General features: G+C 39.3%; 8 protein-coding genes, 1 long non-coding RNA gene and 2 other non-coding genes across 20 annotated transcripts; 5 read left to right on the top strand and 6 right to left on the bottom strand.

The window, feature by feature from the left end:
* Positions 1-2,626: 2,626 nt before the first annotated feature.
* LOC116523925 (olfactory receptor 2D2-like) lies at positions 2,627-3,574 on the bottom strand. The gene has a single exon (XM_032239017.1). The coding sequence runs from the start codon at positions 3,572-3,574 to the stop codon at positions 2,627-2,629; it is 948 nt and encodes a 315-aa protein (XP_032094908.1).
* Positions 3,575-12,930: 9,356 nt separating this feature from the next.
* LOC116523924 (olfactory receptor 2D2-like) lies at positions 12,931-13,878 on the bottom strand. The gene has a single exon (XM_032239016.1). It carries the CDS (start codon positions 13,876-13,878, stop codon positions 12,931-12,933), a length of 948 nt encoding a protein of 315 aa, XP_032094907.1.
* Positions 13,879-25,272: 11,394 nt separating this feature from the next.
* On the top strand, positions 25,273-46,372 carry DHRS7C (dehydrogenase/reductase 7C). Its single transcript, XM_032208493.1, has 6 exons — positions 25,273-25,426; positions 28,160-28,272; positions 30,585-30,795; positions 35,349-35,441; positions 40,521-40,676; positions 44,258-46,372. Exons 1-6 carry the CDS (start codon positions 25,273-25,275, stop codon positions 44,464-44,466), a joined length of 936 nt encoding a protein of 311 aa, XP_032064384.1. The 3' UTR covers positions 44,467-46,372.
* LOC116502623 lies at positions 44,338-53,924 on the bottom strand. 3 transcript variants are annotated; one of them, XR_004254564.1, is made up of 4 exons: positions 53,539-53,924; positions 53,406-53,446; positions 48,886-48,995; positions 44,338-44,425 (listed from the first exon to the last, which is right to left on the bottom strand). It is a non-coding gene; the product is annotated as an uncharacterized LOC116502623 (long non-coding RNA). The 3 variants fall into 3 exon arrangements; XR_004254565.1 differs by lacking the exon at positions 48,886-48,995 and having other exon boundaries at positions 44,341-44,422; XR_004254563.1 differs by lacking the exon at positions 48,886-48,995 and having other exon boundaries at positions 44,345-44,425.
* Positions 53,925-53,965: 41 nt separating this feature from the next.
* Positions 53,966-54,037, top strand: TRNAQ-CUG. Its single transcript has one exon. It is a non-coding gene; the product is annotated as a tRNA-Gln (tRNA).
* A 375-nt stretch (positions 54,038-54,412) lies between these two features.
* TRNAQ-UUG lies at positions 54,413-54,484 on the top strand. The gene has a single exon. It is a non-coding gene; the product is annotated as a tRNA-Gln (tRNA).
* A 5,769-nt stretch (positions 54,485-60,253) lies between these two features.
* Positions 60,254-84,502, bottom strand: NARF (nuclear prelamin A recognition factor). Of its 3 annotated transcripts, XM_032210780.1 has the most exons (13): positions 84,212-84,502; positions 83,699-83,770; positions 81,774-81,907; positions 79,038-79,118; positions 77,460-77,603; positions 76,100-76,232; positions 74,685-74,819; positions 70,584-70,702; positions 69,030-69,159; positions 68,003-68,075; positions 65,613-65,744; positions 63,770-63,927; positions 60,254-63,445 (listed from the first exon to the last, which is right to left on the bottom strand). In XM_032210780.1, the coding sequence occupies exons 3-13, from the start codon at positions 81,798-81,800 to the stop codon at positions 63,204-63,206; spliced, it is 1,374 nt and encodes a 457-aa protein (XP_032066671.1). In that variant the 5' UTR covers positions 81,801-81,907; positions 83,699-83,770; positions 84,212-84,502; the 3' UTR covers positions 60,254-63,203. The 3 variants fall into 3 exon arrangements, with proteins under 3 accessions (XP_032066671.1, XP_032066670.1, XP_032066672.1); XM_032210779.1 differs by lacking the exon at positions 83,699-83,770; XM_032210781.1 differs by lacking the exons at positions 83,699-83,770; positions 84,212-84,502 and adding an exon at positions 82,043-82,157.
* On the top strand, positions 84,036-95,180 carry LOC116503984 (cytochrome b-245 chaperone 1). 4 transcript variants are annotated; one of them, XM_032210784.1, is made up of 7 exons: positions 84,036-84,120; positions 88,999-89,131; positions 89,991-90,032; positions 91,153-91,226; positions 91,755-91,851; positions 93,482-93,626; positions 94,816-95,180. In XM_032210784.1, exons 2-7 carry the CDS (start codon positions 89,047-89,049, stop codon positions 94,940-94,942), a joined length of 570 nt encoding a protein of 189 aa, XP_032066675.1. In that variant the 5' UTR covers positions 84,036-84,120; positions 88,999-89,046; the 3' UTR covers positions 94,943-95,180. The 4 variants fall into 4 exon arrangements, with proteins under 4 accessions (XP_032066675.1, XP_032066676.1, XP_032066673.1 ...); XM_032210785.1 differs by lacking the exon at positions 84,036-84,120 and adding an exon at positions 87,665-88,114; XM_032210782.1 differs by lacking the exon at positions 84,036-84,120 and adding an exon at positions 88,121-88,205.
* An 803-nt stretch (positions 95,181-95,983) lies between these two features.
* HEXD (hexosaminidase D) lies at positions 95,984-114,966 on the bottom strand. Of its 2 annotated transcripts, XM_032210777.1 has the most exons (13): positions 114,892-114,966; positions 112,334-112,466; positions 110,909-111,018; positions 110,364-110,451; positions 110,013-110,177; positions 108,326-108,509; positions 106,864-106,935; positions 103,870-104,065; positions 103,364-103,446; positions 101,353-101,431; positions 99,956-100,057; positions 99,581-99,670; positions 95,984-98,206 (listed from the first exon to the last, which is right to left on the bottom strand). In XM_032210777.1, the coding sequence occupies exons 1-13, from the start codon at positions 114,897-114,899 to the stop codon at positions 98,038-98,040; spliced, it is 1,479 nt and encodes a 492-aa protein (XP_032066668.1). In that variant the 5' UTR covers positions 114,900-114,966; the 3' UTR covers positions 95,984-98,037. The 2 variants fall into 2 exon arrangements, with proteins under 2 accessions (XP_032066668.1, XP_032066669.1); XM_032210778.1 differs by lacking the exon at positions 99,956-100,057.
* A 74-nt stretch (positions 114,967-115,040) lies between these two features.
* On the top strand, positions 115,041-166,980 carry OGFOD3 (2-oxoglutarate and iron dependent oxygenase domain containing 3). Of its 2 annotated transcripts, none has more exons than XM_032212191.1 (9): positions 115,041-115,193; positions 117,435-117,652; positions 125,944-126,019; positions 129,414-129,456; positions 134,588-134,652; positions 135,080-135,136; positions 138,336-138,396; positions 144,540-144,663; positions 166,029-166,980. In XM_032212191.1, the coding sequence occupies exons 1-9, from the start codon at positions 115,102-115,104 to the stop codon at positions 166,163-166,165; spliced, it is 873 nt and encodes a 290-aa protein (XP_032068082.1). In that variant the 5' UTR covers positions 115,041-115,101; the 3' UTR covers positions 166,166-166,980. The 2 variants fall into 2 exon arrangements, with proteins under 2 accessions (XP_032068082.1, XP_032068081.1); XM_032212190.1 differs by having other exon boundaries at positions 138,243-138,396.
* Positions 166,981-187,198: 20,218 nt separating this feature from the next.
* LOC116523923 (urotensin-2 receptor-like) lies at positions 187,199-188,284 on the bottom strand. The gene has a single exon (XM_032239015.1). The coding sequence runs from the start codon at positions 188,282-188,284 to the stop codon at positions 187,199-187,201; it is 1,086 nt and encodes a 361-aa protein (XP_032094906.1).
* Between the last annotated feature and the right edge of the window lie 79,540 nt (positions 188,285-267,824).

Genomic DNA, 267,824 nt, shown 5'->3' with positions numbered 1-267,824 from the left:
TCAACCTCCATGTTGCTTTACACTTACTTTAAGGGAAACTAATCTTGTATAATTTAACTCTCCCCTGTATCTGAATGAAAGGATTTAATTATAATTAATATATTAAACTTCTTTATGATACGATTTCACAAACACAAAAGAAATATTTGTTTCACTTTTGTTCCTCGGAAGCTTTACTTCCTGTTTTTTAAAGCATTTTTTCCCTGCCGGTTTGGGTGAAGAGGCAGGAAAAAATGCTTTAAAAGGTTTTTAAAAAGAGCTTCTGATGATTGTGCAGCTCACAACTGAGCTACCTAATCCTCAGAAGCTTTTTCCCCTGCTTTTTAAAGCATTTGTTTCCTGCTGGTTCGGGCAAACACGGGTAATCCTGTGCCAAGCCCTGGAGGGATGCATAGGTCAATACCAGGGGTGAAATCCTCCCGGTTTGGCACAGTTTGGCCAAATCTGTAGGGATAATTGTCCCTGGTTCTGCAAACCGTAGTAAAAAAAAAAGCTTCCGATGATCGCATGGCTCAGCTGTGAGTCATGTGATCGTCAGAAGCTCTTTTTTTCACTTTTTACAGCATTTTTTTCCTGCACAATTGTCCCGATCAGTTCGGCAGAACCAGGCCAAACGGGAAGGGTGTCACCCCTGGTTTTGACCTATGCAGCCTTCCAGGGCTTGGCACAGGAGTACCCATTCCACCCAGTCTGACCAATTTGATCAATGACAGAGAAAATAGTACAAATTCCACACTTCCAGGAAATTCATAGGACTGAAGCAAAAAGATATCAGAATAACAGAATTGGAAAGGATCTTGGAGATCTTCTAGTCCAACCTCTACTCAAGCAGGAAACCCTATACCATTTCAGACAAATAGTTGTCCAACCTCTACTTAAAATCTCCAATATTGGAGCACTCAAAACTTCTGGAAGCAAGTTGTTCCACTGATTAATTGTTCTAGCTGTCTGGAAATTTCTCCTTAGTTTCAGGTTGGTTCTCTCTTTGATAAATTTCCATTCCTGCCTTCAGGTGCTTTGGAGACTACATTGACCCTCTCTTCTGTGTGTGTGTGTGTGTGTGTGTGTGTGTGTGTGTGTCAATGCAATATTTACAAAAATCTCAAACTAGTCCCTTTTTTGTTGACCTTTCAAAAATCTCTGAAGACAGTTTTTCAGAAAAACCTCTTTGAATTATGCCTGATTATACCATCTGTATTTTTTTTAGTAATTACCTTTATTATTATTTCAGTTGGTATGGTTTATTTATTATTATTATTTTCATTTGTCATGGTTTAATAGCAAGTTATCATATTTTTGACTAATTTTGAACTTTATTATGGATTGTTTTACTATAAACAATATAAGGTACCAAAAGTCTTTTTGTTTGCAGGGGAATGGAAAAGTGTTTAATAAATAGATAAATAAAGAAATAAATTACTCTGGGTGAGCTGTTGAGCTGTTCTGATCTGGAAAGGCTTATGGTCAATTCACTGTGTAATCAAACATTTTGCTGTGCCAAAAACACAATTCACTGCTTTTCCTGACCATCATGTAATTATTTTTTCTTGAACTTGGTGTTGACATACAGAAACTAATCAAGAAACTAATCTGTTATGTAGAAATTAAAGATTGGAATGTTTTTTCATAACAAACAATTAAAAAGGAAGGGAAACATCATCTTGCAAATTCATGAATTGCAAACTGCTAAGGGCAACTATGGAAAAACCACACTGCCAAAACATCATTGAAAATATGGTTTATGATTACATGCAAAAAAGGAGATTTTTGAAACAAGCCACATATTTTAAATATGTTGTATTTCCATGTGGGCCATTCCACAAGACAGCCCATTATACTTAGAGGTTCTAGATACAATGAATTAAAACTTTTTTACACATTTTTGGGGAGGTTATGAGTCAATAGCAGAAAACATTTATTAAAAAGGATTAAATGGTACTACAATAGCCTACAGTATGCTATTCTTTACTATTCTATGTATAGGAAGCTAAACAATAAGTTAAAGCTGAGTTGGAATGTATGTGCCTATGCTGCGTTGTTTCTCTAGTCTAGGACATAGATCTTCAGCTAATTGTAACTTACTCAAATCCGATTCTCACTCTCCCCGGTTACAGAAAGCATAAGATAAAATGGCTGCACTAAATGTGCAGGCATGTACTACTGTATATAGGTGTTATTGAAACAGGACAAATTGTTTCACAAAGTCCATGGGGAAGGAATTAATAAGAAGAAAATATATTTGGCCAAGGGGAAACCTGTCTTGAATTCTCCTTTGAAAAGGGAAATTTAGATATGAAAAACTCATCTGCTTTTGCTGGTGCCCTTTTCTCAGCAAATCTAAGACAATTGTCTAATTTTGCAGATAACTTTTCTGGGAAGAAAGAAGATCTAGTCTTTCTTTCCAGTAAAAACAGTACTAATAAATTGACTAGTAAGCCTCTGTGGAGATCCAGTAATGCTTGGTATGGATTTCTAAGCATGTATAAAAGGCTAAAGAGGAATCTTTACAAGAACTTTCAAAGATTCTTTCCTTTACCAATCAAATGTTCCCTTTTCCTGGCTCACTTTACATATGATCCTTATTCTCAGCCTCCGTTTCTGAACAGAGCTGGAGACAGCACCAGAGTCACGTGTTTGGAGAAGTTGTTTTCTTGCTTAATAATTTTCTCAGAGCACCCTTCACCTCCTTGTTTCTAAGGCTGTAGATGAGGGGATTCATCATGGGGGTGACCACCATGTAGAACACAGACACAGCCTTATCCTGGCCTGTGGCAGAACTGACCGAACTGGGCCTCATATAGGCAAAGAGTGCTGTGCTGTAGAAAAGGCTCACCACCAGGAGATGCGAACCACAGGTCAAGACAGCACGGCGTTGGCCCTCATCTGAGCGAATGCGCAAGATCGCAATCCCAATGCGAGCATAGGAGGCACCGATGAGGATGAAAGGTACCAGCAGCAGAATGGAGCCAAAGACAAACACAACTATCTCTGCCTCTGAGGAGTCAGTAGATGCCAGCTTGATCACAGCCGGTACCTCACAGAAGAACTGATTGATGCGATTCTGGGTACAGTATGGCATGCGCAGAGCAAAAGCATTGACAATGGGGGAATTGAGGAAGCCACTCAACCAAGCAGCTCCTGCGGTATAGCTACAGAAGTGCCAGTTCATGATGGTGGTATAGTGTAAGGGGTGGCAAATTGCCACATAGCGGTCATAGGCCATGAGACCCAACAGCACACATTCTGCCATACCAAACACCAGGAAAATATACATCTGGAAGGCACACCGGACAAAGGATATGGCTTTATGCCTAGAGAGAAGATGTGCCAACATCTGTGGGATGGTCACTGAGGAATAGCAAAGGTCCAGTAGGGACAAATGGAGGAGGAAGAAATACATTGGCGTGTGTAAACGATGTTCAACCCCAATTAACATCACCATTGTGCAGTTCCCTAGTAGGGTAACTAAGTATATGACCAAAAAAAGAACAAAAAGCATAGTTTCGGTCATGTCCCCCTCTGCCAGGCCCAGGAGGACGAACTCAGCCACGGAGCTCTGATTGCACCGCTCCATCACGTGTGCCAGCCAGGCAAACCCTGCAGAACTGAAACAGGAAGAAGAAGAGTTAGAGGGAAATCATATTACTTCCCCCAATATTCACTCATTTTGTACATTGGTACATTGGTTAGGTCACCTACTTGCACAGTGTTTTGTCCAGGAATGACTAGAATGCGTGTCAGGCATCTCCTAATAAATGGTTAGCTCCCACACATGGGAACTTCAAAGAAAACATAGTAACTTTAAGATAGGTGGACTTCAACTCTCAGAATTTCCTAGCCAGCTTTGCTAAGAATTCTGGGAATTGCAATCCATCTGGCTAAAGGTACCTAGGTTGGGATGCTCTGCCTTAAATATAATTTTCTTTCTTTCTGAGTACAATTGCATATAATGGTAACTGCCTGGTATGTCTCTGAAATAAGTCACAACTCCTTGGCTTAGAGAAAGAAAAATAGACCTTTCCCCAACAAAACAGGCTCATCGTCAACATGATATTTTGTTTATACTAAACATACAAGATCTGGCATAACAGTTGTGTAATATGGAGGAAATTCTGCCTCCTGCCTTCCAGGTGTAATTCTGTCCACAACTTTAGAGTTTACAAGCCAGCTTCTCCCTATCAGTCTGGATATGTGCCATCTTTGCCCAATCACTTTGTAACCAGAAACATTGGCTAGGCAATTGCTTGCTGTTATTGATTTCTCTCACAATCCAAGCAACAGGATAGCTTATTTAAGGAAACAGCTGCAGATAAACAATTTCTTCCCTCTTCTCCCCCCCTCCCCGCTTATTTTCCTACAAAAACCACATAATGAGAGAGACATCTAAAGGTGCTTCAGTGTACTTCAACAAGCAATGCTTTTGCTTCATAGTATAAACTCAGTCAATCAATTCCCTACTCTTGCTTGAAGTTTATTTATCTTCTAGTTCTAAACAAGCACTCTTGGTATATCTGGTGACATATATCTAAAATAGAACCATTTCTAAATCCAAATAAGGATTTGATCTCCATGTATTAGCAAAATAACCAAGTGGGCTCTCTTGATTTTCAGATCTTTTACAAATCACCTTTTTACACATTTTGCTGATTGCTATTCACATGTTCGGTACTCTCTGCATGGATGGAAAAAATGGAGAGCTGTCCTAGCAATTATTTTGTAAATGTAATAGCAAAGGATGATCTACTTTGCCTTGAAATAAGATGCACAAGGGGAAAGTTTGTTACAACCTGAAAAGAACCAACTGTGGGAGAGGGAAGCCATTTTCTTTAATGGCTTAGAATAAATTCAGACCAAAAGAGAGAGATTTTCCTCTCCATCCTAGGCAAAAGGCAAAGGAGAAAGAGAAAGATACAGACAATTGAATGCAGAATTCCAGAGAATAGTTAGAAGAGATAAGAATATCTTCTTAAACAGTGCAAACAAATAAAAGAAAACGATAGAATAGGGAGGACCAGAGATCTCTTCAAGAAAAGTGGAGATATGAAGGGAACGTTTCATGCAAAGATGGGCGTGATGAAGGACCAAAAATGAAAGAGGCAGAAGAGATTAAGAAGTGGTGGCAAAATTACACAGAAGAGCTGTATACAAGAATGAGTTTAACATCCCTGATAACCACAATGGGATGGTCACTGACCTCAGGCCAGACATCTTGGAATGTGAAATCAAATGGGCCTTAGGAAATCTGAGCAACATCAAAGCTAGTGGAGGTGACAGTGTTCTAGCTGAGCTATTCAAAATCTTAAAAGGCAATGCAGTAAAAGTGCTACACTCAATTTGCCAGCAAATTTGGAAAACTCAACAGTGGCCACAGGATTGAAAAATGTCAGTTTACATCCCAATTCCAAAGAAAGGCAATACCAAAGAATGTTCAAGCTATTGCACCATTGCACTCATTTCACACGCTAGTAAAGTTATGCTCAAAATCCTACAAGCTAGGCTCCAGCAGTATGTGGATCGAGAACTACCAGAAGTACAGGCAGGATTTCGAAGCAGCAGAGGAACTAGAAATCAAATTGCCAACATACGCTGGATCATGGAGAAAGCTAGAGAGTTCCAGAAAAACATTTGCTTCTGCTTCATTGACTATGCTAAAGCCTTTGATTGTATAGATCACAACAAATTATGGTAAGTTCTTAAAGAGATGGGAGTACCAGACCATCTTATTTGTCTCTTAATAAATCTACCTGTGAGTCAAGAAGCAACAGTGAAAACTTGACATAGAACCACTGATTGGTTCAAAATTGGGAAAGGAGTCCGGCAAGGCTGTATACTGTTGCCCTGCCTATTGAACTAGATGAATCACAAGTTGGAATTAAGATTGTTGGGAGAAATATCAACAACCTCAGATATACAGATGATACCACTCTAATGGCAGATAGTGATGAGGAACTAAAGAGCCTTTTGCTGCGGGTTCTGCCCTCTCCCAGAAAAATGAAATACCCTAGTGTTGCTCCAGGAGGATGGGATTAAGGCATGATAATATTGGCCTTTTACTTAACTGACCACATGACATCTGAGAATTCAACCAAACCTGGACTCAGCCTAGAGAGTTGCCCCTGCATGGCCCCATGTGAGTCTGACAACCAATCAGAATACATTTCTTACACATGAACAGGAAACAGATAGGTGGGGCCAAACAGATTATAAAAAGCCCTGCAAGCCCCTCCCTCTTCTTCTTCTTTCACTCAACACCTGGAAGCATGTAATCACCTTTTTCCCTAGGACCTCAAGCCATGCAGTCCTGTCCACCATTAAAACATTAAACCATCTTTCTAAGCAGCTTCCAGGCCTCCAGTGTCTTTTTCCCCACTTGGAGCCGAACCCAGAAGGACATTTCTTCCAACAGGGTGAAGAAGGAGAGTGCAAAAGTTGGCTTGAAACTCAACATTAAGAAAACTAAGATCATGGCATCCTGCCACTCAATTCCTGGCGAATAGATGGGGAAGAAATGGAGGTAGTGACAGATTTTATTTTCCTGGGTTCCAAGATCACCGTAGACGGGGACTACAGCCAAGTAATTAAAAGATGCTTGCTATGGCAAATCTAGACAGCATACTATAAAGCAGATACATCACCCTGCCAACAAAAGTGCATATAGTCAAGGCTATGTTTTTCCCGGTTGCAATGTATGGCTATGAAAGTTGGACCATAAGAAAGGCTGAGCGCCAAAGAATTGAGGCCTTTGAACTATGGTGCTGGAGAAGACTCGGCGAATCCCTTGGATTGCAAGGAAGCCCTAGAAGAGATCAACCCTGACTGCTCTTTACAAGGCCAGATCCTGAAGATGAAACTCAAATACTTTGGCCACCTAATGAGAAGGAAGGACTCACTGGGGAAGAGCCTAATTGCTGGGAAGGATTGAAGGCAAAAGAAGAAGGGGACGACAGAGAATGAGGTGGCTGGCTGGAGTTACCGAAGCACTTGGTGTGAGCTTAAATGGACTCCGGGACATGGTAGAGGACAGGAAGGCATGGAGGAATGTGGGGTCACGATGGGTCGGACATAATTTCGCAACTAACAACACAGTTTCTCTAGAGAAGGAGGCCTCAAGATAGCAGTCTCTGACAAGCCACAGGAGATGAAGGAATAGCCATCTTTTTGTTCAAACCATGATTGGCACTTTCAAAAGGACAATAGGTTTGCATACTTCCTATTCTAATTGTTTTTGGAAATTGCTTGTTAATTTTGTTTCAGATATTAGTAACTTTTTGATCAACAAGTTTTACAGCACCAGATGAGTTTTCCTTCATTCTTTGGCAAAGTAAATTTTTGGACACATTGAAAGATATTTGTCAACAATGAATCCAGAAGTGAACTATAAAAGTGTCTGTCATTGCAGATAGACAGCCTGCAAGAATGATGCCCCAAAAGATGCTGTATTGGACATACAAATGGAATTGGCTAATGCCTTAATAATTAAAAAGGTCATATAAACAATAACCAAAAGAATGACTTGGAAAACTTTTCTATAGTGGACTTACAAAGAGGCTGTTAATACTATGAAGAATTTTGTGAGAAGAGACAAAGATAAATGAAATCAATTTTTAGAACATTACTTGAAAGGACTAAAGACCAAGATTGTTAAAAGGAAGATATATAATATTGTCTTACTTGATCAAGGTTTGGTAATCCTTAATAGACATTTGCTGACATCAGGACTAAAAGGCAACACTTTAAGGATTTGTTTATAGACAAGAGATAAGTTATGGAAAGAAGATATCATTAGTTTTATTTTACGAAAAGGTGATATGTTATTAAAAGTGTTTGTACTTATGATGAAAGAGACAATCTTTTATTTATATACTTCATTTCTTTTTCTTTACGGTAATCTTATAAAGTCATTGTTCTCTATTTTTCTTTCCATTTTTCATTTTATATATTTTTTTAGTTTTCATCTTCTTAAATTGTTACTTTTAATAAAAATACTATTGAAAGTTGTAGTAGTAGTTGTAGTTTATTCAATTTGTATGCCGCCCTATTCCCGAGGGACTCAAGGGGGCTAACAACCAAGGGGGGAAGGGATACAAATAGGACAAAAGACAGAGAGATTAAAAACAACAACAGTCACAACATTTCAAGTGGGGCTGGAAATTCCTCAGCCCCAGGCCTGCCGGAACAACCAGGTCTTAGTGGCTTTGCGGAAAGCCTGGAGAGTGGTGAGGGTCCGGATCTCCACGGGGAGATCGTTCCAGAGGGCCGGAGCAGCCACAGAGAAGGCCCTCCCCCGGGGAGTTGCCAGTCGGCACTGGCTGGCAGATGGAATTCGGAGGAGGCCTAATTTGTGGGATCTGATCGGTCTTAGGGAGGTAATTGGCAGGAGGCGGTCTCTCAATACTCTGAAAGTATTGTTAGCCTAGTATTGTTAGTCATAACCACTATTATATTACCATTTCCACCAATTCTAGATACCTTCAGCATTTTTTTCTACCTCTGGTGTCCCAACTTATCTTAACCTTACATAAAAGCACCCAAAACAAACCAAAAGCCTATAGAATGGCAACATGAAAAAAAAAAGGTATCTACTAGAATTCCTGTTCAATAATGGGTTGGCAAAGTAGAATGCACCCGAGTGTCGGGTGTACACTTAAAGAATCCTGCAAAAGTGTCTATGGAGTTTCTCAGTCTATGGGACTTCCAGTAAAGGAGAACCTTTCATTCTCCAAACAACCTTCTCCACTGATAAAAGTTCTGATAAAATATCAAATCCAAGCATTTCCTACTAGGTACCTTCCAGTTATGTTGAAACACTTAAAGAATTCTCAAGCAGGGCAATTTCAGCTCTGCCTTCTCAGCTGATCTGAATTTGAAGAAGATTATGTTGGTGTTTTTTTTTAAGGAGGGGAGGGGGGTTAATACAAACTTCTGGTTTGCCATCAATGGATTCAAACCATAGAATCCAATTCTGGAAGAGTTGAACTTCATTAAAAAAAATTATTGTTGCATTTCACTTGAATAATAGTTATTTAGTGACCCTTGAATTAAATTAGTGACACTGAATATGTTTATTCTACTGAGACTAACAAATAGACAATCAATATTTCAGGGCACCATTTTTTCTGAATGTGCCTCTTTTGGACCCATCTTCATTTTGAGTTGGGATACTGAATGTCCCTCTCCTTTGCATTGATGAAGTGCTCCAGATGTTATTTCTGTGAAAACAGTCCATACAACCAATTCTGGATTTGTAAGCTGCATTCTTTGTGTTCCATACTATGGGATGATTATAATGGAAATTCTGCCTTCTCTTCTATTAGGTCTCATTCAGTTTGATGAAATAAAAGTTACATTAGAAATTATCTAAAATCAAAATTAAACTCTCACAGGTGATGGTACTGTGCTCATTCAGTCAGTTGGCCACCAAGAAATGTGTGAGAATGTTTTCTCTGTCCTTGTGCAAATTTCTTTCCAGGGTGTTGCAGTCCTCCATATCATCAAGCTTGGGGAAAAAACTCCCATTGAGATTTTTCTATAATACTGCTGCTACAGATGGATTTTGATTTTGAAATGATTTTTTCCTTCCCAAACAGAAATTGGCTGAAGTCAACTACTTGATTTCTTTTTCCACAAATTTGGCAGAAATTTTCAAAATGTCATTTGCACCTAAAAGGTGTAAGAACTAACTTTGCCACTGCAGTTTGGAAAAATATCCATCGTTTAACTTGCACAATAGCTACAATTTGTGGGCTGCTTTTCCTTTCCAAAAACATCTACGAATTTAATTAAACTTCTGGAATAAACTAGTTGGCAGGAGACACCACCTTATCGGTGGGCTGACTGCTTGCTTTCCAAGTAAGTTATTAGCTTTATTGCAAAACTGTAGTTGGATATCAAATGGGATTAATGTCTGTAGTAATTGCTTTTTGGCCTTTTATAATTATAAGAGGAAATACATAAGTGGTTTTTTCCTCTACTCTCCCCCCCCCTTTTTTTCTCCTTTGCATTGCAATAAATGAATGGACTACTACATGTAAGCTGTTTATAATATAAATCAAGCAATCAGGAAATGAATACAACATGGATTTAAATGGATTTGTGTCATAGTCTTGATTTTACAAGATAAAATCTTACAAAAATGGGTTGCATTGCAGGAAAAAATAGGGTTTGTGCAGTTTTGAAAATCTCCATATGCACTGACAGATGCTGAATAAATAGTCAGAATGTGTAATATATTGCTAATTGTCCTGCTAACTGACCTCTGAGTAAGTATATTTTGGAAAGAAAAATAAATCTCTATGGCAAGTATGACAGACCTTCTGTGTGACTTTAATTTGGTATCTTTTTTTTGCTAGGGAATTTTAGCTATTCTATTTCTTCCACTCTGTGTGTGTGTGTGTGTGTGTGTGTGTGTGTGTGTGTGTGTGTGTGTGAAAGAGAGAGAGAGAGAGAGAGAGAGACAGACAGACAGACAGACAGACAGACAGACAGATTGCAAGTGGACTTTGCAGAACTCTCTTACTGGAGCTGGACCAGGATGGCGAATGGACGATCTAAGAAATCTCTTGATAAAAAGGATGAGATCATTTCAAATTATAGGCAGCTATCCTAGGCTATTCTATCAAATTGCTTGTGTGCTGCCAGCTTTCCCCTATATATACTGCTTTCCTACAAGAAGACTGTGGTAGGTTTTATGAAAGGGAGAACCTGTTTTAAATATTTTGTGCTTATTTTCACATAGAGAATTATAATTGTGCTGCCTAATTTTTAACCCTGTGTTATATAAACTGAATAAATCAAGTTAAAGTTTGATTCAGTTAATGATTTTACTCTGGGTTTTGTCCAGAAAACCGTTCATCCTTTCCAAGCTGCCATTTTGTCTCTTTTCCTGCTGGACAATATCTTTTTTTGTTTTCTCTCCCATGTGGCATTTCATTCTGCAGCTACTGAGCATGCTCTATTTATCCTAGGCTATTTCTTGTGAGGATTTCCAGGGATGGAATCCTTTCTTTCAATCACAAGGGGACAATCACTGCAGCCATCATCAGCTCATTCTCCTTTGGGGATGCTTGCTACTTATATACATTACTGAAATGCATGGAAATGTTGGCTTCCCAGGGTTCCCAGTCTTGCCTTCCCAAGGTGGTGTGGAGACCTTTTCTAAGAAATATATTTCCAGCAATTCATTTCCATGCTGGCAACAGAGGAACATAAATCATTTTCACCACATCCTGTGTGGAAGATGTCACGTAAACAGAGACAGAACAAAAATTATGCTCTGGTATCTCTCTATATTTCTATATTAAATGGGAATATAAGTAACTTGTTACCTCACCTAACATAGACATACAACTGGCTCCTGTCTTTGCTGAATGTGGCTAGATGTATAGTTAATTGAGATAAATGGATATTTAGCTCCTATAACTTCAGGCTCCTTACTAAGCAGCATATCAGGCTTCATAATTTCTGATGATGTAACTTAATTTTTTGCATACCTCTCTCATGCATAGGATCTGCTCAATGGAAACATCATAACTTTCTTGTGTTTTAAGAACTATAACCCAACTGCTGTAGTTCTGGGTTCTAGCTTTTGCCCTCAGTTCTATGCTCAAGACTTCGTAGAATACATTTGTAAGCAAAAAGAGGAACAAAATATGCTTGTTCAGGCAATGTCTGGATTATACATTTGTTTAAGCATCCACAAGATCAATAGATGAAATATAAACAATTGCATGTGGAAGGAGGATTTATCCTGAATGTGGGAAGATTTTTTTCTGTTATTAGGATTGAATGAATGAGAACAGGTATATTCTATTATATGGTAATTCCAATTAATTGAATAATCCTTTGGTTTATCTTTCAGAATGTGCACAAGAGGAGGAACAAGACTGATTTTGTGTGGGAAACTCCTGGACAAATTAAAAGTTCTCTGTGATGCTTTAAATAGTGTGGCTGATCCTACTGCAGTAAGATTCTTGTATATCCTTAAATATTTATATAAAGGTAATAAAAGAGACACTTCTCCTAGAATGGCCAAGCAATTTTTTCAGGTTTTCTGAATTAAACATTTCTTCCCAACAAATTAATTACTAACAGGACCAATCATACCATTAGGTAGAGGAAGGAGGGAGGTTTCCTTACCTATTTTCACCTTTCTTTGAACAAATCCGGGTGACGCACTGTCTCTTTTGCCTTCCTTAAAATTGCTTATTGGTCTTAGATGAGGGAAGATCACTTGCTACTCAAGCTCAGGAAGGCAAATGTTTTTTCCCTGCTTCTATTATAAATTTTTTTTGAGGGATCAGCCTAAATTTGAGAACGTAGATGGAAGTCTGAGTCAACCTTCAGCCTGTTGAGATTTGAACTGCCAAACTGCAGGCAGCTGGCAGTCAGCAGAAATAGCCTGCAGTACTGCATGCTAATCACTGTGCCATCACAGCTCAAAATAAACTGCTGTGGATAACTATGGTAAAACTACACTGCCAAAACTTCATCCAAAATATGGATTATGTTTAAATGCAAAAAAGGGGACTTTTGAAAGAAACCATGTATTTTAAATATTGTTAGATTGGGTGAATGGATAAGACAGGACTTAGTCTTCAGTGATAACAACAGCTCTTTATTCAATAACTATGTACAGATCCAGCATTGCTCTGTCCGACAGCTAGCCCTTTTATAGGGAGTTGTCAGATGGCTCAGCCAATCAGCTTTGAGTATTTTCCTGCCGGGATGGAGGGCCTTGGAGGAGCCAATAGCTCTAGTCTCAATTTATAACAAATATGTTTTTTATTTCCATATGGGCCATTTCATGAGCCAGCTCAGTATACACCATAACTTATAGGTTCTAGATAGGAGGAATTAAAACTACAGTTATGATCCTTATTCTCAGCCTCCGTTTCTGAACAGAGCTGGAGACAGCACCAGATTGGGTGAGAGTCACGTGTTTGGAGAAGTTGTTTTCTTGCTTAATAATTTTCTCAGAGCACCCTTCACCTCCTTGTTTCTAAGGCTGTAGATGAGGGGATTCATCATGGGGGTGACCACCATGTAGAACACAGACACAGCCTTATCCTGGCCTGTGGCAGAACTGACCGAGCTGGGCCTCATATAGGCAAAGAGTGCTGTGCCGTAGAAAAGGCTCACCACCAGGAGATGCGAACCACAGGTCGAGACAGCACGGCGTTGGCCCTCAGCTGAGCGAATGCGCAAGATTGCAATCCCAATGCGGGCATAGGAGGCACCGATGAGGATGAAAGGCACCAGCAGCAGAATGGAGCCAAAGACAAACACAACTATCTCTGCCTCTGAGGAGTCAGTAGATGCCAGCTTGATCACAGCCGGTACCTCACAGAAGAACTGATTGATGCGATTCTGGGTACAGTATGGCATGCGCAGAGCAAAAGCATTGACAATGAGGGAATTGAGGAAGCCACTCAACCAAGCAGCTCCTGCGGTATAGCTACAGAAGTGCCAGTTCATGATGGTGGTATAGTGTAAGGGGTGGCAAATTGCCACATAGCGGTCATAGGCCATGAGACCCAACAGCACACATTCTGCCATACCAAACACCAGGAAAATATACATCTGGAAGGCACACCGGACAAAGGATATGGCTTTATGCCTAGAGAGAAGATGTGCCAACATCTGTGGGATGGTCACTGAGGAATAGCAAAGGTCCAGTAGGGACAAATGGAGGAGGAAGAAATACATTGGCGTGTGTAAACGATGTTCAACCCCAATTAACATCACCATTGTGCAGTTCCCTAGTAGGGTAACTAGGTATATGACCAAAAAAAGAACAAAAAGCATAGTTTCGGTCATGTCCCCCTCTGCCAGGCCCAGGAGGACGAACTCAGCCACGGAGCTCTGATTGCACCGCTCCATCACGTGTGCCAGCCAGGCAAACCCTGCAGAACTGAAACAGGAAGAAGAAGAGTTAGAGGGAAATCATATCACTTCCCCCAATATTCACTCATTTTGTACATTGGTACTGCTTGCAGTGTTTTGTTCAATGGTGACTCCAGAGTCAATGTCAAGAATCTCCTGACAAATAGTTACCTCCCACACTGAATCTCTTGAAGTTAATGTATAATATGCTATTGTTTGTTTTCCAGTCTCCATGGATAAAAAGGTGATTGCGCCTCTTTATCAGTTTTTAGTTACCCTGTTGCTCTGAAAATAAGACCTCCCCAGATAATAAGCCCAATCAGGCTTTTAAGTGCATGCGCTAAAATAAGCCCTCCCCCCAAAATAAGTCCTCCCTGATAATATTGCAACACAGCAGCAGCCATGAGGTGACCATGCTCGCCGCCTCCTGTACCTCAAAAATAATAAGACACCACCCCCCACCCGAAAATAAGACCAAGTGCTTATTTCAGGGGTCAAAAGAAAATAAGACCCTGTCTTATTTTGGGGAAAACATGGTGATTAGCTTGTTAGCCTGTGTATACCTTAGTTTGTTTTTCCAACCTTCCTTCCCTTACTTGCATCATTGACTGTTTTTTCCTATAGAAAGCTTGTCATCTATAAAGTAATAATGCAAGGCATAAGAGTGACTACAGCAAGAAAAAGCTGGACTTGCTTTAGACATGATCCTACTCCAATGTAGTGCTGCTTTGGAAGTGGATGTGATCCATTAAAATGGTCTCACCCTGACTTGCTGTTGCTGTCCCCAAAATACTCAGATAGCAGCGTAGCCATGATAAGCATGAATGTTTAGACATGTACCTTGTACATGTATGTTGATCTTTAAAAAGGGAATAAAGGTAACTTTAAGATAGGTGGACTTCAACTCTCAGAATTTCCTAGCCAGCTTTGCTAAGAATTCTGGGAAATGCAATCCAGCTGGCTGAAGTCGGGAAGCTCTGCCTTAAATATAATGTTCTTTTTTCTGAGTACAATTGCATAGAATGGTAGCTGCCTGGTGTCTCTCTAAAATAAGTCACAACTCCCTGGCTTAGAGAAAGAACAATAGACAGACTCCCCTCCCCCTCTCCCCCCCCCCCAAAAAAAAACAGGTTCATCCTCACCATGATATTTTGTTTCTACTAAACATTCAAGATCTGGCATAACAGTTTTGTAATATGGAGGAAATTCTGCCTCCTGCCTTCCAGGTGTAATTCTGTCCACAACTTTAGAGTTTACAAGCCAGCTTCTCCCTATCAGTCTGGATATCTGCCATCTTTGCACAACCACTTTGCAACCAGAAACATTGGCTGGGCAATTGCTTGCTGTTATTGATTTCTCTCACAATCCAAGCAACAAGTTTTATTTAAGGAAACAGCTGCAGACAAACAATTTCTTCCCTCTTCTTCACACACACACCCTTTTTTTTGTACAAAAACCACATAATCAGAGAGACATCTAAAGATGCTGCAGGGGATTGCAACAAGCAGTGCCTTTGTTTATAATATAAGCCCAGAACTGCAACGGCAAACTTATTGGTACAGTTGTATATCAATGTAAAGCAAGTCACTCAGTTGCCTACTCATGCTTGAACTTAATTTATCTATTACCTTCTAATTCTTAACAAACACTTTTGGTGAAATATATGTAAAATACGGGCACAACCATTTCTAAATCCAAATAAGGATCTGATCTCCATGCATTAGCAAAATAAACAATGTGGGCTCTCTTGATTTGCAGGAGCTCTTTTACAAATTGCCTCTTTACAAATTCTGCTTATTGCTCCTTGCATGTCTGGTACTTTATGCATGGAAGCAGAAAATGGAGAGCTATCCTAGCAATTATTTTGAATTGCAATAGCAAAGGAATAGCTACTTTGCCTTGAAATAAGTTGCACAATGGGAAAGTTTGTTACATTCTGAGAACAGCCAACTGTGGGAGAGGGAAGCCATTTTATATTTATATAAATTCATTTATAAATTTATGAAGCCATTTATAAATTCAGACCAAAAGAGAGACATTTTCCTCTCCATCCTAGAGACTTCCATGGCTTTCTTCTTGAAGATCTACACCACAGAAAGCCAATCTGATATATACATACATACATACATACATACATACATACATACATACATACATACATATAGGTCTCTAGTTGTTCGGGTTTTCTCCCGCGTAGAATTGGAGATGTCTTGGCGACGTTTCGACGAAGTCACATTCGTCATCTTCAGGCTGCTGCTGACTACTTCAGGTTTGGTGTTTCCAGCAGCCTGAAGATGACGAATGTGACTTCGTCGAAACGTCGCCAAGACATCTCCAATTCTACGCGGGAGAAAACCCGAACAACTAGAGACCTACATACTAACACCCGCGAAAACCTCAGAAAACATACATATATATATATATATATATATATATATATATATATATATATATATATATAGTGATATATATCAATCACTATATATCACTATATATCACTATATATCACTATATATCACTATATATATATATATATATATATATATATATATATATATATATATATATATATATATATATATATATATATATATATATATATAGTGTCACAACCCCTGGTAAGCCCCAATTATGGGAGGAAGCTAACTGCTTCCATCATCTGTCAATCGGCTCGTCACAAGAGTCCATCACGACAGAAACCCAATATTTTTACTGTTGCCTTTGTTATAGCACAAATAAACACACACACACACACACACACACACACACACACACTTATATTTTTGTGTGTGTGTGTGTGTGTTAGTTATATTTGCACACTGTCAACACCACCTCCCCCCACCCCCGCATGTCTGGTTATGCTGACTGGAGTTGATGGAAAATGGAGCATCCAGACATTTACCTGTACCACTCAATTCTAGAAGTGAGGCAATGACAGGTAGAGTATAGGAAATGATCACATCCTTTCTAGAACAGACCAAAGATCTGCCTACATGTCCAAACCACAAAGGTCTCTTAGATGTCTTAGTAAAATCCAATAATGGAACAAAGGCAGTAATCTTTCTCCTGCCACCCGCAACTGAGTAATTAGAGCTAACCTAGCCTCTATACACTCTATATACTCTTTATATACATCTTGCCACTGGATATAACAGTGAACTCTTAACATGGCATATAGGACTATATGCATTTGGAAGGAAATCCCATTGAATATAGTGAGACTTAATTCTGAGAATATAACAGAACAACAGAATAACAGAGTTGGAAGAGGCCTTGGAGATCTTCTACTCCAACCCCTTGCTGAAATAGAAAACTCTATGCCATTTCAGACAGATAATTGTCCTTTTAAAAGACTTCCATGTTGGAGCACCTACTATTTCTAGAGGCAAGCCATTCCACTAATTAATTGTTCTAACTGTCAGGAAATTTCTCCTAACTTAATATAAGGGCTATTGTGGTATGATGTTAAAGTGCTGGAGTAGGTCTCAGGTTCTCAGGACAGGACTCAGATTTGAATCCTTCTTTATGCATTGAAGGCATCTAAGTGCCTTTTCACTCTCACTCATCCTGGGGGAATCAAAAATGTCATCTTCATTGGATCAGCCTGAAAGATTATGGTTTCTACCTTAAAGCAACCATCCCTATCTTCTAGAGGATAGGATATTAAGTCTAATCATCCAAGAAAAACCTGGCCATGCTGAGAGGGCAGAGGGAAGCCCATTAAGAAAAAGTAATATATTAGGATGCATGGTATGAAGTTATTCTTTTAGTTATCTTGAATGTTCTGTTCATGGATATCATAGGGAAATTTCAAAGTCTACTATGTAGAAAAAGACAAACTGGCTTCTAGCTATTTTCTCCACATTGAGAACAAAATTACCTCCTATCTCATCACCTAAAGAATAAAGGCAACAACAACAACAACAACAACAACAACAACAACAACACTATTTTCACTCAATTGCTTTGCTTCGAGTGTCTTTTCTTCCACTTTCTGCCATATCCTTTTTGAGGTTGGGTGATCAGAAAAAGCATAGGCTATCAAAATACAACTCCAATTAGTTTACTATAAAGATCTAATGTTTAGCTGTATTTTAAAATTCTTTCTTTTTAATTTCTAGAATTGTTTATTTCATTATAACCATATGTACCATAATTCTTCGATTTCTTTCCTGGATAGGGAAAATGGACAAACTTATTGCTTTGTGAATAGAATTACTTCTCCTTGTCTTTTCTTTGTACTTCCTCTCCACAGTTGCTAGTAGAAAAGGAGAAATTTATTAATATAGGTTTTTTTTTTGTTATTCATTGTATTTCTTCCCTTTACAGATAACAGGAGCTACTATGGAACGTAGGAGTAAGATTTGGTTCTTTTTTTTCTTTGATCACATCTCTGTCAAATTTTAATTCAAATTTTATCTCTAATATCATTATAGCAACTTTGATTATTTCATTTACAGGATTTAAATCAATATCTAGTTTACACCAATATGTATTCAAACAAATGCTAAGCTTAGGCATAGATTATTTTTTTCTGAGAGAGAGCGGGCGGGGAGGGAGGGAGAGAGAGAGAGATAAAAAAAAACAAGAAAACTTTTATAGTGCTATTAAATAGCACAGATCATATTGATATGGTTTTTATTGGTCGCAATGCAAAATCTGCATTTTGCAAATCTCTTAGATTTATCTGAGCCACCAGTTGCTGGAAGAAGAATAACACAATATGGCACCAGATGCAAACCATGTTTGATACTGGAGGTCAGAAATTTACTGAACACTGAAAGATCTGAAAATCTACACAATCACCTTTTGGTTTTCTGAAGCAAACACTGTGGCCATGCAAACTATTCCCCAATCCCTCCAGACATAAAATGATTTCAAAGTGAGAGTTGAGAATCTCAAGGAGTTGCATGCCTTTCTTTGGCTCTTAAAACAAGCTCTGATCATAGACAGAATAATTGTAATCCCCTTGTGCAGATGTCTTTTCATAAGGTATAGTGACACCCATTCCTATTTCAGCTGCAAATTGTAAGTCTGCTTCTATTAGAAAATCACATATGAAATTGACCTTCTTGTTGATGGGTCAAATATGCCAATGAATGAATCAGAAAATGCCTGATGTGTAAAAATTTTTAGCTGTTCTATTTTCCATGTCGCAAATATAATAACCAATTTCTTAGAATTCACTGGGAGAAATAAATGAAATAGCATTTGAGGAAGAATCTGTATATTTTATAGCAATAACGAACTGCTTTTTAGAAAAAGCACAGAAGAACTTTTAATGGCATAACAGGACAAAAACAAATTGGTTTTAAGACATTTACATCCAGTTAATATGATTACTCTTACATCTAAAATATTTTCCTCCTGCTGACACTTAAAATATACAGATTGATGATAATTTTTTTAAAGGACTTTAGGTTTATCAGAAATCTTAAGCTCTGCACCTTTGCTTTATGATTAATAAAATCAAATTCCTTTATTCTTGGTAAAACATGTTTAAATCAACACTGTGTGTGCTATGCAAAGAAAAGATTTCCAGAAAAAAAATTATGTTACAAATCTATAGGATTTTAAATTTTTAAATCTTTAGGGTCATTGATAATTGGAGATATTTCAGAATAAAATTCTTAGGGATTCCATGAGGTCTATTTGGAAAAAAAAAATATTAAAAAATACATTTATCATCAAGGTTAACACAATCAAGACATACAACCCTATTACAGTAAAAGAAATCCATCATTTCATGATATTCAAGAATCCATTAAATAATACCTATTGTCTGAACTATTACTCAGATAATCCAATAGTCAAACAATGCCCAAATAAAATTAATACAAAAAACATACTGAGTCCAAGTATGAATTTACTTGCATTATTTTGGTTTTCCAGGTATACAGGCTGCATGAGATCCAGAGATGAAATGATATCAATGCCAAAAGTATTTGATCTTTCAAGTATCAAATAAAAATGGAGTGATCATTTAGCATGAAGTCCCATGGTGTCAGACATAGCCCATTATAAGATGAAAGTGCTACTTGGGAAGTCCCAAAGTGCACCTATACCTTTGTCATGAGCTGAAGGACCAAAGCATCTCTTGGGGACTATAGGAACAAAGAAGCATGAACTTTGTTCTGCCTTTGACTCATATCCATAGCTAATAATGATGACAAGCTATTTTGAACTCTATAGAGGTTGGTTGACGTAGTATGTGGATTTTGAAGGTCTAATGTAAATCGCTTATCAAAAACGTACTCAGGAGGCTACTTTTCTGAATCATTTCCATGTTTTGGAAGTATATTGTTATTGTCCATAAAATTAGAAATAGGCTACCATTTATATAAAGATCCTCTTGGAAACTTTTCACAGGAGTTCTTGAAAAGAGCACTTTTATAATATAATGTTTTGCCTAATCTTGTTGATATGATTTGTTTCAACAGATACCTTCCTTAGAAGGATTTTTAATTGATGTCTAGGGAAGAAATGGTTCTATTAAAGACGAGCCTACAATTGTGATGGAATGAAGAGCCTGTAAATAGACAGCTTTTAAGAAGATTTTGAATAACCATTTGTCTGAAGTGGTGTAGGGTTTCCTGCCTAAGCAGGGGGTTGGACTAGAAGGTCTCTTCCAATTCTGTTATTCTCTTCTAATTATTTTTGGAAATTGCTTGTTAATTGTGTTTCAGATATTAGTAACTTTTTGATCAACAAGTTTTATAGCACCAGGTGAGTTTCCTTCAATACTTAGTGAAGTAAGTTTTAAGTACAAAAATGTTTTTTTTTAATAAACAACTAACTGATGTTTAAAACTCTGATTTTGGAAAGTTAAAAATGGACTAAAGACCAAAGTGGATTTGAATTAATATTTTGGAATTAATTATAAGAATACTACTCTGGAAAAATGTTTTTATTTCAATTCTCTTTAAAAAATGATAGGATGAAACTTGAAGGATGGAACTAGAAGGGACCTGGAAAAAGAAAAGATTACAATTAAATGGGAAGAACACTTAAGTTTGCCTTATTAATACAGAATCTAGCAAATTGTTTTAAAATTGGACACACTGAAAGATATTTGTAAATAATGAAGCCAGAAGTAAAATAACTGTAAAAGTGTCTTTGCAGATAGACAATCTGCAAGAATGATAATTTAAAAAAATGCTATATTGGACATACAAATGAAATTGGCTAATGTCTTAATAATTAAAAAGAACATATATTACTTTTCATCTTTTTAAACTGCTACTTTTAATAAAGATACTATTAAAAGTATTGTTAGCCTAGTATTGTTAGTCATAACAACTATTATATTGCCATTTCCATCAGTTCTAGATAGCTTCAATATGTTTTTTTCTACCTCTGATGTCCTAACTTATCTTAACCATACATAAAAGCAGCCAAAACAAATCAAAAGCCTATAACCATGATGCCGATCCTATGGCACATGTGCCACGGGTGGCATGCCGAGCCACATTTGCTGGCATGGCAGCCCTTAGCTCCAGTACACATGTGCACACTGGCCAAATGATTTTCAACCTTCTGGAGGACCGGGGGAGACTGTTTTCATCTCCCCCCCCCCCCCAGGCCTCAAGAAAGCCTCTGGAGCCTAGAGAGGGCGAAAAACAGGCCCTATGGGTAAGGTGACCAGATTTTCAGATTGGTAAAGAGGGACACCTTTGACAAGGGGTGGGTGGGGCTTGATTAAAAAATTTATACGAAGTAACAAAAATTTTCATAGAATGCAAAAATAGTATTGTAATTTTTTTTATTTCAACATAACTACAATTTACAAATATAAATTGTAACTGTTGCCAAACATCAAAATTTTGATCATGTGACCATGAGGATGCTGCAATGGTCGCTAAGTGGGAAAATGGTCGCTAAGTGGGAAAAATGGTCATCAGTCACTTTTTTCAATGCCATTGTAACTTTGGTCACTATACCACCTTTCTTGCCACAGTTCTTAAGTGAATAACTGCAGCTGGTATTTTGTATTTTGGATAGAATCTTTTTTTAAATAGTCTAAGACAATTTAAAAAAAGAATCCACACAGAATAAATTGAAGTAAAACATTTCAAACTATTCCACACAGAATAAATTGAAGTAAAACTATTTTAAAAAATTCTATGCACAATATATTTCAAAGTATTGTGCATAGAATTTTTAAAAATGGTTTCACTTCAATTTATTTTGGATAGAATCTTTTTTTAAATAGTCTAAGACAATTTAAAAAAAGAATCCACACAGAATAAACCTATTTTAAAAAACCCTATGCACAATAAATAAAATATTATTTTAAAATACGTTAAAAAAATAAAAGAAAAAAACCCAGCTCACGTACCAGCAGGCAGGAACTCCAAGACAATCCAGAATGATGTAGATGTTAATACAAAGAACTGAGCAAATTAAAATGGTGAAAATAGTCAGGGAAATATTTTTCAAAGAAACTTTGCCACCATTTTTTCCACACTAGCCGACCTCCAACCTCCATGCCCCTCCCCTCCGGAAAATCCAGGAAGGAACACTCGCGACTTCTCTAGCCAAGTATTTCCTGGAGCTCTATGGTACTGGGTCATCTTTTCTTATAAAATGAGGTAAAAGGGGCACGGGGGGGGGTTGTCCATTTTCTTGCTTTAACGTTTTACTATCTTCAATGAAAGTACTGAGACAGAAAGAGAGGTTAGTTAGACAGAGTGTCTTTTGTCTTGCCCCGGTTAGGATTTCTTAAGCAAATCCACTGGGCTTTCAACATGAAGCCAGAAAATTGGGACTTTTTTAAAACACCCGGGGACATGGGACAAATTGTTAGAAATCGTGACTGTCCCGCCAAAATCGGGATGTCTGGTCACCTTACCTATGGGCCAACCTAATATTTGTTCCCAAACCTTTGGTTGGGCAGTCAGGCCATTTCTCCCCCTCCCAGGCTTCAGGAAAGCCTCTGTAGCCTTGGGAGGGTGACCCCCCCCATCACACATATACACAGTTGAGTTGGGCACACATGCACGCACGATAGTGCACACACAATTTTGGCATGCCTTTAGAAAAAGGTTAGCCATTGCTGGCCTATAGAATGGCAAAATGAAAAAAAAAGATACCTACTAGAGTTCCTGTTCAATATTGGGTTGGCAAAGTAGAGTGCACCGGAGTGATGGGTTTACACTTAAAGAATCCTGCAAAAGTGTCTATGGAGTTTCTCAGTCTATGGGACTTCCAGCAAAGGAGAATGTTTCACCTCTCCAAAGCAACTTTGTCCACTGATAAAGTTGTGATAAAATATAAAGTTCAAATAAGATAGAATTTCCTACTTGGCATCTTCCAGTTACATTGAAACATTTCCGAGAATTCTCAAGCAGGGCAATATCAACTCCACCTTCTCAGCTGATCTGAATTTGAACAAGATTTTGTTGTGGGGGAGGGTTAATACAAACCAATGAGCCACTGGTTTGCCATCAATGGATTCAAACCACAGAATCTAATTCTGGAACAGTTGAACTTCATTAAAATGTTATTGTTGCATTTCACTTGAATAGTAGTTCACTCATATTTAGTGACCCTTGAACTAAACTAGCAACACTGAATAGACAATCAGTATTTTGGGGCATCATTTTTTCTGACTCTGACTCTTTTAGACCCATCTACATTTTGAGTTGGGATACTGAATGTCTTTCTCCTTTGCATTAATGAAGTGTTCCAGATGTTATTTCTGTGAATTGTGGATTTGCAAACTGTATTCTTTGTGTTCCATACTATGAGATGATTGGAATGGAAATTCTGCCTTCTCTTCTATTAGGTCTCATTCAGTTTGATGAAAGAAAAGTTACTTTAGAAATTATCTAAAATCAGGAGAAAATTAAACTCTCACAGTTGATGGTACTGTGTTCATTCAGTCAGTTGGTCACCAAGAAATGTGTGATAATGTTTTCTCTGTCCTTGTGTAAATTTCTTTCCAGGGCATTGCAATCTTCTGTTTCATCAATTTGAAGCAAAAAAGCTTGAGGGGAAAAAAACTCCCATTGAGATTTTTCAATAATACTGCTGCTAGAGATGGATTTTGATTTTGAAATGATTTTTTCCTTCCCAAACAGAAATTGGTTGAAGTCAACTACTCGATTTCTTTTTCCACAAATTTGACAGAACTTTTCAAAATGTCATTTGCACCTAAAAGGTGTAAGAGCTAACTCTGCCACTGCAGTTTGTAAAAATATCCATCGTTTAACTTGCATAAGAGCTGTATTATTTAGTTGTACAATTCCTATTTCGACTATTACAAAAACACAAAATGATAGCACTGACAGAGACATAGCTGCACACAAAATTAGCAGTATAGACTAAATGTTATATTAAAATATATTGATATATTTTAAAAAAATATTCTTATCTACATATAGAGATATTATGGTCAGCTTCTAGTGGCATTCCCACCACATAAGAACTGTGAAAAATAAGCAATTCCATCTTGTATTATCATAAAAGGTGCCAGTAACCTTGCTAATGGACTGGAGGCTCCTAACAATGATTTCCATTATAAATAGACATTCCAAGGGCAAGTTTAGAATTAATTCAAGGTTCCTGCTAACAAATAAATGAAGACCATTTCGTCCTAACATTCAATTATTCCACTGCCCCAAGCTGCGGAAGGACTTGGAAGCCCAGTGAAACGAAATAGGTCAGGTATGTGGCTGAGACCACAGATACTATATTTACTTTTTTAAAGTCTGGGGTGCAGCTGGGCACTATACATAGCTGCTTTTGCTCAAAGGACCAGGCTACAGCTTATGGGCTGCTTTTCCTTTCCAAAAATGTCTACGAGTTTAATTAAACTTCTGGAATAAACCAGTTGGCAGGAGACACCACCTTATCGGCGGGCCGACTGCTTGCTTTCCAAGTAAGTTATTAGCTTTATTGCAGAACTGTAGTTGGATATCAAATGGGATTAATGTCCATAGTAATTGCTTTTTGGCCTTTTATAATTATAAGAGGAAATACATAAGTGGTTTTTTCCTCTACTCTTTCCCCCTTTTTTCTGCTTTGCATTGCAATAAATGAATGGACTACTACATGTAAACTGTTTATAATATAAAGCAAGCAATCAGGAAATGAATATAATATGGATTTAAATGGATTTGTGTCATAGACTTGATTTTACAAGATAATATCTTATAAAAATGGGTTGATTTGCAGAAACAAAAAATAGGGTTTGTGCAGTTTTGAAAATCTCCATATGCATTGACAGATGGTGAATAAATAGTCAGAATGTGTAATATGTTACCAACTGTGCTGCTCACTGACCTCTGAGTAAGTATATTTTGAAAAGAAAAATAAATCTGTGTGGCATGTACAGTATGATGGACCTTCTGTGTGACTTTAATATGTTATCTTTTTTGTTAGGTGAAGATGGGCATTTGGGCTATTCTATTCCTTCCACTGCTTGTGGTTGGAATTAGTGGAATTGTATACATTTATCGGAAAGTTACTCAGCTGATGACAAAGTCTGCTGTGCGGAGCAAAGTTGTAGTAGTCACTGATGCTCTGTCTGGTGTGGGCAAGGGTAAGAAGTGCAGCAAATATTCGTGTGTGTGTGTGTGTGTGTGTGTGTGTGTGAGAGAGAGAGAGAGAGAGAGAGAAAGAGAGAGGGGGGGGCAGATTGCAAAAATAGGGAATTCCTCCTGAAAATGTTATGAATGTTTACTTTGTGGAGACATCCAGGATTCTAAGAAGCATTCATAAAGGAAAACTTAGAAATAAAAGGAACATTAAATGCTCAGAAACCAGTATTATAGACCAGAGTCAAGGCTTCAACCCTGTACGTCAGTAGGGAAGCCATATAGATAAGTACATTTGTGCAGAAAGGGCCTTCTTAAAGTGAGCATATTAAGAGTTTCTCCAGATTACTCTTGTTTATCAACAAATTCCTTCCTATAGAACACAATCTGTATGTCCGTTTGCTCAATCTGAAACATTGCCTTCAAATGGTCTGTATGCATTCTGAACCTACTTTAACACCTTGGAACAAATTACATTGTCTGCATAATTACAAATGTTGCAATTGAAATAAATTAGAGAAAATAAATATAAAGCGTGTGGCATGAAGACACAAGAGGAGAAGGAGAAAGGGGGACTGAATTGTGCATTGACAGTGTATTGACAATTGATCTAGTGTGTAAGAAATTAGATCCTACATTGCTTTGTCGTTTTGTTTTGAGCCAACTTTCAGAATTCCATGTCATTAAAATTACTCACACTTTGCACAAACTGCAGACTGCAATAAAAGCTCTATTTATTTCAAGACTGTCATCCACTTTATATCTCTTACGATGCAACTATTGAACAGTCCATTAGAAAGAATAGTACTTAGATCTACACTTAGTTAGAAAAGTGTAGATCTAAAAGCCCCCACAAACACTGTCTTAGGAGAGAGAGAAAATCTATTTTTAGATAGCTAGCTGTGCTGTAATGGTGAGAACCATTTACACATACAGGACCTATGAAGTGGCAGCAATATGATATAAATAGCTTATTTCTGTAATCCCTAAATTATGCACTAGTGGTGAGTTTTAAGATCTTGCACCAAGCAGTTGAGATACTAAGGGTTATCTTGAAGCAAAATTATTGGCAGACCTTGTGCTGAAAACTTTGAACCTGCAGCCCTGGTTTGGTGAATGGAGAAAAATCATAGCCACAAAAAATGTCAGAGGAATGAAAAATGATCTCTCTCGTGGAGATATGCAGGAGTTTTGCTGCTCTGTTGCCTCTCCAGAGGGTGGGGGAAGGAAACAGGAGATGTCAACTGAGAAATCATCAGGGTCATGTGCACCATTGGCAAACAAACTAGGAGAAGTGCATCAAGTGATAGAACAAGACAATATGACATTTTCATCCCCAATAGTGAACTTTCCTGAACTCTTGTGTTTACTGGAGCTGGACCAGGATGGAGAGTGGAAGATCTAAGAAATATCTTATAAAAAGGTTGAGATCATTCCAAATTGTAGACAGCTATCCTAGGCTATTCTATCAAGTTGCTTAACTGTGTTGCCAGGTTCCCCCTATATATAGTGCATCCTACAAGAAGACTGTGGTAGGTTTTTTAAGAAAGGAAGAATCTGTTTTAAATATTTTGTGCTTGTTTCCACATAAAGAATCATATTGTGGTTGACTTCGTGCAACCCACTAAATTTAAAATTGTATCGCTTAATTTTAACCCTGTGTTGTGGTGTACCCAGGAAATCAAGTTAATTCAGTAAAATTTGATTCGGTTAATGGTTTTACTCTGAGTTTTGCCCAGAAAACTGTTCATTCTTTCCAAAGCTGCCGTTTTGTCTCTTTTCCTGCTAGACAATATCTTTTTTGGGTTTTCTCTTCCATGTGGCATTTCATTCTGCAGCTACTGAGCTTGCTCTGTTTATCCTAGGCTTTTTTTTGTGAGGATTTCCAGGGATAGAATTCTTCCTTTCAATCACAAGGAGACAATCACTGCAACCATTATCAGTTCATTCTCCTTTGGGAATGCTTGCTACTGATATACATTACTCAAATGCATGGAAATGTTGGCTTCCCAGGGTTCCCAGCCTTGCCTTCCCAAGGTGGGGTGGAGAGACCTTTTCTATGGAACATATTTCCAGCAATTCATTTCCAAGCTGGCAATAGAGGAAGATAAATCTTTTTCATCACATCCTGTGTGGAAGATGCCAAGTAAACAGAGACAGAGCAAAAATTCTGCTCTGGAATCTCTCTGCATTTCTATATTAAATGGGGAAAATTAAATAAGTCACTTGTTACTCCACCCAGCACAGACATGCAACAGGCTCCTCTCCTTGCTGTAGCAATGTGGTTTAGTTTATAGTTAACTGAGAGAAATGGATATATAACTCCTATAGCTGCAGGCCCTTAACTAAGCAGTTTCAGGTTTGATGACTCCTGATGATTTCATGTAACTTTTTTTTCTTTTTTTGCAAACCTCTCTCACTGCAAAGGATTTCCTCACTGGAAACATCATGATTTCGTTGTTTTTTCAGAACTATAACCATGCACAAGACTTCATAGAATCCATTTATAAGCAAAGGCTTATATGTTTTTAGGTAATGTCCAGATTATACATTTGTCTAACCACCCATAAGATCAGTAGCTGAAATATAAGCAATTGCATGGAGAGGAAAGTTTATCTGTATGCTAATAGTGAATGTGGGAAGAATATTTTTTTCTGTTGTTAAGGTGGAATGAATGAGAACAGGTATACTCTATTATAATCCCAATTAATTGAATTATCTCTTGGTTTATCTTCCAGAATGTGCACAAGTATTTCATTCAGGAGGAGCAAGGCTGATTTTGTGTGGGAAACACCTGGACAAATTAGAAGTTCTCTGTGATGCTTTAAATAGTGCAGCCGATCCTACTATAGTAAGACTCTTTATTCTTTTTTTTTTGAGTAATATTTTTTATTTTTTCATTTTCATACACTCATATGTATACTGTGCATAGCCAACACCATACAGTATTAAACAATAATTGCATCAATTCCTCTTGTCAACAATACCCCAGAAAATAGAAACCCAATATACTTCTTCCACTCTACTATAGTAAGACTCTTGTACATCCTTAAAGATTTATATAAAGGCAAAAAGAGAGAGAGAGACTTGATCTAGTATGGCCAAGCAATTTTTTCAGGGTTTCTGAATTGAACATTTCTTCCCAACAAATTAATTACTCATAGGGCCAATCCTACCATAGGTAGAAGTAGGAGGGAGGTTTCCTTACCTATTTTCACCTTTCTTTGAACAAATCGGGGTGACACACTGTCTCCTCTGCCTTCCTTAAAATATTTATTGGTCTCAGATGCAGAGAAGGAAATTGCTGGCCCATTGCTTGTATTGAACTAAAATTCACTGGCTACTCAAGCTCAGGAAGGCAAATGTTTCCCTGCTTCTACTATAAAGGAACATGAGGGATCAGCCTAAATTTAAGAAGGTAAATACTGTACATGTAAAAAAAAACCAAGTGCTTGAAGAAATTATAGGACAAAAGAAAACACATGAAAGGTTATAAGATTACATTCCACCCTTCCTCAGTCTGGAAACTTCCAGAAGATTTAAATTATAATTTCCACCATCTCTACCTTTGGATGAGGAATGAAGGCAGTAGCATTCTAAGAACTTAGTTTTTGAAATAGTTGGAATGCTGAAGAAGGCAGTTAAAAGATTAACTTACTGTCCTATGAACATAGGCAAATTATGAAATTTGATTCTGTTCCTTTAGTACTCACATGCAAATAAGTAATGTCATTTATTTATTCACTTGTTTATTTATTAAACTTATATGTCAGTGATGTTGCCAGAGAGACTCTGGGCAGATTGCAATTAAATGATGGCATTTAAGCATAGCACAGCAGTCATAATAGCACAATGCATGATTTTGCCAGCTTGCTGGAGAGGCACTTGTCTAAAGATAGTAGGAACCTAACAAAATGCACATGTAAACAAATAAAGTAATTAATCACTAATCTTGTTCATGTACAATAAAAAGATACATTAGGAATACACATCATATAAAAAAAACCCTACCTAGAACAAGCATATCCTACAACTGAATAACTCTTAGGGGTTAAAGGATGGCAATAGATCCATGATGGCAAACCTATGGCATGGGTACCAGACGTGGCACGTAGAGCCATCTCCCTGGACACAAAAGCTGTTGCCTGTTGCTATAACATGTTCTGGTGTGCCAGCCAGCTGGTCTTCATGCACACAGAAGCACCGGAAACTGGAAGAGCAACCGCCCGGTGTGCATGCATGCGCTGGGAAGATGATCTTCCGCTTTCCAGCACGCGCATGTGCACCAACCGCCTGTCTTCCGGTTTCTGGAGCGCATGCGCACATGAAGACCAGCTGGCTGTCGAGCATGCATATGCCAGAAACCTGAAGGTTTGCCAACACTGTAACAGACCATAGGCTACAATATACAATTTCAGAAAAATATAGATTAATATTCAGTATTTCAAACAGTATTCAGGACATACAGCGTAAATATTGCATTTTTAGTGTTAGATCAAAACTACCTTATTTCCCAAGGCAGTCTAAAGTTCATTATATTGTCTCTCTTTGCAATTGTATAAATTTGTTACCTCACAGTATTGTCTTATATAATGAATGATCACAGGTTTTATTGGATGTTACTGGAAAGTATCAAAATTAAAGTCAGTCTAATTAGTTTGTTTTTAAACAATGAATGAAGGAGGCTGCCTTACACTAAAGAGCTACTGCACATGATTCACATATTTTTTTCCGTACGAATAATCACAACCAGTTATTTCCAGATTTAAGACCAGACAATTATATAAACTGACAAAAAGTTGATTCTGGATTTAAACAACAAGAGTACTACCAAATTTTAAAAGCTAATACTTTTTTTCCTAAGGAACTGTTACTATTTATACTTTTAATAGATCAATTCTACTTCATCTTTGAATCTGATTGCCTCCTACATAGTCATGTTCATTTGATAAACCCCATTTATTTTACTGTGAGCCATATGACTGGGAATTTTGGGAGCAGAAGATCCAAAAATAGATGAAAATAGGCAAGTCACCAAACAGGGCAAAGTGTTTTATTGCCTCTAGGAATTATCCCGCTCTTTTGTGTTGTTTATGCTTCAAAAAGTACTGGGATATCTTTGTTTTATAATACAGTAACCCTCAAACCCTCCTTCTTTTGTAGACATTTACACCGAAGCTTATCCTTTTAGATCTCACTGATGTAAACTGTATCCAAGATGTAGCTAAAGAAATCCTGGATTGTTATGGATGTGTGGATATTCTCATTAACAACGCTAGCACAAAAGCCAAGGGGACAGTTCAAAACGTGTCACTGGAACTCGACAAAAAGATCATGGATGCCAACTACTTTGGACCTATAACACTCACCAAAGGTATAAAGAAGACTGCCTCTCTTATCTTATTATGTTTTAGGGATACAGGGAGCCCTTGACTTACCACCATAATTCTAAATGCTAAATGAGGCATTAGTTAAGTGAGTTTTGACCTGTTTTACAACCTTTCTTTCCACAGTTGTTAAGGGAATCATTCAAATTGTTAAGTGAGTAACACAATTGTGAAATGAATCTGTCTTCCCCATTGACTTTGCTTGTCAGAAGGTCACAAAAAGTGACCACGTGGCCCTGGGACACTGCAACTGCCATAAATAGAAGTCAGTTGCCAAACTGAATTTTGATCATGTGACCATGAGGATGCTGCAACCATTTTAAGTGTGGAAAATGGTCACAAACTGCTTTTTTCCCGTGCCATTGTAACTTTGAATGGACTCTAAATGAATTGTTGTAAATCAAGGACTACCTGTACTATATTTTTGCTCTTGGAAAGGAAGGAATCTTTAGTAGTTTTATGTATATACATACAACAAACTATCTCAAATTTAATTCAGCTTAACTGTCATGCCTTTCCCCAGATAATCTCCAGGATATAGAGCTCCACCCAAATCTTCAGAGAGCCTAAGTCTCTCTGAAGAAAATAAAACATAACTGTAGGGCAACATGCTTTAATTTCTGATAGCTGTTTCAACTCTTACTAGACTTGAATCAGTGGCATGTAACTACTTCAAATACTTCTAGTGACTGTAATCTATCATTTTACATGGAAAAGTGGAGGATGGAGACAGAATTGGAAGTGGTTAAATAAAGAAAAATGAGGTAGTAACTTTAGCAGCTTGTGCTTACATCTGCCCTGATTGCAAACTCGGGTGCATTTTGGAATTATTCCAAAGACTTGCTGAGTTTGATGAGAGATTTATTAATGAAAGGGATTTGGCAGAATATTGCTTGCTGGTAAAGCATTTTCCCCTAATAGTATATGTATCTAATGACTGGATTGCTGGGCTCAGCCTTCCTGGAGGTGTTTACTGTTAATGGGTTAGATGCCACTGAGTCAGCCCTGACCCCTGGGGTCTGTATGGAAAAATACCTGTGTCATTTTAACCTTTCTCTGGTGATAACTACAGCTAAAACAACAACTAAAACCAATCCAATCCATTCAACAAGTCGTTCAATTGTTGACTGATTGATAATCCACAGCTCTTCCATGGACCTTTCAATTCTAATATTAGCCATCTCTGGGGATGTATTAGTTACAATAAAAGGGAACATACAAAGTGGTTTATGTGGTCCAAAATTGCAGTCATCTTGTTCAGCAGCATTAGCCTCTGTCCTAGGCATCCACAGAGTTTTGTGGAGAATGTCACTCCATGTGTACATTCTGAGACTGCTATGTGGTGTGGAAGCCAAATAACACGTGGTTCTGGATCCATTGGAAGTGTCTGCATCCAACTAACCAAATGAAGCTTCCCTTCCTTCAAAAAGACTCTACTCAACACTTGGGGGGGGGGGAGATCTATATGATCTAGCTTATACATTTTGGTTAAATGTAACAAGAATGTCTGAACACACCAGTTCAAAAGCTGGGATTCATTCTATGTGCTCTTTGTTGCAATTCCTCATCCCATAACTACATTGAGCACATTTACACCTTGCCCAATACTAGTCCATTTGCCACACGCCTCAAATATTTATGTGCTATGAACTAATCACTGCAGCAAGAGTCTGACTCTTGGGAACTCTATTTTGGAGTCCAAGGGGAAGTTTGGCTCATTAATTTTTCACTAACAACTCTCTGTGGACAATTTTGTTGCAGCTTTATGTCCTGCTTCTGGGGTCCTCAAAATGGTTTGAAATGAATACTAACTGTAGACCCCCAAAATAATTATGATTCATCTGTGTTTTTGTGAAAAAGTATCTCAGATGTGTGGTACAGTCAAGATTAGAGAGATGTGGCTTATCCGGGAAAAATAAGAGAGTGAGGAAATATATTGTAAAAACTCACCCATTAGCCGTTGGACATCCTAAAGTATCACTCACCTTTTAAAGGCTGCTAGTTCTCAGATTACAGTACATCCTGGCTGTTTCAGATTGTATCTTGCCTGCATGTCCTGCCAGATTAATAATGTGCTTCCAGATCACATGGATCTGACTCAAATTTAGATCATAGTACATTTCCAAAGGTTTATTCCAATATATTCACACAATTTTATTGAGTGTCCAATCCTCCATCTGCAATCCTGTATTTCCTCTACTGCACCTTCACCTTTCTTCCCACTATAGAAAATCTGTTTTAAAAGGTAAATGCAAGATAAATGCAATGGTTTTTTTTTAATTACTAGGGATATGAATCCTCCATTTGGAAGCATCCCAAACTCCTAAGTAGCAATTATAGCATGCAGAGATCTCATTCTAAAATGAGAAATGATGTGGAGTTTCCATACAAAGGTTATGTCTTATGTCTGTCTCAGGACACAAACTCATCAGTTGAATGGTGCTAGTTGCCAACTACTGCTGGTGCACAGAAAGGAAGAAAAACCTCCACCAGGTTTGCAGTCTTTGGAAGACAGTCCCTTCCTACTTCCTGTAGTTGGATATACAATGTATCTTGCCTTTCAGCAATAATTAGTTGAAAGGGTCTGTGATTGGCAGTTGACAAGAAGATTGCAAAGGAGAAATGGACTAGATTAACATGCAGTGGGAATTGTTTGCAAACTGAATGATCTGTGGCATGCCCAAGCTCATTGTTTTAAACTAAAGGATGGATATATGGTTGGTTGTATAATTATTTACTATGTGTAAAAGAAAATACAGAAAAAATCCTTAACAGCAAGTAGCATGAAATGTCCAGAGTCACTTTATAGGGGAGATGGGTGGCATTAAAAAATGATAATAAAAATAACTAAAATGATGAAACCATGATCAGTAATAAGTTAATACCACAAATAGGTTAGAGAGGGACAGCATACTTTGCATGCATTTCATAGGGTTTTTTTTTTTTACAAGACCATTCTTGGAAGTGGATGGTTCTTGCTCAAAGGTCATAATCTCCAAATTCTCCATTTTTATTTAGTCAAAAGATATCAAAGAGGAAGTACTTTTGTCGCCCCCCGCCCATAAACCAAGATATTAAAAAATGTACAGTATAGTCACTGCTTGGATTAACTTGTAAAGCAGGGTTGTTAATGACTTTCAAGTTTTAGATGACATGATTCATCCTAATAATGATTGACATAAATATTGTGCAAGGAAAAAATAAATATTGTGCAAGGGAAGCAATTATTGCTACTAAAAAGAACAATTAAAAAATACAGACTTCTGATGTTGCTGTGATTAGACACTAATCTATTTACCAAAAAAATAAAGACAGAAGCAAAGTTAGGAACTGACATTTTTAAAAATAATTTTGTTGTTGTTGTTTAACTGCTAAACATTTTAAAAAGGCACACAATGAATTGCATCATTGTTACCTGGATACCTAATGGCAGAGTGAATGTGAAGCAAGCCAGCTCTGCAAGATAGCCTAGCATTATTATGCCATACTTTCAGGCAGGGATAAATGGGATATTATTTCCTACAGCTGCCATGGTTGAGAAACACTGTCTGTAAGAGTTATCCAGGAATGTTATTCAGGTGTCTGCCATACTATTTTGTTTTAAGGGAAATGTAATGAACCAATTGAAATTAATTGTAGTATAAAGCAAAGACTCTGTCAAGCTGAGCTCTTGTAACTACATGGCTATATCCATGCAATTTTTAGAACCTTGATATGGAAATAATTTGCTGTTGCCTTGTTCTGTTTTTATTATTTATTCCCTAGCTAGCCTATAATCATAGGATTTATTGATAGTTTCCCGTCCAAGTATGACCCAGGTCCAAGCCTATTTAGTTTTCTGGCACACTAGATTTCAGCAATGTTCATTCACAAAGAACTGGAGAGATTGTTAGGGTATCTCAGTTTTTAAAAGGTTGCAGATTTTCTTTTCCAACCTACTGAAATGGGGTCTTTTCTCCCTTTGAGGAAATCTGGATGTTGAGTAGTTTTGTTGAAGATATGGCTGCTTAATATCTCATCTCATATTGTAAAGATGCATATCTTATACGTATATTCAATCTGTTGTTCAGTCTCCCAGAAGAAATTAGATTAATTGATGTTACATCGATGCAATACAATTCAAGGAAATTATTTATTTCTTTATCAGATTTATGCCCTCCTTCCCCTCCCCAGGACATTCAAAGGAATTAGCAATTACCTAATTGCTTTTTAATTAATCAGAAACATTTCTGCCGTTTCTGCATTGATCAGTGATGCATTTTTATTCATCCTAGACACAATATCATTTGCTATTTTAGTATCTACCGTAAATAATTTTCTCAGCTTTTAGTTCCTGAAGAATCTAACTATAGGTAGAAAAAAATGAATAATGCATATATAGCAAAAAAAAAACCAAAAAACTTTCATGGTTTCTATATAGTGTAGTGTAAACTGATATCATACTGTTATCCTTTCATTTGCTATTGGTTTAGTGGATCAGAAATTCGTATTTTCATTTCTGTTAATGTGAAATGATTTTCTCTCCCATTTTGTTCTCCAGCTTTTCTTCCCAACATGATCTCCAGGAGAACTGGTCAAATTGTACTAGTCAACAATATCCAGGGGAAATTGGGTGTTCCCTTTCGTGCAGCCTGTGAGTTTATGAATCTAACTTGTTATTTCTTTTTATTTCTGGGCAATTAGAACAATATGAAACTTGATGTCTTCCAATTAGAAGACCACTGGAGAATCTTAAATATTTTTGAGATTCTCTGAATCTAACTGTTCTTAAGAGAAAGACAAAAAAACTTTAGTTTCACCAAGTAAGAACAGCCTTCAATTCTCTACCACATGCTATCTTCAGTGGTCTTCCATATTTGTCAGAAGATACAGATGGACTTGATCATCTGAATCGATGTATTCCTCCATGTTATTACAGACAATGCCACTGAACAATCTTTTCAGTGATTTGAGTACTCCATCTGATGTATGCAAACACACAATTTGTCTGTTTGTTTGATTAAATGTACCATATAAACTATAGTATGGTGCAAACTCATGTCATTGTGGCTTACTCAATTAATCATGATTATACACAGTGCAGTATGATGTATGAACCTTGTTATTACCTTCTACTAGTTCCTATCTTTTAAGAAATTATAAAACTGGTAACTGCTGATAACTTTGATTGTGTACAGGTTATCTGATTGGTGGGAGGTTTTGTTTTTGTCTTTTTGTTGAAACGACCTGAGATAATGGATAGTTTAAGAAATACTTAAGGGACTTGTGGACAGTCTATCCACAAGTCCAGTTGTACAAAATGTCCTTCTCCCACCAATGAATCAAATTTTACAAAAATCTGGCAAATGTATTGTTCTTACTAAATACAAATCAAGGTAGGGAAATAGATTACCTTGGTTTTATATTCCCTTCCACCAAACGGCACCCTCTGACGTTTGGTGGAAGGGAATCCTCCCCCTTAATATGGGAGACGATAAATGATTGTAAGCAAATGCTTGGAATGGCAGGTTTAGCCACCTGTCAGATTACTCAATTGGTAGGGAAGGACATGGAGAGAAACAGGAGGGAGATTAGATGAAGCTCCTGGTAAGAACAGCTCCTTCTCCAAACCTCAGAATCATCAGATGAGGAACCAAGAAGACCAATATTGAGTTTATGGCCGATAGCCTCAAAGATTGATTGATTGATTTGTTTGTTTGTTTTATTTATATGCCGCCCTATTCCCAGGGGGACTCAGGGCAGCGAACAACTCAAAGGGGAAAGGGAACACAAAGCACAATACAAGTAGTTAAAATAGCCAAGAGTCACACAGCCACACAGGTCAAGAGGGGAAGGGAACTCATCAACCCCAGGCCTGCCGGCACAGCCAGGTTTTAACGGCTTTTCAGAAGGCCTGGAGAGAGGTGAGGGTCCGAATCTCTGCGGGGAGTTCGTTCCAAAGGGCCAGAGCTGCCACAGAGAACGCCCTCCCCTGGGTAGTAGCCAGATGGCATTGGCTGGTAGACGGAACCCGGAGGAGGCCGACCCTGTGTGATCTAATGGGTCTTTGGGAGGTAATTGGCAGCAGGCGGTCTCTCAAGTACCCAGGTCCAATACCATGAAGGGCTTTATAAGTTACGACTAGCACCTTGAAGCGTATCTGGAAACCGATCGGTAACCAGTGCAGCTCGCGGAGGATAGGTGTAACGTGGGTGTACTGAGGTGCACCCACAATCGCTCGCGCGGCTGCATTCTGGACGAGTTGAAGTCTCCGAATGCTCTTCAAGGGCTGCCCCATGTAGAGCGCATTGCAGTAGTCCAGTCTTGAGGTCACGAGGGCATGAGTGACTGTTGCGAGTGCCTCCCGGTTCAGGTAGGGACGCAATTGGTGCACCAGGCGAACCTGGGCAAATGCCCCCCTGGTCACAGCCGACAAATGATGTTCTAAGGTCAGCTGTGGGTCCAGGAGGACTCCCAAGTTGCGAGCCCTGTCTGAGGGGCGTAAAATTTCACCCCCCAGCCTGAGTGATGGAATACTAACCAAATTCTTGGGAGGGAAACACAACAGCCACTCGGTCTTGTCTAGATTGAGCACAAGCTTGTTAACCCCCATCCAGACCCTGACAGCCTCCAGGCACTGGCACATCATGTCAACCGCTTCACTGAGTTGGCACGGGGCAGACAGATACAACTGAGTATCGTCCGTGTATTGATGGTATTTTATCCCGTGCCATCGAATGATCTCACCCAGTGGCTTCATGTAGATGTTAAACAGGAGGGGGGATAGGACCGAGCCCTGAGGAACCCCATATTTCAGGGGCCTAGGGGTCAACCTCTCCCCCCTGACCAACACCGACTGCGACCTGTCTGAGAGGTAGGAGGAGAACCACCGAAAAACGGTGCATCCCACCTCCACCTCTCGTAACCGTCGCAGAAGGATACCATGGTCGATGGTATCGAGAGGTCGAGAAGCACTAGGATGGAGGGATGACCTCCATCCCTGGCTCTCCAGAGATCATCGGTCAGTGCGACCAAAGTGGTTTCCATGCTGTAGCCAGGCCTGAATCCAGACTGAAAGGAGTCCAGATAATCGGCTTCATCCAAGGACCGTCAGAGTTGAGAGGCTACCACTTTCTCAACAACCTTCCCAATAAAGTGGAGGTTGGAGACTGGACGGTAGTTATTCAAACTGGCTGGATCCAGTGATGGCTTCTTCAGGAGGGGTCTCACCACTGCTATCTTCAATGCTGGTGGGAAGAAGCCCTCCCGAAGAGAAGCATTCACCATCGCCTGGATCCAGCTCCGCGTCACCTCCTTGCTGTTCGCGACCAGCCAGGAGGGGCACGGGTCCAGTACAAACGTGGCAGCACTCACTGCTCCCATGGCCTTGTCCACTTCATCAGGAGCAACAGGTTGAAAGTCAGTCCAGACTTCCCCAGGTATCCCGGCTGGCTCTGCGCAATTGGAGTCCAGGTCCATCCGAAGCCGAGCAACTTTGTCCGCGAGTAACTGGACATATTCCTCTGCTCTACCTTGTAAGGGGTTATCTGCAACCCTCACATTTAGGAGGGAGCGGGTCACCCTAAACAAGGCGGCAGGGCGTGACTCAGCGGACACTATCAGAGCGGCAATATAGTTGTTCTTGGCTGTCCGTATTGCCGAGAGGTATGCTCCGATCAAGCTTTTAATAGTGCTTGGTCTGACTCGGATTTACTGGCCCTCTAGCGGCGCTCTAGGCGTCTCTTTTGGCGCTTCATCTCCCGGAGGCCCTCGGTAAACCAAGGGGCCCTCCTGGATCCACTGCTGCGGATCGGCCGTAAAGGCGCAACTAAGGTCTCCACCGGACTGCGGGCGAGAGTATCAGGCATAACGCCAAGCGCCGTCTGGAAACCCTGGGGATCCAAAAGATGCCTGGGGTGGAACCACCTAATCAGTTCCTCCTCCCTACAGCGGGGGATTGGTCTCCGAAAGTCGAGCCTCAGTAGGAAGTGGTCTGACCATGACAGGGGCAAGATCTCACTACCCCTCAAACCAAGATCACAACTCCACTGCTCCGAGAGGAATACGAGGTCAAGTGTGTGACCCGCTGAGTGAGTCAGACCCTGGATTACTTGGGTCAAGCCCATGGCTGTCATGGAAGCCATGAACTCCTGTGCTCCATCAGAGTGTTCGCCAAGCGAAGGCCAATTGAAGTCCCCCAGTATCATAAGTCTGGGGAACTCAACTGCCAGCTCGGCTACTGACTCAAGGGGAGGACTGTTGTCACACTGTTGGGAGGCAGGTACGTTAACAACAAGCCCACTTGACCCGCAAGGTCCATCTTCACCAGCAAGGACTCACACCCGACAAGCTCCGGAGCAGGGATCCTACGAGGAACTAAAGACTGTTGGATAACAATGGCCACTCCCCCGCCCCTTCCCTGGGGTCACGGGGAGCCAATGAGATGTTGTGATTGACCAGTACAGTCATTACTCTGACATCTAGCTTTATCCAAATAGAATGGAACAGAAAAATACCATCACACTCCCCTCAGGTATTACAAATAACAATGGTAAACTGCATGAACACTGCAAATACAATTGTATAATATTGGCTCTAGAGACACTGAATGATCAGATGATAGTCCCAGCAGTTGTGTATAGGTCCTCAGGAATAAAAGTAGTGAATATAGTAAAAAACAACAACATCATGTGAACCAGCAATATCCAGATGACAGAAGCCTGTCTGTCACCTGCTTTACACTGACCTTCTATGTGGCAAAGGGCTAGCATCTTTTTAAAGCATTGTTTATGTACTCCAAGACTCAGGTTGAGCATTCTTTCAGGAAGCGCTAAACCTGCGTTGTAAGGAGCCAGCATAAGACATGACAAGTGCTGCAGCAAGCCTTGGTTCAGCCTTATGGAGTAAAATATTTTGTGGAAGCCAGGCTTCGAGCCTCTTCAGCAGCCTAAGCCAAAAGAGGCATGGAAGGTAATTTCCAGCAACAAGAAGGGGGGAGGAGGACGCTGCCTGAAGCAGCACAAAGAAGCCAACGAGAACCAGGCAGATCCCAACTGCTCACCACATCACCAACCATATCGCCAGTGAACTGTGGCAGGACAAAAACTGTTTAGGAAGACAAAAGAAAACACGATTCTGAAAACTTGTACAGTTAAAGATAACATTAAACTACCTCAGATATGGGCTGCAGATGAAAGGGAAGTGGGGGAAAGCAATTACCAAGGTATATTCATGGCATGAAGAAAATGAGGAAGCACCTAGAATAAGCATGTTTTGTAACAAAATGACCTATATTTTATTTTATTATTTTCTTAGTTTAGGTCTGTGATGGCGAACCTATGGCACGCATGCCCCAGGTGGCATGCAAAGCCATATTTGGTGGCACACCAGCCACCAGCTGATTTTTCACCCTTCCAGAGGGCCGGGGAGGCCATTTGCGCCCTCCCCAGGCTTCAGGAAAGCCTCCAGAGCCTGGTGAGGGGTTGCATGCGCATGCGCAGGGGGGGGCTGTGCGCAGGTGGGTGGGAAGGATTGAGTGGGCAAGTGCATGCACAATGGCACAATCACATGCACAATTTTGGCACACCGTAAGAAAAAGGTTCACCATCACTGGTATAGGTAATCAGATGAGCTAATGTGGATGAATGGATGGATGGATTTTTGGATGGATTGGCATTTGGTATATTATAATATGATAGTATGTTTCTTGCATGAATCTTTCCCTTTCTCCTAGATTCTGCTTCGAAGCATGCTGCTCTGGGATTCTTTGATTGCCTGAGAGCAGAACTGAAGGAATTTGGTGTTTGTGTCAGTACTGTCTCTCCAAGTTTCATATGTTCTTATCATAATCAACTGCAGCCTAAGAACTGTGAAGGCGCCTCATGGAAAAGTAAGTCATTCACACAGGGATGAGCACCAGAACACAAGCATAACTAAAAATAAAAATACGCAAGATGGCAAAAATGATTTAGGCAAATAACTTGCTGACAAAATTCAAATCACCAGTCTTTGGAGACAAAGATTTACAATACATTCCCTTTGATAGCTTTGATATTTAAGAACCATGAGTGATTTGTAGCTGGAATATAAGTCGGTTCATTAACTAGAAGCATAAAATTTTTGTTTCAAAATTAGGGAATGCTAATGTTAACTCTTGGCATTCATATATATATATATATATTGTCCAATTAGCAAATATGGTCAAACCAATTGTAAAATATTTACAAAAGACATTACTACTTGTTCCCAGCACAGAAAACAATACATTGGCCATGAACCACTACTGCATCATAACTAACAAAAAGTGAGTGTTTTTGACATCATTATGATAAATAATGCAATTCCGTGCCTAACATGACCACTGGCCCTTTAAAGAAAAAAATGACCTTTCTCTACCTTTAAAATGTAGAGTTAAAAGTAAGGGAGAATACATCTTTCATTTTGACATACTGGAGCAGTTTTAACATTTTTTAAAAAGTTCTGAGTCTTCTTTTTATTGTGTAGTCTATTAAAAGCATCAAAAATTAACTTGTCTGCCTATTCTCCTGGAAAATATTTCACCATTTTAAGATTCCTTTCAGCATTTTTATTCAATTCAATTCAATTCAATTCAATTCAATTCAATTCAATACAATACAATACAATACAATACAATACAATACAATACAATACAATACAATACAATACCAGAATTGGCAGGGACCTTGGAGGTCTTCTAGTCCAACCCCCTGCCTAGGCAGGAAACCCTATACCGTTCCAGACAAATGGCTATCCAACATCTTCTTAAAGACTTCCAGTGTTGGGGCATTCACAACTTCTGGAGGCAAGCTGTTCCACTGATTAATTGTTCTGTCAGGAAATTTCTCCTCAGTTCTAAGTTGCTTCTCTCCTTGATTAGTTTCCACCCATTGCTTCTTGTTCTACCCTCAGGTGCCTTAGAGAATAGTTTGACTCCCTCTTCTTTGTGGCAACCCCTGAGATGTTGGAACACTGCTATCATGTCTCCCTTAGGTCTTCTTTTCATTAAACTAGACATACCCAATTCCTGCAACTGTTCTTCATATGTTTCAGTCTCCAGTCCCCTAATCATCTTTGTTGCTCTTCTCTGCACTCTTTCTAGAGTCTCCACATCTTTTCTACATCGTGGCAACCAAAACTGAATGCAATATTCCAAGTGTGGCCTTACCAAGGCATTATAGTGGTATTAACACTTCATGTGATCTTGATTCTATCCCTCTGTTTATGTAGCCTAGAACTGTGTTGGCTTTTTTGGCAGCTGCTGCACACCGCTGGCTCATATTTAAATTGTTGTCCACTAGGACTCCAAGATCCCTCTCACAGTTACTACTATTGAGCAAGGTACCACCTATACTGTACCTGTGTATTTCGTTTTTCTTGCCTAAATGTAGAACCTTACCCTTTTCACCATTGAATTTCATTTTATTAGATAATGTCCAATGTTCAAGTTTGTCAAGATCCTTCTGTATCTTAAGCCTGTCTTCTGGAGTGGTGGCTATTCCTGCCAGCTTGGTGTCATCTGCAAATTTGATGAGTTCCCCATTTATTCCCTCATCGAAATCATTGATGAAGATGTTGAAGAGTCCTCGGCCTAAAACAGAGCCTTGGGATACTCCACTGCATACTTCCCTCCATGTAGATGCAGTTCCATTGAGGACTACACGTTGAGTGCGGTTGATCAGCCAGTTACGAATCCATCTGGTGATGATGCTGTCCAACCCACATTCTTCTACTTTATCTAGTAGTAGGTTATGGTCTACCTTATCAAATGCCTTACTGAAGTCCAAGTAAACTATATCAACGGCATTCCTCTGGTCCACTAATTTTGTCACTTTGTCAAAGAATGCAATAAGATTAGTCTGGCATGATCTGTTTTTGACAAACCCATGTTGGCTTTTGGCTATTACTTTGCTTACTTCTAGGTGTTCGTTAATTCGTTGCTTGATTATCTTTTCCAGAATTTTTCCTGGTATTGAGGTCAGGCTGATAGGTCTATAGTTTCCTGGATCTATTTTTTCCTTTTTTGAAGATGGAACCACATCAGCTCTTTTCCAGTCCTCTGGCAGTTGCCCGGTGCTCCAGGATCTCTGAAAGATATAGTTCAATGGTTCTGAGATCTCATCTGCCAGTTTCTTCAGAACCCTGATGTGTAATCAGGGTCCTGGTGATTTGAACTCGTCTAGGGTAGACAGGTGCTCACTTACCATTTTCTTCCCTATTTCAATTTGTGTTCCAAATCTGATTTTTGTAGTGCTGTTTTTGATAGGTTGGACTGTTTTATCCCTTTGTGTAAAGACAGATGCAAAAAATGAGTTAAATAGTCCTGCTTTCTCTTTGTTCTCTTTTTCTTTGTTTTTCTTTTCTTTCTTTCTTTCTTTTTTTTTTTTTTTTGCTTTTGTGGTAAGCCTTTCTTCATTGTGAGCCTTAGCTTTCCTTACTTCATCTTTACAGGCTCAGGCTATTTGCTGATTTTCTGTCTTAGTTATGTCCCCCTCTTTCCACTTTTTATACTTATTGTCTTTCAGTTTGTCAGAGAGTTCTTTATGCAGCCATGCTGGTTTCTTTTGGGAGCTGTTATTTTATTCTTCATTGGTATTATGCTAGACTTTTGTAATCTCATTTTTCAAAATTTCCCAAGCTTCTTGAGTTGTTTTCTATCATTTCCTCTCTGTTAGTGAGAATTAAGTCTAATATGGCCAATCCCCATGTTCCCTTCTCTACTTTTTGGGAAACAAAGTTGTCTGCTAGGTTCGTTAGGAACCTGTTGGATCTTCCACTTGGTGCAGAGTTTGTTTCCCAATTAATGTCAGGGTAGTTAAAATCCCCCATTACTATTGTGGTGTACTTCCTACATACTTTAGTTAGCTGACTAGCAAAAAGTTCATCTACTTCCTCTGCCTGGTTGGGTGGCCTGTAGTATAGACCTATGGTAATGTCATCCCCCGCACAACCTTTAATATTGACCCAAGTGCATTCAAGATAGTTCTCATTCTTTTTTCTTTGATATAGTATTTTCCCGTCATTCCACCAAATTTTTTTCCTTCCCTGTCCCAGAGGTAGGTTCCTACCAGTTCAGACCAGTTTGGCTGAGTAGGTAGTAACTCGGCCTGCCACACCCTCGAAACAGTTCTATCGTTGGTGCCGCCATCTTGATTTTCGGTTCTACGCATGTGCACAACAATCTTCATTGCAAAAATTTTTTTTCCTTTTCTAATGTTGTGCGCATGCGCAGACCTTTTAAGGTACTTTTTAGGTGTTTGGCATGTGCGCGAACAAAGCGTGCATGTGCGCACACAAAATATTTTGTGCGCCGAACTGGCAGTAATGCCAGCAGCAACCCACCCCTACCCTGTCCCCAAAATGAGCTTCATATTGTCTTTGAAATGAGACAAGACCATGGCACATAGCAGCTAGTTATCTCTTTTAATACTTTCTTGTTTGCCCTATTCTCAGACTTCTTCCGAAAGTCAGCTTATGGTGTCCGCCCAACAGAGGTAGCAGAAGAAATTCTACGGACCGTGAACCGGAAGAAGCAGGAAGTGTTCATGGCAAACCCCATCGCAAAGGCAGCTGTTTATATTCGCACTTTCTTCCCAGAGATATTTTTTGCTGTGGTTGCTGCTGGAGTGAAAGAAAAACAGAAAATTGAAGTTGAAAACTGATTGCATCAAGTTCATCTCCCTTGGTAAAAGGGTTATGCCAATTCTCTCTCGCAGAAGCTAGAGAGAGGCATCTTGGAAGTATGTTGTATGAATCCAAATGAAACAAACAAAAAACCAAAAAAAAAAAAAAAAAACCCCAAAGTTATGTTTAAGGATCTGGAGGCAGTGGAATAGGATATGGCTTTTTCATCTATCATTAAAAGTGCACTGCTGGGCTATGAAAGAGAGCAAAAGACATTTTTTTCAGGGTGCCAAGTGAGTCATCTGAAATGGGGCCACTAGTTTCCTGGACAATTTCAAGAGACTTAATAGAAAGCATGAATTGTCTGCATGTTGGGTGAAGTGTTCAGAAAAGGCGTGAAGATCAAGAGAATTGTAGACTAATATTGGAAATTGAGGAATTTCAGGAATAGGGGAGAATTTGAGTGATGGACATGTGGAAAAGAAAGAGAGAGTGTAGGAAGAATATGAGGTTCTGGTTTCACACCAGAGTGCATGGATCTTAGAAAGGAGATTGGTTTGACATTTGGGAAATTCTCACAGGAAACAGAAAAAGGGTTCATAGCCTTTGCCTTTTTGTGTGGTTAATTGAACCTTTCAAATCAGCAGTAATGCTTGGTTTTTATAGCTTTTAGTTCTGAAAAATTAAGCAAATGCCTGGAGTGGGTATGAAACATTCCATGTTTCAAAATGTTGCATTGCTTTCATTCCACATGGGTAGATATGTCCAGTTTGGGGCAACTGCATCACTTTTTAAAAAATACATGTCCTCAAGATAGTGGTGGGGAGCATATGATGAAATGCTTATCATGATGCTATGACACACATTTCATGGTTTACCTGCTGGTGTCAGGTAAGACACCAGAACACAAATGTATAAGAACAGATTATGTATCATAATGTTGGCATGCGTGTGTTGTCATTTTTATATAACCTTGACTTGTTGCAGACAAAGCACCAACCACCACTGGTAGATTCATGTCTTTGATGAATATTGACACTGATCTTCTCACACTGCCTCCTTCTCCTCATGCAATGCTACAGGTTCACAGAAATCTCATAATGTAAAAACATTTAGCTCTAAACACAAAAATATTTTTTGTTTAACATTTTTATCTTTGCTGTGCCATTATAGTAATAGTACAAAGGCGACAGCAACGCTCAAATTATCTCAGAAAGGTACTCCACCTTGAATTTGGAATTAGGGACAGGCATCACAAATTCCAAGTCTTCTCTAATGTTTCAAACTAGAATAGATTGGGAGTGGATATTCTGAGGAGGCTAGTTATAAATTCAGTACATTGCTAAGCCTCCAACATCTATGTTGATGTATACTATCTATATTGGTTATACCTATGAGGTGGTATGAAATTTTATCGATCAGATGATCAAACTATGCAGTTTATTGGGTTTTACATTCTCAAGTGATATTTGTTGTGTCACACCTTCAGTCAGGCCCCCCACACCTGGACTGCAAAAAAGGGGGGAAAAGGCACTAAGCCAGCAACAAGGAGGCTGTAAATTCTACTTTGGCCTTAGCCATGAAAGCTGACTTTAGTCCAGCCACTCTCTCTCAGTCCAACCACCTCTCAGGGTTATTGTTGTGGGGAAAATAGGAAGATGAAGGAGTATTGTGTATGTTGACCATCTTGAGTTACTTATAAAGTAATAAAGACAGGATTTTTAAAAAATTGAATAAATAAAATCAAGATGAACACTAGAAATCCACAAAGTATTAGTGTTTGCTGCATGTCTTTGTTGCCATCCAGTGGTCTTTAGAATTTTTGGAGCCCAATTGGAATATTCCTGCAGCATACAATGTGTTCTGGGTCTGGCTTGACTCAAAATAATTGTTCCCCACATAAGCATGCTATTTCCCCTTCTGCCCCCACCCCCACCCCACCATTCAAACAACTCTTGTCATTCGCAGGCAGCATGGCCCATAGTAGCTCCAATGGGGTGATCATGCAGGAAGTTAAGTTAGGTTAGAGGAAGCTTGAGACTGAGATAAAAACAGTAAAAAAATGAAGGTAGATGAGTGAAGTTAATCAAGAGGTTTATAGAGAGAGACAGCATTTTTTAAAAAACTGGAGAAAATTGGCACTAACTTGGTTATATTTTATATAGCAAATCTATGGGAGGTTCATCTTAAAATACCCAGGTTGGGAAAAGTGGTCTATTCACCACAGAAATGAGAATGCTTATATTCTTACTATCTGAATACATTTTGTAGAAAGACTATGCACACTTCTGCGAGTGTGAGGATGTCCATGGTTACTGAAAAAGTATGGGAAGTAAGTGGGAGAAAATGTATTCTTTGTGAAAGTGCTGCATATGTGCCCGAATGAGAGAGAGGGGCGCTGAACTAAAAGATGGCTGCTGTTAGGCTTTTATTTGGTGCAATGTGATGTTGGCTTCGGAAGAGTTTCGCCTTTGGGAGATGTGTTCAATCTTTCTCTGTTCCACTGCCTGTTTATTTCTCTCCCAATCACCACTTGACATTTTGTTATTCTCATCAATAAAAACAATTGAAAACACATTCACTGATTTAGAAACAGCCATGAGGGAAACAGTGGATTAGCATACTTAAAGTTGTGATCCCTTTTCTTCCACATTTCAGGGCCAACAATCTTGCCTTGGGGTGATATAAATAAAACTCCTGTTTGAATAATGTCTGTGAGTTCCTTTTTCTGCTCTGAGTTGCATTTCTGCTATTGTCATGCAAATTTGATTGCTGCTAGTACAATGTCTCAGGGGTGTTTTTATTTTACTTTCCTCTTTTAAACTGAGTAGGTCTAACATAGTAAAAAAAAAGGTTAAGACTGGAGCTAATCTAAGCTCTAAAGGGCTGCCATACCGGAGCTTAGATTATGAGCTCTACTAAAGAAAATTAGTCTCTGAAACCCAACCTGCCCCCTCCAATTCCTAAACATGGGTAACCTAACCATCAGCTGTAAGATCAAATTGGCTGGGGTAATTTTAATGGGCAAATAGAGTCCTGAAAGTAACTTGAGCCAAGCAATAAAAACCTTTAAAGGTTAAGCCTACAGAAAGCCAATGCAGAGCCCATAATTGTAATATATTTTCACTGGTGGGCCCTGGATTGTATATAGGCTGCTGCATTTTGAATCAATTGAAACTTCCAAATGATTTTTAAAGGTGGGCCCATGTTGAATGCATTGCAGCAGTCTAAGTAAGCTGTAAAGAAAACCTGATTCACTGTAGTTAGGGCTTCAACTGGAGTCAGGTAAAGGCCCTGTTAACCATGCCTTCTACCTGTTATTTCAGCAAAAGCTACAATTCAGATAGATCCCCAAACCACAGAGCTTCTAGTCCATGGGTCATGCTACCATATTTAGCTATCCAAGAGCACCAATGGGCAAATTATAACACCAAACTTGATAGCATTTAATTTTAGATTGTATTCTTACATTCAAACCTTCACAGCTTCTAGACACCAAGACCTCAAGAGTGCAACCATACGACTCAAGTAAAGATGTAAAACTGAGTATCATCAGCATACTGATGGAATTGAACCTTAAAATGACAGGTGATCCCTTCCAGTTACTTTATGTAGATATTAAATAGTCGTGGGGAGAAGACCAACCCCTGCAGTACTACAGGGGAACAACTATCTAGCCAACATCCTCTTTCTTACCATATAGTCATGGTGATACCAGGATTTGTGTCTGCTATTAAATATGTGTCAAAATACATCTAACAAAATCCCTAAAGAATTTTAAAGAACAATGTATTAACTGATCCTGAGATTCAGAATACTTGCCTGAATTGTTTAATTCATCAATTCAGATAATACATCCTGTTCAATAATGTCCAAATCCATATTCTAATAATGTTGAAATATTTAGCTGTTCCATCTAAAAAGCTGTACTGCAATACCTGAAAATTTGCCGAAAAAGGAAAAGGCCAATTTTCTAAGGCAAAAGATGAATGCATTGGAAACCTCTTAGTTTATGTGAAACATGCATTGCATAGATGCAAGATGAAAAAAAAAATTGTCCCCTCTGTCCTGGGGAGAATTACCGTAAGTAGATTTTTGCAAACTTCCTATCTGTTGGCAGGCCTCCAGGGTGTGGTTAGTAGACAAAATTAGTGATTTGAGGAAATAATGCCTGAACTATGTTGGAAGAAAGCATGATTAAGATGGTGTGGGGACAGAGGATAAAAATATACATTTTTCTGTCATAACATTGGAGTTTTGTAATATGTACTTTCATCCAATTATGTCAAGCATGACAAATGTTCTCCTTTTTACTTTATTGGAACAGTATCTAAACCAAGATTGTAATTTGGCCCACAAATTGAAGAAGGGAAGAGTTCCAAGTAATCCATGGTGAACTGAGCTATTTTTTGAATCACTAAATGTAGAGACAAGTCAAATCTATGTTCTGTATATACCCCTTCAAGATGATGTCAGGCATACATTTGAAAAACTTGTAATGAATTTCTCACAACTTCTAATGCCTTTTGGGTGGAGACCTTGGTGAAGAACTCAAATGCTAGGAAACCTAAGAGACAGTGCAACAAATAAGCAGAGAATGAGTATATTTAAACAAAAAGCAAAATGAAAAACAATGGTTATGTACGTCACTGAATTTGTTTATGTCTCATCATCTGCTCTAAACAGATCTCTTCCAAAAACAAAGATTATTCTTCAAAAGTGAATAGAATAAAACCAAAATAACACTGATTTCCAAAAAGCAATGCAAAAGAAATTCAAAGAAAAAAAGGAACTTTATCGTATTTCTACTCTTTCTAGTTCTCATACATCTAAAAAGGTACTTTATTAAGGTGACCAGATTTTCAGATTGGTAAAGAGGGACACCTTTGACTGGGGGGGGGGGGGGGCTTGATTAAAAATTGTATATGGAGCAACAAAAATTTTCATACAACACAAAAATAGTATTGTAATATTTTTTTTTATTTCAACATAACTACAATTTACAAATATAAATTGTAACTGTTGCCAAACATCAAAATTTTGATCGCGTGACCATGAGGATGCTGCAATGGTCTCTAAGTGTGAAAATGGTCGCTAAGTGTGAAAAATGGTCATCAGTCACTTTTTTCAATGCCATTGTAACTTTGGTCACTATACCATCTTTCTTGCCACAGTTCTTAAGTGAATAACTGCAGCTGGTATTTTGTATTTTGGACAGAATCTTTTTTTAAATAGTCTAAGACAATTTAAAAAAAGAATCCACACAGAATAAATTGAAGTAAAACATTTCAAATTATTGTGCATAGAATTTTTAAAAATGGTTTCACTTCAATTTATTTTGGATAGAATCTTTTTTTAAATAGTCTAAGGCTTACTGCAGTTGAGACACTTATTTGTGTTATTGTTGTTTATGAGAATAATGACATTATTTGAGAATGAAAAAGAGTAACAGGGACATACTATTTATTTGTTAAACTAGCTGTTAAACACGCGTTGCTGTGGCCCAGTCTGGTTAAATGGAAAAGAAAGAACAGAGAAAGCGCAAGTTTCTAATATGTTTAATTTCACAATGCTTGTGGGTATACAATATTTTTTGTTGTTCCATTGTCTGTGCAGATATAGAGATTGTCTGGTTTACCAACTCTAGAACATGCAACATATAATTGTCCATGTGAGAAACAATTTTCAATTGCTGGAAAGACGTTGGACTGGGCACATTTACCAAAAGCATGCGAAGAAAGAAACATTCCCAGGGTGGTTCCCTCCGGGCAGGGTCATGCTGTTGCCAGCAGCGGCAAGGTTCGTGAGGGTCTTGCCTACCTGGCGGGCCCTGCCACTCGCTGCACCGGCCATGGTTCCTCCAGCAGAGGCAGCTCCCGCATGGAAGTGAGCCATGGTGGCCCCTGCAAGAGCTGCCATGGAGGATGCTCCTGCAGGCCCTGGCCTGGCACCCTCGAAGCTCCCCGTGACGGGCAGCCTCCAAAATGAGGGGCTGGATGGGGCCCCTCCGGACATGGGCAGGGGGACCCCAGCATGGGAGGGAGGCTGGGGGTGTCCCCCGTTGGTATAGTGGGGCGGCGGGTGGGCGCTGCTGTTGGTCAGGCCTCGGGGCTGCTGGGCCAGGCGAGGCTGGTTCGGGGAGACAACACTGGGGCTGTCGGCCTCGTGGAAGTTGTTGAGTGTCTCCTCGGAGAAGCTGCGCTCGGGCTCCCCCAAGTCGGTGGCCCGGGAGAGCGAGATGTCCAGGATCTCGGAGGAGAAGTCCTCGGTGTGCGACTCATTCAGGTTGTCGTAGCTTTCCGTGTCTTCAGCGATGCTGTTGTTGGAGCTGAGACTAGCCAAGATCTGTGTCGGGGTCACACTGGTGATCTGGAAACCGCTCTTCTTCTTCAACTGGGCGCCTGCCAGACCCCTGACACCTCCTCCTCCCTGGGAGAGCAGCGCTAGGCTCTGTGGTGCAGGCGCCCTGGGAGAGCAGGAGGAAACCGAGATGGAGGTGGCAGCGGAGGCTGGAGGAGGCGGCAGTGGCTGGATCAGCAGGCCGGGTGGGAAGTCCTCCAAGCCGGTGCCGCTGCTGCTGCTGGTGCCGGCCCGCCGAGGCAGCATTGCGGGCTGAGCCATCTTTTTCCTCTCCTGTGCCTCTGCCACTGAGTCAGACTGCTGCTGCTGCATTGGAGCCAGCTGGAGGAAGGCCCGATGCCGCCACCGACAATGACAACGACTCCCTCAGGCGCCGGCCCAGCCAGGCTGAGGAGGAGGAGGCAGCTGCCGCTCCCGACCTGGCTTCCCACAGCGGCAGCAAGAGGAGGTGGCTGGCGTCTCCTGAGGAGTAGGAGGAGGGAGTCGCCCCTGGCGACGCGGATGCAAGGCAGCCCCTGCTGGCCATGGCCCCATCCAGAGACGCTGCCGCCGCTGCAGCCACCACCTTACAGGGCACCAGGGGCTGCCCCAGCCCCACTGCACCTCAGGCTGACACTGCCGCTGCCCCGTCGGAGCTGCCTTGGCGAGTCTGTAGCTGGCTCGCTGTGGGGGGATGGAGAGTGCACACGGCCGGCCGGGCTGAGGAGACGCTCCGCCTCTACCTCCTCTGGAGCTCCACTGGGCAGGGCGGGGGGAGGCCATCTTGAGGGCGGGGGAGGCGGCCGAGGCATGGCGCAGGCACCGTCCCGCCATAGACAGCAAAGGCCTAGCGGGTGGAGAGGGGAGAGAGGGGAGGGGGAGGCCGAAGGGCTTCGGCTCCCCTTGGCGGAAATGGCTGAAGCTCGTCGGAGGAGGGGCGGAAAGGAGAAAGGGTGCGGCCACAGCCCAGCTACACATATAAAGGGACTGTTGGGACAAAGCTGGAGAAAGGCTGAACTGTTCCGAATATACTATACTCATGAAATAAATGCTATGGTAAACGACACAGCTCAATTCCAATGCAATGTCACACGAAATAATTAAATCAAAATGAAAATAAATCAAAATCTATGAAAATTCAATATAACAATGCAATCGGAAACATTGAAATGGAATCGTGAAATATTTAGTATAGTGTGTGTTGCTTTTACGTCCAACAGATGGCGCTGGTTTTCAAAAAAGCATGTTTTTACCTGTCACAGGTATGACATCTATATAATACAGATATATAAAACACATGCGTATTCTTATCAAAATTTCAAAGCCATCAGTGAAGAAGTTTCGGAGATTTAAGATTTTGAACAAACAAACATTTACATTTTTATTTATATAGATTTATATGCTGCCCAGCTTGGCATTCAAGGATACTCTGAGTTTAAGAACTCAATTTTGATCTTTTTGCCCATGTATTGTGACATCACAATATTAAAAAGACAATGGCATTGTCATCTTGACAAAAATTTTCAACCCTGCAGGTGCCTTTGGCTGGGAAAGTTGCAAAAGGCTGTCTCCCACCAATTGTTTCTTTTACATCTGTCAGACAAGTTTACCAGCTCATTCTTTTATTAAACCTTCTTTTTTATTCCCCTACTAACAGAAAGAATTTGCAACATGTGTTCTATGAAGCAAAGGGTTAGAAAGCAAACGGGAGAGAGCTGAAGCCTGCGGTAAGCCAAAAAGCAGGCCTCTTTATCGGTACCAGGCACCTTTCTCCCTCACTTTTAACTGAAGATTTTTGCAAAAAAACCAAACCCACAGAGAGAAATTGGTTTAGTGCTGAAGTACCAGGCTTGGCCAGGAGATGGTGAGTTCTAGTCACATCAGGAATGTAAGTGATGTGATGACTTTGGGCCAGTCACTCTTCCCTCAGCTCAACCCCATTTCATGTTGTTGTGGAGAAAATAGGAGGAGAAAGGGGTATTGTATATGTCTGCCACCTTGAGTTATAATAATAAATGCACAATATAAATAAAAAGTAAACTTATGATTTATTGTTTTGATAATGAGACAAGCTAGATTAAAGAAATAAAAGAATAATGCTATAACCTTAAAATAAGAAGTACATTTATAATTGTACTGCTATGAAGATCAGAAGTCCTCGCTGTGTGTTTTTTTTTCTTTGTTTTCTATTCTGAAACCGTTTTTTTCCTTTACCGCACTTTAAGCTTTCTTTTCTTCTTTTTACTTTAAATTAGCATGTATTCGTTAATGAAATATTATCAGTACTAATTACATTCATTATATATTATTCGGAGCCAAGCACCGCTACAGAAATCAGGACTGTAACCGCGATCAGCAACTGCAGGACTACTGAAAGAAAAGACGTTTTCCACCTGTTGCAAATTTAAGTCCAAGGAGAAGAGGATGTCTGAAAAGAATACATTAGTTCTAGAAAGAAGTGGAGAAAATCAGAAAATGCAAAGACCTGCAAGTAGAATCAGCAAATTGTGTAAAACGACTGTGGTAAATAAAGCAAGGTAGTGCCAATAGGCACCTTGGGTGGAATTCCAAAACAACTGAATACCATCGCCATTGACAAAATCACTTGCAAAAATCCACTTTATATGGAACAGCTTACCTCTCGAGACACCTTTAATACCATGCTGGTTTCTTCTTTTTCTTTTGGAAAAACAGAATAACAGAGTTGGAAGGGACCTTGGAGGTCTATCTAGTCCAACCCCCTGCTTCGGCAGGAACCCTACACCACTTACCAATACCATCAAACAGGTCCCTGGGATAAAATCGCTAGGTGAATAAAAGCGCCAAATCCAGTCTCAACATCTGACTGTCAGGGCGACGACCCATAATAATAGTAATACATTTGGTTGACTGTGCGATCAGCCACAAGAAAGTCATTTCCTTAGGTTGCATTTGCAACTGTCTTCTGCGCTCTTTATGAATTGCATTAGATTTCTCGGGTTGTTTTCTCAGCTCATTTTTCGCTTGGTGGGTTTGGGAGACGCTGAACTGGAGAGGCTGTTTTTAGGAGGAAAGAAGTTTGATATAAGTAATAAGTTCGACTTTTTAAATTGGAAACAAGCACTTCAAACTACAGTAGTAGTTTGAAGACCAAGAAAGATATCGTAGGTTAATTTGCGACCGGAGTAAGTAATGGAGAATCGAAAACATTTGCATCGTGGTTCCATGGTGTAATGGTTAGCACTCTGGACTCTGAATCCAGCGATCCGAGTTCAAATCTCGGTGGAACCTGATGCGTAAATCTTTTTAAGATAATTCCTGGTTTTGTTTTATGGACGGATGGGGGGAAAAAGTAAGAATTAAGAAAAATATATCTGAAAACTAAGATTAGCTTAAAGGTTAATATTCTAGCATTATGACTTAATGATAGTCGAAAAATCATGTTGCAATCCGATTAAAAGGGCTATTTTTTTGGTTACGCTTTTTAAAAGAACAGGGAATAGTTTTTACTGTAGTGTTCCAATTTTATATTGCTCAACAGAGGATTGTCAATCTGAGAAAAGCTTTCTTATATAAATGTTGCACATAGAAAGGCAATCCAGGTTTCAAAGGGAAACCAGGAGGACGTGCTAATGGAGGACTTTTCCAAATAGACGCCTGTCTCGTGGTTCTATGGTGTAATGGTTAGCACTCTGGACTTTGAATCCAGCGATCCGAGTTCAAATCTCGGTAGAACCTAAACTTGAAACACAACGTTTTAAAGAGGCTGTTTTGTTTTTAGATAACAGCAATTTCTTGCTGAAGATGAAAATGTGCCTTTATTCGAACAGATCTATGCAGTAAACGGGCTTACTTTGCTAGCCACCACTAACCATACTCAATTAAACTGAATTGCTATAGTTTATGAAAACTATCCAGCTGGGAAATTTTGCTGTGATAGTGATCCAAAAAAATGGCTTTTTGTCAGACAAAAATCTGAAGGGTTTCCTCCAGAGTTCTTGGCTGCTTGATGTTTAAGGACAAGGTTTTTCATAATACAAGCAAGGACCTTCTGGCTGCATAACTGTGCCTAAAAAAACAAATTACAGGTAGTCCTCGATTTAGGACCACAATTAAGCCCAAAATTTCTGCTATTAAGTGAAACATTTGTTAAATGAGTTGTGCCTCATTTTACCACCTTTCTTGCCACAGTTGTTAAGTGAATCACTGCAGTTGTTAAGATAGTAACACGGTTGTTAATCCGACGTCTCCATTGACTTTGGCTTATCAGAAGGTCCAAAAAGTGATCACGTGACCCCAGGACACTGCAATGGTCATAAATGAGTCAGTTGCCAAGTGTTTGAATTTTGATCATGCCACCATGGGGATGCCACAATGGTCATAAGTGAAAAACAATCATAAGCCACTTTTTTCTGTGCTGTTGTAACTTCAAACGGTCATAAACAAACTGTTGTAAGTTGAGGACCTGTACTTGTATGCCTTAACTCTGGGTGTGTGAGGGCGAGTGGGTGGGTGGCGGCTCTCACCGCACTAATCTTCAGGATGAAACCTGCGCAGGGAAGTAAAAGTGTGTATGTTATTAAAAGAGATTTGGAAATCTTCTGGTTTAACTGTAATTATTGGGAAGATTAGGGTGGATTTTTTTTTCAAAACACATTTTCTTTTTAAAATGTTTCTTTAATGCAAGGAGAAAGGTTCTCACTTTGCAAAAGTGATGACTGAGCAGAGACCACCCAGGAGCAAAGAAACTGGTCTCTTTAACTTTCTCTAAATGGAATTCATGTATTTCAATTTAATTAAAGCTTCTGCAATTGGGAAGCCTAAGCTTCTGCCTTTAACTACCAAAATCTGGGTTAGTTACTTACTCATACTACTTGCTTACTCATCAAGAGCACCACAAATATGCATTGTAACAGCCCAAACGGGGCTAGAATGCAGCTCAGGTTCTTTTAGTTCAGGGTGTCCAACCTTGGCAACTTGCAACTCTCAAAATTCCCAGAATTTATTTCAGAATTAAACCATGGTTAAAACACTGGACTGCGAGTTCAAGTTCAGCCTTGGCCATGAATACCGGCTGGTCACTCACTCTTAGCCCAACTCATCTCACAGGGTTGTAGTTGTGGGAAAAGGAGGAGAAAGGTGTGTTGGAGGTTTTCTGCCTTCGACAAAGGGGTCATCGCAATGGTGGGTTGCAAGTGGGCACACACGTCCACTCGAGCTCCTTACCAGTCTTTTAAGTCTTCAGTGCTTCCGTGCACAGCTTTCATACAGCACATGTGCAATGCTCCGCTGAGCAGCTGGAGTGTTGCGGAGGCTCGCTGAGGAGGTAAGACGAGTGCACGCACGCTGCGCGCGTCCATGTGGATGTTGCCGGGGCCGTTCCAACCGTACCGGTTGGAACAGGATCGGGAACCCACCACTGGGTCATCGCAACTAATTAAGACAGTGGACCTAATGGATCAGATGCACAGTTGAGAAATGATTAAGATTTCTACAACCTTGAACTTAAAAATTTTGTTATAATGCAATGATCAATAAAAGAGCTAGGGTCAAATAAGTCCACAAGTCCAATCTTCCAATGCTTCGACTCCAGATGCTTAATGTAAGAAGTTCTCCCTTTAAGGGTACTTGCTGACAATTTCATAGAATGTTATGATTAATAGGTCAATGGTGTAACAGATTTTGTAATGATGACCTCCTGCAACTCATATTTTGCATAGCCACAGTTCCAGCATATTAACCACATTTCACACCTGTGGCTTTTTCATAAGTATAGATATCTTTCTGAGATGCAAAAAGGATGACACCATCCAGTTTTCCATTATGGAAAGACATCAATGTACTGCAAAGGAGGCAAGCTTTGCTTAACATACTATAGACCATTTCGTATCAGGAAAAACACGAATTGTTAGGAACTATGCTGTATTGTCTTTCATTGAGTAACTAGAGTAAGGTGACCAGATTTTCAGATTGGAAAAGAGGGACGCCCTTGACGGAGGGGGGGGGGGGGGGGCTTGATTAAAAAAAATTTTTTTTGTCAAAAGGTCACCCCAGGACACTGAAACCAGCATAAATACGAATCTGTTGCCAAACAAAATTTTGATCACGTGACCATGAGGATGCTGCAACGGTCGCTAAGTGTGAAAAATGGTTGCAATGGTCGCTAAGTGTGAAAAATGGTCATCAGTCACTTTTTTCAATGCCATTGTAACTTTGGTCACTAAATGTTTTCCCCCTCCTCGAGACTCCTCACTTAGCGACCATCAGAAATACGAATCAGTTGCCAAACATCAACATTTTGATCGCGTAACCATGAGGATGCCACAACGGTCGCTAAGTGTGAAAATGGTCGCTAAGTGTGAAAAATGGTCATCAGTCACTTTTTTCAATGCCATTGTATCTTCCTGATTATTAAAAGTGCAAATTCACTCAGTGTCAATCATGACTCCTGAGTCCATTTCAAAGTATTGTGCATAGAAATTTTTAAAATGGCTTGTTTCAATTTATTTTGGATAGAATATTTTTTTAAATAGTCTAAGACAATTTAAAAAAAGAATCAACACAGAATACCACTATTTTAAAAAATCATATGCACAATAAATAAAATATTATTTTAAAATACATTGAGCCTATACTCCTTACAGTAAATGACTCATCTGAAAACAAGCCAATAGCATTTTTTGTGCTTTCAAATTTACAGATTTTCCAAAATCAGCTTAAAGTCCAAATATTTAAAGACCACCCCCCTCAAAGCTATCTTACCAGAGCTTTAAATATCTTCTGGGGAGGCCCTGCTAGTAATCCCATTCATGACAAAGGTAGGGCTTTCTAGTTGGTAACATCTTAATTTGAGGCTTGATTGGAACATTATACAGAAGTTATTGAAAGACAGTAAAATGGACATCAACAATCTCACACCCTGCTCAAAGTTGTGACAGCAAGTTTAAATTTTTGACCTTAACTATAAAAAAAAAAAATTTTAAAACTGGCATGTCAGTGACTTCTTAAAAGTCAGGATGCCTGGTCAAGATTAAATTGCAGGTAGATTTCTTATCACTTTCTAAAAAGAGAAAAATTCAGAACATAACAAATAAAAGGTTGTGAATTTCACAGATGAGACAGAAAACCACAAATGGGCAAATATGATCTAGAAAGGCATGACTCTCCTATATTATGGGAATCCCATAAGCCCTGCAGATGTTCATAATGAAATTATATTTAACTATTTGGGACAGAAAGACAACACAGACTATTTTTTTTTAAAAATTCACCAATATCACACCATAAGATTCTTTATCTTTTCTTTGCAACAATTCCTAATGGCACAAGAAATCTCCATCAATATCTATCCCCAAGAAGAAAACTCTTCTTTCACAGCAAAATAATGTAGAAAAATTACAAACAATAACTCTTTTCAGCTTTATGCACCACCCCAGTAAACACAAATGTTTGATCAGAAAAAATATGTCCAAGATAGGAGCAATAAGCTATACACCATGATTTAGGAGTTTGATTTTTTTCAAAAATAAATGCTAAAATACTAAACTGTATATATGCACATTTAGGTAAATAGTGTTCTGTATACCCTCTCGGAGGCGGCGAGCGATCCCAATCACGAACGGACGCCGCCCGCAGATAACTTCCACGCGGTTCAGGCAGGGGCTTCTGCCGGGCGGCGGGACCCCCGGAAGCGAGAGGCTGCGATCCCGCCGCCCGGCAGAAGCCCCGGCGATCGATTCCAATCACGAACGGACGCCGCCCGCAGATAACTTCCACGCGGTTCAGGCAGGGGCTTCTGCCGGGCGGCGGGACCCCCGGAAGCGAGAGGCTGCGATCCCGCCGCCCGGCAGAAGCCCCGGCGACCGATTCCAATCACAAACGGACGCCGCCCGCAGATAACTTCCACGCGGTTCAGGCAGGGGCTTCTGCCGGGCGGCGGGACCCCTGGAAGCGAGAGACTGCGATCCCGCCGCCCGGCGGAAGCCCCGGCGATCGATTCCAATCACGAACGGACGCCGCCCGCAGATAACTTCCACGCGGTTCAGGCAGGGGCTTCTGCCGGGTGGCGGGACCCCCGGAAGCGAGAGGCTGCGATCCTGCCGCCTGGCAGAAGCCCCGGCGATCAATTCCAATCACAAACGGACGCCGCCCGCAGATAACTTCCACGCGGTTCAGGCAGGGGCTTCTGCCGGGCGGCGGGACCCCTGGAAGCGAGAGGCTGCGATCCCGCCGCCCGGCAGAAGCCACGGCGATCGATCCCAATCATGAACGGACGCCGCCCGCAGATAACTTCCATGCGGTTCAGGCAGGGGCTTCTGCCGGGCGGCGGGACCCCCGGAAGCGAGAGGCTGCGATCCCGCCGCCCGGCAGAAGCCCTGGCGATCGATTCCAATCACGAACGGATGCCGCCCGCAGATAACTTCCACGCGGTTCAGGCAGGGGCTTCTGCCGGGCGGCGGGACCCCCGGAAGCGAGAGGCTGCGATCCCGCCGCCCGGCAGAAGCCCTGGCGATCGATTCCAATCACGAATGGATGCCGCCCGCAGATAACTTCCATGCGGTTCAGGCAGGGGCTTCTGCCGGGCGGCGGGACCCCCGGAAGCGAGAGGAAGTCCCGGAAGCGAGAGGCTGCGATCCCGCCGCCCGGCAGAAGCCCCGGCGATCGATCCCAATCACGAACGGACGCCGCCCGCAGATAACTTCCACGCGGTTCAGGGGCTTCTGCCGGGCAGCGGGAGCCCTGGAAGCGAGAGGAAATTGTCTGCGGGCAGCTGGCAGTGCCCCAACCTCTCCTCCTGCCGTGGCGAGCGGAAAATTCGATTAGAATTAGATTACTCACCAGTCAGCGCAGCTGCAACCTCTTTCGTCTTTTGGCGAAAGGAAATGGAGACTCGCGCAGGCGTGCTGAAAATTTCCCATCCCAGCCAGCTCACTGATTGGCTGGAGTCCAGGCCAATCCAATCAGTGAGCGGCAGGCTGGGCTGGCTTAAATTTGTAGGAGGTAAAAGGCTAAAAGCACGCTTTTTTGGCGCTTGCCGCTCCCGCCCATCAGCTGCTAGCTTGCTGGGCTGGCTCATCTGGTAGGATAGAGAACAGAACGATGAGCCAGCCCAGCAAGCTAGCAGCTGATGGGCGGGAGCTGCAAGCGCCAAAAAAAGCGTGCCTTTTAAAAAGGCGGGCGGGACGCGGGAAAATGCATTGGAAAGCGGGTGTGTCCCGCCAAAAGCGGGACGTCTGGTCACCTTAAACTAGAGAGCCTACAATGAGAACAAAAAGATCCAAGTAACTCAGGAGGCAAGCAGTTTTTAAATAAATCTGTTGTTTCTGTGGTGCTTCATTAACCTGAGTGGGGACAAATCTGGGAAACTGTAGTACTATGGATGTGACATGCAATAAGAATTTGCTTGGGTCAGTGACTTTTTCATAACCCTTGATTTACACTGAGCAGCCTCCATTTTTGGCACAAAAAAGCATCCCCCCCCAATATATGTAAATTTATGTCGCAGAGTATTTTGAACACTGGACCTGTTTATTTAAAAATCTTTTACTGATATCCATATTTTCCAAAGTCTACCATGCACATACATTACAAGCAGTTAAAATATGTATAACATCAAGTTAAATTATATAAAAGAGGTTGCATATCCTTTGAAAATGATTCAGAAGACCTGCTAAGAATGTAGCACCTCTTCGCTATTCATTAAAGCAGCCTGTCTTTATTCAGGTTTCTGTATGAGTCTGCAAAAAGATGAATTAAACCAACTGACTATTAAAGATCCACAAAATTCTTGTCTTTTGTATTAGTGATATGGCTACTTTAATGAACACCAGAAAAGGTGGATTTTCACACATTTCTTTTGAACTATTGTCAGAGTGTGTAAGCCCTAGTATTTAACATAGGATGTGGCCCATTTGTATATACAAACACATTATAACAGAATAAAAAAGCCAGAATTGGGGCGGGGGAGGGGAGGACAAAACATCCAGGGTAACTCAATGAATAACTCCCCCACCCACAATTAGAAATAAATTACATTGCCACCATAACTTGAAGGTATTAAAAACTGTGCTTCTATGCTTTTGCCTTGCTTCAGAAATTTAGGCAAGCTTGGGTACATTCATCCAAAATTCCTTTTCAATTGCATAACTATAAGTGTTGAAGGTATTCTTAGAAAACACCAGTATCTTTCAGCCCCAGAAGAATGTTCTTGTGATAAAAAGGAATCTGTGTGTGTAATATGCGGGCCCATCTCTGATACCTTAATGGGCTGATGCTGTGAAAAAGTAGCATGGGAATGTCCTTTTATATTTTAATGTATGCCTACACGTACTTCGCCTATTTTAAATTCCTTTCCTCCATGCAGATAAATTTAAGTATGTATTTTTACTCTGGTATTTATTTTATATTACTGTTTTCTTGTTTCAAAGATATTATGAATACAGGCTATGCAGTTTTGTAGCCCAATTCATATGTATAGTTAGTACATAAAATGCACCTCTTCTTCCCAACATCTCTATGCCAAAAAGCAAATCACTTTATGATTGCTTGATTTCCTATGTCTCTTTCCTATTCAGTTAGTCCTGGGTAAAAATCGAATGACTTCGTTGGGATACCACTGAACCACCTCACATTTGAAGGTTACATTTTCACAACATAAAAGTCATAATAATATCCCTATTTTATGAATTTATAAACTGGCAATTTAAGAACATCCAAGAATTTCCTAGTGAAATCACATCCAAGCTTATGCATGTTGAGGTAAGAACATCTAATGAAAAAGAAAACATGGGACAGGCTAAAGGTAGCAGAGTTTCAAAGGATCTCACAAAACAAAAGAACAACAGAAATGGAACAAAAGAATCATCAATCTTTGTAGCATTTTTTTTCTTCCTGAGCACAGCGTTCAAGGGGGTAACTCTGTATATATGTTTGAGAGATGTGATTCAGAATAGGGCAAAATGGATTCACATTACTATTTTGGAGCATAAGAACTGCTGATCATTCCTTTCAATGAACATGTACTTGAAAGTGTATCTCAGTATTGTATAGGCAGCTCTTAAAATATAAACCTATCACGTCTACTAAGAAAATCTGGGTTTACTAGGACATCTCCCAGAGAGAGCAATCTTCTTGGTCAAGTGCTGCATGAACTTTGAGGGGTGTGACCGCATGCTAATAAACAGTATTTACATATTCAGCATATGATCCATGGAAAGAAGTCTTACTCTTGTTCTCCTTTTAGCAATTCTGCTCCAGAGTGTTAATTTATTCCAATGACTTTGGCAGTGTGATGCCGGGGTAAAATGAATGTTCAGGTTTTGCCTGCTTATGCAGAGTTCTGAATGGAATAGTCCATAATAGGGATAAATAGAACTACAACCTTCTTCCACATATTAATGCATCTCTCTTGATATCTACCTTATTTAGAAAGATTATCAGTGACTGATCTGCATGCACACTGCTATCACAATTAAAATTTTAACAAGTCCCAGAAAATCCAAAAACATAATAGTATTTCTAGGAAGAAGTCACTGAACCATATTTTCTTAAAACGTCACTTAGAACTTCAGCATTAGGCATGCTGAAAAGAATTATAGTACATCTTAAATCAGGTGAGCCCTTTTCCCCCAAATATTCTGGTTTTATGATGTTTGCCTATTCTAGCTTGACCTTTGCCCACTTGATTTAATGATTTAAAGTACTCGTTGCCTACTCAGGATTCCCCAATCCATTCCAGCATTGTTGATGACGACACAAACCCCCCAAATATAGTTTTGAACGTCAAAAAGAATTTACCAGGTTTGACTTGATACCAGGATCCCAATATTCTCAAGAAGAAATCAATGCCAATGAGAAGGAGCAAAGGGCCCTGTTCTCTGAACAGTTGAAGAAGCTAAATAAAGCTGACCAAATGAACATTCATTTCTAGCAGAGGTCAATGTTCCTACTGCTCTCTCAGACTAGTGTAAACACAGACATTCTTTTTTGCCATAATTAAGAAAATAGGCCTTACTTTCTGGACACTAAATTAGTAGTAGGCGGTTTTTATCATATTTTGGCATCTTACTATGTTTGGTAATAATATGAAGTCTGAAATAAGTGAAACTTTAACCTAAAATCATTCTGAGCACATTCATGGTATTAGATTCTTGGCACATAGGCTTTGAGTACCGAAGGAGTCAGCATTGAAGCACTTTGTAACACGCCCTATTTTCCTTCCAATATGCCTTAACAGGCATATTGATGATTGGGCTAGAGTTCTGGTTAAATAAAGATACACCACATTTACACTGAGACAGTTGCATTTTGACTCTGCACAACCCCAATGAGGAAACAAATGCAGTTCCAGTTCTGAGCATGCTTTACAAGGTTGTGCCGATCTCAGGTGCATAGATAGCATAGTTGTGACAGTGCTGCAGGTCCATCAATCCTGATGCATGTCTTATAATCGGATTGGTCACCATTTGATGTCATAACTGTTGGCGGGTGGTTTTTCCATGCTGTATTTAGTATGCAAAGATTCCTGGGCTTTGTTGGATTCCATCCCTTCTAGCCATTCCTGATAAAGCTTCTGCACATGCCCGTTGGTTTCAGGAATCTGAACAGGAACTGTGGCATATACATCCTCCATCTGCTTCAGAAGGGCTTTATCTGGTTTTCCATCTTCAGTCTGGGCCTGGCCATTCCCATTTAAACAACCTACACACCGATAACCAAAACAAGAGAAATTGGTTTACTCAAAAACAATGAGTGGGTGCATCCACCGTGATTCTGTATAACCTATTTTCATGTGATCTTTGCATCTCCATCTTTATTTACCCTACCTATGACATCCACAGATGTTCACATAAATATATTGGACAAATACAGCCTCCCCACCTAAAATCTGCTAGGTGCAGTTTCAGACAGTACTGTCTTAATTAGAATCAGCTTCGGCAATATTAAAGAGTTTAATTAATGTATGTGTGCGGGTTTTTTTTTAACTATATAGGGTGATGCAGAAGTCTCAGGTTTGTTGATTACCTCCAGGACAGGCTAAAACTTCAACAAAATGGTAGGAACATTTCCCCTTTTTCAACTTCAGAATCATATTCTGGATGTTTCGAAAGCCATAGGCTGCTGCAAAACGGAGCACTGTCTCACCATCCTTTTCTAGGGTAACCTCCTGAAAGTCTTTGTTTCTGAAAAGACAGGGGAAAAAGATTTCTGTTTTGGTCCCAAACAAAGCAAACATGGATAAGATTTCCTATTTCAACCTTTATATCTGATGATCACAAATGCTTTCTACTAATTCTATCTACTCCACCTTTTGTTGCTCATTTTTGGAAAGAAAATCATCACTCTTTCCAAACTGTTTCATTATTTTTTCTGAAAGTGATTGCAAATATAATAAATTTATACATATATGGTATAAGGGAGTGTGTGTGTTTGTTTATTTAGGACTACATACTGATGACATATGACCTTAGTAGCTCTCATATGCCTTAGTAGCTCAGCAGGTAAAATAATGAGTAGGTCCTCTCTGTTAAAAAAAAGAGGGGGAGAAGTACTGGCAGTGTGACGATACCAATTCTTTATTGTCTGGTTCTGAATTGGTTCTTCATGTTCTTTTCAACTTAATCCAACATGTTGTTTTACACACTTTCGAAATGCTCTACTATTCCTCCCCTCCAAATATTTTTCATTGTGGTTTTATTATGACTGATTTTACTATGACTAATTTTATTTGTATCAATCTAGTCTTCATAAAGAAAGGCTAATAACTGACCTTAAAGAGTTCAGGTCTTGGGATTTTTAGAGCAAGGGACAGTCTTTGCCTCTCTAATTCAGAACAATTTTACCCTGCAGGCAAAGGGGCCAGGCTCTGAAGGTTCAGATAGTGGCCCTGTGGACAGACTTTCCCTTTGGAATTCTTGTGCCTAAAAGCATCTTCAGCTCAAGGGTCCCAGCCTTCCAAAGTTTAGCGGATGTCTTAAACATTTTTTTTTTTTAAAAAAACCCAGAAATAAACAATGGCTGCTAAGCAATTGCATGCTTTATTTACACTGTTTTAGGAACAAATCTAATACTGACCCATGAAGTGAAGGTTTGTATACAAAACAAATATGTAAATAAGGCTGTATCAAGGCCTTAAGTAAATATTATAGCCAACAAAGTAGCCTAGCCTTCATAAATCTGTGCTGCCTTCGTAAAGCTGCACTGCATTAGCTGTGCTGTCTTTCCAAAGGTGTTCTGAAGACTGCACAGCTTTACAAATAAGATCTCTGTTTGATGAAGGCTCGGGAGTCCCGTATGGTCAAAATTCGCCAGAGAAACTGGGTCCAAAAAGGAGGCAGCAAAGAGAGTGAAGCTCTCCTGCTTTGGCTGTGGCAGTTAGGTGCAAAAGGCAAAAGTCGGTGTGGGGAACTGGGAGAGAAGGCTGCTGGGTGAATGAATGCTTGCTGGGGCTTGCCAGGAGCTTGAGGTTTCCTGGGGTGTGGTAAGCAACCTCAGAACCATCAGGTTCTGGGCCTGCTTGTCGCCCTGTAAGACAGGATGCAGGGTAGCCAAAAGGGCACAGATGCATGGGGGAGATAGGCAGATGGGGGAAGTTGGGAGCAGTCCCTTAACTTACTGAGGCTCACAGCTGGGAGGGGCCAAGCCCAGAAAGGCTTGAAGTGAGTACTTAATGACCCACGATTCTCAGTTAATGACCGCAACAGAGAATGGATGCTGAAATTGGTGCACTCACATAACATCTTGCTTTATGATCACACTGACTTACCATGGCCATCTTGCTCCTGATTGTTGTTGAGGACTACCTGTATGTGTGGCTTGAAAAGCATTTATTGTCTCTTTCTGCTTAACTTTTAGTTAAGCAACTTACTTTAATATTTTGTAGGTGAGCTCCTTCACTTCAGTGTTGAATAGCTCCTTGGCAGCATGTTTAAATATGTGCTCTAGGTAACCATCTGATCTTCCATCATGCCGATTTAGCTCTTCTTTTATGCCACCAAACCTGTTAAGCAATAAGGGGAGAGTGAAGAGGTGGAAAAGCAAGGTTGCTTTGTATAAATGGCAACTTTGACCCCTTAAACATTCCTGATTATGTTATCATTCCCACAGGCATGAAATCCTCTTATTGTGTGGTACATCTCGGCATGCGCAGAACCTTCTGCGCATGCACAGAAGATCCACAATGACGTCAGGGTGGGTGGGCAGAGCCTTGTGCTGCCACCACTACTGGTTCGCCTAAACCGGTGTGAACCAGCAGAATACCACCTCTGCATTCCCAGGCAAAAGGCTGATGCTGGCTGAGAGTTATGGGAGCTACAGGGCAGCATATCTAGATTGGGGAAGGATGCACTGTAGACTTTAGTACATATTTGTGCATCAACAGTTGCAATATAGTACCTAACCATAAAAAGGTAAACATTTCCCCTGACCATTGTATCTGACTCTAAAGGGTGATGCTCATCTCCATTTCCAAGCCAAGGCAGCCAGCATTGTCCAAAAACCCTTCCATGGGCATGTGGCAAGCATGATTGTATGCTGAGGCATACATAACACTGTTACTTCTCCACTGAGATGGTACCTACTTATCTATTCACATATGCCTGCTTTTTAACTGTTAAGTGGGCAGGAACTGGGGCAAGTAACAATTGAACTCACCCTGTTGCGGGGCGGTCAGATTCTCAAAGCCTGGCTGTCAACTTTCCAGCTAGCAAGCTCAGTGTGTTTACCTGCTGAGCCATCACACCCCCACTTAACTACAGTAAGGGAATCAAAACTTCTGCCACCCCTATTCGTATTATGTGGATATGTGTATTTGTGTAGCTCTTGGATTGGAATAAACAATTGTTATATGTGCATGACAAAACAGCATACCAATGTTAAAAATAACAGATAACTGCAGCTGTGAATGGTGTTTGTGATCTTCCATTTGATCTTGTGAGCATCTATTTTCTTCCCTAGTTGTTTGGTTTCCTGTAGACTAAATGATGTATTTATCCTGTAGACAAATATTGCTAAAGACAACGTTTCTAATAAAATGGGAAACAACTGCTCTTTCAGAAGACAAAAGGCTAAAAGTGGCATTTTTTAAAGAACACTTAAGTATTAATTTAGAATCTAAGAATTATATTATGGTGAAAGTCTTTTAACACCTACAAGAGTTCCACCATAATATAATTCTTAGATTTTAAAGCAACACTTAAATGCTTTTAAAATGCCACTTCTAGCAGTTTGTCTTCTGAAAGAACAGTTATCACTGCTTGCAAACCATACAATGTTTGACAGTGAGGAGGCTTCCCACTTATGTGCTGTGATAAACATTCCATGCTTCTACAGCAAGTGCATCTTAGGACACGCATGCATATCCAATGTCAACTCCACAAAGCAAAGCTCGTGTGTCCCAGTACTGCATACCAGCCATGCCACTCCATCATCATCTTTGCAAATAGCACAACAATAATGCTCACTTCTGCACTACAATTCAGAGCATATGGTAATGTTACTGTCAGGGGTTGTAGAAGCTCACATTAGCAGAAGACAATGTATCTGGCACCATCAATATTTCACATGGATGGGAACTGCTGAACTCCCATCTGGCTCGTGTCATTTACTCATATGTTGGAGGGAGGGAAGGAGGGAGGGAGGAGCTGCTGGCTGCTTCATTGTTTTCTTCTTGTGTCTGATGGTAAATAAGATGAAGGGAACAAAGAAGCTGGCTGATACTTCGGTTCTGCAATGGACAGTTACAGGACAGCCAGCAGGAAAAGTGATGGGGATGGGGGAACAGTCCAATCCATTTACCTAAATATAACCAGGATCTCTGGATATACAAGCATTTTTTGCAAGGATGGCATGCTGAAACAAACCAATTTTTAACAGGATCGTCACTTTATATAGCATAATGTGAAGGCCATAATAATTCATATCTGTCCTTCTGAAATGCTTTCATCTGATGGAGATAGCAATATAGCAGCAATAGCAGTAGACTTATATACCGCTTCATAGGCCTTTCAGGCCTCTCTAAGCGGTTTACAGAGAGTCAGCATATTGCCCCCAACAATCTGGGTCCTCATTTTACCCACCTCGGAAGGATGGAAGGCTGAGTCAACCCTGAGCCGGTGAGATTTGAACCGCTGACCTGCTGATCTAGCAGTAGCCTGCAGTGCTGCATTTAACCACTGCGCCACCTTGGCTCTTAAGAGATGCCTAAGGAGACAGTTTTTAGAGAAATCATGAAACAAAAAGCTCATAAAAGCTACTTACAAGGTATCAAAGGACACCTCAGTTATTTCTTTCAATGATATTTTTCTTTGCTCCATCATTTGGAAGACTTCACCTGTAGGGGAAAAAAACTTTCTTAAATATGTAACAAGATTACTAAGCACAAATTCTCAAGAGAATTCTCTTCTTTTTCTAGAACAGGTTTTTTTTTAAGTCTCCCATCTGGAAAACAGCTTTCAAGGTCTTTGGAGGGCTTCCATCCAAATATTAGCTAAGTCTGAACTTAGTTGGTTTCTAACTGGTTCTTCCCTCAGATGAGGTAGCCAAACACATTGTTGTTGTCACTCCGAAACTGAAAGTTATTATCTCCTAACTCCCAATAATAAATGAAGATTCATTAGTACTCAAGGGCCATAAAGATATTTTGGCATTTGAGATAAAAATTATACAAGATCTCTCAGTTTGTTAAAATCAGAAAAAGAATAAACTATGTCAGAAACCTTACACGCCCATGGGCATTCTCCCCAATGATAGGGCTGACACTGTCATGTTTCAATTTAAAGAATATGAAACACAGAAACATGACAGTCTTCTCAATCACAGCTTACTTCACAGTGATACATTTGTCCCAGCCAATGTCAGTTTGGGGTCATGGAAAAGTGGCACATGAGATTCAAGGAAGTTAAGTTCCCAGGGGAGAGTAAGAGGATGGGAGAGAAAATTCAGCATCTATGTACCCTTTTGGTATTACAATTGCATTCCCCCATTGTCTGTTTTATATATAATCAGGGCTGATCTTGCCGGAAATATTTCCTATAACCATATGCATATGTCCAACAGACACAAAAATAATGCAATATAATATCAAATATTAAAAATATGACTATTATCGCAATATTTCAAAACGTAAACTACCCCAACTTCCACTCCTTCTCCTTTTCTCTTAAAGTACCCAATCGTATCTACCCAGCCAACCTTACTGTTACATGACTGTAGGTCCTCATACAATGTCCTTGTTAAAAGAAACTTGAGTAAAAGGAAATGTAGTATATTGTAAAGAAGATATTACCTGATGTTAAAACGCAATCTACATCTTGAGAGTTATACAAATGGGTATAAAAGTCTCCTCGTGATGCTTCTAACTTTTTGTCATAGCAAGGGGCCACCACAATATGGAAAATTTTATCAGGGGATAGATGCTAATAGGAGAAGAGAAAAAAAGAAAATACATTATACACACAAGTATACAGGGCAATATTTTTTTCAGAAAGCTTTTCTTACAGAATTTGGATTTGTGTGCATCTTGATGCTCTTGAGCTTGACTGTTTGCATACAGATGTTTCATGCCCTAATTAGGCAATATTATCCGTGTGCATTGATCACGTTACCTAGTCGGGTCATGAAACATCGGCAAGCAAATAACTGAGCTCAGAGAGCACCAAGCAGTCCACAGTTCAATCTTGAATTACAGATATTCTCTTCTATTGGAACTTGGATTTTGTAAGATTGGTAATTAGACTCCCTTAGTCTATCCTGGTTGGCCTTCATATAGGTTTCCCCAGGCTCAATCTACAGCTTGCTTGGAAAATCATCTACCTTAAAGGGACAGAGTATATATAGAAAAGCGTGAACAAATGAAAACCCTTCCTGCAGTGGCTGGTGTACCCGACTGAAACTCTTTTGCTCCAGAACAATTTATGACTTGTACTTTTATTAAATGTATATGCTATTTTATTATTGTTGTGAACCGCCTAGAGCTGTACTCTGTGATGGAAGGTTATTTAAATATTTTAAATAATTGCAATCTAAATCCCATTCTAAATTGAAGGGAGATTAGGAAGGTCATCAAGGAGATGTCTCCCTGCCCTGCAACCCAAACCTTGGCATTACAGGATTTAATGTTAATTGTCTGGGCACCATCAGGTCAACATAACAGTTCAATTTAGCAATAGCACTTAAACTTATACACCAGAGATTACAGACATGGAAATGCTTTACAAATTGACACATAGTGCTTTGCAACACCAACTGAGGGGCGTCAGCATATTGCCTCCAATAATCTGGGTCCTCATTTTACAGACGTCGGAAGGATGAAAAGTTGAGTCAACCTGGAGTCTTGTCAGGATCAAACTCCTGGCTGTGGTCAGAGTCAGCTGCAATACTGCATTCTAACCTCTGCCCCCAGGGCTCTTTATTTATAGGTGTTTGCTTATACATGTGGAGATTCTGGAATGCTGGCACCAAAATCTTCCACGGAGCCAAAATAGAGCAGACAAGTAAATCACTCAAAACAGTGAATAAACTTACTGTGCTGTTCTTTATCAGGAAGATTTCATATGCACACTCTAACGTTTCATTTAATGTCAAGATGACTTAGTGGAAGGGATGAGTGCTAGCAGAAGCCCACTTGCTCAGGAGTACAAGATGATGTTAGAGAAGGGTTCCAGGTTGGCTGAAGGCTCTGCAAAAGCTCATATTTACTAGAGCCAGATTCTAAATTCGCTAAATGGATAAAACCCTTTACAAAATTATCTCACGAACGAGCATCTGAGAAGAGAATGAGAAAGTAACATTTTGCTCTCAAAACTGTTAGAAGCCCAAATTAGAAGCTGCAAACTCATACCTGTTGCCTGGCAAAATAATTCTTCACAAGGGAACCCATGATCTGCTGTGGTGACTTCGCAGTGCAAATATGTGGGATTACTGTGCTGGGCAGGACTCTCTCTGCATACTGGATCCAACCTAGAAGGCACAAGCAAAATTAGTAAAAGAGGGTCTGAAGTGGGTGCAATATTCCTAACCAAAGAAGTTAAAATTTAATCAAATTAAAAAGAGGAAGCCAAAGCCATGTTTCAAAAATACTATATCACTATGATGATGAATTGATAATAAAGAAATTATTCCAGCAAGCCATATGGATATAGTTTGTTTTGTTCTCTGCCATCTCAACATCACATCACCAAGGGATCATCAGGCTGAATACAGTATGGATTTGGGGAAAGTTTCCAGACTTGGATTGTTACATGAGAATTGGACTAATGTGTTTGCTCCAGGAACTATTAGCTATAGAAATGATGGATGCCAGATTCATAGGAAAATCTTACATTTACAATATTATTCCCAGGCTTGGTGTTTAGAAAAATCCAAATTATTGCCATAGGTTTTCAGCAAAGATAACTTCTTCCTCTTCAATGACAGTAATTAGCATCCTGCAGTTCCTGAAATTATAGGGCACAAGGTACCAAGCTAGGTGCCTGGATTTAGCAGCTCCACTATACAAGGCCACACACAAAGCTATGCATGCATGAGAAAGGAAAATAGGCAGAAGGCAGGCTGTCGCTATCAGCGAGGCCATTGTCTTTTGCTTTTGCAGTACCAAATGTTTTCTGCAAATATTTCAGGGCTGCAAGAACATTTCAACACATACAATAATATTTCCCAGAAATGTGATTTTTCATTTTTTCCCCAATTTTTTATAGCCCAGACCTGAAACTTCTGCAACACATTTTTAGATTTCTTTTTCTCTTCCTACATCATACTCTCAATTTAGGGACTATATAATGAATCTAACAACGTGATGATGACACTATGTTTCCAATCATATTTGACTACCTTATGACTTCATAGGGAGTGAACATTGGCCACCACATGACTAGGTAAAGTGAAGCAAAGAATGAACCTAAGAATAATTGGATTGGAACTCGCTGCCACCTTGAACTATGGTAATATGAATGAAACAGAATTTGGGCCTTCAATGTTAATATATCTTAACATTTGTTTGATTCAAATGTTTTAATTAAAAATCTATTGTTTTAATGGCAATTGCAGTATTTGATTTTATATTGCTTCAAGGTTTCATTTAATGAGAAATTGTTTTGAATAAGGGCATAAACAGCTGCTAAAATTGTAACTTAATCAAGCAAATCTTTGACCTGAAAAGTCCCAGAAAGGGTCTGTATTAGGCCCTCTTTAACTTTAAGAATAACACTTTAACAGTCTTTTGCAATAACAATCATTATTTTCCTCCATAAGTTTCTAGATTTAGAATGATGGTATTTTGTTAGTTTTAACAGAAGTTTTAATCCTAATTCTGTCAACTGCCTAGAATGCAGAAATGAATAACCAAATAAAAATATATAAGACCCTGTGGGAAAGCCAAATAGCTGCCAAATATTGGTAAGGATTGAAGGATTACATTTTAACAGGGTTAAAGGATTGAAGGATTTACATTTTTTTTAAAGTGGGGTGCAAGGGGTAAAAGCAACAAATTGATTGAGGGGCAAATATTCTCCACTGCACTGAATGGCATTAGAATTCCAGTTAGGGCAAGACATGTAGGAAAAACTATATTGCAGGCTGGCTGAGTTTCCAGGAAGCAAAATTTGAATCGACTCCCCCCCCTTCCCCCCCAGTCATCACAACCAAATAAGATTCATAGTGGATGTGATTCTTTATTCAGTAAAGGATCTACTTAAGGTTCGGTTCAGAAGAAGCCACGAAGATACTTTCAATCCATCTGGAAAAAACAAATGTCACTTTATTCTTCCCTATTTGCAAATCTTCTTAGTTCCCTTCTGAAAACCCAGGGCAAGCCACAGCAGCTGTCTGACACCTCTGTCCAAACTTATCTGAGCATACACTTGCTTTTCCTTATCCTCTCTTCTCTTTTTTGGCTTCAACCCCCTCATATCTACACATACATTAACTCCTGGTCCTGTCCCATTTGCAGATAGAACACAGAGAGTGAAAAAAAATGTATCATGTATAATGACTGTTGTAATACACTGGTACTATTTTGAAACACATATATGTTAACAAATTATGTAAACAAAATATAACGTGCAATGCAGCGGTGGCTCCCTGAAACAAAAATGGTGGTCCCCAAAATCATTTATAATAATTCAGCACATCAAAGGTGAACTTCCAGAGCCTCCAAGTCTTATAATTTCTGATCAAACAAGTCTCAGCAAAGTTTAATGAGCTGAGTCGAGAACCAGTTTATAGCATGAGTCACTCTGTAAATTGATTGACCTCCAAGTATCTGTTTTGATAAGAAGTAAAGCAGAGTTCAGGATATAAAGCGTTGCAATTTCACGCATTTGCCATTGCATGAGCACGCAGACCGCCTTGGTGTATAAAGAGCAGGCTCCAGAAGGTGTTTATCTGTACTGAAACAAGTACCCGGGCCATTTCTGCAGAGTCAGCTCCAAGGCAGAACTCCAGAAATAGGGTTATAGAAAAGCTGAAGACCAGACCAAGAGAACTTCCTGGCTACTGTATAGAAATACAGCCCTTCTGCTGCTCAAAGTCAATGTTTGCCATTCACAACCAGATGTTCTGTGTGCTTTCAACCAAAGCTGCCATTCTTCCCAGCCAGAGTTGTGCTTCAGTCCAACTGGAGTGGAGAAGAATTGGCTGAGAAAGAGATGAGGACTCCTAGTGCTAACTTAAGAGTAGGAGGGGAAGAAAGAAGAGGCCTGGCCTAGAGACTTCAGCTATTCTGGTAACAGTCTTACAGCTAAAGTGCAAAATTCAACTGAAACCTCTGCTGGACAAACTGATAACAATCACAATTTGATTCTGTAGAGTGCCAAAAAGCTGAATTTTTCGAGCAAATGTTTTATATATATATATCCAGTTGAAATTTCAAGATGCTTTGCAGTAGTAATGCCTGAAGCATCAATTTTCATCCATTCCAAGCTTAGCAACTATTTATTTCCTTGCCAGCCAAAATGAAAGGTAGAATACTAATGTTATTTTGCAACTAATTGCATGTGATGGTTGTTCTTTCTATACAGTGCACCACCCAGTCTTTCTAGGACTATGTGACCTTATAAAGTTCTATACTAAAATAAAACAAAATGTGGAACAGTCTATGAATTTGAGGGCTATTGCCATATATACCTCATAAAATTGTTTGGCCCTCTTCGATCATTTTTGTCCATTCTGGCTCAAAATTTACCTAGAATTTAGCTAGAATGGATATATGTTTTAAACTTCCTTCCTTCCTCCCCTTCCTTTCCTCCCTCCCTCCTCTTACTGTTTATGATATCCAAAGACACATTCCTGAAAATTAGTATATAATAGTTCGCCTATATCTGGTTTTTGTCCATGTGCTAAAAATATTTCTGTATTATTTTTCTATATAACAATTATGTATTCTATTCTGTTCTGTTCTATTTTTTGTTTGAATTGCTTTGGCAACATTAATTATCTTTGAGGCAAATATAATGCAAATGATTGAAAAACAATGTTTTAAAAAATGGGAAGAAAACTATAGGAAAATGGCAGGAAATCAGCCTACTCATAACCACATTCATTAAATGCTCCATTAAAAGAAAGCTAGGGAATGCTGACTTGCTATAAACTGTATTATAGTAACATGAAAGAGTAACATTACAAGAAAAAAAAAAAGAATTGGGAAAAACCAAACAGGATGTCCCCTGTCAGAATTTGCTATTTCTATTTGCTACCAGCTGACAAGCACAATCACACAACTGAAACTGATACCAATCTTCTGAATGGAAAAACAGAAGTTTCTTTGCTGCTATGTTTTTAAAATAAAAATTAATTTCCCAACATATAGGTGCAACACTAAGGCAAGCCAAAGGAGAGAGGCACTTTAGGAAACCCACCGTCTCCATCATTTTTGAACAAACTCATCTCCCATTACAGCAAACTTTGGAAAAGCAAATTACAACATGTCTGGATTAAGATTTCTTACCTGGACAGGCAGAAGAAAACATTGGCAAAACATGTTCTTCCTGATTCTGCTGGCGGTACCGTTGCACAAATTCCTTCTGGCTCTCCAGAAGACTGAAATCAGCAGCTATTGCGGTGTCAAAGACATAATGCACTCCTAGAGAACAGATAAATTACAGAACTGAATTAATTCTTTTCTCCCAGGCAACACTGGCTTTTAGTATGTGTCCTCTGCATTCTCCAATTTTCACGTGGAGAAGACTTAAATGGAACCTCTCCATCCACCCATTCAAGAAGCAGTCTGAAAGATAATATACATAGTCACAAGATCAGCTTTCAAAAGTAAAGGGCATGGGCAACTATTGTGGATAAATAAAAGCATTTTTTTCTAAAGTAAGCAAGAGATGCTGTGCTCTGAAGGACAAACTGCGGGAAACATTTCCAAGCTGCCCTAGGACAAAATATACACCATATATTATGCCTTTCGGGCCTAATATTATGTTTTGCCTGACAGCAGCTCTTGAGCAAAAGTTTCCAATATTCTCCTAAGAGCCTTTTAAATGGAGATGTGCTTGTTGCTCTTCTCAGTTTAAATACTGAAGAAAATGGAAATTGTGTTGTAGGGGAAGCTGATGCCCATTTTTGGATGCTAAAGCTTTCAACACATCTTCAGTTTCATAACAAATTCCTCTTTTCCTGTGCCACAACTTTCTAGGATACCAACTTATAGCTGAATCAACAATAGCTTTTGCCTCTTTTCCTTCAAGCAGTATACTAAATATTTTTTAAAGCTGAGGAGACTTTTGATTTATGTAAAAGAATGCCTGTGTATGACATCGTGATCACTTTTGTTCTGGCATTCAAATGATGTCCCTTCCATCCTGAATAGAGCAGGGGTGTCAAACTGACCACACCCAACCCCAGTCTAGCAAAAGCAGTGGGCAAGGACCATACAATCAAAGTGGAAGCGTGCAGACCTCTTCCCAAGTGTCATCTCAAATGCCTAGAACTTTGGATAAAGACAGAAAGCAGATGCAGTCCTGGTCTTTCCCGTTAATCCTCTCCATGGCAGTTGAGTATCTCCAGGGGATGTGCAATTCTTGGAAAGATTTAAAACTCTATACTAGACATTTTTATTCTGTGCAAACTTTTAGGTGCCTTGATTGTGAACAAAAACATAATGAAAAGATTTGAATGTGCTCTTGCCTTGTCTCTACTGCCTTAACTGCCTAATTATATCCCCATTTATAACACTTGTGGTCATATCCATAAACAGCTCACTTATCTCAACCATTTTGCAATTCTTGCCTGTACTCTGACACACATGCTATAAAAAAATGTCTAAGGAAGCAACAATGTTTTTTTTAAAGAAACAACAACCGTTTTTAATGCTGTCTTCAGCTTTCTTTTCTTTTTTCATCTAGAAGAAAAACTTACCAAGACTTTTGAGGAAGCCACAAAGCCTCCTAGCCGCTTCTGTTACTGAGAGATTGAATTTAGCAGCAAAATAAGGCAAAGACTGAGGACATATAGACACTGCCAATACTTTATGTTTTGAGGTATCACACTTCTGGAAAGCAAAATAAAACACATGGGTGTGTTAAGTGCAAACATTTAGAGACTAGCTTACATAAGAGATGGCTTTCTTACATCAAGCATGTTGCTTCATACAGAAATTAATTTGGCATATTACATCTGGTACCAATTCTTACTAAAGCAAATTAACCTCTGAGTTAGAATGAGATAAAAACAAAACATCCCCATAATAATAAATAGCCAAAACAGGACAATATGACATATAATACAACAAAAATAATAATAGAAAACAAATAAAAATCCCAGCAATGGAAGGTGTGTATCATAAAACATTCAGAAGATTCATTTACAATTAAAAGCTTGCTTACAAATTCACATTTAAAGACAGAAAACCACAGCAAAGAAAGCAGAAGAAAATGGGGTGAGGGTGGGGAATAAAGTAAGAATAGTTTTTGTTCTTTCCCCCAATCTTAAATAAACACTAATTTAACAAGGTTAATCAAATGAGCTTTCTGAATAGAGGTAGAGCCAAAGAAAAATTATATCCAATGTAGGGGAGGAAAGGAATTTTGGGGATTAGAAAAGGAAAGAGGGAGTAGAAGGTAGATTAATAGAAGCATGTGAGCATGGGTGTGCTGAATGGAAGAAGGTAGGGCAGAGTACACAAATGAAAGGATTTGATTGGGTAACGCCCTTCACATTGCATGCAGGAAGAAAAAAGGATGCAGGGTAAAGGCTAAAAAGGAAAGCAAAATGGTGTGCAGTAGAAAGAGAGGAAAAGATTTCAAATGAGATCAATTGTTCGTCTGTCCAATAACTCAGAAGGAAATAAGAGAAGCAGGATTTTGGCACTGAAATAAAAAGGTAGACTTTAGAATTATTCAAAATTTGATGTCAGGAGATTTAGTGGTAAACTGGATGGACATCCAAATCGTATGCCTAGGGAAAGGATGATTGTCATCGGCAACATTGGTTTTTTTTAGTATAAGAAGTCACTAATTAGAGGCAATGGGTTTGAAGAATTTTTAATGTAAGGAACAAGTAACAGATGTTTGGCTATAATATGAGTATGGAAAGAAGTACTGAAGAATTGAGAACAGCTTTTAAGAAAAGATCTCAGAGGATAAAATCTAAAAGTAGCAAACAGGGAAGGCAAAGTAAAGGAAACAAGAAGTTGGATGTACCACAATGTTTTAGAGAGACATGTTAGGGCAGAAAATGTCCTGGGCATGTATAAGCATAGAAACACCATCCCCTTTACCTTATTAAGGTTCAGTACACGGAAGAACTCATTTGGATTCTGCTGGTAAACTTTGACTGCTTCCTCGGCTGTAATGCAACTGTCACAAGCTAGGCAGTCACTAAGGAATATTTTTGCATTAGCCAACTTATGGAATTCACTTTTCTAGAAATGAATGAAGTTTTTAAAAACCCATTAAGAAAATGTAACAATGAAATAAAAAAGTAGTGCAGTTATTCTTGAAATAAGAAGTAATAAACGATTAAGTACCACACAATGGGTAAGTGTTCTGTCTTGTAACACTTGGATTATGAGGAGGCAGGCACAGCCCTTAATTAAAACTGTAGGTTCTCCAATTTTACTCCCTCCACTTTAATCAAATTTAGGTTCCCCCCAGCTTTTGGGGGGGAAAGTGGCTGGTTGAGTGAAAAGCAAAGTGGAAAGATTTCATCCTGCTTTCACCTCTTCAGTTCAGTTCAGTTCAATTCAATCAATTCATACTCCACTGGTATGCAATTGGCTATCTCTGTTACCAATCCCTGTCTTGTCTCTGTGGCTTTTGTTTCCAGCCACTGCCAATCACCCGACTTCCTTCCAAAACTGCCAAGTTACACATGTTGAAGCTGACCTTGGAAAAGACCACTTTAACCCTGATACAGCAAAGGAGGATTTAACATTATCTCACAGTAGGCTAGGGAGAAGATCAAGGCCACATGCCAGAGCAAAGGAAGGCAAAAACTGTAGTTGGCATAAATTTGGGCCACTGCGAGAGGCAAGTGAGCAAAGGCAGCAAGAAAATATTTACACAGCTCACCTGGTCACATATTTCTCCACAACAGCAAATAGTTCTGTGAATGATATTTAGATTCTTAACAGTGAGCTGAGACTAATTCCTGTGACTTTAAACATTCATTTACATTGAGAATTATGTGAAGTAATTAAGAAAGGTTATTTGTACTGCATTAAATATTGCTACTGGATTCTGGGTATGCTTCAGAGGTGGGTTCCTACCGGTTTGGCCCTGTTTGGCCGACCTGGGTCACTGGAACCAGCAGCAACCCAGGGCTGCCATGCCTCCGAACCAATTCCCCACTCGGTGCAGCTTGTTTTTTCCCCATTTTCAAATGTTCTGCGCATCCGCAGACCTATTTATGGGCAACTGTGCATGTGTGCAGAGTGTATGTCTGGTGCGTGAGTGAAACGAGCAAGTGCAAAATTGTGTGCGCACTGAACCAGCAGTAATGCTGGCAGCAACCCATTCCTGGTATGCTTTTTTCCAAAGAGCTTCCTTTAAATGCAGAATAATTTCATTAATCTTTAGCGGGCCATTAGAGTAAAATGTAGGATTAGGAAAATGAGGATTGTAGCGTGATGGGAATACTTCAAAATTATATTTTTTTTAATACCCTGGCATTCAGAAATCTGAACAAGAAAAGCATGCTGGCTGCAAACCACAAGAATATGTTGCAACTAAATGCTGAAATTAATGGAGGAAAAGGGTTATCTTCAGTTCAGTCACCTTCAGAAATGCCTAGTCAGGATTAATTTAAACTGTCTGGGAAGCAATGCAATTCAGAGATCCATCTAAAAGGAATTTACCTCATTGTTTTCATCATTTGAATTGAGAACATCAACGGTTGCATTTTGTGGATCATCGTTCTTCTGTTTTTTACTACATTCCTGAAACATAGCACAAAACATAACTTGTTCAGAAACACTACAATCACTGATCAAAGCCACCTGAGGTAGAATAAAAGAGGATGAAAAAAAATGTCCACGGGATCACCCAATGGGAACTGTTATATCTAGCCAAACGTAACCAAATAATATATCTGGCTAATAATTTATATACTACTACTACTAATAAGGCAAGGTGCACTTAAGCAATGATGCCATCAATTTGAACTCAAATTCTGGTACGTACGCAGATGCAACCTTGCACTTTTCCTGGCAACATCATGGTTTATTGCTGCCTTCTTCTGGAATGTTTTCTACAGGTCTGGAATTTAATAGAAGTCTCTCATCTAAGTACTAACTAAGTACTAACTTGACTGTACTTAGCTTCAGAGCAATCCACTGGAATAAAATAAAGGAATTGCTGCCATATCAGAGGGGGGTAACAGAAGGGGGGAAAAAATAAAAGGAGAAAATCCAGATGATAGGAAATTAGACTAAGTATTTTTCGGTCTCCAATGGCAGTAAATATGAAAACTGAGGTCTAGATCTAGTAACTCCAATATACAAGATTACCAGTTAGCAGCCACTATAGCAAAAGTCTCCTAAGGTCTTTGGGAGGTGGACAACTTGCTAATTTCAAACATGAAACTCCTTAGTTTCTGCCTTTGCCAAGTCACTAGCTAGCTCTCAGGACTGTCACAAAGGAAAAATTTAAAAAGTGGATATTACAGCTGGACATAAACGTCAAAAATGATTATTCCTGAAGTGTAAACTATGTTCAGAAACCTAAATGATTAAATAACTCATTACAAAAAACAAAAAAGGACCAGTATAACTGAAAAGTTTTCAAGGGAAGGGAACACAAATGTATTTGTTCTGAAACCTCTACAAAAATGCATGTATAATATATCCACCATACACTAAGACACCTAAAGTAGTTGAAGTCAATGGACTTTGGCAACATTCTTTTTCTGTAAGAAATAGAATAAAAACATGTACCTTCTGGAATCAGGTTAGATTATCAGTATTTTGTTTTAATTACTACTCCCCTAGAATATTTTTCTGAATAATTCCTTACCCTAGTCAAATTAAATTCAGAGCAAATAACAATACTGACTACAACAGAAGTCTAAAAAAGAAAAGAAATGAAGCACTTTATACTTTTTATACTTCCAAAAATATTCCTGTTGCTCTTGGTTCAAGTTCAATTAATGTTGTACATATAATTCTTGTTAAAAACATCTCAGAGTAACTGGAATGTATCATCCTTCTGTGTTTTAATATATTATTATATTAATATTATAGATTTATAATAATAACTGAAGTCAAAGATCTATATTTGATGCAGCATTAATTGTTTTTAAGGGAAGCAATGAAAACACCCTGTGTGCTAGTTGTTTTCTATGGTATTTTTAATGATACAGAAACCACATTTCAAATTTGGTCTGTTGATTAATGTAACTTTTCCACTTTCATCCTGATAAATAAAACATAGTACACATTAACTATTTCTAATAACATGTCCCACTCACATAAGGCAAAAAGAGGTTTAAGAAAGACAGGGGGAAAGAAGGGATTTTCTTAACAACCTGGACAAAATGATAAGACCCCATTCACACAAACAGTGAGACTGTGAAGGAACAGCATTTGTGATAAGCTACAAGGAGTTAGAACTACAAAAAGAAAGGTGAGCATACAATATGCATAGAATTGAGCTTATCCTCTCAACTCCTCCCCTCCCAATAAGAAAAAAGTCTCCAAATTTCTCCAAATAGTATTAACTATTAACTACATGGTCCTAACATCAAAAAGGACCATGTACTGTCCTGGTGAATTACAATACTGAACATTATAAAAGTGAAGAAGTTAACTCATGAAATTCATGGAAATTCTCAGGTTAAACAGCTAAAGCATTGATGCCATTTATTTCTTATTTATGCAGAAACTATAAATATACAGCAACTTCCTCTAAGCTGGTATCTCCCAAATCTTTCTATAATTTCCAGCCAGTATGACCGCACCAGCCAAAAACTATGTAAATTGGAAGTCTAAAATTCTTGAAAGGTACAGTGTAGGGAAGACAGGTGAACAGAGTTGAAATGCAATATATTTGTTATCATTTCATGCTATAACTGCACATTTATACCTTTTTACCACTTTGAACATCATAGTAATGATAAGTAAAATGTTTCATAATAGTGTTGGTTTAAAATTATTCTCATCTCAGCCATCAATTATATATCTTTTGTCCAATTAATAAACCAGGTTTTGGAGATTAAAATAAAGTATTTTCTGTTCAGTCTGGATTCTGTTCAGACGTTTAATTATCACTACTGATTTCTTTCTGGATTGGAGGAACAATCACCACAAGAGCAGAAAGCTTCATGTTTATTTGCAAATATATTTCAGTAAGTTCCATTGGGCTTGTTTTCAAAAGACACATAAGTTTATTGTATGTTTATGTAAGAATGTATTAGATTTACATCGCACCATTCTTTCAGGAGCTTAAAACAACATACTCAGTGCTTTCTCCTGTTTTTTCCCCCAGCATAACCACCTTGAGAAGGCTCAGAGAAAGTGCCTGACCACATGTTTTTTTGCCCAGTACTTGTGCATTGGGACTTGTAGCACAATATAAATAATAAAAATAAGACTCACCTTTTTGGTGCAATTTTCACACTTCATTGGTAGGTCTGTCTTTGGTTCTTTTTATTTTGGCAAAATTGGGTCTCTCTTGAGTTGCTGCCAGGTGTACTCAGAAAAACGAGCCAGTGTTCCTGCTTTCCACCTGTCTGGAATAATGAAAAAAAGCAGAAGAGCTGTAGAAGATTTCCCTCATTATTATTCCAGTTTTTCAGCCCTATTCTGCACTTTCTTTTCAATGAGACTTTCCAGAGCCAATAAGAAACTTCGAAGGAGGGAACCACCTGACTGCTCAGCTGCCAGTCCCATTTCTGCTGAAAAGTTGAAGTTTTTAATCCTCTCACTTTGCAGAACTAACAAAAACAGCAATTGCCTTCTCAACTCTCATGATGTGGAAAATCTGTCAAACGAAAATACTTTTTATTTCCTGTCAATGATTAGCTCCAGGATACACAATTTTATTGCTCTGTATACACAAGCACATTTTGCTTCTTTGCTATGGGAACCCAAGCGAATGGTTGTTTTTACAGCCAGTTGCATTTTTCAACCCCAGAGAAGAGAGGGCCAAAGGCAAAAAGGGGAGAACTTTTCCCCATCTTTTATTTAATAGTATATATCATCAATAACCATGAGATGAAATATGAAGTGGGAAGAGTGGCTTTCAAATTTCAGATATGAAAACAGTATTGTACATAGAAAATGCCCGCAAGTCATTCTTGAATGTGGCACAGCAGTGGGATTCTCCTTCAAGAGACCAAAGCACAACACTGTCAGTTTCTTCTCAGCACTTTGTGACCATCGAGACAATTCTGCTACCCTGTTTCCCTGAAAATAAGACCTCCCCTGATAATAAGCCCAATCAGGCTTCTGTGTGCATGTCCCCCAAAAATAAGCCCTCCCTGAAAATATTGCAACACAGCAGCATGAGGTGACCACCTCAAAAATAATAAGACCTCCCCCAAAATAAGGCCAAGCACTTATTTGGGGGGGGGGTTTCAAAAGAAAATAAGATCCTGTCATATTTTCGGGGAAACATGGTACTAATGGAAGAAAAGTATTTCAAGATATCCCTAATGCTGCGCAACAGGTGCACAGAATAACTTATCATCCCTGATGCCCTTAGGGCCCCAACATTTTTGTTTATGTTATGGATGTGGAGCCTGTGTCCATACCATTCATGTTGCTGGACCACAATCCTCAACAAACTTGCTTTCTGGATGGCCCTGAGAGAAGCCAGAGTCTAACAACACCTGACCGCAGATCCTGCCACAACTATCTTACTTCAATCACAGCTCCACCAAACATGCCCAATCTTTCATTTCAGAACTGAAGTTCTGAAGTCCAAACAGCACCACTCAGTTACCAGGAAGAGTCATTTGCGACCTGTCTCTCGGTGTGTACAATCCTTATGAACTGACCAAGCAGGGATGCATGGAAGCAAATGCCCAGCTGAGGATGTAGGCATAGCTTGCATCTATTAATGAGCAGAATAAACAGATTTATAACTGGAGTACATTGGTGTATTGTTGGCGAAGTTATTTTCTGAAGTGAAGAACAAAAATGTTCCAATACCGGAATTCCCTGAGCATCCCTTCCAGGAAGAACATCTCCGACAACTTTACAAGGTGGGACCTATTAAAGATTTTAGAAGTCTTTTCAGTCACATTTCCAATACCAGATCTTCAGAAATACTACAAATCAAACCCTGGCCGCTATCTTGGTCACCTTATTGGCATGAAGGTCCAGGAAGTCTTTTATCAGAACTGAAAGCTAAAGGCTGGGTAAGCACACCTGATTCCACAGAAGCGGGTAGCTTCTGATCAACCCACCCTTCCAAGGGCAAATGCCAGGGGTGCGTAAATAGCAGGGACAGTGCACAGGCATCGTTCTTCAGCTTACACAACCTGACACACTGACTATTGTGTCTCCAGTTCCCTTACCGAGAATGTGCAGTAAGGTTTCGCTCCGCTGGCTTAAAAAGCATGGGTTGGTTCCCTCCGCCTGCCTTCCTCCTAAGAGCAAACACCAACAAGAGTAGTTGTCTTCTTCTGGTTTGCTCTGTGAAAGGGCTTCACTGCCGAAGCATTTTGGTTTTTTTTATAAAAAAAACACCGTCCCTTTCTCTCTCCAGTTAACAGGGCCAACCCAAGCGGTGCATTTTATCTGGGAGACGACACACACACACACACACACACACACACACACACACACACACACACACACACACACAGGACACGCGCGGCAGGAGGAGCGGCGTCCTCCGCGCTCTCGGCTGCCACAAACGCCACGCAACGAGGGAATCTCCTTTTGGGGAGGGGGTGCCGCCGGGCGGTCGCTACTTCTCGCCCGCAAAGAGCAGGAGGTGATGCCCTTGCCGGTCGCGGGCGGGGGGGGGGGGAGGGAGACAGCCTCACATGCAGTAAAAGGGAAAGAAACAAAAGCGGGCACGGTACCTTGCGGTGAATCCCCTTAAGTCACAAAGGGCATGCCTAGGGGGAGCCCCCCGGCTACGGCCAGCGGAGAAGGGGTTGGAACGGGGTCAGGAGGCGGAGGGCGTCCTGAAACGATAGTAAACGCGGTGCAAACCGCTCTTCTTTTTCCTCCTGATTTTGGGATAGTCTCGCTGGTCTTCCCTCTTCCCCCGCCGCTCGCCGGCGTTCATTATAGACCTGAGAGCTGTCACGTACTCTCGGGCACTGGCGTGGCTCAAGCGAGGATCAGCGCCCCCTTGCGACAGAAAGGTGAAAATCGTCCCGCAATGATGATGATGATGATTTTATATATATATACTTGGAGAACCAGAAGTAGCGGTGGAAAAATACAGGTTCTCCCCAAGATTACATTTCCCCCAACCCGTGAGGCATCTAAAAATGTTCCAGTCTGATTTCTCCCTTCTGGCTTATCAATTATTTCTAGTCCCCCCCCCCCCTTTTAGGGGTGTTTTTCCTGTGTCCAATCCAATTTCCACAGCTTTTTGTGTCCTTTGGAAGTTGGAGGTTATGGGTACCCAAATCTTGTCCAGGAAATGGAATTGGACTAAGAGGGACTTACCAATCGTTAAGATTACAATTTTCCTGCCTTTTCCTTGACTGCGTTTACCTGGAACAAACATTACAAAAAAACTTGTTTGGAGTTAAATTGGCATCCTGCCAATGGTAATCATTGGAATGTTCCATACATTTGGCTTAATGGAACTCCATAAGTTATACAATTGCAATATGCTGCAATAGTGAATTTGCAAATATAAATATTACTACATTTTCCAATTGCTGAGGTCCCAACAGAATTGAAAAGATGTATGTTTTCGGTTGGGTATAAGATCTGTTTATTTTCAGGACCACCTTCTGTAATTTTTTTCTGTCTTCGATAAACTAAATTGTCAATATGTTGATATTCTTTCAGATTGTGGGACCTATTCCTTCTCTGTTGCCCTTCCTGTCCTCTAGAATACCATTATCCTTATAAAAGCTTTCAAAACCTAGCTTTTTTAATAGACTAGTGTTTTTCAACTTTGTAAAAATTTAAGATAGGTGGACTTCAATTCCTAGAATTCCCCAGCCAGCCTCCTAGATTGCAGGCTGGGGAATTCTGGGAATTGAAGTCTACTCATCTTAAATTGACAAGGTTGAGAAACAGCAAACTAGAGACTGACACAATTTGGGATTAGGTCAGGTTAATAATGGGTGATTGGAATTTTGTTTATTTCCTCACGAGGCTAGTATTTCTGTATTGACTCGTATGTTTTACAATTTTCGCACCTCTGAATTTTTATTTATTATTTCTGGTTTAGCAGCTCTATAAATCTAAGTAATAACAACCATTAAAAATATTGAAAACAATTTCAAATTCCACAAATTGAATTGATAGGAGAACATTCCTTATTTTTGCCTTTAGGAGTTAATTTGTTTGAGAATTTTGGATATATGAGCTTTTAAATGTAACTTTTGATCCATCAACACCTGCATGTACTTTGAACTCTTCACTATTTGTGTTATGATGTGTTACAATATAGTTTATATTTCCATTGGGCAAACATAGCTAAGCAGTTGGACTGAGGTGTGCAAGATACTGAATGAGACCCTATTTAATGACTGTTTGCCGATTCCAAAAAGAAACCACAGCTTTAAGGAAGTTTACAATAAAAAAAAGTTTGCTGTCATGTATATGCTCACCTAGAGAGAAGCTTGCAATTTGTAGATTCTCCTGGACTCATGGCTACCATTAAAAGAGCAGGTGGATGCTGTAGTTAGGAGGCCATTTTTCAGCTCTAGCTGGCATGTCAGTTGCAGTCATGTCTCAAACAGGACATGTTGAGGCCAGTCACTCATGCATTGCCATTTATTGATAGATTAATGTCATTTGTTCCATGTGAGACAGCCTTTGAAGACCATCAAGAAATTTCAGTTGCACCACAATGCAGTGTCCATGTGGTCACTGATCAATAGCAATAGCACTTAGACTTATATATTGCTTCACAGTGCTTTGTAGGCCTCTCTGATTAGTTTACAGGGTCACCTATTGCCCCCAACAATCTGGGTCCTCATTTTACCAATCTTGGAAGGATGGAAGGCTGAGTCAACCTTGAGCCAGGTGAGATTTGAACTGCCAAATTGCAGGAAGCCGATAGTCAGCAGAAGTAACCTCCAATACTGCACTCTAACCACTGCGTCACTGAGGCTCTTAATCAAGTCATATTACTACCCTTTTACGGAGCTGTTTCTGGAGCTTCACTGCCAACTGTGTTTCCAAGCACAACAACATGCTGATTGCTACCTATAAAAGCACTATATGGCTTGGCCCTGGGAATCTAAGAAACCACCTTTTACAGATAGACCCCACATGAATGCTTAAAGGATACCTGATAAAAATTCCCATCTGCCAAAAGGTGGTCAGGAGAGGGATTTTCTCTCATGATTGGCATCTTTTTGAACTGTCTATTCCACGGGTATCAAACTCATTGTATCATGTTGCCGTCACTTGACGTTTCACATTTCCCACCCTCCCTGCGGAGCTGGGGTGGGTGTGGCCTAGGTGTGATGCATCCAGACCATGGGCTGCCAGTTTGACACTCCTGACTCTATTCCATGAATCAAAGATTACGCCCACTCTTATGATGTTGTAGAAGACCTGACTTCTTAGAAGCCTTTGGGGTATTGATAGTGCATCATTGACACCAAATAGTTTACCGTATTGTATTCCTTATTATTATGATTGTACTATTTTATTAGTAGTACTTGTACCCTGTCTTAAAACTATCTGGTTTGAAGCAGTAAATAAACTACATGAACAAACAAATAAGGGTACCAATGCTTACATCTGTCATACTGAACATTTCATATATGTGATGTAACTAGGAACAAAGGGATGGAACAAAGGGATGGAATTGTATAGATCAGTGGGAATGTTGAGGCTGGATACCTTTGGTACCTATGGTCATAGTGTGCATGTTAATTTGTTAAAGAAATAGTTATTTTTATAACTGTCAATATTTTACTTAAGGTTATTTCAAAGAAGGTTTTATAGGTTTCCTATATAAGCATTGCCTCAAATTTTTCACTCGAATTCAGAAATAAGTATGGAATTCTTTCACCTCGCAGTTAAATTATTTTCTTTTTTGCCAACAGATGATCTTTTTTAAATAAAGTCTGTTCCAGTAATAAAAGAATATTCTTGACTGCATTTTTAAAATGTGGCATTTCTCTCTTGTCCTTTTTGTCTGCTGCTAATGATAAAATGTCTTCTCCAAAAATTGTTTGCCTGAAAGACAGCTGACAAAAATTAGTCCAAATTCTCCGACAGGTGAAAACATTTTGATAATGTTTATCCAAATGTTTAATGCACTGCATAAAGTGAAAATCAGCCAAGCTACATTAACTTAGAATAATGCGCTGTAAATGCCCCCTAATTTATAGCAGATACGCCAAGAACTTATCCTACTAAAGATTTACAAAGTTGCCTAATATATACTATTCTACACTCGGCGTTTACAATGTACACACACAATAAATCAAAGAAGAAGAAAAACCCAAAGAATATTATTCAACAACAACCAAACAAAACATAAATACAAATTTTTAAATTATTAGTCTGCCTTGACAAAAACCGCTCCACCGTGCGCTCTTCGCTCGTTTGCTTAACGAGGGAAGACTCAAAGCCATGTAGGAAACTAGGCAGCAAGATTCACGCTTGTTTCAAGTATTCCCCGCATTTTCTCGGATCCCTTCGTTTCTTAAGAACATCCATTTATGAGGTTCGTCTTGAGGAAAAATAAGCAGAAAAGAGGAAGTGAGCGCTGTGCGCTACTCTAGACTGCATGCTTCTATTGAACTTGAGGCGCGTGTACGTTTCAAACCCATGTGAGTATAGCGACCTGTCTTAGTTCTATGATTCTTCGGCATCGCGTTGGTCGCACGAAAGACTTTGGGAAAGCGCCGGGCAGTCACTTAGGTAAGGTTAGCGGGGGTGCGTCTCCCGGGGGATGGAGGCACACTTGACGCCGCGCAGTTCTCTGAAGGGTTGGGAGGTCCAAGAAAGGGAAGCTCCCGGGACTAAACTAAGGGGCTAGCACGTGTCCGGAAGAGTAACGTCTGAAGGGCTGTAGAGAGAACGAGAGAAGGGTGCTGGACCCTTTCGCCTACTTAGGATTGTACTAAGCAGAATGGATTGCTGGCGGTGCAGGGAAGGGAGAAGGGAGGAAGTAAGCCCATCGTCCTTACTTCCCGTTTGACAATTGCACCGTTAAAACACTATATATAAATATAACGAAGTTTATCCATTGGCTGTCGGTTTGGAGAGTGGGAAACGAGGGGTTTGGTGCTGTTCATATGGGGGGCAAAATGCTTTTGGTTCGTATAGTGGAAAATGCTGGAAAGGTGGACAACTGTGGGGAAGGATTTATTTTATTTATTTAGTTTGTCATGTACAAGATAACAGGAATAAGAATAAACATGAATAAGATCACAAGAAGTGGGTAAAAATAAATGGGGACAGTAGGACAGGGACGTTAGGTATGCTGGTGTGCTTATGCACACCCCTAGGTGCGCTTATGCATGCCCCTGTTCCTGCCAAACTGCAGTTTGCTTGAAAACAATAATTTAATTCTTTATACTATTTATGTTGTTTGTATTTGTTGTCATGAATTGCACAAGTGGGCTAAAACCAATTTCATTGTATTTATTTTGTACAATGACAATAAAGGCTATACTATACTAGTTGGTTTCCTGCTTTGTTGTTCTTTTAGGCTTTGTGAGTGTTTTGTGGCACTGTAACTTCCTATCCACTGCCAAAGATGTATATGCAGGTTGAAAGTCATTCAAACAAACGCCTTCACTTGAAGAGATCCCCGGGCATCAGATCTTGGTCTATCTTTGTAGGTAAGCCTTTTTCTCCCAAACTTCTAAAACAAAGCTCAAATGACATGTCCATTAAAAAAAAAGAGTCAATTTTGACATTTTTTTGCTGTCTCTTCAGGGCTGGGGACTGCAGCAAATACTGTATAAGAACAAAACTGCTTGTTCCCATATCCCAGGCAACAATTGGAATATATGGATGGATTGGAATATATGGATGGATTTTGCATGCTGATTGTAATCAGAATTTTGACTTCAAGTCGTTGACCTGGGATGTATTTATTGAAAGTATCCCTCACTTATTCTAATACAACTTCTACAGAATCATTATACTATTCCAAACAGTTATTTGAATTGATTCTGGAAGTCTTTACAGTATAAGTCAACAAGATAATGCAATAGTTGGCACTATGCTATTTCTAACTCTCATTATATATTAATCCTTTACAAAATCCTCTTAGCTCAGCAAGGAAAATAGTGGGAGAATAATAAGGTCAGAGAGATAATTTTAATGTCTTTTTCTTCTAGAACAAATGTAATAAAAATTTCACTAGTCTCTGAAATATTAGAATGTATCAGATATATCATCAAATTGATGGAAGTGGGCAAATTCTCAATGGTTATATTTTATCCTAACTAGCTCTAAAGCACCTGATACACAATTTAGATTTCCAGCGTGTTTTTTTTTATCTTAGTACCTAAATAGCAGCCATTGTATTGAGTTCCAAAAAATAGCTAGAATCATTTTTTTAAAGATTCTTTGGAAGTTAATCTTTAAAATGTCTCTAAATGTGAACATAAACTTGTATTTTTATATAGTTTCATCAGATATTTAAATAGTAGAATTAAATTGCAAATTAATTCCTTTCCTTTTTCTCTTTAGGGATCTCCTCCATTGGCATAGCTGCTGCTTATTATAGTGAAGGTAAATTTACTAGAAAAGTTTAGTCATTTGTTAATATTTTTTTTAAAAAAACATGCTCACATTTCTCTCTGCCATTCTTTAAATTATGTTCTGATTTGTGCTGTGCCTTATCTAGTGGGCTCAAGAGGAATCAGTTGCAGTTCTGAACTCTGTAGTGTATATATTTCCATTTTTCCTAGATACCTCATAAGGAAAAGAGAAAGTGTGAAAATGTTAAAAAATGTTGATTCAATGAACAGCCCCCATACCATTATGTAGAAATACATACATGCATGCATGCATGCATGCATACATACATACATACATACATACATACATACATATGGCTGTGTTTGTGTGTGTGTTCTGCATAACTCTGGAACACCTCGAGCAATTTTAACCAAACTTGGTACACAGATGACTTACTCTCTGGAAACAAATACTGTGGGGGTAAGACACCCCTAACACCCTTCAAGATGTGTGTGTTCTGTTACAATACAGCCTGTTGTGTCTTAAAATGGCTTCTGCTGTATTGCTGTAAAATGGCTTCTATTGTACAGGGCAGTGGAGTTGCCATGGTAATGGCTTCCTAGTACTCCACAAGGGGGCTCCCCCTGGTAAGGGGTAAAATCCAATATTAGAAATTATGTTTGATTCGGACATTTCCCCCCTATAAATAAATACCCGGGCAATGCCTGGTTATAAGCACTAGTTTTCAAATAAAAATGTAGGAAGCAAATGGACAATTTTTTGTTAGTGTAAGAGCAAGTGTTGATGGTGTCTTTGCCTTCATCTTCTCTCATACATAGCAGCTCATGGTATTTGCTTCAATAGATTCTGCACAACAGTTTCTCCATTTTTTTCTTTTAGTTCTCTATATTGCCAGTTTTAAACATTACCAGTGGGAATGTATCAACTACTATCATTTTTGCATTAACATTTAGTGAGATGCTGAAAGCATTTGTAATTGATTTTAACACTAGCTGTTCTTAAATTAGCCTGTACTCTGATTTGTTCTACTTTAAGTTTTGATGTGATTGTTAATTTTTTATTTTCAGCCACATTTTAATGCCTTCAAATAATTTGAACAAAGTGTAAATTGGAAATGTTTTCAATTTGAAATATTATTTTGTTATTCAAGAAAGCCTGGGATGGAAACTCTTTTATCTTGTTGGCTGCCTCTTTGTAGCTGCACAAAACCTGGAGGAGTGGGAAGTAAGTACTATAAAGTCTTACAAAAAAAGTTAGTTTCATTGGCCAGATAGTAAATTGGGGAAAGACAAAACATTCAATAATGGAATGTGTTGAATCCAGACAAGATTGTTCTCAAACTTGTCTGATCAAAAAAGCACTTTTGGTTTGGAAAAAGGCATTCAGTTACTCTGGAAGTGATCCAACAAATTATAAAGGCTTGTTTCAGAGTCAAAACAAGTAAGAAATAGCTCATTCCAAACAATCCAGTTTGAGATTCAGACTTTGAGCTTTTTCTGAAACAGATTAAAAAGAGTTTAATGGGAAATATGAGATTCTGTAGATTTTATGTTTTAAGGAGAATCTGAGACAAAATTTGTTTACATGATCCAGAGGTTTGGAGTAATAGTCATTGTATATAGACTATTTTAATTATTGACATTAATCGTTACAGAAAAGAATGTTTACACTTGTCTGACAACTCTGATTATTTTCCTCTCATCCAATAAATGGCTTCATAAGATGAATTATTTATTTACTTATTTTACACAGGAAGTTATATTTGAGAAAGATGCAGGAAAGGTTTACTTAAAGTCATTCAGCCTTTACAAAAAGGTGTTGACCTTTTCCAGAGCTGGCCATGAACAAGGTAAAGCAACAAGTGTTTCTCTAGTATGGTGCATGCTGTACAGAAAGAAGTAAGATATTTACTTCATCCTGACTTAGGTACATATTGTAGTAAAATATATTTAGCTGTGTTCATAACTGTGATACTTTACTTGTTTGCTTAGGCAGGTTAAAGTTTTGCCTCTGTAAAAATCTGAAGAAAATGACAATTTCTTCAGAATCCTGCAGAGGCCAAATCCATGTTGCAACAAATTTCTATTCAATGTTGTTTTTGGTTTTGAGATTAAATATTTTTGTCTTCATAATAACTAGTAGGTTATTTGTTTCCAATGGTTGTGGAGACTTCAGAGTTAGAATTTTTCAACTACTATTCATTTTGTCTTTACATGATATGGCAGCATTTGGACCACATTGGTTGACTTTGAAAAAAAAAAACTTAAGAGAATTAGATCAAGTTATTACTTCAAGGGGGATCCCCTGGAATCAGCTAGATCAGAATGTAGAAGAAATATCCTAGAAGAAGGCGCTATCCTTGTAAACACCCTTAGCTCAACTCTACTTGAAACAATCTTTATTTTATGCTGTGATTGCAAGAATACCAGAATGGTTGGACAATGGACAAGTAAACTCCTCTGTTTTCCACCAAGAGTTTGCTTACAGCTACTAAGATCATATTTGCTTCATATTCCATTAATCTGTGCATAAGAAAGCAGTACAATTTTATGATGCAATAGTGTACATTGATTTATCAGAGGATTTTGAAGGCATACATATTTAAATCTTTAAAACACAGAATTCCCTGTGTAATAGTTGAAAATGGACAATTCTTCTATACTGTTTGAAAAGTTGTTAGCAAATCCTCAAGAAGTCTTAAATCTCTAAAAAAAAACATACATTCATATTTCCCTAATAATAAATATTAACATCAAAATGACATGTTTGTAAGCTAGTAATCTTTTTGTTATAAAAGGGCAACTACAGAAACTTGCTTGTGTTCATGTTGAAAGCGGCAAGGCACTTCCTAGTTGAAAGGATTAGGTGGTAACATCACTATTGCCTGGAAATGCCCAGTTAGAGGCTCCTTTCAACTCCCATTAACGTGCCCACCAAAATGGTACTTATCTATCTACTCGTAATTGCATGTTTTTAACTGCTAGGTCAGCAGGAACTGGACTGAATGATGGGAGCTCATCCTTTCACCCAGCAGCACTCTGGTGAATGTGGGCTTGCTAACCTCCAATCCAGCATCCTAATCACATAGCCACCACACTCCTTAGTACAGAAACTAAATTTATGGTTAGGGTTTGAGAGATTCTTGGAGTCTGTTGTTGTTTTAAAAAGATTTTCACTACATGAATAATGAGCTCCCTTCTTACCCTGGCCTGAAATGTACAAATCGTCATTCAAAAGTGCTGGGAGGAAAAACCTAAGTTGCAGGAGGCAAAAGAGAGCTTATGCTGATATTTTCTACAGAATTCAGAAAGTCTCCTATCTAGGGTCAGTGCTTGTTAGCTCTGATGGCCCTAAAATAGGAGGCAGTTGAGGATGTGCACGGAGATCCAGATAGTTTTTACTACTTTTGTGTGTGAATTGTATGTAGTATTGCTTGACAAGATTTTACTAATAATTCAGTGTTTGCTCCTTGCAAATAGTGGTTGTTCCGTTGGATGAAATACAGGCTGTAAATGTAGAAGAAGAGAAAGTTCGTTACTTTGGGAAGGGGTACCTAGTTGTACTGCGATTTGGCACTGGGTTTTCACACCCTCTCACACAGAATGCAGTGATGGGCTACAGAAGGTATGTATGAACTTTCTCTTTTGTCATTGATTGGAATGTTAGGAGGTATGATTTAATCTGAGATTGACAATTCCATTTTCAACAACCCAATTGTCCTTTTGTTACTATTGTTCTTTTCAAATTCTTCAGTGTGCATTAACTAGTACATTTTCCGGTTAAAGTTATAAAGTTATAGTAATAGCAATAGCACTTAGACTTATATCCTGCTTCCCAGTGCTTTTCAGCCCTCTCTAAGCGGTTGGAAGGATGGAAGACTGAATCAACCTTGAGCAGGTCAGGATCGAACTCCTGGAGTGAGCAGTGAGTTTGTGACACCATGGCTAATTTAAAGTTATGGCATTTTCATGACTGAAATCTATTGAAGAATAGCAATAGCACTTATATACCACTTCACAATGCTCTTATAGCCCTCTCTAACCAGTTTACAAAGTCAGCATATTGCCTCCAACAATCTGGGTCTCATTTTACTGGGAAGGATGGAAGGCTGAGTCAACCTTGAGCCTGGTGAGATAAGAACTGCCAAATTGCAGGCAGCCGGCAGTCAGGAGGAGGAGCCTGCAGTATTGCTTTCAAACCACTGCACCACCACAGAATGAATTGAAGTGTATTTTATTTTGAAATTTTTAGGTGTAGATGTCAGAAATGTGTCATTAACATTTTCAGTTCTTCAATTAAAATGAGGTTAGGTTTTTAATTATGTCTGCTATAGAACATGTAGCTGATTTTTAGGCACTTTTTAAAAACATATTTGGAAGAAATAAAACTACACATTTCTGAAAGTATTTTAACAATTTTTCCACACATTCTATGTATTTTATTTCCTGCCAGTTAGCCATTAGACCAGTAGGTTAGCAGAAAAGGCATAGTGCTTCAGGTAAATTAATATAATACTTCTTACTTATATCAGGAAGAGAATTGGCATCTGAAACCCCATACAATTAATTTATTTTGCTTAAATAATTTTGTTATCAGACTGAAATTTAATTCAGTTTGAAAATAAAAGTTAACATTAAAACCTATGATATTCTTTCAAGCAGACATTGGAACAATAAAGGCCAGAGATTTTGCTATCTGTTTTAGTAAATGTTTTACCTTTACTAGATGGATGCACAGTGTTTCATATTTTCATGAATAGCTCAAGTAGGCGTTGGATTCATTAAATCTTGCCTATTATTTTTTTCTTCCTCAGTGATGTTGAGGCTGTGGCCAAAATCATTGTTGGTTTCCTTGAACTGAACGAGTTTCAGATTGACGAAGGCCTTGAAACGAGTAGTGGAACGGATGTTAGTGATGAAGATCAAGCAAAGGACAAATAGTTACATGAACTCTGATACGTAAAAACCAAAAATTTTCTGAATGGTAGAAAACTTGAATCTGTTACATTATTAAGTTCTAGAAACATTTTTTAATTGTTAACTTCCTGTGTATAATGTTAAGCATACAGATTTGCAACAATCAGAAAGGAGTTTCTTCCATATTTTCTAGAGCAGGGGTGCCAAACTCACGTCATCAGGGTGGCGTCACGTGATGTATCAGGACTTCCCCCCCCTTTGCTAAACGGTGGAGCCAGCATGTGACGCATCTGGTCCGCGGATCGCAAATTTGACATCCCTGTTCTTGAGTCTAGACCTATGGATCTTTCAACTGAAAGATTTTCCGGTGGGAATACCATTTGGGCATACTTTAGATGATTACCTAATTCCCGATAACTCTTGAGCCTATTTCTCCTTCTGCACTCCTTGTGATATTTTTAAATTTCAATAAAATCCTCCAGCAAGAGTATCATGAGGCCATAGACTTCAAATGTAGAGCGTGCTATTTGTCAACAACTGCACTTCCCCCGGAGGAGCAGTATAAAAACTTTTGCTTCAGAGCAAACCAGTTTGACACTACACCCAGATTTGAGGCTGGGATGTTTCCCCTCTAAACAAAAGGGAAAGCAGGAACAACTCCAGAGAAGACCCATCTGCAAGTGATTACCAGTTGACAAGCTATAGTACATGTTACATAGTGCAGAACCTCTTCTAATGGTTTTCGCAATTAAGGAGGTCTGTAATTACAAGTGAAATTTGTCCTGATCCAAGGTTGTTTTAAACAAAACTGGACTCCTGCTTGTAGTTAATTGGCAGTCTGTAAACTTGTAGTTACCAGTCTGTAATCAACAGTAGTTAGGTTCTTCCTATCTAGAAAAGGACATAAATGGGATTCCAACCAAAGGCTAGCTCTCTAATGACAGCCCACAGAGGTGATATGAGTCTGTAATGGTAAATCAGTGACTATAATAAATTCTAAAAGTTAGAGAGCTGAAATTGAATGTTTTAAATGCAACTTTTCAAAAAAATGCATATTTTTCTTGATGGTTTGCGTTAAATTACTGTTAGCTTTTCCTCAGCAACCACATTTGATATTGCATCCTTAAAATTGATAAGCACAATGAAAGTCTTATGTGTGTGCATATGCTTGCGGGTTTGTTTTCAATTCATGATTCACATTATATCCATTTTTCTCATATTAGTTTGATGGTGATTATATTTAACTTTCTACTGGGGCCAAGTACCAATAATGTCTGTGTTAAATTTACTGTAGTTCAAAGGAAATACCCAGTCTAATAGATAATTAAATGATAGATTTTTATTTCAAAAATGGGAAAAATGCTATATGTCAGATATTTCTGTTTAGAGGGTTTTTTTAAAAAAAGAAAGAAAGAAAAAGAAATAGTAAATATCAAAAAGGATTATCCAGTGTATTTTATTAAACTTAAAAGGTTTAGGGTCTGTCATTGGTTTCCACATATGAAAAGTAAATACCCCACATTCTAGAAATTCTAAAAATATATTGATTGTCTTGACAGTTCTTCCTCTAGTCAATTTCTGAGTAGAACCTTGTTGAACAATAATTGTCAAAAAGACATTTTTGTTCAGATATGTCAGGTTATTTGAAAAGTGTTAAGATGTTTATTGGAAAGTGAATGTGCTTTATAAAGTGGTTTTTCAGTTGTACAATTTAAAAATTATTGCACTGTTTCATACTGAGTATTAATATTCCTTGTCAGATATTCAAATACTATAGTAACACATTTTAATGCTTCCTTTGTAAAACAACTTCTTGCTTTTAAAAAAATAACAATGGTTTAGGAAAAGTTATAAACTCCATTCTATAAATACTTGTTTCCTGGCTATGGCATTAGAAATTAAAAGTTTTTTTCTTGCACAATTAAGCAATAGAGCTGTGTCTACAAATGTGTGCATTTTTAAAAACTGGACAATATTTCATAATTCACTGAAATTGATACAGTAGAAGAAATATCCATCTAAGCAAGATTATAATTAGAACATTAAAATAAGAAATGGTTTGATATCAAATTGAATGTAACACAAACGTGTCTTTGAGATGGTGAGAGAACCTGAGCTGCATAAGGAAATTTAGGCATGAGGCTGTCACCTGTTCTGGTTCATGGAACTGAATGCTCATTGCTCATCTCAGAACTGATTACAGATGGTTATTTGGGGTCAATATTAAGATATTCTTTTGGAAGCAATCTGACATCTTGGAAATGTGATTGTATCTCTGACTAGGATAAGACAGGCGCTCTTTTATATAGTTCTGAAAAAAGTCTTAACTTCAACATTTATTTATAAACATTTGCGTTGTAAACTAATCTTACAAGGCAGTTTGATTTATTGGAAAATACTATTTAATTAAAGTTCTTGCCTGGATGAACCTTAATACTTAAAATGGAAAGGTGCCTGTTTGAAGTTAAAAGTAAAGAGTGGCTATAACAAAATTGTATATTTTTTCCTGCATTGAATATCTGGCAGAGGAACAGTTGGTGCCTTAGTAGCTGAAATCACTAAATGTTCAAATGCACAGCTTCAAGAAACTGTAACAGATGCAAGATTACTTGCAGTATAAACAGGCTTAGTTAAATGGAAGAGATTATACTCTTGTGTGCTCTCTTTCTCACATTACAATCCCATGTAAAGTTCTCTGTTAATTTGTAAATGTCCATTTTTAAGTTGTCTGTATGCTAATCCTCACTTGTTTTTTATGAATTCCTTAAAATTTTTGGTTGCATGAAGATAGTTCGTTTGCTATATCCTGAATGTCCCACCACTGTTTAGTTAGAAGATTCCTAACCATTGTAGTATTTAAGAGAGAAAAAATTTATACTTAACTTTTCTCACACTTCAGGGGAAGTATTCTAAGCATATTTACTTAAAGTGTCTGCATGATTTTTAAATTTAATTTTAAATTTAAAGCATGATAAAAAGAAGACTCATCTCTCTTATAACCCCCGACTTTCATTATAATGCCAAACGTATTAAAATTCATCTGGACATACCCTATTATTTATTTGCTTGATTCTAACTGAAAGTTGAGTTTCCAATTAGCAAAGTCATATATCAAAATGCTAAGACAGTTCCTGTACTGCACAGTTCAGATCATCTACTGTTCCTTGAAGTCTTTGAAGGCTTGGTTCGACATTTTCTTCTATCCATTCTTCTATAGCAGTGGTGTAGAAAATCTTTTTCATGGCTGTTTGCAATTCCTCTGTTAGAACAGTCCATTTGGTCAGAAGCCTAGCAAAAAAAGTGATGCCATATGTTGAATAAAATACCTTGTGCTACAAAGAATATGTACATAATAGAAGATGCAAGAAATAAGGGGAGTACCTATAATGTGGCAGAAGTTTTCATTCTCTAGTTGATAGTCAGCATTGAATAGGACATAAAACATTACTTTTCACATTACTTTTCAATTCAATGTGTTCCCTTATTTAAGCTTCCTTCTTGTCAACTATTGCTTCAATTATGCAGCCTTGTTCTCCTTTGTACTGTGCAAGATTTGCTGATCTCAATTTCTCTCTACCTGGTTCTAAAGAGCCTGCTGAGAGTTACTGCAGTCAATATAGATAATACTGCCTTGAAGGCCCAGCGATCTGATTAAATACAATCTATTTCACCATGTTTCCCATCTCTGAAGTTGTTTGTGTTTCTAATGCTTTTATAATTCTACTTTCTCTCCTGTGTATTCAAGATTCTGAGATCTGAAGCAATTTGGCTGTTTCTTTTTTTTTTCTTTTATTATTTTGTTCTTTTTTTTTGTACAAGAACTTTTTATTTTCCATTTTCATAACATATAATGACATGTATACTATTATATAGCCAATATCATTGTATTAAGTAATAATTACATCAGTTCCTCTTGCCATCAACTCCTCTATTTCTTTCTTCAGATCCTATGCGTGTTTCTTTCTCCGCAATTCAATTACTTTTATCATTTTCTGACATTAATATCCAGTCCCATTCCATATTTTTAGTTATATCTCAGCTTTCTGCTAATTCTTTTATGTCTAGATATTAACATTTCTGCCTAGCTAAATTCACCTTTCACGTCCCATGAAGGACCAGCACTTTGTCAGCATTCTTTTTTTAAGCCTTTTAAGTTGGAAATTTAAATTTCCACAAATAATTCATGATTTCCAACAGTCCTATAGTTCGAGGAAGTTCAAAATAGGGGATAAATATATTTGTTTTTATTCATCTCTCTCCCTTTAAGTGTGTTATTTATTTGATATATACACATACAACCACATACAAGTGAATCAAATAATTTACTTTTATTAATAAGGTAATAAGGGAAATATTTTGCTATTTCTGAATTTGATTAAATTATAGACTGTGTCAGCCGACCAAAATTTACAATAACATACATAACTATATTTGAGCTGATGCACTGAAATCAATGAGATATATTTGTTATGATTAATAATATAAGTTCCATTAACTATCGGTCTAAACCTGATTGAATCTATAAAGAACCTCACTTAGGTCTCAGCATGGGATTGTCTGTATTGGTGGGTTTGGACAAGAGTATAAACTTATAGCCATCAGTCTGTCCCAAACTAGTTTTAAAAATGCAGGCTTTGCATGAGATCACAGATCTTGAATTACCTTACGGCATCTGGCTGAAAGTGATGAATCATTATGGGATGGATCTTCTTTCTTTTTCTGTGGTAGGGACTAAACCAACCTGTAACATATCTAAAAATTCAGACTGATATGAATGAACAAAAACAATGAATTGAGAGACATCACATGTCCATTTATTCTATTAAAAATGTAGAAGGCATTTATTTATTCAGGACCATTCAACACAATATTGATACTGTTTAAATGCCATTAACCATGATGTATTTATTGGGTGATTTAATACATAACAAAATGATACTGTAATTTTATATAGATACAAATTCAATTATATATAAGAATATATAAGAATCAACTTTTGGGGAGGGGGATGGTACAGACAACGACACAATTTCTAACCTGTTGTTTTCCAAAAGTTCATCTATTGAGGATTTGAGGTAAAACGCAATTTGAGTTACAAATGAGAGAATTTCATTTCCTGGGAAAGTCCCTGTGATACCACTGTTCAAAAAGAGAATCTGTATCAGCTTTCATAAGTGGCTAGAAAAAAACATTTTATTCATTATAAGTGACTAGATATTATATTGTTCATTTGATTGTGAATTACTCCGGGCAGTCTTTTTAAAAGGATTTTAAAAATATATATATATTAATAAAATATTAGGAAAGAATGAGCTTCCTAATAATACATTTACATCATCTTACATTATCTTTTGAGATGATGCCTGAGCCCTATTCAGATACGTATTAAATAAGGGAAGAGGATAAATCTTGGTCTTCTCTAATCAGTAGAAAAAATCAATCTTTATTGATGGAAAAAATGTATAGTTGTTGACGTCCTCACAATTAAGAACTTCAGTAGCAAAAATCTCACTTGGCACAGATGTCCTTACCCTATTTGCTTATCTCTCTGCTAATAAGCTGTCATTAGTATATCCTAAGAGGAAGAATGAATAAGTGCTAAATGAATTGTTAAAGCAGAAATGGATGGCAGTTTTCTATCCAATGACAATGAACAGATTTTATCAAATCTTTCAAAATGGAAGACATATCTTTGTCTCACTGATATGGAAAGTCAGCAGGAAAGGTCACAAATTGTAATCACATGACCATGGGTACAGCAATGGTTGGAAATTCGAGCCAGTTGCTGAGTGTCCAAATCACAATCAAATGACCATGGGAATGCTGTAATGGACAAAATTTACAAGGACCCATGGTCAGTACCATTCATTCAGCACTGTTATATCTTTGAATGGTCGCTGAACAAATTAACGTAACCCAAGGATTACCTCTAATTTAATTAATCTTGATTGTATTGCTAAATATTTAAGATAAGGATGTCAACTTGCAGTTCTATATCTCCTTTTTCAATGGCCTCACTATCCCTTCAAGATGCTATTATCCTTGGAAATCAATTCCATGTAATTTAAAAAGTGCATTATGCAGATTTGCTTACTTCTAATTTAGGAGAAAGGATGTGCAAAACTCATTAACTTGATAATGGAATGTTTCAGAGAAATCTGGAACATCTCTCCTGCAAGCCATGCCATTTTGGATGTGGTTCAACAGTTTTATTAATTGTGATATCTCAAACCACTTCTCCTTTTGGAGGATTACTTTCAGAAAGAGGCAAACTGTTCCTGAACTGCCACAGTCAGGGGATTTTGGCACAATTTGAAGGCCAAAGTGTCATAGTTCTCTAGAATGTTCTGCTCTCAAATCCTTATTTTGAAGAGTAAGAGTAGATTTAATTTGTAATAATAATTCAGTAATAATGAAAAACTTGGGACTTTTACCTCATGAAGCTGTCTATTTCCAAATGGGAGAGCCCCAGTAATTTTTCTACATCTTCTCTCACTTTTTCTGAATAGCCACCTTAAAGATCCAAAGAAGAGCTTTTTTAAGCATACAATTTGGAAAAGGAAAAAAAAAATGGGTAATTATTTTGTACAGTAATTTATTACTATGATAATAGAAAATTGAGGAATGCCAAAATCTTTCATTAGTGTTCAGACATGCTTCTGCTACCACATTTCATGGTGGTGTTAATTGTAGTAAAGGTCCTGTTCAGATGTTCCTCAGTTGGACATGTGACTGTATCAGTTCTCTGGATACATCTTGCCCATCCCTCTCATATTGCTGAAAAGATGTTGATCCTATAAACACTTAAACATTTGGGATCTGTAATCTCCTTCATATTAGATCTGTCTCTGAAGTTCTAAATAAATATGTAACTAGCTTAAAATTATCTGATAATCTTTTCTATTTGATGCTATATAGCTATTAAGGTGAACCTTGTTGACCTCACTGTTGAGGTCCAGCCCCGACTAGAATGAATTTATGAGGGTGTTTGTTGTTTTTAAATTGTTTTCTTTTATCGTTATGTGTTTTTTTTTCCTTATATTTTTTGTAAGCCGCCCGGAGTCCTTTGGGATTGGGCGGCATATAAATATATTTAATAAATAAATAAACCTATGGCACGAGTGCCAGAGGTGGCAAGCAAAGCCATTTGTCAGGGCACATGAGGTGTTGCCCTGTCAGCTGCATGCCACATGTGGTGCGCTGGCCAGCAGACTTCCTTTTTTGGCTGTTTTTTGCCCTCTGGAGCCTTCAGGGAAGCCGCCTGAAGGCCTGCGGGGTGTTTTCACCCTCCCCAGGCTCCTAGAAAACCTCTGGAGCCTGGGGAGGGCGAAAAATGGATCCATTGTGGGCCAAACGCAGGGGGGCGGGGGTTGCGTGCATAGAATTATGGGTGTGGACATGCCCGTGCATGCCCCGCTTTTGGCATGCCATCCGAAAAAGGTTAGTCATCACTGCGATATAGGGAATATCTAAGACAGAGCTCAAATATTTAAGAGCAGTATTTCCCTGGAGTTACAAACCATTTTATCACTATCCCAAGTTCCTGTCTGTTATCTCACATGTTCATAAAACAATTAGCCAAATAAAGTACGTAAATGCAGTGAAAGAACACAGCTGCCTATTATAAGTTACAAAGTATGGGTTAAATTAGAAGTGAAAAAGATATTTCAAAGGAATGCACAATTTTTGGTATTAGTAATCCCAATTTCCTTGAAATGTTATGGTTTAATCTAGTGAGCTATTGGAACTTTTGGGAACAATATTTTAATACATGTATCATTCCAAAAATGTGGAAATTTATTGTTTTTAAGAAATTTGGTTATTAGGCATGAGGAATTGTTAAAAGGATTATTTTGAGATATTAGAAAAGTAATAGTAAGGACTGGAGTCAAGATGTGTAATATATAAGGCATTCTACTAGTAAAAAATGTTTTCTTTGACATAGATTTGAACACACTTTACAAGTTTTCTTTATTTGAAATGTTGATACATTGTTTAAAACTTGATACACAGAGTATCCCTAGATTGTTCATGTTTTTTGTTGTTTATTGTGTTTTACTTTTGATTACTTTTGTATTTTTTATAATTTGTTGGCATATTTTTTTAGTTTTAAGTGTATACTTCATTAAACTTGTAATAAATGAAATTTAAAAAAATACGTTTTTACTGTGATGCTGTTTAAATGGCTGCGAGAATAACTTTGGAAACAGGAGGAACACAGGAATAGAGGTGAAGAAACTATCTCAGAAAGGACTCTTCCTAGTTCTCTTGAAAATAAAGGCGGAAAGGAGAGAATGTTATTAGACTTGCAAGATTCTGTTACTCTAATGTTACAACAAAGTTAGCGTTAGTACTCATGGTTCTGAGTTCCTATTTGAATGACCTCAAAGAGCTGATAGATCCTAAGCATGTGTTTAAGTGACTGAAGAAAGAACCATACTGTACCATTCTTTAATGCTTGGAGACATATGGCTAAGGATGGAATTCCCACAGGCAGAAGTTCACACAATACGGAGAAGTGATCATACCTAAAGAAGAAAATGTAGGCCTAGTGAGGCAGTATAGCAGTAGCCCCTCAGATTGCCAAACCAATTTTAAGAGTGCCAATTTTCAATATACTAATAATGCTATAATATCTATTAATCTGTATACCATGTAGTTCAGTGGCGGGATTCAATTTTTTTTACTACCGGTTCAGTGGGTGTGGTTTGGCTTGGTGAGTGTGGCTTGATGGGCGTGGCAGGGGAAGGATACTGCAAAATCCCCATTCCCTCCCCACCCCACTAACCTGCTTTCCAACTCCGTTCTCCTGTCAAGGGCAACAAAAGATCAGCTAGGATGCTGGGAGGCAGTGGGCACGGGGCCAGCCTATTTGCCAGTTCTCCGAATTACTCAAAATTTCCGCTACCAGTTCTCCAGAACTGGCTGAATACCACTTCTGATGTAGTTACCTTTGCCAGCCAGTCAGAGTGATTCCTCTTATGATACCAGCAGGACAGCTCTTAGCCACTTTCAGCCATTGCTCCTGGTTTTTAAGATGATGTCCAATGAGTGTCAAGCACTGGTTTACTCCAGTGGCTCCTTTAAAGGCACTAGCAAACCAGAATTTTGAGAAGTTACACCTTTGGTACTTTTCAATGAGATTGGCTGCATAAAAAAAGAGACAGCAATGATACAGGTTGCATGAATTATTAAAAGACAAGGGAAAATTTATGGGAAAAATTTATGAAAAATTTGGGATGTTAAGGCCCTGTTCTTACAACTGATTTGTAATAAGTACAAACCTAAATTCAGATTAGTAATAAAGTATTACAAGCTAGTGATTCTCTGGCTCTGTCCACAGAGCTGATAAACTCAGTTAAAATGTAGGATCTGAATTTGCCTAATATTAACCGTTTTCAAATCATACCTCCAAGCACTACTGCTGCTGCTGCTTATTATTATTATATACTTTATTCATTAAACATGAAACTCGGTCAACTGAACATTCAAAAATGCATCACAAATACCATTGACTTGTGCTAATGGTTGATATGGGTTGCTGCCAGTATCCTAGGTATCAACCCAGTACCTTAAAATATACAATGTTCCAAGTAGCGCAGTTTTTTGCAGTTCCGCTGGTGTTATTGGAGGAAGCTGCAATTTGTGGATGTATCTTGTAAAATTCTTGGACATGGTGCCAAGTGCCCCAGTGACAATGAGTATCACTGTTACATGTTTCATCCATAATCACGTGGTTTCGATGACCAGGTTGTGATATTTCGTGATTTTTTCCAGTTCTTTTTTTTTTCAACTCTGGCATCTCCTGGTATTGCGACTTCAATAAATTGTACGTTTTGGTTTTCGACAACTGTGATACCTGGCATGTTGTGTTCCAAATGATAAACCGTCTGTATTCGAAAGTCCCACAAGATCTTCACCGTCTCATTTTCAATAACTTTTTCCACTTTATATTCCCATGACTTTCTAGATACAGATTTTCTATATCTAGATTTTTTACATAATGACCAGTGGATTAATTTAGCAACTCAGTCATGTGTAGCTTTGTAATCGGTTTGTGCAATTTTGCTGCATTCACATATTAAATATGAAACAGTTTCAACTTTGTTGTTGCAAAGTCGGCAGTATTATTATTATATATTTCATTCATTAAACATGAAACTCAGCCAACTGAACATTCAAAAATGCATTACAAATACCAGTGACTGGTGCTAAAGGTTGATACGGTTTGTTGCCAGCTTCCTAGGTATCAACCAAGTACCTTCTTAAAATATAAAATATTTCGAGTAGCGCAGTTTTTTGCAGTTCCGCTGGTGTTATTGCAGGAAGCTGCAATTTGTTGATGCATCTTGTAAAATTCTTGGACATGGTGCCAAGTGCCCTGATGACAATGGGTATCACTGTTACATGCTTCATCCATAGCTGTGTAGTTTCGATGGCCAGGTCGCGATATTTCATTATTTTTTCTGTTCTTTTTCTTCAACTCTGGCATCTCCAGGAACAGCGATTTCAATAAACTGTACACTTTGGCCCTCTACAACCGTGATATCTGGCATCTTGTGCTCCAAATGACGATCCGTTTGTATTCTAAAGTCCCACAAGATCTTTACCTTCTCATTTTCAATAATTTTTTCCACTTCATGTTCCCATGACTTTCTGGATACAGGTAAATCATATTTTTTACATAATGACCAGTGGATTAATTTAACAACTCGGTCATGTCTAGCTTTGTAATCAGTTTGTGCGATTTTGCTGCATTCACATATTAAATGTGAAACAGTTTTGACTTTGTTATTGCAAAGTCGGCAGTTTGGATTGTCGGTGGATTTTTGTATCTTTGCTTTCATGGCATTAGTTTGTAGTGCTTCTTGAGCAGCCAGTATTAAACTTTCCCTTTCTTTCTTGATGGTTCCCATCTTAAGCCATGTCCATGTCAAGTTGTCACCACATTTTCCTTCAATGTTTTTCAAGCGCTGTCCATGCAAAGCTTTGGTTTTCCATCAATTTAATCTGTCATCCAGCTGTTTTTCCTTTGTTTCTGTTGTTTTTATGCTGTTCTCCATTTTCACAGCCTGCAGCAATTTTTCTGTACTTTGGTTCACATAATCATTCAAACTTCGTTTTTCTTCTTCTACAGTGTGATGGATTTGCAATAGCCCCCTGCCCCCTATTTTTCTTGGCAGGTACAACCTGTCAATGTCACTTCGTGGATGTAAAGCGTGGTACATATTCAAAAGTTTGCGTGTTTTCCGGTTCAGGTTTTCCAGTTCAGCCAGAGTCCAGTTGATGATTCCAGCTGAGTAGTGTATCACTGGAATTGCTCATGTATTAATGGCTTTAATTATGTTTCCAGCATTCAGCTTTGATTTTAATATTTTGCGGACCCTCCTGATGTATTCCTTTTACATTGACTCTTTGACTTTTCCATTCAAGATGTTATCTGCTTCCAATATGCCTAGGTACTTGTAACCATCATCCTTTGCTAATGCTTTCACTATATTTTCATTTCCCAGTTCTATTCCTTCTGTTTTTTCCATTTTTTCTCACCGCCTGGATAATATAGCAAAAAGGCCAGAAACACCAGCAAATGAGTTGTTTCTGTAGCAATATTTCTGCTGCTTCCACCTTGATTTAATTCTAGACTGTGTGTATGTTTCTGTGTGAGTCAGAAGCACAAAGGGTATAAAGAGAAAATAAGCTTTTTCCATTCATGTTTAGTGCCTCCGTACCCTATCAGGCCATTGCTGGTTATTGTTAAAAACTCAAGCAAAAGGGGACTGTTGCTAAACAAGCATATTCTGGCAACATCCAATGACCTTCCTCCCTAAATGGAGATTTAATCCCAATTTTAGCATAACATACTATCTGCTGAATGCAGGGCTTTGGGAAGCTGTATTTACTCTGATCATCAGGACAGTGTATTTTACCATTTTTCAAGTACAAACCTTTACTCTCCACATCAAGATCAGGAGAATAATCCCAAATCATCAGCTCTATCATTTGTGCTAGCCCAGAATCTGGAAAGAAGGAGAAATGTAAATGATTGTGAAGATCAAACTTTTGTGATGTTTGTTCTCAGTTTTGTACAAACAATTCTTCTTTCTGTAATTTAGAGAACAGTGGCTAAGATTCTAAAAAGAAAGTTCCTGCCTCTCTGAGAATGGATTAATGAAGCCAGAAATAATGTGATTTTAGCAAAACAAGTTATTTTAGCATTCACTCATGAAATAGTAAAAGATGTGGTGATTTAACAATGTGTTTCCTTTCTAACTGTTTCAAATTATTTTAATTTTAAACCAGTTCTGGATAATTATGGAAAATGTGGAGGTATACATCAAATTCTTGATCCCAACCCCAAAAATGGTTTGTGAGGGCAAGACTGAAGAAGATACCTGGCAACCTCTCAGTTCTGTATCAAATCAAAATTTTATTTACCTATAATTCAACAGTATATTTAGTGTTTTTCCAATTCATTTCATTAAGGCATTTCTATATTTTGAAATAATTTCCTATTATTTGAAGCAGCAGCGTTTATATAGTTTTGGGATTTTTATTTTTAAACTGTTTTCCTGTTCACAATAGACATTCTTGTCAGTGCTAATTATAATAATTATAGGTTTAAATGCCTTAACTGTGTATTTTCTGTGTATGGGTCTTTAGTGTTCCCAAAAAAACCTCACTTCAAACAGTTTAGCAATCTGACTTTATCCATCTTTTTAAAAAAATTACTAGGTTTAAGTGCTTACTTTTTTATGATGTTCAGATAACAAAAATGTTGGTAGACATAGTTATTGAACATTGCATTTTTATGAAAAATGCAAAAGGCTTTTCCAAATGGTCAAAGAGCTTCATTATACATTTAGAATAACTATCTCCACCATGAAAAAAAAGGAAAATTTCCTTTATAGTTGTAATTGGTCTTTCTTCTGCAAAAGTACCTCAAACTACTTGAGAGATTATGGGATTATATATAATGTTTATATTCCCAATACAGTGCACAAAAGAAAGTTTGGTTGATATTTGTGTGTCCACTGGCTCTTGTTTTCAAGCAACACAATTACCAAATGTCCACATAGTATGTAGGTTTCTAAACAGCTGATCTTACCCAAATGTAGGGTGCATGTTCCTTCCTGCTCAATTTAGCTGTAGACACTATTCATAATTTATTTATGACTATTTCATACAGATAATTTCAAAAGTAGATAGTGTGTGTGAGGGACCCCAAGCAAATACGGGTAGGAGATCTGGTAGATAGGCTACTCTTGTCAGCAGGGACTTTCACATTAAGCAAGCCTAATGGCTTATTATTTAGTGCAAATGTGACTGATGAAAAGTGACTTCTCAGAAATCATTGAGTTTGCTCCAATATTCCAAAACTGCAGCTGGAATTCTGAACTGACTACCTACCTCTCAGAGTTTCTTTACTCATTCTCCTCAGCATGTCATCCCATACAATTGGTTTCACAGTGGGATGGGCTGAGACTATGTGACTGGCCACTGCTTTCATGTGGTCTAGGCACAACTTTTCAATAGTATTTTCTTCTTGCTGCAGCCATTCCTTGGATTCTTCCCCTTCACCAAGGTAATACACCTGAAGATATAGAGTCAATGTTTTTCTTCAATGATATTTTTCCTTTAGGGTACCTTTTATATTGCTATGTCATTTGGAAACAGGCTTTCCCAAATGATCAAGGAGCTGCTTTTCACATTCAGAATGATTATCTTTACCATGAAAATAAAGAAGGGAAAATTTCATTTATTACAGCTATTCCTTCTGTAAAATCATGTTAAAATAGAGTAATAAATGTGAAAAACGGCAAAACCCAAAATTCTAAATCTGGAAAATTGATGCAGACAAGGAAGAAATCAAAAGAAATCTGGTTTTAACACACATCTCATACCATTAGTGTACTGTTTTGCACTAACAGCAGGCAATCAACCACTCTGTGTGGCTTCATTCTTGTCAGAAATAAAGATTCTAATTTAACAAAACTGCATCTGGGAATCTTTAGCCATGTCACAGTGAGGAAACAGGTTCAACTTTTAAGTGCTTAGAGATCTGTGATTTCCCTCACTGAGAAATCTGACAAAATCCTGCAGGCATTATTAATTGTATCCCAATGTTTATGAAGTAGTAAAGTTAACTTATTCTGTGTTGTTTGTAAGAAAATATCTCATAATATTGGACAATTGCAGGATAGTAACAAGGATGGATAGGCAAAATTGTTATTATTAATCTAAGATAGGTATGAACACAATGGAAAATACATTTTCTTCCAAATATGAAACAAACCATCATCTTCCAAAGCTCTGCCCATCAAGTTTACATCAGCCACTTTTTGGTGGAAATATACCATGAAATTACTCTCGGTATTGACTGAATTATGTTGTGGAATTATGTTGTTTTACAGGGTGACTAGAAAAATGTTAGTGTGCTGTCTCATCTCTCTGCATGGACTTTGTGATGACCTGTTTGTCCATCTTTGCACTGTCTACCCTTTCATTTTTCCTCTCAGCCACCTCTGCTGCCAATGTCCTAATTTGGCCTATTCCACCAGCCTATGCTTTCCCTGAGCTGTTGCTATTGCACTTTTCCACTCACCCCACCCCCACTTGTGCTCAGAAAAACAGTCAGTATCTGGAACAAAACAGCTTTTGTGTTTTGTGTAGACCAAAACAACTGAAACACAGATAATTTGTTTCAGGAAAGCAGCTAGCTGAAATATATGTTTTTTGTGTTTTCACCCTTGTCTTGCAAGGAGGTTTCTTTATTTTCCTTACACCAGGGTACAATCAAAATAACAGAAAAATAAATGGCAAGTGGCTAAAATAAAAGATATAAAAGTGTAAGTTTTGATGCATAACAAAAGCTGATCAGAATGATCCCATGAAAGATGGCATGAAGAGAAACATTAAAACAGCCTCAAGTAGCCCCAGGGCGAGACTGACAACAAATAAATTTAACAAATAAATAATTTAACAACAACAACAAAAATCCTACAAGGAAACATAATAAAGTGCCAGACGGCTATGACCACTGCTAAATGGCCCTGTCTTCCCTGATCAAATTCAGGTTCATGTTTCCAAGCATTACCTCATCACAGCCAATGTGAAACCAACGAAGATCGTCATGCAGTGCCATTACTTGCTGTATCATTGCAATAACCAATTTCAAGGAATCCTCTTTATGGGGGTTCACTGTGTTGGGGAACATTGCCACTTCTCGGAGGTGACAGAATTCTTTGTGCTTCAAAACAAACTGCAGGAGAAGCAAGAACCAGAGGTAGTAATCCATAAACCGAAGCAAATATAGTAGAGTAATCCAGAATATTGCATAGCTACAAATGCAAGTCTGTATAGGTAAATATATCAACAAAACAACTCAGAATTACAAAAAATAAAACAAACAGTGGTGAAACGTCCCTAACTAGGAGCTGGCACTTACCTCCATATGTCCAAACGTCTGTATTAAGGGGATAACCTCTAAATCATGCGACTTTGCCAGCTTTAAAATCTCTTTAACCTCAGCGGGACTAGAAGGAGAAACATTTATTAATAAATTATACCTTTGATGCCAGGTTTATTTTGTTTAGAATTCCATCTTACATGGATGTGTTTCCTTTGCATAGTGGACAGATTACATCTACATTACATGTCCATACCTGCAACAAATTTAAACTAAATATTAGATACTCTAGATCAGGGCTGTCAAACTCCCAGCCGTGGACCGGATGTGTCATGCACTGCCTAAGCGCGATTTGCTCTAGAGTTTAAACCACTATCCAGTACACAGCAAATAAAAGAAATTAGAACTAAATGGAATTGTTTTTCAGGGATATTCAAAAAATAAAGTTTGCCCCTCAGTAGTAAATTTACGTAAGTTCCAATTACTTGGTACAGCTCTATAAAACTGAGATTTCAGTGAAGCAAGAGAACCAGAGACTATATTTAAATGTTGGCTCTTCTGAGACGACCGGCTGGCTAACATACCTGTATGCATCATTTGATCGGAGTGGCTTCAGTTCTCCATCATAAGGGTACATATCCTCATATTCAAGGAGAATACCATTTGCACCCAGCTCATGGAGCAATGGGAAGATCTGTTGGTTACATAAAACATCTCAAATCTCTAGTCAGTGATGAATTGCTACATTTAATTTTATAAGAAAACAATGGCCTTAGAAAATGCCTCCCAGATATATTGATCCCTAGGCTTTGATCTTGGGAGATAGCATGTTTTAGCTCCCTTGTTTCTGCCCTGTTTAAAAAATAAAGCAAGCAAAGAGCAGAATCTACCTTGGCATTTCCCTTTCTTATTGAGAAACTATAAACCTTATGCGTACAGCACAAAAATGGGGAAGAAGCAGCTTTCTTCTCGCAAAATGCTAGAAGCCAGGTTCATACATTTCAAGTGAATGTGGGAGATTCAGGACAACTAATAGGAACAACACATAGAACATATTTAATGGATGCAATGGAAAGATGATGGTTGGAAAACATGATCCCAAGATGGGAGGGATTAGATAAATTCACAGAAGATAATGGCTAATAGTCATGATGGTTATATAATACAGGTAGTCCTTCATTTATAACCATTTGCTTAGTGACTGTTAAAAGAGACACATCTCTCTGGAGATTATTTATAAACCAGATACCCAGTTCTGACGGTCATCCCACTGTATTATTTCACCACACTTCAAGAGCTCAGCAACTGGAATGCATTTATGGCCATTTGCAATCTCCTCTAGTCATTTGACTTTGTTTTATAACATATTTTGTCAAAAACTGGCATTTATTTCAGATTTTTGGCAAAGAGACAACCATAGCAAATTATTGATTTGCTTAATGACTGTAGCATTCACTTAGTGACCACAGCAGAAAAAGTTATAAAAATCTGCTTAGTCACATGGTTGACTCAAGTTACAACCATCGTGAATTACAACATGATGGGCAGGTCCCATTACGACCATAACTCAAGGATTACTGTACTACCAGCACTTGAGACAATAAATCGCTGGGGAAAATAGGTGCAAAATGCTGCCAGAGATATTTACTTATTTAGTGTGGTATTAGAAAGACGGGTATCCTAATCCAGCACAACTCTTGAGTTCTTCCTAATGTCACATTTCAAAGCCAGTTATAGCTGATTTAGAAACCATTATTTCTAAAATATTTTCCAGGGCATTGTTCTTTTTAATTGCATAGTTAACTGAATTGTAGTAACACTGCAGCTACTCTATACAAAATAAATCTAGGAATGTTACTGTAATTGGTTGACTGATTACACTTATCTGCCACCAGATTCCTATTGAACTCTCCTTGGCAATTATACAATTTATAGATTGAAGACTACTTTTTTGAGCTGGGTGGAGCTAGAAATCAGTTCCTCAATTATACATATAAAGACTGTGTTACCTCTGCCAGGTATGAGACTCTGGGTGGAGCCCCCTTGAGATCCAGATGCACCAGGCGCAATTCAAAGGGAGGTGAAACCATCATTATATTTTCTTCTGCATTTGCTGTCGGCAGTACACCAATTAATGATATACTGGAAAAGAGCAGTAGCATTACCACTTGCCTCATTTGCCCCATCATTAATTAAGATAATAGAAAGTTGCCACAAAACCACATTTTGTGAGTCTTTATTCTTACAAGAGGGCACAATGTCAAAATAAGCAACATTTGTATTTTCTTCATGGCTTTTACAAAACAAATACCATAGGTGACAATCCTAATATATAAGTGGAAGCACGCATTCAATCACAACATGGGTCAGAAAAAGGAATGTCAAATTAAACCTTGAATCTTAAGTAAATATGGTCTGAGTCTTATTGTTGACAATCACTAGCTTCTTGTTTTCTTTTTAAAACGCATATTTTAATATATTTATGCCTTTGAATCTCTACCTGCAAGCATTTTTTTTTCAGTAATGATTTGGGAGAAGCATAATGCTACTAGTCTGAGAGTGTTACCACACTGATTATCCTGCCTCATAATTACAAGGCCATTTAGTTACATAAAGCTCTTCACTCCAAGGATATTATGATAAGAGACTGATGTTTTGAAGCTGTCAGAGAAGAAATAGTTCAAGTTCTTGTTATATGCCTAACCTTTCCCACATACAGGTAGTCCTCAACTTACAACAGTTCATTTAGTGACTTCAAAGCTCCAACAGTACGGAGCTTTATGGCCATTTTTCATACTTATGACTATTGCAGCATTCCCATGGTCACATGATCAACACTCAAGACACTTGACAACTGACTCATTTTTAAGATGGTTGCAGTGTCCCCGGGTTATTTGATCCCCTTTTGCAACCTTCTGATCAGCAAAGTCAATGTTAAGCCAGAGTGACTTAACAACTGTGTTACTAACTTATCACCTTAAGTGATTAACTTAACTTGATTAACTTAATAACTGTGTCAAGAAAAGTCATTAAAAGGGGGAAAGCTCACTTGACCGATGTTTTGTTTAACAACAGAAATTTTGAGCTTAATTGTAGTCATAACTTGAGAACTACCTGTATTCCTATTTCCTTCTCATCTTCAAGCCATAAGCCTCAATCATCTCAAAGAGCAAATTTGTCACTTAGGTCAGTATAGGATGACATAAATTTTCCATTACAACTGAAAGGCATGTTTCTTTGAAAAAAGCCACATCACATTCAGAGAGTCTTCTCTCCAAGTAAAAATTGCTGCTTTATAGCTTAATTTTATTTATTAGCATTCCATTAAAGTTACTGAGCCACTTTGTAATAATCTAGAAGAAAATAGATATTAGGGAAACAGTTGTACTAATATTTTAAAATTTGACATATCACTAAATCTAAAAGTTTCAAGACATTTTACAATAGGCAGCCATCAATAAAGGAGGATATTTGATATTTGATGCAGGAAACTGCTTTATGCCAAACTCAGAACATTGATAGCTCAGCATGTCAACCCAAAGTCGCTTCTGAGTTAAAATCCTGGTGATTCATACATTTTTGTAGCATTATTGACCTAGTCTGCTATGAAATTTTTCTAGGATGTTTTCAAATTTCCAAGCCTAATGTTTCTTTATTGTCTCCCATTCAAGCAGCAACTAGATATTATCCTACTTAATGTTTTGAGAATCAGTCAGGAACCTGGCCATTAACAAAAGGCTCAACATATCTGAAATACCATGTTTGATGTTCTCTCAGCCCTATCTAAAGATGCCAGGGGTGCAACCTGAGATTTTATGCATGCAAAGTATAACATATACATTGCAGTTATATAATATGCAATACATGCCAAATTATTGGGACATATTGGGGAAAACCCTATTAAATAAATCAATTTCTGCATACATATGCTTTAGAATATGTTTATATTTATTTATTTATTAGATTTACAAGCCACCCAATGTCAGAGTGACTCTAAAAAATAGAAAAACATTTTTTTTTTAAAGAGCCTAAACATCCAGACAATCTGCACATCAAACCTTACCCACAAGGTCTAGGAGAATAACCACATTCAGAAGACTTCCTACGAGAACTTAAGGATCTTTAGAAGTTGTTAAAATTAAGAGCAGGTCACAAATAGTAATAATAAATACAACAATCAATTTGTTCTCAAGGATTTCACACGTTACCCGTGTTAAGGTAACAGCGTGAAATGGGTATATGTCTTCATATTGCAGGTGACTTTCAACTCTGGAACAGCTGCAACTCGGACTAGCAAAACCTCCACGCCCTTCTCCAAGAGCAAACTGGTGTCCTGAATTCACCCCTTTGCAGGGTCCCATCTCCTTGCAGACAAGACAGCAGAAGCCACAGGAAAAAAAATAACCAGAGTAAATGCAACCTTTTAGATATATTGTTCATGGCTCAAGCCCCAGCCCCTATCCGGCGATCTCTCGCTCGCTCGCTCGCTCTTTTTTCTTTTAAGCTCTCTACACCTGCTTCCGAATAACCTTATCGCAGCGGACGCCCCTCTCCAACAACTGCTCACCTTTCCATCGCCTCTGGCTTGTGTTCGGCTGCTCTAGGCTGGATTGAGCATGCCTGACCGCTCGCGTTCTCCAAGCTCAATAGCGGCTCCCTGAGCTTCCGGGTCGGATGCTGTGAAAAGCCTATTGGCCGATGCCTTCCTCCGTCCCCGCCCCCTCCAATTCTCGAAGGTAGCATCCTCAGATCCAGGTAGAGCGACTTCATTGGATCCATGGCGCCTCAGCGTCGGCCGGCCGGGAGGGCTCCGGAGAGTGGCGGTGCAGGTGCGGCGGTTCGAGCGGAAGAGCGTCGTCAGTGCAGCAGGTGCGAAGGGTGACTGGGTGCTTAATAGCTGCCCGTTATGGCTCAGTGTTGCGCATGGGAGAGAAGAAGCGCTTCATCTTTCCCATCCCGCCTGGCTTGTTTCACTCCTCCTACAGCTCTTTGCCCAGTCTGGCGCGCTCTCCATCGAGGTGGACAACGCTTTCCAAAGTCTATCCACCTAGGACAGAGCTGGCTGTATTTAGAAGTCCTTGGGGGCCGGATTGAGGGCTGCCTCAATAAATCACACAAATCCATAGGGTATCAGTTTGGGGTATTTTGTGTTTTGAAGGCTCAGGACTTCTACCGACATGATGAATCTAGAACAGTGGTCACCAACCAGTGGTCCGTGAGAAAATTTTGGTGATCCGCTAAAAATAATTTGCATTTTTTATATTGCACTAAATACTAGTTACCTTTTTAAAAAAATATATTAGTGGTCCGTGGGATTTAAAAGTATGAATTTATTGGTCCCTGGGGTTGGAAAGGTTGGTGACCCCTTATGTAGAATCTATCACAAGGCAGCTCTTAATAATTTCTAGTTGGACTGAGTTGGATTCCTGCAATAAGATTCTTATTAATAAGGTTAATAATAAGTTGACAGGTTGGAATCTGCTTATGAGAAAAAAGCTTTCTCCTTTCCCTTCGTTTAAGATGGTATTGATAGCTGGATTCTAGACAAACTACTTTATTCAGGTAGTCCTCAACTTACGACCATATTTGAGACCAAAATTTGTGTTGCTAAGTGAGGCATTGAGTTTTTTCCCTATTTTACGACCTTTGTTGTCACCATTGTTAAGTGAATCACTGCAGGTGAGTAAGTTAGTAATTCGGTCGTTAAGCAAATCTGGCTTCCCCATTGACTTTCCTTGGTAGAAGGTCGCAAAAGGGAATCACGTGATCCCAGGACATTGCAACCATCATAAATATGTGTCAGTTACCAAGGGTCTGAATTTTGATCATGTGACCATGGGGATCCTGCAATGATTGAAAATGTGAAAAATGATCACTTTTTTCAGTGCCATGGTAAAAATGAACTGTTGTAAGTCAAGGACTATTTGTATGAGTTCCCATGTTGAGAATATCTATGCTGCAGGAAAAGTGGGAAAAGTATAATATTTCAGTAGTGCAGATAAATACTCATGAGTCATATCCATGACATGGGTAGCTGAATAAAAAAAGAACTCTATGGAATAGTTAAGTTCATTAAAAGAATTTCCGCTTCCTTTTGATGCTTGTGTTGTTACTTGGCCAATACTATCTTTTATGAAACTTTTATGTTTCTTCTGGATCATGGCGTTCCTCTGTCCTAAAGAATTGCCTTAATGACTTCTGCCTAGTATCCTTACTGTACTAGTAGAGCACTGGATTTAGGCCAGAAATACCCTAACTATTTCCTTACTCAGCCACAGGAGTTTTTGGGTAATCTTGAATTTCTTACATGTGGACAACTTAATATTTGCAAGTCCTTGTGAGGATATAAATAAGAAAAGCCGTGGGGGAAGAGCTAGATAAAAATAATATTAAGTGCACATTTTGTCTTCACAACAATTCTTTGAGATAGGTTGACTAAGACCGAATTGTCTCCCAAGTCAAACAGTGAATTCTCTTTGTGTGAAACCTTGAACCTGGGTCTGTCCAGTGCAAATCCAAAATCTAAACCACATACTGTTCTAGGTCTGTATAGCAGTTTATACTAATACTTTCTGTAACTTACTACAAATCACTGAATTTTAAAAAAGAGGTAGAAGTCAGGTGTTTCAGTTCTCTTTGATATTCCAGAAAACATGTATTTTTTAGTAAGCCATAACATATTAAGTGTACATTATCGGGAATTTTAATAGCTAAAGGCTATTTTTCCCCAAGCCCAAGATTCAGAAAATGATGTTTCTTACTTGATGTGAATGAGGCTTTTGTATTAAAGATGCAGTCATTGAGCCTATGTTATTGAATACAAGTGTATTTCACTAGTTTTATGTTTAAAGAAGTGCATATTGTATGAATTATATTTATTGCTTTTAAAAATGCATGTTCTGCTCTTTAATATAGCATTTTCCCAGATCAGCTGATACTATATGGTGTACTATAATCAAAAGACAGACATTTTAAAATTAAAATAATGATGAAAAAATAATACACAGTAAAAGTATGAAGGCCAGACATAGGTTTTAAAACTTCATTGTAAAATCCAAAGTCAAAATATGTATTAAAGAAGAGAATAAAAGCATCTTGTTCTGTTTTCAGTGGCGTGAAAGATAATACTCAGAAAGATGGACGACGAAAATGGTTAACAGCAGCTTTCCTTCTCTCATCTGCCATGCTGGGTTATCTTTTGAGTAGAAGCTACTTGTTCAGTGAAGATGGAGTTACAGAAGTATTGGCTCATCATGGGGAAAACATCCCAGACAAATTCATTGAAGTACCCTGCTCAGAGGATTATGACAGCCATAAACGGTTTGAAGGTATTGAATAATATGACCTGCATTGATGCTTTTTAATAGTAAATTTATTAAAATTAAATTAAATTAAATAATTTATTTATTAAAATTATAATTACTATTAATGCAAACTAAAAGAAAAAAGTAGAAAAATAAAGAAAAGAAAAATAAGAATATAGTAAAGTGTGTGTGTCTCTGTGTGTCTATGTATGTACTGTGCATATACCATACTTTTCAGAGTATAAGACACACTATTTTTCCCCTAAAAGAGAATGGAAATGTTGGTGTATCTTATATATTGAATGCAACCATTTTTGGCCTCTGGTAACTCTGCCCCGTGGCTCCCATTTTCACTAAAACAGGCTTGTTTTTTGCACAGAGAGTTTGGAAGGCTTGCAGAGTGCTCCTGGAGGCTGGGAAGAGCAAAAATGGCATTCCTCGGTGGTTAGGGAGGCCAAAACCACATTTTTGCCTATTTTTAGCAAAAAAGGGGGGTGTTTTTGCCCTCCCCAGCCCTCAGGAGCACTCTGCAAGCCTCTCAAACCCTTTGCATGCCCTGTTTTTGGCATCCCCCCCAACCCCCATGTTTTGCATTTTTGTGCTCCCCAGCCCCCAGGAACACTCTGCAGGCCTCCCAAATCCTCTGCGTGCTCCTAGGGGCCAAGGAGGACAAAAATGTTTTTTTCTTGTTTACCTCTTCAAAATCTTGTGTCTTATATTCCGGGGCGTCTTATAGTCTGGAAAAATATGGTATATGCATATATGTATGTGTATGTATATGTGTGTATGTACCATGTTTCCCCGAAAATAAGACAGGGTCTTATTTTATTTTGAACCCCGAAATAAGCGCTTGGCCTTATTTTTGGGGAGGTCTTATTATTTTTGAGATGCAGGAGACAGCGAGCCTGGTCATCTCATGGCTGCTGCTGTGTTGCAATATTTTTGGGGAGGGCTTATTTTCAGGGGAGGGCTTATTTTAGCACATGTGCTCAAAAGTCCAATTGGGCTTATTATCCGGAGAGGTCTTATTTTCAGGGAAACAGTGTGTGTGTGTGTGTGTATGTGCGCGCACACACACACATACACATATAAATTCATCACAATTATAAACAATTGTAGTAACTTATCATCTTCTCTTAAAATACAACAAGTGATCTTTTCTTCCTGTATTCCATCTCTGTTCTGTAAACAAATTCTTAAAACCTTGTCATTCCAGTCCTGATGTCAGCAAAACCCTATCAAGGGATTACCAGAAATAATAACATTTCTATTTTAACCAAGTGATGCAATAAACCAAGTCTATTTCCTTTCTTTGCTTCTAATAATCTTTTATTTGCAGCACCGCATGGTTACATGTCTGTGATTTATCTCAGTTTTACTGGAAACCAGTGTTTATTATTATTTGTATTTGTATTATGTGTTTTATTATTTTCTTCTGTTCGCACATTGTTTGTCTCTTGATATTGCACCCCCTTCCCTGTGATTGTAAGCCGCCCTGAGTCCCCTCAGGGAAAAGGGCGGCCTATAAATCTTAATAAAATGCTAAAAAAAAAAAAATGCTTTATTGCAAAAACCAGCCATAGCAAATAATAGCTTTGTTTAACAACCAGTGGAAAAAAGATCATTAAAATAGGTCTAGTCCCATGATAATCCACTTTACAACCATCATGATTTATAACCATGATTGCCAGGATCAATTATAGTTATAACTCAAGGACTATCTATAATTCAGTATTTTACAGTGGCACAAAAATATTTTTATAAATAAGATGCACGCAATCTTTCATGATTTCTACACAATATCCTACCTTATGTCCAGAATTTATATTCGGGTTTAGAGACTTCTAAAAGTCAGTGACAACGTTTCTAGGTACCACCAAAGTTCAAAACTATATTCTAAACGATCCTTACATGGGATTTTCATAAACGAAAGTAAGAAAGCACATACATGGGCACTGTTCTGACCTAGGCTTCCTGATACAATAAAAATACACGATGAAGTCCCAAAAAAACTCTTTTTATTTCAAAGGCTGTGAATTCTATTCATTCACAGCCCGTATTGAATTCCAAATAATAGTAAAGGGTTCTATAGTAGGCTGCCAAAATCTGTCAGCATAAGGCTGCCGAAGACTTAAATGGCAATTAGCTTGGCAAGACCACACAGAGCAAAGAGTCCAAACATATTTCCAAAAGATAAACTGATCAGCATGAACGAAGTTGCTTCCTGAAAAGGCTCATGTGCCTTTGCTCCTCCTTTATATCCTATGGGAGGAGCTAATCTAGAGGTGGGTTCCTACCGGTTCAGACTGGTTCGGCCAAATAGGTAGTAACTCAGCTGCCCATGCTCCCGAACCGGTTCTATCGGTAGTGCTGTAGTGCCGTCTTGTCTTTTGCTTCTGCGCATGCGCAGAAACAATTTGTTTAGTACTGCGCATCAAGCACACACAAAGTACATCCCTGAGCGAACCGGCAGTAAAAGAATCCAGAACCCCCACATAGGCCAATCAGTTCCAAACCTGACAACTGAATCGTCCCTTCTGTTTTAACTGTTCTTGCCTTCTGGCAGCTCTGTGCATGCGTACCCTGGGAACAGGTGGAGCCTGTTCCTCTGCCTTGCTGCTGTCCAATGCTTGCAGCTCCAGAGGCAGTACATAACTTCCAAATAGCCCTGGCCCCCTCTCTGCCTCCACTGTAGAGCCCTTGTCCTAGCCTTCCCCAGATTTCAGGACTGTCCCATGTTCCTCCCCAACCTCCTCGCTGTCCAACTGCTGTGAGCTCCACAGGCCGCTGCCGGACCACAACAGGCAGAACTGTATGTATTATGATGATGCTGTTGAGCCATGGATCAATGCCAGTATTGGATTGGATTTAGATTTAGGTATGAGATTGACCCCAAGCCCAACCATTAGGTATGTTTCTGTTTATAAACCACACAGATAAAATTGCTGATTTATTGTTACAAACTACTGGCATGAAGCATGGATCCTCCATATTTTTACAGAAGATTTCAATCAAAATATCCTTTAAATTACAGATCATTTCTCTAATATATGCTGCAATGAGGCAAAAGCATAACTGTGATTCACTGATGTTCATAAATCTTATATAGGATCCTTTCCAGCATGGACAAATCACCTAGTATGATTCATATAATTAAACCAAGTTTTTTTAAAAAAAATTACACTGTATATATTGTACATTGCAAATATGGCAGAAAATTGTACATGGATTATGAAATCATGGACTACATCCATGCTGTGCCATCACATGGATCTTCTTAATGTGTACAAAAAACTAAAGATCAATTGTCAGTGTTATTAATTCAAGCTATGGTTCTTCTGGTTTTTCACAGGAGTTCAAAGGCTGTTTTTTCTAGTATCTGGGAGAAGCCTCTCTATGACTTCTTAGTGTTCCCTTTGGAGAGTCATAGGATATATTCACTCAGAGAGATTATAATAAAAATCATGTACTATTAGCAATACATAAGTGCAAAAACCTGAATTTCATTATAGCCTTATATTTTGGGGGGAAGGGGGATTTTACAAAAGAGGGTCAGTGGAGGGACACTCAAAGGAGTGTCATCTCACAGGCTGCATCTATATCTAAAGGATGCAGAAGGAAAAGAAAACTATGCAGTCAGTGCTGCTATGGCATAAAATGGGAAATGTATAAAGCAAACCTGAATCTATCCCAAATATCCATGGTTTTACACCATGTTGCTGATGTTACTTTCCAGTTCTGTTGAGTCTCTGGAGTCAGATGGCATTTTTTGGGTGCATGGGAAACTTTCCCATAAAATAAGCATGTAAAATTTTAAACTTCTCGACAACCTATCATATTTTTCGGAGTATAAGACACACCTTTTTTCCTCAAAAAAGAGACTGAAAATCTGGGTGTGTCTTATACACTGAATATAGCATTTTGTTTTGCCTCCCAAAGTCCCGCCCTTTCCTGTGTATACCCTTAAGGAGGCTTTCAGACAGCTCCTGGGGGCTGTGGAGGGCAGAAATGAGCAAACAACGGGCCGTTTTTTGTCCCCCCCAGCCCCCAGGAGCACTCTATAAGCCTCCGTAAGACTATGCATGCAATTTCTTTGACAAAAAACAGGCCCGTTTTCATGAAAAACAGGCTGTTTTTTTCTCATTCTCCCCCCCCCCCGAGCATTCTGCCACCCCCCCCCCCCCAAGGCTATTCATGCCTTTTTGGGGGAGGTTTGCAGAGTGCAAAAACTTTTTTTTTCCTTTTGGAAAAGCTCTTTAACTGATTGATGAGAATTACATTGATCAAGTGCTGTCCCAGCAGAAACAGAGTCGCAAAAGCGATTTCCTTCTCCAGCACATGTTTAAATACACCTGGAAACACCTACCTACTTACCTACTCTCTTTCTTTTCCTACTTATCTACTGTATTTCTCTCTCTCTCCCCTGCTCTATCTACCTACTCTCTTTCTCCCTACCTATCTACTGTATTTCTCTTTCTATTTCTCTCTCTCTATCCCTCTACCTACCTACCCATTCTCTCTCTCTCTCCCTACCTACCTACTATATTTCTCTCTCTCTCTCCCTACCTACCTACTATATTTCTCTCTCTCCTTCTCTATCCCTCTATCTACCTACCTACTTGTTTTTTAAATTTGCCTCTTCAAAACCTTGGTGCGTCTTATACTCTGGTACATCTTATACTCCGAAAAATACAGTATGTCTTGGATCCTTATATTTTTATATGATTTCTCTCTTAAATTCAGCTCCCATGATTCTTATAGTTGCCTGCTTGTGCCACTATAATCTGATTCAAAAGTTCATCTTCTGTAAAAACAGTTTTTATAACAGTTCATTATTCATAATTGTGATTTTGCATCTTCAGAATCACTAAGTTAAAATTAGAATTAAAAATCAGAATAAAAATAGTGCTTATAACTGAGGAGCTAGATATTTGATTTCATACAGAATGAAAGAATGTGTGGGATATATATTTCACATTTGCGCTTTTGGGCTTGGTGGATGCATGCTCAGTTTGTGGGATAATGTTTTTAGGTTCATTTATTTGTGGTGGGGGTTCCCATTTTTATTGGTTTTTAAGGGTGAAATTACAGTTTTAACATGCTTTCAAAGAGGAGGTTTGCATTTTCAATACTAAAATGAATTTAATTTTGAAGTATTTTAACTTTTTAAAATATTTTATTTTGACCCAGTCTAATATATATTCTTAAATGAATATATTTTGATCATACTCTGCTGGATTAATTCAGTCTGTTTCTGAATGGCTGCTCTATTTTTCCTTTTCTTTCTTTCTTTCTTTTTTTGCATTTCTGTTGCAATTTTCATATTACCAAGATTCCACTTGGGGGCACCTGTGAGATATATTTGACAGGGTTCCCTATTCTGTAATCTGACAGTAAAGTTTATTAAATACTGTATATCAAAATTCAGTTTGATGCTTGCCTAAATCACATCTAACTGTAACCTTGATGAGAATCCTGGGAACTGTAATTTATCTCTAGCCTTTTTCAGGATTTATCTATTGCTTTGGTAATTTACTGCAATACTATCTCTTCCTAAACTTGTGTAATGCTGCTTTGTTTTATCTGCTTTAGTTTTGAGAATGCTAAAACTCTGTCCAGGATTCCTCAGAGATCTGTTTAAAGTACTATTTGCTCCTAGTTAACATTTATATGGACTCACCAGGTGGGCTCATCTGTTGTCATGCAGCTAAGGATGATCAATATACTGATGACACCCATGTATGAATCTCACCTCATGGCCATTCAAGTGATGGGTTTTTTGTACTAGTATCTGGAGGCCATGGGAGCCTGGATCTGAAAAGAAACTAAATTGAGTGGCAATGGATTCTAGGGGTCCCTGGATCCTGGGACCTCTATTTGGGGTGTTGGAGTTGCATTTCTCCAGACAGAACTGGTGTAGATTTTTGGTTTCTTTTGGACTTTGAAGAGCAGATGGCAGCTATGGTGAGAAGGGCTTTTGCATAAAACCATCTTGTGTACTGCTTGGGCTTCTCCCTGGATTGGTTTGTTCATGGTCACTTATGCCTTGGTCACTTTCAGTTTGGACTATTGTAATGTGCTGTGCATAGGGCTGCCTTTGGAGGCTATTAGGAAGTTACATCTGATCCAGAATGTGGCAGCATAGGTAGCCATAGTATGCAAAATGCACTTGCTTCCTGTAGACTTCTAAATACTTCAAATTACAGGATGCTATTTATAAATCTCTATATGGTACAGATTCAAATTATAGATTAGATTTCCTGTCTTCAATTCTTTCTGCCTGACTGACAAGATATGACAGGAGGGACTTGTTTGGATAGCCTCCATGAAGCAATACTGTCTAATAGGGATTGTGCTTTCTCTGTCACAATGCCTGCTGTATGAAACAGCTGCCCACTCTCTCCCTGATTCAGATGGTCCCAACCCTGCTGTCCTTTCATAAAGCCTTGAAAATCTGGTTCATCCCCAGGCATTAGACCACGGGAGTAGATAAGTTCAACTTATTGGTATGATTTCAGCCTTGTTTTATTGTGGTTTCCTATTGTTTTATCTTGCTGGTCTTTTTCTGTTTGGTTTTTAATCTTATATAAACTGCCTAGATTGCAGACTGGTACCCCCAAATTCTTTTTTAAAATCGAACATAAAATGCTGCAGAGTTCTCTAGTATATGTTTCAATATTTTTTTTTCTTAAAATACCACGATTGAAGTGTCCGCTGCAGATAGATCATTTTTTTTCTCCTGTCATTTTTACTCTTTAAGAGTACAGGAAAAGTTGGTCTCAAGAGTCTAATTTATTCTGAAAGATCAAGCTTGTAATTCAGTATTTGTTTATTTCACTTGACGAAGTTGAATCAATAGTTGTTCCCCAGATGCTCCTTGAAATATGATAGTTTTGTAAATGTCCAAGAAGTAAAATCAACAGGATAGAATATTAACTTCAGCTACTTGAAGCTCCTAACAAAAATATAAAGATTTGCAAAGTTGGAGATAACTGTCTTTTATATTCAAGTAAAAATTGACACCAGTGAATTCTTCCAAACAGATCAAAATTCTTTTGACGAATTAGGCAAAAAAACATTACTTAGATTTATTACAATGTTTATTGTTATATCAGGATAATTTGTGTGGGGAAAGAAATATAGACTTTTTAACAATAATTTGTATAATTTTGAGAATTAGAAAGTCAGATTCTTCAGCTAATGCATGAAACCAAGAAAAATGGTGGAGGAAATTGAAATGGACAGTTGTTTTTTCATAAGATACAATAATTATTATGAGAATTAAATAAAAGTATGAGGTGTAATGATAGCAATGTATAAGTTGTGATGGATTTGATCTACTACTGATGGATCAATCATTTCAAGTAATACAGCTGTCTGCAGGGTGGGTTTGATTTAAATCAAGTCTGTTTAAATCACGATTTAAATCACTAGTAAAAAGGCTTGATTTAAATCAACTCAATTTAAATCATAAGTTTTAAAGAGCAACTGTCATCTCTGTTCCGTAGCAGTTCCACGTCTGACCTGCTGTTGACTCACTGATAGTCCCAATATTGCAGAATATACAACCATGCTGCAAAACTAAGCTCCATTTCATGCTGAATAAACTAAATTATTAATGTATCTTAAATAGAAAACTATCTTTAGATAGATTTTTACTCCAGAAGCATTTTATTAAAATAAATTTGATAAAAATAAAACAAATCTGTTTTAAATAAAACAAAATCCAATTTAAATCTGATTTTTTTTAAAAAAAATCATCGATTTTTATCCACCCTGACTGTCTGTAATACCTTTAAAGACAGGTACAGCAGTGAAAAATGTTTAGTTTAGTTTAGTTTACTTTATTGTCATTGCACATGGTACAACGAAATTAAATGCTGTCTTCAGTGTTCATTACAATTATAAAAATGAAATCATAAATATACATCCTTTACATTCTATATAATTGAAATTGAAAACCCAATATTGCACTATACCGTAGAATTCAATATGGCTATTGCCCTGGGATAGAAGCTGTTTTTCAGCTGTTTGTCCTAGTTTTTATCATACTGTACCGTCTGCCAGATGGTAATAATTCCAAAAAAAAAAAAGTGCCCAAGATGAGATGGATCTTTGAGAATGTTTTGAACTTTCTTAAGGCAGCGGGAGCTATAAAGCTCTTCCAAAAAGGGGAGAGGGCAACCAATGATCCTCTAGGCAATGATGTTGACCCTCTGGAGTGCTGTCCTATTTGCCACTATGCAATTGGCAAACCATACACTTAAACATACATTTAAATACTGTCTTCTTCTTTTTTCTTATGCATTATCTAGGCTGTACCCCTCGGAAGTGTGGAAGAGGAATAACAGATTCCATAATTAGCAGGGAAGAAGCTGAGCAAATCCGTAGGTAAATATTTTTTTTTCAGAATGTCCTTGTTAAAAACTTTAGAATAGAGTGGTGGTGGTGTTTTCTGTTTGTTTTGTAAACAGTATACAGATGCCCCCTTGAGTGACTGTTTGAACTTACGATGACTCTGAACTAGTGGTAGTTATAACTGGATCTTATACTTATGGATGGTGCAACATCCCCACAGTCATGTGATCATAATTTACAACTTTCCTGCTGGCTTCTCACAAGCAAAGTCAGTGAGGATATTAACAGGAAATTGGAAGTTGCAGTCATGTGACATCCTTCTTTAACAACCTGTGCAGTTCTTTTTTACAGTGACATCCAGGAGGGTTGTCACTAAGATGGGATAAAGTGATGCAGTCACATGATTTTTCAGTTTATGACCAGTCACAATCACACTTTAAATGAGGACTTCTAGTATAAATTATCAGACATTATTTACACACCATTCAAAAGACACAATTAAAAAGATATATCCTCTACAACAGCCAATAACCAGATAAGCTGGAATGAGCACCAGGCAAAGGATCAAGCACAAAACAATCCCTAATTAAGGAAATAACAAGGAAAAACCATATACCAGTATTACTGACAGGGCAAGCTATTGTATATAAACTGGGAGCAAACCCCATGCTCACTTACATTGATGATTCTACCTAGGTAGGTAATGAAATGTCTATAAGAAAACAGCCAAAAGAGCACCAAAGACTCCCCATTCCACTAATTTTCCCAGTCCTAGTCGGTTCCACCACAAAACCGCGAAGCCCTTATCCGCGCCGACATAAGTGCAGAGGCAAATCCGCGGCATCCAAAGCGCTATGAAAAACACGACCCTACCGCCGCGACAACAGCGCGGCGACAGAAGGGCGTTCTACATGCTTCGTTCTTTGACTGTACCTCCAAAGATAGCCCTCCTCCTCCAGCTGACAGCGGCAGCGGGCACGGGGCAAAGCGGGCTGCTCAGCAGCAGCAGCCCACGGGAAGGGTCCAGCTCAGCCACGGGGGGCCTGGCAGCGGCGGCAGCTGAGGCTCTCCTGGGGCCGGCGAAGCGGGCTTGCCCGGCGGAAGCAGGCCACCCTCTTCTTCCTCAACAACATCTCCTTGGATGGGCGGCGGCGGCCGCCGGGCAAGCCCGCTTCGCCGGCCCCGGGAGAGCCTCAGCCGCCGCCGCTGCCGCATCCTCCACCGCCGCCGCCCGCCCTGCCTCTTCTGCCGCCGCTGCTGCCGGGCCCCCCGCGGGCTTCCTGCTGCCCCCCGCGGCTGAGCTGGACCCCCCACGGCTGAGCTGGAACAAAGCATGTAGAACGCCCTTCTGTTGCCACGCTGTTGTCACGGCGGTGATGACGTCGTGGCTTTAGCGACGCGGTTTAATCACCGCTATTTTGACTAGCGCAGTTTTGTCGTGCCTAGTCAAGAGGACTTTTGGTGAAACATCAGGGAATTCTTGTTCTATAACATCTAAAATGTCTTCCATCCTTTCCCCTGATATAACATGAAACATACTTTTTGGTCTGCATTCTATTTATATTCAAACATGCTTGTGACATAGGCCACCATTATTATTTCATTTAACAGATATGGAATTAAGGTAGGGAAGGCCAAAGAATCAAATGTTTTCTTTTAAAACATGAGATTATACCTCCTCTCTAACTGTATTAACTTGTTTATTAACAATAAATAAATTATTGGCCATAATTTAAAACCAGGTTTCCAAATTGTCTCCGTTGTATTTTCATATTTTGGAATTTGGATCCAGAAATCCAGAAAGCCTATCTAGAATAGTTTCGTCTATTTGGATCAGGAGTGTCAAACTCAGGTTGTCATGGCGGCATCACGGGGCGTATTGGGGCTTTTCCCCCCATCGCTAAACTGGGTGTGGGCATGCCAGGGTGTGACACATCCGGCCCATGGGCCGAGAGTTTTTACGTGATCTAGATACACCTTCCATGGACACATACTGTATTTCTATTAATGAGTATGTGTGTTTATGTATATAAACACAATATTTATTTCAAGTATATGCAGTTTTATACTCTGCACTATATGCCTCTCTTTCAGCATGTGATATTCCTATGAGATGTTGATTAGCTCAGCATGAATATATATTTTGGCCTTGTTACAAAGTATGCTGCTGGGAATATGAGTTGCATATACTATTTTTCCCTTGCCAGCCCTATTTCCTGGATAGCCTGAATCAGTGATGGTGAACTATTTTTGCTTCGGTGCCAAAAGTGTACGCATGTGCGCAATAGCGCATATGCGCATGCCCACACCCATGTGGGGGGGAGGGGATAATGCAATCCCCCCCTGTGCATGCGTGCAGGCCTCACTGAAGCTTCTGGAGTTCCGGTAAGCCTGTTGGGCCACTTTTCGCTCTCCCCAGGTTTAGGAAAGCCTCCTGAAGTCTGGGGAGGGCGAAAAATGGCCTCCCCCGCTCCCTCTGGAAGGCCAAAAATCAGCTTGCCAGTACGTGCATGTGCGCTGGAGTTGACATAAGGCAACTCCTCGTGTTCCCTCAGATATGGCTCCGCGTGCCACCTGTGCCCCACATGCCATAGGTTCACCATCACGGGCCTAAACTGTTATTCTTCCCCTATTCAGCTGCTCTAAACTTTAGCTGGAAAAGTACACCTTGATCAGCCCTAAGGTTAGTGTTCAGTGGTAAACACAGAAAGAACTGAAAGCTTTAATTAGGGGCTTTTTTCAATAAAAATGAATAGCTCTTTTCATCACAGAAGGTACTTCACCCACTCCCTTTTCATTCTCTCCACTGCATCTTTAGACTCCTCTATTCAGCCTATAGATTCCCATTTTCCCACAGAACATTATTTCATTGATAATAAACTAGATTTTTCTAACCTTTGCTCACTTGCAATTCAAAACTTGTTGCTGACCTTTGCAGTAATCCTACCTGGAAATGACTGGGTAAGCGCTGAGCTTTGGATTTTGCCATTTTTACTAGCAAATGCTTTGCCTCTTTCTGAGTAATGTGTGTGGCACAAATGTCCCTCGTTATCTGCAGTATTTTATTTCAATAATTGTTAAACGGAGTCCAGATCATGCAGAAAAGTTTATGTAACTCTAGCTTGGAGCTCTTCCCCTCCTCCTTTTTTTTACATGAACACAATATTCTGGATAGCTTTTCTCTATGCTTTTCTCTATCTCTTTTTAAGGTCACATCTACAGTTTTTTTAATCCGCAGTTTGAACCCTTGAGAATGAAACTCCACAGATAATGAAGGCCACCTGTTATGCTGATTTACCTGTTATGAATCCAAGGGGGATGTTTCTTTTCTGTTTCTTCCTTATTAACGGTGACAAGTTGTATTTCAAAAACATCTGTAAAGAACTGGGGGAAAAGCTATGTTTTGAGATTGTTGTTTCGTCCACAGAATAGCAGAGAGGGGACTGTCCCTGGGAGGATCGGATGGAGGGGTGAGCAGTGTCCTGTTACTTTCTTACGTTCTTCTGGTATTCAGGCAAGATTCTTCAGATTATGTTTTACGCTGTCTTTCGGGGAGAAGTACCTGTCAGACAGAAACGGGAGTCCATTCTCATCTTCGTTTATGAAAATGTTCATTTTAGTTACGGATAGGAATCTCAACTGTCTGTGATCCAGTAACATTAAATCCCAGCTTTTGCCATTCAATCTTAGTGTCTTTTTTATTAGGAAATGTACAGCCTATTCAATAAGGAATCAACATAGCCTTGCTATTGTTTGAAAGCCCCAAAGTCTCTTCATCTGGATGAGTGAGAAGGAACCTCTTTCAGTCTGCCTTTCTGTTCTCTTAGAACTGTACATTGCCTGTTCTTTGTTTGCCCACTGTCTGTCAAATAAATTTCCATTGGGATATATTACTTAAATCAGTCTGTTCATTTTCTATTATGCAATATGTGTTCAAGTACAGAATTTGAAATGCACATGTCAACGTCCGAGACAACGCACCGTTGAAAGTTGCCACAACGTGCCATTTCAGAGTTGCCACACATGCGCAGGGGGCAGGGGATGCATGGGGGCCCCCAGATGGGTATTGGGTGATGGGACTCATGCTGGGAGAAGAGCCAGGAAAGCAAGCCAGCTGTAGTCAATTCATAGAAGCCATCCAGGCCTGCAGAGTACTTGCTCAAGCCGGCCAGAGAGCAACTGGGCTCAAAGAGTACTTGCTAGAGCTGAGCCCAAAAAATACTGGCTGGAACCAGCCTGGGAGCAACCGGACTGCAGCAAGAGTACTTGCTGGAGCTATCCAGGAGCAACCGGGAACAGGAGGGCAGGGTGTGCTGAGTCCGTATAGCCAGCTAGCTAGCAGAAGCCAGTAATGCTGGCTAGAAACCCTTTTACTTGTATTGTTCACCACATGCCAAACTGAGAGGCCAGTAAAGAAGACATATTTTGCTCACAATGTTTGCAACCATGACAGCACTAATGATTGTGTAATTGAACTTGACTGATTGTCTTAGGAGCTTTCGTCCATAAAAAAAATGTTATTGGTATGCTTATATTGTAATACTTTAATAGCACAATCATAATAATGAAAAAAAGAATAAAACTGTTTTTTTAAATCCACACAGTATAATATTGAATAAAGCATTTCAAAATAATATTGGGTTAATATTACAGTAATCTTAATTACTGAAATCCAATCACATATCAGTAATTAATAAAAATAAAAACTGTTAATCAGAATAAAGTGTATAATATTTTACCAAATTTAGATGATTTGTCTTCGTTAGACAAAAGAGACAAGATTTAGTACCTTAAAAGAGAATCAAACATTGCATATAGTACAAGTTCATGTACAGAATAACAGTTCAGAAAAAGTTTTCAAGTTAAATAAGAACTGTTCATCAGAATAAAGTGTATAACTTTTTACCAAATTTAGATGATTTGTCTTCGTTAGACTAGAGACAAGATTTAGTATTTTAAACACTACCTTAAAAGAGACCCAAACTTTGCATATAGTACAAGTACAGAATAACAATTCAGACAAAGTTTTCAAGTTAAATTCAAAATTCTTTTTAAATATATAATTTTGACATTGATGCATAATCCACAATTTAGATTGCTAAATCTGTTTATGTACCTCATCTACTATTATGATGGCTTCTAGCTATTTTATTGCATAGTAAAAACCTAACTTTGATTGTATCTACTAATGTTACTAATTTTGAATTCCAGCAAGAGAATCCTTAACTTGTTCACTTTTTGGTTCACATTTCAGTAACAACTTAGAAATAAGCCCCAACAAATATTTGAGTTAACAAGTGTTTAAAATTCAGTCAAGTCTCTCGAGTATTATCCCTTGTTTGAACTATACTACTTATTTGGAGATATTGAAACCAATGAGACAATTCTAACCATTGGAGAGAATCTCAGAAGATTTCATCTTTAATTTATCCGTATGAATCTCTACTAGTCAACTTTTTATATATATTCACTTTCAGGAAAATAAATACTTAATAATGAAGCAATGGATTCAGATTAAACAACTGATATAATAATATAATTTAAGATTTGATGCTGCTAATCTATCTCTTTCAAATCTTGCAAAATCTTAAATTTTATTGCCAGTTTTTTTATTTCATCAAATAGAATTAATTAATACATTCATTCATTTCTGATACATATTTAATATCTGTTCTTCAATTCTTATTGGAATTATTTGAAACCGAAAGTTAATTCTGGGTAAAATATTCATTTTTGCTGTGCATATCTGCTATTACGTTTTGTTTCCAAATAATTATTCTTAAATAAATCTTTTTATATTTTGCTAAGTAAAATTCCCAGATACTTAATTGGCTTAATTGGTATTACTACACTTTTTTTCTGATAGATTCCATATAATTCTTTGTGTCTTATTCTGATTAATCTGATATCCTAATATCACACTATAATGTACTATATCTTCCTGATTGAATGTAGGAAGTCTGTTAGTTCAGTAACTTAAATACAATTTTCTGGAACACTGAAGATTCTGGTAATGTCGCTTTACAATAAAATAGGATTAGTTTATTGGGTCATATTTCCTGCCCTATCTCGTTCAGGTGGAATGGCTGACCTCAATCTTACAATTCTGAAAATAGGATTCTCTCACTGTCTCTTTTGCAGCTCCAAAAGCTAGATAGGTCTGAATCTCTCCCCACCCATTTTGCATCTGTGAATGGTGCTGCCTTTTAAATGGCTGTTTGCTGGACAAAATCTTATAATGTATTGTTGAATTATCATCAGGTCCTGGAGTTTTATTCATTTTTAACTTTTTAACTGATTCGTTAGTATTGACTTTTGTTATGGGTTAAGCGCTTTTTGTTGATTAGTAATATTTAAAGTAATATGCCATTCAAATATTCAATTTTTTCTGGGTCAGGTGACTGTTTGCTGTATAATTCCAAAAATAATTGATGAATTGGCTGAATAATGTAATTTGTTGTAGACATGTATTGGGTTCTGTCCCAAATAGAACTTATCTTTCCTTTATGCCGTTCTTCTAAAATTGATAAATTAACAATATATCTGTGGTTTATAACTTTTTCATAGTATTTCTGTCCAGGATGATTTTTATATATTTCACATACCTCCAATAAATCAAGTTGATTCAGTATTGCTTTTATCTTTTTTCTCTAAATCCTAAATTGAATGTATGACTTCTTTTCAGTTGTTTCAGATCTTTCAGCAAGAAATCTTTTGCATGGCTTTCCTTCTATTTGATGCAAGGGAGATGGACAACCTTTTCATAAATGTTTTAAATTATTAGTCTCATAGGGGCTAGTTCTACTTGCCCAAGTGAATATTTCTATAGTCAGATGTTATCACAAATAAGGTGATAAGTATCATAGTCTAAACTACACTGAGTGTAATTGATGAAGAATGATTGCTGCTCTAAAATTGGTAGTATGAGTTTAAGATACCTTTATGTGCATGTGTAATCTGCATCATTTACAAACCGCTTTGACATCCCTACAGATTAAGGATCAATAAAGGAGAATATTTGTAGTTTAGGATTGAAATGGGAGGTTCTTGGTACTCTATGAGCTTGGTTGTTTTCTTGCAGGTATTTCATTACCCAAATTATGTAACATAATCAGTGCTCAAGCTCAGAGAGCATCTAGGTATCCTCAGATTAAGGATTATAGTATTCACCTATTATGACATAAGAATACCTTTCATACAGATGCTTTCCCTATTTTTTATTTACGCCGGTATACTAATTCTTCTGTATCGGAAGCACCAAAGTGCTTCCATGGTGAAAGGATTTGCCGGTGACATCACCGTTGCCCAGTTGGGGAATCCTTTTGGGTCGCCATGAAGTTTCCTACTGAAGTGGTACCCATTTATCTACTTGCGATCACCCACTTTTGAACCACTTGGTTGGCAGGAGCCAGGGTATGTGACAGGAGCTAACCCCACCTTGAGGCAGCAACGGGTTTCAAACACAAATCATCAGTCCAACGTTCTAACCTTGTGAGCCACTGTGCTTCTATTTACACTGGTGAGCAGATTCTCATGAATGAATTACTTTAACTGCCATTTTGTTTTTATTAATTCCCTTTGTACAGTGAGTCACTCAGCATGTTTCGTAGAAACTGAAAATATTGTTTTAAAAGCTAGTTACATTGTCAGCATATTGTAACGCTATCCTTTATTACTTCCTGAACAGGAATCTGACCAAGGTCATGAAAGAGAATATTACTGCTGTTGCTCCTAATGTTAATTTAAAAAAATTAAATAAGATATTCTATGGAGAATATAACTGACTGCTGAATAAAAATATGCCATGGCTTTACCTCATTAAACAAATAGCCTTTGTTTGCATTTTATTTTATATATAAATTCAGCTTAAATACAAATATATTGTCATGCAATTTTAGTGGGATTTTTTCTGGATCCCTTCTGTAAGATGCTAACATACTGCTCTATACTATAATGTGAAAGCACTTCAGAGGACTGGGCATTTTCTGCCTGAAGGCTTATTCTGAAAAAAAATTGAAGTCAGGGAAAAATTCAGACCTGCCTAATTATAATTCTTATGATCTCTTCCCATCTGCCACATTCAAAATTACAATTCAGTAAAAAGTCAGGGTTTGTGGAAAAGTTGTCCATAGGATTTAGTTTGCTTGTTCATTTTATGCAGACATAAGAAGCAGAGGGATAAACAATAATCTAGAACCAACTGAATTGGCTAAGTCTTAAAGCGGTTAATTGTTATTAAATATTTTAGTTATTTAAGAAATTGTGATTTAAAACATTGTTTCTTAATAGTGATTTCTATCATGGTTTAAATTCACTCCACTTAAAAGTTCATAACTTTTCCCCCTCCAGAAATATTGATAAGCTTGATATGTATAGATAAAGAATTATTGGGAAATAATTCAGAGTAAGTTTGAGTTTCCTTGTTCTTGGGAAATATTTAAAATCATCACACTTTTACATTATGTTCTCAGAACATTGTAGAATAGGATTGTGACTTCCAAACAGAGTAATTTGTCTTCTTTTTAAAGAAAGCAGCTTCCCTTAAATATTTTCCATTGTCTGTATTTACATACTGAATGTATTTATTTATTCCTATTTCAGGCTTCAATTCTAGATTTGCACTCTGGAGCCCTTTCTTTGGGGAAGCATTTTGTTAATATGTACAGGTAAATTTAGAATTGCATTTTAATATATCCACCTTTAGAGTGGTTGATCTTTGTTCTTTTAACTCTCAGTCTGTTAAATGACTTTACACAAGTTACTCTATTTTCAGCAACTTCTCTTCATTTAGCAAAGAATATGTGATAATCATTTTGGGGATATTGGATGTAGAAATAGGCTCTTGTTCATTTTAGAATATTTTTTTAAACAAGCTGTCAGTTTTCCACAGCAATTGGTATTTATTAGAATTGATCTTGTGTGTTAGACTTAATAAGTATTGTTCTGAAACTTTAAAAATAATTGTGTATTAAAATTGTGATCTGAGTAAACAATTTAATTGAAAGAATATTGAAAGTAATTGGTTAGTACAAAGATTTAATATACATGATCTGTGAGTTGATTTCGTGAGTTATTTATTTCATTTTCCTCCAGATACTTTAATGATAAAATCCATGACATCTTCACAGAAAAGGATTTTCAGTTATACCGGTAAGAAATTCCAGGTATTATAAAATTTTAGTTTTGCTTTCTCCATTAGCTGGCTAGTATAACTTTGTTATACTAATACTCATTATTTATTACTGTATTTGAGAAAAATTATATTGTAGCATAATTTTTGAATTGATCAGTGCCTTAACTTGTTATGTAGCAAAGAAAGATGAAACATTTTGCATTGTAAAAATATTAGTTCAGGAAACATTTTAATAGATTGAAGGGAAGAATCTTCAAAATATCACTTTTGTTTTACCACTAATGAATGGAGGGGTAGAGTACAGAAAGAATTTGGTTATGTATCTTGAGGACTCCTAGACTTTATTTAATCCCAGCATTTGATTTTGGTACAGTCCACTAGTTAAATGGCAAAAGGAGAGTGTCTCTTGTGCAGCTTTCTTTTTAAAGATTGGTAATACTTAAGATTAGTAAAATTAATATGAAGTTGCTATCATGTTTTTCCCCATTGTAATAAATTTGAGGAGTAGGTTAGGCTGAGAGAGAGTAAGTGTCCTAAAATGAACCTGTGTACTTCTATGGCTAATGATGGACTAGCAATAGCAATAGCAGTTAGACTTATATACCACTTCATAGGGCTTTCAGCCCTCTCTAAGCGGTTTACAGAGTCAGCATATCGCCCCCACAGTCTGGGTCCTCATTTCACCCACCTCGGAAGGATGGAAGGCTGAGTCAACCTTGAGCCGGTGAGATTTGAACCGCCGAACTGCAGATAGCAGTCAGCTGAAGTGGCCTGCAGTACTGCACCCTAACCACTGCGCCACCTCGGCTCGGACTAGAACCTGTATCTCCCTATTCTGATCCAGCATCTTAACCAGTGCACCACATTAGCCTTGGTTGTTATCAGCTGTTCATTGCCATTGGAGAGGACTAGAGGGATGATGTTTGAATAGAAACTTGGAGGGGAGTATGCTCAGTGCGAGCATTCTGGACCTGTTCTTGTTTGGCAGGGGAATCTGTTTTGGGAAGGATTAATTGTATCCCCATATAGTATTTTGAACCAGAAAAAGATGTGGTAGTCTTAATTATATTAATCTGATTCATAAATTAATTCTAACTGTATAGATGTTATGGTCGCAGTTCAGTTTACATTGTGTATCTACTTCTTTTACTGGATACTTCTTCTAATGTAGCTAGTTGTAGATAGAAGATTCATTCTGAAAAGGCAGATAAACACAAGTCTAAATGGTGGGTTGATATAAAAATTACCTTTCATTTTGGATTATCATCTCTGAGCATGGTTCTGCATTAAAGAGCATCTGATGCCTTTTCGATATAATCACAGCTATTGTGTTAGAGAGCACAGAAGAAATTCTTAAAGGATTTTTCAGTACAATTCAGCATGTGGATAGCTTTCAGAGTGGCAGCTCAAAGGAATAGCTAAAGAAAAGTCTTATTGTTTGCTTAGAGTGCCTGAATTGATTTTTGTCAAATAGACTATGTGAATAAAAACTAGTTATTGAGGAAGATTTTTAAATGATGGGCAAAGTTTACTGGAAAAAAAATAGACAAGACGTTCAAATTGATTTGGTTTGGATAAAATAAGTTTCCTGAATAAACTTTTTCAAATAAATATTTTTTTTTTAAGATAGATCTGAAATATGGAAAAAAGCAGTGTTGATAATGAAAGTACACAGTATTTGGGTTATGTGCAAGTTTGTGCTCTTAGATCAATGTTTCCTGGGTCAATTATCCAAAATTAGGTAAAAATGGTCTTTCTTTGAATAATGACACACAAACCCAATTACCCATCATAACAGTGAGTTTTAAATTGTCTTATAAATTGCATGTTTATTGAAATATATTCAGAAATCTCCCAAACTATTCCTGAGAAGATGAATATCAATAAAATTGACAGTGAAATGATTGTTGAGATGATATAGAAATGTTTTTATAATACAGGTAGTCCTTGAATGATTACCATTTGTTCAGCAACCATTCAAAGTTATGACTCAAAGTTCAATAAGGCTTTCTGATAAGCTGTTTTGAGTTATGAAGAAAAAGGCTGGGAAGCACAGTATTAGATAGAGAATTTCTTTTCTTCTAAATCTTCCAGTGTTGAAATTTTTTTAGAATATGGACAATGGATATGGAGAAATATTCAATGCTCAAATGCTCAACGGGGAGGGTAAGAAGGCAGTGTAAGAAGGCAGTGTAGGTCAGTGAGGTGGGACAGTAGCATGCTCTTTAGTAGGAGCTAAAGAATAGAAGGGGCCAAAAGGGCAGAGATGGGGTGGGGGTGGGGGAGGGAGTTGAAATGCACCTGTGGTTTTTAAGTGCAGGTGGGTTGCCAAGCACCCAAATTCTGATTACAGAATGGGCTGTAATGGCTATAAATTTGGTGATGGGGCTTAAGTACCATTCATTCTCAGTGCAGCTGTAACTTTGAATGATTTCTGAACCCAAGAGTCATAACTCAAAGACTACTTAAGAGTTTTACAGCGTTTAATTAAATTCTATGTCTTTTCTTTCCACCTGTTTGAATATTAGCCAATTCTCTTCTGACCTTGAAAGCAGGAAATAACTGTCTAGTTTTCAGATAAAAGTCCTGTCACTGGTTCCTAATCTGCCTGCTTCAGACTTTTCACCCAAAAGTGACAGAATGTATCTTGGCCTCCACTTCCATTAACAAAAATGTTTGTTGGGTGAAAACCTTTTGCATGGGAAGATTGAATTCACCCGTTGGGATTTATAAAACTGATTTATGACTTATGTGATGTGTGAAATGGAGGACAGTTAGAAAAAAATGACAAATTGTACTTTTTTCCAGCTTGGAGGTTATAGAAGTAGAGTATAAAGTGCAGGTCATATATAGTATTTGTATCATTGGAAGCTTCAGAACGGAACTAAACTGAACTGAACTACAAACAAATTAATGCGATTCTATTCTCTCTAAGACTGCTATCCATGATGTATTATAATTAATTGTGCTACACATAAGTTATAGAATTCTTGAGACAATGTGCATGGATTTCTTTTAATATTCTGTGTATGTTAGATATTGTGAAATAAGAGAATATATTTAAAATAAATCCAATATTTTGTGCAATTTTACTCAGTTCTGGTGTTCTTTTCTCATTTGTAGTGATGTGAGGCTAAGAATTCAACAAAAAATAGCTCTTGCTTTTGGCATCAGCTCATCTTCCATGTATTTGACAAAACCAACTTTCTTCTCTAGAATAAATAACTCAGAAGCAAAGACAACCCATGATGAATATTGGCATCCTCATATTGACAAGGTAATGATATATTGAAATAATATTTTCCTTACTATTCTTCTAAATATCTACTTTTGGCATTGGCATCCTGCATATATATATGCTAGCACTCTAATTAAAGAGTCAGGATGCTCTGATGTAATTTCAGCAAGTAAGTATCATGTGTGCCTTCTCAGAAGTAACCCCTGCTGAGCTTAATGAAATGTATTAATGAGTAAATGGATGTAGAATGACTTTTAAATTTGTAGTGCTCCCTTTTTGGTGAGTCAAAATTTAGAAGTTAAAAACCTAGGGTTGTTTCCTATTAAGTTACATAATCAGCCTGGCTATTCAGTTGATTCTTATTATGCTTTGCTAGATAATATGAAAATGTAGGAACAGAGTATCAGCATGTGTAGCACTTTGTTCATTAGGAGCAAAGTTCCTAATAAACAAAGGTCATTGATAAAGCTAAAATATTGTTGGTATATGACTTTGAGAATCTTATTTTGGGAGTATTTTTAGTTTCTTATTTTTTTAGAATTTTCTTTTATCATGTTGGCTTTCTATTGCCTTTTATATTTGTACTATGTAATCCATTATTTATAAAGTTTACATTCTGCTTTTCTGCTCAGAAAAGTATTGAGGAAGTTAGTAGTAAAAATATTTTACCAATGTAAGTTTAAAGACTATAACATTCCAACTTATTTTTTACTGTTTGAATGAGGCTATTGAGAGTAACTTCGACATTTTCCTGCATCTATTCATACAATAAACAAAATCTTTTTTGCTGCTTTTCTTTGCAAATTGTCAATCTTCTTCAAATAATATGATAGAAATAGTTTGGTTTGATTCAGTATGAATTGTTCCAGTAAATCATATCATTTCATAAAAAGTTGCATTACAGTTTTCCACAAAATGTTTATTTTTTCAGATATTATCTTGCTTAATTTTAGTTGAAAAAATTATTTTTCTAATCTCTTCCAGATTTGGCAGTTTCAAAGGTTTTTTTTTTTTAAAAAAAACTATATTTTTAAAAAAGCATTTCATCCATCTTATTTGATTGAATTAAACATAGCTCTAGTTATAATTATAATAATAGAAGGATTGCATAGATGGATAAAAATACTAAATCCAGTCTCAAGGTCTGGTTGGCTATGCAACAAATCATATGTTTTAAACTTGTTTGTTGTCCAACATTCAGTGACTCTGGGTATTTCACAATAATCAGACACATTACAATAAAACATAAAATAAAAAGATAAAAGATGTTAAAGACTAATCCTAGTAAATAATGATTTTTGAAGAATTTAGTAATAATTGGTAATAATTATTAGTACAGTAATAAGTAGTAATAATGTGCATTATACACACTATCTGGAAAAATGAAAGGAATGAAAGTCGTTTAAATGGATAGGGTTTCCCATCATTTTAGGTTTTACATAGAACGTGGTTTGTTTCATTATATTCTCTTCCTTACTTTTAGAAGGAACTCAGAATTAAATGCATAGTTGGCCTTTTTTTATCAGTGCCTCTTTGTATCAATATTCTTTCACATTTCATGGACTAAACTTAACTTAAAACTGTGATAAAATAACTCATTGTGGGGGTTTTGTAATTCTGTCAAATTAGTACTGATATTGTCAGATAGAATTTGTTTCTTTCCATAACATCTTTTAAATAGTCTATCTATAGAGGCAGATACTCTTAAAATGAACTTCTGGATCCATTTTTCAAAAATATCTTTAGGTATTGTCTAATGTTAAAATACTTTGCTTAATTCTATAATTGTGAGTTTGCACCTTTATTTATAATGTTTAGTTCGCTTTAGTAACTAATTTTTAAAGTTTTATTAACTTAAAGAAGAAAGAAAACAGAAGCATTTTCCCACAGGAAGGATTCTATATAATTAATCCCAAAATCTTATTTCATATTCATCTGGACCCTTAGTTCATTTGTAACTTGCTAAAATCAAACTTTTAATTGCCCTTTTGCTGTTTATTTAAAAAGTGTTTACATTTTTAAACTTTTAGTTAAAACCTATTTGTCTAAGGATTGAAGGAAACACCTGGTGTTGTGAAACTTGTCAAGCTAAAGATTCATAATAGCTGAAAAACAATAAGCAAGTAATTTCTGAAAGTGATTAGAAATGAAAATTTGTGAACTTAATGTCCTTTGTGCCCTGCTGTAGCTTCAGCCACACAAATATGTGCATACTTTATTGGGTAATTATCAGTTTAGTAGGCTGAAAAAGTTACAGGGAAACAAGAAACGTAAACAAAGCCAAAGTTTGGCTACAAGGTTTGCTTTGAAAACTGGAGCATGCAAAACTCTTAAGAGCAGGTGGCGGTCATGGCCAGGAGGGCCTTTGTGCAATTGCAGATTGTGCTCCAGTTACATCTTTTCCTGGACGTTGCAACAATCCCTACTCACAGTCACTCATGCCCTAGTCACTTCCCCTCTTGACTATTGCACTGCGCTGTACATGGGGCTGCCCTTGAAGAGTATCTGGAAGGTCCAGTTGGTGCAAAATGCAGCAGCCCACGTGGTTTTGTGCAAACTCCAGTGTGCATATTTATTACCTCTCCTGCGGGAGCTGCATTGGTTGCCGATTTGCTTCCAGGTGCAATTCAAAGTGCTGGTTGTCACCTTTAAAGGCCTTTATGGCTTGGGACCAGGTTATCTGAGGGACCGTCTCTTGCCAGTCACATCTACCTGACCCATGAAAGCAGGGAGGCAGGAAATGTTGCAGGTCCCATCTCCGAAGGAGATACACCTGGTGGGACCCAGAAGAAGGGCCTTCTCCGTGGTGGCTCTGGAACATCATTCCCTCAGAGATTAGAATGGTCCCCACTCTAATACTCTTCTGAAAGGGGCTGAAGACTTGGTTCTGCCAACGGGCCTGGGGAATACAGAACAGGATGGCGCCCATTAAATGGCTTGTGGGATCTGCTGTCGTTGGGACAGGGCCATGGGAGCTGGGGGTGATTTTGTTATATTGTACTATATTAATTTATTTGATTCTTTTTGTTAGTTTTAAATGTCATTTTATATTCTGTAAGCTGCCTTGAGTTGCCGTGGGCAAATAGGCGGCAATATAAATGCCACAAAATCATCCAGAATCAGCTCAGTGTTTCAAGGTCAAGGTTATCAGCCAGTCCAAATGCTAAAGGCCCGAGAACCAAAATCACACACAAATGTTGTACGTGAGCTGGATGGCAGATATTTACAGCAAAGAAAACAGGCAAAGAAGATTCTTTGATAAGTTGCAGCCAGTTGTCACCAATTAGAAAGTTTTCTTCTTTGCTTGATGAGGAGTCTGATAGACCTTCTCTGCTCTTGTCACAGGTGTGGGCTGGGAGGTCGTATGTCATTTTCTGACTTTTCTAACTGCTCAGGTGGTGCCTGTGTTTGATCAGGCTCATGTGATTCCCCTTGACATACCACCAGTTGAGCTGAAGGTTGTTCAGTGTTAGACTCAGAATCCATATGTGAGTCCTAAACCTGGTCCATGACAATTCCAAAGGCTCTCACTGCAGTTTGAACAAGATAGCTATTTCCTCATCACCCAGAGCTGTAATCCCACTGGAGACTGCTGACTTGCAGTCATGAGTGGCAGCTGCCTGGAACACTTGTAATTTCAAGTTTATTCCTTGTCTGGAGAAGCATTATCAAAAAGTCAGTCTACTTGCCTGTTTTTATCCTGTGGTGGCTGTTAGCTCCTCAGTCCATCATTGCTTTTCCAGAAATGGTATGGCTTGGAAAGATCCTGAAGTTATATTTATCGGGAGGAAACTGGGCTGTTCTGTCCTTGATCTAGCCAAGATATTTTTTTCTGAACCTTTCTGGTGATTGGGAGAGAATAATTTATTACTTCCTACTCAACCGAATGTGAGTGACAGTGTCGCACTAAAACATTTAGCTCAGCATTCTGCAACATATTTTGCAACTGAAATTACACTGATCTGTAAAACTGAACAGTAGTAGATAAGGAAAAGAGGATGAAAAACCACTTTTCCTGAGTTTTAAAGGTTCCACAAAGATTACATTTGTGATCTTCAAACCTTTCATTCTAGTGAAAATATTTTTTCTCAAAGCTGTAAGATTAGAAATACTGATTATTCAGTAACTTATGGAAAATTGGTTTTGAAACACCATATGAACATTTCTATATTATTGATTGAGGAAATTGTGGATTGCTGACATAAACATTTCTATGAATTTTTCCTGAATTGTTGGAGTACATCTGCACTTGTCAGCAGAAGTTAAGTGGTGCTGAAAATAGTTGCAACTTATCATCATTGTAGCTTCTTTTATAAAGCACTTTAAAACAAATATCTCTAAAAACAAATTAATTTATGGTGGCAGCAGCTGGAATAAAAGTACAGCAGGAGGCTCACTTGGGTCTTTCAGTAAATGATTAGGAAATTATGCAAAATAATTGATCAACTCTTTGCAAAGATATTCCCACTTGCATATGCTACTGCCTGATCATTTTCTTTCATTCTTAGAACAAATGGATGAAGGATATTAATTTTGGGAAGAAAATTATTTTTGTTTGGAACATGCCTCACATAACAATTTTCCTTCAGAAAAGTGATTGTAGATAAGTACTGGATACAGTATATTTTTAAAAAAAAAAACAAATGGAAAAAATACTATTCGCTGATAGTGGAACAAGTAGAAAATAGAGCCAAGGTGGCGCAGTGGTTAAATGCAGCACTGCAGGCTACTGCTAGATCAGCAGGTCAGCGGTTCAAATCTCACCGGCTCAGGGTTGACTCAGCCTTCCATCCTTCCGAGGTGGGTAAAATGAGGACCCAGATTGTTGGGGGCAATATGCTGACTCTCTGTAAACCGCTTAGAGAGGCCTGAAAGGCCTATGAAGCGGTATATAAGTCTACTGCTATTGCTATAAAATAAATTATTCATATATGTTCATAAAAAGGAAAGAAACACAAATTAGTATACTAATTGCTTAACGAAAATTAGAAAAGGCAATCAGGAAATAGCTTTTTTCTTACCTGCTGTTTGGTTCAGTCTTCTCCCACAAGGATATATTTGCTGTCTAAGGAAATAATGAAGAGCAGGATGAAGGGACAGAGCCACAATTTAACAAAACATGATGAGAAGATACTTCTTTGCTTTAAATGAATCTTACGTCTCTGGGGGTCAGAGGAATTGCATCCTTGGATACTGAAGGACATAGCTGATAGTTTGACAAACCATTATATGTTATTTTTAAGAACTCATGAAGAACTGGTGAAATATGATTGAAAAAGAACAAATGTTCCTATCTTTGAAAAGGGGGAAGAGACCATCCAAGAAACTATCCACCAGTTAGTAATTATATCTCTGATCTCTATTACCTTGAAAATAATGTGATCAATACTAAACATAAGCATATATATGTCATGGATAAGTCTTATTAGAATAGCCTTCTTTTTTTGTTCAGATTGTGAAAATGCTGCAGCCATCTAGATTTCTAGGTCATCCTAGATTTCAGCAAACTCTTTGATCAAGGATCCCATAGTATTCTGATTAGCAACGTGTGTCTTGAATTAATGACATGATAATTAAGAGGTTGGCTAATTGACTTTTAAAAAATCCCATTCAAACAGTGCTCATGAATAGCTTCTCTTTAGAAATGAGAATGAAAATAGCTAGTATCCTTGGAAAAGTTCATTCAATCCATTGAAAGTTGCAGAAGGAAATTTATTAGAGACAGATACAAATTGTTTCATAAAGTGAAAAAAAAATTAGACACAAAGATATAGGATTGAAATACCTAGCTTAGTAATAGTGTTTATGAACAAAATGTGACAAATAGCTGATTGCAGATGGAAAGTCTAGTGTGATGTGGCTGCAAAGGAAGCAAATTCAGATTGAGGAGAACACTGCAAAGCAATGTGCCAAACTCCTTCTCTTGGGGGCAGTCTAATATTAAGTTTGATAGTATCAAAAGCCACTGAAATAGCATTCAGTACCAGGAGGGGATACATTCCTTGTCTCACCAGAGGTTAAACACAGATGAAATCAATGAAATCTCATTGCCACACTTGGACCTGGAACCCAACTAAAAGGGATCCAGATAACCAACTTCTTTCAGGGCCTATGCATCTGCAGACCCAATTCAATCCCCGAGCTTTTTTTTTTATATTCAGTACTTTATCTTTCCTTTGTAGGTGACCTATGGCTCCTTTGATTACACATCACTGCTCTACCTATCAGACTATGCAGAAGATTTTGGTGGTGGACGGTTTGTCTTTATGGACGAAGGCGCAAATAGGACTGTAGAACCTCGAGCAGGTAGAACTTTCTTTGCTTTACAGATCTTACTAGTTCGTGCTCTGTTTTTAATATCTTCCTTTGTACACAGCTCCCTAATTTGTGTATCCGTACCTTCAGGATAGAAATAAATGAATTAGAACATCAGTATAAATAAGTGCAAATAAAACTGGCAGCTTTTGTCTTAAGAGTTATCTAATATTTGCATTTATCTAACACTAGTTTTAGCAGTATTACACCTTCCACCATTCAAATGTTATACAAGTAAGAATTGTGATTTCCAGCTGCCTTCTATTACAAGAATAAATGAGAGGTAAATATGTATTGTAACTTGATGATGTCACATGAGGAAACATGGTTTTGAAAAGCAACATTAATTTTTTTTAAAAATAAGCATGATTTATGAATTGTTAATTTTCAAACTATTTTGTTGATGGTTAAAAAAAAGGAGACTGAAATATAAAGAGGCATACATGGCTAATAATCTAGTAGTATGCTTTGAATTATTGCAAATGAAATATACAGTCTGAACATTCAGATAGATAACCCTCTATCTGTTTTGACTTCACAATCTGATTGACCGAGTGAAAGAGACAGCCAAAATGACTCAGTGGACGGCCTACATAGAGGTTTCACTATCCTATTGAAACTTTACAACAATGCAATATGCTACAAAGGGTCATCTAGTCTATCCTTCCACAGCCTGGAATCCTTTAGATACATTCCATTGGCCATACTGGATTGGAGTTTTGGCAGTTGGTCCCAAGATATCTGGAAGAGCCTGAGTTACCAAAAGCTAATCACACCTCTGGGTGACCTGGGCCAGTCACATTTTCTGATCCCTAAAAAGGAGGCATTGGCAAACCACTTCTGAAATCTTGCCAAGAAAACTGCAGAGGCTAATTGAGGTCTTTGCCAGGAATCAAATTATTACCCCCTCTCAAGTAAACATTTTACTTGAAAAACATTTCATGGGAGAAAAATTTCCCAAAAACTTTAAAGGTATATGCACAGGTACATTATAGGTGGTACGTTCCTCAATAGTAGTAACTGTGAAAGGGATCTTGGAGTTCTACTGGACAACCATTTAAATATGAGCCAGCAGTGTGCAGCAGCTGCCAAAAAAGCCAACACAGTTCTAGGCTACATAAACAGAGGGATAGAATCAAGATCAAGTGAAGTGTTAATACCACTTTATAATGCCTTGGTAAGGCCACACTTGGAATACTGCATTCAGTTTTGGTCGCCACGATGTAGAAAAGATGTGGAGACTCTAGAAAGAGTGCAGAGAAGAGCAACAAAGATGATTAGGGGACTGGAGACTAAAACATATGAAGAACAGTTGCAGGAACTGGGTATGTCTAGTTTAATGAACAGAAGGACTAGGGGAGACATGATAGCAGTGTTTGATTTTGATTTTTGATTTTATTGACATTTGTAGGCCGCCCTTTTCCCTGAGGGGACTCAGGGCGGCTCACATAAAATCAGGGAAGGGGAAATGCAGACAATAACAAAGACACATATAATAAAAACAGTAACCAACATGCATTCATCATTCGGGAGGGGCAACTATCTTCATCCCCAGGCCTGACGGGCTAGCCAGTTCTTCAAGGCTGTGCGGAAGGCCTGGACGGTGGTGAGGGCACGAATCTCCACGGGGAGTTCGTTCCAAAGGGTCGGGGCGACTACTGAGAAGGCCCTCCTCCTTGTAGTTGCCAGCCGACACTGGCTGGCCGATGGAATACGGAGGAGGCCCAGTCTGTGTGATCTTATTGGTCGCAGGGAGGTGATTGGCAGAAGGCGGTCTCTCAAGTATCCAGATCCACTACCATGTAGGGCTTTATGGGTGATTAACAGCACCTTGAAGCGCACCCGGAAATCGACAGGTAGCCAGCGCAGCTCGCGGAGGATAGGTGTAATGTGGGTGAACCGCGGTGCACCCACAATCGCTCGCGCGGCTGCGTTCTGTACCAGCTGAAGACGCCGGATGCTCTTCAAGGGCAGCCCCATGTAGAGCACATTGCAGTATTCCAGCCTAGAGGTCACGAGGGCCCGAGTGACTGTTGTGAGTGCCTCCCGATTCAGGTAGGGTCGCAACTGGCGCACCAGGCGAACCTGGGCGAATGCCCCCCTAGCCACAGCCGTCAAATGGTGGTCGAACGATAGCTGTGGATCTAGGAGGACTCCCAAGTTGCGGACCCTCTCTGAGGGGTATAGAATTTGACCCCCCAGCCTGAGAGATGGAATATTGGTGGAATCCTTGGGAGGGAAACACAACAGCCACTCGGTCTTTTCTGGGTTGAGCACAAGCTTGTTAGCCCTCATCCAGTCCATAACCGCCTCCAGGCCCCGGCTCATCACGTCTGCCGCTTCATTGAGTTGGCACGGGGCGGACAGATACAGTTGAGTATCGTCCGCATATTGATGGTATCTGATCCCGTGCCTGCGGATGATCTCTCCCAGCGGTTTCATGTAGATGTTAAATAGTAGGGGGGATAAGACCGAACCCTGAGGCACCCCATATGTTAGGGGCCTAGGGGACGATCTCTGCCCCCCCACTAACACCGACTGCGACCTGTCCGAGAGGTAGGAAGAGAACCACCGCAGCACGGTGCCTCCCACTCCCACCTCTCGCAGTCGTCGCAGAAGGATACCATGGTCGATGGTATCGAAAGCCGCTGAGAGGTCTAGGAGAACCAGGATGGAGGGGAATCCTCCATCTCTGGCTCTCCAGAGATCATCAGTCAATGCGACCAAAGCGGTTTCTGTGCTGTAACCGGGTCTGAAGCCTGACTGGAAGGGGTCGAGATAGTTTGCTTCCTCCAAGGACCGCTGGAGCTGAAAGGCCACCACTTTCTCAACAACCTTCCCAAGGAAGGGAAGGTTGGAGACTGGACGATAGTTATTAAGGACAGCTGGATCCAAAGATGGCTTCTTTAGGAGGGGTCTCACCACCGCCGCTTTCAGTGCGGCGGGGAAGTTCCCCTCCCGAAGAGAGGCGGTCACGACCGCCTGGATCCAGCCTCGTGTCACCTCACTGCTGCTGGTAACCAGCCATGAGGGACACGGGTCCAGTACGCAGGTGGAGGTACTCACAGCCCTCATGGCCTTGTCCACATCCCCGGGGGTAACATCCTGAAACTCAACCCAGAGATGTTCCATCTGATCCTCTTGTGCCTCGGCTGGAACTGCAGGGGTGGAGTCCAAGTCCGACCGAAACCGAGCAATTTTGTCCGCTAAGAATTGGGCATAATCCTCAGCTCTGCCCTGCAAGGGTTCCCCCGCCTCCCTTTTATTTAATAGGGAGCGGGTTATCTTAAACAGGGCGGCTGGGCGGGACTCAGCGGACGCAACCAAGGTGGCTATGTGGGATCTTTTCGCTGCCCTAAGCGCTCTGGTGTATTCCTTGGTGCAGGTGGTTACCATTGCTCGGTTCGATTCGGACTTATTGGACCTCCATCGGTGCTCTAGGCATCTCCTCCGGCGCTTCATCTCCCGGAGTTCCTCGGTGAACCAAGGGGGTCTCCGGGATCCGCCGCCTCGGAGGGGCCGTAGTGGCGCAATCCGGTCGAGGGCCTCTGATGCTGCCGAATGCCAGGCAGCAGCCAAAGTCTCTACCGAATTGTGGGTGAAAGAATCAGGAATGACCCCAAGTTCCGTCTGGAACCTTAATGGTTCCATGAGTCGCCTGGGGCGGAACCACCTGGTCGGTTCCTCCTCCCTACAGTGGGGGTTTGGTCTCTGGAAGTCGAGCCTCAGTAGGCAATGGTCTGACCACGACAGGGGTATGATGTCGTTACCCCTCAGACCAAGATCACAAATCCACTGCTCCGAGAGGAATACGAGGTCGAGCATGTGACCTGCCGAGTGGGTTGGGCCCCGAATTACTTGGGTCAAGCCCATGGCTGTCATGGAAGCCATGAACTCCTGCGCCCCATCAGAGTTTTCACCGAGCGAAGGCAAATTGAAGTCCCCCAGGACCATCAACCTAGGGAACTCAATTGCCAGCTCGGCTACCGACTCGAGGAGCGAGGGGAGGGCTGCTGCAACGCTGTTGGGAGGCAGGTACGTTAACAGCAAACCCACTTGACCCTTGAGGTCCAACTTTATCAGCAGAGACTCACACCCGACAAGCTCCGGAGCAGGGACCCTACGAGGAACTAACGACTCCCGGATGACAGCGGCCACACCCCCACCCCTTCCCTGGGCTCTCGGCTGGTGCAGTACCTGAAATCCTTCTGGGCACAGTTCTACAAGGGGGACTCCTCCCTCTGGGCCCAGCCAGGTTTCAGTAATACATGCCAGGTCTGCCCTCTCGTCTAAAATTAAGTCCCGGACGAGAGGAGCTTTATGTACCACAGACCTGGCATTTAACGACAGCAGCCTGAGTCCAGGGTCCTGATTACTTGCGCCATCTGGTCTCGGAGTGGGACTCACAGGGCCGGAAGGAGGGATCTCTGTAATGTAGCGAACCCTCCTTCCCCGGTAATGGCCTGCCCTGAAGTCCCCGCCGTATCTGCCCCTCCCTGTTACGACCGTAATACCCCGACCCTCTCCCGTGTCTCTAGTTCCCTCAACCACCCCCATGGCCCCCGCTTCTCCCGGCAGGTCCTCCGAATCAGACATACTCATTCATTCACCCAAGCAGTCCCCACAGAAAGTTAAAACACATAAAAATACAATGATAATGAATAATAAAAGTGGGATCATTCACTCAAGCACATACAATCCCATGCACTCATCATACCAGATAAAAATTGCGCGGTTAAACGGTTGTGCGAATTGGTGAAGGCAGGATCTTAGGATTGGCCTTCTCGTTAATAAGGTCTAATGGGAGTCCGATAGAAAGCTGTAAATGGTCCAGAAAAGTATATGTCCAAAAAGAAATACTAACAATGTCCACTGGAGGGAGTCTAAGTTCTTGGCACACTGCCTCTCTGATGTAATAGTGCTGGATGATGGCAAAGGTTTCAGATAAATACCCGTTGTGGCCACTAGAGGGAGTTCAGTTTCCCAGTTAACACAGCACTCCTGAGGCAGTGATAATTGTAATGGTGGCAGCTGATGGTAATAGCTGCCACAGGGAGTCCGTAAATTAGTTCTTCCAGTTTTACTCCTAAGCCAAGCCGATAGATGGTCAGACCTTTTAAGGTCCTGCAGAAACAGCGATGAAATCGTGGCAAAACGCCCTTTTAAAATGCAGGGGGGGATAGGAGCGAAGCTGTAACGGAGACAGGAAATCGATTCCTCTGCCTCCCGGTCCCAGTCCCAGTCCAGTCTGGACATCTCTCCTGGGCCTCCCACCTCCTCTTCGGGGCATAAGCCAGCCCCACGATGTTGGTCAGTCAGTGAGGGGGTTCGGCACTCCTCCAAACGGCAGGGCCAAAGCCTCCGCCTCTCGCACAGAGCCGTCGCCGCCGCTTCCCAGCTGTTTAGAAAGCCCGATGCAAAAAGCCACGCCAGGGAGGATCTCGTCGTTCCGGAGCTGTTCCTGGAGCCGCTTAAGGGCGGTCCCCTCCCTAAACGACCACCTCCCTGGGAAGGCTGAAGGCTGGTGCCCAAAAGGAACCCCTCCGTTACCATGTTAGGGGTCCTGGGCGCCACGGTTAATATCTTCTTGGTCGCAAGCATTCGGAGCGGTGGAATTCGGCAGCCATTCTATTTCCCACGCATGCGCATTCCAATATCTCAGGGGTTGCCACAAAGAAGAGGGAGTCAAACTATTCTCCAAGGCACCTGAGGGTAGAACAAGAAGCAATGGGTGAAAACTAATCAAGGAGAGAAGCAACTTAGAACTGAGGAGAAATTTCCTGACAGTTAGAACAATTAATCAGTGGAACAGCTTGTGAATGCCCCAACACTAGAAGTCTTTAAGAAGATGTTGGATAGCCATTTGTCTGGAACGGTATAGGGTTTCCTGTCTGGGTTGGACTAGAAGACCTCCAAGGTCCCTTCCAACTCTGCTATTGTATTTTATTGTATTGTATATGCAGAGGAATAGGAAGGCGTGTATTTCTTTAAGTAACATACCAAGAAATACCTGGAACTGTTCTGCTGTTCTTCAGTATATTTTTTAACCAAACCATGACAAAGCAAGAAAAAGAATTATCTTTCACTAAAGAGTCCTGATTTTTTTCCCTACCACCAACCTCTTTTTTGAGCTCTTTAGATCGAGGAAGGTTCCAGAAAAGAACTGTTTTTTTTCTTGAATATATTTAACAAAAACATCTTCAAACTTTCCTCTCCCCCTGTTTCTATGAGATAGGTGAAATAAAGCTCAGCCTTTCTCTTAAGCCTTCTTACAGGCTCAAAGAATTTGGAGAAAAAAGAGAGAAAGAGAAAAGCTGCAGAGAAATTCCTGTTCGCCCTTTTCTGAACTAAAGCTTTTGAAGAACCTTAGGAGTCCATTTAGCCCCTGGGGGTTCTTCTGGTTCTTAATTGTGAACATCTAAGTTTAAGCATAATTAATTTTGTGGTAAATTATGGCCAAGATCTCCAAGGGATTCTTAAGACACTCTAAATCATAGAGGCATCAGTATTATAATCATGTTGACATTTGTGTAGCTTCATGTGTTGCCTTTTTAGCACAATCACAATCCCCAAGCAGTCATTCTAATGTGTATATTTTCCCATTTCAATTCAATCTATAATGTTAACTTTTAACAATATTTTTTTAAACAAAAGGGGGTGTAATATATTGTGGTAATACCTAAAAGCATTAATAGCTTGAAAAAATTGGCATATTGGTGGTAGGTTAAACAAAGAAATATGTCCAGAAAAATGATGTAATTTATAACTGTTGGAGGGAAATGAAATAGAAAAAAAGGAAGACACAGGGAAGGAAGTAGGTGCAGAGTAAAATTCTTAAATCATCATAATCATGTTTCGCATTAACAATGTGCAGTTAAATAACTTTGTGCAGAAGAAATTTTAATAATTTGATCTCTTGGTCTCTGGAAACTATGTCTTTTGCTGGATATAATTGCTTTTCTCCACATATGCATTTCCTTTATGATAAAATTTCTGATTAATCTGATCCTTTATTTTCCTTGAACATTATTTTAATAAAGTAAAATCTTTCTTCACTCATGGGAAACCATTTTGTGCTGAAGGGATGGCATACAGAACATTACACTTTGAGTGGTCAGGTCTAGGGGCCCTTTCCTAATGATCTGAAGCTGCTTATTTTGTCTCTTTAAAACAAATCCTTTGTCAGCCCTGGGGGCCATCTTTTTCTTTGGATCTTCAGGGCTGCCACATTTGGTGCTGTGGAAAACTGGAAGGGGAGATAGCCATAATAACATTACTTTCTCTGAGAGCCAAGGACATTTGGCCTACACCTGGACTGGTGTGACTGGGAGGCATCTCCAGTTGGGATGGTGCATTGATTGGACCATGTGATGGACATGTGGGTGCAGGGGAAGGGACTTGGGCTTTCTTTTGGGTGGAGAAAACCTGGAAGCTTTCAGATTTGGGTTTTTCCAGGTGTGCCAATGTGACATCTCTAATAAAATGGAACTTTGAGGAACTTCTAGCCTTGGAGTCTTCTTGCATTGGAGGTGTTACTTGGAACCCTGAAATCCTTAGTAAGACTCAGATGTGTGATCAGCAAAGTATCTTCTTTCTCAGGTGATATCTGGAAGAAGTTCATAATCTCTCCACTATAATTCATGTTGGAAACTATTAATTGGCACATGTCCTTTGATTTGAAGCTTCATTAAATAAATTTTATTAAGATTTTGAAGATGAGCACACCTTAAGTGAAATCTTAAAGAGGTCAAACCTTCCACAAATGCCCTTTGGATGTATGTTTAGGAATCAAGTCATACCCCATTTCTATGCCTATACAGGAATAAAGAACAACAACAAACATTACCTGGTGAAAGAAAAAAAATATCTTTGTTTTAGTTCAACAACAAACGTTTGTTGAATAGTTCATGTTTCAGAACTATTTGTGGAGACAAAACTAGAACAATCATCATCTTTTTTGCATTCCAAAAATGCAATTAAATTAAATCCCGTAAAATTTAAGAGGGATGAAACTATAATTCAACAAGAATTGGAAGACATTTATGTATCAATGCATGACTTTGTTATTTGAGGTGCTTTTAAAGGATATGTTCATGGTTGTATTATTGCTTATACTTCATAAAGAAAGAATAAATGAAAAACAAATACTCGGTTTTCATTGAATCACATGAAACAGAGAGCCTGGGAAACCTTGTAAACTATTACCATTTTGGTTCAAGCAATCACCATAGACATATCAGGTTCTGAAAAGGCATTATCCAAGAAGAATTGGACAGTTTGCTGAATTAGAAGCACTCAGGTAAAAGGTCTTACTTTTCTGCCAAACACATTATCCCTCTTAAATGTTACAAGATTTCCTTTAAAATCTCTGCTATAAGTCTTCAGTGACAAAGATGTATTTTGTTGCCAGTTTTTCTTACCCGTCCATTTAAACATCCAGTGATTTTAGGGAGGATGTAATGAATTTTTTTACCACAGGTTTTTTACTCATTACGTGATTCTCAGTCAGGGGATAGGGGAGAAACCCTGCATATTTAACTGGAAAGATCTTTGTATTGCTCAATAAATACTGTCTTGAGGCAAAAATTACCCAAAGTGCCAAAGAATAGGAACTAGCTTACACACCAATCTGATTTTGTGACATTTCCCAGGGGTATCCCTTCAAAGCAGAGCCCTTTCTTCTTTATTTTGTTTGGGCATTTGTTTTGAAAGAAAGTAAGACTAAAGGAACAAAGACCTCTGCCTTTAAAGTAGAGTCTTAGGCATGAGATCGACTCATTCTGTAAGAGGGTAGCCTTCAGAGCAGCATATAAACCCAGAGGTCGGTTGAGGCCCACAGTTGAACTCACAAAGTTTATGTCCAGATCAAATCCATCAGACTTCCTCAGATTTATACCCTAGGTAAAAAGTACTGTTATTTTAGTTTGTTTTTGTGGGATGCCTAGATCTTTTTTAAAAATAAGGTTTTTAAATATCCTTATAGAAGTACATAGAAAATTATGGTAAAAAAGCTCCCATTTCAGAATCTGAAACTTTTTTGCATTTGAACATTAATCAAACTCATTAGATATAATGTGGTTTTTTTGGGGTGTGATTTACAATGTTGGGGTTCTCCCCTTACCCTCCCCTATGTGACCTGAATAATAGGTTTGTAGCATAGGCTTGGAGCATTGGAGTTTATAGTTGCTTTTTACTTCTGGGGCATTTAGATTTCCTCAGCCTTCTGTCTTCCCAGAGAAGGAGCAATAGGCTAGCACAATGCTCTACCAGTATTCCCAATAGAAAGGTCTGGCAAAGGGATTCGGACATTTTTATCTCTGGGTTACTTGTTATATTAACAAGGAACTTTGGAATGAGAGTCAGAAGTCTGGGTTTTGCTCTTGCTTATTCTGAGTGGAACTAATGTTCTTGGTTTTGATGGGGCGATGAATCATATCCAGGACATTCTTACTGACAAGTGAATGCTATGATGTTCATTCTTTGATAAGCTAGAATTTTAACATACCCTTCCAAGCGAATACAAGTAGTCAGACGTGAGCTAACATGAAGTGTCATATCTAATCATGTGCTTTCATTTCATAGCTCTTGTAACTTTATTTTTTTACTGCCAACTGATATGGTAGAAAAAGTATTATTTAAAGTTATCCATTTTTGAAGAAAAGCCTAAAATATTCTGTCATAACTAGAGTACATTTACATATTAGTCATGTGGCAATTTGAAATTGTTTTTATTAGTGAAGTCTCAACACATATTATGTGTACTTTGAAATAAAAGAGAGTTCTTAACAATTAAATGACTTGGCTTTCTGTTGAACTCCAGTAAATTGAATGGATCTATATTATATTTAGAAGCAGACCTCCATCATCACTTGTCTCTATATTTAAACTTTCTGCATAGATTAACAATTAATAACTTTACTGCTGTATATATCCCATGTTGGGCTGAGATGAGAGTCTGTTCATATCCGTATGCTATAAATGCTAAAGTAACATAGATATGAGTAGAGCTAAATAACTACATTGTTTAAATTATTGGGGAACCCTCTGTAGATATAAGTCATCGGAAAGTCCTATTATGTATTACACTGGCATTTTAAAAAAAATAGTGTGCAGAGTTTATCTATCCCAAATCCAAAGTTTTTACAGCTTTCTGGGTGGTGGGAGAGGAAAGAAGGCTACATCTTATTTGGGGGGTGGGGGGTGGTGCATGCATAGTAAGTGACTTTCTGGTTTCATCTACTCAGCTTGGGGTTAGGAAAAATCTTGTTCTTTGTCTTCCAACTGGGGCAGATTATTAGAAACTTAATAATATATTTTACTTAAAAGCTTATACTATTACAAAGTTGGCAAGAAATGAACTATTCAGTCATTTTAATTAGTAGTTTTGCACAATAAGAGCAATTTTGTTTCTTTATGGGTATCAGTTACATCAAAGCATTTGTATTTTTTAAAATGACTTTTAGCAGCTCTTAAACTGTTTTAGAACAAGAGAAACATTAAAAATAGTTTCCCAATTCAGATACTAGAATCAGGTAAGATTATAAAAGCCCTCAACCATGGCTGCTCATTCCTACCAAGTGGGGCCTCTGAAGTTTCTCACCAGTTTTCTCGATGTTCTTCCCATCACTGGCAAATGTATGTATCATAGCACTAACTCCTGCCTATGTCTTCTACTAGTGATCATTACTTCCTGGGAGGAGCCTGCTGGTGGTGGCAGCAAAAAAATCAGCTGCCTCCGAATTCCTGGCTACGTACCTGTTTAGAGGATCTTCCATCTGACGTCTTATCAGGTTTTCTTATCCTTCAGGCAAGAAGGAAAGAAGAAATTGTTTTGCTGGCAAATGCTCTTTGATTTTTGCAGCTTTTGTGCTTGCAGGGAAAGGGGGGCTAGCCCAAGGCAGAACTGGGAATTTCAAACTGCCTTGTGCAGGACAAAGTAGGTCTCCCCCACTCAGTTCAAAGTTTTGTTTGATTTAATCTTATCACGAGCTGAATCCCTTTCCGTGGACAATAATTGTTTATCAACATTTTAGCTTCTTTTCTTTTTCTCCTCCGAAAAATTATTTACTTAGAGGCTTTTAAAATGGCGCCGAGCAGGCTGGTTTCTCCGGTAATAATGAACACTTTTGTTAATTCTCACAAGAATTCACAAGAATTCAAAACAAAAGAGATTGCTTATCATATGTTTTGGTTTCACAATAGGCCAGCAGAAGCTTTTTAATTAGTTTCATTTCTACAAAAATTTTACTCCTTCATTAACTTTGCTTATCTGGAAGTTAAATGGTGATGAATCTGCTGAACGGTCTTGTTACAATGTTTACTCACTGAAAGTTCTGCCAAGCCTTAACTTCAAAATAAAAGGGGAACTCAGCCTCTTTACTTAAAGCTGCATATTCAGGCAATAGAGTTTTATTAACTGCAGGCAGATAAATTTTGAAATGGCCTCAAAACCAAATATTAACTTGAAGTTGTAAATTTTTTTCTTATTACTATTCAAAATACCAGCTTCAATTTTGTAAAAGGCTTTCTTATCCAGCTCCGTTACAAGATGGCGATTTTATAGCTTCTGCGTTTGATATATGACACACTCAATCAGCTCTATTCTCCTGAAGACTTCTCCTTATTAACTGTTAAAAGTCTATAAATAGTATCCCATTTAAAACCGAGGGGAGCAGAGACTTTGTTTGTTTGCTTATTTGTTTGTGCGTTTTTTATAATGGCTCCCAAATCGAAGCAGTCTAAGCGTTTCCTTAATAATACATCTCAAGAAATTGTTACAAAATCGCTGCCCTTGCCTCCCACGCCCTCTACTGGAGATCTCTTAACGCAAGAATTTCTTTTTGAAACCCTTAAAGAGTTCAGACAGGAAATTAAACAACTTTTATCGGACTTATATGATAAACTGGACGCCAAGATTGCTCAAACAAGGGAAGATACGATCAGAGTTATGACTGTTATGACAGACTATGTTTCTGAAATGGAGGACAAATTGGAACTTTTGGAAAAAACTAATTCTAATTTGACATCTAAAATTCAAACGTTACAACAGGAAGTTGAAAATGCTCAAAAACAACTCGTTATGATAAATTACAATAAGACTGCATTTGCAATAAGAGTCAGAGGATTGCGTGAAAAGGAACAGAAGAATTTGAAACAGACCTTTTTTGAGGCTTTCAGACGTTCGGTGGGAAGTCCGGGATTTAACTTTGATTGGCAGATTCAAAAAATTTATCGCCAGAACTCGTGTGTAGCAAAACAACGACAGCTTCCAAGGGACATAATTATATATTTCACCACAAGAGAACCCAGAAATGCGATAATACAGAAGTTCTACAATAACAGGCTGCGAATCGATGGACAGGACTTGATTGTTTTTAAAGAAATACTATCTCAAATATTAAGAGCAAGGAGAGACTACACTTTCTTAACTGAAAAACTCAGAGATTCTCAGATACAATATAAATGGGAAGTGCCATCTGGTATCACAGTCACATTTGAGAACCAAAAATATCGTCTCAATTCTGTTTGCGAAGCCCGAGATTTTTACTACAAAACTCTGAAGGCGGGACTTCCTGATTCACCCGGACTTGGAGAAAGACAAGGAGAAGGCAGGGCTGAAGAGTATGCCCAATTCTTAGCGGACAAAATTGCTCGGTTTCGGTCGGACTTGGACTCCACCCCCGCAATTCCAGCCGAGGCACAGGGGGACCAAGTAGAACAGCTCTGGGTTGAGTTTCAGGACGTTACCCCCGGGGATGTGGACAAGGCCATGAGAGCTGTAAGTACCTCCACCTGTGTTCTGGATCCGTGTCCCTCATGGCTGGTTACGAACTGCAGTGAGGTGACACGAGGCTGGATCCAGGCGGTCGTGACCGCCTCCCTTCGGGAGGGGAACTTCCCCGCCACACTGAAAGCGGCGGTGGTGAGACCCCTCCTGAAGAAACCATCTTTGGATCCAGCTGTTCTTAATAGCTATCGTCCTGTCTCCAACCTTCCCTTTTTGGGGAAGGTTGTTGAGAAGGTGGTGGCCTTTCAGCTCCAACGGTCCTTGGAGGAAGCAAACTACCTAGACCCCTTCCAGTCAGGCTTCAGACCCGGTTACAGCACAGAAACCGCTTTGGTCGCATTGATTGATGATCTCTGGAGAGCCAGAGATGAAGGACATTCCTCCATCCTGGTCCTCCTTGACCTCTCAGCGGCTTTCGATACCATCGACCATGGTATCCTTCTGCGACGACTGCGGGGGGTGGGAGTGGGAGGCACCGTGCTACGGTGGTTCTCCTCCTACCTCTCGGACAGGTCGCAGTCGGTGTTAGTGGGGGGGCAGAGATCGTCCCCTAGGCCCCTAAATTATGGGGTGCCTCAGGGTTCGGTCTTATCCCCCTGCTATTCAACATCTACATGAAACCGCTGGGAGAGATCATCCGCAGGCACGGGATTAGATACCATCAATATGCGGACGATACTCAATTGTATCTGTCCGCCCCGTGCCAACTCAATGAAGCGGCAGATGTGATGAGCCGGGGTCTTGAGGCCGTTATGGACTGGATGAGGGTTAACAAGCTTGTGCTCAACCCAGAAAAGACCGAGTGGCTGTTGTGTTTCCTCCCAAAGATTTGACTAATATTCCAACACTCAGGCTGGGGGGTCAAATTTTGCACCCCTCAGAGAGGGTTCGCAACTTGGGAGTCCTCCTGGATCCACAGCTGTCATTTGACCACCACCTAACGGCTGTGACCAGGGGGGCATTCGCCCAGGTTCGCCTGGTGCGCCAGTTGCGACCCTACCTGAATCGGGAGGCTCTCACAACAGTCACTCGGGCCCTTGTGATCTCTAGGCTGGAATACTGCAATGTGCTCTACATGGGGCTGCCCTTGAAGAGCATCCGGCGGCTTCAGCTAGTTCAGAACGCAGCCGCGCGAGTGATTGCGGGTGCACCTCGATTCACCCGCATAACACCCATCCTCCGCGAGCTGCACTGGCTGCCTGTCGATCTCCGGATGCGCTTCAAGGTGCTATTAATCATCCATAAAGCCCTACATGGCAGTGGATCTGGATACTTGAGAGACCGCCTTCTGCCAATTACCTCCCTGCGACCAATAAGATCCCATAGACTAGGCCTCCTCCGTATTCCATCGGCCAGCCAGTGTCGGCTGGCAACCACAAGGAGGAGGGCCTTCTCAGCAGTAGCCCCGGCCCTTTGGAACGAGCTCCCCGTGGAGATTCGTACCCTCTCCACCGTCCAAGCCTTCCGCATAGCCTTGAAGAACTGGCTCGCCCGTCAGGCCTGGGGATAAGGATAGTTACCCCTCCCGAATGATGAATGTATGTTGCCTACCATTTTATTACATGTCTTCTATCTTGATGTTTGTGTTCCCCCCTTCCCAGTTTTATGTGAGCCGCCCTGAGTCCCCTCAGGGAAAAGGGCGGCCTACAAATTCTAATAAAACAAAACAAACAAACAAACAAACAAACAAACAGAAGGAGAAGATAAGCAGCGGGACACGTGGCTACAAGGCGGAGGGTGTTGCTTTCCCCTTCCGGAAGGGCAGAAGAGTAAAGAATAAAGATCCAGCTATGCCTTTAAAATACTTCTTAAATCTTTAATTTGAATAAAATTTCAGGACTCCTGTCTGGTATAAAATGACAAAGCTGTATACCGATGAAGAGATATTGAGACTGAAAGAAGCGGTGCTGAATTTGGACATATATTGTATGGGACTTATATAAGACTTGTTTGAATCTTAATTTAAACTGCGCATGATCTATTCTTTGGGGCGAGGAGAGCGGAGATCATAGTTTTCTTGGATTGTGGTTTGGGATGAATGGAGTCGGATGGCGTGGGGTAGATGGAAGGGTAGTGAAAGTTCAATTAGATTACCTTGATCCAGAATGTAAGCTGATTTTTGTATAAATTGTTATTTGAATACAAGGTTAAGAAAGATTATCTGGAGAGTCTACACGAGGGTGGAGTAAATATGAGAGGAGCAATGGATGAGGATAAAATATATATGCGGACACGGGTAAAGGCAGGATGGGAGGTTTAGAATTTATATGCGGAAGCAGGTAAAGACATTGTTTAAGATTTTAAAAATAATGAGAAGCTGAGTTTAATGTTAGAGAGTATATTGACTTCTCTTTCTTGGGGGGGGGGTTCCCCCCCTTCTTTTTCTTTTTATTATTCTTTTCTTTTTTGTTCTTTATTTTTTCTTTTTTTTATTATTATTTTGTAACTTCTAATCTATTTGGTTTCAATATACTCCAGACTTTGCTTGATAAAGAACGATGCCGGGAATGGGACCTGGGAAGTCGGAAGGGGGTCAGGGAGGCGGGTTCAGGGGGTGGGTGGTGGGGAGGGTGGAAATATAGACTCAATTTTCAGAACAATGAATGCACTTGGATACTGTTGCTTTTTTTTCTTTTTTTTCTTTTCTTCTTTCTTTTCCTTTTATTTTTCTTTTGTTTTAGTACAAAACAAATAGACCAATGAATACTAGAAATACACTGAAGCGAGGTGTAGAGGGAAAGAAGAGGGGGGAATTAAGAGGGAGTGAGAAGGGAATGTAAGGAGGGTGAGATGGTGGGAAGGGGAGAAAGGAATGGCTGAGGGGGAGGGGAAGTAGAAGAGGGGATTGTTGGAAGGGAGAAATGAAAGTTGGAGGGGTAGAAGGAAGGGTGTATGTAGGATAGAAGTGTTATGAGTTGTTTATTGCTTCTTTTTTTTTAACTGCACAGTATTTAAGTGATTGTATAAAGGAAAATGAAAATGTAATAAAAGAAAAATATTCTATATACTAGTGATCATTCATCAAGTATAATCTTTATTGTCATTGTACTTAAATACAACGAAATTGGAAAGATAGCAATTTGAGCAAAAATTCTCAACTTAGCAATAGCAATAGCAATAGCAGTTAGACTTATATACCGCTTCATAGGGCTTTCAGCCCTCTCTAAGCGGTTTACAGAGTCAGCATATCACCCCCACATTCTGGGTCCTCATTTTACCCACCTCGGAAGGATAGAAGGCTGAGTCAACCCTGAGCCAGTGAGATTTGAACCGCCGAACTGCAGATAACAGTCAGCTGAAGTGGCTGCAGTACAGCACTCTAACCACTGCGCCACCTCGGCTCTTGATGTATTAATGTATTTAGATGCATAAGCATGACAGTTCCTGGTCTTGAGTCTTAATCCTACTAATCATCGTGATATATTAAATTGCTCAAAATGCAGTCCCTGTAGAAAAAACGAAAATGACCTTGATGGACTAGAATTTGTAGGCACTAATATTCATATTTTAGCAATTTCCACACTCAGCTTTGCTGCTTAGCTGACAAGAAAAGACAAACGGTGCTGCCACCTGCTGAGATAGCAGTTCATTAATTACTAGCTTGCATTGGCATCCTTCAGTCTCAAAAGACTATGGTACTCTGGAAAAAAGGTAAAGCTGGAGTGTCCTCTCCAGAGCACGAGGTCTAGATAGATTAATATGGAGGATAGACTGTTAACCAAGCAGCAGATCCCTCCCTCTCCACATTGCTGAAATAGTCCAATGGGACTGCAGAGCCAATTCATTTGGCTCCAGCTGCATCACAGAAGTTACCAGAATGTGCTTGTACACAATCACGAACTGCTTCCAGGACTCCGGCTCAGGATTTTGCCTCAAAGTTGACTCCTGAAGCCTTTTCCAGTAATGGATATAGCCACAAGGCAGTGGAGGTTTGTAATCAGAGTTTCCCTTCTCCTAGAACAGTTATGATAAACCTTTTTTGGCTCGCAGGGGGAGCGCAGGGGGGTTGTGCACAGGCGTGCCACACCCATGCTATGCACATGACCCCATTGCGCATGCACACATGACCAGCGCTCACCCACCCGTTTTTGGCATGCTTTTTTCACCCTTCCCAGAGGCTTTATAGAAGCCTGGGGAAGGTGAAAACAGCCCCCCCTCCCCCCGAGGCCTTCCTGAAGCTTCAAGAGCTTCCCTGAAGCCTCCAAAGCATGAAAAGCCGGCCCTATGGGCAAACCAGAAGTTCAGGAACAGACTTCCCTGAATACTCCAGAGGGCTAAAACCAGCCCTACGAGCAAACCGGAAGTATGTCAAGGGTGAAAAGTGGCCTCAAAAGAAGGCCGAAGTCAGCTAGAGCAGACAGGGCAACGCCTTGCATGCCCTGAGAAATGGCTCCGTGTGCCACCTGTGGCACACGTGCCATAGGTTTACCATCACAGTCCTAGAAGATGGTTCTACTGCTTTATCTGCCGTTGGGGCATAAAGCCCTCTTCCTCCTTCAAAACCGTTGAGGTTACTAGCTTACTGATGCAAAATTATAGGCAAATGTATAGCTTTCTCAGTCTTGTTAGCCACTTGCTTCCAAATTATTATTTTTTACTACTGGCTTGGTCCTGTAGCAACAGGAAATAATTCCACCATTGTAAAGGAACTCCTTTTGGAAAACCAACAAATAGTTCAAACAGGGTAGAAGAGGTGTGCCTTAAGTTACCTAGAAAGATTATGTGTAATTAAATTGGAAGGGGAGTTGGTGATATCAGGTCTGGCAAAGTAATCTTCATTATTTAATAGTTTTTTCTTCTCCAGACCTTTGTATCAAGAGAGTGAGTTTTTCTCATCAAGAGACAGGATGCCTGTTTGTCTTTTAGGCTCATTCCAGACTCTCAGTACCGGGGGTCCTCTACTTACAATGATTCATTTAGTGACTATTTGAAGTTACAACACCACTGAAAAAAGTGACATAATGTTTTTTCATACTTATGACCATTGCTGAATCTTCACTCTCATCAAAATTTGGGTGCTTGGCAACTGACTCATATTTATGACGGTTGCAGTGTACCGGAATCCTGTGATCACCTTTTGTGACCTCCTGACAGGCAAAGGCAATTGGAAAGCCAGATTCAACTAACCACTGTGTTATTAACTTAACAACTGCCGTGATTCACTTAACATCTGTGGCAAGAAAGGTTGTAAAATGAGGCAAAGTTTGCTTAATAAATGTCTTTCTTAGCAACAGCAAAATTGGGTTCCATTGTGGTCATACGTCAAGGACTGTCTGTATCCTTGAAGCCCCTTATGGGTGAAATCATCATGGACATCATGATTTTCAATAGAGGCTTTGATAATACATACATCTTTTTCAAGGAGTTCTCTTACTAGTGACATGTTCTCAGCAACTCAGAAAATAAGATCCCTTCTTGGTTCTGTCTGTAGTTTGTCGTTTTAGGAAACTATATGTTTAGAGATGGCAAGTTCTGAAAATTTTTGCACTGCAGTGGTGTTACTTCTTACAAGTCGTTAATTTAGAAAGTAGAAGAGCAGGATTAGAAGAACCTTGGAAGTCTTCTAATCCCCTGTTCAAGAGGCCTTATACCACCTATATATATATAAACATGAAAACACTCATACAGGAATCACGAAATCTCCAGAACTGTAAACTTGAAATTTACAAACTTGAAATTTGGCACGTATGTTCCTCTTGGCTTCTAGGTGCTTGGTAACAAAGGATTTTTCAAAATGACTATCGGAGCATTATTATTTCGTATATTATTATTAACAGGCTGTGATACTTAGAGTTAGACGTTAGACAAATCTGAGGGAGAGAAGGGGATAGGATAGGGGAGGCTTCTGTGGGGCAAGTCTGAGGGAGAGAGGGGAGAGGGGAGGTTGATGGTAACTACATTAATTTTCAAGCTGTAAGTGTCGATTTATCAAGCCCAATCACATAGTTTTGTAGTGGAGCACAGATATTCAGCTAGTTCCAGATAAATGGCTGTCCAGTCTGTTCCTGAAAACCTTCAGTGATGGAGCACCCACAACTTCTGGAGGGAAGCCATTCCACTGATTATTTGTTTTCTCTAAAAGGAAATTTCTTCTTGACTCTAGGTTGGATGTCGCCATGAAAGGTGCCATTTGTTACTTCTTGTCGTTTTCTCAGGGCTTTGGAGAATAAGTTCACCCCCTCTTCTCTGTGTCAGTCCCTCAAATATTGGAAGATTGCTATCATGTCACCCCTAATCCTTCTCTTCCTTAGACACACCTAATTCCCTCAATTGTTCATCATTTTAAGTAGTTGTTAATTTAAAGCAACAAAAATCCTTCAATGATGAAGATGAGGATGAGGATTAGATTTCTGTTCCTTCCAGCCATCTCGGTCCGTATGTAGCTGCTGCTTCCCCTGCTTTCCCAGCCATTTCTACTTATTACCTTTCTGCTTCTTTTCTAACCTTTCTCACATGCTTTGCCTACCTCTGTCCATCCTTCCCAACCCTTCCAATCCAACTTCCCTAAATAAAAGATAGCTATACGTTCTTTAGTAGGGAGAACTATGATATTGAGACCTCCCTTTTTGCTAATGGAAATGGGGGGAAAACAGTCAGAATTATCTTATTTTTGCCTTTTTTTTTAAAGCAGTCATTTCATGAATAAAAAGGTGTCTCTTTTACTATGGTTATAATGTTGTTGTTATAAGTCTCCCCACAATGGTACAATAAATAGAAGTGATCCCATCACTTTTGAGTTGCAACCCTTGAGCTGGCAGAAGTTGTACATCTTCCTTGCAGAGGCTCACTTACAATGCCTCTGCCCTTTTTTCTCTTTCTTTTTGCATTGTAAATCTGTATGGTTTCTTGAAAGCCATTCATTGAACCTTGCAGGAGAGTGAAAATAACCGCTGTTTCTTCTATTCTGGAAAGACCATTTGTGAAAGTTGGGCAACTAAAGTAAAAGATAATGTTCACCTGTAAGTCTAATTCAATATTGTAATGTGAAACTGCTGTTCAGTATCACATTTACTCCAACCATTGAGAAGTTGCACAATCAGAAATTTAAGTGATTGGAATTCTGGTTTCTATTCTGGTAACAGACATGGCATTTCTTTTTCATAATGTGATGATTTTATATAAGAGTAGGAGGTGGTTGGGAGTTAAAAGGGTGGTGGCTTGAAAGACAGAGCTGTTGTAGCTAGCATTTTCCTTCCCCAAAATACCTGAATTGTTGATTGCACCAGTGTAGTGCTCAATACATAAGCAAGCAGTCCAAGCATGTCACATAGCCCACACAAATAGACTAGTAATCCATTTTAATATGAGGTGTTAAAATTCTTTACATGCTAAATGTTGGGTATATGTTGGGTAGTTTTAGTGCAGAATGTAAGAAAATAGATAAACCAGATCTCTTCCAGAAGGCTTTATTCTAGAAAAAGCACTGAATCAAGGGAAAGTTGAATCAAGGGAAAGTTATGCAGCGCTTCAGATTGTACATGAAAAAAAAATGCAGGATCCAACTTGGACCAGAGGTTTTGTCTTCCGAGCTTCTAGAGTGGTGTTGGAGCCCATCTGGTGGAGGAAACTAATCACCAGATTGTAAGAATACAAACAAGCAGTCAGACAAGAAGACCTGAACTTATTGGTAGCCTCATGCTGCAATGAACAAGGAGGCACATTCAACTTTTCAGCTACTAAGATTGTTGGATGAACAAGCACAAAAACAGCCAGGGAAGTGATTGAAGGCTCAGAAACAAGCCCCTTGTCAGTCAACAAGAGTGCTGATTTACCACCATCCTGTCAGGTACTTAGAAGGCGAGGGCTGGGCAGCACAAGCAAGTGACAGCTAATGACTTAAAAGCCAGCCATCAACACACCCCAATTAACATCTAAAAAGCCACTTACAACAGGCACTATAAATACCACATACAGAACAGCACACACACTCTGCTAGAGAATAGTTTCCTGAAGATGGGCTCCAGGATGAGTCTGAAAGCTTGGAAGACAAAACCTTGGTCCTGGTGACTGGCCCAGATTGGACTGACAACATTATCCTGGGATAATATTTCATTCCTTCATTTATAACCTTCATTCATATGGGAAAAAATGCTTGGTGTGTTCTATTTAGCACTAATTTGCATCTTTTTAAATGAGTTGGGTGTTTTCCCAGAATCCCCATCTATAGTGGTTGATTCCAGGATAAAACTTTAAAACTCGGTTTAAGGAGTTGTTGATAGGGGTTACTTTTTCTTCTTCAAAACCAAAGCTGTGCACAACCCTAATCAGAAGTCCTGTTCACTTAAGACTATGTTCAAAGATTTTCTTTCTTTCTTCTTTGCTCCCTTGCTGAAGCCTTTCTTTTAATAATTGTGGAACTAAGAATGTACATATTAAAAAAAAAAACAGGCTTTCTCAAATCTTGTTAATTGCATAAAGATATTTTGATCTGGGAACAGGGTAGCTTTACCATTAGGTAACTACCAAATCTTGGATGATTGAAGCTGAGTAGCTAATTACAGAATCCTAGGTATCGGCAATCAGGTAAATGATTTTGCTCAGTTCCTGACTGTAGATTCTTGTTTTGCAGGACGGGTTTCGTTTTTCACATCTGGCTCGGAAAATCTCCATCATGTTGAGAAGGTCCACTGGGGCACTCGCTATGCCATCACCATTTCCTTTACCTGCAATCCTGACCATGGTATCAGGGATCCTGTTTTAACATGACAGATGGTAGCCAAATGGATTGGCAAGAGAAACTCTGTATGGGAGAGAAAAAGAAAACAACTTTTAAATTACCATATAAATTCCACTGCATTTTATCTAAAGTAAATTGTGTGTGTGTGTGTAGTTTTTCTTTTAACTTTGCTTCCTTCTAAGTGTTGCAAAAACAGTGCCTTAAGGCCCCTATTTCTAAGTTTCTTATAACATTGCTTTTATAAGATAGTAATTAAAATGGTTTGGATTTTCCTTTCCAACTCTCTTGGGTACTGCACAGGCCTGGGAAACAGTATTATTCCATCATGCAATCTCTTCAAATATTCCTTTTCATCAGTTGTTTTCAAAATTACAATTTGTGATTTCCCATAAAATATGTTCATGGACTCTGGAATGTACTGCAAAGAAGGAGTTTCATCGTGCCTTATTCCAGATCCCATAGAGTTATTTATATTTTGGAAATAAAAACCTGGAACACTTGTGAGCCAACTGATTTATGGCTTTAATCATTTGCAATTTTACACAGGTGTACCCTACTCTTTTACACAAGAGTATCAGGTTTTGTTTTATATCCTTATTCAATATGTTCTTCCTTGGAAGAAGCCATGAGCTGTGATGATTGAATTTTCTCTGTAGAAACCAGCTGTATATGATCTCAGTCATGATTTCGTATAATCAGCTAAGAGGAGGCTTCTTAGAATAAAATAAAACTACTAAATAATGTGCTTAATAGCAGTTCAATTTCTCTGTTTGCCTGGGGAAACAGACTCATTACCTTGTTTAATCTTATAATCTTAGATTATAAATATTCAAGTGATTTGAAAATCCATTAAAGTTTGTGTTGGAATAAACTTGGTTTTCGCTGCCTCACTTATTCAGTTGTTGAGTAAGTGTAAAATATCTTCAAAGTCCTTTAAGTAAAATTGGCAGAACTTAAAATGTATTAGAAATGGAAACAATACGTTTGATTCATGCAAATTCCACTGTGATTATTAGAATCAATATTTTAGTGGCATTCTTCTACCAAAGGAAAATTTAAGAAGAACCTGCTTAGGCTGTATATTCTTCAATTGTGGGAAAAGTTTTCCAAGCAAGTTATATAGCAAAGGTGCCAAACTTAAGGCCCGCAGGCCGGACTTGGCTTACAGGGTGCTTATATCTGGCCCATGGGGCTGCCCCGGAAACAGCAAAGGACCAGTCCGCAGTGCTTCTGCTGGTGAAAACAGTTGCAAGAGGATGTCACAGCCGGAAACGGAGCCCATTTTCGCTGCAGAGCACTTGGGCCAACACAGGAGCCCTGACATGAGTGATGATGAGTTGCCATGCCCACCCTAGCCATCCCCACCCCAACTCCTCGAGGTCAAACACAACCCTGATGCAGCTTTCAATGAAATCGAGTTTGATACCCTTGTTATATAGGAAAGTACTGTGAGTTAAAATTATTACTTTGCATTCTGTCATATTTATGAGTGATATTTTAACTTTTTTTGTATTTACAAAGTTTACTTGCTCCTGTGAGACATCTTTTACACAATAATTCTTAAATATTAGATGTTTGAATATTCATCAGTTTTAAAATTTGACAAATATGGCATGATCTGACCCAAAGAATTCTGGATGGTTGCTGCCAAGAATAGTTTGGTGAATTTCTGAATGAACAACAGGAGTTACATTAGACAATCTGGAAAATCATCTCCAGTACATACATCCTATGAGAAAGCAAAATACACAATGTGCCTTTTTGACAAACCCTATCTAGCCCACCAAATAACATTTTTATTACAGCAAAAGCTGCCTGATTTGATTTCCATTGGCTGTAAGAAAGTTGTCTTCCTTTGAAAGTGGATTCTAAGAATTTTATTTGTTTATTTTCAATATTAGCTATTTTATTCTCTCCCTATCCCATCTCTGACTATTTTTATTATATTGTATCCCACCTTGGTTACTTTATAACGTCAGGTGGCAAAACATACCTAATATTCTTTCCTCCTATTTTCCTATAAAAACAACTCTATGAGGTGGATTGGCTGAGAGAAAGTTGTTGTCCAAATCACCCAGATGGCTTTCATGCCTAAAATGGGAGTAGAACTCACAGGCTTCTAGTTTCTAGGTCAAGATTCAAAGTTAAATTATTTATAGGTATTCCTCAACTTACAGTATACCCATTCATTTCTGTTTGTTCAAAATTAGAACAATGCTGACTAGTACTTGTCCTTTCAATCATTGCAGCATCGCTACAGTCACATGATCAGAATCCCGACAACTGGCAACCATCTATTTACAATGGTTGCAGCAGTCCAGGGTCATGTGATCACTATTTACAATGTTCCCAGGGGTTTTCCAACAAGCAAAGTCAATGGGGGAAGCTGGATTGACTAACAACCGCAGTGTTTTTCTTAATGACAGTGGCAATAAAACAGTGTAAAATCAGGCATGATTCATTTAATGATCATATTGCTTAATGGCAGAAGCTCCATTCCCAACTGTGGTCATAAGTCAAGTATGCAGATCACTCAAGAAATACCTTCACATTTGCTAGATCAGTTCAACCTCTCAACACTTCAATCTTCATTTTAGTCAATGAGTATGCAGGAGAAAAGTGCTTCCACCTTGCAGCTGCTTGAGAATAGGCTTATAGTTGCCTCCTTCAAACATAAAATGCAATTGTTGGGGACAATGATTTCTAATCAACACCTTTCGGTCAGCAAATGCAGAATCCTTCATAAACATCTTGTCAAGCTATTGAGGGGAGGAGGGGAAACATTTTACTGGCACTTAAGCATTTTCTTCCCACTTGGTTCTTCACAGCTTTTATTGTCTTGTCCAGTTTTTTCTGCCTGCAATAAAACATCCAAATATCAAAGAAACGTACATTATATATTCTGAATGCTCCCTCATTTTCTGACAAGATTAGGGCTTCGTATTTCACTACAGATCTTCCACTCAAGCACTTAATGAGAAAATTGTTTTCTAAACAGAATTTAATTTGCTTTCCAGAGAAGAATTAAATTGTCTCATAATTATCATTACAAGCATTCATGTCTGATTGACATAAATTCCTTTGGCATATGCAAACCACCACAAACTTGTTCCAAGATCTATGTATAAATTTAAGCAACTCTTACTATTTAGTTGATGCTCTATAGAATACATTTAGTGAAGAAAGCAACAATGTTTATTTTCATTCACCATCCATTATGGGAGCAAGTTTGGCCTAGTGGTTAAGGAACTAGGCTAGAAAGTGGGAGACTGTGAGTTCAAATCCCCCTTAGCCATGAAAGCCAGTTGGGTGATTTTGGGTCAGTCTGGCTAAAATGCTGAGCTTATCAATCAGAAAGGTCACTGGTTCAAATCCCTAGTGTAGGTCTCCTGTATGAACAGGGGTTTGGAATTGATGACCTCCAAGGTCCCTTCCAACTCTGTTACTGTTAATCTCAGCCCAACTCTTCTCGCAGGATTGATGTGGAGAAAATAAGAGGAAGTGTGTTTGATATGTTCTCACCACTTCAAGTTATTTGTAAAAAATAAGGTGTGATAAAATAAATACAAAATGCATGTTGCTGACTTGAAGGGTCTTATTTTCACATGCTACAATTCTTTTAATGAAAAAATGTTGATATTTAAAAGTACACCCAATCAGATGATTTGCTCAGTCTTCTGCAATTCTACTGTAATGTCATTGATACATATGCAGAGTAAGAGTATGTGCTGATGGCTCAAATGCTAGAGTGAGTAATGACAATGAAGCAATACCTATCTTTACTTGCATCGGAAACCGGATGTACAGAGATGGTACCACCTACCTAGGAGAGAACCCCTTTCACGCCAGTCACTTTTAATCACTAGGAAGAAAGACTGCCCCCTTTATCTGTTGCTTTGTCTCCCTCTCCGTACATACTATTTGCCCTGTATCTTCCACTGCATTTTCCGCTCTGCTTCTTTTATCTCTTACTGTCTTTCTTCCTCTATGCCAAAACACTGTAAAAGTGAGAGCATTAATTTTATGTGACAGGCTGTATCCCCGAAACTGACTGCCCTGTTCATGTCTACTTTGGTTCTGGGATCGCTGCAGGTCCCTTTCCTGTTCATGCTGGCATTTACATGAAGTTATTTTCTCCAACCTATTGTCCTTAATACAAGAGGAGAGGAGCTTCCAGTGAGGAATGGCAAATTGACTCCACTGAACAGCAGGAGACCTTACAGCCCACAGGCAGTGGGATGCTGCATCCAGACTGCCAAATTGTCTCTGGAGGAAGGGTAGATGTATTTGAAATCACCCATAAATAGTCCAGACAGATGGGGTTGTTTTGTGAACAGAGGGCAGAAATGGATGTTTTTGCAATCTCTTGCAAACAACTTGGACTCCATTAAGCTCAGAATTATTAATGTAGCTTTATATAGAGTCAAGGTTTGAGCAAATCTCATTTTTTAAATCACTTTGCATTTCCTCCCCCCATTTCCTTCTTGTTAAAATTTAAAATTCTTTAACCTTTTTTAACTGCTTGCTAAGATTGAAAATACATACTTGCATGTAAAAATGCAAGTAGAAAAATAGGGACCACTTTGGTGGGAAGGTAACAGCGATCCGTGCGTTTTTGGCATTTAGTGATGCCGGCCACATGACCACGGAGTCATCTTCGGACAGTGCAGGCTCTTTGGCTTTGAAACGGAGATGATCACTGCCCCCTACAGTCAGGAACGACTAGCACATATGTGCAGAGGGAACCTTTACTTTAAGATTGAAAACATTCAGAACTGCAACTTGGTTTGTATTTGCTAGGTAAAAGAAAGTTATAAGTTTTGTAAAAAAAATTCTCCAAAATATGCAGCAGAAGGGTGACCAGAGTGCCAATTTTAGAAATTTTTAAACAGATTAAGGGTTCAGATGGATCTGAATTAAAGAAAGATTTTGAAGCTAATTAAAATAATCCTTTCTCATGGGAAACTGCTCATAAAATGACTTTGAAGGTTGGACACTAGAGGGCACTAGTGTAAATATATCAATGGCCTTGTAAAGTAATTTTTGATGAATGTTCTAAAGCTGTAATTATAAAAGCTATCTGTTATCAAATTAGAAGATGATATTGATAAAGAGAAAATTCCATTGAATAAACCCATATGGATTTGAATATGGGATTTTAAATTGATAGCTTATAACAAAGTGATGGAATAATGGATTTACAAATGGAACTGGATGCTGACTTATTATAATTACAAAAGACTTACAAACATCAAACCAGAAGAATGATGGACTAGTTGGAACTGTCAAAGATTTTGTGAGAAGTGACAGTGAGAACATGAAGAGTGACAAGGATAATTTTTGTTCATTGGAATCACAAAAGAGACATGAAAAGGATGCCAATACTTCTGAGAGAAAAGATTTAGAGAGTATGAAAAATTAAATGTTTGGACTTTGAGGGAGTTAAAGATTTTTGGAAGAAAAAAAAAGAATTCAACATTGGTTTATTTGGTCAGGATTAATACAAGTGAACTGCTAGTTTCAGTGACATTTAATGGATTTAATTGATTAATACAAGGATGATGTTTTAATTGTTATGAAGATAGTTGTTAATGATTGGATGTGATAATAATTTATTTTAAAATGATAGATGCGGGATTTGTTTAAATAGAAAATGAGACATAAACTTAAAATGAAGGATTCAAAGTCAGTTTATTAATGTAACTTATAGTATGTTGTTATTTCTTAATGGACTCTTGCTATTTAAGTTGGAGGAGATTTTTTTTTTAAAGAGATTATGATAAACTGTTAATATCAGAGGTGGTATTCAGCAGGTTCTGACCTGTTCTGGAGAACTGGTAGCAGAAATTTTGAGTAGTTCGGAGAACCAGTTAAATACCACCTCTGACTGGCCCTGCCCCCATCTATTCTCTCCCTCCCAAGTCCCAGCTGATCTGGAGGAAATAGGGATTTTGCAGTAACCTTCCCCTGAAGTGGGGAGGGAATGGAGATTTCACAGTATCCTTCCCCTGCCATGCCCACCAAGCCATGCCCACAGAACCAGTAGTAAAAAAAATTGTATCCCATCACTGGTTAATATTGATGTTACTTGCAGGGGAGGAAGGAGGATTCTTCTTTCAATGGACCTTTATATTTTTTCTTCTTTTAAAATATATTTTAACTCGAGTGTATTAGTTTATTTGTATAACATAATATTTAATAAAATTATTGCAAAAAGAAGAGGCATGGCAGTGGGGAATTCTTCAAGCTTAGTCCAACTGTTTGGAAAGTCTGCATTATCAGTTAGACCTTACCCTAACATTTCAACTATTCATACCCCCCTGTTTCCCTGAAAATAGGACCCAACCAGAAAATAATCTCTAGCATGATTTTTCAGTAATATGAGCCCTACCCTCAAAATAAGCCACAATTAAGATTTTCAGCCGGACAGATACATTTAGTACCCTATTTCCCACAAAATAAAACCTAACCAGAAATTAAGCCCTAATGCATCTTTTGGAGCAAAAATTAATATAAGATCTGGTCTTGTTTTCAGGGAAATGTGGTATATGCCCACTATTCTCCAGCACACATCCCTAAGAACAAGCAGAATAAAAATACAGAGGTTACCCCACTAGATATATGCAAGGTTGAAAGTATATTTATTTTTAATTTTCATGGAGATGATCACTCTCCTGTGGAAAACCAGACCTCAGACGATGAGCCTCCTTTCTCTTGTTGTTAGGAAGAATAACGATGAGCTATTCATCTCTTTATGTAAAAAGCTGTATTATCAGGCAATTGCTAAAACATGAAAAAAGAAGATTGTTTGTGTGTTTTATGATAGAACCACACTGAAGTTCTTTATTTGAGCATGCTCAGGTTATAAACCAGAGGAAATTAAAGTAGAGGCATTCTATTCCCTGTAGTAATTTGGTACCCACTTATAATTTGCTGCTCAAATGCCTAATGCTGATTTACGTCACTATGAAAATGTTAACAAAATAGTTGAAATTACACAACCCATTTTGGATGCTTTTTTTGCATTTGTTTATGCTCTCAGAAATGCCATATATCTCTCCTGTCATGCTGCCTAAGATCAGGACTATTTTATCTGTGTAACTGTGATAAAATAGACATATGGTTTTACATATAGGTCCTCACAAAAAAATCTCAGGATTCTTTTAAACCTCATTCTGTATATAATCCATTTGAAATGGTAGAAAAGTTATAATCACCTATTAGTATAATCTCTCTTTAATGGGATTAAATAGCACCCTTTTATATTTACAATTTTAAGTATTAAAAAAATAGAGTAAATTGTGTCTTTTTAATCAGCATAATAATATCAGTGAAACTCCAAAGCTACTTAAGCTAATCATGTAAATTTTCTTTGCTATTTTAGTATAATCACTTGTTGATTCTGGCATAACCCTTTGGCACAGAGTCTAATCAGTTCAGAATTTCATTTGGATGTAAGCCAACAGTGCAATGTTTCTGTCAATAACAGTCAAAATGAGTGGAAAGGATAAGGAAGAAGGAACTTTCTGAGTTTCTCGCAATGTTTTGATGTTTTGATGCATTCCAAAAGCTTGAAAATGTTTTGCATTGAGCCAAAACTAATAGTATAATAGACATTTTAATTCTAGCTTTATTTGTAGGAGGTTACCATACATAGCAGTGGTTTCTACTGAATCTTTTCCTGGATAATTAGAATATAGCCTTTATACTTCTTGGTGCCTAAGAGGCAGAATCTGCACTCAGGGCCTTGGTATGTGTCACAGGAGTAAGTTAACCTACCTGTCCTGTAACAAGGCTAAAAAGAAAAGACAAAAAAGCTTGCACAAGCTAAATACTGAAATTTGGGTTGCTTCTATAGAGACATCTCCTTGGCAAATTTCCTTATCAAAAGACTTCTTATAGCAATCCACTTTTCTCTCTGTAAGAAATGGGGAAAATTCAAATCCAAGAGCTTCAAACATGAAAAGACCGAAGGCAAAGGTAGCTATTATGAATGAAGGTTACCTGTTTGCTGGACAGGCTCACATCCTCAATATACATTCAGAGTGCTACCATGCCACCCCCAGTCTTCTCTTCATTAAACTAGACACACCCAGTTCCTGCAATTGTTCACCATGTGTTTTAGCCTCCAGACAAAATCATCTTTGTTGCTCTTCTCTGCTCTCTTTTGAGATTCTCAATACCTTTTTAAAAAATCATACAGTAATTCAGTAACAGTAATACAGTAACAGAGATGTCCTTTGTCCATACACTAACCAGATGTCCTCACTGCCATCTTCCCTCTGGGAAACGATAGAAAAAGTGTGGTTGTTTTAAATCTTGATATAGAACTTATTCAGAAACTCTAAATGATGGGTGGGAAAAGCACAACTTCACCTACCATTTTCAGTTCTGAACTAGGAATTCAGAAAGTTCTGAATTTCTAGGGAAAAAGGGGGCAGAATAGCTAAAAGGAATCAAAGAGTTTTCCTTTAAGAAAAATGATTTGTTCTGCAGAAAGCTGCAGAAAAATGTTCTGAAGAGGATTGGCATTTTGATTGTTTTATGCTTTATCATGGTACTAAGTCAGGTTTTTTTTTATTTCTCTGTACAAGCTAATTAATTCTGTATAATTTGACTTTTACTTATTTTTCAGGATGGACCTGAGGATATTGCTTCTCATCATAATGTTATGATGAATTGTAACAAACTGAAATCCCTGCAACATCCTTTTGAAGATTCTGCTACAAAAAATCATGCTTGTAGCAGACCAGCACCTTAATGTAATCTGCTTGAAGCGTTTATTTTCTTTTTGTTTTTCTGATATTTAAAATTTTAAAGGTTTTTTTAACAGTTTATTTTTAAAAATAAATTTCAATCTGATTTATCTTCTGTGATGTTTAATTCCCCATAGGGCAGAAATAAAGGCTGAAACCTTTAGTAGCACAGATCTATGTTACAAGGCCACACATTTGTATTACTGAAATGACTTACATTATATTGAAGTATGCATTATTTTTCATTGGAGCAATAGCATTTAGGCTTCTATATCATCCCTACAGCACTTCACAGCACTCTTTGGGCTGTTTACAATGTAGAAGCATTGCTTGCACATTGCCCGCATCAATCTGGGTGCTCCTTTTACCAACCTCAGAAGGATGGATGGATCAACTTTGAGCTGGTCAAGATTGAACTCCTGACTGTGGGCAGAGTTTGCCTGCAAATTGCCTGTATTTTAAGCAGCATGCCACCATTATCTTTAAAGAGTCATGCATTAAGACTTCCTTTGAGTAGTACATCTTTTCTTGCTTATTATATCAAATCACTCAGCGCAAAGAAGCTTGCTCTTTCTGGACATCGGGCAACCACAAGATTTCCAAATCTGAGATGTGGCAATATGTTGCAAGTACACTTCTGTCCTGATTGGCTGTCATATCCATTTCACAGGCTTTCTTCATGCTGCTTCTAGGCATGGCAGTCACTGGAATGCATTTCCTCTCCATATGATTGTCAGTTATTGTAGAGGCGACCAGCTGCTTGAGAATACACCACATACCTCATCCTTATTTACCAGTCAGCGAAACTGGAGCAGCGCTACAGCATTTGTCCAATTTGTTATTTTGATATTATCTTGGCAGACATGAACCGTGCTACAATTTCACACCACAAAAGTAAAAAAGAAATATTGGCAACTTGTCTAAACCAAAACCAAAGAATTTTGTCTATGTATGCATGGAACCCAAAATATAATGCTCCAAGCAGATTACACTATGGTTTTTAATCGGCTACAAATATAAATGCCACAATGGACTGATGCAGTTCTATTCTTTTTTTAAAAGGTCAGTGTTAGTTTTGGTTCTTATGCTAAGTTATTTTTCTGGCAGGGCTAAACTGCTTTTGTAATACTTTGAAGGTTTGCTACTAAAAGTGCTGGACATTTGCACATGACAAAATTTCTTAAGGTGAAAACATTTTTTTTATCCTTAATTATGTGGACATTTTGGGACTACCAAACTGTAAATAGTTCTCAACAACTTCCCCTTCCCCTCCTCCTTTCCCTGTCCCCTTCCTCCTTCTCCTGGCCCCATCCTCCTCTTCCCCTAATGTATCCATTTCAATGGCTAATGACATCAAAATTAAACTTTCCATTATTTGGGGCAAAAAATGTAAAAAGTGAAGGCTTTATTTAAGAATGAAAATGTACGAATCTTCCCAAACCCCAGAAAAATCACCCCTTTGAATGGCACAAACTACATCGCTGTCTTGACTGCTGCAAATAGAAAGGCTCTCAGCCAATGTTGTCATCCTGACCTCACACTGCCTATTTCTTCTATTAAGTGATAAAATCGTAAAAATTCTCAGTCTTCAATTTAAGAATGCAAGTAAAATGGCTTCAGATCAGTGGTGGGTTTCAAAAAATTTTAGAACCTCTTCTGTAGGTGTGGCCTGCTTTGTGGGAGTGGCTTGCTGGCCATGTGACTGGGTGGGAGTGGCTTGGCAGTCAAGTGGCTGGGTGGGTTCCAACTTGCAAAATGTGGTGAAACTCACTTAACAACGCTCTTGCTTAGCAACCAAAATGTTGGCTCAGAAACTCTGACATTTGAAGCATGCAGGTTTAAAGCTGTCAAGTTACAAGACCCTTGCACCCCTTTAGAAAAACCCCCGGGGGTGTTCAAACTTGACAGCTTTAAGACTTATGGACTTCACTCCCAGAATCCTCCTCTCGCTCTTCATCTTGATGATGTGCGTATGTGCGGGGGGAGGGAGTTGGAACCGGTTCTAAATGGCACTGTAGATATGTGGAACCTCTTCTATAGAAGAGGTTAGAACTGGCAGGAACCCACCTCTGTTTCAGATACAGAATATACCTTGTAATGTATTGTGTGCAAGGATGGTCTATATTAGTATTTTTCAACCTTGGCCACTTTTCAGTGTGTGGACTTCAGTTCCCAGCATTTCCCCCAACCAACAAGGCTGGCTGGAGACTTCCGGGGAGTTTGAAGTCCACACATTTGAAAATGGCTCAGATTGAGTAACACTGGAAATAAATTTCATCCTAACTCTGCTTCTCTTTTATTGTTCATGTCCTGATGAAGTAAGATTGAAACACCCGTTCCTTAGAACGCCCCGCTTCATGTATTATAAACAATAATTCCGAAGACAGGTTTTTGCTTTATGAATTTTAATGCTTGGGTTTGCAGCTAGGAAAGTAAAGCTCTTATTGGACATTCCATGCAGATCCGAGGTAGATTCAAGAACAGCAGTGGAAAAATTCTGCTGTGTGGCTCTGATAGGCACTTGCCCCTGGGCCCTACGAGCACAGGGGGCCCCTCCTAATCTGTGTATATTAACTGTTCAATGCACCTTGTATCATATAAATACAGCAATATATTTATTACATTTTATGGCTTTTAATTAATACTAGCATGCAAATATATGTTTAATTTTATCAACCATTTACATTTTTTATTCCTGTGAGTTGTTGTAAGGGCCCCAGTAAACTGCTTTGCCTGTGGCCCATGATACTGTTAAGAAGGCCCTGGCTGTGTGTTTAAATAAAAATGAAATCTGGCATACAATCATCGGAAAATAAATTTTGCGAAAGTCAGTCAGTGGGATTTCATGTTGAGTGGATTGCACCAGAAAGCTTTATAGTTTTCTGTTTTACTTATATTGGATTTATAACTCATCTTTTATTTGGGAACTTTAGGCAGTATCCCTATTTTTCCTACAGCAGTACAATAAGAAACCACTGTCTGTGACTCCATTTATTCTATTTATTGTGGATATAGTCCAAGTAAGAAACAACCAACAACCAAACAACCTACATAGAAGCCTGTTTAGTTAGACACTCCTCTACTCTCCAAAAAACATTGCTACCTCATGTCCTGGGAGATTAAATTTTTGGAGATTTTTCAAATGTTTTTCTCCAAATATTTTTTCTTTGTTTTTATTCTTGCTGAAATTCTCCTAAGTTTCTTTCGTAGAACTTATGTAATAAAAAGCATGCATGTACATAATTCAGATAAATATATGAATAAATAATAAAGGCAATGGAACCGAATATATTTTGTTGGGAAATTACACAGCTGCAGTCTTGAGGAATTTCAAATATCAAATTAACAATGAGCATTTAAAAGGGAGGAGAGCAATTGATATGCAAGGCAGGAAAACAAGGACTGCAGGGAGAGCTAACAGAGAAGCAGTGGTAAACTCAGCAAACGTCTTTGCCAGGTGGCTTATGTGCTATTAATTATAAACATGGCCATTCACTCTTATTGAGTGGATTATCATAAACACTTGTGTTCTGATAATTTTTAGTTTCATTTACAAAGCTAGACTAAAAATATTAATGGAGCAGCTGGGTTGATGACGCAAGAGGTATGAAATAAATGTCTTCTTTTTTTTTTGCATTGGTTTTCTTCTTTTTGTAAATTATACTCACCCTATTTTAGGATTTACGCCCATATTTTTTTTCATTCATTCCCTTATTCAAAGAAACCTTAAGGGTAGGGTTATCAGTTTTGGCCTGCAGGTATTTGAACAGCCACTTGGACCCAACAAGATGCTAGAGTTTGGGGTGTTCCTCTGCTGCCATCTATTGGTCATCTAGAGTTTTGCTCTCCGGGCAGCTTGAATCTTGCAGATCCTTATCCAAAACACCCCCAATTGTTTGGAGGCTTCTTTTGATCAAACACAGAATAGGAAATCATAAGGGAGGGTTGTTTTATCTGGCTCACAGCTGGCCCAAGCAGATCTTCATGAACATAATGCTTTCTTTCTGTGGGAAGAAATATCCATCTGGTTCAGTTCCAAGCTGGGAGAAAGGCACTGGAGACAAAATGGAGGCTGGACGCTGATTGGAGAGAGGACCCATTTATTGATGAACATGGGTTGTGGTTGTGGTGCAGCTGGCCCCATGGAGTTGAGAGTGGGGGGCATTTATACTTTTTCTTGGGCTTTGCACTTGAACCTCCTGTTCCTGTGCAAGAACATGTATTCTATTGGCTGTTGACAGACTCTGATGGTGCCATGTACAAATCCTAGGAGTTTGTCTGAGCTAAGTTTGGTTGAAATTAGGGCTGATGCAATGAAGAGGCTTATTGGGCAATTCCTATTGTGGCTGGGGGCTAATCCTACCTTTGTTCAGACCTTGCTGCAGGAAATTTGCTTATGAATAATGTTATCTCTTTATCTCTTAAGTGCTGACATCTGCTGTGGACACTGCTTTCCAAGAGCATGTTTCTCCATTTCTCTCTTTAGGGAAATATAATATTCTGCCTTTTTAATATTTCCTAAAATATTTCATTCTTCTAGGAGAGGGGTGGGTGCTAACTTTCTACATTTCAAGTCACTTCTGGTGAGCTGGGCAACCATATGAAGTCAATCAATAAATCAATACATTCTAAAATATCATGCAATCATTGAAAATGTATTCTTTCTATAATCAGTTATGGATAAAATATTTTACGTTAAACAAGCAGGAAAGAGAATTCAAAGTACGTCCCTATTTTTATTTTTAAAGTATCAGGAGAAATGCAGTAAATTAAAAGGTGTTCTTTTGCAGATCAAAATAAAATATTCCATATGTACTAAAAGAAATTTTGTTCTCTTTTCAGATGGAACAGGGGACAAATCAGTGGTGTTAGTAAAGAAGAAGTTTCAACCAACAAAGGATCATACAGGAAGAAATGGAGTGAATATTTGAAAAACCTACCCAAACCATTTATTTTTTAAATGAAACAGATATTCTTATAGCTAGTTATTACTTCACACCTAAGAAATAAGGAATACATTAAGTTTTGTCTGCATACACAAATACGATGAATAAAACGACTACAGGCATACAAATATCACAACTCTCTCTCTCTCCATCCCTGGAGGACTTGTGGATTGAGACTGTTTTGGAACCACGTCTCCTGAATGAGCCAGTGCAACTTGGGAAAACCCTTCAGCCTAAGCTGTGAGTGGATTTGCAGGCAATGCTATATGTCAAGAAGCACTTTTGCAGAAGTACATCAGATAGACCAGCTGCAACCTTTCTGGAGCTGTCAAATTTGGCAACAGTTTTTTTTTATACCTAGGATCAGCCTCTCCTTAGTGAATGTAATATATTTGATATGAAGCTACCCTTGACACGTTTCCAGAAACTGTTATTGGTGCAGAGTGTGGCAGCTGGACTGTCATTGAGCTGAAAGATCTGTATATTTGTATTTTATAAATCTGCAAAACAAATTATGTTTAGTTATCAATGGATCTCAAGCCATATCCCTGAAACAATTGATTCCAAGTCATATTCCACAATCTTCATGCATGACGGCAAACACAGATGTTCCCATTTTCTTTCCAATACCATTTTAACATAGTTTGGTGAACTGTCACACATATCATAAGCAAACCAATTTCATTGTTTAAAAAGGACTGCTTCAAGTATCATGAAAGTGACTTGGAAGATAGATAGATAGATAGATAGATAGATAGATATAGATAGATAGATAGATAGATAGATAGATAGATAGATAGATATGTTGGATGGAGGGATGGAGAAAAAGAGAGATATCTTCAGAGTCAAAAAAGACATACTGTTGTGCAGTTCATATGTGAACTGAGAGATTGTTCTGCAGTCTGGCATCACAGAATATAGCATAAAAGGGGCACTGAAAGCCCATTATAATAGCTATGAATATTATTGTTTGATGCCACTAATGGTTGTCTATTCAAATACAGCGAAGGCTTCATAACACAGAGCTCGCCAGCAAGTTGTGTCAGCAATCATAACATTTAGTTCTCTTGGCTGAATGTGAAAGCAGTATAGGGTTTCTTTCACACAGCATCTTCGTAGCACATGTTTAATGACCCTGAAGTCTCTTCCCAGTCTCCAGTAGACTAGAGAGCAACTGGCAGGATATATGGCAGATGTCTATTCTGATGACATATCCCACCCACCATACCAAATCAATGCTGGTGGACTCCCTGTGATCCAAAATCTCCAGACTGGAGACATGCCTTCCACAAATTTATCCAGATGTTTGATCTGTCATCGATGCAGACTCCTGGATTCATATCCATATAGGAGAGCATGGATAACCACAGCTTTGTAGGCTTTCAGATTTGGGGTGATACAGGTATTGTGTTGATTGAGAACCCTAGTACAGAGTCTGGTTGGCCTTTGGAGTCAATTTCTTCTTCCAAAGACCCATCACTTGCTTCCCAGGTATTTAAAACTTCTTACATTTTCCAGCTGGGTGTCATCAACAGTAATTTTTGGATCAAATACCAATGTGGTTGGTATTTGGCACAGGTTAATAGAACCACCAGCTCTTTTTCAAGCAGATAGTCAGGCCAAAGAGCAAAGCAGTGTCTGATAATTTGTTCAGTATCAACTTCCAGCCACTGTCTTTGTGCACTAGGAGCACAGTCATCAGCAAAAAGGGTTTCTTGAATGACCATATGGAGGCACTTCATGTGTGGGTTCAATTAGTGAGGTCAAAGAGATCCTGGATGGCATGTAATAATATGCAAGTAAGAATAGATTGAACAGGATTGTAGCTAACACACAATCTTGCTTCACCCCATTGGAAATGGCAAATGCAGCTGATGCATCACCACTGTAAAGGATTTGTCCAGTTATTCCACCATGGAGTAGCTGAATCAACTTCATGATTTTCCTTGGATGTCCATAACATCTCAGGATGATTCAGAGAGCCTTCCTATTTACAGTGGCTAATGTCTTTGTCAGGTCAATAAAGACAGTCAAGAAGTTTGTTTGTTCAATGCACTTTTGATGGATTTGTTTCATGGTAAATATCATGTCTGTTGTACTTTGTTCTAGCCCATCACTGTGTCCCTGAGAAGTTGCTTTCCAAGAAGTGACAAGTTTGTAGAGAGAATGCAGGCAAAAATCTTGCCTGTGATGGACAGCAGTGAGATACCCTGTACTTTCCACAGTCTGATTTGCTTCTCTTAGTTTTATAGGAAGCCACAATGAAGGCATCACAGAATCTCCAGGCATCTCTTCTATGAGCCAGGCATCTGCCAAGATGTACTGGAATATCTGTAAAGAGTTTGGGGGCTTTGTAGATCTCAGCAGGAACACTATTTTGCCCTGTTGCTTTATTTGAGTTTATATGTAAAATCACTTTCCTGATCGCATCAGTAGAAGGAGGCAGATCTAGGCACCCAAGACTGGCAGCAGAGGAATGTCAGGATTTATGCTGTAAGACAGCAGGATCAACTTATTCAGCAGTTTGGAGAAGTGCTCAGCCCAGTAGTTCTCAGTTCTTCCTGGTTGGTTGATCCGGTTCAACTCCAGCAAGTGGGAACATCTTGATTTAGAAGCACCATAAATTGCTTTTATGGTGCTGAAGAACTTTCCAGAGGCATACGTGTCTACATAGCATTCCATCTGCTAAGCCTGCTCAAGCAGGCTTTCTCAGCTACCGCTCAGCTTGCATTTCTTGCAGTTTCTCCTGTACTTTGGACTGCAGGTATTTTAAAATGTGCATCTTTGAGATAGATGATAAATGGCAGTTTGCATAGCTTTTGTTTTGGCCTGGAGGGCTGCTGAAATGGTCTCATGGTTTTCATCAAAAGCAATCTTGGTGCACCCAGGTGTTCAATACAACTACCGTTGTTGCAGTCTGAGTGATGACATTTTAAAACTGCACCCACTTTTCAGAACAGGTTCCAACAAGGGATAAATTGTTGGAGAGTTGTTTTTTTTAATTAAATACGTCTTGAAAACATTGGACTTGACCTGGGTCCTGCAGTCTCATGATGATGAATGAGGTACTGACAGTCTTTGGTGGCATACTGTGTGAAGGGCTACATGCAGGTTGAGGATTGACCAGACCAGTGTGTGATCGATCAAATACTTGACTATGTCACGGTTTGTCAGCACGACCTCAAAGACATCGCCATGACCTGGAAAACATAATATAGTAACTTTATGGTATGATGTCATCCTACAGTCAACACACTAAAGGGATACATCCTTTCACAAGGATTGTTTCGACATGGTTCTTCTTGGTAAGACACTTTGAAAACTGCTCACCACAAAGGTCAATGTTATTACAAACAGACAAAATTATCTTTAAAATTGACTCTATGTAGACTCCGTTGTAAACAGCACAGATCATCACAGCCAGGGTTGCCACTTCCCATCTAGCCCCATGCAGCTCTATATTTCAGTGTAAGAAGATCAGCAGGTGATCAGGCATTTTACTGCTGTGGCCTTCCATCAGGGAAGACAAATCTAAATTGCTTCTTCTTGATTTCTAGTAACAGAGGAGCTTAGCCGCATGGGGCTAGTTGGAAATGGTCATCTTAATTCACTGGGCAGCTGCTGGCTGGTGGCAAAAAAGGGGAAGGGAATAGGTGCAAATTTATACCCTTTCCAAATGGATCATTACATAATTAAAATAATAATAACAAACACATGATGGATTATTAAAAATAAACACATAAGAACAGGTCCAATATAACTCTTCAGAATACATTTGTGAAATAGTTAGCACTAAGCAGGCTTAAAAGAATATGGCTATGACTCAGTGATTTCAAAGTATTCAGGACTGCTATGTCAGAAAACAATTTGCATCATTAAGTCTAATTTCAGGAACTCGATATCAGTCACTTATCAATTTTCCTGTTCACCAAAGTCTGTAATTTACTAACTTTCTTTTTTTAAATTGTCTTTGATTCCCCACAGTGTTTTAGAGTCTCCAAAAAAGCCAAGCTATGTAGCACATCTATAACTGAACAGAACACAAACCATTAAAGGACACGACAGCAGTATTCCAGCATTTGAGAGGCTTTGCCACATAGAAGACGGGGCGGGGGGGGGGTCAATTTATTTTCTAAAGCAACAGAAGGCAGGATAAGGAACAATGGATGGAAACTAATCAAGGAGAGAAGCAATCTGGAATTGAAGAGAAACTTCCTAACAGTGAGGACAATTAACCAGTGGAACAGCTGGCCTTCAGATATTGTGGGTGCTTCATCATGGGAGGTTTTTAAGAAGAGACTCAACAGTCACATGTCTGAAATGGTATAGGGTCTCCTGTGTGAGCAGGGGCCTGGACTAGAAGACCTCCAAGGTTCCTTCCAGCTCTATTCTGAAATTATAAGTCAACAAAGAAGAAAAGTTATCAGCACCCTTGTCTGACAAGGGTACTGGAGGGGGTGGGGAAGTAGTGTGACAGAAAGAAGGAGCAGTAGCAGGATAAGAATAGAAGGGAACAGGAAAATGTGTGACATGTCCAAGAATATGTATGAAGGATCCAGTTGGGCCCTTCAACCTGGCAGTCTCTTGGTTGATGGTGGACAGTAGAAGCTATGGGCAGTTGGTAACAAGGAATGAGACCTTCACCTACACTTTGATTTGATTGGAACTTTCTCCTTTGATTGTTCTATAAGGAAACAGGGCCAAAGAAGAAGAGCAAAGCAGAGAATAATGAGAAGCCATCAACACGTTCTTAATAGTTCAACTGTTCTCGTAATCTATGAAGATTTAAAATTTGATTTAGGAGAATCGGTGATAATGAAATGACTAATAGTTAAAAGGTGACCGATAATCTTTTAATAAGAATAAAGATATTTGTTGTTATAAGTTCAAAAGATCTTTATTGGTGATGGGAAGAACTCTGGATTTAATGTGAAAGAATCCTGGGAAGTAGGGAAATAAATAATTCATAGGCTTTGGAGCTAAGTAAAAACAGCATAGAAAAATGCAGAGAGAATTGCAACTGGAAAAAAATGGTCTGTTAACATGTTACAGGTATATGGCAGGAAAAAAAATCATCATGCAAAATTTCAGAAGTAGGAAAAGGTTTTTAAAAACTAGGAGGGAGGAGTTAGCTGAGAATGAAAAAGACAAAGTTGGGGTGGGGGGGAGAAGATGCAAAGGGCAAAATTGTAATAGGCAAGGCTTGGACACCTTAGCCAAGCTGCAAATGAGTGAAAAGATTGTTAGCTTTCTGTTCCTTTAAGGTTAGGATAGACAAGCTTAGAATCTGCAGGGCCAGGTACAGCCAAAAACCTTGGACACAGCTGCAAACCATCTTTTAAAAGCTGCCACCAGATTGTAATTATTAATGTAACAGAAAAATAAGTGTGAGGAGAAAAATGACATTAGCCTCAGCACAAGGTAGCACTTGCATAATCTTGTCTAGGCTGGGGAACTAAGTAGGTTGGGTCCTGGATGGAAGGAATTAAAAAATACCAATTCTATGAATTAAAACTGCAGGAGGGAAAAATCCTATGAGGAGACAGGAGGCAAGCCAGCTCTGTACTGTTGCCAAGGAACTACATGGATCTATCCATGAAATCACCAAAGTGGAGAGCTCAGTTTGGAAGATACTTTATTTTTTAAGAGATGTAATTAAAAATCAAATTTAGCTCTGCAGGCTGCCTAAAGACCAAGATAAGCATTAACTTTTTAAAAAGTTGAACTCTTGTTTTTAGATAAGCTTTGTTTCACCATCATAGATCAATGAATGCTATGTCAGCTTGTATAATAAAGCTTATCTCATCCATGACTTGATAGTGAACGAAAAAGTCAACCTGGCATTCTTTGCTGAAACATGGATGGGCGGGGACTCCCTCTTGAAGATGTGCCTTTCCAGATTTCAGGTGTGGCACCAATAGTGATTTCAGGGCAGGAATGGATATGTGGCTGTGGCTATCTGGTAGTCTTTGGTGACTCTTAAGGATACTTTCACAATAAAGCCAGATGAGAGATCCTGTTCATGAAACTGGGCCATTCAGTTGGAGTTGCTGCTTGCCTACCTTCCTCACTCCAATAGAAGGGTATCCATGCCTCTTAAACTATTAAAGTGTGTGATTTGTGCTAGCACAGTCAACTGAGAAAGGATTCTTGCAATGAACTGATTTAGGACAATACTACTAATATTGCCTGCAATGACACTCTAATGTCATTTTTGTTGTTTGGGGACATGAATATGCATATATTTTCATATTCAGCTGATATTGCTGGCTGAGAATCAAAATGATTGGAATAAATGTTAGCTAAATTGTATGGAACAAGGAGTATGGATCTGAAAATTAATGTATCCAAAGCCAAAGAATTTGTTTTGATGGGGAGAATTGAACTGTTGCAAGATACATAAATGGTGTAAAACCAGAAGGAAGTGAACATATGTGTATCTTGGTAGAATGTTTACCAAAGGTATTGAGTTCTTGAAATATTACTCTTTTAAAAGATTAGCAAAATAATTTACCCTGCAATAACCTTTGCCTAGCCCATTATCACTGCATCATTAAAGTTAATACAACAGTTGGTTTCAATATATTGACAAAAGTTTTTTTTTTAAAAAAACTATAATGCACCAGCATCAGCCTTCAGAAAGATTAAAGAACAAATCAACAAACATATAAAATATTAAGCCCCGCCATAAAACCGAAAGATACATATTTAGAAGTAAACAGCACTGAGTTCAAAAGTACTTACTCCCAAGTAACTATAATATTGCAATTTAAATTGTGGATCTTTATTATTACCTTATGACCCTTAAATTCAGCTACTATATTAAAACATTCATTTATAAGAAAACAACACAACCAAGACATGTGGGATATAACCTTAATAATATCTGTGAATAGATAAGAGTGATATTTAAGTATCTATTTGCAAAGATTTGTGCCAATTCTTTTTTTTTAAAAACCTCTGCCTAAATTAAAGTATTATAATAGCTGTTCTCTCCAATTTTCTACAATCCCAGAGTTTACTGCACAGGTAAGGCTTACTAAGAATTATCTTAATGAATAAAATAAAATTTCTTGATTTATATTGCTTAAATTTACTCCAAAGACTTGGAGTAAATTTGTGTCACTTTTAAGGTTAACACAACTTCTGATTTTGAATAAAACACAATTCTTTGTGTATGCTTAACACCGAAGTAAGTTTCACTTTAAAGAAGTTTGTTATTGAGGAAATAAAATTGCTCTCTTGGTTCACCCTGGGAAAATTTCCAAACAGACCACCCACATGGCAAATCTCACCTTGCTCTGGCCCATCTTGGATGGTCTTTAGAAATGGTTCCCAACAAGCAAGAGGGAGGCGAAGTTCATTTGCAGTCCTTCAGTGCAGCCATCCCCAGGCCTTCTGTCCCAGACTCATACTGGGTGCCCGAAGAGGACGATCGTCTCCAAGAACAGTGCAAGTTGGAGCCCTTCTTCCGAAAGGAAGAGGTGAAGCGGTAGAACTTCCTGTGCTGGTTCCGAAGGTACTCGCGGTAGTTCCTGGTCAGCAAGATATACAGAAAGGGGTTGATGCAACTATTGCTGTAGGTCAGGCAGGTGACCAGGTAGTTGATATACTTCTGGATGTGGAGAGGCAGTCCCAGGGGGCCGTGGTAGAGGGACACCAGCTGCCAGATCCAGAAGGGCAAGAAGCAGGCCCAGAAGACCAGCACGATGGTGAAGACCAGGATGAGGACTTTCTGGCGGGGAGAGCGCTTGGGCCCCGTTTTGCGCGGCGGGTTCTTCTGCGACTCCAAGTAAGTGGCGGCCAGGCGGGCGTAGAGGCAGCCAATGAGCAGCCCGGGGGCCAGGATGCTGGTGGTGAAAAGAACCGTCAGGTAGAGCCGGAAGGCGTCGGGGCTCCAGGTCGGGGCACAAATATGCTTGCCGTCGCGGCTCTGGCTGAGGGTGACCATCAGCATCATGGGCAAGGTCAGCAGCAGCGAGATCCCCCAGACGGCGCCGGCGGTGATCTTGCGGAAGCGCGGCGCCCGGTAGCGCACGGCCAGCGGCCGGGTGACGGCCAGGTAGCGCTCGGTGCACATGACGGTCAGGGTGAAGATGCTGGCGTGCATGGTGAGCAGGTCTAGACTGAGCAGGAAGCGGCAGCCCAGTTCGCCGAAGTACCAGTCCTGGGCCACCGACGTGCCCACGATGAATGGGATGGAGCAAAGATAGAGCAGGTCGGCCAGCGCTAGGCTGGCAATGGAGCCGGACAAGGGCGCGCCCCGGGCGCCCCGGCCCGAGCGCCAAAGCAGCGCCAAGGTGTACACGTTGCCCGTCACGCCAGCCACACACATGACGGAGAGGACCGCGCCAAAAACCCATGTCGCCGCCGCTTCGCTGCCGCTTCCCCCCGCTGCGGCCCGAGAAGACGCGTTGCCAAGCCCGACGCTTAAGTTGCGCTCCATTTCGCGCGCGGAGCAAGTGGGGCCAGTCGCCTTCCCCCCCTCCAACTTGCCGCGCGGTGGCCACCGCCTCCCGCTCCCCCGGCGGAGCTCCAGGCGGCCAATGGCTGGCTCCGTTCCCGAGCCTTGCTTGCCCCGAGCTCCGCGGCTGCCGCTGCTCCAGCGTCCGCCTGGGACCCGGGCTTCTCCTTCTTCAGCGACTTCACGGTCGGAGTTGAGTAAAAGCTACTCAAGTAGTCGAGGCTTTCGGGAACGCTCGTGGGAGGGCGTTTGGATTCATGGGATTGCCTTGTGCATGTTTTATGGGGCTGACCTGCTTCTTCTGGAAAGCCTCGGAGAGAAGACTTAGACCAACTTTATTGTCACTTTGAATGTACACTAATTGGCATATATTAAAATGAATTTTCGTTGCATGCAGCTCTCAAAGGATCATCGCCTTCAATATACATTACATAACCATGTCATAATAAATAAATACAAAATTATGCATATACCCACATATAATCACACAGTGAAACAACACAGTCTAGTTCGGATGTATACATGGAGAGAACTTGCCAGTTTATTAGAAATACTTCGAAACTTCCTCCCAGAGGGGAGCAACAGAAACAGACCGTTAAGTGGGTGTGCGGGGTCTCTAACAATGCTTTGAGCTCTAAGCACATAGCGCTTATAAGCAGTATCCTGATTGACAGGAAGCGAGCCACCTATAATCTATAAACGCTCTGAATGGACTTTGAGGCACAGCAGCCACCAAACCAAACAGTGATGCTGTTTGTTAAAACACTCTCAATTGTTCCTCTGTAAAAAGTGGCCAAGACAGAAGGTGAAAGATGTTCTCTTCTCATCCGATGCAGGAAATGTAGATTCTGGTTTGCACGCTTCACTAAGGATGATGTGTGGAGAGACCAGTTTAGATTGTTAGTTATCTGCACCCCCAGATACTTAATACTGTTGACTACCTGTACAGCCGCATCCTTGATACTGAGTACGTATGACCATATTTGCTCTATATAGGTCTACTTAGGAGGCTTTATGAATTTACCCCAGTTTATCAATTACTTAGGAGGTGAGAGCTTGGCAGCACAAAGAAACAATCAGAATAGAGCTGGAAGGGACTTTGGAGATCTTCTAATCCAACCCCCCCCCCCCACAACAACCTAATAGCTAGCCATTAGCTCCCCATCGAAAAAGCTGCATACCATTTAAATACCACACACACACAACACCACTCTGCTAGAGAGAAGTTTCCTGAAGATGGGCTCCAGCATGAGTCAGAAAGCTCAGAAGACAAAACCTCTGGTACTGGACTATAGAGATTCTCAGTCATCCAGGTCAAGATTGTCCCAGGAGGCAACTAGACTTTCTTGTTTTTTCTTTGAAGACATTTCACTTCTCATCCAAGAAGCTTCTTCAGCTCTCTATAGTGGATAGACAGGATAGATCTCAAAGAGAAAATAAAGGAAGTCCAGTTGCCTCCTGAAAAAGCATCTTTAGGACTCTGATTCTGGTAGCTGATTCAGACTGGATCTTTAAGAATAGCCTTCTTCAGTTTCATTATTTCACTATTTGCCATTCACTGATCCTTTGAGATCTACAGGAAGATCTTCACCTCACTGTCATAAAAAACTTGTGAGCTTTGTAATTTGCCTGAGAGGTAATGGATGGCCCAAATCAGATATTGTAGGAGGAGAGGCTATGGTAGCCAAAATTAGAGTGAGTCTGTCAGCACCCTTTTAGACTAACTTTGGCTTATGACTTATATTTGATTTTTGAAAGGCTCTAATCACCTGATGTTCTTCTCCATTAGCTCCATCAGCATGAGAAATAGCTCTGCTGTATAGCCCTTGGCTCATCTCAAGTCCAAAATTTGGTTTTTCACAGTGGCCAACCAGGAACAATCAGGAGCTTTTGAAATACATTTCCCTTACTGTTACTTCCTTTCCCTATTATTTACAAACATGATATTTGGCACTATCTCAGAAGTATTTTTAAAATAGTAGCCCTTAACACACCAGGAATCTATCCAACCCTCTTTTAAAGCCATTTAAGTTTGTTTCTTTGTTTTTGCACTTACAAGTCAGTCAGTATTAACTTCTAGTGACTTCCTGGAAAAGTCCCTGCAAGTTTTGTTTTCAGATTTCAGAAGTGGTTTGCCACTTTTCTCCTTCATAGGGATGAGAAAGTGAGTACTGGCTCAGAGTCACCCAGTTTAGGCTTCTTACAGGACTTGAACTCGCAGTCTCCCAGTTTCTAGCCTGATGCCTTAACCATCATATTAAACTGACTCTTTAGTGGTCTTCCCTAACTTACTTCTGATAATGAATTTCTATGAGTAATTATATACAGCATGCCTGTCTCCTTCCAAACAGCTTTCATGGATGACCTTGGCCCTTGCATTTTAAGAAAAAAAGAAAAGCTTCTCTCTGCCCACTTCCTCCTGCTGAGAGTGATTTTATATATTACAATTGTGGCCTTGCTCAATCATCTGATTTTATACACTGCCAATCATGTCCTCATTCAGTCATCTTTTTTTCTAGCTAAAGAGTCCCAAATGTTTTAGCCTTCTCTTGTAAGAAAGGTATTTGGTTGCCTACTCCTGTGTGTTTTTTCCACTCTGTAATATCCTTTTTCAAATTTGGTGACTAGAACTATACTGAGTTTTCCAGATGTGGATATACATTTGAATAAGGGCTTTGCAACATCAGGAGTTTTACTTTCCATCTCTTTCCCTAATGCTTGCTAGCATGAAATTTGTCTTTTTTAAATGCTTCAAGCACAGTAAGTCGGAATCTCCACTGAACTATTCACCATAGTCCTGAAATCTTTCCCAGATTATTTACAGAAGTTCAGCCCCTAAAGCTGCATGCAGAAATACCTTTAGCTTTATATGTCAGTGGTGTATTTCATCTAGACTCTCTTCTGAATTCTGAAAGAATCTCAGGCAGAATTACATTTTTGTTTAAACCATGACTACATTGTTATGCAAGTTCAAGCTTGCAGTCAGAGGAAACAAATACAAACCTTTTAGAGCAGACTATATGACAGGGCTGTCAAACTCGTGGCCTGCAGGGTGGATGCATCATGCACTGGCCATGCCCACGCCTGGTTTAGCAAAAGGGAAAAAGTCTCAATACGACACGTGACGCCATCGTGATGACATGTGTTTGACACCCCTGATATATGAAAAAAAAATAGTGATAACTTGGGATACCAACAATGTTAAGGATTCACTTTTCATAACTATATACACATTAATCCCTTAGATCTATAACTTTCAGAAATCTGAAGTGCAAATAAAACATTTGGTACAAATGCATTTAAAAAGCTTCCATCAGAAAGAGGCATTCTGACATTTCCCTGTTATTTTAGACTGCTTCTCCCACAGCTCTTTAATATTAACCAGGCTGATTGGGTCCCATGAGAGTTGAAGTCCAAAATATTTTATTCCCCTTATTTCTTCAAGTCACTCTTGGCTCCTGGGAGCTGTTTGGATTAATCCCTGCAATATTCTTGGCAATATGGACATGGTTTGTTCCTATTTTTTTCCCAGGGCTGAAAGAGAGTGAGTAGCTCAAAGTCACTCAGCTTGTTTCACTACAAAGATGGAACTAGAATTCACAACCTCTCAGTTTCCAGCCTAGTACCTTGATCGTTAGACCAAACCGGCTTTCCAAAATGCTGACACCTAACTTTGTCAATGAAAATATCAGGAAATTAAAATGAAATTACATAGAAGAGTATTAACTGTTTTGACATGGATACTGTTCTGTTCACTATCTGTCGTAAAATAATTTAAGATATACAAACATTTATCCACAGAGAAATGTTGTTCAATAAAGCAATGTCTTTGGACTGTTTTTCATAAAACAAAATATCCTGGATTTCCCACACAGACTGATATGTCACTGAAATAACTACAAAAATATTTCTTCCCTGAAAGTGTCTCTTTCAGTATTTTAGAGAAAAATATTCCCTCTCTATATTTTAAGGCATATAATATTTTATTTCTTTTTTCTTACAAGCAGTATCCTTAGTATTATAAAATGTTAGCTTAAAGATATTATATCTCCTTGAATTTTTTTTACACAATTTAAAATTTGAATTCACAATGATAACCAAGTGTTTTAGTGATTTTTTTGCATGTTCTTTAAACTTTGGACCTAAACTAGTATTGCATCCACATAAAAAGTTTAATGTCAATTAGAACAAAATACATGATATACTCACAGCCCTTAGGTGTGGGTAGGTGGGAAAATAGAGATTTATTTTATATTTATTCTCATTTATTAAATTCTGGGGATATTCCTGATTATGGTAGATAAGTGATAATTGACCAGCCAGAATCAACTCACATTGAATTTTTGATCAATTGATGCAGGTTTTATCACTGTAAGATGTTTCCCTCTATTTTCTCTCTTCATTAAATGTAACATTGGTGTTATTTTAGATAAGATTAATTGAGAGAGAAGTAAGTGTCTGTCATTTGGTTGTATCTATAGAACATATTATAAAATAATTCAGAAACAATACCTAGTATTTACTGTTGATCCAACTTTATTAACCTTCATTCCTAATATCAAATCTTATCAAATTCATTACATGAGACTTCCAACAATTTTTGGCTCCAGATATTGGAGTTCTATTCGATTATAAAGCCACCAAAACATGGCAATGTCTTCACACTATCTTTATAGTCATGACATCACTTCCCCGGCTCCTGCTTTTTCTTTTAACTGGCATATACTCTACAGGTGTCATCTTTATTATTTGGACTTAAACTGGAGGTCTTGAGAAAGATTTGTCAAAACTGCTTAGGACGTTCTGCTACTAATGTCATCCTTGAGCAAAGGATTATAAAGACCGCTTTCATTGTGAAGTAGCTATACTACAATGTATTAGAAGTTTGAACAACATTTATTATGGGTTAAACAAAGCCAAGAGACTTTTATATTCTGTGCATTATATAGCTCATCAGTGCATGCAGGTCTATCACATCCAACAATTTTTTAATTAATAGCCATTATTGATAGATTATTTGTACTGTTTGTGCTTTCTACATTTATTGTTGTCTGACATTCTTTTTATTATTTCTCCCTCGTCCACAGTAAAGTACAGTGTATACTATAATATACTCCTCATTCAGCATAGTATTTGATGTATTTTATGAAGCAGATAATGATCCATAAAAGTTTATGTTGTGATCTTAAAAATTGCAAGAATGTTCTTTGTCCCTTTATAAAAAAAAACAAAACAAAACTCTAGCAGAGTTTTGATACCAAGTTTAGGTACCAGCCACAAAATACACTTTTTGTTAACCATTTCCTTTCAGCAAATTCATTAAGCATTTGGTAATAAATGAACTAACTTCTAGGGTTATGATTACTTCAGATTTGAGAGTAAAAAGATGCTTCTGTACAGAAGGGTCAGGGACATATTTGTAGCTCCTTGGGAGAAAAAACTGGCTACTTTAAAAAGTTTAAGGTAAGAAGAAAATGTTTTTAGTTGAAGAGGCAGGCACTTAACATTGTAGTGTGTTATATTAAAATGCTCTCTGTGTTGTTCAATTGTCCTCATTCAATTTTATAAAAAAGAATAGCTACTCTAGAAGAGTGTTTCAAGAAAATGTTTATGAGTGGTTTGTGTCATTTTAACTACAAGATGACCAAGGGACACGTCTCTATCAGTGGTGGGATTCAGCCAGTCCGCACCTATTCGGGAGAATCGGTTAACTTTCTAAGCAGTTCGGAGAACCAGTTGTTAGAAGAAATTTCCTTTTGTTTTTTCCCACTTTACAGGACTAATCCTGGAAGGAAGGCAGGAAGGAAACATTCTAGTGTTGTTTCTAGTCTAATCTTTATTGCCATGCTTACAGAAACTGCCTCTCGGGTTAATCCTTATTACATTGTAACTGAGTGATGTTGAGCTGGCCATGCCTATCCAGTCACATGACCACCGAGCCCCACCTACCCAGCTGGTCATTAGGGCAGAGGACCGGTTGGTTAAATTATTGAATCCACCACATGGTCTCTATGTCCTATTGCCTTCGTTTCTCACATCTATATTTAATCCTCAGGGAAGATATCACTAAGAGGAAAGATAACTGCCCAGAGTCATTAGGAATTGGGTGGCTTATAATTTATTATTCTTTGTTCACAACAATGGTAGAGTCACACCTGCCAGTTCTTTAACTGGTGTTGACCTTAATACATGTTGGGCTTTTCCTAAGAACCTAAAATGTTGTAATGTATCCATGTGGTATATATGCAGATCCAAGCAATGTGGCCTTTAGCAATTGACAGAAATTTTGTCAATGCATAGATTTTTTAGGTGCTGTCCAAGATTTTTATTTTTTATTTTGGTATAACACCTAGATAAACACTAGAGCCACCATGGTCATAATCAGTTTGATTGTCAGATCTTGCTACTTTGTGATCGTCTCCAATTCTTGTCTTGCATTTCACTATCCCTTGGTATTGTCACATCATTATCCACATTTTCTTCTTTTCAATCACAGTCATATATGTTTCATAATGAGACAATTATCAGTCTGTATTCAGAAATACCACAATATTTTAACCATATTTTGAGATTATTTTTTTATTACTGGCACATGATAATCTTTATAGATATTTCAGTAAATTGACAAATGTGTTAGGTCATTGTTTATAATCAGTTTGTGAATCTTCTTGCATGAGCTGCTTCTTTGTACAATTTGCACTTTGAATCAGATGATTTTTCAATTCTTGCCTTGACTGCATTAGTTTCAGATAGCTTGCTCTCTTGCACACCCATGATTAAGCCTTCAGATCCTTTTTAGTGTTCCACTTAGAAGCCATTGCCAGGTTTTATCTTTATCTATTTCCCTTCAATTTTTGTGAAAATTAACCAAGTAATACTTTCTTTGCTACCATTCTGTTTGTGCTTTTATTACATTTTTTTTCAATATTCTATTTTTTCATGTACATTTAAGTAACTTCCAAATTTTATCTTGCACTAAAACGTATTATTGGTTGTCTTTTATATAATCATGCTTTTCTTCTTTGACAGTTTGTTTGACCTCAAATAAACCTGTTTCCACTTCTGCAGGGCAGGTATAATGTATCAATATCTCTATGGGGATGTAATGCACAGCAAACAATTATTAGTTTACTTGTTGTTTGGTCCAAATTGTCCAGTTTAGCTTGGGTCCAATCAATAAAACCATCAGTATATCATATCACAGCCAGGACTTGGATATTGATGGTTTTGATGGTGGTTTCCACTGTGCTTTTCATTCAACTCTAAAATTCCTAGATACTTGTAGCTTTCGTCCCAATGCCTCTTTTTGTTTAATACATTTTTTATTAGGTATTAAGGTATTATAAAATACAAAAGCAAATAAGAGGACAGTCAGGGTGGAAGGAAAAAGGGAAAGAAAAGTGAGGAAGAATAGGGAAAGAAGAAGAAACATAGACTTCTGACTCTCTTTGTTACAGTAGAGATAAAAATGTAACGAGCACTTTTCCTCTTGGGTCTAATGGAAAAAAAGCTGGAGAAAAAGTTTGGAACTTTTTTGCTATATATGTTGATAGCAGCAAGACTATTGTATGTGCAAAAATGGAAGGACCTTTTGATTTCTTATATGAAAGAATGGTTGCAGAAGCTGATGGAGTTGGCCGAAATGGCAAAATTGATTACTTTGATTAAAGAAAGAAATATAAGTTACTGCTTCTGAAGTTCGTGCTTGATGTGGAAAAGAATGAAACTTTGATTTTGGGTTTTACAGATTAGATTAATAGATCTTTATAGAAATGACTGGTTCATACTATTATGGTAAAACAAAAAGTTGTGATCTGTTGTTAATGCCTTATTGTAACAGAGAGAGTGGACTTTGTCCCAATATCGCCTGAAGGTTTGGCTATTTGACATTTCAATTCCATTACTGTTTGTGATTTTATCTTGCTTTATTGCTATAGTAGCACATTTCTCTAAGACAAATTCCATTGCTATATTTCTGCTAAAAATTCTTACAATTTCAATTTCAATTTCTGATTTTCCATGAAGCTTCGGATCATTCATATAAAGCAAGTTGAGATTTTATTAGAATATTTTGCTGTTTGCTAGCCATGATTTGTTTTCTTCAAAATCATCGAAAGTGACAATTAGAAATAATAATAATAATAATAATAATAATAATAACAACAACAACAACAACAACAACAACAATATCGGAAGATATAGATTGGATACAAGAAATATCAATGAAGCTGTAGAGATTGTAAAACAGCAGATAACAGTAACAGCTAAAACAATTGAAAGATATGAGGCACGAATCATCCAATATAAACAAAATCAGCAATTTCGATCAGACCAACGACGTTTTTATCAAAGTCTTAATGTGAATGGTGACACCAAAAGTGAAAAACCAGAAAAACAGGCCACAGTTGAATTCTGGAAAGAATTGTGGGAAAATGCAAAGGACTACAACAAGGAAGCAAAGTGGATACATGACTTTGAGAAAAGCATTGGCAACAAACAAGTGCAAGTATTAGAAATAACAACTGAGATGGTCAAAAATCGAGTTAAAAAGGTAAAGAATTGGACATCACTTGGAAAGGACCAATTACATGGTTTCTGGCTCAAATATCTGACCAGTTTACATGCAATATTGGCCAGGCAACTGAATGAAATTTTACAAAAGGGACAAATTGATGAATGGTTGACAACTGGAAAACATACTTGATTCAGAAAGATGCAACTAAAGGAACAACACCTGAAAACTACAGACCAATAACATGCTTGCCAACAACCTTCAAATTACTCACAGGCATTATTGCAGATAACATGATGGATTATTTGGAAACAAACAACATCTTGCCAGTAGAGCAAAAAGGCAACAAAAGAAGGAGCAGGGGCACAAAAGATCAGCTCTTAATTGATAAAATGATATTAGAAAATTGTAAGAACAGAAAAACAAACTTGAATATGGTCTGGATTGATTACAAAATGGCATTTGACTTACTGCCACATAGTTGGATCATAAAATGCTTAGAAACAACTGGCATTAGCAAAAATATTACATCCTTTACTGAAAAGGCGATGAAACAATGGAGAACCGAGTTGGCAGTAGGGAATGAGAACTACGGAATGGTTAATATTAAGCGAGGAATTTTCCAGGGTGATTCACTTTCACCTCTTCATCATCACAATGATCTCACTATCAGTAATCTTAAAAAAAATGAAATTAGGCTACCAAACGGCCAAAGAAGCTGAAATTTTTTTGCATTTACTATATATGGATGATTTGAAACTCTATGGAAAGTCAGAAATAGAAATCCAATCATTGACAAACACAGTCCGAGTATTCAGCACTGATATTTCAATGCAGTTTGGTATAGAAAAATGCGCCACTGTATCCATAAAAAGAGGCAAAATCACTGCAAGTGAGGGAATTGAAATGCCCAATGGCCAACTAATTAAATGCAACGAAAATGAAGCCTACAAATACTTAGGCATTCTGCAGTTGGATAATATCAAGCATTGAGAAGTAAAAACTATTGTCAGGCGAGAGTACACCAACAGAGTTAGGAAAATTTTGAAATCTAAATTGAATGGTGGAAATACAATCAAGGCCATAAATACCTGGGCAATACCAGTTATAAGATACACAGCTGGTATAGTTAACTGGACACAAGCTGATTTGGACATTTTGGACCGAAAAACCAAGAAACTAATGCAATGCACTACAGTTTACATCCACGTGGTGATACTGATAGACTATACCTGCCACAAAAATCAGGAGGCAGAGGATTATTACAAGTGAAACAAACAGTTGAAGAAGAAAAACATGCACTGGCTGATTATTTAAAAGAAAGTCAAGAACATCTATTAATCGAAGTAAAGAACAAAAATCTACTGAAGGCCCAACAGAGGGAAACAAGAATACGGAAAAGATGTGATAAAATCAAGAATGGAGAGTTGGCAGAACAAAGCACTGCATGGTCAATTTCTGGAAAAAATAAAAGATAAAGTGGACAGTGAACAAACTTGGTTATGGTTAACAACAGGTACATTAAAGAAAGAAACAGAGTCACTAATCCTGGCTGCACAAGAACAAGCTATCCGCACAAATGCCATTAAGACCAAAATCGAAAAATCCTCTGATGATGCCAAATGCAGACTTTGCAAAGAAGCTGATGAAACTGTTGATCACATAATCAGCTGCTGTAAAAAAAATCGCGCAGACTGATTATAATTGGCACAATTCAGTAGCACAAATGATCCATTGGAATTTGTGCAAAAATTATAATATTAAAACAGCAACAAACTGGTGGGAACATCAGCTTGAAAAAGTCACCGAAAATCAGATGGTCAAGATCTTGTGGGATTTCTGTATACAAACCGACAAAATACTGGCGCATAATACACCAGACATCACACTGGTGGAGAAAAATAAGGTCACAATCATAGACATCGCAATACCAGGTGATAGCAGGGTCGCCGAGAAGGAACATGAAAAAATCGCAAGATACCAGGACTTAAAAATTGAAATTCAACGAGTATGGCACAAACCAGCAGTGATAATTCCAGTGGTAATTGGCACACTGGGTGCTATTCCAAAAGCACTGGAATTACATTTAAAACAGTTAAAAATTGACAAAATCACCATCAGTCAAATGCAAAAAGCCGCACTGCTTGGATCTGCACGCATATTACGAAAATACGTTACGACGTCCTAGGTCCCTGGGTGGGGCCCGACTAGTAACCAATGCCAAATCTGGCAAAACAACTGGCTGCTGTGATACAATTGTATAATAATAATAATAATCATGATGATGATGATGATGATGATGATGATGATGATGACCATGGGTCTCCCTGGAAGATGCCTTTTCTAATGCTAACACCTCATTATTATGGTTTATTTCATATTCAGCCAGATGTTTAGACTGAATGTGGCTTTTTATCCACTTATGGAGTTCTTTGTCAGGACCTGGGATAAACAGATGCTTTTTTGATGGTATTAAAGATATTTTTTCATGATGTAAGCTATTCCATGTAAAGGTGCCTTTTGAATTTGACTAATGGGGATTTTGTCAATGCCAAATACTTTGCTTTGACATAACTCTTTTCTCTATTTATCATTTACTCTTTCTATATATAGTGTTGAGTAGCAATTCTATTTCAGATGATATTTTTTCCATATACCTTCAGATCATCCATCTAAAGGAGAAGGGATAGCCTGGCAGATGTTTTGATTTTTGATAGCCTTGGCCTGGCTTGTTCACTATTGTTGACAAAGAAATCAGGGCAACAACAAACAATATTGCTATGTGGGTTACCTTGAAAGATATTATTGATATTAATCTCTCCCAGACTATCACCATTAGCCAACTGTGTCTCCCATTATGCCATTAAACTTTGCGCAAAGTTTCTGACTTTTCTGCTGACTCCTGTTATTTGAAGGCTTTTGATTATTCAGTCATGAGGCAGGGAATCAAATGCCTTCATATAATTGATCCAAGATACATTCAAGTTGGTCTTCTTTCTCCTTTCTTGCAGTTTTCCAGAATTATCTTGTCAAATAGGAACTGATTTTTTTTACCCCTCTGCTGTTGGATAGTTTCTCTGTATCAGCTACTATACCTGTTAGCAATTTGAAAGTCATTGGTAAGCAGGTAATTGGCCTGTAGTTGCTGTTCTCTTTTTGTTAGATCTTTCATTATCAAGTAAGTTTATCCAGATGTTGACCAATCTTCACTGTTACCTTCTTCCATATGTTGTTAAATTGCTTGGCAACAAATGGATGTAGACCAGTCATATGTTTCAATTAAAAACTGTGCAATTAATCTATACTTGGTGCCAACTAATTCTTGATCTTCCTTGTCCTTTTCTCCACCTTTTTAAAATCCATGCTAAATTGCATTCTTGTATTTTGGGGAGGTTGTTCCATAGCTGCTCCTAGAACTGCACTGTTTCTTCTTTGTCAGGTGTTGAGTGGTTCATGGCAATTTTTCTATGGATGCATTTTCTGATTTGACTGAAATGGGGGATTATGCCTCCAGTCTGAAATTCAAACTTATATCTGCTGATCTTCTCTGATCTGTTATTCGTTGCTTTGTTATTTTCACTGTTTCTTTGATCTCCCTTGTTTCTAGGTGATCTTTCTTGTTCAGGCCTTCTTTGGTCTTCTTTGTTTTTCAGCTTATTTTCTTTCATCTATTCTAGATGGTTTACATCAGATTTTAACATGCCAGTACTAATTTTGCAGCCTAGTTTTCTATTTTGGTGGTGCACTCTCTGACTTTTTTTCTTGCTTCCTGATTTTGCTTTCTAGGTATTCGTTTATAACTGGAGCCAGAACATTAATTAGCTATTATTTTTTATTTTGATTCGTCACACAGTCAGCTAGATGTTCAGACTGGATTTGGCAGTTTAGCCACCTACTGAGTCCTTCCCAACGTCCTAGGATAGGCAGATGTGGACGGTTGATGGTGTTACAGATATTGTCATAGGATGTAAACTATTTCAAGTAAAGCTGCCTTTTGCAATTGACTGAGGGTGAATTTGTCAGTGCTGATGGTGTCCAAGTGAGGCTCCAGTTGTTTTTGGATTGCACCCAAGCCATCTATTACTGTTGGTAATACTACATTTGCTTTCTTTTGATATATTATTATTATTATTGTTATTATCTCTTTTATTCATTAAACATGAAATTCAGTCAACTGAACATTTAAAAATGTATCACAAATATCATTGACTGGCACTGATGGTTGATAGGGGTTGATGCCAGCATCCTAGGTATCAACCAAGTATCTTCTTAAAATGTACGATGTTCTGAGTAGGGCAGTTTTTTGCAGTTCCACTGGTGTTATTGCAGGAAGCTGCAATTTCTTGATGTGTTTTGTAAAATTCTTGGGCATGGTACCAAGTGCCATGATGATAATGGGTTACATGTTATTATTATTTATCATCATCATCATCATCACCACCACCACCACCACCACCACCACCATCTAGAGAATTTGTCCTGTGTGGTCTGTTCATAATAAGAAACTAGGGGAACTACATGAACACCATATCTGGGCTGCAACATTCCAGATGACCATTAGATTACAGAACTCAAGCTCTTTGGTGCAATTTAGTGATTTTCAGATGACTGCAGCCTTGATATGACAGCCTCATATTAGGAAGTCTGCAATGGCTATTTCTCCACCAGTAGCCCAATTGTAGCAAGTTCATATATTTCAGTTTGGATTGGTCTTTTTTTAAGCAGTAGGCTCCAATGTTTTATCAGGTTTAACAGTTTAAAGTCAAATCTTAACGTAACTCTGTGTAAATATTTAACCTGTAGATAATTAAATCATTGTTCCACATACTATTTGAATAATTCAGATGGATCTAGACTTCTTGGTTGTTAGTTACATACTTAAGTATTGTGAATTTGTTTGTAAAAAGATCTACCTCTTACTTTTCTACATTTGTTCTTCTGGCCTTTGGGGTAAAATTCACCAATTATCTGTTTACTTTTTTTTGCCTACAAACCATGACATGTTGCTTAATTTTTTAGCTTTTGGAAATTCTGTGAATTGATGATAGCTGACAGCTCTGTCATAATATTCTGGAGTTGGCAGATGCTTTCTGTTTGGTTAAGAAATGAAGGGGAAATGGGATAAGAAAGGTTTGAGTCAGACCTGTGTTATCACGTTGTACATGTTTGCTTGTATAAGAACATCTTGTATCATTAAAGTGAAAGCAGACAACAGCTCAAAGAGCCAGATTTTATTATCTGTATTGGTCTGATAGAACTGAGAATTGGTGATGAATGTGTCAAAAGCCACTTAGTGTTCTCTTAAACTAAAATAGCTACACTGAGCAGATGGGTTTAATTAAGTTTTTACTGAAAGATAACTATGCTTCCCACATATTTCAGATGAGTACTTCGGAGAAAATGACAGAAGAGTTAATTCAGTCTCAAATTGCTTTTGATATGTGAAAATGTTTTTTTTTAAAAACAAACAAACAAGAGGAACTCATATCTTCAGAAAGAGAAATAGCTCAACTCTACCTCCTTTTAGTATATCCCTTTGGGTTTATCAGTTTAATTACCACAGAGATGGATGTATATTTTCATGATCCATAAAAGGCATGGCTAACAAGAGATGCTGGAAGCTGTCACTCAGAACTTAGAAGACACCAACCTGCCTTCCCTTGCCCTCTGCTCAGAATATTATTTGATTCATGTTGCTATAATGCCCAAACATTTGAACATACAAATTAGCAAACAATTATTATTTTTTTAATTTTTAAAAAAAGATTTTATTGGTAAAAAGAAAATACAACATCCATAACTTGTAAAAAACAATACAACTACATTTCGAGATATTCCCATACTATCAAATCATTATAAACATCAAAGGTTAGGTATCTTATTCCTTCCCTCCCTCTTTTCTTCCCTCATTTCTTCTTTTCCATACCCTTTCTTCCCTCCCCCCTTACTTCCTTCTCCCCTGCCTTCCCTCCTTTCTTTTCTCCTTTCCTCCTTTCCTTCCCCCTCCTTTCCCTCCCTCGGTCCCCCCTCCTTCTCACATACCTTTCCTCCTTCCCTGCCTCTTTCCCTCCTCCTTCCTTTTCTCTTAATCTCCCTCCTTTCCTCCCTCCTTCCTTCCTTCCTTTCAACTCTCCTTCTCTCTTTCTTTCCCTCCCTCTTTCCCTCTTTACTACCCTCTTCTCTTCCCTCCCTCCTTCCTCCCCCAGTTTCTTCTCTTCTCTCCTTCTTTCTTCCCACCTTCTTTCCCTTCTCTTCTTTCTCTTCCTCCTCTTTATCCTTCCCCCCTTCTTCTGCCTTTCCTATTCCTCTCCTTTCTCCTCTCCATCCTGACTTCCCTACTGTCCTCCTTCCCTCCCTTCTAACCTTTGTTACATTTGCATATTTTCCTCTGCTGAGGACAACCTGGTTCTCTTTCCCTTTCCTTGCTTGAAGAGGCAAGGATTATAAGTCCTCTCGCCTCATCTAAAATGAAATTTAATCGCTAATTTCATGCAGGTAATTATAGCGGATTTCCTATCAGCTTTTTAAAGTTTTCCCAACATTGTAGTGTAACAAAATTGCTCGACGGTGGATTCTCGCCCCTGATACGTTTCTCCTTTCGTTTATCTCTCAGTTGTTGTATATTGTTCATTTGAGTTATTGGTTTAATCGTATTAGGTTAGTCAGCTATCTCTTTTTATGTCTAGGTCTTCACTGACTCATCAAGCCATTTGTACAGCTTCTCCCAGACTGTATAAAAGTCTGTGTCTTCTTTGTCATTAATTCGCATCGTCAGTCTGTTCATTTCTGCTAGTTCTAAAATTTTATTCATCACCATAGTGTTGGTGGGGGCATTTTCACTCTTCCAGCACTGTGCGTAAACAATCCTTGACGCTGTCAGAATATGGACTAGGAGGTATTGGTCAGATTTGCAAATTTTTGATCTATTATCCCTAATAAGAAAGTTTCCGGCTTAAGGCATAGTTTAATTGACAGGATTCCATTCAGCCATCCTAGTATTTGCTTCCAATATGCTTTGGCTACCGGACACGTCCACCACATATGGTAGTACGTGCCCAGCACTGTTTTACATTTCCAGCATATGGCCGAAACTTTTGAAGACATTTTCGCCAGTCTTGTCGGTGGAAGATGCCAGCGGTAGAACATTTTATATATATTTTCTTTATAGGTCGTCGACTTTGTCAATTTTAGGTTCCATTCCCAGACTCTTTCCCAGTCGTCTAGGTCTATTGTGTGGCCGATGTTTTGGGCCCAGGTTACCATGACTTCTTTTACTCTTTCTGCTTCCGTTTTTCGAATCAGTAAGCAGTTGTATATTTTTGAAATTAATTTCTCATCTGGTCCAATTAAAATTTTATCTAATTCCTGGTTCTTGTTCTGGAAGCCAGGTTGTGCTAGATCGAATTTGTGTTTGTTTTGAATTTGAAGATATGGCCACCAATCGATGTTTATTCCCTTATCAGCCAAATTTTCCCTGGGGTTTAGTTTGTTTTGGTCGTCTAGCAACTGTTGGTAGGTAACAATTTTATCCAAGTTTATCAAATTCGGGTATATCAGGGCTTCCGTCGGAGATATCCATTTAGGTAGTTGCGTGTAGTATCTCCTTCTAATTTCGAGCCAGTCCTTAATCAATACCCCCCTTAAATGGTGACTACTAAAATAATTGTGGATTTTATTTCCCTCGCACCATAAGTAGTTGTGCCACCCGTATTGCAGGTCGTGGCCCTCTATTGTTAAGATTCTTTTATTAGCTAACATTACCCATTCTTTTATCCACATAGTTGTTGCTGCTTGATGATATGTTTTCCATTCCGGTAATCCCATTCCCCCTTGAGTTCTTTTATCCTGCAGGTGCATATATTTTATTCTGGGCTTTTTACCATTCCATATAAAGTTTCGAATCATTTTGTCCAAATCATTATAAAATTTTTCCCCTAGCTTAACCGGTGCCGTTTGAAATAGGTAGAGGATTTTTGGCAGAACATTCATTTTAATTACTGCGACTCTTCCCATCAGTGATAGTTGTAGTTTTGACCAGGTTTTTAAGTCCTTTTGTGTATTCTGTAACAACTTATCATAGTTGTCTTCTTTTATGGAAGAGCATTTCGCAGACAGCCAGATCCCTAAATACTTAATTTTTTTAGTTACCTTTAATTCCATTGTTTTCTCTAGTTCTCCAATCTGGTTTTTGGGGAAATTTTTTATAATCATTTTTGTTTTTTCCTTGTTTATTTTTAAACCGGCCATACACCCAAAGTTCTCAATGTCCTTCATCAAATTCGGTCCTGAAAGTAAGGGGTCTTCCACGATAAAGACCATGTCATCCGCGAAGGCCTGTACTTTATATTGTTCTTTTTTTATGGTCAAGCCCCTAATTTCCTGATTTGATCTTATCCGATTTAAAAGGACCTCTAGTGACATAATAAATAGTAGTGGGGAGAGCGGGCACCCTTGTCTAACACCCTTTCCAATTTGTATCCTCTCCGTTAGTTCCCCATTGACTATAATATTTGCAGATTGCCGTGAATATATAGATTCTATAATCTTAATAAATTTGTCGCCAAATTTCATCATTTTTAGTTGAGTGGTTAGAAAGTTCCAATCTAGGTTATCAAAGGCTTTCTGAGCGTCGACAAAGATTAATGCGAGTTGTTTCTCGGATCTTGTTTGATAGAATTCCAGGGTATCAATTATTATTCTTGTATTGTTTCTAATATGTCTTTTTGGGAGAAAGCCGTTTTGATCCGAATGGATACTTTGATTTAATATTATTTTTAGTCTTTCCGCCAATATTGATACAAAAATTTTGTAATCTGCATTTAACAGGGATATGGGTCTATAATTTTGGACCTTGCTACTGTCCGCCTCTTCCTTTGGTATTAGGGTGATGTAAGCTTCCCCCCATGATTTTGGGACCCTACCATTTTGTAATGCCTCATTACATAGTTCTAATAATTTGTCTTCTATGGTATTTTGAAGTTTTTTATATATTTCCGACGGAAGCCCATCCGGCCCAGGTGTTTTATTGTTTTTTTGTTTTTGAATGGCCTTTTTCAGTTCTTCTTGTGTGATTTCTTTATCGAGCATCTCTCTCATCTCCTCCGACAAGACTGGAAGCTTCTGCTTTATAAGGTATTTTCTAATGTCTTGTTCATTAATTTCGTCTTGTTTATATAGTTTCCTATAATAGTTCTGTACTATCTTTTTCTTTTCTCCTATTTCTTGTTTCAAATTCCCCTCCTCGTCATACAGTTGTTTAATAATTCTTTTGACCTTCTCCTTTCTTATTTTGTGGGCCAACCATCTCCCAAACAATTATTTTTTAAAGCTCATAATAGACATTTTATTATATTTGATCTGTTGCAGGCCACTGGCAGTCTGAATAATTTGGCACATGTAGCAGATGATGAAGAAATTTTTAATAAAATGCACAAATGTTGTAGGAAAATAGGCAGTCAAAGGCTCATTTTTGGGTTTAAATCTATTTACAGTAACTAGAAACAATTTGCAAGCAAGTAAGCAAGCAAGCAACAAGCAAGCATTTTGTTATTCCAAGTAAACCATCATCATCATCTCTCTAAAATCTGTTTCCAGCTATGAAAAGTTAGTAGCATTTACCTCTAAGGGATCAAGTGAAATTTAGAGTTTCTCCTTATATAAAGTACAACAAATCCTACAAAATCAAGTCAGCCTCTCTTGATAGAGAATCTGTTTTGAAGACTTTTGGGTGACAGACACCAAAACTGCTTAATAACATATAGTGTAATTGTGAGAGGGAATTTGGGGTCCTAGTAGGTAATCACTTAAATATGAGCCAGCAGTGTGTTGCAGCGGCCAAAAATACCACACACACACGCACACACACACACACACACACACACACACACACACACAGAAAGCCAATGCAGCCCTAAGCTTCATTAACAGAAGGATAGAATCAAGATTACCTGAAGTTTATCATGCCTTGGTAACACCACACTTGGAATATGCATCCAGCTTTGGTTGCCTCAATATAAAAAAGATGTTGAGAAGCCGGAAAGAAAAGAGAAGAGCAACAAAGATGATTAGAGGATGGGAGGCTAAAACATATGAAGAACAGTTGCAGGAATTGGGTATGTCTAGTTTAATGAAAAGAAGGACTAGGGGTGACATGATGTCAGTGTTCCCATATCTAAGGGGTTGCCACAAAAAGAGGGGATCTAACTATACTCAGTGGTGGGATTCAGCCAGTTCGCACCACTTTGAGAGAACTGGTTGTTAACTTTCTGAGCAGTTTGGCAAACTGGTTGTTGAAAGAAATCATTAGGGCAGAGAACCGGTTAAATTAGTTGAATCCCACACTGCCTATACTCCAAAGCAGCTAAATGCAGGACAAGAAGCAATGGATGGAGACTAATCAATGAGAGAAGCAAACTAGAACTAAGGAGAAATTTCCTGACAATTAGAACAATTAATCAGTGGAAAAAGTTTCCCCAGAAGTTGTATGTGCTCCAACACTGAGGATTTTAAAGATGAGATTGGACAACCTTTTATCTGAAATGGTATAGGGTTGCCTGCATGAGCAGGGGGTTGGACTGGAAGCCCTCCAAGGTTCCTTCCATTTCTGTTATTATAATTATAATACCTCACCCCAAAAGCCCCAACTAACAAAAATATTTGTTCTATTATATAGTTATTCTATAATTTTAAATATATAATAATTTTTTTCGGGAGGCTCTCACAACAGTCACTCGGGCCCTTGTGACCTCTAGGCTGGAATACTGCAATGTGCTCTACATGGGGCTGCCCTTGAAGAGCATCCGGCGACTTCAGCTAGTCCAGAACGCGGCCGCGCGAGTGATCGTGGGTGCACCTCGGTTCACCCACATAACACCTATCCTCCGCGAGCTGCACTGGCTACCTGTCGATCTCCGGGTGCGCTTCAAGGTGCTACTAGTCACCCATAAATCCATGGTAGTGGATCTGTGTACTTGAGAGACCGCCTTCTGCCAATTACCTCCCTGCGACCAATTAGATCTCATAGATTGGGCCTCCTCCGAATTCCATCTGCCAGCCAGTGCCGGCTGGCAACTACAAGGAGGAGGGCCTTTTCAGTAGTAGCTCCGACCCTTTGGAACGAGCTCCCCGTGGAGATTCGTACTCTCACCACCGTCCAGGCCTTCCGCATAGCCCTTAAGACCTGGCTAGCCCGTCAGGCCTGGGGACAAAGATAGCCGCCCCTCCCGAATGATGAATGAATGTTGCTCATTATTTTTACTTTATGTGTGTCTACGTCATTGTTTGTATTCCCCTTTCCTGATTTTATGTGAGCCGCCCTGAGTCCCCTCAGGGAAAAGGGCGGCCTATAAATGTTAATAAACTCTTAAACTCTTAAACTCTTAAACTCTTCATTTTATCTGAATATTGTAATATGTCATCATTGGTTTAGTCTCTTCTGAATTGTATAATTTTACCTACATTAAAAATAGGTAATACAAATAAAGAGGTGTGGCTTGTAGTTTGTACACATTCCCAATTCTTATTAGCCCTCCAAGGAAAACAGCAGATATGATGTGTAAAATATATTAATGAGACATGTTGTGCAGTGATTAGAATGCAGTATTGCAGAAAAACTCTGCCCACTGCCAGTTCAGTCTTGACCAGCTGAAGGTTGACTCAGCCTTCCATCTTTCCATGGTTGGTAAAATGAGGACCCAGATTATTGGAGGCAACATGTTGTCATTTGTCAGCTGCTCACAGAGGGCTGTAAAGCACTATGAAACAGCACATTGTAATATAAGTCTAAATCTATTGCTATTGCTAAACTTAGGATCTCTTTAATATATCTAAAACTACAATCTCCCTTTCTTACCGAAATTCATTCCCTCCCTCCCTCCCCTCCCCCCTCTCTCTCACACACACAAACACACACAGACACACAGACACACACACAGAGAGAGAGAGACACACACACAGATACACACACACACACACACACACACACCAAACCAATCCTTATACCCCCAGGCCAGGAAAAAACTATATTTAAAAAGTATGACAAAAATTCCTCAATCAAACTATAAATAAATAAACTGCCATTACATCTTACCTAAACATTCAGCTGTCAGAAAGGCTGATCAGTGAGGCTTATTCTGACATGTGTAACATTTAAAATCGTTGGAATTTTGCTACAGATACGACATTCCCATTCTGCTCTTATATCTGGTTAATACCTCCAATCTACCATAAAGCTGTACAGCTAGATTCCAAGAGGGGGAGCAGAATTCCTGCACCACTGAGAAAAATATAGGAGCTCTAAACTGTTGTAAGCCACCCAGAGTTATATACAGTACATGATATAAGAATTAACCTGCTGCTACCAACTGCCAGTAGTTCAGCAGTTCGATTCTCGCTGGCTCAAGGTTGGTTCAGCCTTCCACCCTTCTGAGATTGATAAAATGTGGACCCAGATTGTTGGGGCTGATATGCTGACTCTGTAAACTGCTTAGAGAGGGCTGTATAGCACAGAAGTGGTATATAACTTTAAGTGCTATCACTAAATCTTACTTTTCATTTGCAGCATGATGACTTGTCGTCTAGAAAACCAATAGCCCAGGTTTGTCACTCAAGCATTGTGCAAAAGGGTGAGCACCCATCTTTGCCTATTTCCTCTCCATCTAGCAGTTCAAAAGCATGTAAATGCAAGTAGATAAATAGGTGCCACTTTGGTGGGAAAGTAACAGTGCTCCATGTTGTCATGCTGGCCACATGATTGTGAACACATCTTTGGACAACACTGGCTCATGGTCTGAAAATGGAGATGAATGCTGCCCCCTATAGTCAGCCATGACTAGCAGAGTAAAATCTGCAGGGACTCATTTCCTATCCTATCCTATTCGTAATTTGCAGGAATTTCAACTTATTTTACAACTAGCCAACTCAATGCAGTAGGAAGAATGTTCTGAGAGATGGAGATCCTTGTCAAATCACACTTAACAGATCTCATACTACTTCTACAGCAAATGGAAAAATATGAATCAGCCATGTACTTCCTTCAATTCTTCCTGTTTCCTCATTATTCAAATGCCAGGCTACTCCTCAGGAATGCCATGAGAACTAAATGAGAATGTTACAGAAATAAACTCTGACAGTTATAGGTCAGGGTAAAATCAGGAAAGGGCTTTGACTTACGGTTTTTGAATAATTTCTTTGCTTGCTGAATAATATATTACTGGCACCATATGCCAAGACCTATGAACTTCTATATACATTGTAGTGATTTCATTGTTATTTTTTTTCCCCAGCAAACTTTAGTATGGCTTTCTAAAAGGGAAAAATGTGGAAATTGGAGCAATACATACATATCTTCTTTATCTATTTGCTATATGAAAGGGATGTACAATTTTGTATGCTACAACAAAAATTGAATTAATTTAAATTTAATTAAGTTAAATGCAGCTATTAGGACTGCTCCTTATTAATATTTTCCCCATCTGAACATATTAAATAAAATCATTTGGCAGCAGATTCCAAGGCACTGGACTATGGATTATGCTATAACTTGTTGTTGTTGAGTTGCTTATGGGCATCATTTTACAAGGGAAGTTTGTCACTAACAGCTTCTTTGAGCTTTTGTAAGGTCATGTTTGAGTGGAAAAATAGGAAAATGAAAAAATGAATAGGGAAGAGATTTACCAGTATTATAAAATCTATACACCACTAAAGTTCTTATTATTTTTATCTGTTTGTATTTTGTACTCTCAAGTTAACCAAATTATAACTACTATAATTTTTGAGTCAGAGTATCTAATATCCACTAACTGAATGTGTAAAAATCTGGAACTCATTACTCCTGTGGAACTGAAATTTCCACAATGTTTAGACTAGTTTTGTTCACAAAATTGTGGCCATTGCAGCAATGGTGAAATTCATTTTTTTTTTACTACCGGTTCTGTGAGTGTGGCTTGGTGGGCATGGCAGGGGAAGGATACTGCAAAATCTCCATTCCCACCCCATTCTGGGGCCAGCCAGAGGTGGCATTTGCTGGTACTCTGAACTTCTCAAATTTTCCGCTACCAATTCTCCAGAACCTGTCAGAACCTGCTGGATTTCACCTCTGCATTGCAGTATCCTGGTGGATACGTGATTGTCATTTCCAACTTTCCCTGCCAGTTTCACATAAGCAATATCAATGGAGATGCTAGTAGGAAGTCAGAAGTTGCCCCTGCTCCCTATGTGCCCACATAGTCATTCTGGTTACCTGTTGAGGTAATGAAATATTGTCATTGAAGTTTGTTTGCCACTACTATTTTAATAATAATTTTATTATTTTATATTAGTCTTAGATGTTCATACCCAGCATTTGGGTACAAAAATATGGTCACCTTAAAATGTAATATTTATTTGGGTTTCAAGTCGCGGCGCCTCAGCTGGTCCACATGGCGTCGCCACTGTCATCCATCCAGTAACTGGACCCTATAGGAATACAGTCCAATTACTTGAATAATATGTCCCTCGACCCACTTTGGATCAGCTATGAAATTTCTTGCAAACACCCTATCCCCTAATTGAAAAACATGGTTGTGTTCAAATGGCTCCGGAGAGGAGGCTGCATGGTAGGATGGATGCAAACGGTCCAGTAATATCTGAAGGCGCCACCCCATTAAAAGTTCTGGGCTTTTCCTGGTTGTTTGGCATGGTGTCGTGTGTTGGGCCAAGTATTGATTAATTTTCTGACCCCATTGACCGGGGCCCATGTGCTCCAGGGCTTCCTTAGCTGATCAAACTGCCCGTTCTGCCAGCCCACTGCTAGACGGGTGATAGGGAGCAACCAATGCATGTCTAATACATGGTAGATATTTCAACCCATTTTGAGAAGGCATCTACCACTATCAGATGCCCGTGCACTGGGCCAGCAAAATCTACATGTAAATGGCTCCATGGGCCCTTGGGCAATTCCCAAACCCTGGCTGGGGCCGCCGGGGGATTTGGTCAGGACAACTGACATGGCTGACAGCCAGCCACCCAGTCAGCTATCTCTGTGTCCAATTTAGGCCACCAGACATAGCTATGGCCTAAAGCCTTTGTGCAGGTGATGCAGAATGGGTGTCCGGAGAGGGGGTGGGACCACAACTCGGGTTCCCCATAACAAACAGCCCTTAAGTTCCAATAGTTCAATCCACCTTTGATAATAGGGTAGGGCCAGATAATAGGGTTGGCTACTCCTCTAGGCCAGACCCTATGGACCCAATCTAAAACCTGCGAAATAGTGGGGTCACGTTTAGAGTGCCCCGCTATATCGGTGGATGATAAGGGCAAATCCAGATTGTCAATGATCATGACAGTTGATGCAGGGACTGGGTCTTGCATTTCTATTGGTAAGGGACAGCGGCTCAAGGCATCCGCATGTCCCATGTGTTTTCCAGGCCAGAATTCTAGGCAGTAGCAATATGCCACTAAGAATTCTATCCAATGAGTCATCCTAGGGAACATATAGGGGGAGTTTGGAGGTCCCCTGCTATGATGCCTAGCAATGGCTTGTGATCTGTTTGCAGTATGATCTGTTTGCAGTACGGCCAGAGAGGTAGTGATGGAATCATTTGATTCCTGCTACAGCTGCTAATGCCTCTTTGTCCAATTGGCTTTAATTCTTTCAGCTTTGGACAAAGAGTGGGAAAAGTAAGCAAAAGGAGTCTCATTGCCATCTGGGCAGCAATGGCTAAACACAGCGCCTACTCCATAAGGAGAAGTGTCAGTGGCCAATATTAGAGGAAGTGACTCAAAGTATTGTATGAGCACCGCAGATGACATCAACAGCGAATTGATAGCCATGAACGCATGCGCTTCGCGGCTGCCCCATCTCCAAACTGAGGACAAGTCTAAAAGCCTGTGCAAGGGTTGCACAATGAAAGCCATGTGAGGTAAAAACACAGCGTAAAAGTTTAAGAGGCCCAAAAAAGCTTGCAGTTCCACTTTATTGGTGGGGGCTGGAGACTTTTTAATGGACTCAACCTTCGAAGGGGTTGGATGGATGCCCTTGGCATCTATGTGAAATCCAAGGATGTCCACTGATTCTACTCCAATGTGGCATTTGGATTTTTTAAATTTAAGTCCCACCTTCCTGAACCTGCATAATATGGCCTTGAGCTTGTTAAGTAGGGCCTCCCTATTGTGTGCTGCAATTAGCACATCATTGAAGTAGGGTAATGCCTCCGGCAACCCATGGAGCAATTGCTCCATGATGTTTTTAAAAATGCCCAGTGCCACACAGACCCCGAACTGGAGTCTGTGGCACCGAAATGCTCCGTGATGGGTAATAATAGTTTGGGCATCAGCCATGCTGTCATCAACAGTCAGCTGCTGGTAAGCTTGTGCTAGGTCAAGCTTAGCAAATATGCAACCCCTGCCCAGTGAATGCAACAGGTGTTGCACCACCGGCACAGGGTACGTGTGCCTGAAGGGCCTTATTCAATGTTGATTTGTAATCCCCGCAGATGCTAATGGATCCATCTGATTTGATTGGAATAACTATAAGGGTTTCCCACTTAGCGTAATCTACAGGCTCTAATATTCCCTGTTGCAATAATTTGTCCAACTCTGTGTCCACTTTACTTTGGAGTGCAAACGGAACTCTCCTGGCCTTTAAACGTATTGGGGTAACACTAGGATCTAAATTGAAAGATATTGGGGATCCCTTATATTTACCAAGGTTGTCGCTAAAGACATCTTCGAATTCTTTGGCCAGATCCTCAAAGTCAGCAGTGCAGTCAGTGGAGTGGATACCTGTAATGGAAAAACCCCAAACTGCAAACCACTCCAATCCCATCAAAATAGCCAATGGCCCATCCACCATGACTAACGGCAGGGTTCCTTTAAAGTGGCCATGCTTCACAGTGAACACCCCTGTTCCCATAACAGGAATTGGATTGTTTTGGTAATCCCTTAAAGAGCAGCTTCCTGGAACCAAATTGGTTTATTAAACTTTGGGTAGCAGCCACTTAAGTGTCCTCCAGGCTATGATGGACTTAACAGACTCTGTGTCAATCTCCATTTTACATGGAGTCCCCTCAATCAGTACATTGATGAACATCAGCTTGCTGCTGGGGTTTTGACAGGATGCAGTATTGACAGTTTCTTCATTGTCGCCCCCGTGGTCTATGGCGTGGCAGTCGATGATCTCTGGAGAGCCAGGGATGGAGGTTATACCTCTGTCCTAGTGCTCCTTGACCTTTCAGCGGCCTTCGATACCATCGACCATGGTATCCTTCTGCGACGACTGCGGGAGGTGGGGGTGGGAGGCACTGTCCTACGGTGGTTCTCCTCTTACCTCTCGGACAGGTCGCAGTCGGTGTTGGTCGGAGGGCAGAGATTGACACCTAGGCCCCTGAATTATGGGGTGCCACAGGGTTCGATCCTGTCCCCCCTCCTGTTTAATATCTACATGAAGCCGCTGGGTGAGATCATTCGATGGCGCGGGATAAAATACCATCAGTATGCGGACGATACGCAGCTGTATCTGTCCGCCCCGTGCCAACTCAGTGAAGCGGTTGACGTGATGTGCCAGTGCCTTGAGGCTGTTAGGGACTGGATGGGGGTTAACAAGCTTGTACTCAATCCAGATAAGACCGAGTGGCTGGTGTGTTTCCCTCCTACTAATTGGCCAAGTGTTCCATCTCTCAGGCTGGGGGGTCAAACAGTACGCCCCTCAGACAGGGTTCGCAATTTGGGAGTCCTCCTGGACCCACAGCTGACTTTTGAACACCACTTGTCGGCTGTGACCAGGGGGGCATTTGCCCAGGTTCGCCTGGTACACCAGTTGTGTCCCTACCTGAACCAGGAGGCCCTCACAACAGTCACTCGCGCCCTTGTGACCTCTAGACTGGACTACTGCAACGTGCTCTACATGGGGCAGCCCTTGAAGAGCATTCGGAGACTCCAGCTTGTCCAGAATGCAGCCGCGCGAGCGATCGTGGGTGCACCTCGGTTCACCCACGAAACACCTATCCTCCGCGAGCTGCACTGGCTGCCTATTGGTCTCCGGATACGCTTCAAGGCGCTAGTCGTCACTTATAAAGCCCTTCATGGTATTGGACCTGGGTACTTGAGAGACCGCCTGCTGCCAATTACCTCCACTAGACCGATTAGATCCCACAGATTAGGCCTCCTCCGAATTCCATCCGCCGGCCAGTGTCGACTGGCGACTACCCGGAGGAGAGCCTTCTCTGTGGCTGCTCCGACCCTCTGGAACGAACTCCCCGTGGAGATTCGAACCCTCACCACCCTCCAGGCCTTCCGCAAAGCCCTTAAAACCTGGCTGTTCTGACAGGCCTGGGGCTAAAGAGCTGTTGCCCCCGTCTCGAATGGTATGACTGTTGTGTGTTTTAAATTATGCATTGCTATGTGTCGTTTTTTAATTTTTTGTCTGTATCCCCCTTCCCTGGTTTGAGTTGTGAGCCGCCCTGAGTCCCCTTCGGGGGAAAAGGGTGACATATAAATATAATAAGCAAACAAACAAACAAACAGTCATCTCTGGTCTGAAAGGGGTGCCTGCCCTTAGTTTGGTTGGTAGAACGACTAGTCGGCTGGTCAGTATTTAGGATGTTGGTGCAGCATACATATGCAATATGTCCCATTTTGCCACAACGCTGGCAAATGGAAGACTTGAAGCGGCAATTCAAGCGCCTGTGGTTACCTCCACAACTCAGGCAGCCAGTCTGAGGTGATTTTGTGGAAGGCTTCCAGCGGCTGTTTGCAGACGATTTAAGATGATTAACTTCATCAGCTGCCTATTCTTCGTCCTCATTGTCAGCCACTTGTTGATTGACTGTAACTGCAGCTGAGAAACCATCTTGTGTGGCTTGAAATCTCCGAATTTTGGCTATGGATAGCTCTGACTGCTCAGCCGCTCTTGCCTCATCCAAAGTGATGGTCAAAGTTAGGTTGGACTTTGCCAATAATCATCGCTGAAGCCGCAAATCTGTAATGCCGCAGATTAATTGTTCTAACAAGGCTTCTTCTAAGTCTGGAAAATCACAGTAAATTGCTGGACTTCTAAGAGAAGCCATGTACTGGCTTATTGATTCTGCCTCTTTCTGTCTACAAAGGCGGAAAAAGTATCTTCTAGCAAAACGTGAGGGAGCCGGAGCATAGTGCCCCTTCAATTTAGCCAGTAAAGTTTCCAATGGCACCGTATGCAGAGGCGGGAATGACTAGAGCTCGAGCCATGGAAAATGTCTCAGGTCCACAAACCCTTAAGAAATATCCGCTCTTCCTCTCACCGGATATTTCCGTAAAGTCATGCGGTATGAGGAAACATTCAAATCTCAGCATGAATGTCTCCCAAGATTCTTTCTCAGGGGCAAAGGCAGCAAAAGGAGGTATCACCATCATTTTAGCCATGGGTCTTTAACTGAGGTAGTATATTTGAGAGAATGCAGCAATTTCCTCAGTATCCCATTCTTGTTGCCAATGCTATAGCCTGAGCCCTGAGGGAAGACACTGAGACAGCTCTGCTACAACAACAATTTATTTAATAGTAACTGCGAGTGAACAACTTCTAACATGACAGCCCTTTTATAGTTGAGTTGTCAAAACAGTTAGCCAATGGGATGCCTGCAGTCCAGTCGGGACCAATCAGTGCTTGTATACTGTTTGACTGACGTTCCTGGCCGTAATCATGACAATGCAGCATAAACCATCCCTACGATAGGGAGGTATAGAGAAAGGGAGAGGTACATTCCGGGACAAACAGGGAACATTTCAAGAAATATCCGGATGTTCTGTGATAAGTATACAATGTTTTGTACACAACTACATTAATATAATCAATTCCAGAAGCCATAATTTGTTTTCTTTTCTTTTCTTTTGTTTTGTTTCTCTATGTCTGAGAAGGTTATCATGCAAGCACTGACATGCTTCTACTAAGTGTTGAAGAATAGCTATTACTGAAACAGACACTAATAAAATAAGGCAATTTATTTTTTCTCTCAAACTGAGAATTAAATTTTTAATCATTTTATGATTCAAGCATTGTCTCATGGCGTAACTAACTGAAATACAAAATATAAAATATCTACCAAGAATTTAAACAAGACTTGGCATGTCTTACCTATTGAATTGGCTGCGCTGCAGCTGCCATCACGTGTTGTCTGCCATGACATCTTTATGCTATCAGTCACAAAAGCTTTCTCTTGTTTGACATTTGTTGCATTCTGCAACTTTGTTCATGCATAATCCTTCAGACATCTCATTGCTAGCCAGACTCCTTTGTATATCCCAAGGCTCTCAAGGTGTTTTACATATTTTATCAGCAGGTTCTCAAAACACAGGGGAAAATCAGCATGAAGTACTCGCTGACTGGCTGATTTAAGGAGGACAGAAAATTGGGTTGTAATAATAACTGATGCCCCATCTTCACCTCTGCAGAAGGTCACTAAGGGCTACTAGAGTTTACAGATTATAAGCAGTTTTTAACTTAATATTTGGCATTTTTGCAATATTTTTGGGAAGAAACATATTTAATACTATGGTTTTCTCCAGCAGTCTGACTTTATTTGTTAAATTGTAAACCAAGTTATAAATGTGACTCTGCCTCTCATATTGAAATAAAAGTGGTCAGGACTAAACTCCCAGATGATTGAGATGACTTCTGGTAGGGTTCATCGGTGACAGATGTTTAAAGGAAATTGTGGGGATGTTCAGAATATGATGCTGCAGAATCCTATTACTATGATTGTCATTTTGTTGTGGTGAAAGGTATTCCATTTGTTCCTATCTATCCAAGAAAAAACAAACCTGAAGCCCTCACTTCAGGATTCAGTATTATCATCTTTCCCTTATGAAAACAAACACAATACCCCCCTTTTTAGTGACTCTCTTGATCAAGAATAAATAGTTAACTTGCTCGCTTAAATACATATTAAGTCACATTACTGTTGTTTAACAACTCCTGTTAAACAACCCCTGTTAAGTTGGAATTGTGTCATTTCATTACTTAACAGTCCAGATCCAATTATCCTGCCTGACCCTCTGGAGCAAGGGTGCCAAACTCGCGTTGTCATGGCAGCGTCATGGGTTGTATCAGGAACCCCCCCCCCACTTTGCTAAACCGGGGGTTGGCGTGGCCAGTATATGATGCATCCGGCCCATGGGTCTGGAGCGCTAAAGGATTTTCCATCAGTCTACTTTTAGAGTCAAACTATATCTCCCCTTTCACCCCAAAGGTATGTAAAATGGACACAAACCTCTTCTAAGAAGAGGAGCTGCTTTGTCAAGAAACAGTGTCAGTGTTAGAGGAACTTTTCTTTAAGCTCACAACTGGGGTTTCTTGCCATTGTCTTCTTCCCCTGGTTCTTCACTGGTCTCCAAACCATACTACTCTCATTACTAAGTGGCACTTACCTATTGATCCATGTCTTCTGCTAATCTGCCCCTAATAGTGCATGGGTTTCTTCAGATATTTCCCATTGCTTCACAATCACAATGGGTGGCATACATTTGATCCTTATTATAGTCATTTCATTGGCTAAGGGGTCATTACTCCATTGTTTTAAATATGGCGGACAATTGGGCTTAAAAAATTAACTTTAATTGACACAACCTAGATCTGCCAAAATCCAGACAATTGCTAAAATAGCAGTAAAAAGGATACAGAAGGCTGATGCTTTACAGCAGACAAATTACCAGTTGTCTCATTTTTGCAGTCCAAGTATGGTAGCTCTAATTTAGCTATATACTGTATGCTCATACTGCCTTAAACACTGTTTCTTTATTGTCTGCTGAACTGTAGCTGTCACACTGAAAAACTCTGGCATGCTAAATCAAATGTCAACTCTATCAACTCAAGTCACAGAACAACATAAAGGATAGCACAGTAAATGGAAACTTTGGGATGTCAAAATAAGTTGGAATGGAGACTTTTTGAAAAATGGATTATATAATATGAAGAAAGCAAATGCAATACAATAGATGGACAGTTTTAATAATACAGACCTTCATTTTGTTGTAGAACACAAATGTGCATCAATGAGTTTGGTGCTAAAATGACTCTCAATTTTTTCCATTGGTATAACATCACATGAAATATTACAGTGCTGTAATAACTTTGAAATGTGCAATTTAGGTTTCAATGAGATATTTTTGAAAGCCAATTTTTCTGGCAAAACTGGAAATCTTGTTGGCAAATGAAATGCAAGAACAAAAATTAGGAATTCCATCTCATGAGATTTTCCTAATGGAATCCTACAATGATATGAGTTTTCCCTGGAAGAATGTGTCATAAAACTATTTACATGCTTGATACCTAAATTCAAAATATGCAAGAAGTTTGAGGTGATTTTATTGTGAGTCCAGTTCCGTGGTGATGATGAAGAAGAAGTAATTACAATTGTATAAATTCCAGCATACAACCTAACATTAATAACTGAGAATGCTTGTAAATCTTTTTTTAAAGGTCTTTCTATTCCAGTGATAAAGCATGACTAAACTGAAGGAGAAGTGACTGTGATGCCTGCAAAATAATAGTGAGAAATGATACACCTAGGCTGGAAAACCTTAATTAAGAAGGTAGCACTTTGTTGCTTTGAATTGCTCAGTTGCTTTTTCTTTTCTAAGGTACAAGACTTATATTTATGTTTTTATTCTGTGGAATGAAATATATAATTGGATACCAAAAGATCCATCCTCTGCATATGTAATGATCTAGTTAAGTCGCCAATTTTGCTGCAACCAATCTTTTGTTGACTTCAAGAATAGCACTCTTATCAACAATTGAATCATTCAGAAGCTGCCTAACCTCTTGGGAGGGAGGGAATGCTGTTCCAATGATATCAGAGATCAGATAATTACCAGTGTATCCCTCCCTAGTCTCAAAAACCTGGGCCTTTGATTGTCAAAAGTAACACTGAACATTCTCAAAGTGCCTTTTCATATAGGAATTATAAAGATGTATTCGGAATGATCCTGAAAATAAGAACTCAGGGACTGGCAGGTGAAAGTAATATGTTATGTACTGTGTTATGCGAGGACAGACATTGACGGGGGACATCCTGCACTGGGGCAAGGGTTGTGTGAATGAGTCATCTTTAATGGAGCAAACTTTTTTCAGCATTCTGTTTGCAGCTTCCCAGCGTTCAATGAAATTGCAAAGGAGGTACCAAGAGATAATCTCTCTCTTGGGTTTATTTCAGTCCAAAAAGGCTGCAGAGCAGGGGAGAAGGCGGAAATGTCATCATTTATGCCAGAGTAGAGTACATCAGAAAATAACCTGCAGAAAGTATTACGGCCTATGAATGAGATAAGAAAAGTAAGGCTCTTTGATATGGAAAGAAAGCTTTCAAACACTGGGAAGCAGAAAATTTTAGCACAGTACTTTGTTTCATCTCACCATGAAAACCCCTATTTTGAGGCAGCTGTCTTTTGGGAGTATCTGTGTTGCTGTTTATTTATTGTTTCAAATTTTTATTTTCTTTTGTTTTTAAACCTGGTTGTTGTATATATTCTTAGGAGCCATCTACTCCTAGGTTTCTCCATTTTTTCCTTTAATTTTTTTTCTTTACATACAATGAATCTAGAAATGTATTATTTTAAATTTGATTTCCTCAGAATTCAATATAGAGGGAGGGAGGGAGGGAGGAAGGAAGGAAGGAAGGGAGGAAGGAAGAAAGGAAGGAAGATTTCTGATGTTCCCTCCCAGCTTCACACCAAAATACTCAGTAGAGAAATCAGTAGGAAATCAGAAGTTGCTCTTGCTTCCACTGCTTTTTGCCCACTCATGGTCACTCTGTTAGGAAATACCCCTGAAACAATAATTCAGTGAATCATGGGAGGCATAAAGTTAAAATTATTATTAAATACACAACAATGTGAAATCATAGCTGCAAGTTTTAAGCTGATATTAACCTTCATACTCATTGAGCTCTTCCCAAGGACCTTGGATATCACATTGTATTGGCATAGCATATGTGGAGATCCAAATACTCTGGCTTTTTCTATTGACAGATGGAAGTTTTGTCAATGCACAGATTTTCTAAGTGTCATCCAAGATTAGTGTGCTGATATGTATTGGAACCATCAGAGCCCTAATCTTTCAGATCTTGATACTTCATAATCATCTCCAATTCTTTGTTTTCTATTTTGCTAACTCTTGATATTGTCACATCAAGTATCCACACTTTCTTCTTTTCAACTATAAATAAATCTGGTGGATTATGATCCAAGGCTTTATCAGTTTTTATTGATAAAATCAGAAATTCCACAATATTTTAACCTGTTCGTTTTTACTGCTTTTTCAGTTCTATGTTCCTATCATTTTCTTTATTTCTGGCACAGGATAATTTTTACAGATTCCAGTGAATCATTTTGGTGACCAGGTTGTTTTGTTGTTTATATTCTGTGCCATCTTTTTGCAAGACCTGAATATATGTATTACTATTTCTTCTGTCACTTTACACAATCTGTACTTTGTATCATTTGATGATTTTTCAGTTCTGGCTCTGACATCCTAGGTTGTTGGGGAAAGCTTGAAGCATCTGAAGGCCGACACCAGCCATAAAATTGACAGCTGTGATTGAACATATAATAATAATTTCAGTTCCTTAATTATAATTAAAGAATGTTTAAGAATCAGCAATGAATACAAATGCAATAGTCAGACTTTTTGTGTGTGGAAAAACGTGCAATATCCACATATGGATACAAATCAGAACAATGAACAAATTGCTTCAGATATTTTTAGCTTTGGAATTGGCTCAGCCATCTCACTGCTAGTGATGGTTTTTCTATGTCTGATAAATATCCTTCAGGATTATCTCAGGAAATTTGCCTTTTGTTTCCTGACCTGCTATGTCATTTAAAAATATTACCTAGCAGGAGGCCATTTTAATAACTCTCCAAAAATGAAAGAGCGTATGGCTCGAGTACCAAACTACATGATATATTACAGTAGCTTAATGTGTTTGGCACAGTTTTCCATTAGTCTTAGCTACAGATGGAAGCAAGTTCAAAAGTACACAGTTGCTTTCTCAGTAAAATGGCATGGAGTCCCAAAATCGTACTTCAGGTGCCTTTTCTTCCCTTAAATTGAACATTGATTGAACTAAGTGAAACAGTTACGGAAACCTTTTTTATTTTATAATAAAAAGCAGCAATAAAAGCAGTCACCTTTTCTGCTCCTCATAGTTTCAAATAGCACCTTTAGGAATAGATAAAGAAAAGGGAGAAGTGGTGTGGTAGAGATAAGAAGAAACAAAGGAGTGATAAGAAGAGGACTGAAAGAGTCCTAAGAATTATAACATTACAGTACAACTCATTGCTTAGGAGAGACTCAGTAGTCTCTCAGCAATTTCCACATATTATATAACCACCAACTTTATTATTATTTAGGAGGGAACATACTGGAAAAAACCACAAATATATCCAAGTCCTTATGGCAGTCTTTAACCAACCTCCCTGTGCCAACCCCTAGCCAAAAAAGTTCCTGGAGAGAGTGACAATTATCCAGTACATATTCCTGAGAGGTTGCGGATGAAAACTTTGTTACACATAGTCTTGAAGTTACAACCACAATTGGCACCAGCATTTTCATTGCTAAACAAGGGGATTAAGTGAGTTGTACCTGATTTTGCAACCTTTTTTTTTGCCATGCATGTTAAGCAAATAATTGCAGTTGTTAACCAAATTTACCTTCCTCCACTGACTTTGCTTGTTGGAAGCCAACTGGGAAGGCCACAAATAGCAATAGCACTTAGACTTATATACTGCTTCACAGCCTTCTCTAACGGTTTACAGAGTCAGTCTATTGCCTCCAACAATCTGGGTCCTCATTTTACCCACTTTGGAAGGATGGAAGGATGAGTCAACCTTGAGCCTAGTGTAAGGTGACTAGATTTTCAGATTGGTAAAGAGGGACCTTTGACCGGGGTGGGGGGGGCTTGATTAAAAATTTTATACAGAGCAATAAAAATTTTCATAAAACACAAAAATAGTACTGTAATATTTTTTTATTTTTATTTACAAATATAAATTGTAACTGTTGCCAAACATCAAAATTTTGATCACGTGACCATGAGGATGCTGCAACGGTCGCTAAGTGAAAATGGTCGCTAAGTGTGAAAAATGGTCATCAGTCACTTTTTTCAATGCCATTGTAACTTTGGTCATTATACCACCTTTCTTGCCACAGTTCTTAAGTGAATAACTGCAGCTGATAAGTTAGTAACATAAGTGAATCTGGTTTCCCCATTTGACTTTGTCAAAAGGTCACAAAAGGCAATTACATGACCCCAGGACACTGAAACCATCATAAATACGAATCTGTTGCCAAACATCAAAATTTTGATCGTGTGACCATGAGGATGCTGCAACGGTCACTAAGTGTGAAAATGGTCACTAAGTGTGAAAAATGGTCATGAGTCACTTTTTTCAATGCCATTGAAACTTTGGTCACTATACCACCTTTCTTGCCACAGTTCTTAAGTGAATAACTGCAGCTGGTATTTTGTATTTTGGATAGAATCTTTTTTTAATAGTCTAAGACAATTTAAAAAAAGAATCCACACAGAATAAATTGAAGTAAAACATTTCAAACTATTCCACACAGAATAAATTGAAGCAAAACTATTTTTAAAAATTCTATGCACAATATATTTCAAAGTATTGTGCATAGAATTTTTAAAAATGGTTTCACTTCAATTTATTTTGGATAGAATCTTTTTTTAAATAGTCTAAAACAATTTAAAAAAAGAATCCACACAGAATAAAACTATTTTAAAAAATCCTATGCGCAATAAATAAAATATTATTTTAAAATACATTAAAAAATAAAAGAAAAAACCCAGATCACTTACCAGTAGGCAGGAACTCCAAGTCAATCCAGAATTATGTAGATGTTAATACAAAGAACTGAGCAAATTAAAATGGTGAAATTAGTCCCAGGGAAATATTTTTCAAAGGAAAATATTTCACCATTTTCCCTACACGAGCTGACCTCCAATCTCCGTTCCCCTCCCCTCCGGAAAATCCAGGAAGGAACACTCACTACTTCTCTAGCCAAAGTATTTCCTGGAGCTCTATGGTACTGGGTCATCTTTTCTTATAAAAGGAAGTAAAAAAGGCAGGGTGTGTGTGTTCCATTTTCTTGCTTTAACGTTTTAATATCTTCAATGAAAGTACTGAGACAGAGAGAGAGGTTAGACAGAGTGTCTTTTGTCTTGCCCCGGTTAGGATTTCTTAAGCAAATCCACTGGGCTTTCAACATGAAGCCAGAAAATCGGGACTTTTTAAAAACGCCTAGTGAGTTTCGAACTGCCAAACTGCTGGCACAAGGCCGGGACACTGCCAACATCACAAACACCTGTTGGTTTCCAAGATCCTGAATTTTGATCATATGACCCTAGAGAATCTGCTGTCATAAGTGCAAGGATTGGTTGTAAATCACTTTTTAAAATTTGAATGGTTGTAAGTCGAGTACATTCTGCATATGATAAAAGTGGGTGGGCAGAGCACTCACCCACTTTTTTAAACAGCAGCCAAATTCTAACTAGCAACATTTTATGATTTGTGCTTCACTTAGGAGAGGATCCAATAACACTTTTTTTATTTGTTTAGACCTATAGAAGTTGTTTTGTTTTTTTTATGATACTAAATGTTATATTTCAAAATGTGATCCAGTACTCTTGACATATTGAGTGAATGTAATATAAAACCATCCATTTATTTGTTTAAAACTTAATAAATAAACAAAAACAACTATGCTCTTCTGGAGCACCTTTAACAAATTAGGAAACTTTCCACAATTTTGCCTGTACAAATAAAAAACAGTTGAAAACCAAGGGCAACCATAAAATAACCTTGCCTCTATGGTTTAATTGGTGCAAACAGTACGTTTCTCCAGAGATATGCCTATTTTGCTTTCCCTTTTTATTATTATAAAAAAAATACTTTAAAAAAAAAGGAGGCATGGACTCATGCAGGGTTGCCTACAAAGGATTAGTATTAATGGTCACAGAGGTGGCATTCAGCAGATTCTGACCAGTTCTGACCGATAGTGGAAATTTTGAGTGGTCTGGAGAACCAGTAAATACAACCTCTGATTGGCCTTGCCCCCATCTATTCTCTGCCTCCCAAGTCCCAGTTGATCGGGAGGGAATGGGGATTTTGCAGTAAATTTCTCCTGGAATGGAGAGGGAATGGAGATTTTGCAGTATTCTTCCACTGTCACGCCCACCAAGCTAAACCAAGCCCACCAAGCCACGCCCAAAGAACCGGTAGTAAAAAAAATTGGAATCCCACCACTGAATAGTAACATTGACCTATTTGGTCAGGGAGACAAGAATAAGTGGTTTCTTAAAAACATTGGAAGCCTTTTATGGACTTATTGCTAAAAGAAGAAAAATATGAACTGAAGATTTAATGGAGTTAATGATAGAAAAAGATGAGAAATTAATATGGGATTGAAAGGATTTATGGAGAAGATAAGAGGGAGGAGAGAGGATGAGTAAGTCAATATTGATTGACGAGAAGAAAGTCACTATATTTCATAACTCATTTTGAGTATTCTTTTTTCTTTCTTTTCTCTCTTTTTCTTTCCATTTGTCTTTCACTTTAAGAATATTAAACTGATGATAAAATCCTTAGCATGCTAGACTCAAGTATCTTGCTAACACACTTGTTATTTTACAGCACTGGTTCTTTTAATGGAATTTTACTAGTGGAAAGCTAAAAATCTTTCATTAATGTACTAAAACGAGAGCTGGTTCTCCATGTAACATAATACTGACAAATATTCTCCACTATTACCATGCACCACTGGCTTCAAGAATCAGCAATAGGGAGTAATAATTTGCATTTTTATGAACTTCATTCTGTGAGCAAATCCTATGATGAGCCACTTTAGTTGTATGATGCCTGGATCGTTATCCATATATAAAAGCTCGTGAAAAGCGTAATTGGAAATGCAGGGGAGAGAGAGAGAAAGAACTTTTAAAAAAAGCAGTTATTACCTGGAGCTGAGAATATGACAATTGGCTCATGTGCTCAGCTGCTTGCTTTCTCAGTAAACAATCTTCCAAAGTGATGCCATTTTATCTAGTAATTGGCTTCACCCAGGCAGGTGTGCAGATCTTCCCACCTTGATCAAGATAAAAGTTCTGGGATATTTCTTTTAATATTTCTTGGTTCTCATTCTAGACTTTCAAATTTATTTATTTATTTATTTATTTATTTATTTATTTATTTATTTATTTATTTATTTATTTATTTATTTATTTATTAGACTTATATACCGCTTCATAGGGATTTCAGCCCTCTCTAAGCGGTTTACAGATTTTTAGCAAATTGAGTCAGCAAATTGCCCCCACAATCTGGGTCCTCATTTCACCCACCTCGGAAGGATGGAAGGCTGAGTCAACCTTGAGCTGGTGAGATTTGAACCGCTGAACTGCAGATAACAGTCAGCTGAAGTGGCCTGCAGTACTGCACCGTAACCACTGTGCCACCTCGGCTCATTGATATCTTTTTGATCCCTGACCAGCTTGCTCTTTCATTTTGATTCCTCATTGGTTGTGATACCATCTCTTGATTTGAATTTGGAATTTGCAAAACATTCCAGCCCCAGAATGAAACATTTCAAAAAAGTCCAGAATATTCTAGTATTCCTTTGGAGACCAGTTTATTCCAGCCATTCCAGTATATTAGGGATTTTCTTTAACATTAATGGAACAACATTCATTTATAGTTTGATTACACATTTTGAAAATGTAGAAATTTTGGAAAGAAGGATGTTATGAACATATTTGTTTTAATAATATAATAATACATAATTGTTTTGCCCTTCTGGAATGTTATTCTAATGGGGAATATTTCCCAAATTGCTGCAAGAGTGACTTTACGTTAGAGCATTTCTCCTTTGATTTCAACTACTTTTCAATGATTGCAATGTCATAATATTGTCTACTAAATTATCTCATATTTTTTTCACTAACAGCAACATTCACATGCAAATGGATTCATACTGCTATGTTAATTTCTTCCACAAAGAAATTTTTAACAAAAGAGTTCATAATCAGGGGGTGCCATCTACAGTCCTAGGAACCATGTCTTGTTTATTTCATGAGTCCATGCAATATAAAATAATTCCTTTCTTTTTCATAAAAAAATCTCAATGGGTGAAAAATTGGATCAGAAAACTTGGATTTGATACAATCAGATTAGCACCAGGTAGCAGCTGATAATTTCCCCGCTCCCTGATTTGCATCTCTCTCCCTCTCCCTCCCTCCCTCCCTCCCTCTCTCCCTCCCTCTCTCCCTCTCCCTCCCTCTCCCTCCCTCCCTCCCTCCCTCCCTCCCTCCCTCTCTCTCTCTCATTCTGGGTCATTGATAACTGATTCAAATAACTAGACAACTGGCACCTGAGTGCTACTGCTTAAATACAGTCAGATTAGCACCAGGTAGCAGCTGGTAATTTTCTGCAAGTAAATTGTTCTGCTAAATAACAATAAAAATAGTGCATCCATCTTCTCTAATTTGTGTGCACCCATATGTGTTTGCGCAAGTGTAAAGAAATGGCCCACCTGTTACTGAAGGTTGTTTTAAAAAACAAAAGCAAAACTTTTGCCTCATTTGGATTTCCAAACATTTTTGCAATGAGGTTTTATCCTTCTGCTCTCTTGCTTAATTTAAACTTGTAGAGCTCCATGCAATTATTTCATTTCTCGGCTAATTTGCCAGAAACAAAAATAGGTTAGAACATGCAGTGCAGTTACTTGAAAGAGCATGTTGTGTTTCCTGTACAAAGGAGAGGGAGGTTGGCAACTTTCTATTTCAAGCCTTTTAGTATCTGGTGATCTCACAGAAACAAGTGATCTATGGCTCTTTTGATGTTTCTGCCTATACCGATTTCTAGGTATCTTTCCTCAACTTTGTGCCTTCAGATAGTCATGCCAGAAGTGGGGATAATGAGAGTCACAGTTCAGCATGTCTTTTTTTGGGATGGTGGCTAAGGTAATCAGTTTGACAAAGACTGTTGCAGGCAAAGAGCTTAAGTGACATATAGCCTCCACCCCAGAGGTGGTATTCAGCCAGTTCTGACCAGTTCTGGATAACCAGTAGCGAAAGTTTGGAGTAGTTTGGAGAACTGGCAGGCTGGCCCCACCTCTGCTGCCTCCCAGGTGATCTTCTTTTGTTGTCCTGAACAGGAAAATGGAGATGGAAAGCAGTTAGTGCGGTAGGTAGCACTAGTGGGTTGCAGGCGGTACGCCCTGGTACAGGTGTACCGGTGCCTGCCCAGAGCACCGGGTACCGTTCCGGTATGGTGCTCCGGAGGGCTCACCCACCTGCCTCTCGTCCTCACCTGTCTTTAAACTCTTTGGCACTTCTGCGAACGTGCATGGCACATACAGCTCCTGCACGATGCTCCGCCGAGCAGCTGGAGGTTGCGGAGGCTCATGGAGGCGTCGCTGGAGGGTAAAACGCATGCGTGTGCTGCACATGTTCATGTGGAGGACGCCAGGCCCTGTTGCATCCGTACCAGTTGCAACGGGATCTGAAACCCACCACTGGTGGGTAGGGAATGGGGATTTTGCAGTAACCTTCCCCTGTCACTCTCACAAAACCATCCCACAAAGCCACACCACACCCACAAAGCTGCGCCCACAGAACCGGTAGTAAAAATATTTGAATCCCACCACTTCTCCCCTCCCCTCAACTGATATGTTTTTTAGATCAGCAGAGGGAACTTATTACTACTAGTTCTAATTACAATACTCCCCAGTTATAACACCACCACTTTTAAATTACCGTCTTGTTCAGGCTGGTTGGAGCTCCTAGGAATAGCAAATTTAAATATTCTCTATCTTGCTTCTGGATTGATTGTCTGTGGTAGGATAACTAGAGATGCAATGCACGCCTCCACCCTGCTCATGGAAAGCATGATCCTGTGCAACCTGGCAAGCTTGTGCTTGGCCTATGAACCATGTTTTATGGAGTCCATTAATGGAGAAAAGTAAATGCCAAGTATATGTCATGTCAGAGTATAAGACAAACAGTGCTGGATCAGACCAAAGACCAATTTAGTCCAGATTTTGTTTCCAAATGGCCAATCAAATTTCTAATAAAGCCCACAAGCTAGACATGACCAAGGTAGCCCCCGACCCCACTATCTTGCTCATATTCCTTAATAAGAATTGGATAAGAATTGGCCTAAGTCCTACTACACAAATAGATCCCATTCTCAGAGAGAGGTCCAGATGATATACTGGGCAGGGGGGAGGGGAAAGGAAGTTCAGAGACATCCACTTTTACTTTCAATTTCACAACTACTTGTTAATTCAGTATTTTATAGGAGTTTTAAAGCTTAACTTTGCTTCTGTGGATTTAGAAAACTGTAATTTCTCTTTACCACTGATCAATACTCCAATTATGAAATAGCAATAGACTTATATGCTGCCTCATAGAGCTTTACCACACTCTCTAAGTGGCTTACAGAGTGAGAATATTGCTCCCAACAATCTAGGTCCTAATTTTACTGACCTCAGAAGGAGGGAAGGCTGAGTCAACCTTGAGCTGCTCAGCATCGAACCCTTGGAGTGAGCAGTGAATTAGTCTGCAGTACTGCATTCTAACCACTGCGCCACCAGGACTCTTATCAGTTCTCATAAATCAGTAGCAAGTTTCTCTGGATCTGCTTGTATAAATTTTCAGTCATGCACAATAATGTTTTGTATGCTATTTGAAGATATAGCATCTGTCACAGTACTTGACTGATTGATTTCTGCTTCCATCCATTAATATCATCTGACTGTGATAAATTTGACTAAAATAGTAACTTGATTGATTTATATATGAGATAGTGAATTAGTGATGAAGCAGTAAGCCTTTTTAAACATTTAGATTGTAAATGAAAATGTAAGTACTTGCCAAGGTGTGTCCTTTTCAAAATTATGACATTTTTCCAATTTCTAGCTGCATTTCAATTCTTTACTCATCACAGAATGTTTATTTCTCTGCAATTGTCAAAGGTCAGGGCAGTGCTTTGCAGTAAATCATAGTCATCTAGAGACTTAACCCTCTTATTCTGCCTGCGGCTTGACTTGGCAGGAGATTCTCTGACATGATTTAGCAAGATTTAAAGCTTTACTGTAGACAAGAAAGAAACTTAAAAAAAACCATACAGTTAATTACTCATTGTTGTGTAGGAAGTTAGCACCCACCCCCCTCCTATAAAAATGAAGTATCCCGGGAAATATTGAAAAGGCAGAATATTATATTGCCTTGGATAAGAAATGGAGAAACATGTTGTTAGGCAGGAAACAGACTCACTCTTAATAGCTCCCACCTTTGTCAATGAGCCATTAAAATGCTTGAACTAGTCTCTTCTACATAACAAAAGTAGGATTAACCCTCTACACAAATGTATCAAATGGCATCTGGGAACTCAACCAAGCTTGGGACTCAAAAGGTACACAACCTACAACCTAGTGTTAGGCAGCCAAGCAACTACTCCATATTAATACTATGTTCTCCTGGCTAAGGGTCCGGATCTCTGCGGGTAGGGTCCGGATCTCTGCAGGTAGATCATTCCACAGGGCCGGGGCAGCTACAGAGAAAGATCTCCCCTGAGTAGTCGCCAACTGGCATTGCCCAGTCGACGGTACCCGGAGGAGGCCCAGCCTGTGGGATCTTATGGGTCGTTGGGAGGTATGTGGCAGGAGGTGGTCCCACAGATATCCAGGTCCCAAGCCATGTAGGGCTTTAAAGCTAATGACCAGCACCTTGAAGCGCGTTCGGGACCGATGGGAAGCCAGTGCAGCTTGCGGAGGATAGGTGTAACATGGGTGTACCTAGGTACACCCGATATCGCTCTTGCGCCGCATTCTGGACCAACTGTAGTCTCCGAACACTCTTCAGGGGCATCCCCAAGTAAAGCGCATTGCAGTAATCAAGCCTAGAGGTGACGAGAGCATGAGTGACCATTTGAAGTGCCTCCCGATCCAGGTAGGGCCGCAACTGGTGCACCATGCGAACCTGGGCAAAAGCCCCCCTGCTCACAGCTGACAGGTGGTATTCTAATGTCAGCTGAGGATCCAGGAGGACACCCAAGTTGCAGACCCTCTCTGAGTGGGTGAAGAGTTTCTCCCCCCCAGGCTGAGATGGAATATCTGGTCCATTCTTGGGGGGGAACATCAATAGCCACTCGGTCTTGTCGGGATTGAGTGCCAGCTTGTTTACTCCCATTCAGACCCTGACAGCCTCCAGGCACTGGCACATCACTTCTACCACTTCTCTGAGTTGGCACGGGGTGGACAGATACAGCTGGGTATTGTCCGCATATTGGTGGTATTTGATCCTGTGCCGACGAATGATCTCACCCAGCGGCTTCATGTAGATGTTAAATAGGAGGGGGGACAGGACTGAGCCCTGAGGCACCCCATACTTTAGGGGCCTAGGGGTCGACCTCTGCCCTCCAACCAACACCGACTGTGACCTATCTGAGAGGTAAGAGGAGAACCACCATAGAACGGTGCCTCCCACTCCCACCTCTCCCAGTCGTCGCAGAAGGATACCATGGTCGATGGTATCGAAGGCCGCTGAGAGGTCAAGAAGCACCAGGATAGAGGAATGCCCTCTATCCCTGGCTCGACAGAGATCATCGGTCAGTGCGACCAAAGCAGTTTCAGTGGAGTAACCAGGCCTGAAACCCGACTGAAAGGGATCCAGATAATCCGCTTCATCCAAGGTCCACCAGAGCTGAAAGGCCACCACTTTCTCAACAACCTTCCCAACAAAAGGGAGGTTGGAGACTGGACAATAATTTTTAAGGATAGCTGGATCCAGAGAAGGCTTCTTAAGGAGGGGTCTTACCACCGCGTCCTTTAGGGGCAGAGGGAAAGATCCCTGCTGAAGAGAGGTATTAACAATCCTCTGTAGCCAGCCTGGTGTAACCTCCCTGCTGGTCAAAACCAGCCAGGAGGGACACGGGTCCAGTAGACAGGTGGAGGCACTCACAGCTCCCATGGCCTTGTCTACTTCCTTAGGAGTGACAGGCTGGAACTCACTCCAAGAAATCCGATCAAGGCCCACTCTCAGCATCTCTGCAGGTACTGCCCAAGTGGAGTCCAGGTCCGTCCGAATCTGAGCGACTTTGTCCGACAGAAACTAAACGAATTCCTCGGCTCCTCCCTGCAAGGGTTCACCTGCATCCCTCCCTTTCAGGAGGGAGCAGGTTATCCTAAACAGGGCGGCCGGGCGGGATTCTGAGGACGCAATGAGAGCAGAGAAATACGTACATTTTGCCGCCCGAATCACCACTAGATAAGTCCTGATAAAGGCTCTTAATTGTGTTAGGTCAGATACAGATTTACTGGCCCTCCAGCATCGCTCTAGGCGTCTCTTTTGGCACTTCATCTCCCGGAGTTCCTCAGTGAACCAAGGGCTCCACTGCCGCAGAGAGGCCGCAAAGGCGCAATCCGATCAAGAGCCCCAGCCGCTGCTCTGTTCCAAGCAGCGACCAAGGACTCTGTCGGATTGTGGGCAAGGGAGTCGGGTATTTCCCCAAGCTCCATCTGAAATCTCAAAGGATCCATCAGGCGCCTGGGGCAGAACCATTTAATCGGTTCCACCTCCCTGCAGTGGGGGAGTAGTTTCTGAAAATCAAGCCTCAGTAGGAATCTGACCATGACAAGGGCGAGGTCTTTATGCCCTTCAGTTCCAGATCACATCTGCACTGCTCCGAGAGAAACATGAGGTCAAGAGTGTGTCCCGCTGTATGAATCGGACCCTGAATTACCTGGGTCAAGTCCATGGCTGTCATGGAAGCCATGAACTCCTGTGCCCCATCAGAGCGTTTGCCGAGAGATGGCAAGTTAAAGTCCCCCAGGACAATAAGTCTGGGGAACTCAACTGCCAGTCCAGCTACTGACTCCAGGAGTGAAGGCAGGGCTGTTGTAATGCAGCTGGGAGGTAGGTAAGTTAACAACAGGGCCACTTGATCCCCAAGGTCCAGCTTCACCAGAAGGGACTCACACCCGACAGTCTCCTGAGCAGGAATCCCACGAGGTGCTAATGATTTCTAGATGACAACAGCTACTCCCCCACCACTTCCTCTGGTGTCATGGTTGGTGCAGCACCTGAAACCCTTCTGGGCACATTTCCGAGAGGGGGACTCCTCCCTCATGGCCAAGCCAGGTCTCAGTAATACATGCCGGATCTGCCCCCTCATCTAGTATTAAGTCCCGGATTAGGGGAGCTTTCTGAATTACAGACCTGGCATTTAGCAGCAGCAACTTGAGACCAGGGCCCTGACATCTCTTGCCACCTGGTCATTGGGTTGAGTCTTCAGGGCAGGAACGAGGGATTGCTGTAACATAGCGAGCCCTCCTTCCCCGGTAATGGCCAGCCCTGAAACTCTCATCGTACCTGCCTCTCCCAAATGTGACTGGGATGCTCCGGCCCATCCCTGATTCCGTAGACCCCTCCTCCCCTCCCACAGCCCCCGATCTCCTCGGCAGGCCAATTACCCCATGGACTCCGGACCGAGAAGCGGGTCCAGGCCCCCACCCACTTCTGCTTTTGCACTCAGTGTGGGGGGCACCAGGCCGCATTCTCGGTCCACTCATATATGCTAAACAGTCATTCCCAGCATGCATACCCCACTATAGCAATAAAAGTATAAATTACAGTTACAGAGCAAAAATGTTAAAAATTGGTTAAAAAAGTGGGATCATTCATTAGCATGCATACCACAAGCATTCCACATACAAGAGCAGTTCGCACGATGTTAGGAGTTGTGCAAGTAGTTCTTAGCGTTTGAGATGGTTAAAATGGTTGAAACCCAGCAATGAAACCCAACCCACAGGAGGGTGTCTCGTTTCCCACTTTTCTGTAGACCAGGGAAGGTCCAAAGAGTCCGGGGTGGTTGAGGGGTGGCAGAGAGCCTTCCTAAATGCTGTGAGTACCCCCACTCATCCAAAGTCCAAGGCCCTGTAATGGGTGGAATTAAACAAGTGCTGTCCAAGATGGTATTCCAGGGGCAGTCGCAGGTAGTGATGGTGAAAGCAATTGGGTCTGAGGCAGCAAGTCCAGAGGGCCTGGGATTACGGTTAAAGGAAGCTGGATGTTCAGAAGCCCAGATGGAAAAGAGCCAAATGACAAGCAGGGGGAATAGAAGAAGGCTCCACAGCAGCGATGGTGGGCTGAAGGAGAAACTCACCAAGGGAAGAAGTTCAATCAAGCAACAAACGGAAGAGAAAGGAGGCAGCGTTGATGCAAAGGCTGAGCCAAACACAGAGGGGGGGAAGGGGCTTCTGGAAGGGCCATGGTGGTGGCAAATGTAGCCAGCCGCCCAATTCACCCGACCTCGGCGGGTGCACAGGTCATTCTCCCCCCCTCAGGGGTGGTGGCAATCCAAAAAGGTCCCCAGGGGCTCAACAAGCCAGGCGGGCAAAGTCAAAAGACATTGCAGGCGCCGAGAGTCAGTAAAAAATGCCGCTATCGCCCGCACGCAGCTGCCATCAAGCGGCATAGAACGTTTCAAAACCGCTGAGAGTTGCGAGACCTGAGATCGTCCAGGAGTGATGACCTCCTCAGCAAACTGGCCTTTTCGGGTCCCCTGGATCTCAATCATCCCCGGGGACCTCTCCGAAGGATTATGTTGCCCGTTTGTAAGGTTTCCCAGCATTTTTTCCATCAGCTTGAAACGGAGCGGAAAGCGAAGTGGACATTCCGAACTCGCACATGTGAAATCCAGGCAGTTCAAATGTGCATAAAGATTTATTGTAAGCTTCAGTGAAATGTTACTCTTGCTGTTCGATAAATAACCAGTTGAATGAAGTGAGAAAATTCACATCACTGCCTGCCCTTTATTAAAGGAGACATAACATTTTCCAGACTCCTACATCTTCTTTAAGAAATTGAATCCTTTAAGATACTAAAGCCCTTAAGGAATGACACCTCTTTTCAGGGTCATGCAGAAGCCTGAAAAAAGTCAGGCTGCTTTAATGCATATCAGAGAGATGCTGTGCTCATTCAAAATATGAAGCACCTCTTTTGAATAATTTTTAAAATGTTCATAGCCTTAGCTGCCAACCCAAGAATCCTTAAGGAATTGATTGTAATCACAAAAACACTATGCTCGGGCTCTTGCATGGTAACTCCAGGCAATCAAGTAGTCTGAATGGGAAGATTTAGAGTGCGTTTCAGTGCTTGCTTTTTGATTGAAATTAACTTCTATAACTCTCCAGGATATCCCTTTATGTCTTGCCTGAAGAAATTAAATATACTACTACTGCTTTGAGCGGGGTGTCTGATTTGCATGTTCCAGATATTTATTTCTACTTATCCTTTCAGTTATTGATACAGAAAAACTTAATGAGAGTAAATAACTCTCACACTGCCAGGTCGTTGTATGAGTGTGTGCCAGGGGTGGGTTCCTGCCAGTTTTAACCTCTTCTATAGAAGAGGTTCCACAAATCTACAGAGCCATTTAGAACTGGTTCCAGATCCCTCCCCTCCCCCTGCCCGTCCGCACATCATCAAGATGAAGAGCGAGAGGAGGAATTCTGGGGGTTGAAGTCCACAAGTCTTAAAGCTGTCAAGTTTGAACACCCCTGGTTTTTTTTTCTAAAAGGTTAGGGGTGCAAATGTCTTGTGACTTGACAGCTTTAAGACTTGAATGCTTCAAATGCCAGAGTTTCTGAGCCAACATTTTGGTTGCTAAGTAAGAGCGTTGTTAAGTGTGTTTCACCATATTTTACAAGCTGGCCATGCCCACCCAGTCACATGACTGCCAAGCCACTCCCACCCGGTCACATGGGTGGCAATCCACTCCCACAAATCAGTCCACACCTACAGAAGAGGTTCTAAAATTTTTTTGAAACCCACCACTGGTGTTTGTGCACATGCACTTGTATACAGAATAACAGGGTTAGAAGGGACCTTGTAGGTTATCTAGTTCAAACTCCTACTCAAGTAGAAGACCCTATTCTATTTCTGACAAGTGGCTGTCCAGTCTCTTCTTGAAAGCTTCCAGTGATGAAATACCCACAACTTCTGAAGGCAAGCTATTCCATTGGTTGATTGTTGTTGCTGTCAGAAAATCTCTCCTTATTTCTAGGTTGAATCTCACCTTGATCAGTTTCCATCCATTGTTCCTTGTCTGGCTTTGGGTGCTTTGGAAAATAGGATGACCCCTTCCTCTCTGCATCAGCCCCTCAAATTTTGGAACTCTGCTATGATGTCATTCCTGGTTCTTCTCTTCACTAGACTAGCCATGCCCAGTTCTTGCAACTGTTCTTCACATGTTTTAGCCTCCAGCCCTTTAATCATCTTTGTTGCTCTTCTCTGCACTATTTCTAGATTTTCAACATCTATAGTGTGGATGCAGTATTGTAGGTGTGACCTTACTAAGGCTTTATAGAGTGGTATTAGTACCTCGCGTGATCTTGATTCAATCCCTTTGTTAATGCAATTTAGGATTTCATTGACTTTTTTTGGCTGCTGCTGTACACTGCTGGCTCATATTTAATTGATTATCCACTAGGACTCCAAGATCCTTAGGTGTTCAGCCCAAATTGTATAACTAAAAGTGTGCAGAGATTCTCAATCATCCAGGTCATGGTTGTCCCCAAGGTGTTTTTTTTTGGTGGGGGGATGAACACCCTTTGAATGGCGTGGGAGTAGGAATGGATTTCAGAGCACTACTCAGATGACCCTGAGGATACAGATAAACCTCCAAATGCTTCAATGATGCTCTAAAAGGATGCAGATTACGAGCTGTCTGCAAGGAATATAAATCCTTCTATTCGCCTCTGTCCTGTCAGAACTGAAGAAGCTTGTTGGGTGACAAGTGAAACGTCTTCAAAAGAAAAAAACAAGAAAGTCCAGTTGCCTCCTAAAAAAACACATTTGGGACAGAGAGATCTTTATGTAACTATGCTGGTTTCTTCTTGGATTTCTTGTTTTTCTTTTTTAGTGATTTTGTGCTAAATTGAGATTTTATGATCATATTTTTTAGTGATTTTGTGCTAAATTGAGATTTTATGATCATATTTTTCAGAGTTTCCCAAACTACTTGGGTTGTTTTCCCCTTTAGGATTTTCATCTTTCCTAAGTTCTCACTGAGTTTATTAAAATCAGTTCTTTTAAAATCTAAGACTCTGGTGTGTTTATGTTTTATTGCTTGTGTTTGCATTGTATTGAATTCCAATATGACATATTCACTCTCATCCAAGATTCCTGTTTGTTTTCATTTTAAAGAAAGTTTCCTCCATTGTCTTTGGCAGCCATTTCATTCTTCACCAGCAAGACCTTTCAGGACCAAGTAAATATATCTAGTACTTTTCTTGATCTCTTGGTGAAATGAAATGCTGGCTCTTTTGTACATATAATGGCACTAAATGGCCACATGAAGGCTTTTTGTTGTCGCTTTTCCTCAGTGAATAGCGCATTCGTGGAGAGCCCTTCTCATGACGTGTCTTCCTTTAATCCTAGCTCAATTGGTTCTTTACCTTTTAACCCAATTGAGTATGCACAAAGGGTACAGGCTACTGATTAAGCTAAAGTCACAATACAATATTTACAAGCACCTCTATATCCATAAACTCTTCCTTCTGAATCTCAGACTTCACTGCTGAACCTTTTGAAAATTTCTTAAATAGACTTTCCAGATGTTCAGAGCACATCAAGGTTAAGGCCTCCCACTGTCTTCTGTCTTTATTCCCCAGAGAGATCTTTAAGAAATAACAAATGGCAGCCAGTTCAACAAAGTTCTAATACAGTGTTGGCAAACCTTTTTTGCACCGAGTGCCAAAACGGGAGCACGTGCGTGCAGGGGAGCACTGGGAACCAGAAGAGCAACTCCCCGGCACACACATGCAGGAGCACCAGAAACCAGAAGCTCAGTTTCCCAGTGTGCCGATTCATGCCAGGGAGCTGCTCTTCCAGCTTCTGGCATTCCCCACACACGCATGCTCCCGGAACCTGGAAGAGCAATGGACAATGGCTGGCATGCCTGGAGAGATAGCTCTGCATGGCATTTCCAGCACACATGCCATAGTTTCCCCATCACTGTTCTAGTAGCTAGAAAAGGTGAAGGATTTGATAGATTCATAGTATATATCGGTACTATTGTTGTGGTAATGTAGAGCACCTTGCAAGCCCTTGAACATGACAGTTCCTTTCAGTTCAGTTCAATTATTCCAAATTTTATAAAGTGTGTTTGATCCTCTGCTGTTGCTTCTTGTTAGATAATGTGATAATGTTACTTAACTAACATTTACCTGTGGTTTGGGGGAGTGGATTTTTGCTATGGTAATATTCCCTAAAGCAATGTTTTTCACCAGAATGCCACGTGCATGTTAGATATGGCTATGAAGATAATGTATATTTTAGTGATACACAACCATAAAAGTACTTAGGATTTTCTAATAAGCACTTTTTGTATGTGATTACTACATGGTTTCTGTAGTATCTAATATAGGCAAGTTGATCGACAACTCCCACAATCCTATCTCATTATCACTTTCTAAGGGCTAAATATAGTGAAAGGATAACACATCTAACAGACACTGGACTCATCTTTCTTACTTGAATGAGTACCGAGTGCTCTTTCTCTCCATGTGTGTATCTTCACACTTTTCTATTCCTATTAGTTATTGTTTAACTTTGTTCAATATAAATTCTATCAGTGTATAATATTATATATAACTCTCTTTACATGGGAATTTTTTTTTAATTACAGGGAAATCTTTATATAAGATTAAAAACTATGGAAACATAAAATGGAAAATAAAAAATAGAAATGAGTGTGAAAGAATAAAATAAAAAGTGAAAGATAACAAGAGAAATATGGAGAGAGAGAGAGGAAGGGAGGGAGGCAGACTGACTTATTTACTTCCAGGTTTCTTTGGAGCACTTATAAACATCGTAATTACCATTTCCACTCTCCCAAATTACATATTCTGGTTCCATTCTTGCCATAAGTCATGAAATCATCAATTCATTTTTATCCATTTTCAGCAAAAAGTCCATAATGGCTTTCCAGCCTTTTATAAGGCTAATTGCTGTTACCTCCTTAATTGAACAAGTCAATTCAGCCATTTCTGTGAACTCTACCATCTTCACAATCCATTCCTTCAATAACGGTATTTCTGTATTCTTCTATCTATAATAACTTCAAGAAAATTCCATATATCTTTATTGACAAATAGGTCCCACAATGTTCAGTGAAATTGACTTCCAGATACATGTGTATAAGTTTGCAGCTTTTCTATTTTGTTGAATAAATATTTTATTAGTTTCAGTTGATATTTAGAAGATAAAATAGAATGGTTTATTACATTTTAAATAAACTTTTATTTTCTCTGTTGACGGAAACCCCAGTATAAACCTATCTAAATATCAATCTATTGCTTTGTTTGAAAAAGGCCTCTTAATTGAAAAATATGGGTAGAAAATACTATAAATTTTATTCTAACCTTGTAATTCAAAGTTTTCCACTGCAGCATATTATTTGTTGGAACTATGTTCTTTACTGATCGAAATGCCTTCACATAAGCCCTTGAAATTTTTGCTAAGTGAGTGAGTATAATTGAGAAGTGGGGCCTTGTAATGGTATGTGGGAATAACATTGAGTGACAGGAGAAAGAGACTGTAAGCAAAGGATGAAACAATGTCAGATCAAAAGATAGCTGAGTTTGCAGCAGGAATGTGGATAGAAAGCAAGAGGCTCTTAGTTAAATAAAGAAAGGATAATGATAATAAATTATATACATGGAGGATTAGAAAATTTTGGTATTAAATATTATGGATGTTTAGCTAAAACAGGATATGAGGATTTAATGTTAATGGAGGATTTTACAAATAAGTAAATGAAATGGCAGCAGGTGGTTATGTATTGAATCTTGGTATATTTAAGGATGAAGGATGTTTAAATAACTATAGTCAAATAAAAGTGGAGGTAAGATGATGTTAATATAGTAAATATTTGAGTTAAGATATTTGAATTAATATGAATTATATTTGATGACGGTGGAAGAGATGCACAAAAGTCTTTTGTAACCAGCTGATACACTTTCTACAATATGTAAAGAAGGAGGAGTTGTTTGTTTGTTTTGAAAATAAATAAATAAAATCTTTTTAAAAAAAGAAAGCAAGAGGCTCAGAAGAGACCCTCCCTAATTTCTTGGGCTGTGAAGTGGGAGAGATTTAGTCTCAGACTTGCAAGTTTCTGTTAATGTAACTCTGCAATAAATTATAATTATCACACTAGATTGTGTTTCCTGCTGGATCTACCTTGTAAGGTATAAATCATGCAAGTAGTGAATTTGTATTATATGTCAGTGTTCCTGAAAACCCCAACTCCAATGAAATTCCAAGACAGGCATTTTCTCAAAGCTCCCATTTGTTAGAGTAGGCATACAGGCACATCTGGGAAAACCCAAATCTGAGATTTTGGACTTTCCTTCAGTAAGTCAAAAGTTCAAACTCATCCCATGCACCCATCAATCCATCGCTTCTTCCAATCCCAATCTGTCCCAATTCAAGACATCACTCCAACCACTCCTTCTTCAGATGCAGGAATACTCTGACTTTGACTGAAAAGAAGAATGCTATTTTATCTAACTACATCCCCCTACTAAATCCCCCCTCCTACTTTCCCAGGCACAAGAATGTGGCAGCATGGAAGCATCTGGTGTTAATATTGTTTCCAAAGACATTATAACTGCTTTGAGGATAAACTTTTATAAACTTTATAGAACACAAGGCATTCTATTCCATAAGGAGGAAAGATGCTAGAGACCTGGAAGGAGGTTAATATAACATTAATACCTAAACAGGTACAACATTTGATGTCAGCAAAAAATTACAGACCAATATCATGGTTGAATAATGACTGTAGTTTGTTTACAATGACTTTTGCTGAAAGACTGAAAATAGTTTTGAAAGAATTTAATCATTTAGAGTTTTTAGCTAAAAGGTAACTAAAGGACAATATTGGAACTAAAAATGCATATTCTGGAATATTCAAAAGAGCACACCAAAAGAGCACACCAAAAACAATCTGTGTTGATGCTTTTAGATGGAGAAAAAGATTTTGATGATTTGCATTGGATTTTCTTGTTTAAAATTCTGAGGAAAAGAATTTTGGAGAGATTTTTTTATTAAAATGGATGAAATCAATTTATCCTCCATAGATGGCACAAATAATTGTTACTGGAGATTTAACCAAACCATATGAGATACAAAAAGGAACAAGACAAAGTTGCCCACTGTCCCTTCCTTTGTTTATTTGAAAAATTGAATAAAGATATAAGACAAGATGAGAGGAAAAACAAGCTAAAAGATTCAAACAGAATCAATGAATAAAATGGGTTCTAAGATTGAGAACAAGGTAAAACACTTGGGTATAAATATAATAAATATGAATTGTATATTATTTTAAAATAACTACGTGAAGACATGGAATGAAGTTTAAAAAGTTATGTCAATATGAAGAAAGTTACAATACTCACTGTAGTGTAGAATTTCCATGATTAAGTTGAATGTTTTACCTAGAATGTTATTTTGTTTCAGACAATACCTGTTTTGATGATTGATCCCACCACACAATGGTGGAAGGATATCTAATTTTTTTGGGGGGGAACCCACCAGTTAAATATAAGGTACCACAAAATGCAAAGAGAGGAGGATTGGGTTGACCACATCTGAAATTATATTTTGCTGCTCCAATAAAAGAGTGGGAGTTGTTAAGAAATAAAGACTATTGGAGTTAGAGGAACATGATCTGATATTTGGGTGGTATAGCTATTTATGGCATGTCAAAGTTAAGGTTAATGTAGATTTTAAAAATAATCATCAGGCAAACTATTCTTAGAGAATGGAATAAATATAAATTTAGGTTGTGCATGATAATACATTTGTGTCCACAAAGCATTTTATAGAGGAAAAATGATATTTAAGCAAAAATGGTTAACTTACTTTGATATAGTACGATTTTTTTTCAAAGAGAATGTAAAATAAAATCAAGTGAAGTTTTGATATTAGAAGGATTTACTTGTCAGTGGTTTTCTTATGAATAATTACCAGAAAGATTCAAAGTGGATAAAAGATACTATGGTTTTGAAGAATTTAAAACTTGAAAAAGAACTATGTACCAATGATCAAAATGTTGTTGCTAAAACGTATAAACCTTTATAGAATAATGAGATAAAAGAAGAACAAGTGAAAAAATATATGTTGAAATAAACTAAACTATTTGGTACAATATAGAAATGGTTCAATGGGAAAACATTGTTTGAAAGAACTGAAATTTACTGTACAATATGCGATAATCTTACCGTTAATTTCTATAAAGTGATATGTCATTGGTATTTGTCACTAGAGAAATTGTCTACAATGTAAAAAGGCACTTCAAATCTTTACTAGAAGGGATATTCTATTATGTTTGGTAATAGAATTTTTTGAATACAAATACATATATTAATTCAGATTTTAAAGACTAAAGTACAGTTAAAACCCGAGGCTTTTCTTTTGGAAGCAAGGGACAGGTAACTAGAAAAAAGTCATGGAATTTTGTTTTGATATATGACGACTGCATATATCATAGTCTTTTCAGTAAGACTATTATATGCTCAAAGTGGAAAGATTCAACACTATTTACAACAGAAGAATGATTGGTGAAGATAATGAAACCGGAGAAGACATCTACATGATTTTATTAAATTAGAGAAAAGACAATATATACATTTCTGAGTGGCTGGAAACCTTTTACAGACTTTTTGGATGAAATAGAAAAAATGCATCTATAATTTGCAGTTTTGATGATTATTTAAAAAAATGAATAATAGAAAAAAGTAAGCTTTTTATTGTAATCATGTAGCAAGATATAACTTTGTAATTCTACTTGTATTTGCAGCAATGAAAATCAGAGGTTACCTCTTTCTATTTCTTTTTTATTGCACTTTTGTTCCTTTTTGCCTTGTATTTTTAAGTTTCTTTATTATGTGTTAGCTTTCATGTTCTCTTTTAAAGTTTTAATAAAATGTATAGATAAAAATAAAAACTTGTAAATCTCAAAGTACATTTCTCCTTCCATTTCCTTTACAGCTTACATACCATATCAGAGATTTCATGGTGAGACATGTCTGTTTCAGGAGGAATAAATTATTGCACACTATTTATTTATTTTGAAGTCCATAACATTATTCAACTCATTCTGGCCACAGAACTTATTCTTACGCTGTTAATTGCTGTTTGCAAAGTACAGGAAATAGACTGGCAATTAATTTCACAGATTTGATTATAATCTCTCTAGAGGAGGCACCTACTGATAGGGCAGTTATTAAGCAATGACCCAAAACAAAATACTTCATGTTTCCTTTTCTGTAAAGGTGACACATAATTCACGTATGGCAAAAGCTGAATTATATGGTGGGTTTCTGTTTAGTTAAAGAAGTGAGCAGTGGATTATTCCAACAGACCAACCATTTGTAGAGAATGAGAGGATTAGATAATTTGTAAACAGCACAGAGGTTTGGAGGATAGAGATGCTTAACAGATAATCATCAGAAAAAATGAAAAAGCCTTGTAAGGCTCGCTAAAATTGCTGCTATCTGAGGGAAATAAATTGCGTCCAGTTTTACCTCATGGCAAGTAATTCAGATTTGTTCCCATAGTAGATAATATCAATTCAACACTAAGTGGATTTGCAAAATGACCATACACATGCATACAATATGCACTGAAATAATAGGAAAGGGTGTCATTTAATCCCAAGTGTAAATAACAATGATCTGAAGGGAGAGTTGGCAATGCTACTTGTTTTACCCACCCCCATTGGCATCTCATTGCCTGCAGTCCTTCATACTGTTCACATGTTGAGGTAGTAGATTTTGATTGGAAAGCCTGTTTTAGACACCCACATTCCTTCTATGATGCAGGATCCTATCATTACACTGAGAACATCATGGACAAATCAAAGCCCCCCCCCCCAGCTAATCAATGGGAAAATCAAAAATCCTTCAATCAGTATTTTGCTCCATGAATTCACAGGTCTGTGACTAAAAAAGTGTTTGATTATTTTCATCTAATTTCCATGTATTTTGGTGTGCTGAAAACAAATAAAATATTGAAAAAACTCCTAAACGTCATGATTTGCCACAACATGCAAAATTGTCTTCAAATTTATCATTTTTTTTTATTTTTGGTATTTTTTTATATTATGGGTTTTTAACAAAATTTAAAGTCAAAATTACTATTAATTAATTCACATAAGTGCATTTAAGATATAAAATGCCAAAAAAACCCTTAAAGGGTTTGTCCGAGCTATGTAAAAAAAAAAAATATAGCACTGTAAATCTGATGGTCAGCAATATATACATAAGCTAAGCAAGTTTTAAGTCTGTGCTTCTAATGGTAGAAGGGGTTAATCTTTCCTGAAGAATCCAGTGTGAGGGAGACACAGGGCAGATAGCAGCATCTCCGGTCAGTGCAGGGAGCCTGGCCAGCACTGTGACATCTCGAGTACAGACACAGAGCTGCTCTCTCCTGCATGCCACACTTGTACATGAATCATCATCAGGTTGAAATAATAAATGTATAAATGTTAAAACACCTGTAACCAAACAACATGCTGTATGTGATGATGGGGGTTTTTTTGTGTGTGTTTTTGTTTTGTTTAGTTTTTATTGTTGTGTGTATGTGTTGTTTATGTAATAAAAATAAAAAAATTATATTAAAAAAAATCATCATCAGGTTCTTGGTTCTAGGCTGTTCTTACTTTTTCATCGCAATTCATGTTAGCTCGTCATTCTTACTTTTGTTCATGCGATGTGAAAGGGTTTAATTCCAAATGGAAGCATTCCATTTCATACCCCAATCTTCACTCAGCAATTTGTCCCATCCCCCATGGCACAGATATACCATTACCCAAGCCCCCTGGTACCTTGGAAGAGATACCTAGCTCTGATGAAAGTGAAGTCATACTTGAACCAGATGACGAATCAAGTTCTGACTTTGAAGATGATACAAGACCAAAATTGTTGAATCTTCCCAAAGATGCCTCTGAGTTACTCGGATCAAGGCTGAAAAGCAGGAATTTATTGTTGCCAGGAGTGTCATCTTCATGGTTCAGACATCGTGAAAAGGAGTTTGTTCCTTACTTCGCCCAGGAAGACAAGTTGGTTTATTGCATCGATGCTGAAAGTCTGATGGGTCAATTTAAAATCCAATATGATTCAGAGCAACTGTGTCTTTTTATAGATTCTTCAAAAAGGAGTCTCAAAGCAGTTTTACTCCACAATGGTTTTTATGCTTCCATACCTGTAGGTCATTCCGTACACTTGAAGGAAACCTATGAGAACTTGGAATTGGTTCTTAAATATTAAGACCATGGTTGGCAAGTGTGTGGGGACTTGAAGGTCTTGTGCATGCTACTTGGGCAACAAGCTGGGTATACCAAATACCCTTGTTTTCTGTGTCTATGGGACAGTCGAGACCAACAAAATCACTGGACCAAGAATAGTTGGCAGCCGAGGGTGCTAACAGTCAGTGAAAAAAATGTCCTCCGAGAAACATTGGTACCGTCCCATGAAGTTCTTCTACCACCTCTCCACATAAAATTGGGATTGATGAAGCAATTTGTAAAATCACTTCCAAGAGATGGAGAATGCTTCAAATACTTGGTCACCAAGTTTCCATGCCTGTCGGAGGCAAAATTGAAGGAAGGTGTGTTCGTCGGACCAGACATTAGAAGGCTTATAGTTGATCAAGAGTTTGTCAATACCATGACGGATCCTCAAAAAGAAGGGTGGATTGCATTTAAAGAAGTCGTACAGAAATTTTTAGGCAATAACAAAGATCCTCACTACAAAAAGATTGTCGGAAGAATGCTGAAAGCATTCAAGCTTTAGGTTACCTGATGAGTTTGAAAGTGCATTTCCTCCAGTCCCACCTTGACTACTTTCCTGAAAATTTGGGAGCTGTGAGTGAGGAACAAGGTGAACAATTCCACCAAGACATTAAAGAGATGGAAAGGAGATACCAGGGAAAATGGAGCATTACAATGATGGCAGACTACTGTTAGATGCTTCAGAGAGACATTCCAGATGCTACTCATAAGCGTAAATGCACCAAAAGGAGCCTCACAAGGGAGAAGAATCGAGTTTAGTGTGTGTAGATGAGCTCATTTCAGTTCAAAAAAGGATTTTCATGAAAATATTGTAATAAAACTTTAATTTTATAATTCTATTTCCATTTATTTTGAGGTATTGCCTTATTTAACATAGTTACCTAAATTGTAAGGAAACATGATGTCCTATGACAAAATGGAGGTCATTTTCGGATTCAGCACACAAAAAACATAAAGATTATGTGGAATAACCAAAACAGCTGTCAATTTTTTTTTTTTGCAGACCTGTGTTATGGCATCTCTTATAATGACAGAAATCCCCTTATCCATATTCCACATAGAGGGGGAAAAGTGACAAACACCCTTCCCCATAATTTCAGTACATGTCATATGCAAATGTATGGTCATGTTGCAAATTTTCTTAGCTGTCAAGATCTATATGGGGAAGGGTGTTTACTCCTGCATTTAAATTCCTTTAGGAAGCTCTGGTGATAGGCTTAATTTGCATCTAAGTGCTTTACACCTCTATAAGCACTGACATACTGTAGTTGCAGTGTGAAATTTCTGCATGTGTCTGCCTGTCTGGGGGTGGAAATAATAATAGCTCAATTTAGCCCAGTGTCCAGAGGCAGGGTGAGACCAAAATGTAATGCCTATTGTTTATATAAGTTGCGGAAAATGTGGATAGTGTTTGTAGGGACTGTGAAACGACTAGAAACTGATAATTTAGGAATCCCAGGTGTGGACTTTTTCAGTTGTTGCTCTCCTAGTCTGGAATAGCAGCTGGGCCCTAATATGAAATAGGTCCTAATTTTTGCACAATTATTAAGATCTTGTTGCTTCAATTAAATTTCAGTTCTAAATGGCTGCTTCTGTGTCTCCACTGAGGTGTGTTCCATGATTATTCCTAAGCATTTGGGTAAACTGTATTATTAGATTGTTGTTTTTAATTTTTAAATTCATTGTAAGTTGCTCAGAAACAGGCATGACTGGCAGTGTACAGAAATGTAATAAAATAAAGTAAAGAAGAATAAAATGTGACTGGGTCTGGTGATCAGGAGGTAGGGCTGTGCTTGTTCTTGTGTTATGTTCATTTGTGACTAATAGACCTGTTTTCATCTTGGCTGCTGTTTTATCTCTAGTTATTCTGTTTTTTTCTGCTTTTCTACTTTTTTTTAACAGTTAGCTACCCAGAGTCATGAACTTGAGAGGTGTGGCCATTCAAACTGAATGAATGAACAAATATGGAAGTGCTGTTCTATAAGCGGAACCATATCTGAAAATTACAGTAGTTCAGGGATGTCAAACTCAAGTCCCAGGAGCCGGATCTGGCCCATGGGTTGCTTAGATCTGGCCCACGGGGCCACCCTGGAAACATCAAAAGACTGGCCCGCGGTGCCTCTGGCAGTGAAAATGGAGCTCGGGAGGGCCAAGCGCTGCCCTCCCAGACTCTGTTTTCAGCCACGGCACCCTCCTGCAGCCCTCTGCCAGTGAAAACTGGCAGATGGCTGCAGGCCATCGTAGCCAAAAATGGAGTTCAGGAGCCCATTTTTGCTAACAGAGTGCTCAGGTCACCACAGGCGGCCCCCCTCTGACATGAGTGATGTCAAGCTGGCCATGCCCACCCTGGCCCCCTGAGGTCAAACCCAACCCGGATGAGGCTCTCAATGAAATCAAATTTGACACCCCTGCAGTAGTTCATCTATCCAAGAAAGATGGTCAGATGTAATATAGAAATGGTTTCAAAACTATATGTAGAATTGCCCTTTAAACAGGCAGCTTTTCTTTCTCTCCTAATGTTCAGATTTAGAACTAAGGAAATCCAGCTTCTTGCCTAATGTGTCTGGTCACTGTGCCCCTTTGATGATTGAATTTTTGGAAATCAAAGCTGCTATGTTCTTGTTTCTTCCCTGCTCTCCCATGCTAGAATGGTAATAAAGAAAGTTTTCTGAATTCTTTCTGAACAGAAAAGAAAAGGGGCTTTAGAATTTGTCAAAGCCTAGTCATTTTGAAAATGAGGAATGGATACCTTATTATTTCATTGAAAGGATGAAAGACATGTCATAATTCAATGTTGTAACATATGCTTTGCATCCTATGAGTAAGATTCTACTTGCTGTTGCCCTTAAATACTTAACACTCCTCCGTGAGTTAACAGAAAACATATATGTCGGTATCCGGGGCCATCTGGGAGACAATTGGTTCATTAGGATTCAGAAAGAATAGGCTTAAACCAGTGTGAAATGCAAAAAAGCATTTCACCAATATGCATTTGCATTTTCTTCCCTTACTAGGAAGCTCACAAGTGCCAAGGGTCAGACCCATTACAGCCAATTGTTGTGCAATACATTTTCTTCCTCGGAAGAAAGCTATGTTGAGGTCTTAAAAAAAATTATCTGGGGACTTTTGCTATCCTTTTTTACTCTATCTCTAAAGAGATAGAGAATATGAACAATAACACTTGGAGATCATTTAGTCGTACAACATATCAGTCACTTGGACATTACTTAAGATAGTGGACCCTCCGCCATGGATATTTTCAAATCAGACAGGGACCTTAGAAGGCAACATCTGGGGGTGATTTGATAACTTATATTGTCGACTAACCACCTTCTAGACAAGTGTTGAATAAAACCTGGGAGAATATCTGGGGATGGCCTGAAGACATATCTGACCAGTAACACTGTTCCGCCGCCATTCAATTAAGGAGCTCACGCTGTTCTCTTTATCTTAATTGCTACAAATAAGAACAGATAAAAGATTCACAGGAGAGAGTGATTTTCTCATACAAAGACACAATCAGTAAAGGAATTTATAGTACAAAGCTTGCTAAGTTACACATTCCCGTGTTATCTAAACAACCCATTTTACACAGTTACATCTTGTATATACAAAGAGGAAAAGGAATTCATATCACAAATTTATTGTCATTCTTTTGTGATGTCGGTGGCCATTGCTTAAGGTTGGCTCAGCCTTCTATCCTTCTGAGGTTGGTAAAATAAGAACCCAGATCTTTGGGGGTGAAATGCTGACTGTAAACTGCTTAGAGAGAGTTATGAAGCACTATGAAGTGGTATGTAAGTCTGAGTGCTTTGGAAGGGCTATATGAAATATGCTGATGCCACTGCTGGTTCTTACCCAGCCTCTATTCCAATCACCGAAGTACCTGATTTTCCACCAAGGTACTAGTTGACAAAGCTTTAGAGATTTTACAGCTGCACTTGGAGTTCTTCTCACTGTCAGAGGGAATATGCAGGTAATCCTCAACTTATGACCACAATTGAGCTCAAAATTTATGTTGCTAAGTAAAATAGTGGTTAAGTGAGTTTTGCTCCATTGTACAACCTTTCTTGCCACAATTGTTAAGTAAATCACAGTTGTTAATTAAATCTGGTTTCCCCATTTAATTTGGTGGTCAGAAGGTTACCAAAAGTGATCGCCTGACTCAAGGACGCTGCAACTGTCATAAATATGAGTCAATTGCCAAGCATCTGAATTTTGATCATGTAACCATGGAGATGCTTAATGGTCATAAGTTGCAAAAATGGCCATAAGTCTTTTTTGCCATCGTTAACTTCGAACGGTCACTAAATGAACTGTTGTAAGTCAAGGACTACCTGTATTTTTGCCTCAGCTATAGTGTATCTGCAAAGGAAATATTTAATTTGCAGAGCTAAAACTCTATAGATCTGGAGGGCATGGTGCTTTCCATAAAACCAGAAATTTTACCTCATCTTGTACTAGCTTCTGAGCTCAGATTAGTCTTCGTCTCCCTCCCCATGGAGGTTTAGCTACTGTAAGATTGGGCCAAGATTAGCCCTTCTTTCATAGGAATATTTAGTGCAGCAGAGAAAAAGGATCTTGGTACCCCTGACGTCATGAGAGAAGCTCATCTCACATTCCTATTCATCCACTCAACTTAGGTAGTTATAGTTAAAGACGGCAGAAGCATTTGAACAGCAACTTGGAATGCATAAATATTTATATCTCAAATGCTTATTTTATAAGTCTGGAGAATGAGAGAACAAATTCAGGTCCCTGAGAATCTCTCTCTTCTTCCAGTTCATGAGCATCCAGATTTTAAAAAGATAGATAGAAAACTGATTGGTTCAAGAAATAAAAAGAAATGAACACTAATCCTATAGAGCAGGATTGCTTACACATTTTTCTCTCGGGACTCCATTCTGCTTTAAAAAAAAATTACAGAGGACCTCAAAAGCTTTTCTTTGTATGGGCTACATTTATTGATATTTATCATATTAAAAATTTAGACTGATGCATTTGCTGCCACTACCCATAGTTATTTGATGTGATTTTAATATTGTATTTTTTAAACATAGACTGGCGAGATTTTGATTTTTTGTGGATCCCTGTGGGGGACCCCAGGAATCCTAGGATTATAAAACACTGATGTAGAGACTTGACTGTGACTCTAAATCATCAACGCATTGGACAACTTCATCAATATTAATATCTGCAGCCCTCGCCACAGTGGGTTGCTAATGCATTCTCTTCGCCTGACCTCTTTTCAAAGAAGGATAAGTTTAATCTTGCCAGAAGTCAGTCAGAAGACATCCCAAACTGGGTTGATACCAAGCAAGAAAGCCTAACTGCTTCCTTGATATCTTCTCTATCTTGACATGATGGGGCTTATTACCGTATATACTCGAGTATAGGCCGACCCGAATATAAGCCGAGGCACCTAATTTTACCACAAAAAACTGGAAAAGTTATTGACTCGAGTATAAGCCTAGGGTGGGAAATGCAGCAGCTACCGGTAAATTTCAAAAATAAAAATAGATACCAATAATGTTTTTGAATATTTATTTCAAAGAAAAACAGTAAACTAGCGGTGTATTCAATGAAATACTTCACTCACCTCATGATGCTGATGTCCCGCTGTGATGATGATGTCCCGTGCAGCTGCGGGAGCGATGTCCCGCCTCCTATGACACACGGCACAGTGATTCCTATCATTGGATCACTGTACCAGAGGAGGTGGGACATCGCTATGTGGCTGCTTGCCATAACAAGGAGGAGGTGGGACATCGTTGCAGAGCGGCAGGAGGGGGAGGAAGGGGAATCGTAAGACAGCCCTGCATTACATTAGAACGTGAGGAGGGGGGATGGTGCGGTGCGCGCTGCGCGGCAAACTGACACAGAGGGAGGGGAAACTCACAGGGGCACTGGGCCATTCACGAGTGTCACCCAGCGGCATGGCCCCGCCCCTTTTTCTCCTCCATTTCGGGCAAATTTTTCACTGACTCGAGTATAAGCCGAGGCGGCTTTTTTCAGCCCAAAAAGTGGGCTGAAAAACTAGGCTTATACTCGAGTATATACAGTATCTCCTGCTCAGATATAACTGTGAAAGTAGGATGAACTAACACTTCCCCAAAAAGAAAAAGGGAATGGGGAATCAGTGGTGGGTTCGCACCGGTTTGGACTGATTCAGCTGAACCAGTAGTGGTTTGGCAGCCTGGGTTGCTGGAACCAGCAGCAACTGAGGCCTGCCATGCCCCTGAACTGGTTCTTCTTGTTTTTCAGTTCTGTGCATGCACAGAACAAGTTTAATTGTATTGCACATGCGTGCACAGTGCACAGAGCGAACTGGCAGGAGTGCCTGCTGGAACCCACCCCTGTAGGGAATCAATGTATGATTTTCTGTTGAAAACAGTGATGTAGTAGGAGGAAGAGATTTTGATTCACCTCATGATGCAAAAATAGCTCTTTAAGTGTTGTATCAAGGGGTGGGATTATTTAACAACTGGTTTGCTAAGCATGAATGCACAGATTAGAGAAGACTTACCTTCTGGATTGCTGCTTGGGAAGGAATTAGCTGAGGCATGGTAGATAATGTAGATAAAGTGCAGGGGCAGCCAGCCGGGCCCACTTGTTTGTGGGAGTGAACCGGTTCGCTCCCAGCTGATCTTTGGAGCTACCAGTTTGCCCGAAACAATCCAAACCAATAGAATCCCACTCCTGGATCTCTTCTTGATTTTAGTGCTTTGTTGTGTCTTTATTTCACAAAGTAGAAAACTTTCCAGGGGGAAAGAAGATTGTGATGTGACTCTGCTGTTCCCAATAGAATTTGCAGGCAAGATTTCCTTAAACCAGTGATGGCGAACCTTTTTTGGCTCACATGCCAAAAGTGGGGGGAGCGCAGGGGGGTCGTGCACCGGCATGCCACACCCATAATGCTATGCGTGCGACCCAGCACACAGGCATGAATGACCCCCTGTGTGCATGCATACACAACCAGCACTCCCCCACTTTTGTTGTGCTTTTTTTCACCCTCCCCAGGCTTCAGAGGCTTTCTAGGAGCCTGGAGAGGGCGAAAACAGCCTCCCCCAACCCCAGGAGGCCATCCGGAGGCTTCAAGAGCTCCCTGAAGCCTCTGGAGTGTGAAAAACCGGTCCTGCGGGCAAACCAGAAATTCAGGAACGGACTTCCGGTTTACTCGCAGGGCCCTTTTTTGCCCTCCGGAGCCTTCAGGAGGCTTGCCTGAAAGCTCCAGAGGTCAAAAAATGGCCATAGGAGCAAACCGGAAGAAGGTCAAAATCAGCTGGCCAGCACCCGAACGCATGCTGGAGCTGACAGGGCAACACACGTGCCATAGGTTCGCCATCACGACCTTAAACCTTATTCATCAAATTGAGTTAGAAAAGACAGGGATGCCCAGGTTTCAATGTTATATATGAGTTTTATATTTATCATTTCGTGCCATTTTTCATCATGGTTTTTATGTTTTACAATGTTACCTGCCAGGAATATAGCATATTATTACAATGAGATATAAAATTGAAAAAAAATAGACTAATAATAATTTTTCACAAATAATCTCATTTTAAAGGAAAAAGGAAAGATAATTCCACAAGGTTTTAATTGCAATAAATTCTTTCTTGCACTCTTCTTTTGGATTCACACATGCAAAATAAGGAAAAGGGAAAATGCATTTGCTAACTGCCAAAGAAGATCCATCAAAATAGTTGAAAGACGGAAAGGCTGATTGGTGCTCTGAAAAATAAAAAAGGATACCTGTCCTTTAAAAAAACAGCACTTCTAAAAATGTAAGAGTAAATATTGTTTATGGTTTTTATAGATGATGATGATGATGGATGGATGGATGGATGGATGGATAGATAGATAGATAGATAGATAGATAGATAGATAGACAGACAGATAGATAGGATACCCTGTTTCCCTGGATAATAAGCCCAATCGAGCTTTTGAGCCCATGTGCTAAAATAAGCCCTCCCAGAAAATAAGCCCTCCCCAAAATATTGCAACACAGCAGCAGCCATGAGGTGACCATGCTCGCCGCCTCCTGCACCTCAACAATAATAAGAACTCCCTGAAAATAAGGCCAAGTGCTTATTTTGGGGGTCAAAAGAAAATAAGACCCTATCTTATTTTTGGGAAAACATGGTAAGATAGATGGATGGATGGATGGATGGATGGATGGGTAGTGTTCTGACCCCCTCCTCTGTCCAGTAACAAAAGCCGAGACATGCTTAACTGGAAAGTACTTTAATAGCAAGAAACCAAAACCTCGGTGGTTGAAAGCCAAGCATAACAAACAGATAAGGACCTTGGCAGCAACTCAGACAAACCTTGGCAGCAATCCAGCCTGCCAAGTTAGTTACAAAAGTTCTCTTTAGTCGATGCATTGACTTCTGCAAGAGGGGCGTGTGCACAACAGTCTTTTTATAGTCTGGAGAGGAGCCTAATGACCACCAGCTGAGTGCAATTACCTCCTGTACTTGCGTAACTGTTCCTGATGCCTATTAGCTCTTCAATTCCAGGCATCCAGGAACACCTGACTGCTGGCTTCTGGATCACTCTCCCTTTCTCCTCCCCACTGGTCCAAGGCTCAGGCACCACCTGGTGGCCAACCAGTCTCTCTGTGCCCTGCTCGGAGTCGGAACCCTGTCCAGGGTCCTCCACATCCTCCAGAGCCGACTCATAGGGCCCCTTGCTGTTGGAATCTGGTGGCAGCTCCAACAGCTCCTGCTGGGCCACAACAGATAGGTAGGTAGGTAGGTAGGTAGGTAGGGAGGGAGGGAGGGAGGGAGGGAGAGAGAGAGAGAGAGAGAGAGAGAGAGAGAGAGAGAGAGAGAGAGAGAGAGAGAGAGAGATTATTGATGGATGATGGATGGATGGATGGATAGATGGATGATTGGTAGGTAGGTAGGGAGAGAGATAAAAAGATAGATAAAGATAGAGAGAACTGGAAAGAGACAGAGTGATAGCAAGAGCTGGAGAGAGAGAGAGATAATACTTTCCTTAACTAACTTCATTCTGAAAGCAGGCTGTGAAAAATTGCCAGTTTCATGAAACAAATGAATAAAAACAAATATACAGACCTAATACTTTGTAAACTGGATTTAAATGAATTTTCCTGGATATTTCTACTAATTATATAACTTATGAGCTGCTGACCTGAAGCTGGGGGTAGAGACAGCAAGGTTGAGTGACAAGTCTGGGCAGAACAGAGTCTTTGAGTTAACCCTGGTGTGAACAAGATGGAAATGCCTGGGTGAGAGACAGGAAATGGAAGGATCGTTTCCCCACTGCCCTCTGTGCATGTCTTGGAGTGTTTTGAACAGAGGAGGGGTTGTTTTTCTCCCCCTTGTTGCTAACTGGGAAAAATCTGGCTGACAAGTGCTAGTTAAATGATAAATGTGGGGGAATTGGTTTATATCACAGGGAAAACAGAGGTGCAGGAGGAAAGGAAAAGTAACTCCTTGCTTTTTCCTGGTTGGGCTGAGACCTCAAAGGCCCATCAACTCACTTTGAGTGTGTAAACTGTTTCACCTTGAATTTCATCTGCAAAAATGTCACAAAAAGTCCCATTTCAAGTGTAACACCTCCTTTCCAAAGTGGAGCAAATCACAGCAAGCATTTTGCAAATGTTCAAACCAGAGGGGGTATTCAGCAGGTTCTGACCAGTTCTAGAGAACCGGTAGTGGAAATTTTGAGTAGTTCAGAGAACCGATAAATACCACCTCTGACTGGCCCCACCCCCATCTATTCTCTGCCTCTGAGCCCCCGCTGATCAGGAGGGAATGGGGATTTTGCAGTAACCTTCCCCTGCCATGCCCACCAAGCCACACCCACCAAGCCACACCATGCACACCAAGCCATGCCCACAGAACTGGTAGTAAAAATATTTGAATCCCACCACTGGTTCAAACACGTCCCTTAGTTTAAATAGGAGAGAATGCTTTAAAAATAAACACCCTAGGAAGGAAAGAATGGAAAAGAAATAAACATTGCTCCTTCCAATCTTCAAATAAGTTTAGGGGAATATCATTTCATTTTTTAAAAATAATTTTATTAAAGTTTACAAATAAAAAGATCCAAAAACTAATACAAACTGGGAAAAATATTAAAAGTGGAGAAAAGAGGAAGAAAAGTGAAATTTTAGAACATACATCATAGAAGGGAAAGGAACAAAAAACTTGTTCATTCTATACTCTCCTTCTAATGCCAAATATTATGTTTCATGCTTCTTTTTATTTTCTTCTTAAACATGGAGAGAAAAATATAGTTCTGTCTTAATTGCTGCTATTTTAGGTATTAGTAATAGAGCTGGTACTTTGCCCAGTAATGTTTTATCAGAGGGATTTTGTTGCCAAAGGTCCTGAGTAGCAAAATGATGACATATTTACCACAGATACAAAGCCATAGTAGTCAGAAGGTAATTTTGCACATTGGCCCTCCAGATGTTGTCAGTCTCTTAATTCTTATGATTCAAGTCAACACTGGCAATGTTGCAGTTTATGGTAATTGAAGTCCAGCAACATCTGAAGCTGGATTATCGCCTAGTCGGGCTGAAATGGAGAATTTGGGTATAGGCCAATAACGATCCAAGCCAGGATAAAGCAGATGGTCATTTTGGTTTTTTAGGACAATAATTTTAATACATTTTAAAAGAAAAGAGAGGGAAGAATAAAATGGGACACTTACAGGATAAAAGCTCATGTTATTCCACCGAGGTTTGCATTATAGATGATGATGAAGGGTTTTCTGAGCTGCCACAGGATGATTTCTGTAGTGGCAAAATACCCATATAACTTCAATATAGGAAGATATATGACCTATACGACAATGGTGCTTAATGCAAAAACTCTTGTTAACAAAGAAGAATTCTAGGTTTGGCACTCTAATTTCCTGAAATCATAGATTCCTTTATAAAAGAAGAAAACTACTTCATACTAGTTACAATTGCTTTTATTCAGTCCTGATTTTGTTTTTTTCATGCATTCAGAATCTGGAAAAAAAAACCAGTCCAAAAGTATTTGCATAGTAGGTCCTTGTTAACATTTAGGCAAATGCTTATCATGAAATTTGTGTTTCTATGGTTAAACTATCTAGGACAAAAGCCAACGTCTCTTTATGCATTCTTTGCTTTGTCTGTGCAGTACCATCTGTCAACCTTAGGATGGTAGCAAATGTGTAAAACAAAACAGCCATCCATGAAGAAAAGATAGAAACAAAGCAAAAATAATTGTTTTTGCTTCAGCACTGTGTTTCCAAGCAATATTGGCACCATAAATAACTTGTGCTGGTTTTTAATGACTTTTATAATCCATAAAAGGGTAACACAGTGGCTATCCAAAAAGTGTCAAGAAAGTTCATCTTCTAAAGTTTTATTAGGCAACACTTCTCTTATGTTGCTTTTGTTTGAAGCAGTCAGCTTCCACGAACAACTTTAATAGGCAGTAACAGTTTTCAGGCTGTTGCTGCCTATTAAAGGCTTTTAAACAATTCGTTAACATTGGCTGATGGTTCCAGCTATTTTGCCTTAAATGGTAGATCTGTCGATTTCAATCTTACAAAGTCCAGCCATTGAGAAAACTATGGAAGGCATTTTAAGTGGCTTCCCTTAATAATGCATTTGAATAATCTAAATGTAAAATTGCCAGCAGGGAGATGAATGATAGCTGCCACTATTTGCTATCAAAGCAGACAAAAGGGGGGATTTTATCATGAACTAAATTGATTTAGTATACACATGTGTCTTTTATCCTTATCCTCAGCTTATAACCATTCATTTAGTGACTGTTTTAAGTTACACTGAAAACAGTTACTTATCCCTGGTCCTCACTCTTATAACTATTGCAGCATCCCCACAGTCACATGATCAACATTTGGGCACTTGGCAACTGGCTCATATTTATGTCAACTGCCGGGTCTCAGGGTCATGTGGTCGCATTTGCAACCTCGGCTTCCAACAAGCATAATGACCATTGCACTTAGCAACTGAAATGATTCACTTAAGAACTATGGCAAAAAAAGATTGAAGAATTGGGTGTGACTCACTTAACAACCACCTTGCTTAGCAATGGAAATTCTGGTCCTAATTATAGTTGTAAGTCGAGGACTATTTTAGCTCTTTGTTTTCATGCAACAGTCAGAGCTGAAAAAAAAACTTCTTGGATGAGTTCCAATACCTCAGGGGCTGCCACAAACAAGAGGGAGCAAAGCTATTCTCCAAAGCACCTGAGGGTAGGACAAGAAACAATGAATGGAAATTAATCAAAAAGAGAAGCAGCTTAGAACTAAGGAGAAATTTCCTGACAGTTAGAACAATTAATCAGTGGAACAACTTGCCTCCAGAAGTTGTGAATGCTCCAACACTGGAAGTTTTTAAGATGTTGGATAGCCATTTGTCTGAAGTGGTGTAAGGTTTCCTGCGTAGGCAGGGGGTTGGGCTAGAAGAACTCCAAGGTCCCTTCCAACTCTGTTATTATGATATTATGAGAAGCAAAATGTTTTCAAAAAATCCCCAGAAAGTCCAGTTTCCTCTTGAAAGAAAAAGCACCTTTGGGACAACCATGACCTGGATGACTGAGAATCTCCATAGACTTTTCATGCAACACTTTAGCTTCACTTAAAGGCATTTAGAGGGGAAAGTAGAGTCATTTGCTGCCCAAGTGACTGCCCTGACACTGGAGGTGAGGGTATGGATAGAGCCTTTAGGTATAGCAGTGTGAAGTCTCTATGCACAGTACAAGGAACCCTGTCTTTTGCAAAGTGCTGGGGAGTTTGAAAAGAGCTCATTCATATAGAGAATTACTGTACTTTCAACTGATTGGCTAGATTCACACATACCACACAAAGCCCAAATTAAACAAATAAAATGATGACAAGGTGTGACACAGATCCAATCACTGTTATTTCTAAATCATTGTTAATAGTGTTATATATATTCAGACAATTGTGGTTTAGTCAATAAACCATGATATATTGCAATAGGAGAGGCATGCCACTGAATGGAGGAGCAAGAATACTTTGGATGATTCTTGTTGCTCATTCTCTCCATCAGAGGTGTCAAATTCGATTGCATTAAGGGACGCATCAGAGTTGTGTTTGACCTCTGAGGGCTGGAGTGGGCATGGCCAGGGTGGGCATGGCCAGCTCAACGTCACTCATGTCAGGGGTGTCTGTGGTGGTCTGAGCACTCTGCCAGAGAAAACAGGCTCCCGAGCTTGTTTTCAGTCTCAACGGCTTCCTGCACGTCTCATTCCCAAGCTCAGTTTTTGCTGGCAGAGGCACTATGGGCCAGTCCAACACTGTTTCCAGGGCAGCTCCACAGGCCAGATATAAGCACTCTAGAGGCCAGATCCAGACCCTGGGCCTTGAGTTTGACACCCCTGCTCCACATCAATATATGAAACAAGCTTCTATGTTTCCAGAAAATGTTTGGATATCTTGAGATGAAAGATTGTTTTGCTGTGTTGTCAGGAAAGAAAGATGGGAGATTTGGTAAACATCATGCTTGGATGAAGACAGTCATAATATTTACAGAATGATCAATGGAGGCACTTCATTTACTTATGAAATTTGCTTTGTCACTTGATGTTTATAGAAGCAAGATTACCCTTACTTTTCAAAATTCTTTGTAATGCCATACCTCTATGTACCAGAATGGTATATATACAGTCCACCTTCCTGTATGCTTTTAAAGGATTTAAGAGAAGATGAATATGATATATTATTCTGGTTTACATACAGTGCACCCCTTCCTGCATTATCATTAAGCACCAGGATGTGGACAGCTCCGAAAGTTAAAGTACTCTGTAGATTGACTCTGTAAATTGACTGCAAATTAAATTCCTTGTTGAAGGTTTGAAAGATGGTATTGTTGTGTATTATTCATGCAAATAAGACAAAGTTACAAAAGTCATTGCTCCTACCCACTTCTCTCAAGGAGAGAAGCAACTTAGAACTGAGGATAAATTTCCTGACTCTTAAAACAATTAATCAGTGGAACAGCTTGCCTCCAGAAGTTGTGAATGCTTCAACACTGGAAGTTTTAAAGAAGATGTTGGATAACCATTTGACTGAAGTAGTGTAGGGTTTCTTGCCTAGGCAGGGGAGTGGATTAGAGGACCTCCAAGGTCCCTTCCAACTTTGTTATTCTATATCCTATACCCCACCGCTACAAGTAGAAACTGCTTTGGTACTATAGATTGCTTTAAACATTTTTCTTTTTTTTTTAAATAAAGTTTTTTTATTTTTTATTTTCAAAACAAACATCCTTCTTTACATGCTGTAGAAAGTGTATCAATTGGTTACAAAAAGACTTTTGTGCATCTCTTCCACAGTCAACAAACATAATTCATATTAACTCAAGTATTTTAACTCATATATTTATACATATTGCCATCATCATATCTCCATTTTCATTTGACTATAATTATTTAAACATCCTTCATCATAAAATATACCAAGATTTAATACATAACCACATACTGGCATTTCATTTACTATTTCTAAAATCCTCCATTGACACTGAATCCTTATGTCCAATTCTAGCTAAACATCCACAATATTTAATATCAAAATTTTCTAATCCTCCTTTCCAAATCACTGTTTACAATTTATATCCAGTTTCCTTATGTTATACCCATATCTATATGTACGTGTTATCCTTATCCCTCCTTTATTTAACTATATCCTGTATCATAACATTTCCCCCCTAATAATCAAAGCTTTAACTGTATCTAACTTAGTTCTTTTTTATTAACCTTTATATATAATCCAAAGGGATTTCTAATCTTCCTTTTGTGGGTACCATTCAATATTCATATCCAATTATTACTCATCATGACACTACACATTGTATACAATAGGAACATTATCAATTATTTATTTGACTATATCTATTGTCACTAAATTCACTAAGTTTAACTAGTTTTAACTTATACTCTTTCATCTATCAACCTGTATCTTTCCAGTAGCAAAATAGTCTCATATCTTCTGCCATTTGTGGTGTCAATCCTCTAATCATTTCCTTAATCAACTTTGTATGGACTCCTCTTAGCAACTCCTTGCTTATAAAATCTTTCATGTAATCTCGATGCCCTTCTTCTGTTTCCTTAATCAGCTTATCTTTGATTGTCAGTGGTATCAATGATATTGGTAATAAAATTTCTCTCTTTAAGTCCATAAATTCTTTTGTTTCCTCTTCTTCTGTATCTTGCCATCTGGGATAAATTTCCCCTTCATTTAGTTCCTCTTTCAGTATCCCACTCTTTCCATTTTCAGAGACAAACCAATGACCATAAATATCAGCAAATTTAATTTCTTTATATTCATTTTCCACTTCATTTTTTTAGGATTTAACCACCACGTTTTCCACTTGATAGACATCCTCAACTTCTTCATCATATTTTGCTGTTAGATGCTCTAAGTCTTCCAGCTTCTTCTCTATCCTCTCATATGTATTTGATAGTTTCTGTATTTCTGAGAATATCTTTTGCAGACTTATTTCTTTCTGCTGCTGAAATTGTGCCATTATCTCCAACTAACAAACACAGCTGCTCTGGCTTGGAAGGTTAATAAAATTAAGCATAGATTCACAATAATGTTTTGTTTTCACTTTTTTGCTGGTTAAGGATATACTTCAAAGGGACATCTGTGTGTTTTCCTTCTTATCACTCTCAATAATCAAGCAGTAGTGAGACCTTGTAGTACCAAAGACCTTGCTAAACCAAAATAATCAGTGAAAGAAAAAAGAATGTTTTGTTTCCAATACACAAACCTTCCAGCCTCCGAATAGCAGTATTATGTTGCAATTTTCCTTGTTTCTTTTTGTATCTTTTTTGTATTTCAAGTTAAAAGAAAAAAAGTCCGATTCTTAAATGAGTTAGGAGAACACCCACAGTAATGAAAGAGGAAAATTTTAGTCCATAGGTTACAGAGAATAATAAAAGAAAAAAATTAGAAGAAAACTTAATCCATTTGTTTTAAAAGGCTTGCATAAATCCCATCCATGAAGATAGCATTTAAAAAGTAAGATAACCCCTTGTCCAAAACCATTCCAAATTTAATTCCTCTGCTTATTTCTTCTGTTCTTCAATTTAAATTAATTTTAAGTTTTTTAATAGGCAGTCTCTTTTTAAAATGGTAAAAGGTTTTCACCAGTTGGAAACACTTTCTCTTTCTGTATCCTTCCGCTTTGGAGCCACCCCGACTTTGTCAGCCTTGGCTGGATATTTTATTGCTGGCTTGAAGAACTTCTCTTGCATCGATCAGGGACTTTGCAATGTCCCTGAGGTCAGCAAGACGTATTCTTCCTGTTCAGGGATGGTTTAGGTCCGATTGGAGCACCCAGCAGCTGCAGTCTCGGAGCATAGAGACCACACATCCGTATCGTCACTACGTCACAGCGATCCCTCCTTCCGGCCCTATGAGTCCCACTCCGAGGCCAGATGGTGCGAGTAATCAGGACCCTGGTCTCCGGCTGTTGTCGCTAAATGCCAGGTCTGTTGTTCACAAGGCTCCCCTCATCCGGGACTTAATTTTAGACGAGGGGGCAGACCTGGCATGTATTACTGAAACCTGGCTGGGCCCGGAGGGAGGAGTCCCCCTCGTAGAGATGTGCCCAGAAGGATTTCAGGTGCTTCATCAGCCGAGAGCTCAGGGAAGGGGTGGGGGTGTGGCTATTGTTATTCGGGAGTCTTTAGTACCTCGTAGGATCCCTGCTCCGGAGCTTGTCGGGTGTGAGTCTCTGCTGGTGAAGCTGGACCTCAAGGGTCAAGTGGGCCTGCTGCTAACGTACCTGCCTCCCAACAGCGTTGCAGCAGCCCTCCCCTCGCTCCTCGAGTCGGTAGCCGAGCTGGCAATTGAGTTCCCCAGGCTTATGGTCCTGGGGGATTTCAATTTGCCTACGCTCGGTGAACACTCCGATGGGGCGCAGGAGTTCATGGCTTCCATGACAGCCATGGGCTTGACCCAGATAATTCGGGGCCCAACTCACTCTGCGGGTCACACGCTCGACCTCGTATTCCTCTCGGAGCAGTGGACTTGTGACCTTGCTCTGAGGGGTAATGAGATCATACCCCTGTCGTGGTCAGACCACTGCCTACTGAGGCTTGACTTCCGAAGACCAAACCCCCACTGTAGGGAGGAGGAACCGACCAAGTGGTTCCGCCCCAGGCGACTTATGGACCCTTTGAGGTTCCAGACGGAGCTTGGGGTTATTCCTGATACTCTCGCCCACAGTCCGGTAGAGACTCTGGTTGCTGCCTGGCATTCGGCAGCATCGGAGACCCTCGACCGGATTGCGCCACTACGGCCCCTCCGAGGCGGCAGATCCCAGAGGCCTCCTTGGTTCACCGAGGAGCTCCGGGAGAGGAAGCGCCGGAGGAGACGCCTAGAGCACCTGTGGAGGTCCGATAAATCTGAATCGAACCGAGCACTCTTAACAACCTGCACCAAGGATTACATCAGGGCACTTAGGGCAGCAAAGAGATCTTATATTGCCACCTTGGTTGCGTCCGCCGAGTCCCGTCCAGCCGCCCTGTTTAGGATAACCCATTCCCTCTTAAATAAGAGGGATATGGGGGACCCCTTGCAGGGTAGGACTGAAGACTATGCCCAGTTCTTGGCGGACAAAGGTGCTCGGTTTCGGTCGGATTTGGACTCCACCTTTGCAGAGCCAGCCGAGGCACGAGAGGACGATTTGGTAGACCATCGCTGGGTTGAGTTTCAGGATGTTACCCCCGGGGACGTGGACAAGGTCATGAGGGCTGTGAGTGCCTCCACCTGTGTACTGGACCTGTGTCCCTCCTGGCTGGTTGCTAACAGCAGGGAGGTGACACGGGGCTGGATCCAAGCGGTTATTACCACCTCGCTTCGGGAGGGGCACTTCCCCGCCGCACTTAAAACGGCGGTGGTGAGACCCCTCCTGAAGAAACCATCTTTGGATCCAGCCGTACTTAACAACTACCGTCCAGTCTCCAACCTCCCCTTTATTGGGAAGGTTGTTGAGAAGGTGGTGGCCTACCAGCTCCAGCGGTCCTTGGAGGAAGCCGATTACCTGGACCCCTTCCAGTCCGGCTTCAGACCTGGTTACAGCACAGAAACCGCTTTGGTCGCATTGATCGATGATCTCTGGAGAGCCAGGGATGGAGGCCACGCCTCCATCTTGGTTCTCCTTGACCTCTCGGCGGCTTTCGATACCATTGACCATGATATCCTTCTGCGACGACTGCGGGAGGTGGGGGTGGGAGGCACTGTTTTGCAGTGGTTCTCCTCCTACCTCTCGGACAGGTCGCAGTCGGTGTTGGTCGGGGGACAGAGATCGACCATGAGGCCCCTAACATATGGGGTGCCGCAGGGGTCGGTCCTGTCCCCCGTACTATTTAACATCTACATGAAACCGCTGGGCGAGATCATTCGGAGGCACGGGATAAGATACCACCAATATGCGTACGATACGCAGCTGTATCTGTCCGCCCCGTGCCAACTCAATGAAGTGGTGGACGTGATGAACCAGGGTCTCGAGGCCGTCAGGGACTGGATGAGGGCTAACAAGCTTGTACTCAACCCAGAAAAGACCGAGTGGCTGTTGTGTTTCCCTCCCAAAAATTTGGTTAGTGTTCCATCGCTCAGGCTGGGGGACCAAATTTTACACCCCTCAGACAGGGTTCGCAACTTGGGAGTCCTCCTGGATCCACAGCTGACCTTTGATTACCACCTGTCGGCTGTGACCAGGGGGGCATTTGCCCAGGTTCGCCTGGTGCGCCAGTTGCGACCCTACCTGAATCGGGAGGCTCTCACAACAGTCACTCGCGCCCTCGTGACCTCTAGGCTGGAATACTGCAACGTGCTCTACATGGGGCTGCCCTTGAAGAGCATCCGGCGGCTTCAGCTAGTCCAGAATGTGGCCGCGTGAGTGATTGTGGGTGCACCTCGGTTCACCCACATAACACCTATCCTCCGCGAGCTGCACTGGCTACCTGTTGATCTCCGTGTGCGCTTCAAGGTGCTTCTTACTACCTACAAAGCCCTTCATGGTAGTGGATCTGCGTACTTGGGAGACCGCCTCCTGCCAATCACCTCCTCTCGACCCATAAGATCTCACAGATTAGGCCTCCTCCGAGTGCCATCTGCCAGCCAGTGCCGGCTGGCAACTACGGAGAGGAGAGCCTTTTCAGTAGCAGCTCCGACCCTCTGGAACGATCTCCCCGTGGAGATTCGTACCCTCACCACCCTTCAGACCTTCCGCACAGCCCTCAAGATCTGGCTATCCCGCCAGGCCTGGGGGTAAAGATCATAATCCGCCCCCCCCCCGAATGTTGAATGAATGTTGCTTGATTTTAATTATACATTGTGTTTTTATGTTATTGTATGTCTTCCCCTCCCATACAAGTTGTTAGCCACCCTGAGTCCCCTCAGGGAAAAGGGCGGCCTATAAATAAACTCAACAACAACAACAACTACGTTAGATCCTCCTCCGCTTTAAGCATTTTTCTTGATAACACAGGTAGCAATATGACTGCCCCATCTTTGCTGGTCCTCTTAAGACCAGTCTGTTCTTCCAGGCATGTGGACTGTAAAATTTGGGAAGTTGAAGTCCATATATCTTACATTTGCTAAAGTTGAGAAACTCTGTTACATGATGAGGGGCTATGACTTAAATAGAAAGATAGAAAACATCCTATAGATGGTCTCAAAGAGGGTTTAATTAGTCTCTGGTGGTCTCTAAACTTGGTGGTTTTCTTGCAGATGTTTCATTACCAAATTGGGTAACATCATACTCCGATGATGTTACCTAATTTGATAATGAAGTATCTGCGAGAAAACCACCAAACTCAGAGATCAGCAGGGACCACACAGTTTAAACCTAAGCTACAAGCATTCTAACAGGGTTTAATAACTTCTTAGTCATGACAGTTAAATGGAAGTTCCCTATTCAGATTAGTATACTATTTTTACCAGGATCACTTACCTTCAGCTCATGTGAATAGATATTCCAGAAACATTATTTTCAATACTTTAATCTTTATAAATAAAACTATATTAATATTCTGTAATCATATTAAATAAATATAACTTTGAAATAATAAAATTATCAAGATTTATAACAATATAATAAAAAGGAAAAAAAGGAACCATGAGGAGGGGAAAACTCAACATAATGAAAAATGAAATGAATAGACTACAAATTTATATTTTAGGCATTAGCAAATCGAAAAGACTGAAATTGAAAACTTTCAGTTCGAAGATCATACTTTTTCCTATGTAGAACATGAAAAACCAAAGAAGGAATAATTTTGCTTTCACAGGAAGAATACAGACATACTTGGCTATAATGTAGTCAGTGGACTGAATAATATCAATTAAACATGTGGACACCCTTTTAATATGACAGTTATCCAAGTTTATATTCCAAGCACTGGTGCAGAAAAGGAGGCAGTGAACAGTCAAGTTCAATCTGAAATTGAGAGAACACATAAGCAAAACGTATTGCTTGTGGCTGGAGAATTGGATGCCAAAGTTATATATAGCATTGAGGTTCATTACATGGACTAGAAACCAGAAGGAACCAGAAGAATCACATATCAGTTACTGCCAACCTAATGATTTCCTCTTTAATAATTCTTTCTTCAAACAATCAATATGCTGTTTATATGCATGGAAATCATCACAAAGAATGTACATAAATCAAAGTAATTCTGTTATCGGTATAAGGAGGTAGAAACATTCAATTATAATTGAGCTATATAGCTAAGCAGAGATGGGCAGGGGCTAACTATGAAACAAATATTGAACTGCTTGAGTGGCTGTTCTAAGTCCAACTAGTTTCATGTCAGGATCTTGAGCTTATACTCACCATTTGCAAGGAGAAGATGACGAATTGCTTTGAAGTCCCGAATCTCATCGCTAGGGAACTAGAGGAGCCACAGAATGAAATTAAAGAAGGAAAAGCCAAAGATCTTAGGAAAAAACTTAACATAGCTTTTCAAAGAACTGTCAGAAGAAATATTAAGGTATTACGATGACATCTGTAAAGACAAAGATAGAAACAAACAAACAAACAAACCCCAAGAAAATCTTCCAAAAAGGTGGTTGCAAACTCAAACTGATATATTAAGGATGCCAATGAACAGATAGTAATTGACTTAAAGAATATCAAACAAGGATTGAAGGAACATACTGAAATTCAGTACAGTAGAGATGTCAACAACAACTAGATCAGTGATGGCTAACTTTTTTTTGGACCAAGTGCCCAAAGTATGCATGCACGTGTGTGAATGCAAAGCATGTGTAGCCTCTGCACATGTGCCCCACCCCCTGTACATGCATGTGTGGCTCCCTGAGGCCCATGCGCATGCACAGCAGAGCTGAACTGGGGCAACAACTCATGTGCCTACAGAGAGGACACTTTGTGCCATAGATTTGCCATCACATACCTAGATACTTTAGAAAACAATATTTCTTTCCAAAAAACACTACTAAGTTAGATAATTACTGTGATCATTACCAAGTCATAAGGCTACGGTAATCAGAGGAATATTTACAGAAACATGACAAACAAATATGACAAGAAGAATATGAAAAGTTTCCAACCAAATTATGTTACAAAATCTAGATAATGGCCAACAGATTTGAAGAGGTCAGTCTATAACTTAGCAGATGGTACAAAACTATCATATCAAATCTTTCATTTCACATGATAGCAAAAGAATGCTTAAGGCTATCCAATGGAGATTACAACCATTTATGGAAACAAGATTCTTTTGAATGTTAGTGCTGAAGACGTCTCCTAGGAATACCATGGACTGCCAAGAAAGCATACAGATCCAGGCTTATCACTTGAGGCACAAATGATACAGGTTCAAATTATTGCATTTTAGACATATATGTAAAGACTTAGCTCTCTGGAGAATTCTGCAATGCTAAAAAGGTGGAAGGAAGACAAATAGCAGCAAGATGGATGAACTCAATCACATTGGCCGGGATGCACCATTGGAAGATCTGAAGGACTAAATTGGCAACAGACTGTCCAGAAGCAAATCTATCTATGAGGTCATCAGATTTCATATCATCAATAGCACATCATCAAGCAATCATTTCACTTCCATGTTAATAGATCTTAGAGAAAATAGCAGTAGTGAAAATCAGAACTTGGTATTCATAGGGAGATCTAGTGAATGTGAATCCAATATTTGACAGAAGATAAGAAAAAGAAGAAAGAGATGTCCTGTTTCAGAAATCTGGTTCTAAGGAAGAAAGTGGCAGGTGTCCTATTTGTGACACTAGGTCAACTCACTTTAAGCAGAATGATATGACTGCCCAAAGCAACATATTTGTGTGGTATGAAAAAAAACAGTAATTATTGCTTGAGTGGTACATAATAATTAACATTTTTGACTGTATCTGAAAAGTTTGGGCATGGAGAAGCAATTTCTGCATAGGCTAACATCTGAAAGACTTTTGCCTGTGGCTCACTTTTGTTTGAAGATTGAGCTTTTCATAAAGTTATTAGTTCTTTAAGATTCAGATCAAGTTTTAAAGTAGTGCCTGTACTTATGGATGGACCAACTTAAAAAGAAAGTTCAGTTGATCTCACTTTTTCTAAAAGGCAAGCAGTAAGCAAGGCCTGTCAGATGCGTA

Source organism: Thamnophis elegans, chromosome 2 (assembly GCF_009769535.1).
Source record: "Thamnophis elegans isolate rThaEle1 chromosome 2, rThaEle1.pri, whole genome shotgun sequence".
Classification (NCBI taxonomy): Eukaryota; Metazoa; Chordata; class Lepidosauria; order Squamata; family Colubridae; genus Thamnophis; species Thamnophis elegans.
This window is presented reverse-complemented; position numbering and strand designations above follow the sequence as displayed.

Bases quoted from the DNA above. Each gene is read 5' to 3' on its own strand.
- NARF (XM_032210780.1), bottom strand. From the start codon at position 81,800: ATGAAGTGTGAAAATTGCACCAAAAAG. The intron at 74,820-76,099 runs GTAAGTTTTTCT...TCTGTTCTCTAG, and splicing joins TGGCTTCCTCAAAAGTCTTG to GAGTGCATTATGTCTTTGAC. The intron at 63,928-65,612 runs GTAAGTTGCTTA...CTGTCTTTTCAG, and splicing joins CTCACCTACAAAATATTAAA to AAACAAAGACTTTCAGGAGG.
- OGFOD3 (XM_032212190.1), top strand. From the start codon at position 115,102: ATGGCGCCTCAGCGTCGGCCGGCCGGGAGGGCTCCGGAGAGTGGCGGT. The intron at 126,020-129,413 runs GTAAATATTTTT...TTTCGTCCACAG, and splicing joins GAAGCTGAGCAAATCCGTAG to AATAGCAGAGAGGGGACTGT. The intron at 134,653-135,079 runs GTAAATTTAGAA...ATTTTCCTCCAG, and splicing joins CATTTTGTTAATATGTACAG to ATACTTTAATGATAAAATCC.
- LOC116503984 (XM_032210784.1), top strand. From the start codon at position 89,047: ATGTATATGCAGGTTGAAAGTCATTCAAACAAACGCCTTCACTTGAAG. The intron at 89,132-89,990 runs GTAAGCCTTTTT...TTTTCTCTTTAG, and splicing joins ATCTTGGTCTATCTTTGTAG to GGATCTCCTCCATTGGCATA. The intron at 91,227-91,754 runs GTAAGTACTATA...TATTTTACACAG, and splicing joins AAAACCTGGAGGAGTGGGAA to GAAGTTATATTTGAGAAAGA.
- HEXD (XM_032210777.1), bottom strand. The intron at 103,447-103,869 runs GTAACTACATCA...TTTCTTCTTTAG, and splicing joins ACTCTGACTGGCTGGCAAAG to GTATGATCACTTCTCCGTAT. The intron at 100,058-101,352 runs GTAAAAGTCCCA...CTTTTTGAACAG, and splicing joins GAAATAGACAGCTTCATGAG to TGGTATCACAGGGACTTTCC.
- LOC116523924 (XM_032239016.1), bottom strand. From the start codon at position 13,878: ATGGAGCGGTGCAATCAGAGCTCCGTGGCTGAGTTCGTCCTCCTGGGC.
- DHRS7C (XM_032208493.1), top strand. From the start codon at position 25,273: ATGGGCATTTGGGCTATTCTATTCCTTCCACTGCTTGTGGTTGGAATT. The intron at 28,273-30,584 runs GTAAGACTCTTT...CTTCTTTTGTAG, and splicing joins GTGCAGCCGATCCTACTATA to ACATTTACACCGAAGCTTAT. The intron at 30,796-35,348 runs GTATAAAGAAGA...TTTGTTCTCCAG, and splicing joins ACCTATAACACTCACCAAAG to CTTTTCTTCCCAACATGATC.
- LOC116523923 (XM_032239015.1), bottom strand. From the start codon at position 188,284: ATGGAGCGCAACTTAAGCGTCGGGCTTGGCAACGCGTCTTCTCGGGCC.
- LOC116523925 (XM_032239017.1), bottom strand. From the start codon at position 3,574: ATGGAGCGGTGCAATCAGAGCTCCGTGGCTGAGTTCGTCCTCCTGGGC.